At 37.8% G+C, this 288,358-nt stretch overlaps 4 protein-coding genes across 31 annotated transcripts in view; 3 read left to right on the top strand and 1 right to left on the bottom strand.

Annotated features, from left to right (window-relative positions):
- Positions 1-117,507, top strand: part of BTBD8 (BTB domain containing 8) — a 143,438-nt gene extending 25,931 nt beyond the window's left edge. For 4 of the 21 annotated variants that reach the window (XM_049879803.1, XM_049879800.1, XM_049879801.1 and 1 more), the window contains exons 2-17: positions 2,836-2,888; positions 7,532-7,649; positions 16,400-16,489; positions 26,956-27,036; positions 28,299-28,395; positions 34,307-34,395; positions 34,948-35,050; positions 46,777-46,959; positions 47,599-47,736; positions 48,611-48,740; positions 51,157-51,218; positions 61,595-62,300; positions 62,617-62,701; positions 63,107-63,246; positions 65,159-67,474; positions 68,757-74,154. In XM_049879803.1, coding sequence (XP_049735760.1) covers positions 2,837-2,888; positions 7,532-7,649; positions 16,400-16,489; positions 26,956-27,036; positions 28,299-28,395; positions 34,307-34,395; positions 34,948-35,050; positions 46,777-46,959; positions 47,599-47,736; positions 48,611-48,740; positions 51,157-51,218; positions 61,595-62,300; positions 62,617-62,701; positions 63,107-63,246; positions 65,159-67,474; positions 68,757-69,226 — 4,860 coding nt within the window. In that variant the 5' untranslated portion in view covers position 2,836 and the 3' untranslated portion in view covers positions 69,227-74,154. Of the gene's footprint in view, positions 1-2,835; positions 2,889-5,124; positions 5,234-7,531; positions 7,650-14,471; positions 14,569-16,399; positions 16,490-26,955; positions 27,037-28,298; positions 28,396-34,306; positions 34,396-34,947; positions 35,051-46,776; positions 46,960-47,598; positions 47,737-48,610; positions 48,741-51,156; positions 51,219-61,594; positions 62,301-62,616; positions 62,702-63,106; positions 63,247-65,158; positions 67,475-68,592; positions 74,155-83,206; positions 83,376-86,421; positions 86,611-108,342; positions 108,404-117,227 lie in introns of those variants that run through there. The other 17 variants (XM_049879788.1, XM_049879787.1, XM_049879807.1 and 14 more) reach the window with 15 other exon arrangements.
- Positions 117,508-130,195: 12,688 nt separating this feature from the next.
- C3H1orf146 (chromosome 3 C1orf146 homolog) lies at positions 130,196-138,028 on the top strand. The gene is made up of 5 exons (XM_049879822.1): positions 130,196-131,973; positions 134,484-134,577; positions 136,555-136,723; positions 137,147-137,225; positions 137,909-138,028. Exons 1-5 carry the CDS (start codon positions 131,932-131,934, stop codon positions 138,026-138,028), a joined length of 504 nt encoding a protein of 167 aa, XP_049735779.1. The 5' UTR covers positions 130,196-131,931.
- Positions 138,029-138,233: 205 nt separating this feature from the next.
- On the bottom strand, positions 138,234-181,314 carry GLMN (glomulin, FKBP associated protein). 4 transcript variants are annotated; one of them, XM_049879816.1, is made up of 19 exons: positions 181,258-181,314; positions 180,299-180,435; positions 179,796-179,921; positions 170,447-170,566; positions 169,156-169,264; positions 167,822-168,062; positions 166,472-166,574; positions 162,021-162,208; positions 160,706-160,759; positions 158,962-158,992; positions 158,773-158,862; positions 157,840-157,881; positions 157,665-157,738; positions 155,792-155,876; positions 155,166-155,275; positions 154,382-154,445; positions 139,945-140,068; positions 139,106-139,188; positions 138,234-139,006 (listed from the first exon to the last, which is right to left on the bottom strand). In XM_049879816.1, exons 2-19 carry the CDS (start codon positions 180,335-180,337, stop codon positions 138,890-138,892), a joined length of 1,800 nt encoding a protein of 599 aa, XP_049735773.1. In that variant the 5' UTR covers positions 180,338-180,435; positions 181,258-181,314; the 3' UTR covers positions 138,234-138,889. The 4 variants fall into 4 exon arrangements, with proteins under 4 accessions (XP_049735773.1, XP_049735774.1, XP_049735775.1 ...); XM_049879817.1 differs by having other exon boundaries at positions 180,299-180,374; positions 181,258-181,313; XM_049879818.1 differs by lacking the exon at positions 181,258-181,314 and adding an exon at positions 181,032-181,250 and having other exon boundaries at positions 180,299-180,374.
- Positions 181,315-181,343: 29 nt separating this feature from the next.
- RPAP2 (RNA polymerase II associated protein 2) lies at positions 181,344-287,799 on the top strand. Of its 5 annotated transcripts, none has more exons than XM_049879812.1 (13): positions 181,344-181,477; positions 182,354-182,399; positions 197,175-197,289; positions 198,509-198,607; positions 198,818-198,883; positions 200,410-200,498; positions 212,083-212,118; positions 214,128-215,055; positions 217,146-217,228; positions 220,437-220,517; positions 245,054-245,122; positions 247,295-247,397; positions 247,523-255,925. In XM_049879812.1, exons 1-13 carry the CDS (start codon positions 181,405-181,407, stop codon positions 247,526-247,528), a joined length of 1,794 nt encoding a protein of 597 aa, XP_049735769.1. In that variant the 5' UTR covers positions 181,344-181,404; the 3' UTR covers positions 247,529-255,925. The 5 variants fall into 5 exon arrangements, 4 of the variants coding, with proteins under 4 accessions (XP_049735769.1, XP_049735768.1, XP_049735767.1 ...); XM_049879810.1 differs by lacking the exons at positions 247,295-247,397; positions 247,523-255,925 and adding exons at positions 279,320-279,469; positions 282,094-287,799 and having other exon boundaries at positions 181,345-181,477; XM_049879811.1 differs by having other exon boundaries at positions 247,295-255,925.
- Positions 287,800-288,358: the final 559 nt, after the last annotated feature.

Here is a 288,358-nt window from a genome sequence, read left to right as displayed (position 1 = left end):
CCACATATGAGCAGCTGATATTTGACAAAAGCCCAAAATCAGTTACATGGGAAAAAGACAATCTTTTTAACAAATGGTGCTGGCATAACAGGATACCCATCTGCAAAAAAATCTCACACCATGTACAAAAAAACTAATTCAAAATGGATCAAAGACCTAAATATAAAATCTAAAACAATAAAGATCATGGAAGGAAAAATAGGGACAATGCTAGGAGCCCTAATACGTGGCATAAATGGTATACAAGACATTACTAACAATGCAGAAGAGAAACTAGATAACTGGGAGCTCCTGAAAATCAAATGCCTATGCTCATCCAAAGACTTCACCAATAGAGTAAAAAGATTACCTACCTAAAAGTTTTTAGCTATGACATTTCCATTCAGCGCCTGATCTCTAAAATCTACATGATACTGCAAAAACTCAACTACAATACAACAAATAACCCAATTAAGAAATGGACAAAGGACATGAATAGACACTTCACTAAAGAAGACATTCAGGTAGCTAACAGATACATGAGGAAATGCTCATGATGATTAGCCATTAGAGAAATGCAGATCAAAACTACAATGAGATTCTATCTCACTCCAACAAGGCTGGCATTAATCCAAAAAACACAAAATAATAGATGTTGGAGAGGTTGTGGAGAGACTGGAACACTTATACACTGCTGGTGGGAATGTCAAATGGTACAACCACTTTGGATATCGATTTGGCGCTTCCTTAAAAAACTAGAAATAGAACTACCGTACGATGCAGCATTCCCTTTCCTTGGAATATATCCTAGAGAAATAAGACCCTTTATACGAACAGATATATGCACACCCATGTTCATTGCAGCACTGTTTGCAGTAGCAAAAAGATGGAAGCAACCAAGGTGCCCATCAACAGATAAATGGATAAATAAATTATGGCATTTTCACACAACGGAATATTACGCATCAATAAAGAACAATGATGAATCTGTGAAACATTTCATAACATGGAGGAATCTGCAAGGCATTATGCTGAGTGAAATTAATCAGTTGCAAAAGGACAAATGTTGCATAAGACCACTATTATAAGAACTCGAGAAATAGTTTAAAGAGAAGAGAATGATCTTTAATGGTTATGAGAAGGGGGAGGGAGGGAGGAGGGGAGAGGGCTTTCACTAATTAGGTAGTAGACAAGAACTATTTTAGGTGAAGGGAAAGACAACACACAGTACAGGAGAGGTCAGCACAACTGGACTAAACCAACAGCAAAGAAGCTTCCTGAATAAACTGAACACTTCGAAGTCCAGCATAGCAGGGGCAGGGGTTTGAGGACCATGGTTTCAGGGGACATCTAAGTCATTTGGCATAATGAAATCTATTAAGAAAACATTCTGCATCCCACTTTGGAGAGTGATGTCTGGGGTCTTATACACTAGCAAGTGGCCATCTAAGATGCATCAATTGATCTGAACCTACCAGGAGCAAAGGAGATGAAGAATACCAGAGACACAAGGTAATTATGAGCCCAAGATACAGAAAGGACCACATAAAGCAGAGACTATATCAGCCTGAGACCAGAAGAATTAGATGGTACCTGGCTACAACTGATGACTGCCCTGACAGGGAACATAACAGAGAACTCCTGAGGGAGCAGGAGAGCAGTGGGATGCAGACCCCAAATTCTAATAAAAAAACCAGACTTAATGGCCTGACTGAGACTAGAAGGACCCAAGAGGCCATGGTCCCCAGACCTTCTGTTAGCCCAAGACAGGAACCATTCCCAAAGCCAACTCTTCAGACAGGGATTGGACTGGACTATGGGATAGACAATGATACTGGTGAAGAATGAGCTTCTTGGATCAAGTAGACACATGAGACTATGTTGGCATCTCCTGTCTAAAGGGGAGATGAGAGGGTAGAGGGGATAGAAGCTGGCCAAATGGACATGAAAAGAGAGAGTGGAGGGAAGGAGTATGCTGTCTCATTAGGGGGAGAGCAATTAGGAGTATATAGCAAGGTGTTTATAAATTTTTGTATGAGAGTCTGACTTGATTTGTAAACTTTAACTTAAAGCACAATAATAATTAAAAAAAAAAATCAAAAGGCTTATTGCACTGGGCAAATCTGTTGCAAAAGACCTCTTTAAGTGTTAAAAAGCGAACATGTCCCTTTGAGGAATAAAGTGTACCTGACCCCAAGCCATGGTATTTTCAGTCACCTCCTATGCATGGAAAAGCTAGACAATAAATAAGGAAGACTGAGGAAGAATTGATGAATTTGAATTATGGTGTTGGCAAAAAATATTATTGAATATACTATGGACTGCCAGAAGAATTTGGAAGAAGTACAGCCAGAATGCTCCTTGGAAGGGAGGATGGTGAGACTTCATCTCATGTACTTTGGACATGTTAGGAGGGACCAGTGCCTGGAGAAGAACATCATGCTTGCTAAAGTAGAAGCTCATTGAAAAAGAGGAAGACCCTCAACGAGATAGATTGATCCTGTGACTTGTTAACTTAGGGATCCTATTATTGGTGTTTAGTGCAACAACAATAAAAACAACTGAACTAATTTAAGATCAGTTTGATTCCTTTTATGTTACATTCATAGTGTCTAATTATGGTGAGTGAATGAATCAGTCAGTAGGCATCCTAGGTTTTGAGGTAGATGTAGTCGTATATTTTATCTCTTTTAGTCTCAAATAGTCTTAAGAGGTAAATTGTTACAGACTGATTGTTTAGATGAGGACTCTAAGACTCAGAGCATAAGAGACTTTCCCATTGCCATACAGATGGAGAAGTTGGCAGAGTTAGTATTTGATACCATTTATAAAAAAATTTTTTTTTTTTCTGGTTAGGATGCTCCTACGGCCCCACAGCAGGCCTTTAAAGTGGCCAAACTGTTGTGAATGTAAGTGAAAAGACCTCATTTACCTCTCAGCCCCCTATATATTAGACTACCTCTCTATCATTCCATGGAAAGCCCTCCTGTTCACCAGTGGTAACCTTCCAGTTGACAGTTTAACAGATGTTTTTTGTCCATGTCTTATTTATTAACTAGTTTTTCATATTGTCATTGCTGCCTTCCATGAAACTTCCTCTGGCTCCTCCTGACTTTTCTTCTTGACCACTGCTTAGTCTCCTTCACTGGCTCATCCTTCTGCTCCTTAAGTAATTGATATTCTTCTTCTTTTTTTTTTTTTTTTTGCTGTTTATAACCAACTACTGACTAGACATATGTGCTTAAATATACCTTAAATATCTCAAATGTAACCTGTCCTAAACTGACCTAATCACCAACCTCCCCCAACCTTTTCTTTTCTTAAACACTGTATCATTGTGAATTATATCACCATCTTTCTACTCATTTCTTATCCTTCATTCCATGTTGATGACCACGTCTGTTGATTTATCTCCTAAATATCCTTAAATATTTCTCTTTATCCTCCAGCCATTTCTTTAGCTTAGGACTTCCAGTTAGAGCTTTACGTTTTTCCTTCAAACGTTTTTGTTATATAATATATGGTATTTAATATATTCAACAGATATTTACCAAGGATCTGCTATGTGCCAGGCACGGTTCTAGATCTGAGGGGTACCTCAGTGACTAAAACAGATTTCCAGTCCTTTTGAAACTTATATTCTAGTTAGGCACAGTGGGGTGGGGTGGAGATAAACAGTAAACAATAAGCATAGTAAAAAAGTTAGAAGGTGGTGTGCTATAGAAAAAAAACAATAGAAAGGGGAATTGGGAGTACTGGTGATTACAGTTATAATTTTAGATAGAGTGGTCAGGGTTGGCCTCATTGAAAAGGTGACATTTAAGGAAAGATTTGAAAGAGGTGAGGGAGTTAGCTATGTGGACCTCTGGAAGAAGAGTGTTCAAGGCAAAAGAAGGGGCAGTACAAAGATCTTAAGATGGGAACATACTTGCCACATTGGAGGGATAGGAAAAAGTTCAGTGTGGAAGTAAGCAAAAAAGTAGGCAATGAGGTCAAAGAGATCATGGAGAGCCAGATGAATTAACACTTTAAAAAGATGGCTCTGGATGCTTTGTTGAAAATAGACTGTGAAGGTGAAGGGTGGGAGACCATTTAGGAGGTCATTGTAGAAACACAGGTGATGATGGTGGTTTGGACCAGGGTGGTAGCAGTGGAGATGGTGAAAAGTAGTTGGATTCTGGATCTGTTTTGAAGGTAGAGCCAATAATGGCATTCTGGTTTATTCTCTAAGCATGTAAATTTAATTATTGGTAATCTGTCCCCAGTAACTGATCCTTATCAGATATCCTGACTAGATAGTTTCTGAACCTGCAAAGTTGTGTTACACAATATAGCAGTTTCCTTCCTTCTTTTCTGTCTCTTTCCCTCTCTTCCTTCCTTTCCATGTATGCATGTCTTATATGTTACTTCCCACTGCCTAAAGGCATTTTTTTTTTGCATAGAGATAATTTTTTAAACATTTGTTTTCTATACCTTTCCATACTGTATACAGTGCTAAACTCATAATCAGTACTTTATACGTATTCATTGATTTCAGTTGAATTTCTGTCAGTATACAGATTGTGCTAGCCACATATCCATGATGTAGGGAACGGGAAAGAATTTAGTACTGAGAAAGAACATCAAAATTGGAAATTTTTCTAACTTTGTAACTGAGATGTTCATGAATGGCTTCATTTTTAGTGTACAACTTTGTAATAATATTACCCATATTTAAATGTATGTCTGTATTTAAACATATATCTATACAGGCATGCCTCGAAGATATTATGGGTTCAGTTCCAGACTACCACAATAAAGCAAATATCTCAATAAAGCGAGTCACATGAATTTTGAGGTTTCTCAGTGTATCTAAACGTTATGTTTATGCTAGGCTGTAGTCTATTAAGTGTGCAGTAGCATTGTCTAAAAGAAAACAATGTACATACCTTAATTAAAAAATACTAAATTGCTAAAAAATTCTAAATATCATGTGAGCCTTCAGCAAGTCGTAAACTTTTTCCTGGTGGAGGGTCTTGTCTCGATGCTGATGGCTGCTGACTGATCAGGGTGGTGATTGCTGAAGGTTGGGGTGGCTGTGGCAATTTCTTAAAATAAGGCAACAGTGAAGTTTGCTGAATTGATTGACGCTTCCTTTCACGAAAGGCTTCAGCCTAGCACGCGATGCTGTTTGATGGCATTTTACCAGCAGTAGAACTTCGCTCAAAATTGGAGTCAATCCTCCCAAACCCTGCTGCTGCTTTATCAACTAAGTGTATGTAATATTCTAAATTCTTTGTTGTCATTTCAACAGTGTCCATAGCATCTTCACTAGGAGTAGTTTCCATTTCAAGAAACCACTTTTCTTTGCTTATCCATAAGAACCAACTCCTCATCATTTAAAGTTTTATCATAAGATTGCAGGAGTTCAGCCACATCTTCAGGCTCCACTTCTAGTTCTTGCTGTTTCCACCACATCTGCAGGTACTTCCTCCACTGAAGTCTTGAACCCCTCAAATTCATCTATGAGGGTTGGAATCAACTTCTTCCGAATACCTGTTAATGTTGATATTTTGACATGAATCACGAATGTTCTTAATGGCATTTAGAATGGTGAATCCTTTCCAGAAGGTTTTCAATTTACTTTGCCCAGGCTACCAGAGGAATCACTGTCTATGGCAGCTATAGCCTTACGAAATGTATTTCTTAAATAGTAAGACTTGAAAGTCAAAATTACTCCTTGATGCATGAACTGCAGAATGGATGCTATGTTAACAGGCATGAAAACAACACTAATCTCCTTGTACATCTCCATCAGAGCTCTTGGCTGATCAGGTGCGTTGTCAATGAGCAGTAATATTTTGAAAGCAATCTTTTTTTCTGAGCATTAGGTCTCAACAGTGGGCTTAAAATATTTAGTAAACCATGTTGTAAACATATATGCTGTCATCCAGTCTTTGTTGTTTATCTATACAGCACTGGCAGAGTAGATTTAGCTTAATTCTTAGGGGCCCTAGGATTTTCAGAATGGTCAATGAGCATTGGCTTCAACTTAAAGTCACCAGCTGCATTAGTCCCTAACAAGAGAGTCAGCCTGTCCTTTGAAGCTTTGAAGCCAGGCGTTGACTTCTCTGTAGCTGTGAAGGAAACCCTGATGGTGTAGTGGTAAGGTGCTATGGTTGCCAACCAAAAGGTCGGCAGTTTGACTCCACCAGGTGCTCCTTGGAAATTCAAGGAGGCAGTTCTACTCTGTCCTATAGGGATGCTATGAGTCAGAATCAACTCGGCGGCAGTAGGTTTGGTTTTTTGTTTGGGTAGCTATGAAAGTCCTAGACGGCATCTTCTTCTAATGTATGGTTGTTTTGTCTATGTTAAAAGTTGTCATTCAGTGTGGCTGCCTTCATCAGTTCCCTCAGCTAGATCTTCTGGACAACTCACTGCAGCTTCTGCATCAGCACTTGCTCCCTCACCTTGCACTTTAATGTTATGGAGACAGCTTCCTTCCTTACACCTCGTGAACCAACCTTTGGTAGCTTCAGACTTTTCCTCTGTAGCTACCTCACCTCTCTCAGCCTTCACGGAGCTGAAGAGAGTTGGGGCCTTGCTCTGAATTAGGCTTTGGCGTAAGGGACTGTTGTGGCTGGTTTGACCTTCTATCCAGACCATTAAAACTTTCCCCATATCAGCAATAAGGCTGTTTTGCTTTCTTATCATTTGTGTGTTCACTGGAGTAGCACTTTTCAATTCCTTTGAGAACTTTTCCTTTGCATTCACACATTCGCTAACTGTTTGGTACAACAGGCCTGGCTTTTGACCTATCTCAGCTTTTGAAACGCCTTCTTCTATAAGCTTAATCATTTCTAGCTTTTGATTTAAAGTGAGAGATGTGTGACTCCTCCTTTCACTTGAACACTTAGAGGCTATGGTAGGGTTATTAATTAGTCTAATTTCAATATTGTGGTATCTCAGGGAATAGGGCTGCCCGAGAAGAGGAAGAGGGATGGGGGAATGGTTGGTTGGTGGAGCTGTCAGAATACACACAGCATTTATTAAGTTCACTGTCTTATATGGGTGTGGTTCATGATGTCCCAAAATGATTACAATAGTAACATCAAAGATCACTGATCACAGATCACCATAACAGATACAATGATAATGAAAAAGCTTGAAATATTGTGAGAATTACCAAACTGTGACACAGGCACACAAAGTGAATACATGCTGTTGGAAAATGGCGCCAATAGACTTGGCTCGATGCAGGACTGTCACAAACCTTCAATTCATAAAAAATGCCACATCTGCAAAGCACAAGGAGATATATAAATAAATGAGATATGCCCGTATTTAAATGCAAGTACAAACTATATTTCAAAGCAGAAATTATTGATAATTTTAAAATTTCATTTTTTTTTTAATTTACTGCTTAAATATTTCAGTCACAGCTGCTCACTCTCAGAGCAGTTAATTGAGATAATTATGTGGAAAAACCTTTTGTTAATATTAGAATATAAAATTTTTGAATGTCTATAATTTTAAAGAAATCAATTTTTAGTCATATTTTTTTCTTTTAAAGATAATTATGACTTGGAACCTGCATCTGAATTAGGAGAAGATTTATTGAAACTTTATGTGAACCAGTGTTGCCCAGATATTGATATTTATGTTGATGGAAAAAGTTTTAAAGCTCACAGGTAAATAGAAATATGATTGATTTCAACGGTATGGTGGGATGGTTGTCTTTTTCTAGCACAGTGGTTTTTAGGCTCTGAGTCTCACAGGCCACTGGGGTTCCACAGTGATGCCTCAGGGGGTCTCTGACATGGGAAGTTGGCCATTAGGGCGTTCTGCCTGCAGGCTCACATGTGCACCCGTGCACTCACATACCCACACAGACCTGCTTCAGCCAGAGCAGGTCCTCTGTCATCTCTGCTTTACATCGGAAATGAATCTAAAACTTCATTCGAAGAAAATGTTCTGTTGCCTAAAATAGGTTTGAAAACCACTGTTGCAGAAAATTTAGTTAAATGCAGTTTTTAATTTCACAGGCATTATACTATTGAGGATGACTGTTTCTACATGAATGACACATCTTCTCTGAATGCATTTTGGCTCAAATTCTGTGATTCAAAATAGATGATACTGATGAATAGCACTGATGAGGAGTTTTAGGACTTCAGTGTACTAAAAAAAAAATTATTCTGCTTTTGAATTGGATTGTTTAAAGATTCCAGATTTTAAATTGAATCTTGCTCCCCGTTTGGTCAGGCTCTTTTGATTCCAAGTCACAGAAATCTGCTTAAAAGAAGAAAAAATTTTAATAAGAAATACAGGTTATTGTCTGTTGGAACTCAAAGGAAATAAATACAGCTGGGCTTCACAATGGACCAAAATGAGAACCAGGAAACTGAGGAACCCAGATAGTTATCCTCCCTCCCTTTCTTTGGGTTTCAGATAAGGTGTTGATAAGAAGTTGTTCTGATACTCCTGCAGAGGAAGATACAGACTGTTTACAGTGGCAAGGAGCAACTACACCTTCTAGGTTCAAGAGTGCACAACCTTTATTTTTTTTTTAGGCTATAGGAGTCCATTACCAGAAACCACAGTGTTAATGTTTGTGCTCTCAAAAGTCATACTCGTTTTGCCAGTTAACTGACAGTAGTGCATTGCTGTACTCTAGGATTGCCAGTTTTGAACCAGGCTGTTTACTATTCAGTATTTGAAGTGCACATATTAATCTCTGGGAACATGTATTTTGTAAATATATATACACGTATTTCCAATTCTTATGTAATCTCCACTACATACAGGAAATATGGAATGTAAATGATTAGTGTATTTTCCATAGCCTGGATGTATATTTTCCCAACATTGTGTGTATGTATGTTGTTCTTCTCCTCCCGCTTCTTCTCCCCCTTCCTTATTTTCTTTCTTCTCCCCATCATTGTCTCACCATTGTCTTCTTCTTCCTCTTCTCACAATTTTATCTTAAAAATTAATTTAATTTTGTGTTCAAGTTTTTCTTCAAACCATATGGATATCATACCAAAGTTTTTTTTTTTTTTGGTACATCTTATCATTAGTAATACGTACTACAGGCAGTGTTGCAGCGTGTAATTTGCTATTATCATTCTCAGATGCTCACTTGCAGATGTAAGTTGGGGACTATCCGTATTGTCTAAGTGCTTACTGTCATCATCATCATCCAGATGATAGGCCCTTGATACAAGCTTCTGTGTGGACGGCAGCAACAGACTCCATGCCCCTTTACTTTGGTGAGACAAGGAGAGAAACAGGGTCTGAGTCACTTGGCTTTCTGCTAGTCCAAGGCGGAGGGATAGCAGTAGGCCTCTAGGGGAGACCACATTAACTGGACTCTTCTGTTACGTAGACCTTTCCCTCCGCAAAGCACAAATCCCCTGCCCTTCCCTTTTGTCCTCGTTTATCTCTAATACTTCTGTTCAAAACAAATGAGGAGAGTTCTTTTTGTTATTTTGAGGGAGGGGTATGATAAAAGAAGGGCCCGTTAGATTTCATGGATCCCATTTGTTAAGTTTCGCTACAAGTTCACTGTGTATTACTGCCTGAGATACCAATATACATTACCTCTTGGTGTGAACTTCTCTAACATTGCCTTTCTGCCAAAAGTACTCTCAGCAGCTAGATGAATACCATCTTGATGTCATGTATTTCTGTTTATATTCCCTCCTGTCACCTTCAGTGTACCCTTAAGCACCTACTTGACCCACTCCATTGCTGACTGGCCATTTTATCATGTGATTTATTGTTTTAAAGTTTTCTGAGAGAAGTCAAATCTGCTATTTTTTTTGCGATTTCAACATTTTTTACATGTATAATTCAGTGACCTTAATTACATTCATCATGTTGTACAACCATCACTGCTATCGGTTCCTAAATTTTCCCATCACTCTTAACAGAAGGTCAGTGTCCCCTAAACAATGAGTCCCTCTTTCTCCCTCCCACCTTTTCCCTGGTAGCCGCTAATAATCTCTATAAATTTGCTTATTCTGGATATTTCATACAAATGGGATCATACAATATTTGTCCTTTTGTGGCTGACTTACTTCACTCAGCATAATGTTTTCAGGATCCATCTATGTTGTAATATGTATGGGGACTTCATTTCTCTTTATGGCAGAGCAGTATTCCATTGTATGCATGTACAAAATCTTTTAAGAGAATTTATTTATTGTACTTCTTTCATAATTAAGATCCTCTTATGCTACATTATTGAAAAAGCTAGGGAGTGATTCCTAATTTTAGCTTTTTGACATTCAAGATCTGATGTCCCTTCAAAAAATACCTCTCTTATCAGTGCCTGATATTGTATCTTTAGACATTCATTCATTGAGTTAAGACCTTATCAAATCCCCTTTTTAAAATGTAGATTTCTCTGAATATTTAGTAAATCAGCCCTGAGTCAGGAGGTCAGTGTTCTAGTCTGGGCCATGCTACTCATTAGCTGTATACTCTTGGGCACACCAGCTGAAAGCTTTTTCAGAAGCTGTGTAGCTTAGTATTTAAGATGTCAGTCTTTCTGGGTTTAAATTCTGATTCCACCACTTTGTTGCTGGGAAGTTACTTAATTTCTCCAAGTCTCAATTTCTTTATCTGGAAAAGGAATAATAAGCATTGCTTCTTGGCCCCTTTGGCTAAGATTAGGTGTAAAAGGAATAATAATAGTAACTATAGCAGAAGATGGCTTTGAGGATTGAATCAGATAATGCACCTAAAGCACTTAGCAAAGTGCCTGGCACGTTGTAAGCTTTCACTAAATATTAATTGCTGTAAATATATATCTGTAAGAGAGGCACAATGTTGCCTGCTCTACCTTTTCTCTGCAAACTTGGGCCTAAATCTTGTCAGTGGCTTGTTTTTGTGTGACCCTCAAGCTAAGAAGAGTTTTTACATTTAGAAAGGCTTGTTAAAAACAACAGCAACACAAACAAAAACAAAGGATATGCACCAGGGACTGGCCAAACTTAAAATACTTACTGTCTGGGCTTTTACGGAAGGTTGCCAGTCCCTCTCATAGAATTTTTTTTAAGCTTAAATGAAATGATTATAACTAAACTCCAAATTACCATGTAATAAAGTGAGTAACTAGTATTGTTATTTACTTTATTAGTGATAAATGGTCAACCCTGTCTACATGAAAGGTTTAAAGTAAGGATAAATTAGATGCGGGAACAACAAAGGGGAAAACCGGCCTTTGTGGAAGGTTGCGATGGGGACCATAGCAAAACGCACTGGGTGCATGAGAGGAGAGGCAGGAAACAAAGCGCCTACAGTAGAGGCTCTTCTAACTGAGCTCTATATAACCTGCTCCCCAGATTCTCTCTTCAGAACACGCTGACACATGAGGCTGAATTCTCAAGGCTAGGAGACTACTCTCAAGTATGCTTACACATTTCTCTTCCCATCGGTGGTTAAGTCTGTGCCTTTCAAGAGTCATCACTTGGGTTTGTTACAAACCTGTTTATGCCATCCGCATTTGTTATTTTAATGATAGAAATTCATAAAATATCATGTAAACCTATAATACATGAAGTATGAAAGAAAAAGTTGTTATTTCAGTGAAAACAGATGAATGCTTTGGAAAGATAAAATAAAGGACAGGCGCTTTTAAATTCAGTGGAGATGAAGCAATATAAAAGTTTGAAGGGAAATTATAAAAATCTAGAGTAATTTATACACGGATTGCTTCATAAAAGCTTTTAAATTCTTCACTTTAAAGAAATTTGCACTAGAAATCATAGATAACGTGTATGGGTATAGTTTATGCAAGAAAAAGGCTCCAATCAGCAAACCTATATTAAAAGAAAGATTTTGAATGAATGCACTTTTTAAAATTACAATGAAATGATTTATTCACTCCTGTCTTCTTTTATTAACCAAACAGCTACCATTCCCAGTTGTGTTGGATAATAGGGCATCCACTGCACTTTACAGTTTAACCTAAGAAAGACTAGTCCTATGAGATCTGTAGTCAAAGGATGTCATAAAATTCTTAAGACAAAGCTAACTTTCGTTTTTAAAAAGCATACGTTCTCTAAAATATTTGCAAAGATGTGGAGTAGGTAGTAATGACAGCTCTAAAAGTTTAGGTTTACTGCTCAGTTATGGGGAACTAAAGGAAAAAAAAGTCTCAGAGCAAGAATACTTAAAAAAATTAGTCCAAGTAAAAAATGCCCTTTTTAGAGCTTCTCTGAGTAATCCAGGCCATTATTCTGCCTGAAGTGGTGAATCTAGTTCAGCTAACATCAGGAAGTATTGAACAGCAGCATATTAAAGCGACAGCAAGGGGGAAATTAGGGCATCTTAACAGAGCCAGAAGCAGCATTGTCAGTTGAGATTAAATTTGATCAAAAGGTGAAAATAGTTTTTGGCATGTTGGAAAATGATGAATTTGGCAAAGATATTTAATGCAGCATGTTATCTACAGCGTTATTTTTCAATCTGAGGCTTGCATCCTAATTAAATAGTTTAAAATTTAATTTTAAAGTTTAGAAAATTTAAGTTCTCTAAATGTCTGCTTTAGGATCAGGATAATTGTTTGAGCCTCAGATGTGTTGACTTCAGATCTTCTGAAAGCAGACACAAATAAGGCATTAGATTTGCAAGAAATTTGTTAGGGTAAATGCGTGTCAGAGGAAATGGGAAAGAAGCCAGAGAAGGCTGGGAGAGGTATCAGACCACAACGTGAATATGACCCTGAGTGAAAGAGAGAGGGAAGGAAAGTTGGGTGTAAGCATCTTAGACTAAGGAAAGTTTATCAGAGCTGTTGGAAATTTGCCTGTCTCCCAGGAATAGGCCTGACCTAGTATCCCTGCCACACTCAGTCATTGGCAGGGAACAGCCTGTGGGAACTGTGGCCTGGTGACCAATGTGGTGATAGATTTCAGAATGCGGTAGTTGGGCCATAGGTCAGTTACACAGTCAAAGATCTGAGAGGTGTACCTCTCATGGCTGCCACACATGAAGTACATATTTATATATGTATTTACCACTAGGCATAGTCAAAGTACATGGTAGGATACAATTTTAATGGTATTCTTTCATTAATTGTCTGATGAGTACTATATGCCAAGTACTATATTTTGTGCTGAGAGTGAAATTCATAAAGAAAAAATGAAGTATGTATAATCAAGTAGATTATAAGTATTAAAATTTAGCATAGTCATTGTACCATGAAAGACTGCCATGGCTAAAGCCCTGGCAGGATATTCAATAAATTGTTAAAAAAAAAAAAATCATTGCCATCAAGTCCATTCTGACTCATAGCAACCCTATAGCACAGAATAGAACTGCCCCATAGGGTTTCCAAGGATATAAATATTTATGAAAGCAGACTGCCACATCTTTCTCCTGCGGAGTCGCTGGTGGGTTTGAACCGCCAACCTTTTGGTTAGTGGCCAAGCACTTAACCACTGCACCACCCACCAAACCAAACCAAACTCATTGCTGTCAAGTTGATTCCAACTCGTAATGACCCTATAGGACAGAGTCATAGGATTTCCTGCCCTGTAGGATTTCCAGGGAGCCGCTGGTGGATTCTAACTGCCGACCTTTTGGTTAGCAGCCAAACTCTTAACCACTGTGCCACCAGGACTCCTTAATACATTGTTAACAATGGTGATTCTTAAAGAGTGGAAACAAGGAAGCAAGGAGAAGGCTTAAATTTTTACTGTATATAGTTCTGTATTAGAGCTTATTATAAGCATGTATTTTATAATTAAAAGAGCTTTAAAAATTTTTAGCTTTTCATGATTGAGGAAAGAATCATAGAATGAGTACTAGTTTCTGATTGGGTCATATAGGTTTAATCATACTCTAAGGTATGACCTCTAATCTTTGGCTTCTCTTATAGAAAGATAGAAGTTACACAGCAAACTTAGTGAATAAAATATTTCACTTGATCATCAGGTTCTATTGCTTTTTCTTTCCTTTCTACTTTCTTTAGGCTTAATTTACTGTTCTTTTTGTGGTTTTCTAAGGTGGAATCTTAGGTCATTGATTTGAAACCTTTTTCCAAGATAGGCATTTATAGCTAGAACTAGTGTAAATGGCATTTTTAAAATTTCATTTTCCAGTTGTTTGTTGTGATGCCTGATTATGATTGGATGCTACCTGGACATTTTATTAAATTTTTATAGAAATAATTTGATGCTCTGGCTGATGTTAATGCAGAGAGGATTTCGTTTTGTTTTTGGCTGGCAGTTAGGCTAGATGCAGATCACTTTAATCTAGTCAGGAATTGAGCTGATTGAAAACAGAGCTTCATTTCTAATAAGGGTTTGTCTATTTCCTGTTCACTGTTGTGCATAGGGTGTAGCCCTTCGGGGTCCAACAGAAATACGCAATAGCAGTCCTTAGGAAAAAAAGATACATTTATTGCATGTATGTCTGGGTTTTTTTTTTTTTATGTCACTATCTTAATAGGTAAATGTTTTTGTTACTTCACAAGCTAATGTTTTATCATTCTCAGAGGTCAATAGTGGAACCTGTCCTGGAACATGAGAAATTGATGACAAGAGGACTGAACTCCTGGAGTATGCATACCTGTTTTGTTAGTGGTCCAGTTGAAGAAAGGTTGTCTAATATTTAGCATAACGCTTGATTTTCTGAGGTTAATTTGATATATAATATTGAAACATATCTTGTGTTGCAGCCAGTTTCTCTTTAGAAGGGAGCTCTTCGTGCGCATCATCTTCCATTACTAGAAAATATTTAAAGCAGCTTCTGCATTTATTTGTATTTCAATTTTAAGCCAGGTCTCTTTAACGAGCTCCAAACTTTTATACTAACTATCTACTTGATAATTTCACATTGCTGTCCAATAGGCATCTTAAAATTAACATATTCAAAACAGAAAACTTGATTCCTTCCTCCCACCCCACCAATCCACAAACCATCTACTACTTGCTTGTGACAAAAACCTAGACATTATCTTTGATTCCTCTCTTTTGCTGAATCCCCACAACCAGTCCATCAGCAAGTCCTTATTCTACCTTTAGCCTCCAAAATATGTCTCAGATTTGTCCATTTTTCTATCCTTACTGCTACTATCCTGGCCCAAGCCACTGATATCTGTAAGCGGTCTTCCTGTTTCTACTCTTGGCTCTCTATGATCCATTCTTTACAAAGCAGTTTGAGTAATCAGTCTTTAAAAAATCAGATCATGTCATTGTATTGCTTAGTACCTAATGGTTTCTCATTGCAGTTGAAATAATATGTAAACAAACCCCTTGCTATGGCCACAAGGTCCTGCATGAGCTGACTCTCTGCCTCATCTCGTATCCATGTTCTAGCTCACTATGCGCAGTCACACAGGCTGTTTTCTTCCTATTCCTTAAGCACACCAAGTTTGTAGTCCCCTTAGGTTCATTGCACTAGCTAGTTCTTCTGTCTAGAGTTCCGTCTCCCAGATCTTTGCATAGCTGGCTCCTCCTTATTCAGGTTCGGCTTAAATGTCACCTCCTCCGAGAAACCTTCACTGACTACCCAGTCTAAAGTAGCCTCCTCTCCTAAATTCTGGAGGAACCAAGTTCCCTCATTACCATCTCCTCTGTAGCTTCACTCTGCTTAATTGCATGCATAGCACTACTTAAAATTATCTATCTATCTGCCATCCATTTGGAGCCCCGATGCATAGTGGTTAACAGCTTGGCTGCTGACCAAAAGGTCAGCAGTTTGAATCCACCAGCTGCTTCTTGGAAACCCTATGGGGCAATTCTACTCTTTGCTTTGTTATCTTTCTCTCCTCCCTATCTCTCTCCATGCTTCCATTCCATCCCCCACTAGAATATAACATTGTGATATATGTCTCATTTATTGCTGTATTCCCAGCACGTAGGATAGTGCCTGGCACAGCGTAGAAGTTAATAGATATTTGTCGAATGAAAAATAAATTAATTAACATTTATCTCACAAGACAATAGAAATTCAAAATAAATGATATTTCCTGTCATTTTCTCAAACCTAAGATACGGCTTTTCTTGAGTATAGTTAGGGCAAGTTCTGAACTAGAGCTCAGGACCTTTAGAGTTTTAGTCTCTAACATCTTTTGGTCTTTATTTCTGTTTGTAAATAATTTATTACTCTGTTAGTCATGGAAATAGTCCCAGTATTATTGTTCTCAGTAAAGAGCCTGTATGAAAAAAAATTAGAAAGATAAAAAAGGTATGGAAATTAATGTTTTAGTTGAACAATAAAATACTTAGGTATAAATATAGGCAATTAAAATACTTCATTGTAAATACAGGCTTGTAAATTTTTTTATTATTGTAATAATCCTACCCATGCACACAAACAACAAAAGATAGTCATGTTTTAGAAGGTTAAGATGAAGAGTTTCATTAAAAAATTATATTTTGCATGGTGCATAAATACTCACCTGTATTTTTTTTCGTCTCCCCTTTAGGGCCATTTTAAGTGCCAGATCTAGTTATTTTGCTGCAATGCTGAGTGGCTGCTGGGCTGAAAGCTCCCAGGAGTGCATTACTCTTCAAGGGTAAGCATAATTTTTACAAGGCAGCTTGACTGCAAATGATCGCAAATAATGCTTCATACAAAGCACTGTTTATGAATCTGATTTCTCTGTAAGCCCAGTGAAATGTGTCTCATGTGGTAGAATTCAGTGAAGTACATTTTCTGAAAACAAGAGATAGTTGGGATCGTTTAGTAATAAAGGTAGTTTCTGATTATTTAAGATTTTAAATGCCAGGCTAGGGGAGTTTATTATCCTGTGTGTAAAAGGGATGCACAGATGGAGCAGTTGGTGAAATTGTATCATTACTGTTGAAAAAACCCCTGAAAGATACATCCTGCTGATAAGGTCCCTTCGTTATGATGACTTTAAAGTATCTGCTTAATGTAAGAAGAGCAGTGTTAGCAGAGCCAGAGTCTAAGTGTGCCAATTCTAGGGATAATCATGTTTGTGTAATTTTGAAAACTTGTCCAGGGACTATGCTTGATATATTCTAGACCTCATTTTCAAGAACTATTAATTCACTCTCATGAGAACTGAATTCAATAAAAACTGAAATGGAAAAGTAATACTACGATGACCCAGAATGCAACATTTTGGCATTTATTAATAATCATGTAGTGAGACAAAGGTCAAACAAGTGTATGATTTGTGAGACCTCATTCTACAGCAGGGAAGGTAATCTGGAGAGAGCACGTGACTAATTTTTTTCTGGAAGAAATCTTATTTCCTTGTAGGTTTAGTGATAATTTTTATTATTTGATACCTATTATGAATATTGTTGTTCCCCTCACCAAACAGATTCTGTCCTCTTTCTCATTCACTATGTCTGTTAATTTTTTGAATCAATCTTTGAGATAGGGAAGGTGTATTCACATATTACAGATGAGGAAAATCAAGGTCAGAAGTTAAATGTTTTCCTAGGGCCTTCTGGTAAATAAGTGCTTGTGCTGAAAATAAACCCCATATTTTTTGATTCTTAGTTCAGAATCTATTCCACCACTGTCACTGAGGAAATACAAGGTTTTCCTTGGGTATGTGTTCTTGAGCTAGCTCAGACTGCTCTTCTCCACTGTTTAGATCAGTGATTTTCAATCTGTGTTCATTAGAACCCTAAAGTTCCTGGTAGGTACGTTATGGAACACATGGTATGGGGTTGGTTTCTGAGGGGAAGGTCATTTGGAAGGTACCCCTTTAACCAGAGTTGCTGTATTTTTATCTCTTTTATATTGTTCAAGATGTCCTCTGAGTTTAGCTACAGGAATATAGCCAAGGGGACTCCTTTTTTCCTCTGTCTTCCTTAATTAATACGTATAAATGAATTACATTAAACATTAAAACACTCAACTGTTTAAAAATGAGTCCTGTTTATTAAGAGGTCAGTGGACAAGAAAGTAGTAGTGACATCAACTATTGGTCTCTACTCCTTTACCTATAGTTTTCCATGTTTGATTTATGATGGAGGTGGTTGATCATGGAGAAATACCTCCTTTTATAATATGGCTTTACCGCTGGTCAACTTTACTAGCCTGTCCAATGGGGAAGACAAATAGAAGTAGCCAAATTGGGGTAAGGTATCATCCAAATGCGTAGTCTGTGCATTGTAGTAGTACCAGCCATAACTAGGCTCAGTCCTCTCACAGTATTGTTCCTTCAGTTCCGTTGTCATATGCAAGGTTCTGCCCCTTACTGATTCATCTCACCCAGAGTTGCTATATTGGTGGTGGGGCTCACTGCTAATGCTAATGCATTGGAGATTAGAATACATTTCTTTTTGGTTCAACTCCTTTATCTTGCTTGATAAAGCAAGGTTTTATAATACTAAAATGATGTTTGAAAGTGTTTCCTGAGGGATACATAGTTTTATCTATGTCCTTTATTACTATTATCACACAATACTATAATAAATAGCATACCCATTGCTGTTAAGTCGATTCTGACTCATAGTGACCCTACAGAGCAGAACTGCCCCATAAGGTTTCCAAGGCTGCCACATCTTTCTGCCAAGTTGTTGCTAATGGGTTTGAACTGCCAACCTTTCAGTTAGCAGCCAAGCACTTAACCATTGTGCCACCAGGGCTTCCTAATAAATAGTATAGTAAAGTAAATGTGTTTTACCTTTCCCTATTATATTTTGGATCAAATTAACTGTCTTAAATTATGACCTAAGATTTTTATCAGTATGATGGCACATAGGGTTGTTGGAAGGAATTTTAAAAAGTAAAATTCTTAAAAGGGTATTTAAGAATTTTACTTTCAAAAATACCACATCTTTTAGGAATTTTTATATTGCAACAAAGTAATCAATAAAACAAATTCCATTTTCCCATTAACTTATAAACCAGGGAAAATGCTTCCATGGGCAGTGTGGTGTAGTGGAAAGAACATGGATATTGGTGTTCTTATGCCAGTTGTAAAGAACCAAATAAAGTGCTTGGCACATAATATGTAATATTCATTAATATTTGTCATTTTCTTCTTTCCCTAAATTAGACTGTTCTCACTTTCTAGAGATAAAGAGGTTCAAATGAGGGCCATTCTCAATACTAGGACAGTAATGCTGGTTTTGCATGATCAGTAGCTTCCTTGAAATTTTGCAGCTGTGGGTTTTTGTTTTTTTTATTTTGATTGCAGAGCATTTTCTACAAATAGATTTGGGTGAAATCCTGTCTGTCTCTACAGAGAAGAACCACACTGTTTTTAATGAGCTGGTAACTCAAAGCTATAAACATGATATTTTTCAAAAGAGACAGCCTTCAATAAATTGAGGTGGGGGGGGTGATATTAGAGGCCTATAATCCTAGTTCCACTCATGCCCCAGATTGGGAGGGTGGAAGGGTATAGCTGGAAGGAAATTCTCCCATTCTAGGAGGAAAGGGGACATTTTCCATACTGAATCACAGCCAATACTTCTTTGAAGGAATACAACCTATTTTCATTTTATCTAAAAGAAGTCTTACATTGGTGGCTTGGGGCTTTGGAGTACAAATTTAGATTTTCTCATCTCCCTTGGAGGATTCCTGATATTGCTCTGAATCTTCAGAATGATGTTTTGGAATATAAATCAGATCACATTTCTCTCCTGACTAAAGCCCTTCAGTGCCTTCTCATCACAATTAGAATTAAACCCAAACTTTTTCCCCTGACATGTAAGACCCTGTATGACCCAACCCCTGTCTTCTCCTTCATTTTGTACCATCCTTTCCCTCGTTTGTTGGCTTTCATATCAGCCCTCCAGTAAGCTCATTCATGCCTCATGGCCGTTGCCTTGCTGTTCCCTCTGCCTAAGAGTTTTTTATCTAGATCTTTTCATGCCTGTCTTCGTGCTTGCAATATGAGCTCAAGTGTCACCTTTGCAGAATACCCTACCTAAAGTAGCTACTTCCCGACTCCCCAGTTACTCTTTTATATTTTCTGGCTGTATTGTCTTCCTGGCACTTTTCCCTATCAAAATTTTCTTCTTTATATATTTGTTTACATATTTATTATTCATGTCCTCTCTCTAGAATGTAAGCTTCTTGTATCCCCAAAGTCTAGAATGTTGTTGTTCTTGTTAGGTGCTGTCGAGTTGGTTCTGACTCATAGCGACCCTGTGTACAACAGAACAAAACAGTGCCTGGTCCTGCACCATCCTTAGAATCATTGTTATGCTTGAGCCCATTGTTCCAGCCACTGTGTCAATCCATCTTGTTGAGGGTCTTTCTATTTTTCACTGGCCCTCTACTTTACCAAGCATGATGTCCTTCTCCAGGGACTGATCCCTCCTGAGAACATGTCCAAAGTCTGTGAGAGGTAGTCTCGCTATCCTTGCTTCTCAGGAGTGTTCTGGTTGTACTCCTTCCAAGACACATTTGTTTGTTCTTTTGGCAGTCCATGGTATATTCAGTATTCTTCGCCAGCATCAGAATTCAAAGGTGTCACCTCTCCTTTGGTCTTCTTTATTCATCATCCAACTTTCCTATGCATATGAAGCAATTGAAAACACCATGGCTTAGGTCAGGTATACCTTAGTCTACAAGGTGACATCTTTGTTTTTCAACACGTTAAAGAGGTCTTTTGCAGCAGATTTGCCCAATGCAATGCATCTTTTGATTTCCTGACTGCTGCTTCCATGAGTGTTGATTGTGGATCCAAATAAAATGAAATCCTTGACAACTTCAGTCTGTTCCCTGTTTATCATGAAAAGTCTAGAATAAAACCTGTTATTCAGTAAATATTGAATGTGGATGAATGAAGTCCCTCTGCATATTTTAGCCCATATATAAAAAGGAGTCTTAAATTTTAGGAAGCCCACTTAAAGCACAGATATTTTAGTAGGCTAGGTATATGTTCAGGCTTCTGTCTTTAATCTCTGTCCTTTCAGGTTTTTTTTTTTTCTCCTAACTCTGAGTATATGTAATGTTTTCATCCCCTACAAGCATTTATTTTGATTACATCTTAATGAGAATGGTATTTTAAATCTTTTCATTTAAATTGCAAACTATATAATTTGTTGTTTTTCTAGGTCAGTTGATCATGCCTTTGTAAACACGCTTAGTAAAAACACAAATAACTTACAGCATAATAATGGGAATGTAGTTTAGTGAAACATCTGTCGAGACAGCAGGAGAACGGATTCTTGCCATTTTTATAGCTATCATATATATTAATACATAAGCTGAAATGTCTAGATTTTGATATTTATTATAATAAAACTACTTTTTATTTAGTCATTATTATCTCTCTTAAACATGTCAAGTCTTAAAAAGAAGCCATTCTTTAAACATAAATTCCCAATTCTCATTAATGTTGATAAGAATGGTTCTTGAGAATCTGAGAAAGTCTGTAGAATAGTATATGTACTAGTAATTATGCTAGAATTTTAAAAGATAAAATGCAGATAATGTGGCTCAGTTATGAGATCAAATCTTCTCATATCCATTTAGGAGGGAAGTAAAATGTATAAATGAGAATATTCTGAGATTTGGCTTTTTATTTCTAAGTATTAGAATAAAGATGCATAGTTTTGAATCAGCAGGTACTTAGCCATAGTAGGGACCAGTACATATTTATTAAATGAATGCAAAAATATTTATATTTTCAACCCTGAAGGTTTAGGAAGATGCTGTAAATGCCGTAATACACCATTCATTAACTCATCAGATACTTATTTAGCATATTATTATATAATAATATTATATAAGGCCGTGGAATCAAAGCAAATCCCTTTCTCACTCCTGCTCTCTGGGACTCTTGTTTCTTTTCTTCTTACCTTCTTTGTTTTGTTTTCTTAACAAATGTTAGGTAGTGTGCCTAGCAACTGTGGGGTCTTATCATCCCTCTCCCACCCTGTTTTCAATGCAGAGCTGTGGTATCATGGGGGAAAAAGGAAATTCTTCTGATCCTGGGGGCATTGAATCAATGCTGACATTCTGGTGGTACTGGAAATACAAGCATAATAAGACACAAATCCTGCCCTCGTGGTACTCAGTCTAGAAGGAGAGACAAATGTGTAAACAAGATATTATAAATCAGTTTGATAAATGTGACAATGGAAGTATGTATAGTATAATGGTTAAGAGCCCAGACTTTGAGTTAATCTGTCTAGATTTAAATTCCACTGTATCACTAGTTGTTTGACCTTGGACAAGTTGCTAAATTTCAGTCTCTTCATCTAGAAAATGAGACTGATAATAGTACTTCCTGGAGTTATGATGATTAAATGGGCTAGTGGCATTCAAAATGCATATTAGCACAGTGAATGTCTCATAAGTGCTCAGTAGATGTTATTATTGTTTTTAAAATTCAGTGATTTTTTTCTTTTTTGCTTTGGGGGCATTAAGGAAACAATCAGATAAAGAACTGCATGTCTTGCGTCTGAACGATGAAATAAGTGGAGAGGGAGAGCATTTGAAGCAGATGAACAGCATGTGCTAAGGCCTGGCGTATAGGGAATTATAAATAGTTCAGGTATAGGAAATGAGCAGTTCATTTATCTCGGAACAGCTGCTAGAGAGGGTGAACCAGAAGTCAGATATAAAGGACTTTTTACGCTGAGCTTAGGAATTTGGACTTTATTCTGTGGGCTATGGAGAATAGTTGAAGGGTTTTAAAAGTGGGAGACTAAATCAGATTTGCATTTTAGCAAAGTCATTCTAATAGTAATGTGGAAAATGGGATGCAAGTAGATTTCAGGCAGGAAACTTGCATACGAGGGTGCTATCATAATTCAGATGGGAGTAAATGAGGGGCTAAACAGGGCAGTAAGGGAGGAAATACAGAGCAGAGCCTGAATTCAAGAGGTTTTTGAAGGTATAAATGATAGGATATACTGAGGGAGAGGATTAAGATTAACCCCAGATTCTGAAGTGGGTAGTGTCTGTTGGAGTTTAGAAGGGGCAAAATAGATAATATCCATCCTTCCTGTTCAAAATAAGACAAAAAAAAGATTTTAAAGCACTAGGATGTGCTTTAATGTAAGAGCCAAAGTTGGCTTGCTGTTATTCCTCAACGTAATAAAAGACATATATACAAAGCCAACAGTCAACATCTTTTAAACGGAGAGAGACTGAAAGCATTCCGCTTGAGAATGGGAACAAGACAAGGATGTCTTTTTCACCACTCTTATTCAGCATTGTGCTGATGGTCCTAGCTAGAGCAGTAAGGGAAGAAAAAGAATTAAAAGGCATCCAGATTGGTAAGGAAGAGGTAAAATTATCCCTTTTCATAGGTGATATGTTATACACAGAAAACCCCAAAGAATTCAACAAGAAAGCTACTGGAACTAATAGAAGATTTCAGCAAAGTAGCAAGATATAAGATAAAAAAAAAACATACAAAAATCAGTTGGATTCCTCTACACCAACAGAGAGAACATCAAAAAGGGAATCACCATATCAATACCATTTACAATAGCCCCTGAGAAGATAAAGTACTTAGGAGCAAATCTTACCGGGAACGCAAAAGATCGATACAAAGAAGACTACAAAACACTATTGCAAGAAGCCAAAAGAGACCTACATAAGTGGAAAAACATACCTTGCTCATGGATAGGAAGACTCAACATTGTGAAAATGTCAGTTCTGCCCAAAGTTATCTACAGATACAATGCAATTCCAGTCCAAATTGCAGCAGCATTTTTTAATGAGATGGAGAAACAAATCATGAACTTTATATGGAAAGGGAAGAGGTCCTGGATAAGTAAAGCATTTCTGAAGAAGAAGAAAGTGGGAGGCCTCACACTACCTGATCTTATAACCTATTATATGACCATGGTCATCGAAACAGCCCGGTACTGGTACAACAGACACGTAGACCAATGGAGCATAATTGAAAACCCAGATGTAAATCCATCCATCAATGAGCAGTTGATATTTGACAAAGGCCCAAAGTCCAGTTAGATGGGGAAAAGACAATCTCTTTAACAAATGGTCCTGCCAAAACTGGATATCCACCTGTAACAAATGAAAAAGGATGCATTCCTTACACCATATACAAAAACTAACTCAAAGTGGAAATGATAAAGATCATTGAGGAAAAATAGGGACAAGGCTAGGGGCCCTAATACATGATATAAATAGTGTACAAGCCACAACAGTGCACAAACACCAGAAGAGAAACTAGATAACTGGGAGCTCCTAAAAATCAAACACTATGCTCATCAAAAGACTTCACCGAAAGAGTAAAAAGAAGGAATTTTCGATTTGTACATATCCAATAAGGGTCTAATCTCTACAATCTACAAAATACTGCAACACGTCAGTAACAGAAAGACAAATAATCCAGTTAAAAAATGGGCAAAGGATATGAACAGATACTTTACCAAAGAAGACATTCAGGCGGCTAACAGACACATAAGGAAATGATTGCGATCATTAGTCATGAGAGAAATGCAAGTCAAAACTACACTGGGATTCCATCTCACCCCAGCAATACTGGCAGTAATCCAAAAAAACACAAAATAACGAATGTTGGAGAGGTTGTAGGGGAATTGGTGGGAATGTAAAATAGTACAACCACTTTGGAAAACGATATGGCATTTCCTTTAAAAACTAGAAATAGAAATACCATATGATCCAGCAATCCCACTCCTAGGAATATACCCTAGAGAAATAAGAGCCATTACACAAGAAGACAGTATGCACACCTATGTTCATTGCAGCACTATTCACAATAGCAAAAATGGAAACAACCTAAATGCCAATCAACAGATGAACAGATAAACAAATTGTACATACACACAATGGAATACTATGCAGTGATGAAGAACAATGATGAATCAGCAAAACACAACGTGGATAAATATGAAAGGCATTATGCTGAGTGAAATAAGTTAGTCACTAAAGAACAAATATTGTATGAGACCACTATTGCAAGAACTCAAGAAAAGGTTTACACACAGAAAAACATATTCTTTGATCGTTACTAGGGTAGGTAGGAAGGGAGGGAGAAATCACTAACTGGATAGTAGACAAGTGTCAACCTCAGTGAAGGGAAGGATAACACACAATATGGGGTAAGTCAGCACAACTGGACGAAAGCAAAAGCATAGAAGTTTTCTAGAGACATCCAAACACTTTGAGGGACCAAGTGGCTGGCGCTTGGGGACCATAGTCTTGGGGGATATCTAGGTCAATTGGCATAACATAGTTTATGGAAAAAATGTCCTACATCCCAATTTGGTGAATAGTGTCTGTGGTCTTAAAAAGCCTGCAGGCGGCCATTTAAGATACATCTACTGGTCCTGTACCACCTGGATCAAAGGAGAATGAAGAAAACCAAAGACATAAGGAAAATACTGGCCCAAGGGACTAAAGGACCTCATGAACCAGAGACTCTACCAGCCTGAGACTAAAAGAACTAAATGGTGCCCAGCTGCTACCACTGACCACCCTAATGGGTCAGAACAGAGAATCCAGTCAGAGCAGGAGAAATATGTAGAACAAAATTCAAATTCACATAAAAAGACCAGACTTAATGGCCTGACAGAGACTGGAGGAACCCCTGAAACTATGGCCCCTGTATGCTCTGCTAACCCAGAACTGAAATCATTGCCTAAGCCCACTTTTCAGACAAAGATTAGACAAGCCTATAAAACAAAAATAACATACATGAGGAACATGCTCCTTAGTTCAATCAAATACATGAGACCAGATGGGCAGTTCCTGTCCAAAAGCAGAATGAGAAGGCAAGAAGGAACAGGAACTGGATAAATGGACACAGGGAACCCAGGGTGAAAAGGGGGAGGGGAGTGTGCTGTCCCATTGCGAGGATTGCAACCAATGTCACAAAACTATGTGTATAAATTTTTGAGCTGTAAACTCTTAACGCACAATTAAAAAAAAAGAAAGTTGGCTTGCTGACTGTATCCCAAGATAGCCCACCAGAGAGAAAGTTTGATTCTTCATAGCACGTGTTCTTCCCGAGCACAGCTTCCCAATGGTTTAGCAGAGAAGGAAGGAGAAAAGAATTCAAATCCCCTCTCATCTCAAGTTCCAATAGCTTTTGCCCACCAACCAGTTAATTCACTCCTTTTTGCATGGAAGCAAGATGCAATAAATCCTGTAACAGTGCTATTAACAAGATAGGATTAAGAGAAAGAAGACCAAATTTGGGGCGTTTGGTGAGGTTGGGAAGAGGATGGAGGTCATGAGATCAGACCTTGAGATCTGATAGTCAGTGGGCCATAAAGGTTATCACTTTACACTACTTCTTAAGTTGTATTCTTACTGTTTGTTTTTTTAAATCTGTGTACGGAGGTTGTCCAGACTAAACCCAGTGCCGTCGAGTCGATTCCGACTCATAGCGACCCTATAGGACAGAGTAGAACTGCCCCATAGAGTTTCCAAGGAGCGCCTGGCAGATTCCAACTGCCAACCTTTTGGTTAGCAGCCATAGCACTTAACCACTATGTCACCAGGGTTTTCTGTCCAGACTAGAGCCACTGAAAAAGAAACAGTACAGCATAACAAGAATCTTTCTGGTGAACAGACTTGTCCATCTGAGGCATTAAAACAAGTCCAGAGGCTGTTTGTCATAGATGCTGAGGGGAGAATTCCTTACTGAGTCAGAGGAAGGTCTGTGCCCTCTAAGGTCCCTTTGTGGTCGAGTTGATTCTGACTCATAGCGACCCTATAGGATAGAAACTGCCCCATAGAGTTTCCAAGGAGCGGCTGGTAGATTCGAACTGCCAACCTTTTGGTTAGCAGCCTGAGCTCTTAACCACTGCACCACCAGAGCTCCAAAAGTCTATGAAAAAGGTAATAAATGATTTGATAATATCCTAATAACATTTTATAACATATGAAAAATCCTTAGCTGCAGTTAGACTTTCTTTTAAATTAATGGTATATTTTCTATAGGTGTTATCTGAAGAACATATTCTTTAGATTTGTGTGAAATTAGAACTTTATCTTGGCTAAAAGTTGTTGGGGAGAATATAATACATCTTGATATCAGTTAACCCTTAGTTATTTCTGAATTTGGGTTCAGTTTTTCTTTTTTAATTTCAGTATAAGCCAGGTAGAAATGAATGTTATGATGTATTTCATATATGGAGGAACTTTGGACTTTCCAGACAAAGCTAATGTTGGGTATGTATTACTTTTTACTAATTTGAATATAATAGTGTCAGTATTTCTTAAGCTACTGCTTTGTTGAGCTATGTTGTAAAGTGTCAGTGAAGTAGAAGCTTCACTTTTGTTATCTATTTTGCTATATCCTTTTTGTGTTTTGGGAATATTTGAGGAAAAAAAGCAAATTACCTTACTTAGAAGAAAAGATGATCTGGCAATTCGTAGTAATAATAAGATTATGTAAAGTCTTTTATTAGACCTAAATCAAGGTCTAAATTTTTAGACCTAAATCAAAGTAGAAGAAACTTTTTTTTGTTTTGGAAAATAAATAACTAGTTTTTATAAAAATTAATAGTACTTTTATCAAAGTTTGCACAATTATTTTCTTTCTTTTTTTTTTTTAATTTTACACTGTCTCTTTTTAAACGGAAAAGAAAGGGGAAAAAACCCTTAAATCTTGTTGAGGAATATAGACATTGTAAAGACCAACAACAATGATGTGATTCTTAAGTGCTTGGTACTGAGGTACCATTGGAAATGCTGAAATTCTCCTGTAGGATGAAATGCCACCTGCTCTTCTTAATCAGTGTTTCAGGGGTCCTCGCCTTCTCCTGCTCTTCCAACAGCAGACAAATGAAAGCTGTACTTTTAATTTTAAATATTCATTAAGTATTCATTTATTCACAAACTGAATAAATATGTTTCTTGGGAGAAAGTACCAGAAGTTACAGGGATTTAGTACTGACCTTTTTCTCTCTGGACACTTACATAGAATTTCATCATGCTCCTAAAGCTTGTAGATTTTCTAAGTACCTAAAGTATGTGTAGGTGTTCAGAAATATTTATCAAATGAAAGAAGCAAAGGAAACTCTGAGTCATTGAACGCTGTCTACAATCTTAGGGTCATTTATGATGATAAGCACCAATAAATTCCTCCCTCAAACTGTAATTGTACAAATTTATTGCACAGAATTTGGAAAGGTTTACTGCCTTAAAAACAGATAGTTTCCAGGACTAAGAATATGAGAGGAAGTTTACTAAACATCTCTAAATTTACCTTTTATTATTCTTTATTAGTCAAGTCATGTGACAGTGCTTTCAACCTTTTGCCATGTACTTTTTATAATCAGTAAAGTATCTGTTTTGTTGGGGGGAAAAGTTAGAATTAAAAAAATTCAGGTTTTTTTTTCTAAGTAGACTATATATTATCAAGAAACTTCTGTGTATTATGCCTTTATTTTTAAATTAGAGAAATAACAGTGAATGTATTTTTATTTTAGTCAGATACTCAATATGGCTGATATGTATGGACTAGAAGGATTAAAAGAAGTAGCAGTCTATATTTTAAGAAGAGATTACTGTAATTTCTTTCAAAAGGTAATTATTGGGTCTGAAATCTTTTATGCAGTGCTTAAAGTCACCCATTATTACCTAGTAATTTTTAACTCCAATAGTAAATAGTGCTTTAAGTATTAAAAATATTAAGTCAATGCAACTACTGGGAACTCCAATTGAGAAATAACATATATGGTATGCTTTCAAAAAATAGAAACCAATTCAAATAATTCTAAGTGAAATAAAATTGAGATGGTGGCTTATGGAAAGGATTTGGAATTGTCCTATATAATTCAAGGGTAGAGTATATAGTGGGAACTCAGTGTTTGGAACTAGAAGAAAGAACCAAGGTTAACCTCCTCCATTAATCAGAGGGTTATATAGGACTTCACTGGTTCTTTTCCCTTAAAGTATACTTTCTCCTACCGCCTCTTCTTTATAGCATGTATGTACTTGGGACAGAATATAGTTCTCTTCTTCCTATTTCCCCAGGCAGAATATGCTTAGGAAATACCATTTTTCATTTTAATTTATGCAAAGGTAAATTTACTGTCTAAAAAAAGATCCCATACTGTGTATTTTAGAGTCATTTTGTACATTATTCTTAGGTTTTCCATTGTTTTTATTTTGCTCTGGGACTATAGATTATTTTTGTTTTCTGATTCATGCTTTTCTACATTTTCTGCAGTTAATAAATATTACTTTTATACTTAACCAAAAGCAAATCTTCAAAGAATTGTTTACATCAACATTTCCCTCTTATTGGGTCCTTTAAAGGCAATAATATGCATTATATGAAGTCTAATTATGCTGATTTTAATAGTTGAAATGACATTTAGATTTATATGTGGGATGGAATTTTTCCTGTCTCCCTATGATCTGCAGCTGACGAAAAGGGAGCACTAAATACCCCACGTGCTGAAGAGAGCATGAACAACGGGTTCCCGCACCATCACTCTCCCACTCCCAGGGTTTACTGAGAAACAGTTAAACACCCCAGTTACCTTTAATAAATCACTTCAGCCTCTAGAAGTGAAATAACTGAAAGAGGGGTAGCAGTCTGGTGTTTTCAGCTTTCTGGAGAATAGAGAATTCTGGTGAAAGACTTTTCCTTTTCTGTCCTTCATATGGCTCCACCATTCAGATAAAGCAAGGAGGTAGATCCAAGTGAATCCCAAATAAAAATTAAAGATAGAGTGAGTACCTGTAATGAGGAGACAATGTCTTCTTATCCCTGAGATGGACTTTATCCTTTCTGTAAAACCAGCCTGCCCTGGCACTTCCATCAAAAAAAGACAGTGGTACAAGATTTCTCAGGAGAGCTTGGAATATGTCCTCAGAAGCCAGTGGGAGTATACTTGAACGTGCTAATTTCTAAAGGAGGAAGCTTGCTGGATAGCAAACACTAGCCTGTTGATAAAACCAGAAAACCAAATACATCACTCTCAAGTCAATTCCGACTTATAGGAACCCTACAGGACAAAGTAGAACTGCCCACAGGGTTTCCAAGGAGCGGCTTGTGGATTTGAACTGCCTACCTTTTGGTTAGCAGCCAAGCTCTTAACCAATGCCTGGTGATAAAGGACTATAATTATCGCTATATAAGGGAAAAATGATAGGGAGTTTATCCCACACCCCAATTACACGTGGTCCAGAGGTAAGGAGGAGGATTTTAGAGATTGGTTAGAAGAGTCTGTTACAGGGCCAAATGATACTGTGCCCTATGTAGGGAAGCACTGGGGATTGCAAACCAGTGGAAGATTTTTTATCCACAGAAAGCCTAGAAGATAGCTTGATCTGCCCCCAAAAGAGTCATACATCAACAGAGGCCACCAGCATCTGAACCAGAGCAAGGCCAAGGACATCTCCTCACTACCATCTTGGTCTCTGCTTAGTTATATAAGGTGACCTCTGCCATTCATAGCCCTCTACCAGAGGAGTATTTTCATATTTTTATGGAAATTATTTATAAGCTATACATCAATTAGTGGACCTTATGTTGTATAGGCCAGGTTATTTGTAAATGAAGTTAATTTAGAATGCTGGATATTTTAATTCTTGTGCTTCCTTTTTACAGTTTTTCAGACTTCTGGCTGCTTTAGGTTGTCAAGTATGCCTATACCAGCAGCTCCTTCCATTAGATACTCTAGTCTACAGTGAGTCAGGACATCAAGTTTTTAACTTGGGAGAATTATCACTGGGTAGCATATAGAGTGATAAACCATTCTTGATTTTAGGACAACTTAAACCAAAACGAAACCTGTTGCCATTGAGTCAATTCTGACTCATAGCGACCCTATAAGACAGAGTAGAACTGCCCCATAGAGTTTCCAAGGAGTACCTGGCAGATTCAAATTGCTGACCCTTTGGTTAGCAGCCGTAGCACTTAACCACTACGCCACCAGGGTTTCCTCAGACAACTTAAAGCACCTTAAATTATCTTAAAGGGAATAACTAATTTGTTAATACGCAAAGTAAAATATTTATATTCCATTACTTAAGTAAATGCTAATATAACACTTTCCAAATTTACGCACCAACTGCTGAGGCAAAAGATGAAGAAATTGAAGATTTTTGCCAATTTCTGCAGTCTAAAATTGATCAAACACGCAATCAGATTGTATTGATAATTACTGGTTATTGAAATGCAAAAGCTGAAAATGAAGAAGGACCGGTGGTTGGAAAGTATGACCTTGGTGATAGAAACGATGCCGGAGATCGCATGATAGAATTTTGCAAGACCAGTGACTGCTTCATTGCAAATACCTTTTGTCAACAACATTAACAGTGACTATACACATGAGCCTCACCAGGTGGAATGAATAGGAATCAGATCGACTGCATCTATGGAAAGAGACAATAGAAAAGTTCAGTATCATCAGTCAGAACAAGGCTAGGGTCTGACTGCGGAACAGACTATCAGTTGCTCATATGCAAGTTCAAGCTGAAGCTAGAACAAGTCCACAAGAGCCAAAGTACGACCTTGAGTATATCCCACCTGAATTTAGAGACCATCTCAAGAACGGATTTGATGCATTGAGCACTAATGACCGAAGGTGAGATGAGTTGTGCAGTGACATCAAGTACTTCATATGTGAAAAAAGGAGGAGATGATTAAAAAGACAGGAAAGAAAGAAAAGACCAAAACAGATGTCAGAAGAGACTCTGAAACTTGCTCTTGAATGTCGAGTAGCTACAGCAAAAGGAAGAAATGATGAAGTAAAAGCTAAACAGAAGGTTTCAAAGGACAACTCGGGAAGCCAAAGCCTAAGTATTATAGTGATATGTGCAAAGACCTGGAGTTAGAAAACCAAAAGGGAAGAACATGCTCGACTTTTCTCAAGATGAAATAACTGAAGAAAAAATTCAAGCCTCAAGTTACAATAGTGAAGGATTCCAAAGGCAAAATACTGAACGACACAGGAAGCATCAAAAGCAGATGGAAGGAATGCACAGGATCATTGTACCAAAAAGAATTGGTCGATGTTCAGTCATTTCAAGAGGTGGCATATGGTCAAGAACTAATGGTACTGAAGGAAGAAGTCCAAGCTACACCAAAGGCATTGGTGAAAAACAGTGCTCCGGGAACTGACAGAATACCAACTGAGATGTTTCAGCAAATGGATGCAGCACTGGAAGTGCTCACTCATCTATGCCAAGAAATTTGGAAGACAGCTGCCTGGCCAACCGACTGGAAGAGATTCATCTTTATGTCTAGTCCCAAGAAAGGTGATCCAACCAATTGTGAAAATTGTCGAACAATATCATTAACATCACATGCAAGTAAAATTTTGCTGAAGATCATTCAAAAGTGGTTGCAGCAGTACATCAACAGGGAACTGCCCGAAATTAAAGCCAGATTCAGAAGAGGATGTGGAATGAGGGATATCATTGCTGACATCAGATGGATCCTGGCTGAAAACAGAGAATACCAGAAGGATGTTTACCTGTGTTTTATTGACTGTGCAAAGGCATTCGACTGTGTGGATCATAACAAATTATGGATAACATTACAAAGAACAGGAATTCCAGAACACTTAATTGTGCTCATGAGGAACCTGTACCTAGGTCAAGAGGCAGTAATTCGAACAAAACTAGGGAATACGGTCTGATTTAAAGTCAGGAAGGGTGTGCATCAGGGTTGTAGCCTTTTACCATATTTATTCAATCTGTATGCTGAGGAAATAATCCAAGCCGTTGGACTATACAAAGAAGAATGGGGCATCAGGATTGGAGGAAGACTCGTTAACAACCTGCGTTATGCAGATGACACAGCCTTGCCTGCTGAAAGTGAAGAGAACTTGAAGCGCTTACTGATGAGGATCAAAGACCACAGCCTTCAGTATGGATTACACCTCAACATATAAGAAAACAAAAATCCTTACAGCTGGAACAATAAGCAACATCATAATAAACAGAAAAAACATTGAAGTTGTCAAGGATTTCATTTTACTTGGATTTACAATCAACATCCATGGAAGCAGCAGTCAGGAAATCCAAAGACACATTGCACTGGGCAAATCTGCTGCAAAAGACCTCTGTAAAGTGCTTTAAAAAAAGCAAAGATGTCACTCTAACGACTAAGGTGTGCTTGACCCAAGCCATGGTGTTTTTAGTTACCTCATATGCATGGGAAAGCTGGACAATGAATAAGGAAGACTGAAGAAAATTGGTGCCTTTGAATTGTGGTGTTGGCGAAGAATATCTTGTATACCATGTACTGCCAAAAGAACGAACAAATATGTCTTGGAAGAAGTACAGCCAGAATACTCCTTAGAAGCAAGGATGACAAGACTTCGTCTCACATACTTTGGACATGTTATCAGGAGGGACCAGTTCTTGGAGAAGGACATCATGCTTGGTAAAGTGGAGGGTCAGCGAAAAAGAGGAAGACCCTTAACAAGATGATTGACGGTGGCTGCAACAATGAGCTCAAGCATAACAATGATCATGAGGATGGTGTAGGACCTGGCAGTGTTTTGTTCTGTTGTACATAGGGTTGCTATGAGTCAGAACTCACTTGAGGGCACCTAACAACGATAGAACACTTTTAAGGAAAGGGCATTTTAAAATCAAATTAATAGCAATTCATTTTTTAAAAAAGTTGGTAATCATTAACCTCATTAGAAGGACTGTGCTGAAGGCATTTCCAAAGATTTTGCTCTCTTTTTTTTTTTTCCCCCTCAGAGCAGGGTAAGTAGAAGTATACATTTAGAGACTAAATATACAAATTGACCAATACATGTCTTTAAAAAACATGTCTTTATTAAGTGTATAAACCCCAAATCATAATTAACAGATGTGTACAAAGAGAAGTTGAACTGCCATCAACTTAAATGAGTAATAGATGTGCTTAGGAACATGGTCCAAAAACTGAAAATACATGGCATGGGCAATGTATATACCACAGAGGGTTTAACACCAAGAGCAGCAAGTTGCTTTCACTCCTCGTGTCTACATTTTGTTTGTTTTAGTTCATTACTTCCATGTATGTGCCTTAAAAAAATATGTTGTATTTCATTCTGATCCAGTTAAGTTCTCTTTTAATCTGAGTTCGGTGTAGGACCTCCCATTGCACATGTACTTAAATGTTATATTGTATATTTTAGGAAGTAGATTAGACCATATGGTTATATTGCAGTGTGATGTGCTGGAAATTATTATGCCTCTTTTGCTATATATATATATATGTGTGTGTGTGTGTGTATATATATATATTTTTTCAGCCAAAAGAAATGAGAATAAAAATTGTGTGCACTCTGGCAGTTAAGAGAGCTCAAATGATACTCTATAAAACTAAATGTTATCGGTGATAGTTGATTTTAAGAGAATAACACACTTTCGAATTAAGTATATTTATAATGCAGTTAAATCAGACTGTCTTTATGGAACGAATACTTTTAGCCCCTATAAGTTGGAAAATAATAAATGTGGTATTTTCTATCAATTTTAGCCTATTCCCAGAAGGTTGACATCTATCCTAGAATGTCTGATTATTGCTCATTCATTTGGTGTGGGAAGTCTTTTTGCTGACTGCATGAAGTAAGTGATCTGAAGTAGTACTGATACAATTAATTTAGGAATTTTGTTCTTTCGTTCTCCTACTTTTGTGGATAATTTTAGACTTGTCCTATTGAGCACAATGTAAATATCTTAATGCTTAACTAGTTGCACCAATTGAGAAAAAATATCAATATAGATGTTACTCGAGATGCTTGGGATCAGTTTTATTTTAACTGAATTCATAGTGACCCTATAGGAGAGAATAGAACTGCCCCATAGGGTTTCCAGGGAGCAGCTAGTGGATTCAAACTGCTGACCTTTTGGTTAGCAGCCAAGCTCTTAATCACTGTGCCACCAGGGCTCCAAATCATGGTTAGTTACATTAAAATCTGTGTACATAATCCAATGTGGATTAAAATATGTGTTCACAGAAAAGGAAGCATAGTGAAGTCTGCCACAGAGCTCATAAAATTAACGGTAAGGGTTATCAAAATGTATGTGTAATTTACATAACTGACAACTAAAGTATTACTGAATATTATAATGAAAAATATTTTCACTTTCCTAATTTGGGATTCTTTGATTTAACAGGTGGATTGTAAAGCATTTTGCAAGGTGTTGGTCTGAGAGAAGCTTTGCAAATGTACCCTATGAGATTCAGAAAAGTTGCCTTAATATGTTGATTCAGTCCTTAGTAAGTATGACCTAAATAACCTTGTTTGTGTTTGTCATCACAAATACATGTACTTTCAATCTTTTAAATATATAGAACTTGATTATGAAAGCAAGATAAGAGAACCAGTTCCAGATAACCCAGAACCAATTCAGAGAGCCTATCCGTAAGATTCTGTTCCTTTGGAAACATGCTCATGACCAGATTCATCAGTCAGGCTTCAATCTTAGAAGCAGAACCACTAGGAGGTATATATTGGTTTATGAACAAAGGGGGCGTGGTGGGGATGGAGTTTATGCATTGACTCAGCAACATGGATGTCCTCTCACCAAGGTGGTTCTAGGTACAACATTGAGACCTCTATGGCATCAGTCCCCAAGGAGATCAGCCAGCTGCCTGGTGGCAGATTGATTACATTTCATCACTTCCATCATGGAAAAGGCAGTGTTTTGTTTTCGTTGGAATAGACATTTGTTCTGCATATGGTTTTACCCTCCTTGCCTGTATTGCTTCTGCTAAAACCACCATCTGTGGACTTAGAGAATGACTTATCCACCATCCTGATATTCTACACAGCATAATTTCTAACTAAGGAAGTTAATTCACATCAAATGAAGTGTGGCAATGATCTTACCATGTTCCCCACCATCCTGAAGCAGCTGGTTTGATAGAGTGGTAGAATAGCCATCTGAAGACTCAGTTGTGGTGCCAGCAAGGTGGCAAGACCTTGTAAGCCTGGGGTAATATTGTGATACATGCTCTAAATTAGTGTCCAGTAAATAGTGCTGTTTCACCCATAGCCAGGATTCATGGCTCTAGAAATTAAGGTACAGAAATAGGAGTGACTCCACACACTGTTATCCTAGTGACCCAATAACAAAATGTTTGCTTCCTGTCCCCACAACCTTAGGCTCTGCTGACCTAGAGGTATTAGTTCCAAAGAGAAGAATGCTTCCACCAGGGGATACAATGATTTCATTAAACTGAAAGTTAAGACTGCCTTCTGGCCATCTAGGGTTCCTCATGCCAGTGAATAGTGAATAAATACACAAAGTTGGAGGATCACTGATAAATTGATCCTAACTATTGAGGGGAATTTGGGTTGCTACTGTAAAATATAGGTAAGGAGGAGTATATCTGGAAAGTAGCACTCCCATGTCCTATGGTTAAAGTCAGTGGAAAGCTATAACAACCCAATTTAGGCAGCACTGATTATGTCCCAGATCCTTTAGGAATGAAAGTTTGGGTCGCCCTACCAGATAAGGAACTACAACTAGCTGAGGTACTAGTGAGGACAAAGGGAATATGGAATGGGTAGTGGAAGAAGGTAGTTAGAAATGCCAGCTACGACCATGTGACCAGTTATGGGAATAGTACTGCAGTAATAAAAAAAAAAAAAAATTAGTAGTTCCTTTTTCATATGAATATTTTTATATGTATATTAACCGTTCTTGGTTTTTCCCTCTCCCATTCCCCTACCATCTAATATACCCAGTGTTAATAATACATATATACATACCCATTGCTGTTGAATCGATTCCAACTCCTAGCGACCCTACAGGATGGAGTAGAACTGCCCCATAGGATTTCCAAGGAGTGGCTGGTGGATTTGAGCTGCTGACCTTTTGGTTAGCAGCTGTAGCACTTAACTACTAGGCCACCAGGGCTCCATCTTAATAACAGTTAACGTTGTATCTCCATATTTAAGTTACCAGTTATCCAAGGGGAGTGTGAATCAGTTTGAAGAAGAATGAATATCACCCAAAGACAAAAATAAGGCATCCTCTTATTAGGAAATGGGTTAGCGTGTTTGTTGTATGCAAGTTTGTTGTATGTGGGATAGTTGTATCATGTTAGACAGAGGCAGGACTTTGTTATTGTCTCCATTTGAAACTTAGTTTAAAGAGATTTGTATGGGTGCCACATTGACAAGGAGTGGACTTTGGTAGCTTTGTAATGTGTCAGCTTGGCTAGGCTGAACTGTGCTTCCCAGAATTCCCCTCTTTATGTGTTACCAGTTACGGTGAGCCACAAGAGACAATTTGGCATGAGATTTGGAGAACAGAAGTGAGGCAACAGCCATTTTTTTTACGCTAGGAAGGTTGGGGCAGCCATTTTTAGCTCACACATGTTGTTGCTTATTTACTGACACATCTTGTTGGCATAGGACAGCAGCCAGACCTGCAACTGCTCTACCTTGTCGTGTATACTCCCTTCGGCCTCTTCGATTCCTGGGCCAGGTGTGTGTTTAGCTCCATGAAGAAAGGTGCCAGCATCTCCTGCAGGACACTCACTTCATCACAGTTGGAGGCAGTGAGAAGTGACAACAGCTCCAGTCCATCCTTGTGGGTTTCAGCTCATACTCCTGGGTTTCAACTTGCTGTCCCCCACTTTACATCTACCTTCCCTTCTTGACTGACTGCCCTATGGACTTCAAACTACAGCATCAGATATAAAGACCATTTAACCAGCTTCCACACTTGTGTAGGGTCAAACCCTGTAACAAATCCCTTTGTGTGTATAAATACCTCCTAATGGTTTTCTGTTCCCCTAACTGAATCCTGAATGATACCACAAACTGGGTTACATAGAAGAGGTATCTAAATCTAACTGGGAAAATAAGTATAGGTCATAAGCTGGTGATATACCACTGCAAAAAATAAATCTAAATCTAGGTTTAAGCTAATGAATGACTTCGTAGTTTTCTTGCTACTATTTTGCATCATAGTTTCTTTGGTCTTGGTATGGTTACTCCCTATTCATGAAGGCAAACAAAAGGCCCTGCTATAATTCAGTTTAGTAGAAGTGGAAACATTCATTTATAATTATAATCATTATTGTTTAGAGGGTTTTTTTGTAATACCTTTTGTGATAGTTAAGATTGTGTGTCAACTTGGCTGGGCCATGATTCTCAGTGTTTATATGTGATCACCCCTGTGATGGGATCTGCTGTGAGCAGCCAGTTGAAGCGGAATTTCCTTGGGCATGTGGCCTGCGTACAAATATAAGTGGATGTTCTGGCTTTTGCCTGCACTGGATCCTGCAGCTGCCTCCTGCAGCTTACCTGCCAATCTCGGGATTTGTAAATTTTCATAGCCTGTGAGTAAGAGCCCTGCTTTCTGACCTGATTGTGGGTTAACCAGCCCGTGCAGCTGTGTAAATGAGGAGAGGCCTTGCAGTCTTGCCTGCCAATCTTGAGATTTGTAGATCTTCACAGCCTGTGAACAAGAGCCCTGCTCTTCAACCTGCCAATCTTGGGCTCACTGGCCCCTACAGCTACATGAGTTAGGAGAAGACTCTATCCTGATCCGTAGACTTGGGCCGTTCCAGCCTCTTTTATCACGGGAGCGGTTTCCTTGATATAAATCTTTCTCTGTATATATATTTATACCCTTTACTGGTTTTGTCTCTCTAGAGAACCTAGCCTCAGACACCTTTACAGTTCAAAAGTGCTTTTAAGAGTATAAGACAGGTACTATTATCTTCATTTCACAGATGAGACAGAGAATCAGAGAAGTAAGTGCTTTATTCAAATTCACAATGCCAGGAAGTGCAAGGCCAGGTCTTAAAACCAACTGCTGCCATATTATGATGGGTATTCAGATTGGGCAGTTTTTTCGTTTTTGTTTTTTTTTAAGATGTGGGCCTTTACTTCAAGGAACTTATAAACTGATGGAAAGATGGGCATTTAAACAACTAAAATGCAAGTTATATTTATGATGAATATTATTTACCATCATAGTCCAGGCCTTACAATCAAAACCAAAAACCCATTGCCATGAGTCAATTCTAACTCATAGGGACCATGTAGGACAAAGTAGAACTGCCCCATAGGGTTTCCAAGGAGCGGCTGGTGGATTCAATCTGTGGACCTTTTGGTTAACAGCCAAGCTCTTAACGAGTGCACTACTGGGGCTTTGGCCTTATGACAGTACCTCCCAAAAACCCAAACCCACTGCCATTGAGTCGATTCTAACTCATAGAGACCTGGTAGGACAGAGTAGAACTACCCTATGGGGTTTCCAAGGCTGTAAATCTTTACGGAAGCCAACTGCCGTATCTTTCTCTTGCAGAGTGGCTTGTGGGTTCCAACTGCTGACCTTTTGGTTAGCATCCAAGCGCTTTAACCGCTGCACCAGCCGGGCTCCTCCACCAGCGCCTAGCACACTTAGTATTTGTTGTCAAGTAGGCAAATGAATGAATGAATAAGTATAATTTATAATCAGGTGTATACATGGGAACATAGAAGAGAAAACAGTTGATTCTGACTGGAAGCATGAGAGAAGTAATTCAAGATGAACCTGAAGATAGAGTACGATTTTAAAATAAATAAGTAGGTTGGAGCGTTCCTAACAGACTATAAAATGTGACCAAGAACCTGAAGCCTGGACAGTCAGTGCTAATAATCAGTTGTCACTGGAATGAGAACAAATGAGTCTTCAGAAAGTTTGACTGAGGCCAGATGGAAGGGATCTTTAATGAATGTCTTGTTAAGAAATTTGATTTTTATTTTACAGGTAGTATTTTTTTTTTTAAGTATGTGAGATTAATTGAAGAATAAAACCTTCATAATTCTTTCCCTCTGCCTCAATATTTTGTTTTGATTTTATAGCTCTAATCAGATCCTCATAAGCTTTGTGACTACATGTCTTTTTTTCCTTTCAAGACAGATAAAAAGATAAACATCAGAACAGCCAAATGCCCAGTCTGATCAATAGCGTTTTAGCACCATGGTGATTATTTTGAAAATTTGAATTTTGTTGTTCTTTGTGGATATTCAGATTTTCAGAAACATTACTTTAACGTATTCTTCATATTTTATGATACGAGTAAAGTATATTTAGCTTTTTTGAAAGAAAATAGAATATTTTTAATTGATACAAGTTAAAAATTTGAATTTTATTCTCTAGAAAAATGAAAGCGTAAGTAGTCTTCCTAAGCCTTTTTTAGTTCTGATTCAGCTCAACCACATATGCCATGACATGCACTTTAATCGTCAAAAAATGCTGGTCATCAGTGGTTTGCCCAGCACTGTTCATATACTGAGGGAGGGAAGAGAGTGCTGCATTGGTCTATATATGGGGAAATATATATTTTTAAAATTTTAATGTGAGGAGCTTTGAGTTTTTCTATTTCTTGGACACTGTGTAGCAGTTCAGTAAGATGTGGCTGCTGCCTACTACCAGTTACAAACCATTATTTCTGGAAGGAAGAGAGAGTAGCGTGATTGCCAGGGTGAGGGGTAAAAGAGAGAAAAGGTAGGACTTGTCTTAGTTATCTAGTGTTGCTATAACAGAAATACCACAAGTGGATGTCTTCAAGAAACAGGTGTTTATTCTCTCACAGTCTAGTAGGCTAGAAGTCCAAGTTCAGGGCATCGGCTCCAGGGGAAGGCTTTCTCTCTCTGTTAGCTCAATCTTCCCCTGGTCTAGGAGCTTCTCAGGCCCAGGGACCCTGGGTCCAAAGCACGTGCTCTGCTCCCAGTGCTGCTTTCTTGGTGGTATGAGGACCCCTAAAAATATCTGTCAACTTGGCTAGGCCATGATTCCCAGTATTGTATGATTGTCAACCATTTTGTCATCTGATATGATTTTCCTACGTGTTGTAAATTCTACCTCTGTGATGTTAATAAGGCAGGATTAGTGGCAGTTATGTTAATGAGGCAGGACTCAAACAACAAGATTGGATTGTGTTTTAAGCTAAACTCTTTTGAGATATGAAAGAATCAAGCAGAGAGACACGGGGACCTATTACCACCGAGAAAGTAGTGCCAGGAGAAGGGTGTGTCCTTTGGACTCGCGGTCTCTGTGCTGAGAAGCTCCTAGTCCGGGTTAAGATTGATGATAAGGACCTTCCTGCAGACCCGACAGAGAGAGAATACTTTCCCTTGGATCTGACACCCTCAATTCGGACTTCTAGCCTCCTAGACTGTGAGAGAATAAACTTCTCTTTGTTAAACCCATCTGCTTGTGGTATTTCTGTTATAGCAGGACTAGATGACTAAGACAGGACTTTATAATGTAATTTCTAGAACCATTTCAAAACCTGATTAAAGTTTTGTTTCAGAATATTTTGTTTAAGCCCTTAAAAACAAATTATGAAGAGTTTTTAAATTTAGGAAAGTTAAAATAAAAATAGGTGTTGGTGGTCACGAGGGTAAAACTGAAATGACATATAGTATGTTATTAGTTCCAAGGCCAAAGATTAGTTGAAGGTCTATTTAATTAGCACAATATCACAAGGACTATGAAATACTGTGTTATAGTGTTTATTCAATGTATGGTATTAGGACAACCAGGAAACTGAAAAAATTTAAATTGGATCCATGCCTCATGTTTCATACCAGGATATATTCCAAATGGATCAAAGATCTGAATGTAAAACAAAAAACTAAAGCTATTAAAATACTACAATAAACCATGGAAGAATTATGATCTCAGCGGGGTAGGAAAAGGGATAGTCTTTTTAAGTATGATACAAACTCAGAAGCCATAAAAGAAATTTGGTTATGTAAAAATACACAATTTCTACACAATAAAAACCACCATAAGTAAAGTCAAAGGACAAATGACAGTTCATATCATAGACATGATACTAATTTTCCTAATATAGTGAGGTCCTAAAAATGGATTTTTTAAAAAGCCGAAGGAAAGGATTAGATAGTTCACAGAGAAAATATAAACACCTCTTAATTTGATGAAGAGATCCTAAACTTCACTTACTCAAGATAAATGGTCATTAAAACTACAGGATCATACCATTTTTTGCTTTTCAGAATGGAAAAAAAAAAAGGAGATTTAACAATGTACTATTGCAGTTGTTAGTCTGTGAGGAATAAATACTGCTACTCATTCCTGGGGAGGGCATAAATTTGCAAGACTTTCATTGTGGTTTTGAAACTTTTTTGCCTGTGACCCAGAATACGTTCTTTTTACATTGTGATCCAGCACTGGTGCATGTAGAACTGAAACAAAAGTTTCACAGAGCAGCACTGACCCTTATTATATAGGATGTACTGGTGCTTTCCATTTTTCTTTATTCTGTTTCTTTCTTTGTTGTTTTCTAATGCTGGTTGTGACCCACTAAGTAGATTTCTCTAGGTTGCTACAGAGAAGGAAACTACAGCTTGAAAAACAGTGCTGGATTGAACGTATGTTGGAAATGTTTCAATAGCCCTGGCACCCTACCTCATGTCCTCTTGGCCTGTCTTTGTGCTCCAGTCATTGCTGCAGCACTGAGCTGCACTCAGCTGTGATCTGACAGCATTTCATCTCAGTCACATCATATGTATTTCTCACTTTCTGTCCTGAGGCTTTATTGCTGCACCACCTGGAATACTTGCAGTTTAGCAATTCTGGCATGTGTGCGTACCTGGACATGAAAGGATGTTAACACCTCAGGGGCAACCTGAGGTGTTAATACCTTGTCCAGTGGAAGATGGGAGCCAGTATTTAAATGATCTCCCCTCTGTCCTTTGAATGGATAATTCTCCATGGCTCTCCAGAGGGTCCCCAGCAAGATTGAGCCCAGTTGCCTACAGTAATCAATAGCTATATCACTTACCAAATTTTAATGTATATACAAAACACTTGGGGATGTTGTTTAAATGCAGATTTTAATTCAGTAAGTCAAGGGTGAGACCTGAGATTCTGCATTTCTAACAAGCTCCCAGTGATGTCAATAACTGTGGATTACACTTTGAGTAGCAAGAAGCTAGATAGCATACCCTTGGGTTGGTTTCCCTCCTTCCATGTTTCACTCTTTCTAGTGCCTTTGATTTCCTTGAGATCACTTCCCAAAATAACTTTGCATACAAGCCTGTTACTCAGGCTCCGTTTTATTGGCAGAACCCAGGCTAAGGCAAGTAGTTGTCACCAAGCCACTTGTCATGAATTGAATTGCGTCCTCCCAAAACATGTGTCAACTTGGCTAGGCCGTGATTCCCAGTATTATGTGATTGTGCACCATTTTGTCATCTGATGTGATTTTCCTATGTGTTGTAAATCGTACCTCTATGATGTTAATGAGGCAGGATTAGAGGCAGTCATGTTAATGAGGCAGGACTCAATCTATAAGATTAGATTGTATCTTAAATCAGCCTCTTTTGAGATATGAAAGAGAGAAGCAAGCAGAGAAACAGGGAGACCATACCACCAAGAAAGTGGTGCCAGGAGCAGAGCATATCCTTTGGACCTGGGGTTCCTGCGCAGAGAAGCTCCTTGACCAAGGTAAGATTGATGACAAGGACCTTCTTCCTGAGCTGACAGAGAAAGCTTTCTACTGGAGCTGACACCCTGAATTCAGACTTCTAGTCTACTAGACTGTGAGAGAATAAATTTCTCTTTGTTAAAGCCATCCACTTGTGGTATTTCTGTTACAGCAGCACTAGATAACCAAGATACAACTCTACTAAGAATTTATCCTGTAGGGATTTATCCTCTGGGAATTTATTCACAGATATGTGAAATAATGTTACATACAATGTCATTCATTACAACATTGTAATAGCAAAGAATTGGAAAGCAGCACAAATGTCTATCAGTAGAGGACTGGATAAATGACTTATGGTGTATCTATACGATGAACTACTATGTAGCTAATAAAACAATAAGAAGGCTCTTCATAAATTGTTAAGAATATTCAAGATGTATGCTAAGTGAAAAAATCAAGATACAGAGCACTGTATACTGATGCCTCCATTTGGGTAAAATAAGGGGAGGTTACTTGTTTGTGTATGCATAAAATAACTGGAAAGATATAGAAAAAGTAAAACTGGTTGTGAGACAGGAAAATAGGTGGTCGATGATGGGAATGGAGGAGGAATGGGAGGGAGACTTTTCCTAGTAATGCGTTTTATACATTTTTGAACTTTGAATCATGTGATTATGTTAACCATTAAATTAAAATTTAGTATCTAGTCTAGAAGTATCACATTTTTTCTTCTGTGAACCTGAAGGCACTCTGTCCTTTCAGGTTGTTATGTATTTGGGTCCATATGGAACAAAGTCTCATACCACCTATGTTATCATTTAACTGTTCCATATTTCAAACTCAATTACAACTGTACTTGATATCTGGATTTTTTAAAATTACTATCACAGCAAATAACATTGTGTATATAATAAGCACTTTGTAGATATCTGCCAAGAATATCTGAATACTGTACATTTGACTCCACTATCAGAGTAATCCCTATAGTAGAACAAACTGAACTTATTGCTTTAAAACCCTTAGTAATTCGATAGTTACTAAGTCACCAGAGGAGGAAAGGACAATGGGACTAAACAAACAAAAAAAAAACCCTGAATTATAGCAAAGTGATTTTTTTCTCTAATGAAGCAAATCCAAACCAGACCCACTGCTCTCAGTCAATTCTGACTCATAGCGACCTCACAGGGTTTCCAACGCTATAAATCTCTATGGAAGCAGACTGCCACATCTTTCTCACTCTAAGCAGCTGGCGGTTTCGAATTGCTGACTGTCTTAGGCTGAATTCTCTAGAGAAGCAAAACCAGTAAAGCATATAAATATATAGAGAGATTTATATCAAGGAAATGGCTTATGCGATTGTAGAGGCTGGAACGTCCCAAGTCCGTGGATTGAAATAGAGGCTTTTCCTGATTTACGTAGCCACAGGGGCCAGCAAACCCAAGATTGGCAGGTTGGAGAGCAGGGCTCTTGTTCACAGGCTGTGAAGACTGATGAATCCCAAGGTTGACAGGCAAGCTGATAGCTCAAGTCCCAAGAACTGTAGGTCAGATGAGCAGGAGGCAGCCACAGGATCCAGAGCGAGCAAAAAGCTAGAATGTCTGCTTATATTTGGATGCAGGCCACACCCCCAAGGAAACTCCCTTTCAACTGACTGGCTACTCACAGCAGATCTCGTCATGGGAATGATCACATATAAACACTGAGAATCATGGCCCAGCCAAGGTGACACAACAATCTTAACCATCAGACTGACCTTTCAGTTAGCAATCAGTCACTTTAACCACTGCACAACCAGGGCTCCTTCTAATAAAGCAGAAGTATATAATACATTTTTAAAAAATTCTTGCCAAATGGGTGAAATTTAAAAAGTTTGGTACTCAAGGATTAAACTTAAGTTATCTTAGAAATTCAGTTATAGATTCACAGTTCAGTCTCCGATAATGCTAAAAGATTAACAAATATTGTAGTGTCTACTATGATCCACTTCTATACCAGGCACTGGGCAACAACAGACATGGTTTCACACTCAGTGAATGTACAGTGTAGTGAGGGAGATAGACATTAATCAAATAGGAACATTTGTGATTGAATAATTACAAATCAATTAAGTGCTCTAAGGAAAAGAGACAGGCTCTCTGATAGCACGTATAAAAGGAATCTGATATAAATCTAGAGAACAGGGAAGACATAGTGCTTGAGTTGAGAATTGAATGAAACAGAGGGTATGCAAAGTTCCACATCATGCCACAAATGCCATTCATGTTAAGGATTTCAGTCTGTCATTTCCAAATTTAATATTTTTGTATTGGCACATCGGAAACCCTGGTGGCATAGGAAACCAAAGGGTCGGCAGTTTGAATCCACCAGGCGCTCTTTGGAAACTCTATGGGGCAGTTCTACTCTGTCCTACAGGGTCGCTATGAGTTGGAATCAACTCGATGGCACTGGGTTTTCTGGGTTTTTAATGGCACGTAATAACCTACCCCAAATCTACAAAACAAACCCCAAATCTAAGTGGCATAAAATCATAACTTATTATTTCTCACACTTCTGTGGGTTGCTGGATGGTGGTTCTGCTGGTCGTGTGTGAACTCACTCCTGAGTTGCATTCAGCTGTTGGCTAAGCTGTAGGCTGGACCTCTTTCTCCACTGGTCTTTCTTCCCAGGCTTCCTCATAACCTGGTGGTCTCAAGGTTCCAAGAGTTTGAAGACAGAAGCTATAAGGCCTAGGCTCTGAAACTTGCACAAAATCAGTTCCACCACATTTTGTTGGTTAAAACAAGTGACAAGGCAAGTCCACATTCAAAAACCAGAACCAAACCCATTGCCATCCAGTTGGTTCTGACTTATAGCAGCCCTGTAGGACAGAGTAGAACTGAGCTGCAAAGAATTTGTGGCCATGTTTTTCAGTCTACTACAGTTTATCAGATAATTATTCAATAAATAACTAATTTATTAATCATTGTTTTAATAACTAGAAATAAAACATGAATAAGATATATACATTTTTAAGTTGTCATTTTTTTCCCTTTTCTTGGAGCACATGGCATTCATTGTCATTCCATTTTCCACAGAGATCAGTATTTGTGAATTTTTTTCCCTATGGTATGAAAATGAATTATCATTAAACGAGTAAGATAAAAAGTATAGTCTTACCTAATTAGGCAGGAGGAAGAAAATCACTGGGGATAATAAGTAATTTTTAGCCTTTCTGAATTTGCAATAAAAAGCATGTATTTTATAGTCAGAAAAGAAGTAAGGCTATATCACTGTAGCCCTGCCTAAATGGTGTCTATAAGCACAAAAATTAATTCAGTAGTGAAAATCTCAGTATAACTCCATTCTTCCCAGCACATAGTCTGACCTTTTGGGTAATTCTAAATGAATAGGTAAATATTATGCATAAAACTAATGATAAAGATAGCACCTTTTTCCAGGTAAATCACAAAGCAACAAAAGTGTTTGATTTGCTTATAAAGTTATTTTTTGAATAGTGAAACTATCTAACCTTTTTCCAATATTTTTAAAATTTTAAGAATGATGAGAATGCTGCTTTTCTTCTGATGGAAAGTGACAGACTAATCATGAGTCTACCCAGGGTGAAGTGGACAGAAGTAGTACTGACTATGGCATCTCGGCTCCAAGAAGAGTGTATCGCATTTATTGTAGTAAACTTCTCCAGGATCATTCAGAGTGAAAATTTTGCTCTTCTGTTACAGGTATTATGTCTAAAATTTTATCCTATATTTAGTTCCATCTTTGGGTTCTGATTTTAATTATGTATGAGTTTTTAAATTCGGGTACTCTGTCCTATGGGGTCGCTATGAGTTGGAATCGACTCGATGGCAATGGGTTTTTTTTTTTTTTTCCTATGGAATTAGTATGATTTAAATAAATTCCATACCAGATGGCATGTTTGCATAGGATTTAGAGAAGTGACGGACAAGATTTTTGGCTTACAAGATAAAGGGAGGGATGGGTGTGAGTGCCCTGGCAAGGCACAGTGTAACTCTGGCCAACTCCTTTAGAAACCAAAGTTGTAAACATGTATATTGTTTTGGTCAGTTACGGTTCATGCAAAATTCCGTCTTACTGGGGCCTCACTTTCTCTAACATTAGTCGTTGAATATAGACCCTCTACTACTTATTTCTAGGCTCTGTTATTAGGGCTATTTTGACTGCCAAGAACAGTGTGTGTGTGTATTTTTAACGAAGGGAAAGGAAGGAGCAAATGTAACTGTTGGCTGAGTTCCTACAGCCAGTTATGATAAATGGTCTGCTGTTATGCCAGACTTTCATATTTCTTATACTTTTTACAGATATATTCTTGTTAAATATCAGTTTTCTGTGTTTTGTAGTCACAAGCAATGAGCAGCACAGCTGATCTGTTGGAAAAAGTTTTGAAAGCAATTGAAGAAAACATTACCACTGAGAATAGTTGCTCTCTTCTTATGGCTCTGGACACATTGCTGAACTCTGACAGTACAAAGGAAATGGTATTAAGTATAATAAAATTCACAAAAACATGATATTTGAACTGTTCTAAGATTTTTAAATGTATGCACAGAAATGCTCAGGATCATTAAAAATAGGCAATGGATACATGGGGTTATACTCTTTTGTGTATGTTTGAAATTCCTTATAATACAGAGTTTAAAAAATTCTGTTTACCTCCAAATGAGTTTATTATGAAAGTTTTAGAATTTGGGGGTTGGCTGGTTAATTCTAAACAAATTTTGCTACTTAGCGATAGTAATTGGCATGGTATAACTCTAGTATTTCTATCCTGTCACCATATTAAATTTTCTGAATATAAAACTTATATTTAAAAATTTAAATCATTAATATCTTTTATTTTATAATATATTCTTAATTCCTTTTTATTTTCAGAAAAAATTTTATTTTAAAGTTGTATTAACTGGGACACAGTAAAATTAAAATATTACTTATTTTTTATGTGCAGTTAATCAATATTAATTAATAAGCTAATTGCAAATTATTGGCATTTTGCATTTGTTCAACATGAATGATTAAAATATTTCATCAAATTTATTACTATTCCGTAGAGTATTTGACCTTGTAATGTCATAGTTGATTTAAAAAAGGCTGTGGAAGGTATTCATCCAAAGGGCATTGGTGATTTAAAATAACGTTTGCTTGAAAGGGTAACAGCATTTGCCTTCCTGCCTCACTGTAAAATTCTGTTGTTGGAGCATAAGCATTCATAAATAACATGTACCCGATGATCTTAAAATCTAAGTGATGACATCACTGATCTAGCTTAGGAGTAAGTAGATTCGGAAAGGAATAATGACTGGTTGCTATGACAATGTGGCTCTCACCAGCTGCTGATTTGTTGCCTGAACACAGGGTTTTACGTGCAAGATCCAGGCTCTGCGCGATAAGCTGTGGGTCTTCCTGGTACAGTCTTTCTATGCTGTTCGTCACACAGAAAGCTGGAAGCTGATGAGCACAGATGACCAACAGAAAATCCAAGCAGGTATGTTAGCTTGAGATTTTCTTATTCTTTTATTATGATCTTTGTGACAGCAGGTATTTTGATGGCATTTTAGTAAATGGTAGGATTAACATTTGTGTGCTTCTATTCAATAATAGGGTGCTAAAACTGAATCTAGTGATAGTATGTTTAGGTAGTTTTAATAAATCATTTTTTGTTCTTATGAAATGAAACTCTGTTCCTTTTTATGTATGTATCAATTTTTAATCCTACTCTGTATTAACAAAAATGTTCTAGCCTAATTTGCTTAAAAACATTCTTGTAAAGAGATTAGAAGTATAGGAAAATGTAATCTACCTAGAACAGATCACCAAGCATACTTTTTCCTCCCTTTTAAAAATGTATTTTACCATAAAGATTTTCCATCTTTTGCATGAGCTTCTATTTCTTGTGATTTTTGCCTAGATTAGATTGCTTTATTTCACAACTGATTGGTTCAGTGATATGGTGTGTGCTATTGCGGAGTGTCCCTCAGGAGCCACACAGTGGTCTCTGACATTTAATAGGTACTATTTGAAACATTAGCATTAAACAAAAGATGTATGTTGCTCAGCAGTGTCTTTATTTCAAAAATATTAAAATACAGTTTTGAGGGTGGGGAATTGAAAATGGCTTCATGACTACTTTCGTGTTAAAGCAGGTGCCTTAGGAAATATGTTGGCAGATTCAGCAAGTATACTTTTAAAAACATTTTAGGTTAAGAGACTGTATTTCATGAAGGGAATATTTTTGTGCTATAAAACATGAAAGCCATGTGTGATATAACATATTATTGATAGTACGTAAATATGTTAAATTATTTGTGGTATAGTTGAAATATCATCTGCTCTGTCTTGCCTTATGAGCATAGGCAGCTAAATGTGATCCGATGAGCACTTTTCAAAGAAATTCCATTTTTTTAAATGACAGCAAATGTCTTGGAAAGAGGGTCCTTAGAAATTGGAAATTTTTCCTGTGACCATTTCTGTGCTGATTTTGAGATGACAGTTTATTACAAAATGTACAATGTGAAGAAACAAGATCAGAATTCCTAGAGTCGGTGTTGTTCAACACTCTCTTCTGACTGGTAGCAAACTTTGCTTTTCCCTATTTTTAAGGATTTCGTAGTTAAGTTGCACTTCAAACAATGTTCTTTTATTTTAATTCTTAAAAGTCCTATTAAAAATATATGTAAATATACAACATACCCATACATATCTAAAATAAAATATTATTGGTAATCCAACTAATTTCAAAAGAACTTTCCATCCTATTACATCAGTGTAATGATTTTTTTTTTTTTTAATCTCAAATGCGTTGAATGATAATGAGTCCTGACTTTATCTGTGATTACTGTATTGGGAAACCCCACATAAAGGAATTGTTCTGGGTTGTCTTTGTTACAACATTTCTTATTTTCTTGTTGAGTTACAGACCTTTGGTAGGAATTTTGTATTAATTTCTTGTATATTATCATACAAGGTCATGTGCTTTTTGTGAATCAGACCTTATAATACCATTTTCAGAATCTCGCTTTGTCTTACAGCACAGATCCTGTAGAATAGAAATGCTGGAAGATGCATGGTAGAATTTCAGAAAATTTATTTTATATTTCATCAGCTGTTTTAATAAAAGTCAAATTACTTTTGGAAATTATATACATTTCTTCAAAGTATCTTTTAAATTACCATAACCTTCAAAAAGAATAAATATATAAACTAAACTGCATTTATAGCTTTCATACCATTATTCCTATATATTTTTCTGACTTCATTCAAATTCTTATTTGAAGAACATAGCATGAGTTCACAAATAATTCCCATGTAAACCTAACCTATAAAGTTAATTTTTATGTAATTCTAAGAAAATGATGTGGGTTTGGGGATTGTGTCTGGGTTTATTTTCAATAAAACCTTCTATTTTTCTTCCTTCCTCAAACATCCAAAACCAGAAAATATTTGTAGTTAATTTCAACAGAATATTTTTAAGGTTTTTAGGATAAGTGTGTTCTTATATTTAATAGTCTGTAAAACACTACATTTGCCACAATCTGTAAATTTTTGAAATTTGGAAAACTAAATGAAACCAATTATCTCTAAAATTTCACTGGTTAAGAAAATTCTATTTTTGTGTAAATATGCAAATCTTCTCTGTGAGATAGTGCATTTCTTATCTGTTCATTTTAATTTAGTAACACAGAATCTGTGGGGACCAATGAGTAAGACTGAAAAAGTACTTTTTTAAAAAAAATCTAAAATATATTAGAGAATTATTTATGTGTAATAGATTGGTTTCAGCTCTTTGAAGTTATTTTCATACAAACATAACCTTTTTTTTGCTAGCATACTACCTTCCTTTTATGTCTATGATAATAATAATAATGCTTCCTATAAAAGTAAATTACTCTTTCTTTCTACAGCTGCATTTGACAAGGGTGATGACCGAAGACTGGGCAAAAAGCCTGTATTCAGTAGCTCTCAGGTAAACTTTCAAAAGATACCAAATAGTTTAGACTTCATTATTTTTCATTTCTGATTAACTTTTTAACAATTTATTCTTTAATTAATTAAAGCTATTTCTTTTTATGTGTATGTGTGCTTTAGGTGAAAGTTTACAGCTCAAGTTATTTTCTCATACAAAAATTTATACACATACTGTTATGTGACATTAGTTGCAGTCCCTATAATGTGACAGCACACTGCCCGTTTCCACCCCGGGTTTCTTGTGTCCATTTCATTAAAGCTATTTCTTAATGGAAATTATTTTAAAAAAAATTTTTTCAAATCGGGTGTGTATTTCATAAATTTTTAAAATGATGTGAACTTCTGATATCCAGCTGGCACAGGAAATGAAATACTGTCTACCTTTTTCATTTCCTTGAAAACTCTTTTGGCAAATAACACATTGGAACTATTCCATTAGATCAAAAATTGTCTAGAATTCTAGACCTAATTCAGTATCTATTTTTCTAATTAACCTACTTTTTTTTTGCTTTTGTTGTTCCAGTTTTCTCTGTTTTAAGTTTAAATTCTCGTAATGTATTTTTGGTCTGGAAAAGGCACTTAATACCAAGAATACAATTGTTTTTTTACTCCAAAAGTTACTTTGTATATTTGTTATAACCTGAAATACATTTTTCTTCCAAAAAATGTTTTTAATGATAGGGTTCCAAGCTAACTTATATACTCACTTAATCAGTAATGTATTTGAAGCCCCAAACTATTCTGATGTAATGGAGATTACACGGAGAGTTCCAATTTGAAATGCAAAGGACACATTGCCCTTGCAAAGTGGAATAGGGAATCCTCTTTTCTTTTTCATCAGCCATTAGATAGGAACCCGGAACCCACAAAGTTGTAGGCCTAAGCTGAGAGAGCTCTTACTGCTTGAGGCAGGGGTCAAGTTCCCATTGTCCAGGGTGAGAAACATCACTACCCTCCTACCCCCTTCATTATACGCTTCCACAGAACATACTGTAGGAAATACTACCTTGGGTCTTTTTTTTTTAATGCTCTCCAGCCATTAGCTTACCTGCCTTCCTTTTCCCCTGTTCTCCTAATGGTTATCAGGGTTAGTAGATAAGAGGCTTTCTCACCTTTATTCGCCTATAGCAAAATAAAACCCAGTCCCATTGCTTTTTCGTGCTCTTCCTGACTTTGAGATTGTCTGAGGGCTTTTTGTTGTTAACAACAATGGGAAGGAAACAGAGCAATAAGTTTTTCTCATAAAGGGAGTGGTAAGAATGAAATGAATGCTGGACCTAGGATCGGAAGAGCTGGGTTCAAATCTTGGCTCTACATTTGTTATCTGTGTCATCCTGGACAAGACATTTAAACTGTAAGTCTTAGTTTGGAATAATAAAGCCTGACTAGACTATTGTGAAAATTAAGTGTAATAACTTATGTTCAATTATCTGGTATTAGTAAGTACTCAGTAAATGTGAAATGATTAAATACGTTTTCCAAAGAGAGATGGAATCTTTGAAGATGGGAGAAAATTAACGTGGTAAGACAGAGAGGAAGGTTTTTGTTTTTTAAATAATATTTTATTGCATTTTAGGTGAAGGTTTACACAGCAAATTAGGTTCCCCTTTAGCAGTTTTTATGGAGCCCTGGCGGCACAGTTGTTAAGAACTTGGCTGCTAACCAAAAGGTCAGCAGTTTGAATCCACCAGCTGCTCCTTGGAAACCCTGTGGGGCAGTTTTACTCTGTCCTGTAGGGTTGTTATGAGTTGGAATCAACTTGATGGCAACAGGGTTGGTTTGGTTTTAACTATTTTTATACAAATTGTTCTATCCCATTGGTTACAATTTTTATAATGTGTCAGCATTCTCATTATTTCCATTCTGTTTGTTCTGTTTCCATTGATCTAGCTTCGCTTTCCCTCCTTGCCGTCTCTTCTTTGCTTGTGGGTAACCGTTGACTGTTTGGTCTCATATAGTTAATTGTTTAAGGGAGCACATTACTCATGGGTGATATTGTTTATTTCATAAGCCATTATGTTATTTGGCTGAAAGGCGACCTGCAGAAATAGCTTCAATTCCAAGTTCAAAGGGTGTCTTAGGACAGTAGTCATGGGGGTTCCTCTAGTCTCTCAGGTCTGGCCTTTTAATAGGAATTTGAGTTTTGTTCTACATTTTTCCCCCATTCTATCCGGGGCCTTCTATTTTGTCCCTGGTTCTTTTGCTCTCAGGTTTGAAGAGGTTGTGGTTCATGTGGGCTAGTAGTCCCGTAAACTAGTTTCTTCTTTGAACCTTTGATTCCTTCATTCTCTTTTGCTCCATATGAGTAGAGACCAATAGTTGTATCTTAGATGGCCATTTGCAAGCTTTTAAGACCTCAGACGCAGCTCACCAAACTCAGATGTAGAACATTATCCTTGTGAACTGTGTTATGCCAATTGACCAAGTGGTCCCCTGAAACTATGGTTCCAAGCCTTTTGACGCAGTAAACCAATGCCACAAGTTGTTTGGTTATGTCTAGGAATCCTCCATAACTGTGTCCCCTATGCGATTTGTTATATATGTGGATAATATGCAACACACACACGTGTATATACATATGCCTACAGATACCCCATGCATGCATGTGGGTTTACTCACGTATGCATTCCTATACACATACATACATCCATATCTACCTACCATATCTTTCCATATCTATCTAATCATATCCATCCATCCATATGTATGTAACCACACACATATTTTTTCATTGTTTTTACTGTTGGTGCAAAATTGTGTATGTTATAGCATTTACCAATAGTGTCCCTTTTTCTTGTGTACCTCTTAGTGTCTTTATTAACTTGGTCACATTGTGCTGACTTCACCCATATTTGGTCTTACCTTTCCATCACCAAAAGTAACAAGCGTCTACTATCTAGAAGGTAATTCCCTCTTCTTCTACCTCCTATCCCCAGTAAGCATCAAAGAACTTTGCTTTCTGTGTGTATATCTGTTCTTGACTTTTTATAACAGTGGGACCATACAATATTTGTCTTTTTGTGATTGACTTATTTCACTCAGCACTGTATCCTCCAGATTCATTCATGTTACAAGATGTTTCATGGACTTCTCATTATTCTTTATAGTTGCGTAGTATTCCATCGTATGTATATACCACAATTTGTTTATCCATTCATCCCTTGATGGGCACTTAGGTTATTTCTGTATTTTTGCCATTGTGAATAATGCTACAGTGATCATAGCTGTGCGTATGTCTATTCGTGTCACTGCTCTTACATCTCTAGAATATGTACCTAGGAGCGAGATTGCTGGATCATAAGGTGTTTCTATTCCTAGCTTTTTGAGGAAGCAGCATACCATTTTCCATAGTGGTTGTACCATTTTACAGCCCCACTAGCAATGTATAAGAGTTCCAATCCCCCACAACCTTGCCACTATTGTTTTCTATTTTTTTGATCACTGCCATTTTTGCAGGCGTGAGATGGTATCTCATTGTAATTTTGACTTGCATCTCTAATAGCTAATGATCATGAGCATATTTTCATGTATTTGTTGACCACTGGAATGTCTGCTTTGGTGAAGTGTCTGTTCATGTCCTTTGCCCATTTTTCCATTTTTTGATTGGATTGTATACCTTTTTGTTGTTGAGCTGTTGAAGTTTTCTACATATTTTAGAGATTAGACCCTTATCTGATTTGTCGTTGACAAAGTTTTTTTCCCAGTCTATAGATTCTCCTTTTATTCTCTTGGTGAAGTCTTTTGATAAGCATAAGTATTTAATTTTTAGGAGGTCCCAGTTATGTAATTTATCTTCTGTCATTCATGCATTTTTAGTTTTCTTTAGTAGACTATTTATGCCAAAAACTAGGTCCCCTAGTTTTGACCCTATGTTAACTTACAGGAACTTTATAGTTTTAGCTTTAATGTTTAGGTCTTTGCTCCAGTTTGAATTAGTTTTTGTGCATGGTGTGAGGTATGGATCCTGATTCATTTTTCTGCATATGAATATCTAGCTTTGCCAGCACCTTTAAAGAGACTGTTTCTTCCCCACTGAATGGACATCTACCTTTTGTCAAAGATCAGCTTCCCATAGATGGATGGATTTACTTCTGAGTTCTCAATTCTGTTCCATTGGTCTATGTGTCTGTCATTAAACCAGTACCAGGTTGTTCTGATTACCATAGCTGTATAGTAAATTTTGATATTGGACAGTATGAGGCCTCCTACTTCATTCTTCTTCAATATTTAGCTGTTCAGGACCTCCTTTTCCATATAAAGTTGGAGATTAGTTTTTCCATTTCATTAAAGAATTCTGTTGAGATTTGGATTGGGATTGCATTGTATCTTTAGATCGCTTTTGGTAGTATTGACATTTTCACAACATTGTCTTCCAATCTATGAGCATGGAATGTTTTTCCATTTATGTATATCTCTTTTACTCTTGCAGTAGTATTTTATAGTTTTCCTTGTATAAGTCTTTTATGTCCCTGGTTAGGTTTATTCCTAGGTATTTTATCCTTTTGGGGTCTATTATAAATGGTATTGATTTCCTGATTTCATTTTTAGAGTCCTCCTTGTTAGTGTAGAGGAACCTAAATGATTTTTGTGTGTTGATCTTTTTGTACTCCATCACTTTGCTAAATTCTTCTATTAGTTCCACTAATTTTCTTATGGAGTCTTTAGGATTTTCTAGATATAGAGTCATGTCATTTGTGAGTAAGGATAGTTTTACTTCTTCCTTTCCAGTTTGGATACACTTTATTTTCCTTTCTTGCCTTATTCTCTAGCTAGAACATCCAGTACAATACTGAATAAGAGTGGTGATAAGGGCATCCTTATCTTGTTCTCCTTCTCAAGGGGAATGTTCTCAATCTTTCTCTGTTGAGAATAATGTTGGCTATTGGTTTTGCATCTAATTTGCCCTTAATTATGTTGAGGAATTTCCCTTCTATTCCTATTTTGCTGAGAGTTTTTTAATCAGGAAAGGGTGTTGGATTTTATCAAATGCCTTTTCTGCGTCAATTGAGATGATCATGTGATTCTTTTCATTGGTTTTCTTTATGTGGTGAATTGGGTTGATTGATTTTCTAATGTTGAACCATTCTTGCATCCCTGGTATGAATTTGATTTGATCATTTTTTTTTTTATGCTCTTAAATTCTGTTGGCTCTAATTTTTAAAGAATTTTTGCACCTATATTCATGAAGGATATTGGTCTGTAGTTTTCTTTTTTAGTAGTGTCTTTGCCTGGCTTTGGTATCAGGGTATCAGGGTTATGCTGGCTTCGTAGAATAAAGTAGGGAGTATTCCTTCCTTTTCTGTGTTCTGGAGTAGTTTGAGCAGAATTGGTGTCAACTGTTCTCTGAATGTTTGGTAGAATTCTCCAGTGAAGTTGCCTGGGCCAGGGCTTTTTGTTGTTAGAAGTTTTTTTAATGACATCTTCAATTTCTTCCTTTGTTATGGGTCTGTTCAAATCTTCTATCTCTACTTGTATTAGTTTAGGTAGGTGGTATGTTTCTAGAATGTTTTCTAGGTTTTCAATTTGTTGGAGTACAGTTTTTTCAGAATATTCTGTTAAGATCCTTTTTATCTCAATTGGTTTTATTATAATGCCACCCATCTAATTTCTTGTTTTGGTTATTTGCATCTTCTCATTTTTTTCCTTTGTCAGTTTGGCCAGTGGTTTGTCAGTTTTAGTGATCCTTTCAAAGAACCAACTTTCAGTCTTGTTGATTTTTTCTATTGTGTTTCTGTCGTCTATTTCTGCTCTGATCTTTATTATTTCCTTTTTTCTGATGACTGTAGACTTCTTTTGCTGCTCCTTTCTATTTGTTCAAGTTAAGCTATTGATTTGGGCCCTTTTTTCTTTTTCGATGTGTGTGTTTATTGCTTCTCTGAGCACTGCTTTTGCTGTGTCTCAGAGGTTTTGGTAGGTTGTGTTTTCATTCTTCTTTGAGTCTAAGAATTTTTTAGTTTCATTTTTAATTTTTTTTCTGTTACCCAATAATTTTTCAGTAAGTTGTTACTCAGTTTCTATTTATTTAATTTTTTTCTTGTTTTTTCAATTATTGGTTTCCAATTCTATAGTGTTAGGCTCAGAGAAAATGCTTTGTATTATTTCGAAGTTTTTGAACTTATTGGGGTTTGGTTTGTGGCCTAAAATATGGTCTATTCTTGAGAATGATCCGTGAGCATTGGAGAAGAATGTGTAGTATGCTCCTCTTGGGTGGTGTGTTCTGTGTGTGTCTGTGAGGTCGAGTTGGTTGATTGTGTTGTTTAGACCTTCTGTATCTTTGTTGAGTTTCTTTCTAGTTGTTCTGGCCATCAAACATATCAAAAGTGGTGTGTTAAAGTTTCCTACTACTATTGTAGAACTGTCTATTTCTCTTTTCAATTCTTTCAGAGTTTGTTTTATGTATTTTGGAGCTTTGTCATTCGGTACGTAAATATTTATATAGAGAGAGGTTATGTTTTCTTGGTCAACTGTCCCTTTAACCATTATATAATGTCCTTCTTTGTCTCTTTAATGGATTTTGACTTAAAATCTATTTTATCACAAACTATTATTGCCACTCCTACTCTCTTTTGGTTACTGTTTGCTTGATATATATTTTTCCATCCTTTGATTTTTAACCTATTTATGTCTTTGTGCCTAAGATATGTCTCTTGGAGGCAACATATTGATCGGTCATTTTTTTATCCACTCTGCCACTGTCTGTGTCTTGACAGGAGCATTTAAACCATTTATATTCAGTGTGATTATTGATAGATATGAATTTACTGCTACCATTTTGTTATGCTTTTTCTTTTCGTGTTAATAGTTTCCTTGTTCTGCGTAATTTTCTGTGATGAGTGCTTTTCGTTTATGATTTTTCTTTTCGTGTACTTCGTTGTCATTGATTTTACTGAGTCTTTTTTATTTTCTTCTTTATTTTGGTAGGCAGATTTATTAATTTTCTTTGTGGTTACTCTGAAATTTAACTTTATCTTCCTAAGGTTTTTTTTTTTTGTTCGTGTGCTTTAAGTGAAAGTTTACAGCTCAGGTTGGTTTCTCATACAAAAATTTATACACACATTGTTAATGTGACCCTAGTTAGTATCCCTATAATATGTCAGGACACTCCTCCTTTCCACCCCGGATTTCCAGTGTCCATTCAACCAGCTTCTATCCCTTTCTTTTCATCTTGCCTCTGGACAGGAGCTGCCCATTTAGTCTCATATATTCACTTGAACTAAGAAGCACACTCTTCACAAGTACCATTTTATGTCTTACAGTCCAGTCTAATCTTTGTCTGAAGAGTTGGCTTCAGGAATGGTTTTAGTTTTAGATTAACAGAGTTTGGGGGCCATGTCTTCTGGGGTTCCTTCGGTCTCAGTCAGACCATTAAGTCTGGTCGTTTTACTAGAATTTTAGTTTTGCACCCCACTTTTCTCCCACTCTGTCAGGGACTCTCTGTTGTTTTCCTTGTCAGAGTGGTCATTGGTGGTAGCCAGGCACCATCTAGTTCTTCTGGTCTCAGACTGATGGAGTCTCTGGTTTATGTGGCCCTTTCTGTCTCCTGGGCTAATATTTTCCTTGTGTCTTTGGTGTCCTTCATTCTCCTTTGCTCCAGGTGGATTGGGACCAATAGATGCATCACAGATAGCCACTCGCTAGGGTTTAAGACCCCAGATGCCACTCACCAAAGTGGGATGCAGAACATTCTCTTAATAAACTTTCTTATGCCGATTGACCTAGATGTCCCCTGAAACCATGGTCCCCAAAATATCACCCCTCTACTCTGTCACTTGAAGTATTTGGTTGTACTCAGGAAACTTCTTAGCATTTGCTTTAGTTCATTTGTGCTGACTTCCCCTGAATTGTATGTTGTCCTTCCCTTCACCTAAGATAATTCTTATCTACTTTCTAGTTAGTGAATACCACTTTCCCTCCCTCCCTACCTTCATAACCATCATAGAATGTTTTCTTCTGTGTTTAAACTTTTTCTTGAGTTCTTATAATAGTGGTCTCATATTTGTCCTTTTGCAACTGACTAATTTCACTTAGCATAATGCTTTCCAGATTCATCCATGTTATGAAATGTTTCACCGATTCATTGTTGTTCTTTATCGTTGCATAGTATTCCATTGTATGAATATATCATAGTTTGTTTATCCATTCATCCATGGATGGGCATCTAGGTTGTTTCCATCTTTTTGCTATTGTGAACAGTGCTGCAGTGAACATGGGTGTGCATACATCTATTCGTGTGATGGCTCTTATTTCTCTAGGATATGTTCCAAGGAGTGGGATTGCTGAATCATATGGTAGTTCTATTTCTAGCTTTCTAAAGAAGCACCAAGTTGATTTCCAAAGTGGTTGTACCATTTTACATTCCCACTGGCAGTGTATAAGTGTTCCAGTCTCTCCAACATTTATTATTTTGTGTTTTTTGAATTAATGCTAACCTTGTTGGGGTGAGATGGGATCTTAATGTAGTTTTGATTTGCAATTCTCTAATGGCTAATGATTTGGCCAATGGCTAGTGATCATGAGCATTTCCTCATGAACCTCTTAGCCACCTGAATGTCTTCTTTGGTGAAGTGCTGTCTTCCTAAGTTTAAAACAGTGTGTTATATCTTGATATCGCCTTGACTTCCAAGAAGGTTTAAGAAGAGTACTGGTACTGTATTTCTTAAGTATAAAATTATGCGATGTCTGAGATTTGTTTAAAAACAAAATGGCGTATGGGTAAATATGAAATGCAGTCAGCCATTAGTTGAAAATTGTTAAAACTGAATAGTGAGTACATGGAATTTATTATACTATTTTGTCTTCTTTTGATTGTATTTACATTTTTCCATAATCAAAACTTTTTTCTTAAAAAAAAGGAATCTTACTAGAACTGAGAGTATCTGAGAGGTATATGTTAGAGGGTAACCCTCTCCTTCATTTTTATCAATAGCATGTGGTGACCTTTCGCAGTGGGCCATTTGCATATAAGGAATGTACATAAACTTTACAGATGTTAAGTCAGGCAGTACCTGTGTATGTATGTGTATACATAGAATCCTTATCATGCTGTATTATGTTAATGTGAAGTTTCTAAAGGAGTGTAGCAACATAGGTCTCCCCCATAGCATGATGCTTCAGTGTGGATAGATTAAAAGATAGAGTAAATTAAATAGAATCAGTTTTTAAGGATGAGAAAGAGATGCAAAAGCAGAAGTTGGCCTGGTTTCAGGTATTAAAAATAGAGTTATTTTTTTGAGCTCTGATTTCATCAAGGAAACCAAAAATGAGTACCAAGCCTATTTGAACTTTATAAATTTACATAGATGAAGACAGCACAGGCTCTGCCTCATATCTCTGCAATCTCATATAGCTTTCCCAAGAAAAAATAAGTGTTTACATATTTACATGAAGAATGTCTTAGTGTAAATCTTAAAAATGTATTCTAAAATCTCTACCAACCTTTTAAATTTCTTGTTCCCTTCTGTATCAAGGTTGGTTCTAAGCAAAGTGATGAAGTAGGTGTGTTTGTCTTCAGTGCCCTTCTCTTTTCCCTTTTTTACCTATCCTTTTTCTCCACTTCCTTCAGACAGTCAGCACTGTGCTACTAACCCAAACTTTTCAGATATAATGTATTGTGTTCTCTAGGAGCTTTTTTGTTTTGTTTTTAATGAGAACTTTAAGAAATAAACAATTCTACGACAGAGGATTAAGTCTTTAATGATAAAATTACTGGCATGTAGGGTAGAGTTGAAGACAGAATTTTTGGTGAAAATCATGATAATGCCCATCAAATTATACCACATAGATGACTATCTGCTTGAGGCAATAAAGCATGGGCTCAAGTCCTACTTCTACCCCTTCCCTGTATGTGACCTTGTATAAGTCACATACCTGCTTTAATCCTCAGTTTCTTGCCTAAGAAATGGAGATAGCAACAGGAGCTATATCATAGAATTGTTTTACATTTTTGTAAATTTGTAAATTGAATACATTTTTAAGATTTATACTTACATTAAGTGAGATGGTGTACAAAAAGGGCTTAATAGTACCTGGGAGTGAGTCATCAAAGAATATTGGGTATTATTATCATTCACCAAAGGCATCCCGACCCCTTTAGGTATTAACCTCTCCCGTAACTTCATAAATTAAAAAAATCTGTCTGTTAAACAAATATTTTATGCTGTATTTCAAATTTGATTAAAGTAATGTGAAACAAACTGAAATGCCTTTAAAGATGGTTTAAGTTTTTTAAGTGACCCTAAGTCATAACATGAAATTTGCTGTTTTTTTTTCTCTTTGAAAAACTGGGTTATTTAAGCATAAGTATTACATGTGAAAGACCTAAAAATGGTAAAAATTTAGTCAAGCTACAAAGTATTTTTTTTTTCTGTTTTGTAGCAAAGGAGACAAGTTTCTGACTCTGATGTTATAAAAAACAAATCTTTGAGGGAAGATAACAAGAAAGAGTGTTGGAGTTATCCCTCTCCCAGTCAAAAGATGAAATCCGATGGGTTAGGAGCATCTGGACATTCATCAAGTACTAATAGAAATACTATAAATAAAACTTTGAAGCATGATGATTTAAAGGAAAAGAATGGTACTAAAATAGCATCTAAGATTACAAAAGATTTAAAAAGTGGAGAAAAAATGGTTTCTGGGAAGCCCAGAGCTCTAATTAACCTTAAAACAGAAAACAGTGATAATGCAAAGTCAGAAAACACGTCTCCTAGACAAGTTGTGGAAAGATCAGCGGCAGCATATGGACAGAAGAATTCATTCAGTGGAAAAGGAGTGAAAAATCAGGAAGGGCAAATTACAGGTGCCAGGCCCAAGGTACTCTCCGGAAGCTTAAATGTACATGCCAAAACAAAGCCTTTGAAGAAAGTAACAGGGAAGGATTCCCCAAGCCTCAGCATCACAGGACTCTCCAGCAAATCTTCCAGTTCAAGTATGGAATTATTGATTTCCTCTGAATGTCTGTATGAGCCGAAAGAAAATGAATCGATAAGAGAGGAGAAGCCATCAGATCATAAGCTGTCTTTTTATGACTCTCAAGGACAGACAATGAAAACCAGAGTGGAAAGTGTCAAAACTTCCACTGTAGGTGGGTTTTAGCACTCTAATTTTTAATAGTGCCTGCCAGCTAAAGTCCTAGAAAAAATGAACCTCTATTTGGAATTTTATTTGTTTCAAATGCCAGATGTATTTATTTACATGTATTCATACCAACCAAGAGGAAATATAATTCCTTCTACTTTAACATTTAATTTTATTTATAGTGTTTGACCAATGAATTTACACATAATTGTTATATATTTAATATATTCCATTTTATAATGTCTGACCAATGAATTTATATATAATTGTTATGGATTTAATATGTTCTATCTTGTGACTCACTTTTTCTTAATTTTTACCAGTAAAATCTCGACCTGTTTCAAGGGCTTCCAGTGGAACTCCCAATAAAAAAAGCATTCATGAACAGGAAACTAATATAAATAACAGGTAAGTCTTCATTCAGTGTTTTACCTATATGTTAGCTTTCTTCTGAAGTTAATTATATACTAACTTCTAACTAAATATTTTTAAAATATCTTCTCTGTTAAAAGAAATTAGTATATTTACACAGTGATATTTTTAAAACTATTTTCTTTTAAAAGAAGTTGTATATTTATGCAAATTATAGAATACCTTAAATTACCCTTGTAGTACTTGATTATTGATTGCTTTATCAAACTTGATCTATAATTTTATAAACTTAAAGACTTATGCACATATGGTTTTTCTGCTTTCAGAAATGTCTTTTTTATTTTTTTCTTTGAGAAGAAATGTATATTTCCTGTTTGGGCCTTTTAAGTGCTCATATTTTGGAATTTCAATGTAATATTGAATGCAAATCATTTTTCTTAGTGTGTTAAAGAAGGTCACTGGCAAAGGACCTAGTGACCCAGCGCCACAGGCAGTTTTGAAGAAAAGAGGAAGTGGCAATGGATGTGCTACAGCTCAGCACAGGACAAAGAGTGCCCCATCTAATCTTGCCAAAACCCGAGGTAAAACTGAAATACAAAGGGGTATCACAAGTATTATTTACTTGTTTAAACTGGATAAACAAACTCTAATTTGGAACCTCAGTAACAAGTAAGCAAAACATAACATGGTTTCACTTATTAATATACTATTAATTTTCAGACAAATATTTTGGTGTTGAGTTGGGTTGCTTTTATTGTCTATTGTGGGACACATAATTGAGAGAGTCATTAATTTATCTATATTTCTGGCCCTTTTATATATCATGCTTATTTCTTAAAGGTTTTGTTAATAACTGTAGGAATTCCATTTGCAAACTATCACTAAAGAGCTCAAAAAAAAAAGTAATGGTACAGTCTAGAAAGTTATAATACATAAGTAGGGAGAACTTTCCTCCAGAATATGTACTGTGCCCATTGTTTTTCTGGTTTAAGAAAGAAGAGTACTGATCAGAATTGTATAATACTGCTAAGCATTATAAGTGATTTTAAAAATTAATTTGTCTTGTACATTAATCATTCATATAGGTAAGAGCAGTATGTATGTAACATCTTAAAAACAATTTTTGAGTTGAATTGTGAATTAGTACAGAAAAGTCAGTTAAAAAATAAGATAGAAAAATTATTCATTTTCTAGTAATTAAGTTAAAAAGCATTTTAAAATATTTAGTACTCTATTTTTATACAAATAATGTATGCTTCCTACATCTGTTGCCAACCACACCCTCTCCCTACAAGGTACTTTCATAAGCATGCTATGCTAATTTTTTTTTAACAACTTGTAAAAAAAAAAATTAGAATACTGGTGCTTATGAAAATAGCTTGTGGGGGGAGGGCACGATTGGCAAACAAACATAGAAGGCAGCATTATTCGCATAAAAATACAGTAATTTGACAGATTTGAATGCCAAAATATCATCTTTAGTACTTTAACTAATGTAAACAGATTCCCAAAATTAATCCCTCTTTCCATCCAGGCACCAGTTTCAGTTTCCACTGTATATCTAAGCTATTATCCTTAATGAAGGAGCCGTAGTAGCATAAACAGTTAAGCACCCAGCTGCTAACCAAAAGGTTGGTGGTTACAAACCCACCCAGTGGCTCAACAGGAGAAAGACATGGCGACCTGCTTCTGTAAAGGTTACAGCCAAGAAAACCCTATGGGGCAGTTCTCTGTCACATGCGGTCGCTATGTGTTGGAATGGACTTGATGGCACCTAATAACAACAACCTTAATGAGCTGCAATAATAATGAAGTGGTTATGGAAAGTAAATTAATCTTGTTCATGCTTAAGGAAAAAACTGCAACAATTTCAACATCCCTATTTTATATTTAGCTTGATTCTCGTCTTTGGCTATACAGAACACAGTCTTTTTGTTCAAAATTTCAAAGGGAAGACGATCCTTCTTGCTCTTTTGCGACAGGAAAAAAACAAATTTTTCTCTCCCTGTGTATTTATGGAAATCCAGTTCTGGCATAGGATCAAGGCTGCTTACTTGAGGAAGAGAGATCCTATTTTAATAATTTTTACTAAGACCTTGGAATAGTCCCTACATTTTAATAGAAAAATCTTTTCTTTTTAAAAATTTTGTCATGTTGACCTGTCGCCCTATAGGACAGAGTAGAGCTGCCCCATAGGATTTCCAAGGCTGTAATCTTTACGGAAGCAGACTGCCACATCTTTCTCCTGAGGGGTGGCTGGTGGGTTTGAACCACCTACCTTTTTGTTAATAGCCAAGTGATTAACCACTGCACCACCAGGGACTCCTTATTGTCGTGTCACTAACCCCTAATCTGTAATTGCCCGTTTGATCATAGAGATGTTACCATTATTTTAGTAATTTTATTTTTTTCTTAAGTAATTTAAAAACAAATATTGCATTCAGTTCACAAATTGGAGTGTATATTGTTATTTTTGGGTTTTTTTTTCCTTAGGATGTCAAGGAGAGTCACCAAACTCACTAAAATCTTCAGCCTCTTCAAGGCAGTCTGAAGGAAATGTGACAAAGTTGGATCACAATGCAACAGATAAACAGACACCTAAGAGAAAAACCATCAAGCAGGGACATACAACTTTGCCCAAGGTTAATACAAAAATAGTGGCAATGCCTAAAAGCCTAAGTCAGTCAAAGAAAGGGGAAACTTTGAATAATAAAGATGCAAAACAGAAAATACTTTCTGGACAGGTTACCTTGAGGACTCAGTCTTCTCAAAGACCTTTAAAAAGTGAAACATCTGTCCAAAAAAGTGTGGTTCGTGATGTACATGATAAGAAGGGCAGCGTTTCTAAACAGAAGTCTCACATACCTCCAGTTAATAATATACCTGAAATTAACGGTACAGAAGCACCCCTGTCTTCATCCATACCTGACTTACAAAAGCCAGTAAACAATCAAGAAAAAGAGAGGTCAGTGGTAGAATGCCAAAATATTTCAAAGCTGGAGAAATTAGTAAAACATGAACTGGAATCAAAACAGATTTGTTCAGATAAAAGTGAAGCGAAATTTCCTGATTACAGAGAAACAGATAATTGCCATGCAGCTGAAACACATTCTTGTTGTGTTGAGAGGGATAATGTAAATTTAAAAATTTGTAGCACCACTGCCCTGAAATCTGTGATTTCAAATCCAGGTGATAACTCCTTGAACTCTAATCTAACTTATGGTTTAGACTCAACGAATGAAGAGCAAATCCATTTAATATCAGAGAGTGAGAACCAAGAGGAGAGAAAAGATACAAACCAAAAATCAGCCATTAAATGTGTGAAAGGATTTTTACCTTGTGTTCCTGAAAGGACAAATGCTACTTTAAATTCTGTTCAAGACGACAGAAAATGCAGAATTCCTGCGGAAACACTGACACTTCCTAGTCAGTTGTCTGATGACCCTGCTATAAATACAGACAGACGTGCTACAGTAGGTTCAGATATTTCCTCTAAATGTTTTTCGGGACAAATACCAGGCAAAAATTCTCCTAAAGATATGGAAACCACAGAAACCCCAGAGAGCCATGCAGCTTTAGAAGCTCCATTCGTGGGTCCCTGGAGTTTGAGTACCAGCGTTCTGCATCAGAGAGAGAGCCCGGAATCTGATACTGGCAGTGCCACCACATCCTCTGATGACATAAAGCCCAGATCTGAAGACTATGATGCTGGAGGGTCTCAGGATGATGATGGGTCTAATGATAGAGGCATTTCGAAATGTGGCACTATGCGATGCCATGATTTTCTTGGAAGAAGTAGCAGTGACACCAGTACTCCTGAAGAATTAAAAATATATGATAGTAATTTAAGAATTGAAGTAAAAGTGAAAAAGCAAAGTAGTAACGATCTTTTCCAAGTTAATTCCACAAGTGATGATGAGATTCCTAGGAAAAGGCCAGACATCTGGTCTCGTCCTGCAGTAGTCCACCCTAGGGAGAAAGAAAATATTCCACGAGGCAGTGTCTTGTGTGCTCAGGAAATAGATCAAGTTTCTTCCTCAGCAGATGAAACAGAAGATGAAAGGTCTGAAACAGAAAATGTTGCCGAAAGTTTTCCTACGTCTAACCAAGCTCCTCAGCCGTTTCAGGGAATAATTAATTTAGCTTTTGAAGATGCAACTGAAAATGAAAGTCATGAGTTTTCGGCAACTAAAAAATTTAAAAGATCAGTTTTACTTTCAGTAGATGAATGTGAAGAGCTGGGGTCTGATGAAGGGGAAGTTCACACTCCCTTGCAGCCTTCAACAGATTGTCTTTCACCTTCTGCTGTTTTTGATGGCATTTCTCATGAACAGCACCGAAGGACCGGCTATCCCAGATGTGTGCAAGAAACTGAAAATAGTATTTTAGCATGTAAACAAGGTAAAGGCAATAGCGTACATACAAATGAAGGCACTCTCTCAGGTCTTAGCAGCATTGGCTCTTCTAGAAAAGATCAGCGGAGTGCTTCAGCCACAGAAGAAAAGAACACAATAGATGTTCTGTCCAAAGGAAGCAGACAGCTTCTTCCAGAAGATTCAGAAGTAAATACTGGAAGTGATACAAATGTTGACTTTCAGCAACACAGCAAACTTTCAGATAGTGATATAAAAAATCAAGAAAGACCATGTCATTTGGAGCTTCATCAGAGAAAACCCAATTCTGACATACCAAAGAACAGCTCTACAAAATCTATAGACTCCTGTCGGAGTCAAGTTCTGCCTCAGGAAAGTCAAGTGAAAGAGAGCCATCCCACAGCTACCGAAAAAGCCAATATTGCTTTACCTGCAGGTAATGTACAGAAATAGAAATGCTAAATCCATAAGAAAATGAGTGTATAGAATTTTAAAGTTGTATCTAGCCCTGAATGTTGTATTTTAGTTATGTAGGATAACTACTTAAGCAACAGATTCAAAATTTAAATAAAAACTTAAATTTCTTAATAATGTGAAAATTAGCTAGTTTTTCTTTGTTTACTTAAAATTCTAGTGAAGAATGAATACCTAGTAAAAAATTTTGTTTGTTAATCTAAAATTATACATGAAAGAATAAAGAAGAGCACTTAGTTTGCTATTATTTAGTTATGTCTAATTTAACATAGGAATTCTTGATTATTAGAAATTTTATAATTCATTGAATATGATTTATGGATTATGCTAGTATATGTCTAAGAGGGCTGTGCAATAACTATAGGAATATGTAACTAAAAGGACTGAACTATTTTAACAACTAGATGAATTATTACAGTTTATATACATTTTACAGAGATTAAGACTTTCAGGAGCACTATAGTTATATTCTAAAATTTTCAAGTAAAAACATAAATTTCCTAAAAGAGATTATATTTAGAAGCACTGATTATATATGAAAAAAGCCCAGGCTTATTTCATATGCTTAGATGATTTCCTGTCTAATTGTTTTATGTGTTTGTCTTCCTTGTTATAGTAATTTGAACCAATGACCTAAATTTAAAATATGCAATAGTGGCTGGCTAAGTAGCTATTGTTTATGAGGACTACAAAAAATACTGATCAATAGTCCCTGTTCAGCAAAATCAAAAGAACAAATCTTCAAACGTTGTACTTTTTTGTTTGTTTGTCCTTGCCTGCATCCTCCTTTGCATGTGCAATATACAAATAAGCCTTTAGATAAAATGTATTTATTCTCCCTTTTGGAACTGACTGACTTTAAAAGTCACCATGAAATAACCACATCTTTTTTTTTTTTCTTTTTAAGTTTATATTATAGTGAATTAGATACATGTGTGCATTCTGTGTTTGTGTTTGAATAATGTATGTTGTTTTCTGTACCACACGTTTTCAAATTAAAATATGGAGAATTACTGTTAGTTGCCTGTATGATTTTGCTGCCAAACAGTACCCTTGAGTTGTTGTTTTCTTTTAATATAGAAAAAGGATCGCCTCAAGAATTTCGTCAACCTTGTATATGTTATTTTTCCCATTCTGTGTTTTTTTTGGATTGTCACTGTTACATTGTGTTAATATTGTTCTGCAAAACTCTGAGGGTAACAATGTGCAATTTTTACATTGTGTAGTATTATGAATTATTTCAGGAGACATAGATGATTGTGACACACTGGCACAAACCTGCAGGTATGACCATCGGCCTTCAAAAACCCTCTCTCCAATATATGAGATGGATGTAATTGAAGCTTTTGAGCAGAAAATGGAATCAGACTCACACTTTATGGACATAGATTTTGAAGATGATCAACATTTTGCAAAACAAGATTGGTCGCTACTAAAGCAACTGCTCTCTGAAGAGGACTCAAACTTGAATGTTACAAATTCTGTTCCCGAAGACTTAAACTTAGCACAGTATCTCATCAATCAGACCCTGCTTCTAGCGCGAGACAGTCCAAAACCTCAGGGCGAAGCGCATGCTGACACTTTGAACAGATGGAGGGAAACGACATCTCCACTTGATGATTCCTCAGCAAGCATCACCATGGCTAGTTTTTCCTCTGAAGATTGTTCACCTCAAGGGGAATGGACAATTCTGGAACTGGAAACTCAGCATTAAGAGTGTTCAATTTCTGGAAAATTTTAAACTATGCCACTCTTTTCTTTTTTGATGCTTATATTGTATCCACATGATAATTGCATTAGCCAGACATAGACTGCCCTTAATATTGAGGGATTTTTTCCAATTATAGTTTATTTATTAATACAATATCACATGTAGAAAAAAGTGTTTTTCTAAAATTTTTGTGCATGTTTTCTGTAATTATGAGAGAAATTAGAAGACTTGTAAAGAAACCCTAGCTTTGTTTTTTCTTTCCTAACTGATCATTTGTTCACTTGTTTATAATTCAAGAATTTAAAATGTGAATGCACAAGTAGATCAGTCCCTTTCCTTTTTGCTCTGCATATGGTAACATAGCAATTTAACAATAAGAACTTACTGTGCTTGTGTCAGCGTATGTAGTGTTAGTCTACAAAGAACATTCATACTCAGGTTGGAGTGGTTGAGGCTGATAGCTGAGCATTAAAAAAAACCTTAACTTTCCCAACAATTCAGGTCCAAGAAACTGTGAACTAAACACACCACGTCGTTACACACCTGTCTCGTGGGATATATCCAGAGAGAGGCATCTGCTCTTGCTCAAAAGAAGGAACTGTCTTTCTTATCTGGATAGACCCCCCCCCTTACAGTTACTTAATCATTCTGTATTTTCCATTCCATGTTAGGGGTATTTTGGAACTGTGCCTGCAATAAATATTAATTTGTAAGTGGTACATGAAGCAATTGAGGAAGTTATTAAGTTTTGTGTGTGTGTGCGTGTGTGTATGTTTGCTTTCTCAGTGTGTCTACATACCCTAGTTCCTAATTTTCTTGGTCAGATTATCTTTCAGTTGGTAATTTTGGTAGAAAGGCAAAGATGAAAACCTTTTCTACAGAATGCTACTAAGGAATGAAAACTTGGCTACCTACCTGGTGTTGGTGGATATTACCCTTAGGTTGACGGGATTTAGTAGAATTACGTAGTTGCTGTTGAGTCACTTCCAACTCACAGTGACCCCATGTGTGTCAGAGTAGAACTGTGCTCTGTAGGGTTTTCAATGGCTGATTTTTCAGAAGTATATCACTAGGACTTGCCCCCAGTCCACCCCTGGGTAGACTCAAACCTCCAACCTCTCAGTTAACAGCCTATCGCATTAGCCATTTGCACCACTCAAGGCCTCCCTTAGTAGAATTAGCCTCTCACCCAAAACTTTGTAGCTAACTCATAATTTCTCTAAAATATGTCAGAGGTAAGGAAATAGTTCAGAATTCCTTTTCTAAATTAGCAAAGTTTTCAGCAAATGATCATAATAATCAACTTAATAGTTGTGTTAAATATCGACAATCATATTACTATATTACCATTTGTTATTCTTATATAATAATATGTTAGTATTAGCGACTAACCTACTGTACTATAAAATTGCTATGTGTTTTTAACTAGAAGCTCTGCGTAGGGTAGCAGTCACTCATGCATGCTTGCATTCATTCATTCAGTCAGAAGACAGGCAAACAGGCATTGGTTCAAAGCACTTGTGTGCAAAGAAACAGGGTTGTCCCCTTCTCACCCCCCAAAAATGTTTGGTGTTTACTGGGGAAAGACTGTGTCATAAAAGAGTTAAAATACAATATTGTAAAGACTTTATTTTAGAGCTGGATAGGAATTTAGAGATTATTTAGTCAAATCCCTTCAAATATAAAAAAAAAATATGTATCAAATATCAAAGGAGGACTCAAACTCAGAGGAATTAGATTGCTCAAATTCCCACAGCTCATGTGTGGGCTAGAATCCATTACTTCTTAATTCCAGTTTGGTGTTATTTCTCCTGCAAAACAACACACTTCATTTGGTTTTTCTCACAAATCCTGAGAACAAGTGCATTTATAGTAGTTTGTAGTATAAAGAAGTATTTTATGATAGAGTCAGACTGCACAACTTCCTAAGACGTTATTTTTGTCTTCAAATGTGAAATTATTTTAAGTTTTATTTTTAATAAACTTCCTCATAGGTTCACAAATTTATAATTGAAGCATCATTTCTTTTTTCAGTTTCAAAGTCTTGAATGCTTTCTTCTTATACTATTAGGTATAAAAAAAAAAAAAAAGCTGTTCGGTTTCAGGGGCCCTGGTGGTGCAGTGCTTAAGACCTACAGCTACTAACCAAAAGGTCGGCAGTTGGAATCCACCAGGTGCTCCTTGGAAGCCCTGTGGGGCAGTTCTACTCTGTCCTGTAGGGTCACTATGAGTTGGAATTGATGGCAGTGAGCTTTTGGTTTGGTATTCAGTTTCATGTCATGTCTGCAAATAGTTCAAAGGGAAGGAATTTTCCTTCAGTTGTGACCTCCTAAGTCATTTCAGGACACATGGTATGTTTTCACATCATGCTGTCTTGTGAACCACACATCTACAGGTCTATTTGCTGTGGGACTCCTTGGGCTAGTGCTTTATCATTGAGCAAACATGTATTGAAAAAAAAATTGCTAACATTTATTTTGCACTTGTAATAGGTTAGACACTGTGCTAAGTTCTTTAAATATGCATTAACACATTTCATTCTCAACATTTCTTTCAGATATGTCTTCTTATCATCATTATTTTATTCATGGGGTCACTGATACAGAGTCCTTACCCCGGATAAGCTACCCTAGTGGAAGAGACCATAAGAGAAAATAATGCAGTATACTAGCGTTTGGTAAGATAAAAGGTGTACATGGTCACTTATTACGAGACCCCAGAGGGAGAAGCTACTAATAGCTTGACAAGAACAGAAGACTAGAGAAAGCTTCTCAGGGCTAGTAATATTCAGTGCTTGACAGTTTCAGAATTTCTAATGGATTCAAACCACCCACCTTTCAATTAGCAGCCGACCACTTAACCACTCCACCACCAGGGTTCCTTAAAGAAGACACTGGTAACTGCAACTAATCGGAAGTATAGGCCAGGGGATTTATCTTGAAGATGCACTTGAATAGAAAATACTTTGCTTTAATTTAGATTATATATTGCAGCTCAATAAAAATAGAAAAGTTCTTAAAAGATGACATTGTAAAAATATCAGTCATCCATACCAAAAAATACTTTTATTTTGATTTGGTTTGCTTGGAGAGGACTGATGAAGATTATGGAGAGGGTCTAAAACCTCCTCATACCATCTCTTGGAGCAACCGGGTAACATCTGATCTGGCTTTAAAGGATGAGTAGGAACTTGTTTTGTGATAGGACATTCTAGACAGAAGAGCACACTAAGAAACAGGGACCAGAATGTGTGTTGAGGATGGGAAGGAGGAGTAGCAGGGGATAGGGCTAAAAAGCTGTGCTGCAGTTGGGTTCCAAAAGTTATTAAAATGCTATGCTTAACTATGTATAATAGTCAAAGACCTGAATTTGAAAGACATTATGTTTCCTTCCATTAAGCATTAGTTTATTTTGTTTTAACTTTCAGCGGACAGTCCAGTGCCATGTTTTTGGGAAATAACCACCTACAACTCACAGTGGAAAGTCACCAAAAAAAATTTTTTTAAGTACTTAGGTAACATAATTAGATGTATTTTAAAAAACATAACTGTCAGTAGTACAGAAGATGGCCTGGTTTGAAAAAAACTCAAGCTTCAGGATATAATTCAAATAATTCTCTCAGCCTTAGAAATGGAGACTACAGAAGGAGGATTGGGTAACAGACATTAGATAGGTTAACTGCTGATACTTTCGAAGACTGTTTCCAAGCAAGATCATATTCACAGGTACCAGGAATTAAGACTTCAAGATATCTTTTTGGGAGACATAATTTAATCCATAACAGAGGCCAAGATGAAGAGAGAGGTCATACCAGAGTAAGATGGATCTTAATCCAGTCATAGTGGTATTCTTATGAAAGAGAAAAGACTTCGCGAGACAGAGGGTAGTGGTCATGTGAAGATGCATCTGCAAGCCAAGGAAGGCCTGGGGCTACAAGAGCTAAGAGATACAAGAAAAGATCTTCCTCTAGAGCTTTTGGATAGAACATGTCCCTGCTGACACCCTGAATTCGGACTACTAGCCTCCAGAACTGTGAGATGATAAACTTACATTTAAAGCTACCCACTTTGTGATTCTTCGTTACAGCAGCCCTAAACCCATTGCCTTCAAGTGGCTTCCGACTCATAGCAACCCTATGCTGTCTCATACTCTCATACTGTCTGTTATGGGTTGAATTGTGTCCCCTCCAAAAAAATGTGTATCAATTTGATTAGGCCATGATTCCCAGTATTGTGTGCTTTTCCTCCATTTTGTGATTGTAATTTTATGTTGAGAGGATTACAGTGGGATTGTAACACCACCCTTGCTCAGGTCATCTCCCTGATCCAAGGTACAGGGAGTTTCCCTGGGGTGTGGCCTACACCACCTTTTCTCTCTCAAGAAAGAAAAGGAAAGGGAAGCAAGCAGAGAGTTGGGGACCTCATACCACCAAGAAAGCAGCACCAGGGGCAGAGTGTGTCCTTTGGACACGGGGTCCCTGTGCCTGAGAAGCTCTTCGACCAGGGGAGGACTGAGGACAAGGACTTTCCTCCAGAGCCAACTGAGAGAGAAAGCCTTCCCTTGGAGCCAACGCCCTGAATTTGGACTTGTAACCTACTAGACTGTGAGAAAATAAGTTTTTCTTTGTTAAAGCCATCCACTTGTGGTATTTCTGTTATGGCAGCACTGGATGACTAAGACATTGTCTCATATGAGAAAGCAGCCCTAGGAAACTAATATACCCTCCTGCTTCTCCTACTCCTGGATATTCCTCTTCAGTCTCTTTCTCAGGCTTTTCTTTCTTTGATGCACAGTATTTTGTCCTTGGCCCCTTGAATGTCCCTCAGTCCACACTGAGGCATCTCAAACTCAGTGCTTCCCAAATTAAACTCGTCCTCACTCCTAAACTTGCTTCAAGAGTGATGAGTGTATAATCTTGCTACTAATCAGAGAAGGACAAATCAAAGCTACGAGTGTCTACTTTCATCTATCAAATTGGCAAAGATCATAAAAGGTTTTTTTTTAAAAAAATTCAATGTATGCAAGAAAATAGAACATACTGATTCTGGTAAACAATTAGGCAATCCATATCAAGAGTGTTTATAAATTCATATCCTTAACCTAGTCCTTTCCCCTCTTGGGATATGCCATTAAAAATTAAGAAGACTCCCATCTAGAGAAGAGATGAGAGGGCAGAGGGGGGCAGAAGCTGGCCGAATGGACACAAAAATAGAGAGTGGAGGGAAGGAGTGTGCTGTCTCATTAAAGGGAGAGCAACTAGGAGTATATCCAATAGCAAGGTGTATATAAGTTGTTTTTTGTTTTTTTTTTATGGAAACCCTGGTGGCATAGTGGTTAAGTGCTATGGCTGCTAATCAAAGGGTCAGCAGTTCGAATCCACCAGGTGCTCCTCGGAAACTCTATGGGGCAGTTCTACTCTGTCCTATAGGGTCACTATGAGTTGGAATTGACTCGACGGCACTGGGTTTGGTTTTCTTTTTTGGTTTATATAAGTTTTTGTATGAGAGACTGACTTGGTTTGTAAACTTTCACTTAAAGCACAATAAAAATTAAAAAAAAAAAAAAGAATTAAGAAGACTCCAAGAGTATGGCCCCCAGACACCCTTTTTAACTCAGTACTAAAGTCACTCCCAATGGTCACCCTTCAGCCAAAAGTTAGACAGATCTATAGGGCAAACAGTAACATACGTGAGGAATGTGCTTTGTAGTTCAATCATGTATACAAGACTAAATGGGCACAGCACCCCAAAAGCAAAGATAAGAAGGCAGGAAAACTGGACAAATGGAAACAGGAAACCCAGGGTGAAGAAGGGGAGGGTGTTGACACATCACAGGGTTGACAACCAATGTCACAAAACAATTTGTGTGTTGTTTAATGAGAAATTAATTTGTAACTTTCACCTAAAACATAATTTAAAAAAAGAAGGATCTAGGCAACAATTTGTCTACAAAAATATTTATCAGATATATTAGTGAAAATTGAAAACTAGCTGTATGTCAACAATAGGTAAAAGGCTAAATAATTTATTTATATAACCACATTATACAGTGATTAAAATTGCATTAAAAAAGCAAGTTTAATGACGAGAAGATGCCTATGAGAAATATATATATGTCTCAATTTTATATATGTATAGGTTCAAAGAAAATGTGAAAATGTTAATGGTGGTTATGGTTAGGTGGTGGGAATATAGATGATTTTTTATCTTTTAACTTATCTATGTTTTCCATAAGGCACAGGAAGAGAGTAGATTTGTTTGTTTTTAAATAAGTGATAGTGGTCAACAGGGCCAAATGTTGTTTGAAATATCGATTAGGGTGCACACCTAGACTAGTCCATTGGATTTGGAAATTAGGGTTTTATTAGTGGTTTTTGTCAAAGCAGTTTCAGAGTAGTGAGGGCATAATCTAGACTAATTAAAAAAAAAAAATTGCTGTCAAATCGATTCCAACTCATGGCGACTCTATTAGGACAGAGTAAAACTGCCTCATAGAGTTTCCAAGGAGTACCTGGTGGATTCGAACTGCCGACATTTTGGTTAGCAGCTCTAGCACTTAACTATTATGCCACCAGGGCTGCAATTTGAACAAGAAGAAGTAGAACTTACTCTTCCAAGGGACTGACTGAAAAGGAGACAGTGATAGCTCGAAGATACTGTTGTTTTTAAGATAAAAGTGACTTTGGTACTTTGAAGATAAGGGGTTGGGAATAATCAATGACTCAAGGATCATCAAGGAAGAGGCAGAAGGAGGTAGGATCAAGCGCAAAGAGTGTTGACTGATACAGGGCATTTCAACGAACCTCAGGTGTTCAATATAACTAAAGCATTGAAAACATGTAGGACAGCTGCAAAAGTACTGATGGGCTAAAACGTAAAGAACCCTGTAGGCCATGCCAAGGATTATGAGCAAGCCATTTAAGCAAATATCTTAAGAATCAAAGAATCAAAGGCAAACACATTATTGGACTGTTTTATTAGGGTCACTCTATCTGTATAAAACCAAAACCAAACTCATTGCCATTGAGTCTATTCTGACTCATAGCGACCCTACAGAGCAGAGTACAACTGCCCCACGGGGTTTCCAAGGAGCGGCTGGTGGATTTCAACTGCTGACTTTTTGGTTAGCGGTTGTAGCTCTTAACCACTGTGCCACCAGGGCTCCCTATGTGCATAGCGTGGAAGAGTCTGAAGGAAGGAAGAGCAGTAAGGGGGTTACTGGAATAATAAAAAGTTAAAGTGGGCTTAAACTAAGGAAGTAATAGGATAGAAACAAGAGAATGGATTTGAAAGATGATTAGGAGATAGAATGAACCGGATGTGGTTGCCAATTGAGTGTGAAGACTTGGAAAGAGGATAAAGGTGTCCCCCCATCTATATTCCAGAGTTCTACCATGTAAAAAATGGATGGTTGATGGTTCCTAGTTGGAAAGAAGATCATTTTTATTTTGGAAATGTTGAGATGCCACTGAGAGTGACACAATATACTGACTTTCAAAATTCATAAACCAACAAACTACGATGTTTCCATCCCTCACTTCAACTCCCACCGTTTTTTGTTTTGTTTTTTTTATGTGGTTCGGTTAATGAAGCTATTTTGGAGTTAGAATTATCTACATACTCTCTCCTAGTGATATTTATATTATTTTTATATTGTAAATTCTGATACCAAGACTAGTTTGAATCCAGCTTAGCTAAATATGGGAAGTGTACATTTCTATCATGTTAATATTGTATAAGTGACTTCTTGTGTCAGTTGTTCATGTCTCATACAATGGTTTCTTAATTACTTCCAAACAGCCAAAATTAGCATAAGAATTTTAATTCTAATCTGAGAATTTCAATTCTGTCCTGATTCTATATTTTTAAATGTTATCTCAATCAATTAAGCAATGAATTTCCAAATAAAAAATTTATTAGGAAAAAAAAAATTTTCATACAATGACATAATATATTTTTTTTCTCAAAAGGGCTTTCATATAAAATGTAGTGTGGTTTATGTCTTTTCTTTCAATTTTATGCTCAATTTTAACCAGGCAAGAGAGCTAAATTAAAAAATTGCAATTGAAGTACACCTGCATTTAAACAATTACATGTTTAGGAAAAAACATGTCTAACTCCCTTACAAAATTGTCTTTTTACTTAGATCCACGCAGCTCTCAAAATACATGCATAGTAGTCTACTTTCAAAATCAAGAAAGTAAATATCTCCCTACAGTTTTCTAATTTAGAGTAAATTATAGAGAACAACACTCAAATTCAAGAAGTTAGAAAAATAGCAACAAAATGAATCAAAACAAGGTAGAAGAAAGGAGTTTATACAGACAATAAAAACCAAACCCGTTGCCGTCAAGTCGATTCCCAACTCATAGTGACCCTATAAGACAGAGTAGAACTACCCCATATGGTTTCCAAGGAGTACCTGGTGGATTTGAACTGCTGACCTCTTAGGTTAGCAGCTGTAGCTCTCAACCACCATGCGACCAGGGTTTCCACAGATAACAGTAGAACTTAATTAATTAGAAATCAGAAAAGGGATGTTCTTATTGTTGTTGGGTGCTGTCAAGTTGATTCTGACTCATAGTGACCCTATGTACAACCCAACAAAAACTGTCCAGCTCTGCACCATCCTCACAGTCTTTGTTATGTTTGAGCCCATTGTTGCAACCGTTGTGTCAATCCTTCTCATCAAGGGTCTTCCTCTTTTTCACTGACCCTCTACCAAGCATGATGTCCTTCTTCAGGGACTGGTCCCTCCTGATAACATGTCTAAAGTATGTGTGAAAAAGCCTCACTATCCTTGCTTCAGCACTCTAGCTGTACTTCTTTTTCCAAGACAGACTTGTTCGTTCTTCTGACAGTCCATGGTATATTCAATATTCTTCGCCAAAATCGTAATTTGAAGGCATCAATTCTTCTTCGGTCTTCCTTATTCATTGTCTAGCTGTCACATACAGATGAGGCGACTGAAAATACCATGGCTTGAATCAGGTGCACCTTAGTCCTCAAAATGACATCTTTACTTATTACCACAATAAAGAAGTCTTTTGCAACAGATTTGCCCAATGCAATGCATCATCTGATTTCTTCACTGCTGCTTCCATGGGCACTGATTGTGAATCCAAGTAAAATGTAATCCTTGACAACTTGAATATTTTCTCTGTTTATCATGAAGATGCTTATTGGTTCATTGTGAGGATTTTCTCTTTATGTTGAGGTGAAATCCATATGGAAGGCTGTAGTTTTTGATCTTCATCAGTAAGTGCTGCAAGCCCTCTTCGCTTTCAGAGTGGATAAATCTAAGCGCTGTTCCTAAAAACAAAACAACCCACACACTAGCTTAATGGAGAGAAAGTACAAATACACAAAATTAGAGAGGGCGTAACAACAGAAATTAACATGGTAAAATAGTATTTTGCACAACTACATACAAATACAGCTGAAAACCTGTACAAAATAGTCTACTTCTAGAGAAATAAAAATTACCAAAATAGACTCAAAGAGAGAGAGAGAACCTGCACAGATTAATGGACTAACCAAAACCAAACCAAACCCACTGCCGTTGAGTCGATTCTGACTCATAGTGACCCTATAGGACAGAGTAGAACTGCCCCATAGAGTTTCCAAGGAGCACCTGGTGGATTCGAACTGCCGACCTTTTGGTTAGCAGCTGCAGCACTTAACCACTACATTACCAGGGTTTCCAGATTAATAAACTGGGAAGAAATTAAGAAAGTGTTCAAGACCTATACCTCAAAAAAGTGCTAGGTCCTGATGATTTCATTATTTAATGAATCACTTTGGAGTATAGAGAAAGAAAAGCTTCCAGACCCAATTTAAGAAGCCATCGTAATGTGATCACCCAAATCTAACTACACATAGCATAAAAAAGAAAATACAGGGTAGTGTCACTTGCAAGAATCAATGCAAAATTCCTAAAGGGTCCAGCAGTATAGTAAGATAATGTTGTTAGGTGCCATCGAGTCACTTCCGACTCATAGCGACCCTGTGTACAACAGAACAAAACACTGCCTGGTCCTGTGCCATCCTCACAATTGTTATGCTTGAGCCCATTGTTGCAGCCACTGTGCCAATCTATCTCATTGAGGGTCTTCCTCTTTTTCACTGACCCTCTACTTTACCAAGCATGATGTCCTTCTCCAGGGACTGGTCCCTCCTGATAACATGTCCAAATTATGTGAAACGAAGTCTTGCCATCCTTGCTTCTGTGGGGGCATTCTGGCTGTATTTCTTCCAAGATAGATTTGTTCCTTCTTCTGGCAGTCCATGGTATATTCCACATTCTTTGCCAATGCCATGATCCAAAGACATCAATTCTTCAGTCTTCTTTATTCATTGTCCAGCTTTTGCATGCATATGTTGTTGTTGTGAGGTGCCCTTGAGTCAGTTCCAACTCATAGCCACCCTATGTACAACAGAACAAAACACTGCCCAGTCCTGCGCCATACTCACAATCATTGTTATATTTGAATCCACTGTTTCAACCACTGCGTCAATTCATCTTTTCAAGGGTCTTCCTCTTTTTCACTGACCCTCTACTTTATCGAGCATGGTGTCCTTCCCCAGGGACGGTTCCCTCCTGATAACATGTCCAAAGTACATGAGACAAAGTCTCATCATCCTCACTTCCAAGGAGCACTCCGGCTACATTTCTTCCAAGACAGACTTGTTGGTTCTTCTGGCAGTCCATGGTATATTCAGTATTCTTTGGAAAACCATAATTCAAAGGCCTCAATTTTTCTTCAGGTCTTCCTTATTCTTTGTCCAGATTTCATATACATATGAGACAATTGAAAATATCATGACTTACATGAGGCGTACCTTAGTCCTCAAAGTGACATCTTTACTTTTTAACACTTTAAAGATGTCTTTTGCAGCAGATTTGTCCAATGCAATGTCATTTGACTTCCTGACTGTGGCTTCCATGGGCGTTGATTGTGGATCCAAGTAAAATAAAATCCTTGACAATGTCAATCGTTTTCTCTATTTGTCCTGATGCTGCTTACTGGCCCAGCTGTGAGGATTTTTTGTTTTCTTTATGTTGAGGTGTAATCTTTACTGAAGGCTGTGGTCTTTGATTTTCATCAGTAAATGCTTCAAGTTCTCTTTACTTTCAGCAAGCAAGTTTGTGTCATCTGCATATTGAGGGTTGCTAATGAATCTTCCACCAATCCAGATACCACATTCTTCTTCATATAGTCCAGCTTCCCGGATTATTTGCTCAGCATACAGATTAAATAATTATGGTGAAAGGATGCATCCCTGACATACACCTTTCTTAATTTTAAACCATGCAGTATCCCCTTGCTCTGTTCAAATGATTGCCTCTTGGTCTACGTAAAGGTTCTTCATGAGCACATTTAAGTGTTGTGGAATTCCCATTTTTGGCAATGTTATTCATAATTGGTTATGATCCACACAGTCAAATGCCTTTGCATAGCCAATAAAACACAGGTAAACATCTTTCTGGTATTCTCTGCTTTCAGCAAAGATCCATTCAATATCAGCAATGATATCCCTTATTCCATGTCCTCTTCTGCATTTGGCTTGAATTTCTGGCATTTCCCTGTTGATGAACTGCTACAGCTGCTTTTGGATAATCTTCAGCAAAATTTTACTTGCATATAATCAGAACCACAATGAGATACCATCTCACCCCAGCATTACTGGCATGAATCAGAAAAACAGAAAATAACAAATGTTGGCGAGGATGCGGGGAGACTGGAACTCTTATTTACTGCTGGTGGGAATGTAAAATGGTATAACCATTCTGGGAAAATATATGGCGCTTCCTTAGAAAGCTAGAAATAAAAATCCTTTATGATCCAGCAGTTCCACTCCTAGAAATATATACTAGAGAAATAAGAGCCGTCACATGAATAGACATATGCACACCCATGTTCATTGCAGCATTATTCACAATAGCAAAAACATGGAAACAACCTAGATGCCCATCAACAGATGAATGGATAAACAAACTATGGTACATACACACAATGGAATATTACTCAACGATAAAGAACAATGATGAATATGCAAAGCACCTTGCAACATGAATGAATCTGGAGGGCATTATTCTGAGTGAAATAAATCAATCACAAAAGGACAAATATTGTATGAGGCCACTGCTATAAAAACTAATGAAAAGGTTTATATACAAAAAAGAAACAATCTTTGATGGTTACGAGGGAGGGGAAGGGTGGGAGGGAAAAACACTAAATAGGTAAGTGGCAACTTTGGTAAAGGGTAAGACAGTACACAATACTGGGGAAGCCAGCACAACTTGACCAAGGCAAGGTCACAGAAGCTCCAAAGACACATTCAAACTCCCTGAGGAACCGAATTACTGGGCTAAGGGCTGTGAGGACCATGGTCTTGGGGAACATCTAGCTCAATTGGCATAACATAGTTTATGAAGAAAATGTTCTGCATTCTACTTTAGTGAGTAGAGTCTGGGGTCTTAAAAGCTTGTGAGTGGCCATCTAAGATACTCCACCTGTATCACCTTATCTGGAGCAAGGGAGAATGAAGAAAACCAAAGACACAAGGGAAAGATTAGTCCAAAGGACTAATGGACCAAAAGTACCACAGCCTCCACCAGACTCAGTCCAGCACAACTAGATGATGCCCAGCTACCACCACTGAGTATTCTGTCAGGAATCACAATAGAGGGTCTGAGACAGAGCTGGAAAAAAACATAGAACAAAATTCTAACTGAAGAAAAAAAGCAGACTTACTGGCCTGACAGAGACTGGAGAAACTCCGAGAGTATGGCCTCCAGACACCCTTTTAGCTCAATAATGAAGTCGCTCTGAGGTTCACCCTTCAGCCAAAGATTAGATAGGCCCGTAAAACAAAATAAGACTAAATGTGCACACCAGCAGGAGGGGAAAAGAAAGCTGGTAATGGGGAGCCTAAGGTTAAGAAGGGGAGAGTGTTGACAAGTCATGGGGTTGGCAACCAATGTCACAGAACGATATGTGTATTAATTGTTTAATGAGAAACTATTTTGCTCTGAAAACCATCTAAAGTGCAATAAAAAATTTTTTACTTGAAAGTGATATTAATGATATTGTTCGATAATTTCCACATTTTGTTGGATCACCTTTCTTTGGAATGGACACAACTATGGATCTTTTCCAGTTGGTTGGCCAGGTAGCTGTCTTCCAAATTTCTTTGCATAGACAAGTGAGCACCTCCAGTGCTGCATCCATGTATTGAAACACCTCAATTGGTATTCTGTCAATTCCTGGAGCCCTGTTTTTCACCAACGCCTTTAGTGCAGCTTGGACTTCTTTCTTCAGTATCATTGGTTCTTGATCACATGCTACCTGTAGAAATGGTTGAACATCTTCCAATTCTTTTTGATACAGTGACTCTGTGTATTCCTTCCACTTGCTTTTGATGCTTCCTTCGTTGTTTAATATTTTCCATGTAGAATCCTTCAATATTCCAACTCGAGGCTTGAATCTCTTCAGTTCTTTCATCTTGAGAAATGCCAAGCATGTTCTTCCTTTTTCATTTTCTAACTCTAGGTCTTTGCACATTTCATTATAATACTTCTGGAGCAGTCTTTTGAAATCTTTTGTTCAGCTCTCTTACTTCATTATTTCTTCCTTTCACTTTATCTACTCTGCTTCTAAGAGCAAGTTTCAGAGTCTGTTCTGACATCCATTTGGTCTTTTCTTTTTTGTCTTTTTAATGACCTCTTGCTTTCTTCTTGTGTGATGTCTTTGATGTTACTATACAACTCATCTGGTCTTTGGTCATTAGTGTTTAATGAGTCAAATCTATTCTTGAGATGATCTCTAAATTTAGGTGGAATATACTCACGGTCATACTTTGGCTCTCATAGACTTGTTCTAACTTTCTTTAGCTTCAGCTTGAACTTGCATATGAGCAACTGGCCCCTTGCCTTGTTCTGACTGATGATACTGAGTTTTTCCATCGTCTCTTTCTTCAGGTGTAGTCAATTTGATTCCTGAGTATTCCAGCTGTCGAGGTCCACATGCATAATCACCATTTATGTTGGTGAAAAAAGGTATTTGCAACGAAGTCATTGGCCTTGCAAAGTTCTCTCGTGAGATCTCCGGAATCGTTTCTATCACCAAGGTAATATTTTCCAACCTCTGTTCCTTCTTCTTGTTTCCACCTATTGCATTCCAATCACCAATAATTATCAATACATCTTGATGGCATATTGATCAGTTTCAGACTGCAGAATTTGGTAAAAATCTTCAGTCTCCTTATCTTTGGCATTAGTGGTTGGTACGTAAATTTGAATAATTTGAATAATACATGGCACTTTATTTCAGAAATGTAAGGCAATTTAATATTAGGAAATCTATTCATATAATACACCCATATTTTATAGGTCAAATAAGAAAGACAATATGATCATCTCAACAGATGCCAAAGATTTAACTACCAAGAAGCCAAAAGAGTAGTATAAGAAAACACGAGTGGTGCTTTAATGTAATCTTGGCATAAGAAAGCACATGAAACCGACAAAAATGCATGGAACTCGAAATCATAAAATATAAGATTAATAATTTGGTTACATAAAAATTTAGAATGAATATATTCCCAAAAATCATAAATGAAATGAAACAATAGATAAATTGAGGGAAAAGTTTTGCTTTTAATGAAGAATATACCACAAGTGACCGATAAACAATGAAAAAATGTTTAACTGAACACACGATTAAAGCAGTTGTAGAAAAGAGCCATGAAGACTTCAAAAATACGAATAGATTCAATAAGTAATAATGAGTTTTATAAGTGGAAATATCATAAGTAAATAAGTGAATAGCACTGTCCCACTTTTATTGATTAGGAGTTACAAATGAAAATTATTTGGGTACTTCACTGACATTATAAATTACTAGAACTAATCACAGACTTAACTAACTAGTTGAAATATACTAAAGTAGAAAAACAATTCCAGATATTATTTTATGCAAATTTAAATTATTAGTCAAATCAGATTGCTTGCTTGGAATTCAATTTAACTTTTAATTTTGGAAAATCAAGGTAAAATTCCGGACAGATTACATTAAAACTAAAACCAGGAACAGTGTGTAGGATAATTGCACTTTCCATAGTCAATTAGTTAAGAAAATCTAAAAATTACTGAGGAGGAAATGAAAACACATTGAGCTGTTATGCATGGCACAAATCCCTGAATCAATTTATGTTTCCTTACAGATTTATTTGGAGCATGTCAACGTCATGTAGCTATAATCTGCCATTACAGATTTAACAGTCTTATTTTGCTGCATCTTAAATTTTGTTTTTATATTTTGAGTTAGTGGCAAAATAAATCATCTCATGAGATCAGTGTTTAGTTCATTCTCCCACAAGTTTATTCTTAAAAAATGACTGATCACTTTAAAGTTTATTTGAACATGTTCACTTGACCTCTTCTTAGAAACAGTAATTTAATCAGTAGATTTTAAAGTTCCTTATACTGCTAAATGAGGAAAACATTGCGTATGTAAGAATTCTTGGGGGAATGTGTTGAGGCTTTCCCAAGTACTTTTTTTGGAAGTGGATGTGACTGGCTACCTGAGTCATCTGTGGGAGTGATGCTTTATCTGTCTATGAAAATAATCTCATTTTCATGTCTTAGCTCCCTTTATTTTAGTTACTAATAATATGATCATTATTAATTTTTATTGACTGTTACCCTAAGTGAAAAGTTGAAGTATGTAGAATTTTTGTTCAAAGTAATTTATATCCTAAATGCTTCGTGATAAAAAAAAAGTAGGAAAGCAAGTTAGGAATAATAGTTGCAAGAAATATGGCAGATTTATATTCTTGATATATAAATAGATCAGGTATATAATAGCTCAACAGAAAAACCAGGCAAAAAATGAAAGCAGAGAATTAACAAAAGAAGAAATAGAAATAAGTACCAAACCAAACCCATTGCTGCTGAGTTGATTCCAACTCATAATGACCCTATAGGACAGAGTAGAATTGTCCTATAGGGCTTCCAAGGAGCGGCTGCTGGATTCAAACTGCCAATCTTTTGGTTAGCAGCCATAACTCTTAACCACTGTGCCACTAGGGCTTCTTCAGTATACTAGTTAGGAAGAAGTACAAAACAAAACATGTTTATCTGTTTAACTGATAAAGATAAAATTATAAAACATAGTGCTGACTGGACTATAGTGAGATTGTTATTGAATTCATGTTATTGAATTAATATCTGTATATGAAAGCCCTTTGGCAATAACAATAGGGTCCTAAAAATCTTCGTAATTTTTGACTCAGTAATCTCACTTTTAGGAATTTAATGAATAATCAGTTACAGTTAAAAATATACACACAGATGTATACATGATACTATTAAAGCCCTGAAATAGGAGAACTGTTTTTTTTTTAAATATATATATATATTGGAATATTAAGCTAATTTAATAAAAATGATGTTTGATAAAAATATTTGATTTGGTGAAATGCTCACAATAAAATGGTAAACATTAAATATATATATTATACATAAATACATGTATATTATAATCCATTTAAATAAAGACTGCTGATATCCTGCCCTGATATCTACTCTTCCCTTACTTCTTTAAAAGTAAGGATTTAGCTAGAAAGAGAATCTTTTAATTTTCCTAAAGTTATCATATGCATATAAAGAATCAAATAATTCTTCAAGGATTAGTAAAAAAACAAATAAAAATCAGTCCTCTGCCAGCCTCCATCCACCCAAATCCCACTTCCTACAGCAACCACTTTAAAGTCTCTTAGTTGTTTCTGTTCTTGTTTGCTGCCATTTATCCAAATAACATGAACTCCCTGTGAGAGACTCTGTCACAGCTCAACTTCTCAGTTTCAGACATTATAATTTGGCTCTCTTTCATAGACCCCCGTGACCCAACATCCTTGTATCATAGTTTTAGTTATATCAGAATTTAGAGTTTGTATTATAATTATAAAAACACTACTTGTTTGTAAGTCAGTAATGATTACTGTTCCTTTCGCAATTTTTATTCTCCCTGAACTTAATAACTGTCCTTTTTGTTTGTTGGCTTAGTTTTCTATGTAACTATAATTTGTCCATACCTAAACTCTACCTGTACTATCTAAATATTCTCTCAGTATGTTCAGACACATCAGGTATTTATTTCATTTTATCTTTGTGGACATATCTTTCTCCTGGAGTCTCCTAACCTGTTCCAGTCTGGAAACTATTCTCTGGATGTACTGCACAGCTGACTTCTGGAACTTCTCTTCATCTTCAACATGAAGATCACTTCGCCTCTTTTCCTTTGGAACTCCCTGTTCCCTGGATCCCATCTCTTCCTCTTTGTTTTATATTCTCAATTTGGTGGAGCAATTTGGTGGTCCATGGTAGGTATAATTTTTGAGAACTTGGATGTTGGAAAATATGTTTATTCTACACTTACTTAGGTGATAGCTTTACTGGGTATAAAATTCTTTTCCTGTAAATATACTAAAAACCCTTGATTTGTACACTTTAAATGGGTGAAGTGTCTGGTATGTAAAATATATCTTTTCTGTGTGTGTGCTTTAGGTGAAAGTTTACAGCTCAAGTTAATTTCTCATACAAAAATTTATACACATATCATTTTGTGACATTAGTTGCAATCCCCACAATGTGACAGCACACTCCCCTATGAGCTGGTACAATTATTCTCCTTATTTTAAGACAAAAAAAGCTCTGCCCCTTTCCACCACAGGTTCCCTACGTTCATTCAGCCAGTTCCTGTCCCTTCCTGCCTTCTCATCCTGCCTCTGGTAAGGAGCTACCCTTTTGGTCTTTTGTATCTGATTGAACTAAGAAGCACACTCCTCACATATGTTATTTTTTATTTTATAGTGCTGTCTAATCTTTGTCTGAGGAGTGGGCTTTGGGAACGTTTTTAGTTCTGAGTTAACAGAGTGTCCAGGGGCGATAGTTTCAGGGGTTCCTCTAGGCTCTGTCAGACCATTAAGTCTGGTCTTTTTGGGTATAAAATTATGTTTTTATTGTACTTTAAAAAATTTTTTATTGTGATGAAGGTTTACAGAACAAACTAGCTTCTCATTAAACATTTAGCACACATATTGTTTTATGACATTGGTTACCAACCCCACAACATGTCAACACTCTCCCTTCTTGACCTTGGCTTCCCTATTACTAGCTTTCCTGTCCCCTCCTGCCTTCTAGCCCTTGCCCCTGGGCTGGTGTGCTTGGGTATAAAATTCTTGATTGGAAATAACTCTCCTTCCAAATTTTGAAGACTTTGCCAGTGCTGTTATTGAGAAGCCTGATGCTATTCTGGTTCTTGATTCTTTGTAAGTAATTTGAAAGCTTTTAGGAACAGTCTCTGAGGGAAGAAGGGAGAAAAATTTACCTGCTGGCTCCTATCTCCTTTTTCTCGTGGCTCAAAGTTTGCCCCACAGGGAGTTAACTCCCCACATTTCCAAGTTGTGATGTGGACCCTCCTGGCTGCTACTGGGGAAGCCAGAGCCTCTGCTGGAGCCTCTGCCAGATCCCATTAGGTCACTGCAGCATGCATGACGGAAGCCATGACAAAGCTAGTCCTTAACACTTGCCAGGGAAGGCTGAGCCAGCTGGTGATGTCAGGAAACAAAATAACAGCTGAAGCACTCAGGGCTTATTTTTGCACAAACAGTAATGAGCCTTTGACAGGGTAGCTTGGCCTGGGGAACAGAGCAAGTGCAGAGGCCAGCGGAGAGGGAAGCACATCAAAAGGATCTGAAGAGATGCATAAATGGGTGCAATATTTTTGTATTTAGCTTTGTGGCCATATTTATAATTCTTTAGATTTATGTCTTCATTTATCTGGTTTCAATGCTCTCTGCCAGGCCTTCCTATCCCTCCGTTGGAAAAATTGCTTTGAGCAATTATTTCCTATAATTTAGTGTGGCAGCAGAGAAGTGCTGAGGCTAACATGGTTTTTTGTTCTTTCTAGGTAACATCTTCTGTTGCCTTCATGGATGTTTGTAGGACTTCTTTCATAGCCTTTTGATTAAAAACATTGCCAGGCCACATCTAGATGGAGGTGTTTGCCATTTATTTGATCTAAAATATGGCTATTCTTTACTATTTAGATCTGTGGGCTTTTTTCCTCATCAGGAAGTGTTCTTCCCATCATATTTTTTATTTTCTTCTATTTGTTTTGGTTACTTCTTCATGAACCCCAATTATCTTTTCTCTTATTTCTGTCTCTACCAGCTCGCTTTGACCTTTATCTGTTCATCCTGGAGTGTCTCAAGTAATTCTCACTACTTATTCAATATTACCCAGAATCAAGTCTTTCTTTTTTGCTAATGGAAACTTTAATTCTGTGGTTGCATTTTTGTATCATTGTAGCTCTTCTTTATCTCATTCATAGCCTCCTATTGACTTTCTATTTCAACCCATTCTCTTATGCCTTTCTTCCCATATTTTATGGATGCTACTTCTTTTTGTACTCTACTAAGGTCACAAATTGTCTCTTAAACCTTTCTTTTGGATCCTGAAGTAGATAATTTTTGTGCTTTTCATTTGAATCTTTATGATGCTGTTTTCTTTCCCTTGTTCTGAGATATCCTTTCACAGGCTCTGTGTTGGCTTTTTTTTTTCCCCCATATTTTATGCACCTTTCATAGTAAGAATCTTCAAACTTAGTGTTTATCAACAGACAGAATGTATTTATTTCTCTTAATCTTGCTCCCTATCCACCTGTATGTATGCCAGTTCTCATTTCAATTTCCATGCCTACTAGGCATTCACCTACTGCTGTTTCATATTATGGGCTTTTCCTACTCCGTTGTTTGATCATCTGTTACTCTAAAATGATGGAGCACATGAAAAATTACAGTTCTCAGCTTGCACCTCTCTTAGGGTTCAAACTTTCTCTGCCCCAACCTGCAGAATTTTATATTGGGGGACTACGTTTTGCAACATGCAGACTGCTCCCTGTTTCCTGCCCAGCTGTTTTCTTAGAGAAGTTCTCTCTATGGGTGTATAATAACGGTAGAAGGATAATGAAGGTGAAGGGAGGAAGAGAGGAAGAGGTGGTTAGTATAACTCTGGCTGCCTTAAAAGCCAATGCCTACCCGGTAAAATGATAACCACAACATTTCTGGTTGGTACAGACCCTTGATCTGAGGCAGGGGGCAAAGAGTTAGATATTATATATCTTTTGTCCTCTTTCAGGTGATGTCTGATTCATAAGATAAAGCCTGGCAGCTCAGTATGCCTTAAATTTAGAAATTGTTATGTTCTTCAGACTGAGTGTTTTCCAGTGTGTTGAGTTTTTGTCTCAGTTGTCTTTACAGTATGATTAAGCACTGAAGGTGGTCCCCATACCCAAAACAAAAATCTGTCAAAATATCTAAAATTTCAGAAATTCACCATTGAATTGTAACTCAGCTCAGTAATCACATTAAGCTAATACTTGCCAAAGCACAAAGGATTACCATGGCAGTCAGCTGAGAACCGGGAGAAATTTGAGTCAAAGAGGAGGAACAGAAACAGTGAGATGGGAGAGTATAAATTTTCTTCTTAGGGCCTGAGTAGAGAATTAAATAATGTCTGCTTCGAGAAGGTAATACATACATACATACATACATACTCAAACCTATTTGGAAATAGAAAAGCTTTTGAAGGCAAACAACCAATGGTTAATTAAGTTCAGCGTGTTGTCTTCAAAATAATAAATTGTTTAAATCCAACCAATTAAAAATAAGGATTTATATACAAAGTCAGGGTTTAAGAATATAATATTGTATCAGTTTTCCATATCAAAGAAAACTAGTGACAGGAACTAGGTTTGAAAACAGCCACTTATCTTTTCTTTTACAATTCCCTGAATCTTTTTTCCTTTTGACTGGGAACAACATCAAGGTCAAACACATCCAGGATGAAGCAGAAAGCAAAAAGAACATGCAGTGGAATGACAAAGAAAAATGCTTGTTCAATGTTTGCAATTGACTAAAAGGGAAAAACATTCAAGTACATTCCTTATCATACATCTGTCAAAGCATTCAAGCCACTAAGTAGACTAGAGCGTTTGTTGCTGCTTATGAAACAGAGGCATCTCACAAAAGACATTAAACTATCTTTTGCACAGTCTCACAACAACTCGTCATTCTGTACTTAATGTGGAGTTATGGCATTGCAAGGTTTATGAAATATATATTCTTATTGATTCTATGCTTTCAAGTAGAAGTATGCATTTTCAATACAGGAATCAATAATTTATGAAATTAATTTTTCATTATAACTTTCTCTCAGCTGCTGAATTAGGAATGTTATGACTCTAAGCAAGAGTGTAAATTAAACATATTTCCATGTAGGAATTCTAGGGAGTTGTGAATCAAGGAGTCATGCTGTTACAGAGTTACTGAATATATTTGTGTATTCAATTTTAATATATTTGGGGCTGAATCATGTGGGCATCTTTAAAAGCACAACGGCCTTATTGGTTCTAGTGACAAATGCATCATGGTAATACATGAGCCTCCTAAATGAAAACTTGTTAGCAGAGTTAGCTATTCAACATTTATTTCCAGCAAATACCTCTTAGACAAACTAATTAGCCTGTGCCCAGAAGCCCAAAGCTTGAAATAAATTAGTTCATGCCTAAAAGTACAATAAGGCTAAGAATTTTAATAAAAATAGAACCCCCATTGGTATTATGCATTTATGGGTACTAACATCCAATGAGATCTGGTATGTTATCACTAAGATATAAACCAGAAGGGGTTTTATATGGGAGGGTGAATGCTCTTTCAACATCTGACTATATTTATTAAACCCAAAACAAACCCACTGCTGTCGAATTAGTGCCTAATTAATAGGTACTATGGAGCCCTGGTGGTGCAGTGGTTAAGAGATTGGCTGCTAACCAAAAGATCTACCAGCCGCTCCTTGGAAACCCTATGGGGCAATTCTACTCTATCCTATAGGGTCACTATGAGTTGGAATAGACTTGACTACAATGGGTTTTGGAATAGATACTATACACTATCCAGGTGCTAGGGATTCATCAGTGAACAAAGCAGACAAAAACCCTACTCTTGTAGAGTTTACATTCTAGTGAGAGGAGAAAGGCCATAAACAATAGACATAATAATTATGTAAATTATACAGATCTTAGAAGGTGACAAGTGCTATGAAAAAAATACAGCAGGCTAAGGAGCATCAGGGGTGGTTGTAATTTTAAATGAGGAGGTCAGAGTGGGCTTCTTTGGGAAGGTGATAGTTGAGCTAAGATTTGAAGAACAGAGTGAGTTATACAGATATCTGGGGGCACAGCACTTCAGAGAGGAAAGCTAGGGTAAAAGTCCTGAGGCAGGACCATGCTTGGCACGTAGAGGAGCAGGGAGGAAGCCAGTGTGGCTGCAACAGAGGAAGCAAGTGGGAGAGATCAAAGTAGAAGAGGTCAGATAGATAACAAGGGAATCGTGCTGCAGGGCCTTGTAGGGCACTGTAAGGATGTTAGCGTTAATTCTGAGAGAGCTGAGAACCATTGGAGGGTTTTAAGCAGAGGACAGACATAATCTGACTTCTGTTTTAACAGGGCTACTCTGATTGCTCTGTTGAAAAAGGTCTTTAGAGGGCAAGGTATAAACAGAAATGCCTGTTAGGAGACCATGGCAATAAGCCAGGTGAAAGTAGGTGGTGGTTCAGACCATTCAGACCAAGAAAGCAGCACTGGATGCCAGAAGAGGTAGTCAGACTCTGGATATATTTTGAAGGTACAGGCAACACAATTTCCTGATGGATGAGATGGGGCATGTAAGAGAAAGAGTCAAGGTATTTAAACTCAACAATGGAGAAAATGAGTTATCATTAACTGAGATGGGGAAGACTATGGTCGTGCAGTTTTAGAGGGAAAAATTAGGTGTTCAGTTTTGGACATGATACATTTGAGATGTCTATCAGTAGCAATATTAAGTAAGCAGTTGGTTATACCAATCTGGAGTTCAGTGGAAAGGCCAGAGATGGATAGAAATTTGGGATTTGTCAGTATGTGGACAATATTTAAAGCCATGAGATTGATGAGGTCACCAAGGGAGTGAATATAGCTGGAGAAGAAAAGATGACTAAGCTTGGGGCACTCCAAGGTTAAGAGGTTGGATACTTGTGGAGGAACCAATAAAGGATGCTGAGAAGTGTACAGTGAAGTGAGAAGAAAACTATGAGAGAAGCCAACGGAAGAAAGTGTTTCCAAGAGGAAGTGATCAACTCTAACAGATGTTGTTAACTGGTCAAGTAAAATTAGTGTTGAAAATTGTCTGCTGGATTTAGTAATGACCTTGACAAGAGTGACTTCTGTAGCGTGGTGGGAATGAAAAAGCCTGATTGGAGTAAGTTTAAGAAAGAATGAGAGAAGAGACATTAGAAACAGAAAATACAGTCAGTCCTTTTGAGTTTTGCACTATGGGAGAATAGAAAAATGGGGTGGTTAGCTGGAGTGAAAAGAGACGTCAATGATGTTTAAGATGGAAGAAATACCTGGATATTTATTTGCTATTGAGAATGATTCAGTGGAGAGGAGAAAATTGATGATATAAGAAAGATAGGAGAGAATTGCTGGAACAATGCACTTGGGTTAAAAAAAAAAGATGGGATCTAGTATCCACTGGAGCATGCAGAGTTCATCTACTATAATTGGGGGAAAAGCAGAGCCTGTGGCTACAGATGATGGAAGACAGATATATTTGCTGGTAGCATCTGTTGAAGTTCACTTCTGGATGCTTTTATTTATTTCATTGAAATTGCAAAATCTTCAGCTGAACATGAGGATAAGGAGGAAGTGCTGGAGATTTAAAGAGAGGAGAAAGTATGAAGCAGTTTTCTAGAAGAGTGGGTGAATGAATGGACTAGGCAGATTTATAGTACAATTGGCAGGTAGCATAAGGGACCATTTGACTAATAAGAAGAATAAAACAAAACAAAACAAAAAAACCAAACCCATTGCCTTCGAGTTGACTCTGACTCATAGCTACCTTATAGGACAGAGTAGAACTGCAACATAGGGTTTCCAAGGAGCACCTGGCGGATTTGAACTGCTGATCTTTTGGTTAGCAGCCATGGCTCTTAACCACTACGTAACCAGGGTTTCCAATAAGACGAATAGCAGGTAAATTTGTTGAGCGCTTATTGTGTTCTAAGCACATAAGAGGTTTACATATATCAACCTATTAGCTGGTACAATTATTCTTATTTTAAGATAAGAAAAGCTATGCCACCAGTACTCAAGTACCAGCAGGGTCACCCATGGAGGACAGATTTCAGCTGAGCTTCCAGACTAAGACAGACTAGGAAGAAGGACCTGACAGTCTAGTTCTGAAAAGAATTGGCTGATGAAGACCTTATGAATAGCAGCAGAACACTGTGTGATATACTGCCAAAAGATGAGCCCCTCAGGGAAAGTGCTACCTCCTCAAAGTAGAGTCAACCTTAGTGACATAGATAAAGCCAAGCTTTCAGGACCTACATGTGCTTATGTGGCACAACTCAAAATGAGAAGAAACAGCCACAAACATCCATTAATAATTGGAACATGGAATGTATGAAGCATGAATTTAGGAAAATTGGAAATTGCCAAAAATGAAATGGAATGCATAAACATCAATATCCCAAGCATTAGTGAGCTTAAATGGACTGGTACTGGCCATTTTGAATTGGACAATCATATTGTCTATGATGCTGGGAATGACAGCTTGAAGAGGAATGGAGTTGCATTCATCATCAAAAAGAACATTTTGAGACCCATCCTGAACTGCAGCCCTGTCAGTGATAGGATAATATCCACATGCCTGCAAGGAAGACCACTTAATACGATTATTTTTCAAATTTATGCACTAAATGCTAAGGCCAAAGATGAAGAAATTGAAGACTTTTACCAGCTTCTGCAGTCTGAAATTGATCAAACATGCGATCAGGATGCACTGATAATTACTGGTGACTGGAATGCAAAAGTTGGAAACAAATAAGAAGGATCAGTAGTTGGAAAACATGGCCTTGGTGATAGAAATGATGCCAGAGATTGTATGATAGAATTTTGCAAGGCCAACGACTTCTTCATTGCAAATACCTTTTTTCACCAACATAAATGGTGACTATACACACATGGACCTCACCAGATGTAATACACAGGAATCGAATCGACTATATCTGTGGAAAGAGACAATGGAAAAGCTCGATGTCATCAGTCAGAACAAGGCCAGGGGCTGATTGCAGATCAGACCATCAATTACGCATATGCAAGTTCAAGTTGAAACTGAAGAAAATTAGAACAAGTCCATGAGAGCCAAAGTACAACAGCGAGTATATTCCACCTGACTTTAGAGACCATCTCAAGAATAGATTTGACATGTTCAACACTAATGACCGAAGACTAGGCGAGTTATGGAATGGCATCACGGACATCATGCATGAAGAATGCAAGAGGCCATTAAAAAGACAGGAGAGAAATAAAAGACCTAAATGGATGTCAGAAAAGCCTCTGAAACTTGTTCCGAACATTGAGTAGATAAAGCAAAAGGAAGAAATGATGACGTGAAAGAGCTGAACAGAAGATTTCAAAGGGCAGATTGAGAAGACTAAGTCAAGTGTCATAATGACATGTGCAAAGACCTGGAGATAGAAAACCAAAAGGGAAGAACAGGTTCGGCATTTCTCAAGCTGAAAGAACTGCAGAAAAAATTCAAGCCTCGAGTTGCTATACTGAAGGATTCTATGGAGAAAATATTAGACAATGCAGGAAGCATCAAAAGAAGATGGAAGGAATACACAGAGTCACTATACCAAAAAGAACTGGTCAACATTCAACCATTTCAGGAGGTAACATATGATCTGGAACCACTGGTACTGAAGGAAGAAGTCCAAGCTGCACTGAAGGCATTGGCGAAAAACAAGGCTCAGAGAATTGATAGAATACCAATTGAGATGTTTCAACAAATGGACGCAGTGATGGAAGTGCTCACTCTTCTACACCAAGAAATTTGGAAGATAGCTACCTGGTCAACAGACTAAAAGAGATCCATATTTATGCCTATTCCCAAGAATGCAGAAATTATCAATGTCATTAATACCACATGCAAGCAAAATTTTGCTGAAGATCATTCAAAAGTGGCTGCAGCAGTATATTGACAGGGAACTGCCAGAAATTCAAGCCAGATGTAGAAGAGAACGTGGAACCAGGGATATCATTGCTGATGTCAGACGGATCCTGGCTGAAAGCAGACTATACCAGAAAGATGTTTACCTGTGTTTCATTGACTATGCAAAGGCATTTGACTGTGTGGATCATATGGATGACATTGCAGAAAATGGAAATTCTGGAACACTTAATTGTGCTTGTGAGGAATCTGTACATGGATCAAGAGGCAGTCGTTTGAACAGAAAGGGGATACTGCATGGTTCAAAGCAGGAAAGTTGTTCATCAGGGTTGTATCCTTTCACCTATGAGTCGGAATTGACTTGATGGCAGTGGGTTTGCATTTTTTTAATTTATTCAATCTGTATGCTGAGCAAATAATCTGAGAAGCTGGACTACATGAAGAAGAAGGGGACATCAGGATTGGAGGAAGACTCATTAACAACCTTTGTTATGCAGATGACACAACCTTGCTTGCTGAAAGTGAAGAGAACTTGAAGCATTTACTGATGAAGATCAAAGACCACAGCCTTCAGTGTGGATTACACCTCAGCATAAAGAAAACAAAAATCCTTACACCTGGATCAATAGGCAACATCATGATAAACGGAGAAAAGATTGAAGTTGTCAAGGATTTCATTTTACTTGGATCCACAATCAACACCCATGGATGCAGCAGTCAAGAAACCAAAAGGCACATCATATTGGGCAAATCAGCTGCAAGAGGTATCTTTAAAGTGTCAAAAAGCAAAGATGTCACCTTAAGAATGTGCTATCAATTGCATCATATGCATGTGAAAACTAGACAATGAATAAGGAAAACCGAAGACGAATTGTCACCTTTGAATTGTGCTGGTGAAGAATACTGAATATATCAGGAACTCCCAAAAGAACGAAAAAATCTGCCTTGGAAGGAGTCCAACCAGAATGTTCCTTAAAAGCAAGAATGGCACGACTTTGTCTCACAAACTTTGGACATGTTATCAGGAGGGCTCAGTCTCTGGAGAAGTATATCACGCTTGGTAAAGTAGAGGGTCAACGAAAAAGAGGAAGACCCTCAATGAGGTGGATTGACACAATGGCTGCAAAAAAGGGCTCAAGCATAGCAATGATTGTGAGGATGGCACAGGATCAGGCAGTGTTTCATTCTGTTGTGCATAGGGTTGCTATGAATCAGAACTGACTCGATAGCACCTAACAAAAACAATGTGCTCTGGTCAGAGCTGTCATTGTTATTCAATTACAATGACACTTCGAATTACATAATTTCGTTTGTATGTGCTACAAACATGCGCTGTTGTTTCCCTTGCTGCTAGTGTTTTTTTTTTTTTAATAATTTTTATTGTGCTTTAAGTGGAAGTTTACAAATCAAGTCAGTCTGTCACATATAAGTTTATATACACCTTACTACATACTCCCATTTACTCTCCCCCTAATGAGTCAGCCCGCTCCCTTCTTCCAGTCTCTCCTTTCGTGACCGTTTTGCCAGTTTCTAACCCTCTCTACCCTACCATTTCCCCTCCAGACAGGAGATGCCAATACAGTCTCAAGCGTCCACCTGATACTAGTAGCTCACTCTTCATCAGCATCTCTCTCCAACCCATTGTCCAGTCCCTTCCATGTCTGATGAGTAGTCTTCGGGAATGGTTCCTGTCCTGGGCCAACAGAAGGTTTGGGGACCATGACCACCGGGATTCTTCTAGTCTCAGTCAGACCATTAAGTCTGGTCGTCTTATGAGAATTTGGGGTCTGCATCCCACTGTTCTCCTGCTCCCTCAGGAGTTCTCTGTTGTGCTCCCTGTCAGGGCAGTCATCAGTTGTAGCTGGGCACCATCCAGTTCTTCTGGTCTCAGGGTGATGTCAGTCTCTAGTTCATGTGGCCCTTTCTGTCTCTTGGGCTCATAGTTATCGTGGGTTGAGACCAATACATCTTAGATGGCCGCTTGTTAGCATTTAAGACCCCAGATGCCACTCTTCAAAGTGGGATGCAGAATGTTTTCATAATAGAGTTTATTATGACAATTGACTTAGAAGTCCCCTTAAGCCATAGTTCCCAAACCCCCGCCCTTGCTCCGCTGACCTTCGAAGCATTCAGTTTATCCTGTAAACTTCTTTGCTTTTGGTCCAATCCAGTTGAGCTGACCTTCCCTGTATTGAGTATTGTCCTTCCCTTCTTTTTTTTCCCTAAAGTAGTTCTTATCTACTAACTATTCAGTAAATAACCCTCTCCCACCCTTTCTCCGTCCCCCTTCTCGTAACCATAAAAGAATGTGTTCTTCTCAGTTTATACTATTTCTCAAGAACTTATAATAGTGGTCTTATACAGTATTTGTCCTTTTGCATCTGACTAATTTCACTCAGCATAATGCCTTCCAGGTTCCTCCATGTTATGAAGTGTTTCACAGATTCGTCACTGTTCTTTATCGATGCATAGTATTCCGTTGTGTGAATGTACCATAATTTAACCATTCATCAATTGATGGACACCTTGGTTGCTTCCATCTTTTTGCTATTGTAAACGGTGCTGCAATAAACATGGGTGTGCATATATCTATTCGTGTAAAGGCTCTTATTTCTCTAGGGTATATTCCGAGGAGCGGGATTTCTGGGTCGTATGGTAGTTCTATTTCTAACTTTTTAAGAAAAAGCCAGATAGATTTCCAAAGTGGTTGTACCATTTTATATTCCCACCAGCAGTGTATAAGAGTTCCAATCTCTCCGCAGCCTCTCCAACATTTATTATTTTGTGTTTTTTGGATTAATGCCAGCCTTGTTGGAGTGAGATGGAATCTCATCGTAGTTTTAATTTGCATTTCTCTAATGGCTAATGATCGAGAGCATTTTCTCATGTGTCTGTTAGGTGCCTGAATATCTTCTTTAGTGAAGTGCGTGTTCATATCCTTTGCCCACTTTTTGATTGGGTTGTTTGTCTTTTTGTGGTTGAGTTTTGACAGAATCATATAAATTTTAGAGATCAGACGTTGGTCAGAGATGTCATAGCTAAAATTTTTTTCCTAATCTGTAGGTGGTCTTTTTACTCTTTTGGTGAAGTCTTTAGATGAGCATAGGTGTTTGATTTTTAGGAGCTCCTAGTGATCGGGTTTTTCTTCATCATTTTTGGTAATGTTTTGTATTCTGTTTATGCCTTGTATTAGGGCTCCTAACGTTGTCCCTATTTTTTCTTCCATGATCTTTATCGTTTTAGTCTTTATGTTTAGGTCTTTGATCCACTTGGAGTTAGTTTTTGTGTATGGTGTGAGGTATGGGTCCTGTTTCATTTTTTTGCAAATGGATATCCAGTTATGCCAGCACCATTTGTTAAAAAGATTATCTTTTCCCAATTAACTGACCCTGGGCCTTTGTCAAATATCAGCTGCTCATATGTGGATGGATTTATATTTGGGTTCTCAATTCTGTTCCATTGGTCTATGTGCCTGTTGTACCAGTACCAGGCTGTTTTGACTACTGTGGCTGTATAATATGTTCTAAAATCAGGTAGAGTGAGGCCTTCCACTTTCTTCTTCTTTTTCAGTAATGCTTTACTTATCGGGGGCTTCTTTCCCTTCCATATAAAGTTGGTGATTTGTTTCTCCATCATTTTAAAAAATGTCACTGGAATTTGGATCAGAAGTGCATTGTATGTATAGATGGCTTTTGGTAGAATAGACATTTTTACTATGTTAAGTCTTCCTATCCATGAGCAAGGTATGTTTTTCCACTTATGTAGGTCCCTTTTAGTTTCTTGCACTAGTACTTTGCAGCTTTCTTTGTATAGGTCTTTTACATCTTTGGTAAGATTTATTTCTAAGTATTTTATCTTCTTGGGGGCTACTGTGAATGGTATTGATTTGGTGATTTCCTCTTTGATGTTCTTTTTGTTGATGTAGAGGAATCCAATTGATTTTTGTATGTTTATCTCATAACCTGTGACTCTCCTGAACTCGTCTATTAGTTTCAGTAGTTTTCTGGAGGATTCCTTAGGGTTTTTTATGTATAAGATCATGTCATCTGCAAATAGAGATAATTTTACTTCTTCCTTGCCAATCTGGATGCCCTTTATTTCTTTGTCTAGCCTAATTGCTCTGGCTAAGACCTCTAGCACAATGTTGAATAAGAGCAGTGATAAAGGGCATCCTTGTCTGGTTCCTGTTCTCAAGGGAAATGCTTTCAGGCTCTCTCCATTTAGAATGATGTGGGCTGTTGGGTTTGTATAGATGCCCTTTATTATGTTGAGGAATTTTCCTTCAATTCCTATTTTGCTGAGAGTTTTTATCATGAATGGGTGTTGGACTTTGTCAAATGCCTTTTCTGCATCAATTGATAAGATCATGAGGTTTTTGTCTTTTGTTTTATTTATATGGTGGATTACATTAATGGTTTTTCTAATATTAAACCAAACTTGCATAAAGAAAAAAAACTTTTTTTTTTTTTTTTTTTTTAATATTAAACCAACCTTGCATACCTGGTATAAATCTCACTTGGTCATGGTGGATTATTTTTTTGATATGTTGTTGAATTCTTTTGGTTAGAATTTTTTTGAGGATTTTTGCATCTATGTTCATGAGGGATATAGGTCTATAATTTTCTTTTTTTGTGGTGTCTTTACCTGGTTTTGGTATCAAGGATATGGTGGCTTCATAGAATGAGTTAGGTAGTATTCCATCATTGTCCATGCTTTGAAATACCTTTAGTAGTACTGGTGTTAACTCTTCTCTGAAAGTTTGGTAGAACTCTGCAGTGAAGCCGTCCGGGCCAGGGCTTTTTTTTGTTGGGAGTTTTTTGATTAACTTTTCAATCTCTTTTTTTTATGGGTCTATTTAGTTATTCTACTTCTGATTGTGTTAGTTTAGGTAGGTAGTATTTTTCCAGGAATTCATCCATTTCTTCTAGGTTTGCAAATTTGTTAGAGTACAATTTTTCATAATAATCCCATATGATTCTTTTAATTTCTGTTGGGTCTGTTGTGATGTGGCCCATCTCGTCTCTTATTCGGGTTATTTGTTTCCTTTCCTGTATTTCTTTAGTCAGTCTGGCCAATGGTTTATCAGGTTTGTTAATTTTTTCAAAGAACAAGCTTTTGTCTTTGTTAATTCTTTCAATTGTTTTTCTGTTCTCTATTTCATTTTTTTTTTTATTTCATTTAGTTCAGCTCTAATTTTTATTATTTGTTTTCTTCTGGTGCCTGATGGGTTCTTTTGTTGCTCGCTTTCTATTTGTTCAAGTTGTAGGGACAGTTCTCTGATTTTGGCTCTTTCTTCTTTTTGTATGTGTGCATTTATCGATATAAATTGACCTCTGAGCACTGCTTTTGCTGTGTCCCAGAGGTTTTGATAGGAAGTGTTTTCATTCTCGTTGCATTCTATGAATTTCTTTATTGCCCTCTTAATGTCTTCTATAACCCAGTCTTTTTTGAGCAGGATATTGTTCAGTTTCCAAGTGTTTGATTTCTTCTCCCTGATTTTTCTGTTATTGATTTCCACTTTTATGGCCTTGTGGTCTGAGAAGATGCTTTGTAATATTTCGATGTTTTGGATTCCGGAAAGGTTTGTTTTATGACCTAATATGTGGTCTATTCTAGAGAATGTTCCATGTACACTAGAAAAAAAAAAAAGTATACTTTGCAGCTGTTGGGTGGAGTGTTCTGTATAAGTCAATGAGGTCAAGTTGGTTGATTGTGCTGCTAGTGTTTTTATAGATGCTGATTTTGTCAAATTAGCATCTACAACATTTTGGTAGCTAGTATTTGTGAACCTGTAGCAGTAACTTTTTTGAGAATGAAGTGGTAATTAAAGGAAAAGAAGGAGAAAAAAAAGGCTTCTGCTCAGTAACTAAGTAACTAATAATGTTGTAATTCAATGTCGAAAGATTTTACAATTTTGTTCTTAGTGTTCATATAATCTTATATTTAAGCAATTTACAACTATATTTATCACATATTATTCTATGATTAAAATTGATAATAAACACTACTAAGGATTCTGTATGGTGTGGTATGGGAGGAGTTCTATGGGCGGGTGGTGACACCATGAGTTACTATACTGGGTGACACCAACACTAGTGATGCTACTGCTGCTCATGTGACCAGATCTCACAACTGGGTCCATATGTAGAAGAGGAGTTGTAGAGGTATGATGTGGCTAAAACACCCCACAGACTTAGGTTTGAATCCTAGCTCTTTTCTCACTAGCTGTGCTATCCTTTCCAAATTACTTCATGTCGAAGCCCATTTCCTCATCTTTAAAATGAGAATGATATATATATACCTCACAGGACTTACAGAGATTAATTATGTTTGTAAAGTACCTGGTACTGTAACCTGACCCTACCAACGCCAGTAAATTTCCATTAGTCCTTAAACTAGCCCAACCCAGATTTGGCCTGCTCAGCATGCACAGACAGGCCAGCTGTGATGGTTAATTGACCTCAGTGGAGGACACAGCAACAGGAGGAACAAATTAGAAGGAAAATCATCATCCAGACCTTATTCCAAAGCAAGAGGTCTGACATGAACCAGGATTCCTCCTGTTTCCTGGCCACCATCTAGAATTTTCCCCTCCCAGTACGCCTGTGCGGCTGCCATCTTACTACCCAAATCACATTTAAGCCCCCATAGCTATAGAATCTGGATCTAAGGAACTTCCTCCTGGCTCCTTGCTTTGTGCATTGGAATAATGTTACTTTCTCAAAGACTGGTGCCCAGATAATTGGCAAGTCTGAGCGCACCGGACAAGGACTCACCTTCTGGGATTCGGTAACAGTACAATGCCTGGAAAAAAGTAACTTCTCAATCAATGTTTTCTTCCTCCCCTCCCTCCAATTCTGGTGGGTTGCCCAGGACTTCAGTATCCTCCCCACAATGGTCCCTACTTTGCTGTTGCCAGTTTCACTCCTAGAACCTGACACTCTGCTCTCAACCCAGCTGAAGTCTCTCTGTATGCCCTGTATTATCACAAATGGAGAGGGAGCCCCTGTTTTGCATTCTACCTGAGACGGTCTGCTGCTTAATCTTGGATACCTCCCCTACCCCTTTGCTATTAGCCTGCTCTGAGATGTGAGGAACTTCTAAAGGTTGGTCCAAAGTTTGGTCCTCTGGTCACACCACACCTCCTGGGCCCAACCAGTCGTTAATGAGTTCTCAAACCCAGAAGGTGTGGCTGGAGCCTGTCTTGACTCCTCTGATCTGCCCTGCTGCCTTATAAAACTGACCAACAGTGACAGGGAAAGAATGCACTTAATTTTAATTACATTTGTTATACAAAACTCCAAATTTAGAAAATGGTTACCATAGGGAACAATTAATCCACATTACAAGTGTACTCCAAAGGAGTTTTCCTGGAGCAGTTTCTTTTTTTTTTCAGGAATACATGTTTTATAAGGCAAGACACAAATTTTTATGTCTTAACCACTAGGCGCTAGGCAAATGGTGGTTTTTCTTTTTCTTTCTTTTTAAGAGCACCAGCACCTAAAGACGTGCTGAGCTTCAGTTAAGTCTGAAAACAATGGAGCCCTGAAGAACAAACACACAGGCTTACATATATTTATAGCCATTAATGAAAATCCGAGTCTCCATTTTTTCCCTTAATTTGACTAACCCGGAGGCCACTTTGAGTTTTCGTTGCTAATATTCGTAGCACAAGACTTGTGTCTAAATTTTCAGAAAATTGTGAAATGCTAGTCTTGGGTACCTTAAGTCTGACAAGACAAAAACCTTACTACTTCACCTACAAGAGACCGAGGCCCTTCAGTATCTAAGAGCCGGACCTCAGGCTCTGGTTAGCAAGGTCTGCAGCTGTGCAGAAAGCCGGAGAGCAGTGAGGGCGGTTTGTGGCTAGAGCGGCCTGAGAGGCACCCGTGGGCCTCTCTGCTCCACCAGCAGCCCCTCTCACTGCTCGAGGAACGTTCCGGAAGTTCGGGTGGCGGCAGAGCTGGCTTCTAGGATTTGGAGGTCAGGTGTGTTCGCAGCCTTGTGGGTGACGTTGCCTAGAATGTGGTTCACGTTATTCATTTTCTGCCAATACATTTTTTTCTTAGACTTTCCAATATCAAATCTTTACCTCAGGGTTTTGAGGGAGGGAGGGAGGGTCCCCCATCATTTTCTTCATTTGAGCCTTGCGTCAGGAAGGGGGTTTCCTCAGGTTTTTAATGTAGAATTGTAGTACTGCTTCCTTTTTAGAAACCTCGTTATCTGCGCTGCAAATTAATATTTTATTTACAAAAAGCCTTTATTTACAAGAGGCTTTGTGCTTCATTTCTTTCTTCCTCCCATTTCCCTTCCACAAAAGAATCTTAAAAAGTAAAGAATTGGAATGGAGTGTGAAGATCATTGTAGGCTGAGCTCTCGCTTGACAAGTGAAGGGATCTGAGCAGGAAAGTGATTTGCTGGAGATTATTGTGCCGTGTTTATTTGTTTAAATTGAGTACGCCCTAAAACTTCGGAAAGTACTAGGGCATTGGCGCTGGCAAGGACTTGAGAGGCCACTGGGGCCAAGCGTTTTATTTTCAGGCCAACTAAAAGTGAAGTGATTTGCCGGAAGGCACATAGCTCTGGGGCGGAGGAGTCCACAGTTTGGCTGCTAGTACAGCAGCTTTTCCCCAGAGATACTGAGGGAGGCCTGCCGTACGAGCCCTAGTTTTCTGACTCAATCCTAGTAGTTAACAGCACACGCTTCGGGATCTACAAACTCTGATTCTCTTAAGCCCCTCTTCTCACTTAACTAGTGCACATTATTTAACCTCTCTGAGATGTAACTCCGGAGCCCTGGTGGCGCAGTGGTTGAGAGCTCCGCTGCTAACCAAAAGAGTCTCGGGTTGAAATCCACCAGCTGCTCTTTGGAAACTGCATGAGGCAATTCTACTCAGTCCTACAGGGTTGCTATGAGTCAGAATCGACTTGAGGGCAGTAGGTTTTTAGCTTTTAACTACTTCATCCTTAAATTGTTTCTGAGACCTATGTATAAGGTTGTGAAGATTTAAACGAAAAAATATAGCTAGATAAATAGATACCTACACAAAGCAGTAAGTGCTCAAAAAGTAACTATATTTGCATATTATGTGGGTGTATTATCATAGAACTATTAGGTAGTCAGTTAAATTGTATGGAAGGAAATAAAAGTTGCAGCCCTTACCCCAGCCAGCAGTCTATTTACTCATTCAAAAACAAATAATATTTTGAGTGTTTACTGTGTGCCAGGTGCTGAAGATAGACTATTAGGTAAAACAGAAGGTGCCCCTGGTCTCATGAAGCTAGTTAACTTGTCATTCATCCATTCATGCAATAAATGAGGAAATTATAGCACAGCTGGTTTCAACCCAGCAGGAAGAACTTTCTAATTATTAGAGTTGTTCAAAAGTAGAATGAAATTGCCTTGGGAGAGATTACCTCACCATCACTGAAAGTGACTTTCATTTGGATTATATGGTTTCTAAATTTTGCTTTGAACAAATTTTGTATTAAGTAACATGAAGAATATAAATTTGGATAACATTAAGAAGCTTATGATTTAGTAGGTGAAATGAAATATGCTTTTAAATAATTATGTTGGACAAAAGATGGTAAATATGTTGTAAGGCAGATTCTGAGGAAGGAGAAATCTCATGTAGTGAGGTAATCAGGAATAGTTTCTTGGAGGAGGTAGGATTCCTAATGGGCCTTGAGGTAGAGGTAAAAATTTTTTTAAACAGATTATATTTTTTAAAACAGTTTTAGATTTACAGAAAAAGTTAACAGAGCATTTCCACATACCCCACCCCCAGTTTCTCCTATTATTAACATCTTACGTTTTGTTGGTGTTAGTTGTCATCAAGTTGATCTGACTCTGGTGTTTGCAGAGTAAAACTGCTACATACGGCTTTCACGGCTGTGACCTTTCGGAAGCAGATCACCAGGCTTGTCTTCTGCGTTGGCCCTGGATGGGTTCAAACCACCAATCTAGTTGTCCAGTGCTTAACTGTTTGTGCCACCCAGGGCATACGATACATTTATTACATTAATGAACCAATATTGATGCGTTATTATTAACTAAAGATCTTAGTTTATTCAGATTTCTTTAGTTTTTAACTGATGTTATTTTTCTGTTCTAAGATCCCATCCAGGGTACCATGTTATATTTAGTTGTCATGTCTCCTTAAGCTCCTTTTGGCTGTAACAGTTTCTCAAACTTTCCTTGTTTTTGATGACCTTGGTGGCTTTGAGAAGTAGTGGTTAGATACTTTGTGGAATGTCTTACTAGTGGAATTTGATGTTTTTCTCATGATAAGACAGGAGTTATGGGTTATTGAGAGGAAGACAACATTGTATCAAGACAACATACAATCTATATAATTTATGACCGTTGATGTAGACTTTGATTACCTGGCTGAAGTAGTGTTTGTCAGGTTTCTCCACAGCAAAGTTACTCTCTATTTTCCCCTTCCCATACTGTAATCTTTGGAAGGAAGTCACTATGTGCAGCCACACCTAATGAGTGGGGAGTTATGCTCCCCCTTCTTGAGGGTAGAGTATCTACATAAATTATTTGGAGTTCTTCTGCATGGGAGCTTTGTCTCTTCTTCCCCGTTTATTAATTTTTTCATCATTTACATATATCAGTATATACTCATAGATACTTACTTTGTAGTTTGGGTTATAATACTATGTTATTATTTTGCTGCTCACATTGATTCCCTTTTGGCCATAAGTTTGCTTCTCTGCTCTTTTGACATACTTTTATCAATATGGGCATATATGTATATATATGCACTTCATCACTTTCTGGCACTATGAAGTGAGCTCAAGGCTCATATTGTGTATGTCCTGTCCCAATACTAGAATCAGCTATTTTTCCAAGTAGCCGTGATTCCTTTTATTGGGCAGTACTATTAGAAACGAAGATCTGGGCACTGGGTGTGCGTGTTGCTACTGGAGTATCATTTATTTTAGGCCTTCTCAGCTGACAGAAGAAATGTATGCGTGTATACTAACCTGTGGATATATACACATTTATAAATCTGTATTCACGTGTATGCATATTAAGCTAAACTGTGAGTTCATACTGATGTCTCCAACTCAAATCCATTACCACAGGGATCAATCTAGCCTCGAGAGGTAGAATTAAAAAAAAAAAGGTGTGAGGAATAAAGTTAAAAAAGAAACCCAAAACACTGCTCTTATGAACATTCTTATATTTGTCTCCTGGTATATGAATGAGCATTTCTGTTGAGTATAAACTGGGTAATAGGTTATATGTATGTCTTAGTCTTGGTTCTTTAGAGGAGCAAAACCATACGTGTGTATATATATATATGTATATATATATATATCTCTTACTGGTTTTGTGTGTTTGGGTGTATATATATACACACACACATACATACTGTATACGTGTTTATATATATATATTTATATATAGAGAGAATTTGATGTACTTCAAGGGACTGGCTTACGAAGTTGTGGGGTTGGTAGGTCCAAAATCTCTAGGTCAGGCAGCAGGAAGGAGACTTCTGCAGGCTTGTGTAGGTTAGGTGACAAGAAGCGTGCAGGAGCAATATAAATATCCGTTTATATTCTGGAGATGGACCACACCTCCAAGAAAACTACCCTTTCAACTGCTTGGGTGATCACATCATGGAATGTCATTATGTTACATAACTTTACATTACAGAACACCAACCAGTCCAGTATTTGGCCAGATCGCTGAAAATCATAGCCTAACCAAGTTGACACATAAAATTAACCATCACAGTGCATCTTCAAGTTTTGATAATGATAAAGCATGTTAAGAATTGTGAAAAGTTTTATGAGATCTTACCCTACTTGCAAACTAACCAGCTAGCCTGTTACTGTTTCATGGATGTTGGTAGAAGATAAAAGATGCATCCCTCAGAAACAAAGGATTTTATGACTCATGGCAAAAGCAGTAAGCAGATCTTCAGGTCCCTTTTGGTTTCTCTTGCCTCCAAGTCCAACGGTGGGGGGGGGGGGTAGACGTGTGCAAATAATGGAAGTGGGCCTAGAGGGATGCCTGCACATGCAGTTGGTGGAGTTAATGGAGAGGAGTGCTGAGTGGAGGAACACTTCTTAATGAGTGGTAACAAGCCTGCTCACTTCATTCCTCAATGTTGCTTGCTACAAATGACAAATGGCCTGGGTAAAGAACAGTCAGGACCTTAGATCCTTGGCATACCCAGCAAAAACATCAAGGCCCATCACAGATCTACGCCAACAATGTCTAATTATCTCTCAAAATGGTTCTATCAATTTGACTCAACTACTCATGTATAAGTGTCCCTGTTGCTTACATATTCTCACCAGTTCTTTTTTCTTTTAATCTTAATTTCTGTCACTATAACACAGCCACGAGAGAATTAAACCCTATAGAACATGATTTGAGTGACTATTTTCTCAATTTTCCCAAGGATAGTATATGCCTAGTACCATTCTAGATGCATAGGAGAGAAGGAAATTCATTCTGTATCATGGGTGCCTTAGAGGGGAGTTGGCAAATTACAGCCCAAGGTTTCAAATCTGGCTGTCTGCCTTGGCCTTTGAGCCAAGAATGTTATTTTACATTTTGAAGTGCTTGAAAAAAAAATCAAAGAAGAACATTTTGTGACATGTGACTGTTATATGACATTTAAATGTTAGTGGCCAAAAATAAAATTTTACTGGAACACAGCCACATACATTCATTTACATATTCTGTGGCTGCTTTCACACTACGACAGCAGAGTTGCGTAGGTGCAACACAGATTGTATGACCCACAAAGCCTAAAGTATTTACTGTGTGGCCCTTTACAGAGGTTTGCTGACCCCCTGCCTGAGGATATTAGTGCTTAAGTACTGGGAACCCTAGTTAAAGAGGGCTGCTAGTGGATATAAAATATCTTTGTGGTCTTAATTTACATATAGTTAACTTTTTAAAGTGAAATATAATATATTTAAAGGGTGGGTAGAAAAAAAATTTTTTTTCTTTTTTTTTAGGATTTTGGCAGGCAGAGATCAAGGAGGTTCTTTCAGATGGCGGAAACAGCAGGATATTGAGGTGAGAAAGTGTAGGTTATATTTGGGGTTTAGTCGCTATGAGTCGGAATCGACTCGATGGCACTGGGTTTTGGGTTTTTAGTAAAAAGTGCAGTTTTGCTCTTGTAAAGTACTGGCTACATACTTTGCAGGACCAAGTATAAAATTAAAGTATAGGGCCCCTTGTTCAAAATACAAAAATTTCAATACAGCAGTAGCAGAGCATTAAGCCAAATTCAGGATCCTTCTAAATGAAACTTCCCAGATCACATGCCCATGAAGCCATACCTGACAGTGGGAAATAATTCTGGAAAGGAAGCTTGGGACCAGATTCGGGGTGGGAGGGGAGGCAGGGCTTGAATGCCAGGCTAAGGAGTTTGGATTTAATTTATTAAGAGACCTGGTGAAATAGTGGTTAAGAGCTCGGCTGCTAACCAAAAGGTAGGCAGCTTGAACTCTGGAAATTCTATGGGGCAGTTCTACTCTGTCCTGTAGGGTTGCTATGAGTCGGAATCGACTCAATGGCAACGGGCTTGGTTTTTCTTTTTTAAGAAGCCATTGAAGGTTTCTGAAGAGAACAGTGACCCAGTTTCAGGAAGATTATATAAGAGAAGTCTGTAGCATAGATTTGAAAGGTAAAGGCCTGGAGGCAAGGAGACCTGTTAGGAGGTAATTACAATAGTTCAGACAAGAAATAATGAAGACTGGCACTAATTGAATAAGGAGAAGGAAAAAGGAATAGACCTAGCTTTGAACTTACTCACTTTCTCTCTGTGGTGTATATGACCTTTGGCACCATCCTCTCTCAACTTCAATTTCCTAATCTGTAAAATTAGGATAATAATAACTTTTTCTTCCTTATCACATTTGTTTTTCAAAATATAGCCCAAACTGGAGTTTAGTGCTGTTTCTTTTGTTCTCTTTTGGGCATTCTTCCCTTTATATATGTATATGTATGTTTTAAATATGTATATTCTCATTCCATTTCTAACTGACCTTTTATTTTGTAATAATTACATCTCTACTCTGAAGCAGCCTTTAATTTTATAACCAAATTTGAATCATTTCAGTTTCTTCTCTGCCTTCTTGTCTCCCCAAACTTCCTATGCTGGAAGAAAAAGTCTGGAATGTGGATGCCTTAGTTACCCAATTAAGTCAAATAAGAAAGTATTAAATCTACTGAGAAGCTAGTATGAACAGACCCCCGAAATTGAAATAAGCCTTGATGAAGAGATGAGGCATAATCTAAACTATAAAATAACCATAGGATTTGAACATTCTAAGAGGAAGGGGGAAGTAGCAGACCTGAAAACCTATTATTTATAAAACAAGGGACACTCCACTTTTTACTACTTTAAAAAAAATTCTCTTTAAAAAAGCAAAAGGTATATGGTATAGAAAATAGCAATGTTGTGTGAATTGTGCTACCACTTTGTTACTATGTGCCCCTCCATATAAATTGCCTTATGTATAATAGGAAACCGTGGTGGCCTAGTGGTTAAGTGCTACGGCTGTTAACCAAAAGGTCAGCAGTTCAAATCCACCAGGAGCTCCTTTAAGCTCTTTGGGGCAATTTTATCCTGTCCTGAAGGGTTGCTATGAGTCGCAATTGACTCGATGGGCAACGAATTTGGTTTTGTTTTTTTATCTATAATAGGGAGCCCGGGTGATGCAGTGGTTAGGTGTTCACTTGCAAACCAGAAGGTCAGCAGTTGGAATCCACGAGCTGCTCCTTGGAAACTCTATGGGGCAGTTCTGCTCTGTCCTGTAGAGTAGCTGAGTCAGAATCAGTTCGATGGCAATGAGTTTTTTTGGTTTTATGTACAATAGAGGAACTCTGGTGGTGCAGTGGTTAAAACATTTGGGTGCTAACCGAAAGGTCAGCCATTGAACCCTCCAGCTCTGTGGGAGAAAGATGTGGCAGTCTGTTTCCATAAATATTGACAGCGTTGGAAGCCCTATGGGGTAGTTCTACTCTTATGAGTCGAAATCAACTTGATGGCAATGGGCTATGTAGAATAACACATTAATCCTTTTAACACCACACTAGGGTAGGAAGTATTATCCCCATTTTACAGATGAGGAGAAGTTAAGTGATTTGCCCAAAGTCAAATAATTTACAACTAGAAGGTAGCAGAGCCAAAGATTCTGACAAAAGAGTTCTAATTCTCCTGGAATGCGAATGTCTGGCTTCCATGGAAGCTGAGGTAGCCCACACAGGCTATTGCCTTTAGGTGTCCTTTTGAACATTGAGCCTTGGAAAAACTGGTTCTTAAAAGCTACCTTTGAGTCAAACAATGGTCCAGATAAACTAGTAAGACCATTTTGTCTTGGGCATTGTGCTCTTTTGAAGAATTCAGTTAGTTTTTGGAAACCAACTCCAGAGGTCAGATAGGGAGCTATGTTTAGAGTAAATCAGTAATTATTTTAATTGTTCTTCAAGACAATGCTGTGTGAAAATCCTTCCTAACCACAAATTTGTTTATGAGTTCTGTTCCCACCTTTAGTCCATGGCAAAGCTAATAAGATTTGATATAAGACTTTTGAAAGTTGTCATCTTTGGAATATTTTTGACATTCTAGTTGAAATGTTACTCCACTTTGCAAATCATATACATCCACTGCTCTCTTATCAACATGGTTGAATTCCAAAGACCAGATCATTATGTGAAAATTGGTGTTAAGAGGAATACTGCCCAGCCTCCCCTCTTCCCCGGTCCCAGCCCTTCCAGCTGGGTGGCTCCAAACCCTCTGTACCTAAAGCAGTCATGGGCTCACCCTAATTCTGCTTTCTGGAATCCGAATCCATGCTACAGGCTGCTGCTGGGCCTCCACAGCTGCCCAGAGTCCCAGCTTGGGCTCTGCGGTGCATTCGAGGCGGGAAGTAGAACAGTGTGGGTTAGGTGGTGGGCGGCAGCCAGTGCCTATGTGTGAGATGATATGGGGTAGAGGATGAGGCATGCTGGGAGGAGGCTGGGGAGGTGCAAGCCAAGAGGAGCTGGAGTGTTAAGCACCATGTGGGTACCAGACTGGGGTTAAATACTCTGGGGGTGGTGCTGCTTCTCCCTCTGTGTGCCCTGGACCAGCTGTGTGCAGCAAGGGTATGTGGGTTGGCGGGGTCGTTAATGGGCAAAATAGTCAGATAATAGATTTTTTACTATTGTCGTAAATGTGAAATGTCAGATAATGAGATAATCGATAAAGGAGGAGTGTATTCAGTAAACTTCAATCAATTTCTGTTATTGGTTTAATATGATTTTTGTTTTAACAATTCAAAGCAGGTAGCCTGGCTCCACAGGTCACACTCTTAATCAATATGTGTATTGCTACTTTGTGTATATGATCTGATTTAAGCCTCCCAAAAGCTCCGTGAAAGAGGGGCTATTATCAGCATTTTACAAATGAGACAGCTGAGGTCTAGAGAGGTTAAGTGATTTGCCTATGTACATAAAACCAGTTAAGTGACAGGGCTAGGGTTTGAATCCAGGTAATCCAACCCCAGAATTTGTTGCTTTACTATTATGTTACACTGCTCCGAAGGTGAGTAGGGAATCTTTTAAAAGACAACCTTGAAGACTGTATAGTTTAGCCTTTTCTAAAATCTAAATACTCCTGATTTCATTTACTTTAGGTTTTGATCTAATGTTTGGTAATTCCAGTATCTCTAGTTCCCAAAGCCATACTGGGTAGATCTCCAAACCAGATAAGCATTGTATTCTTATGAATTTGTCTCAATTCTCAACCCAGAAAAGCATACCTAGTAGTGGCTTTCCCACCTCTCTCAAGACCCCACAGCTGATGGTTGCAACAACATTAATAATCAAGCAAAAATATGTGAATGGTTATACAGGTAGCTGTGTATGCTATGGAAACCCCAGTGGCGTAGTGGTTAAGTGCTGTGACTGTTAACCAAAGGGTCAGCAGTTGAAATCCGCCATGCGCTCCTTGGAAATGCAATGGGGCAGTACTACTCTGTCCTATAGGATTGCTATGAGTCTGAATCGACTCGACTGCACTGGGGTTGGGTTTTTTTTGGTATGTATGCTATATTGGTGTGGGAAGGTGTATGGGAGTACATCTACGTAGGTATATCTGTGGGCATATGTATATAGATGTGTGTGCCGCATATATATTCATATGTAAAGCACATAGGGGCACAGCTAGGGATAATTCCTAGACATACACCTCATGGAATTGATTTACTGGGTTTGAAGCAGCTCAGGACCATATACGTACTCCACACTTACTGTCTTGTTATCCAACATTTCACATTTATGACAATAGTAAAAAAAAATCTGCTGTCTGACTGTTTTGCACATTAATGGCATACGTCTGGCAGGAACCCTTTCATGACCAGTGGGACATACAGCACCCACCTATGTATAGCACCCACCTACATTTTCTGCCTTTCTGATGTGGTCATCTTCCACTTTCACATAATGCTGATTTTCGTGTAACAGCCTGGTCTTTGGAACCTAGCCATGTTAGTGAGAAGTGGGTATGTGTTGTGGGATAACTGGGTCAGTTGGCATAACTTAGTTCATAAAGGTAACGTTCTACGTCTGTCATGGATTGAATTGTGTTCCCCCCAAAATGTACATCAACTCAGTTAGGACATGTGTGGTTGTGATCCATTTTGTGATTTTAATTTTATGTTAAGAGGATTAGGGTGGGATTGTAACTCCACCCTTACTCAGGTCACCTCCGTGATCCAAGGTAAAGGGAGTTTCCCTGGGGTGTGGCCTGCACTGCTTTTTATGTCTCAAGAGATAAAAGGAAAGAGAAGAAAGCAGAGAGTTGGGGACCTCATACCACCAAGAAACCAGCACCAGGAGTAGAGTGCGTCCTTTGGACACGGGGTCCCTGCGCCTGAGAAGCCCTTCTACCAGGGGAAGATTGAGGACAAGGACCTTCCTCCAGAGCCGACAGAGAGAGAAAGCCTTCCCCTGGAGCCGACGCCCTGAATTTGGACTTGTAACCTACTAGACTGTGAGAAAATAAGTTTTTCTTTGTTAAAGCCATCCACTTGTGGTATTTCTGTTATGGCAGCACTAGATGACTAAGACAATTTGGTACCGAGAGAGTGGGGTGCTGCTCTAACAGATATCTATAATGTAGAAGTGGTTTTGAAACTGTGAATGGATAGAGTTGTGACAGCGACAGAGGACCTGCAGTGGCAAAGAACCAGCAGCAGCAGAGAACCAATAGCAGCAGAACCAGGAGACCAGCACGAGAGGGTGCTGGAGCTGACCCACAGAGCAAGAGTGCTGAATGCCTATGTGCAGGAGGCTTCCTGGTAGAGTGAGGTGCTTCAGGGCACTTACTGGTGGAGCTAAGCTTGCTTACCCACGAAGCAAGAGAGCTGAGTGCCTGTGCACAGGAGGCATCCTGGAGGAGTGGGGTGCCTCTGGGCATTTATCAGTGGAGCTACAGAGCTTTGGAATACCTGCCCCTGCAGGGCAGATGCGGGTGTGAGGCCCGAGGAGCAGAGAGGCCAAGAAACCAGGAAGCAAAAACTGAAGAAACAACACAAGGAGCCGAGCTGCCTCGGTCTCAAAAGGTATGGCCCTGACATCAGGGGTTTCAAAGGGTAGAGCCATGGCCTCCGGTGTTTCTAAGGGTAGAGTTGGCACTCAGATGGACTAGGAGAATTGTGTGTCTAAAGCCAAGGGAGTAGAGTTGCTGTCCCAGTGGGCCTGGAAGGCAGAGCTGAAGCCCAGGGCCAAGGGGCCTCTGCTCAGAATCCAGAGAGTGTGGCTAATACCTAGAGGCTGGAGGGCAGGGCCATTGTGTAAGTTGTCTCAGAAAACAGAGGATTATTTTCAAAGCTTTGAAGGCTAATGTAATGTGTTCTGCTGACTTGCTTGGTGCCTGTTGTCCTTTCTTTTCCTCTAGTTTCTCCCATTTGTAATGGAAATGTCTAGCTTGTGCCAATTCTGCCATTGTACCATTGGAAGCAGATAATCTGTATTCTAGACTTCACAGATGAAGAGAAATTTTTAGATTTTGGACTTGGAGTTAAGACTTTTGCTATGATATGACAGGGTGAATATGTTTTGCATGTTACAAGGATGTGAATTTTGGGGGGGGCAAAGGGTGGAATATAATGCATTGAATTGTGTTCCCCCCAAAATGGGTATCAACTCCATTAGGCCATGTGTGGCTGTCATCCATTTTGTGATTTTAATTTTATGTTAAGAGGATTAGGGTGGGATTGTAACACCACCCTTACTCGGGTCAACTCTGAGATCCAAGATAAAGGGAGTTTCCCTGGAGTGTGGCCTGCACCACCTTTTATCTCTCAAGAGATAAAAGAGGAGCAAGCAGAGAGTTGGGGACCTCTTACCACCAAGAAACCAGCACCAGGAGCAAAGTGCGTCCTTTGGACGTGGGGTCCCTGTGCCTGAGAAGCTTCTCGACCACAGAAAGATTGAGGACAAGGACCTTCCTCCAGAGTTGACAAAGACAGAAAGCCTTCCCCTGGAGCCGACACCCTGAATTTGGACTTGTAACCTACTAGACAGTGAGAAAATAAATTTCTCTTTGTTAAAGCCACCCACTTGTGATACTGCTGTTATGGCAGCACTAGATGACTAAGACAACATTCTAGTTTGGTGAGTAATGTTTAGGATCTTGAAAGCTTGCGAGCAGCCATCTAAGATACACTATCGGTCTCTTCCCGTCTGGAGCAAAGGAGAGTGAAGAAAACCAAAGACTTGAAAGAAATTAGTCCACAGGACTAATGGCCCGTGCCAACCACAGTCTCTTCTTGCCTGACACCAGAAGAACTAGATAGTGCCCAGCTACCATCACCAATCATTCTGATTAGGACACAGTAGAAGGCCCCTGTTAGAATGGGAGAAAAATGTAGAACAAAACTTTAATTTATAAAAAATACCAGACTTAGTGGACTGATAGAGACTAGAGGAACCCCCGAAACTATTGTCCTAAGATACCCTTTTAACCTGGAACTGAAGGTACTCCTAGAGATCGTCTTTTAACCAAATAATAGATTGGTCTGTAAAATAAACAGTAATACCCATGAGGAATGTGCTTCTTAGAGCAATCAACAATACAAGACCAAACGGCCAACATTTACCAAAAGCAAAGATGAGAAGGCAAGGAGGGACAGAGAAACTGGATGGATGGAAACGGGACAAGTGGGTAATGGTGAGACTGCTGACACATTTCAGGATTGTAACCAGTTCATTTGTGTATGAATTGTTGAATGCAAATCTAATTTGCTGTGTAAAATTTTACCTAAAATACAGTTAAAAAAAAAAAAAAACCACCTGAGTGTTACCCTGTCTTATCCTTCATGGACATGGGAACTTATTATCAAAATATGCTAACCATGGTGATTTCAGTGCTTTGAGAAAATAAAAAACAGCTTTTTACAAAAATCTTGGAGACCCCTGGTTTAGATAATCAGAACTCTTCTGTTTCACACTGTTTAAAAGATCTTACTGCTGAAAGAAAATGTTAAGAGAAAACATGGCATTTTTCTACTCTTTTAAGTGGTGCAGGTTATTTTAGTTGAGGTGTTTTTCCTTTTCAAAAATAATTGGAATGTGGTTACTTCTGGGACCATTTTTAGTGAACATTAAGATGTTTCAAAAGGCTATTTTTTGCTTGGCATAAAAAGCATTGGTTCTGCTCTCTTTGCTTGACTTCATCTGCCTGGTACTAATTTTGGTTTCCATAGAAGCAAGGGTAAGCAGCTGGTGGTAGTGGAGAAGCCAGGATTGCTGCAGATTTCAGAACCCCAGCATTGGAAATATTTTAAGTATCTTGGGTGTTGAACACCTGTGTTGCTTTTCTGATACAACAGAATTTCCTGATTTAAAAATGACACACTCATTGTCTTAGCTACTGCTGCTGTATAACAGAAATGTCACAGGTGAGTGGCTTTGAAGAACAGCAGTGTATTTTCTTACAGTTAGGAGGCTAAAAGTCCAAATCAAGGTTTCAGCCAGTCAGTTCCTTCCTTGTCGGTATCCCTGGGCAGCCCTAGGTTTCATGGACTTATCGAAACCAAGGTCTGTGGGCTTGTAGACATCTTTACATATCATCTGTTTTCCTTAGTGTGTGGTTACTTGTTTTGTGTCTGTGCTGCTTTTCATATAACTCAGAAGTAATTAGGTTTAGGATCCACCCTACACTGGTATTACCTCAACTATTTGATTACATTACATTAGATTCTATTATGGAAAATGCTTATACATTAGAATAGATCACAGCCAATGGTATAGGGGTTAGGATCCCAACACATTTTTGGAGAAAAGAATTCAATCTATACACTCATAATAAAGATTTTTTGAAGCTATTTAAAACCTTTGTGAGGTTCAGGCTAACATGTATATGAGTCTGTGTGTATATATATATATATTTTAATAGCTACATTGAGGTATAATTAATGTGCCACAAATTACATTTTTAAAGTGTATGGGGATGTTTTGACATACATATATACGCACTTGTGAAACCATCACCACGATCAGTACAGTAACGTATCCCTCACCCCTAAAAGTTTCCTCCTCTCCTTTATACTCACCTCTCCTGTCACTGTTGCCCCTTCTCCATAACTGTTGTTCTGTTTCTGTCATTACAGATTAGTTTGTATTTTCTAGAATTTATGTAAAGGGGATCATACATTATATATAACAAGATACTTTAAAAAAACTTTTTATTGTGCTTTAGATGAGCAAGATACTTTTTTAGTGCCAAATTTTTACTTTCAAAAATTCTTTGAAATGTCTCTATTAACCTAGTTTTATTTCTGCTTTTAATTAACTCATTCATCAAATAAACATTTCTGTCTGTTCTTTTTGCTCTTAATTTTCTCAGATTCTGGCACCATTAGAAGCTCAGTTTTTCCAAAGACGGATAAATGGCTAAAAGTGGTGGAAAAGAAAAAATAAAATGGACAACCACTGTTATCATTAGCTCATCTCTTAAGGTAAAGGGACGTGGGCCATTGATTTTTAAACACCTAGGAATGGAATTGCTGACTTATATGGTGAGTGTATGTTTAACTTTATAAGAAACTGCCAGACTGTTTTCCCAAATAATTGTAACATTTTATATTTGCATCAGCAAAGTACGAGGGCTTCAGTTGCTCCAAATGCAAAAATATTTTTCATTAGATTTACAGCTATTTCACTCAGCACATTCAAGATCTCATTCCACTGGATTCTGGCTTCCATTGCTGCAGTTGATAAGACAGCAGTCAATTTAATTGTCACTTCCTGAAGTCTTTCCTCTTTGGCTGCTTTTCTGATTTTGGCATTCTGTAGATTTAAGGCGTGTTTTTTTTGTTTTTGTTTTAATCCTTTGCGGCTTCTTGACTTTGTGACTCAATATCAGTTTTGGAAGGTTCTCAGTCATGATTTCTTTTAATATTGCCCCTCTTCTATTCTCTCTCTCCTTCCCCTCTGAACTCCTGTTAAATAGGTGTTAGACCTCTTCATTATAGTCGCCATGCATTTTGACTTCTCGTCCACGTTTCCTATGTTCTTGTCTGGTTTGCAATTAAATTTCATTGGTTTTCATTGGTTTCATCTTCCATGTCAGTAATCCTCTCTTTAGTCTTGTTAAACTCATCCATTGAGAATTTTTGTTTTTGTTGTGGTGTTTTACTTTTGTCACATTGTGACAGATACAGAAAAGTACATAAAGCAACAATGACCATTTAATAGATTTATTATAAAGAGAATTACTTACGTAGCCAATCAGGTCAAGAAAAAGAACATTACCAATTTTCCTTTCCCCTCACAACTTTTCTTAATTATATCGGTGTAAAAATGATGTGGCTCAGGCATCTGACCTCCTCTTAACTTCACAAGGGGGAGGGAGAATTAAGATCAACAGCCCGAGGCTGGTTCCTATGACGTAGAGGTGAGACATGCTTCCCCTCTCTGCCATCTTTACCAATTCTGACACCAACCATCCCTTCTACGGCACTCTCTACTTCTGTGTTGAGTTTGATAATTTGTTGCATTGTTCACACAGAACTCACAATACTCAGGATTATGTGCTTTATCAGGGAAGTAACAGATGACGTTCAGGTTCAGGAACACTTAGGATACAGTTTTTCCATCAGGACACCCTCTTTTCAACTGTCTCTCTCTGGCCCCTCGGCATCTGCTCTGCTCAGGAAGGTGTTACAAAGCTCTTTTGACTCCTTGGCCTCTGCCCTTCTTGGGTAAGTATTACAAAGCTTTTTTAGCTCTGCCAATAACTGCCCCAAGGCACCCCACTCTACCAGTAAGCTTCAGCCCAAAGATGCTCAGCTGTAGCTATGTGGGTCAGCAAACCTAGCGCCACCAAGTATATGGAGACACCGTACTCCTCCAGCAAGCCTACTGCCCGAAGGCACTCAGTTTTCTCACCCCGTGGGCCAGGCTGTCCTCTGCCAGTCTCCTGGTTCTGTTGCTGCTGTTTCTTTGCCACTTTTCTTACCATCTTCAGAGCTGCATCTCTTTCTTTCTCTCTCCTGGTTCTAGGAGCTTTTTCAGTGCGGGGATCCTGAGTCCAAAAAACGCACTCCACTCCTGGCTCTTCTTCCTTGGTGGTGGTGAGATCCTCTCTTTCTGCCTCTGGGATGGTTCTTTTTAAGCCTAGCGAAATGGCAAAACTGACCAGTCCACTTGGTAGGCCACAGATACCTCATTTGCATAAGGTTATTGGGTGGTAGTTACAAGACCATGGCAAAAAAGGCCAAATAAAAGCAATCCATTGCACTGTAATCAATTATTAATTATATTAAGTGTTTCTAGCTTTTATTAATTATATCAGATTTTTATAACATGCATAATTTTTTTCTTTAACTGTAACCCCCACATTTATTTTAATTTTTCTTCCACAGTTAAATGGATTCAGTGTTTATTTCTGAGCTTCATACAAAAGATCGATCTTATCTAACACCTGACTTTAATGATTCAAAGCATCAGGCACAGACAAAATATTATTTCCCCAGCAGAGTTAAAATTGTCAGATATAGCTTCCAAAAATGTTCCCCAAAGTAGTGGAAGTCTGTTTTGACTTCCATTGCTTTTGGCAGCATTTCCATGTATTCTGGTTAGAGTCACACATGTCTCCTAGTTTCATCAAATGTGCAGTTTGCTTTGTTTCTCATTCTCCTTTGACTTTTGTGTGCTTTCCAAAGAAAGAAGGGGTAGCATCATTTTTATTGCATTATTTCCTGTTTATTTTAGCAAAGCACATAGTAATTTGTTAGTAAATATCAAGGATTATTACTATTGTTACTTATTGTCTAGTAAAGCTCATTTGTTGTTGTTGTTATTTGGTGCCCTTGGGTTGGTTCCAACTCATACCAACCCTGTGTACAACAGAAGGAGACACTGCCTGGTCCTGCGCCATCCTCATGATCATTGCTATGTTTGAGCCCATTGTTGCAGCCACTGTGTCAATCCATCTCATTGAGGGTCTTCCTCTTTTTCGCTGACACCGTACTTTGCCAAGCATGATGTCCTTCTCCAGGGACTGATCCTTCCTGATACTATATCCAAAGTATGTGAGATGAAGTCTCGCCGTCCTGGCTTCTAAGAAGCATTCTGGTTGTACTTTTTCCATGACAGATTTGTTCGTTCTGGCAGTCCATGGTATAATCAATATTCTTTGCCAACCTATAATTCAAAGGCATCAATGGTCTTGAAAACTTTACTCCATCCACGTCATTAAGGTCAGCTCTTATTTTGAGGAGGCAGCCCTTCCCCAGTTGTTTTTGAGTGTTTCCAAACCTGAGGAGCTCATCTTCCAGCACTATATGAAGCAGTGTTCTGCTACTATTCATAAGGTTTTCACTGGCAATGTTTTTTTATTAGAAGTAGATTGCCAGATCCTTCTTCCTAGTGTCTTAATTTGGAAGCTCTGCTGAAACCTGTCCACTATGGGTGACCCTGCTATTATTTGAAATACCAGTGGCATAGCTTTCAGCATCATAGCAACATGCAAGTCACCACAGTACAACAAACTGACAGAGGAATAAAGCTTATATTACTCTTGAATTCCATGATGATATTCAGTCTACTTTTCCAAATTAATTTACCCATTATGCCCTAAACACCTCCTTGCTTTCCTCCCTCCATATTTTTATATATACATTCACTGCCTCTCAGTGATGTTACTGCTCTGTATTTCCCATCTTAATCTCTCCAAATCCTACCTAGTGTTTTAGGTTAATTTAAATTTCTGCGTTTCATTGATCATCCCACCTAGGAATTATCTAATATCCATTAAACTACTACATCATTTAGAGTCTGTTGATCATAATGATCTCTCAACTTCGGCCTTATTTTACTGTGATCCTGGCTTCTTTATTATATTTTGTGAGCTCCTTTACAGGAGGGATCCTGTCTTATCATCTCATCTTGAATGCAGTCCACTATACAAAATACAGAAAAACCAAACTCATTGCTGTCAAGTCAATTCTGACTCTTAGCGACCCTATAGGACAGAGTAGAACTGCCCCATAGGGTTTCCAAGGCTGTAATCTTTTTTTTAAATTTTTAAGTTTATTTTTTAGTTGTGCTTTAAGTGAAAGTTTACAAATCAAGCCAGTCTCTCATACAAAAATTTATATACACCTTGCTAGGTACTCCTAGTTGTTCTCCCCCTAATGAGACTGCATACTCCTCCTCTCCACCCTTTATTCCCCGTGTCTATTCAGACAGCTCCTGTTCCTCTCTGCGTTCTTATCTTGACTCCAGTCAGGAGCTGCCCACATAGTCTTATGTGTCTGCTTGAGCCAAGAAGCTCACTCCTCACCAGTAGCATTTTCTGTCTTATAGTCCAGCCCAGTCCCTGTCTGAAGAGTTGGCTTTGGGAATGGTTCCAGTCTTGAGCTAACAGGAAGTCTGGGGACCATGACCTCTGGGGTCCTTCTGGTCTCAGTCCAACCATTATGTCTGGTCTTTTTATGAGAATTTGAGGTCTGCATTCCACTGTTCTCCTGCTCTATCTGGGATTCTCTGTCGTGTTCCCTGTCAGGGCAGTCATCGGTTGTAGCCAGGCACCATCTAGTTCTTCTGGTCCCAGGATGATGTAGTCTCTGATTTACGTGGCCCTTTCATTTTCTTGGGCTCATAATTACCTTGCGTCTTTGGTGTTCTTCATTCTCCTTTGCTCCAGGTGGGTTGAGATCAATTGATGCATCTTAGATGGCTGCTTGCTAGTGTTTAAGACCCAGATGCCAATCAACAAAGTGGGATGCAGAATGTTTTCTTAATATATTTTTTTATGCCAGTTGACCTAGATGTCTCCTGAAACCGTGGACCCAAAGCCCCACCCCTGCTACTCTGGCCTTCGAAGCGTACAGTTGTGTTCAGGAAATTCTTTGCTTTTGGTTTAGTCTGGTTGTGCTGAACTTTCCTGTATTGTGTGTTGCCTTTCCCTTTACCTAAAATAGTTCTTGTCTATTAGTGAATACCCTTCTCCCTTCCTCCCTCCCCCACTTTGTAAACATCAAATAATATTTTCTTCTGTGTTTAAACTATTTCTTGAGTTCTTATAATAGTGGTCTCATACAATATTTGTCTTTTTGCAGTTAACTAATTTCGTTCAGCATAATGCCTTCTAGATTCCTCCATGTTATGAGATGTTTCACAGATTCATCGTTGTTCTTTACCATTGGGTAGTATTCCACTGTGTGAGTATACCATAGTTTATTTATCCATTCCTCTGTTGATGGGCGCCTTGGTTGCTTCCATCTTTTTGCTGTTGTAAACAGTGCTGCAGTGAACATGGGTATGCGCGTATGTGTTTGTGTGAAGACTCTTTATTTCTCTAGGATATGTTCCAAGGAGTGGAATTGCTGGATCATATGGTACTTTTATTTCTAGCTTTTTAAGGAAGTGCCACATCGATTTCCAAAGTGGTTGTGCCATTTTACATTCCTACCAGCAGCATATAAGTGTACCAGTCTCTCCACACCTCTCCAGCATTTATTATCCTGTGTTTTTTGGATTAATGCCTGCCTTGTTGGGGTGAGATGGTATCTCATTGTAGTGTGGTTTTGATCTGCATTTCTCTAATGGTTAATGATCGTGAGGATTTCCTCACGTATCTGTTAGTCACCTGAATGTCGTCTTTGGTGAAGTGCCTGTTCATGTCCTTTGCCTTCTTTTTAATTGGATTATTTGTCTTTTTGTTGTTGAGTGTTTGCAGTATCAAGTAGATTTTAGAGATCAGACGTTGATCGGATTTGTCATAGCTAAAAACTTTTTCCCAGCCTGCAGGTGATCTTTTGACTCTTTTGGTGAAGTCTTTTGGATGAGCATAGGTGTTTGATTTTTGGGAGCTCCCAGCTACGTAGTTTCTCTCCTGGCGTTTGTGCATTGTTAGTAGTAATGTTTTATATGCTGTTTATGCCCTCTATTTTTCTTTCATGATCTTTATCGTTTTAGATTTTATATTTAGGCCTTTAATCCATTTTGAGTTAGTTTTTGTGCGTGGTATGAGGTATGGGTCTTGTTTCATTTTTTTGCAGATAGGTATGCAGTTATGCCTGCACTGTTGGTTAAAGAGGCTGTCTTTTCCCCCATTTAACTCACTTTGGGCCTTTTTCAAATATCAGCTGCTCATATGTGGATGGATTTATGTCTGGATTCTCAATTCTGTTCCATTGCCCTATGTATCTGTTGTTGTACCGGTACCAGGCTGTTTTGACGACTGTGGTGGTATAATAGGTTCTAAAATCAGGTAGTGTGAGGTGTCCCACTTTCTTCTTTTTCAGTAATGCTGTACTTATCCGAGGCCTCTTTCCCTTCCATATGAAGTTGGTGATTTGTTTCGCTATCTCATTGAAAAATGTCATTGGAATTTGGATCGAAATTTTTGTTAGAATAGACATTTTTACAATGTTGAGTCTTTCTATCCATGAGCAAAGTACGTTTTTCTGTCTATGTAGGTCTTTTTTGGCTTCTTGCAGTAGTGTCTTGTAGCTTTTTTGTATAGGTGTTTTACGTCTCTGGTTAGATTTATTCCTAAGTATTTTATTTTCTTGGGGGCTATTATAAATGACATTGGTTTGGTGATTTCCTCTTTGACATTCTCTTTGTTGGTGTAGAAGAAGCCAACTGATTTTTGTATGTTTATCTTGTATCCTGATTCTCTGCTGAACTCTTCTGTTAGTTTCAGTAGTTTTCTTGAGGGTATTTTAGGGTTTTCTGAGTATAAGATCATGTCATCTGCAAACAGAGATACTTTTACTTCTTCCTTACCAATCTGGATCCCCTTTATTTCTTTATCTAGCCTAATTGCTCTGGCCAGGACCTCCAGCACAGTGTTGAATAAGAGTGATGATAAAGGGCATCCTTGTCTGGTTTCTGTTCTCAAGGGGAATACTTTCAGACTCTCTCCATTTAGGATGATGTTGGCTGTTGATTTTGTATAAATACCTTTTATTATGTTGAGGAATTTTCTTTCTATTCCTATTTTGCTGAGAGTTTTTATCATGAATGGGTGTTAAACTTTGCCCAATGCCTTTTCTGCATCAATTGATAAGATCATGTGGTTCTTGTCTTTTTTATTTATATGATGGGTTACATTAATTGTTTTTCTAATGTTGAACCATCCCTGCATACCTGGCATGAATCCCACTTGGTCATGGTGAATTATTTTTTTTGGTATGTTGTTGAATTCTATTGGCTAGAATTTTGTTGAGAATTTTTGCGTCTAAGTTCATGAGGAATATAGGTCTGTAATTTTCTTTTTTTCGTGGTGTCTTTACCTGGTTTTGGTATCAGGGATATACTGACTTCATAGAATGAGTTTGGGTGTATTCCATTCTTTTCTATGCCCTGAAGTACCTTTAATAGTAGTGGTGTTAATTTTTCTCTGAAATTTTGGTAGAATTCTCCAGTGAGGTTGTCAGGGTCAGGGCTTTTTTTTGTTGGAAGTTTTTAAATTACCTTTTCAATCTCTTCTTTTGTAATGGGTTTATTTAATTGTTCTACCTCTGTTTGTGTTAGTTGAGGTAGGTAGTATGTTTCTAGAAATTGGTTCATTTCTTCTAGGTTTTCAAATTTGTTAGAGTACAATTTTTTGTAGTAATCTGACATGATTCTTTTAATTTCAGTTGGGTCCGTTGTAATATCACCTGTCTCATTTCTTATTCAGATTATTTGCTTCCTCTCCTGTTTTCTTTTGTCAGTTTGTCCAGTGGTTTACCAATTTTGTTAATTTTTTCAGAGAACCAGCTTTTGGTCTTGTTAAGTCAATTGTTTTTCTATTCTTTATATCGCCTTGACATCTCTCCATATGAAAGATCTATGAATACATTTTTTAGTCCCTCTTTATTGATTTAATGTTTTACATAATGACATCACTGTTTCCCTGTTTTGAGAGTTTTTTTTCTTGATTTATGTTTTCATTTCCCTATCTGGGTTGATATCTGATTGCTCTGTCCTGTGTCTTAGTCTTGGGTTGATATCTGATATTATTGATTTTCTAACCAGAGAGCTCCCTTTAGTATTTCTCGTAGTTTTGGTTTGGTTTTTGCTAATACCCTAAACTTCTTTTTATCTAGAAATGTCCTAATTTCACCATCGTATTTGAGAGACAGTTTTGCTGGATATGATTCTTGACTGGTAGTTTTTTTCCTTCAGTGCTTTATATATGTCATCCCATTGCCTTCTTACCTGCATGGTTTCTGCCAAGTAGTCCAAGCTTATTCTTATTGACTCTGCTTTGTAGGTGACTTTTCGTTTATTCCTAGCCCCTCTTAAAATTCTCTCTTTATCTTTGGTTTTGGCACGTTTGATTGTAATATGTCTTGGTGACTTTCTATTGGGACGTACCTTATGTGGGGTTTGATGAGCTTCTTGGATAGATATCTTCTCATTTTTCATGGTATCAGGGAAGTTTTCTGCCAACAAATCTTCAACAGTTTTCTCTGTTTTTTTCTGTTCTCCCTCTGTGTTCTGGTACTCTAGTCACTTGTAGGTTATTTCTCTTGATAGAGTCCCACATGATTCTTGTTGTTGTTAGGTGCCGTAGAGTTGGTTCCAACTCATAGTGACCCTGTACACAACAGAACGAAACACTGGCTGGTCCTGTGCCATATTTACAGTCTTTGTTATGCTTGAGCTCACTGTTGGAGCTACTGTGTCAGTCCACCTTGTTGAGAATTTCTTAGAGTTTCTTCATTTTTTTAAATTCTATTATCTGATTTTTCTTTGAATATGTTGGTGCCAAGTGTTTTTGTTCAAACTCACTAATCTCTTAACTTCCATTTCCTAATTCTGCTCCTCTGACTTTTTATTAAAGTTGTCTAATTCTGAAATTTTATTGTTAATCTTCTGAGTTTCTGATTGCTATCTCTCTGTGGGTTCTTGCAGTCTGTTAAATTTTTCATTATGTTCTTGAGTAACTTTCTTAATTTCCTCTACTGTTTTATCTTTGTGCTCCTTGTCTTGTTCTGCATTTTGCCTGGTCTCCTCCCTGATCTCTTGAACAATTCTGTATATTAATCTTTTGTATCCTACCTCTGGTAATTCCAGGAAGACATCTTGTTAAAGCGATCATGGTCTACTTCTTTATGTGATTTGATATTGACTGTTGTCAGCGATCCATCTATGTTATTGTATTAGTTTTATGTTTGCTTACTGTATCCTAGCTTCTTGCTTTGTCTTGTTTTGATATGCTCAAATAGGCTACTCAAGTGAGCTAGCTTGATTATTTGTGCCTTTGAAGGTCTAACGTCCTGTCAGCAGATGGCTAGAGCTGTTACTAGGTATATGAGCCTAGGAGTCCATTCATTTTTCTTGTATGGATTCAGCTCAGGTGTCCAGGAAGTCGGTCACTAAGTGTGTGGTGCAGGCTCTGTCCTACAGTCTTAGAGGGGCAGGGGTAGGCACAGGTATCTGGTTGCAGCAGGGGATCATGCTCTGAGCAAGACGGGTCTGACAACCATCCCCTGAGTGTCTGTGAGGAAAGCATGTCCCTGTTCCCTAGAGTGCACAGGTGGGTGGGCTCTGCAGCCGGACCATGGGCACCCAGTGCTTTTGGTTGTAAGGACTGGGAGGCACCACTTATCCCTGGACCCCTGTTGTGGGTGGCTTGGTGATGTGGTTGGGGCCACCAGTCCTCAGGCCTCTGATGTGGGTAGGTGAGGACCCTGTTTAATATATCCTGTTTGACATGTCAAATATCAAAAACCCCCCACCTTTCCACCGCACAGCCGAAAGAGTTGAAGTCAGACCTCCAGCACATACGCTGTTGGAATCTCCCAGCCATGGCCTAATCTCCTGAAATGACCCACACAGGTCCATGCAGGGGTGAAGGGTATTCAGAGGCTCCGGACGGTTTGTGCCTGGAGAGGAGCCACTTCTGCCCTGAGTTCCCGGCTTAGGGGAGTTGGCAGATTATCTTTTACCCCAATTGTTAATTTATTCCTTCTCCAAGGCCAGGAGAATGTCTTAGGGCATGCAGCAGGACCTATCTCAGGCCTAGGGAGATGCACAGCCACTGAAAACGGCTTGGGGGCTGGGGGTGTGGTAAATTAGATACAAGTACTTTTTTTTTTACTTAGCTTTTGCTGAGAGTGCTGTTTTCAGATTCTGGAGGCGTGAGTAGACTATGCAGGTTGCTGTCTCTCCCTGAGGAACTTGTGTCCCAAATGCTGCCAGCCCCACCGTGGTCTTGCTAGGGGATCGTTTCTGAGGGGCTCCGATTCCTGCCAAGTCAGGTCCAGCAACTCCTCACTGCTTCTGAATCATTTCTCCCTCTCCCTGCCACTTCGTTTGATTTCTTAACTTTGCCTTTGATGTTCAGGGCTGCGAGGTTGTCATATATAATCATTTCACTTTTGTTTTTAAGTCTTTGTTGTAAGAGGGGTCACCAAAAGTGTCTTGACTACTCCACCATCTTGGCCCTGCCTCATATTTATTTTTAAATGTTGCTCCTTTTAACATTCCTACACATAAATCTTATTGTGCATCTCTGTTACTTTAGAAAAATTCTTAGAAATAGGATAGTTCGGTCAAAGAAAGAGGCATGTAAATTTTAAGACTTTCGATTTGTATTACCTTTCAGAAAGTTATTATTTAAACTCCCATCACTAGTATTTAGGAGGGTCCACTTCTCACACTTGACAATTCCAAGTATTATCATTTTATCGAAGTATTTGCTGGTTTGATTTGCTTACTTAGGGAGATTAAACGTTTTTTCATGCTTGTATTCCTTTTCTTATCTGTGTCTTTCTGTTTTTCTGCTGGCATTAGTTTTTATTCTTTAAAAATATTAAAGGTAATATACATTTATGTTGCAATATTGATTACAGTTTTTTCAGTTCTTTTTGCTTTTAACTTTGATAATTGTGCATAATCTGCGAATTTTCATTCATTAATTTTTTTCATTCTATCTTGTGGAAGTAAGACAGTTGCTTTTATTATATAGTTAAAAATGGCGATGGCGAAGAATAGTGAATGTACCATCGACTGCCAAAAGAACAAACAAATCTGTCTTGGGAGGAGTACATCCAGAGTGCTCCTTAGAAGCAAGGTGGCGAGACTTTGTCTCACATACTTTGGACATGTTATCAGGAGGGATCATTCCCTGGAGAGGGACATCATGCTTAGTAGAGCAGAAGGTCAGTGAAAAAGAGGAAGACTCTCAACGAGATAGATTAACACAGTGGCTGCAACTATGGGCTCAAGCATAAGGATTGTGCGGATAGCGTAGGATGGGCAGCATTTCATTCTGTTGTACACAGGGTCGCTATGTGTTGGAACCGACTGGATGGCACCTAAGAACAACAACAACATTCATCTAAGCTTAATTTCATGTTATCAGGTAGGACTAGTCCCTGAAAAAGGACATCATGCTTGGTGTATAGTAGAGGGTCAGCAAAAGAGAGGAAGACCCTCAACAAGATGGATTGACATAGTGGCTGCAACGATGGGTCCAAACAACAACGACTGTGAGCATGGCGTAGGACGGTGTAGTGTTTCATTTTGTTGTACTTAGGGTCACTGTGAGTTGGAACCGACTCAAGGGCACCTAACAACAACTAACAACAAGAAACTTGATTTATCAAGTTTTTTCACTTAATCAGAATGAGTGTACTGCTTTTCAAATGTACTTTTAAAAATCTGTTGAGAAGAACCTAAATGACTAATCATTGCATTTCTTCATTAAATTAGTTCATCATTTTAGATTTTTCTTTCATATTCTCTTACAATTTGGTTTGCTAGTATTTTTGCATTATTTAATAAAGTATGGTCTGTGCCTTTCTCTTTTTGTGCTATTTTTATTGAGAGTAGGGAGGTTTTCTTTTTCATTCCTCCTATTCCTATGTACAGTTTATTTAGTATGGAAATTATTTATACTTTAAACTGCAAAGGAATTGTCCTGTTTAATTGCCTGACCCTGGTAATCTTTTAAAAATGTAGAAAAATAGTTGCTACTATGGTGTTTGCTCTATGAGATTTTGTGCTTTGTTGTGAGTCTATTTTATTAAATTATATTTTAAAATAATTTATCCATTTCATAAAAGCCTGTTGCCATTGAGTTGATTCTGATTCATAGGGACCCTATAGGACAGAGTAGGATTATCCCATTGGGTTTCCAAGGTTGTAACCTTCACAGAAGCAGACTGTTACATCTTTTCCAGTGGAGTAGCTGGTGGGTTGGAACTGCTGACTTTTCGGTTAGCAGCTGAGTGCCTAAACACTGCACCACCAGGGCTCCTTATCCATTTCATAAAGGTTGTCAGACTTAATATACTTTATGAAATCGCCACTTCTGTGGTCAAATATTTCACGTTGGCACTTTTAAAATTTTCTAATAATCTCTGTATCAGTTATTAAATGACCTTTCTCATTTCTGTTTTTATATTTCTTATGAGTAGATTTGTTTGACAGAATACTAGCTTTACAAAGTATTAATAACATATATGCAGAAAGGAGTAATGTATTGATTTGGAATGCTGGCATAAACAAAGATAAATTTTCTTTGCTACACTGCTCTTCAGAGCCTTTAATATACTCAAATGCATTATAAATCCCCCAAAGGAAACAATAGTATTCAGTGTTTCCCAATCTTATTCGAATAAGGAACATCTTTTACTATCTCACGTGACTAATATTCCATGAAACATACTTTGGAAAATCTAGTGTTAGCTTCTTGGTTATTTTGAAGAATCAACTCTTGAACTTAACTGTTTTTTCTCAATTAAATACTTCCTAATTTTATCTTTGGTGCTCTGGTGGCACAGTGGTTAAGTGCTACGACTGTTAACCAAAAGGTCAGAAGTTCGAATCTACCAGCTGCTCCTTGGAAACCGTATGTGGGGCAGTTCTACTCTGGGTCACTGTGAGTCAGAATCAACTTGACAGCAGAGGGTTTGTGTATGATTCACATTCATTAGCATGGCATACTTGGGTTCTGACAATCTGCCAGCAGTTATTCCTAACCGCATGTCCAAATTAACTGACTCCTGTACACTTTGCATACTCACCACACGGGCGTCGTACCTTTAGGTCTGGATGCCTTTGCCTCTTATTCTTTGTCCTTGCTCTTCTCACATTTGTCTTCCTCCATTGGTCTAAGTAATAAACTGCTTTCCTTTTTAGAGATTTGACTCAAATTTTATGAAGCTTTCCTGACTTTTAAATCTGCTACCTAAAAGTCAACTATTTGCTATATAAGTAAATAGTCTTCATTTGAAAAAAGGAATGATATTTTACTTTAACTCTCTTTTTTTTCATAGATTTTATTTCAGGAAGCCTATAATATGCTATGCCTGCTAACCAAGAGGTCAGCAGTTCAAATCCACCAGGCACCCCTTGGAAACTCTATGGGGCAGTTCTACTCTATCCTATAGGGTTGCTATGAGTCGGAATCAACCCAGCGGCAGTGGGTTTGGTTTTGGGTTTTTATAACATACCTTATAGAAAAATTAACATACCTATGTAAGTAACTTTCTACATAATTCTAAACCCTAAGAATTCTAAATAGAACAGAGAAATAAACTTTACTGAAATAATGAACCTGGAGCTAAGTAAAGGGGTCCCGGTAGTTCAGTAGTTAAAGCGCTCAATTGCTAACCAAAAAGTCAGCAGTTTAAAACCACCAGCAGCTCCAAGGGAGAAAGATGTGATAGTCTTACAGCTTTGGAAACCCTATGAGGTCACTATGAGTCAGAATCGACTTAACAACAGTAGGTTTTTGGGGTTTTTTTGTACCTAAGTTCCCTATTCCACTTAAATATTCACTGAGTGCTTATTATATGCCATATAATTAAGCAACATCATTTACTCTCAATAGAGAGGCATGTAGTTACAAGAAAATAATGGGGGGCAGGGCCAAGACAGCAGAGTAGTCAGACACTTCTGGCGACCCCTCCTATGACGAAGACCCCCCCAAAAAAACAAGTAAAATGATTATATATATGACAAGCTATGAGCCCTGAATGTCAAATGCAAAGTTACCTACTGCCCACTGCCGTCCAGTCGATTCTGACTCATAGTGACCCTAGAGGACAGAGTAGAACTGCCCCGTAGGGTTTCCAAGGAGTGCCTGGTGGACTCAAACTGCCGACCTTTTGGTTAGCAGCCATAGCTCTTAACAGCTGTAGCACCAGGGTTTCCTTTAAACCTGCTACATCCTTTTATATAGTTTCTGTTTTTTTGCAGAATTCTTAACCTTGTCTTTTATGTCCTTGAACACAGTAAGCATAGCAAGTTTAAGGAGTATATCTGATAACTCCACTGTGTGATCCCCTGTGGGTGTGTTTCTATTGTTTGCTGTTTCTGATAGTTCTTTCTCATGTAATCTTGCCTCTTTGTATGTCTGATTATTTTTTATTGTGTGTTGGAATTTGTATTTGAATTGTTTGTAGAGATAACTCGAGGCCTAGAATGATGTTATCTCCCTCTAGAGAAGCCCTCATTCTGCAAGGAATTAAACTCCTAATGCCTTAACTTTGATGAAAATCAAAGACTACAGCCTTCAGTATGGATTACACCTCAACATAAAACAAAAATCCTCACAAATGGACCAATAAGCAACATCATGATAAACGGAAAAAACATTGAAGTTGTCAAGGATTTTATTTTACTTGGACGCACAATCAACACCCATGGAAGCAGCAATCAGGAAATCAAATAACGCATTGCATTGTGCAGATCTGCTGCAAAAGATCTCTTAAAAGGATTAAAAAGCAAAGATGTCACCTTGAAGACTAAGGTGCACCTGACCCAAGCCATGGTATTTTCAGTCACCTCATATGCATGCAAAAGCTGGACAATGAATAAGAAAGACAGGAGAAGAATTGATGCCTTTGAATTATGGTGCTGGTGAAGAATACTGAATACACCATCAACTACCAAAAGAATGAACAAATCTATCTTGAAGGAAATAGAGCCAGAATGCTCCTTAGAAGCAAGGATGGCGAGACTATGTCTCACATACTTAGAGCATGTTACCAGGAGGGATGAGTCCTTGGAGAAGGACATCATGCTTGGTAGAGGATCAGTGAAAAAGAGGAAGACCCTCAACGAGATGGATTGACACAGTGGCTACAACCATGGGCTCAAGTATAACAATTGTGAGGATGGTGCTGGACCAGGTAGCGCTTCGTTCTGTTGTACATAGGGTCACTGTGAGTCAGAACCCCCTGGATGGCCCCTAACAACAACAACAGGCACCTAACAACGACAATGCCGTAACTAGGGTTGCCAGATAAGATACGGAATACCCCGTTAAATTTGAATTTCAGATAAAAAATGAAAAACTTTTTTAGTGTAAGTATTCCCTTGCAATAAACATGTCCCAAATATTGTATAGGATATACTTACACTAAAAAATTGTTCATCTAAAATTCTAATTTAACTGGCTTTTCTGTATTCTTATTGGCTAAATATGGTAACTAACCCTAGCCCTAAGGCATCTGTTATATGAATTAATTTATATCTAGAATGGTACTAGCTATAGGAGAATTGAGAAAATAGTTAAATCGTTTTCCTTGTTTTTCAGATGAGGAACCCTGATTGAGAAGGGTTGCTCTAGGGAGTGCAAGGTGTTTGGGAGCACTATTAATTCACTATCACCTTAATACAGTTTCAGGGATTCTCCCTTAGTTTGAGGTTGGGCTGCAATCCTTGTGAGAGCTGTTCTATCAAAAGTTCTGTTCAGCCTCTCACCTGCCTCCTTCTGAATTGGCAGATGCCCTCAGGGGAAAAATGGCCTAAACGTTGGGCTCCTCTCTTTGAATTTCTGTATAGATCCTGGCCTTGTAATTTTTCACTGTTCTTCTAGTTCTCTGATGCAGTCAGGTAGATTTTAAAAAAAAGTTCAGTTTTTTCTGGTTGTCTTCAGCAGGAAGGTTGATCTAAATTACTTACTCTGCCATTGCTGGAAGCAATGTATAGTTTTACACTAGAAGAAAACCCATGGGAAGAACCACAGTTGAACTCTAGGTCAAGATCTGAGTGGAGCAAATACTGTCTTTAGGAAGGAAAGGAAGTGTATATTTTATACAAAATTCCAGCTTAAGTGCTTAAAATATACATGTTCTGAGGCAAAATTATAAAATTAACCTACCTAAGGGATTTTTATCTACCCTGGAGACAAACAGGCTTAAGTTTTAGTAAGTTAGGAAAAATATTAACCACTTAGATTTCAGCATCTTGGGTCATATGACCTAATTGCTTGGATGGAATATGAAATGTGATTTTTGAAATGGTTAGTACTTAAACCAAAAGTTCTGTTGCTGTCTTTATACATGTTTTCTGACTCACTAAGGGCTTAAAACGTTTTAAAAGTATACTAAAGTAACTAATAGAAACAGTCGAATTGGTTCTGCCAACTATCTAATGAACACACCTCCACCCACCTTCCAGTAGATTAATGGATTTCAGAATCCAAGTTTTTTTTCTGTACATTTTTTGTTGTAGTAAAATACATATAAAATTTGCCATTTTAATCATTTTTAAGTGTATATTTCTGCGGCATTAATTACATTCACACTTTTGTGTAACCATCACCAAATTTATTTCCAAATCAAAGTTGTTTTTTAAAAAGAAGTTTGCATTTGCTCTGGTTCGTGTAGTTTGGTTAATATTGTTCTTAATTTCTATCTCTAAATAACATAAATAACTGTAGCACACAACTCACGTCTAAATATATAGTGTTTCAGTAGAACTAAATATTTTTGCTCTCTCTTTTGATGATCAAATCTTTAAAGTGATATAACAGAAGCTGGCAAACTTTTTTTTTTTTTATCTTTTTGAACTTTAGATGGTTTACAGAACAAATTAGTTTCTCATCCAACGGTTAGTACACACATTGTTGTATGACATTGGTTAACAACCCCGCAACATGTCAGCACTCCCCATTCTCAACCCTGGGTTCCCTATTACCGGCTTTCTTATTCCGTTCTACCTTCCAGTCCCCGCTCCAGGGCTGGTGCACCCCTTAAGTCTTGTTTGGTTCCATGGGCCTGCTCAATCTTTGGCTGAACGGTCAACCTCAGGAGTGGCCTCATTACTGAGCTGAAAGGGTGTCTGGGGGCCATACTCTCAGGGTTTCTCCAGTCTCTGTCAGGCCAGCAAGTGTGGGGTTAGAATTTTGTTCTACTTTTTCTCCAGCTCTGTCCAGGACCCTCTATTGTGATCCCTGTCAGCGCAGTCAGTGGTGGTAGCCGGGCACCATCTAGTTGTACTGGACTCAGTCTGGTAGAGGCCATGGTAGATGTGGCCCATTAGTCCTTTGGACTAATCTTTCCCTTTTTTTTTTTAATTGTGTTCTAAGTGAAAGTTTACAAATCAGGTCAGTCTCATACAAAAATTTACATACACCTTGCCATACACTCTTAATTGCTCTCCCTCCAATGAGACAGCACAATTCTTCCCTACACTCTCTCTCCTCGTGTTCATTCGGGTAGCTTCTGGCCCCCTCTGGCCTCTCATCCCCCTTACAGACAGGAGATGCCAACAGTTTCATGTGTCCACTTGATCCAAAAAGCTCGTTCTTCACCAGTATCATTTTCCATCCCCCAGACTTACTTTTTTAAAATTAACTTTAATAAAAAATTATTGGAAGCATGTTTTAAGTTTGTATTTCTGAAAATGTTTTTAGAGTTTTGAAGTTGCAACGGCCCTCGAAAATCAAAGCCACAAGGTCCGGTATTCAGAGACAGTGGAAAATGGATCAATTATATTTTCTCTTTCTGGTACAGTATATTTGCTATTTTTTGTTTAGTTTTCTTATAAAATATGTGAGTATAAATTCCAATAAATTTGTAGCTTGGTAACTAATAAGCTTAAGGTCCTTTGGGATAAGTAAATGTATTAAACTTTGTTACTGTTGGGAAGCAGTGAATATTGTCAATTACAAAACATTCCTTTTTAGATTACAGTTGTTAAAGAAGAATCAGTGGGATGTGGTAGAGGATAGGGGGGAAAACTTGTTTTGGACCTAAGATGAAATTAAAACAAAGCCACTTGCCCCACAATCAATACTTAAATATTACCTGTATTAATGAAGAAGCTAACATCACATTGGTCAAAGTTCATGTATAAAAAACAGTATAGGAAAATGGTTTGTGATTTTTGTACAAGAGAGTTTGCTGAAAATACAAAGAAATACTAAAAACTATATAGGAAAAGAAAAATTCTTGAAATCATAAAATACTACAACTATGAGTCCTGGGCAAAGGATGAAAAGGAATTAGGATAAGAGAAGACTGGGGAGATGGGAAGAGGCAGTTCCTCTTATGCTTGGGAAATGATAGAAGTGATAAAAGAGGTGGAGATAATGCATTTTATTAGGGTTGCAAATCACCATCTACTCTAGCAGAGGTTTTGGAAGACAGGTTCTTTTAAAAGTTCTTAGAAATAGACTTCCAGACTGAAACTGTTTCAGCCTCTAACTTATCCTTCCTGGTAGAATAGAGAGCCCTCCAGAGAGAAGTCAGAACGCTTCTTAGACGCAAGGATAGCAAGACTACGTCTCACATACTTTGGACGTACTGTCAGGAAGGATCAGTCCCTGGAGAAGGACATCATGCTCGGTAAAGTACAGGGTCAGCAAAGAAGAGGAAGACCCTCAACTAGATGGACTGACACAGTGGCTATAGCAACGGGTTCAAGCGTAACGACGATTGTGAGGATGGTGCAGGACCAGGCAGCGTTTTGTTCTGTTGCACACAGGGTCGCTAAGAGTTGGGAATGACTGGATAGCACCTAACAACAACAACCAGGGAGAAGTAAAATATTTTTGGTGAATACCTACTATATACCTTGGCCACTTTATATATATTATCCTACTTAATTCTTCTAACAAACCTAACAAAGAAGTATTCTCATATTACAGAAAAGGAAACATAGTTTCAGAGAGGTTATATAAATTGCCCAGTTTCACTCAACTAGTACATAATGACATAGCTGCTTTCCCCAAATTACATTTTCCCTAGTCTTTAAAAGAGCTATAATAATTAGATCAGATTTCTCTTTCGAGCCATCCTTACAGGCCTGATACTGTTTCAGAGATCCCAGACATCATCTCAGAGTGTATAAATTTATCTAATAGTTTACGTTCTGGTAGGAAGGTTTCTCCAACAAGAAATAATTGAAGGCTTGCTTAAGACTACCTTTCTTGATTTCCATCTTTTAAAAATCAGTGTAACATGGAAAATTAACTTTTTAAATTCATCTTTTAACTAAAGTTAAGCATTACCTTCATGTTTAACTTATGAACAGTACCCTAGTCCGAAAAAAGAATGGTTACTGACAAAAAAAGATTTTCCCCTTATATATTTACAATTTTTTTTTTTTGGTATAGGGCACTTCAAAGAATGACCTATTGTGTTGTCTAAGAATCTTGTTATGGTAATTACTACTTACGGGTGGTCCTTTAAGGAGCCCTGGTGGCACAGTGGCTAAGCACTCAAGAAAAATGTGGCAGTCTGCTTTTGTAAAGATTTACAGCCTTGGAAACCCCTTGGGGGCAGCTCTGCCCTGTCTTGCAGGGTCACTATGAGTCAGAATCAACTTAAACAACTACCTATTATGGGTGGTTGTTAACGGCCCAGACACCTTTTATGTTACAGGAATTTTTGTTGATTTTGCTGAGTTTACAACAAAATTTGATCTATATGACAAAATGATATTTTGTTATTTGTCACAATTACTATATTCACCTTCTCTAGGAGTTGCATTTTTATTGATGGATGCTAAAGAATGTCTTATGTCAGCTGAAGAAATATTTCTAGCCAAAATTGAGAAGTTTATAAACATTCACCAAAACAGTTTTTTGGTTCTAACTGCTGCCCTCCATGGGCCGGAGGAATGGAAACTGATGTTCAGGATTCAGCAGAGGTATGGAAGAATATCACCACAGACATATTTTTCTGAAATGTGTTCTTAATTATTTTAGGCAGGCAAGTTTTATTTTGCTGGAAGATAAACTTAACAATGTTAACCTGTCTTACTTAATGAAGCACAGGCCAAACAGCTATTTGATGAATCAGTGTGACAAGTTTCAGAGTTCATGCTGATTTATGGGCTTCTCCTGAAAGACCTAGGCAAAAATGAACACTTCGTAGTCAATTAAGTACTGGCTACAATGCCACCAAAAATCCTCTGTGGAAGAAGGCAGGGCATGAAGGAGTAAACAAGTAACAAACAATAGAGGTTTGTGTCTTTTTTCCACGTACTTAAGATAACAGATGTTTTCCCACCTACTTAAGATAACAGATGTTAAAGTTATATGATCTACATAACTTATGAACTGTTTTTCAGATTCCTGGGTAGTAACTTACGGATACTTCCAGTACACAACACAGTAAATGCTATTAATCTTATGTGCACTATAGCTAAGGTGAGTCACCTGAAGAAAATGGCACGCACATTCATAGACTTTTAAGATTCTTGACTTCACATTGCACACCCTCTTGAGCAGGGTTGACAAACACGGGATTCTGTTCCCTTGGAGAAGTTGATATTTCAGCATGCAATTCTTTCCAAACTTCTCAACTTCATCAGATACCACTAAGTATGACTCATTCTAGGCCAAAAGAGTATTTGGTCCTGTATACATTGTGTTGACCATGATGGTTACTTACATCTTCCTTCAAAATTCAAATTTCTGAAGTATGAATACTGGTCAGAGGGTGGTCATGAACTGTCAGAGTGCAAACATGCTATTTTATGGAATGCTCTTCACCAGTTGTCCACTTTGTTTTCATGCTTGTCCTCTGTGGGATGTGCCCAGACACCCCCCCGACCCTCGAGGCAGAGTTAGGTATTACTTGTTCGTATATTCGAACACATCTCTGTTAAAGCAATTCTTACGGTATTCTAATTCTTAGTTTGCATGTTTGAAATTCCTTGAAGATAGGAGTCAGGCATTCTCCTCTTTATAACTCTAATATGTCATAGAGTATTTGGCACATAGAAAGTGATCAACAGAGATTTGTTGAATGAGTGAAAGGTATTTTTTGATGTGACTGTAAAAATACCTTATTTCTGTTAATAATGCTGCATATTTGTATCTTCTTCCAGACCACCTCCAAGCCATACATAGATAGCATCTGCTACAGAATGATAACAGCTAAAGCTTATATCATTGAACAAAGTCCTGTTTGGAAAACACTTCAGAAGATAAAACTGAGCAGTGATTAATTTGACTCAAATAAGAGAATCATTTATAAATGCTCTTTTGGAAGAAATATTAAAATAATTAAACCTGTTAAATTATAATGTACAAAAATAAATTTAAAACATTTTTATGTTAACTTGAAATAAAATGTATACAATTAGAAGTGATTTTATTTTAAGGAGTTTTGTTACATAATTCCTTTAATAATGTTAAGAAAAAATTGGTACATAATATTGTAAAATTCAGATGTAGATTCTTAATGGTACAAAGTAAATTGAGTGGACAAATATTTACTAGGAAATAAAAACACAGAATTTGCTAATAATTAGCCCCTTAGACTAAAGGAAAAATCATTTTTTAAAAAAGGTTCTCCACAAGAGCGGCATATATTTCTAAAGTTAATTTTTGCACATGCCTCCACATTGTAACTTTTGCTGGAGAGATGGTGAAGGGACCCTGCTCCCTGAGACTCCTCCTGACACAGGGAAGGAGGCTAAGGGAAGCAGTCAGCTGCCTGAACTCAAAACGGTGTGATACTCAGTTTGACACAGGGAGTTCTAAAATGTAACATGGCATCTGTCTGGCAGAAAGTGTTTATCAGGATTGTTAGAAACTCACATACATGAATGAATAAAGGCAATTCAACTACATTTTATGGAATTATGATACAAATTATTAGTTTGTATTGGGTTTTTTTAAAGTAGTATTTAGAATACATATAAGGGAATTATTCACCATGTAGATAACTTTTTAAAAACCAAAGACTACTACTGGTCTATGCATTATTAAGCAAATTGATAAAATGAGAAAAAATTTTTAATAAAGGTATTAAATAAGTCAGAAAATACAATATTTTACTAGTTTTTATTTAGGAGGTGGAACCTTCACTTTATCCCAGTATTTTCTTCAGAGGCAGACTTTGTTTTTATTTCAATGAGTTCTTCTACTCGAGCCAGAACACTTTCAATCAAATCAAATGTGAAGAGAGCTGAATGTAGGACCTACAATGCCAAGAAAAATCAGTATTAAAACCAAACAAAGCAAAACAGAAGACTTCAGCTAGATGTACATTTAGAAAGCTTACGAAAACTTCAGATTACCTTAAGCTGCATTTCAGGAGGCATATTAGGGATCTCCTTTCCGCATACAGTTACAGAACAAATATCTTTAGACTTCTGGGCTTCTGTAAAAGAAGAAAAAACTATGTGTCACATCCATTAAATAGCTCTCAGAGTTCAATAATAAATTTATAAGCTGCTTTCATCATTAACTTTAAAAAATATGGCAGTTATTTATATAAATTAAGTTTTACTGCTTGAAATCTCAGGGTATGCTTAAATCAAACCATAAGCAAATAAAATTAAGTGTCAAAATTATATTCTGTAACATGTAAATTAATGCTTCTTTAGGTGAGTAGCATACTGGCATGTATAAGAAAGTGAAAGTTTATAAACTTCATCCGTCTATAATATTTGTACCCAGAATTTCTAGTAATGACTATGGAAATACCATATCTATACAGAAGTGATCACAAGAAAACACAGAACTCCTGACTTAAAAGTAATTCTCGATCTAAATTTCTTTTTTATAATTTGTACAGATTTACTCAGAGGTGAGGTAGGGAGTGGACCAAGCAAAACCAAAGGAAGTACAATCGTACCAAAACAGAAATACCTGTAATGCAAGATCATTAATCAGAACTTTAAGCTTTAAACCAGAATATGCTTTGATTCGTCTTTTGTTAATCCAGTTTCAGTGTTAACTGGCTTATGGAGCTGAGAATCATTTTAATTAAAGTATAATTTAGCTGTCATTTTCCCTTGTTTGATATAAATTAAACAAGTTCAAGATAAAAAGTTCTTTTGAATATAAATGTTGACGGCTACAAAATTTGGCTAATTTTTAGACCTAATTGAAAATGAAATTATATATTACCAACCGTGGTTATTTTCTTGATTATTTTTAATTTCTGCTTCATAATGTGCTTTTGACATATTAAGTCCCATACGGAGTGGCTTTAAGAAATTATTCTCAATCTTTCCGAGTTCTGTCCATAATCCAGTCTGTTCAGAAGAATTAATGAAAGAATTAGTTATTTGGGTCAACATACATTGATTGCCTACTATTACTAAATGTGCTGAGAGTTGAACAAACAAAAATGAGTAAGACATGGTCCTTGCCTTTCAAAGACATCACTGTCTACTGGATAGTTTACTATTTCATAATACATTTATTACTATATCTAGTTATTTTATGTGAATACCAATCAAAACAAAAATGTATTCAGGGCAGTACACTCATTATTGTACCATTTGAGCAGGTCCTAGTTTTGAGATCTACTACTTAAAAGGTTTTTGAAAGTTATTTGAGAATAATCCAGTCTGAGAAATTTCTCTTCCCCTATAAACCATCCCCACAACGACTACCTTGTGCATCCCTTCAAACCTTGACCTTTTGATAGCCTTGCCCCAGATCTAGTTCTAGAGGGTCACCTTCCCTACAGATGGAGGTTCTAATTTGGACTTCCTTGGCGCCCAATGTAAAGGAGCCCTGGTGGCACAGTGGTTAAAGTGCTCAGCTGCTAACCAAAAAGTCAGTTGTTCAAACCCAGCAGCTTCGTGGGAGAAAGAAGCGATAATCTGCTTCTGTAAAGATTACAGCCTTGGAAACTCTACAGGGCGGTTCTACTCTGTCCTATAGGGTCACTCTGAGTTGGAGTTGGAATCGACAGCTACAGGTTTGTTTGGTTTCGGTTTTGGTGCCCAGTGTAGATGGAGATTTTACCTGCCTAGGACAGCTTAGAATTATTTTGTTATCTATTTTAGAGGCTTTTATTCCAAAAGTATGTCGTCCTGCAGCACTATAGAAGGGAAATCATGAAGTCTTAATTTTACAGAAAGAAAGGGAGAAAGAAAAGAGCAAGAAAGAAAAGGGAAAAAATGAAGACCACTGATGTTTCCAGGTAGTCTAAAAAAAAAAATCTTAGGTTAAAAAAGAAAACTTAGAAATCCAATTATCCTTAACTGGGACAATGAAAACCTATTTATAATGAACTCATTTTGATCCAAGGCATTTTACTGATGGCCCTCCAAATAAAATCTACACATCTATCTTCAATACTGATAACTGCAACAACTGACACATACATCCTTTCCATGTAAATCTATCCTCCTAATTTCTCCGTAAGAATCATACAAAACCTTAACAATATGCATACCCTTTCATTCAGCTTCTATGAACTTATCCTAGAGAAATAATTGAAGATGTTATAGTCTATTGCACAGATGTTTATAGAAATATTGTTTTAAATAGTGAAAAAATGGAATTAATGAGACTTCACAATGGGAAAATAGGTAAATTTTGATATATCCACACAATGGAAGACTACAAAGCCATCAAAATATTGTTCTTCAGGACACACTGCTGAGTGGGAAAAAAGGCTACAAAAAAAGTATGATCTTATTTTTAAAAATAAAAAAGGTATGTACAGTTGTGCTAACATACCCACTACCCACTGCCATCGAGTCAGAGACCCTAGAAAAGCATACACTCTATCAACAATGGATGATGGAATTTTGATTATTTTTTTTTGCTTATTTATCTTGATTTAAAAAAACCTGTTTTCAATTTGCATAACAAAATGTATTAAGAAAATGTCTGCATCCCACTTTGGTAAGAAGTGTCTGGGGTCTTAAATGCTAGCAAGTGGCCATCTAAGATGCATCAATTGGTCTCAACCCAACTGAAGCAAAGCAGAATGAAGAACATCAAAGACACATGGTAAAGATGAGCCCAAGAGACAGAAAGGGCCACATAAACCAGAGACCCCATCAACCTGAGACTGGAAGAACTAGACGGTGCCCGGCTACCACCAATCACTGATAAGGAACACAACGGAGAATCCCTGATGGAACAGGAGAACAGTGGAATACAGATCTCAAATTCTAGTCAAAAGACCAGACAATGGTCTGGTTGAGACTGGAGGGACCCTGGAGGTCATGGTCCCCGGATCCTTTGTTAGCCCAAGTTTGGAACCATTCCCAAAGCCAACTTTCCAGACAGGGATTGGACTGGACTATAAGATGATACTGGTGAGGAGTGAGCTTCTTGGCTCAAAGACACATGGGACTATGTGGGCAACTCCTGTCTGGAGATGAGAAGAAGAGGGGGACAGAAGCTGGATGAATGAACCCCGGGAATACAGAGTGGAGAGGAGCAATGTGCTGTATCATTAGGAGGAGAGCAGCTAGGAGTACACAGCAAGGTGTGTATAACTTTCTGTATGAGAGACTGACTTGATTTGTAAACTTTCACTTAAACCACAACAAATTTAAAACAATGAAACTTTTAGTTTTATAATTAAAATTAAAATATATATATGCTTTTAGGAAACCCTGGTGGCGTAGTGGTTAAGTGCTACAGCTGCTAACCAAAGGGTCGGGAGTTCGAATCCACCACGTGCTCTTTGGAAACTATATGGGGCAGTTCTAATCTGTCCTATAGGGTTGCTATGAGTCGGAATCGACTCTATGACAATGGGTTAGGTTTTAGGATATATGCTTTTAAACTTCTATCAATAAAACATTTTCTTGTTTCCTCATGGAAAATGTGAGTTACGCAGCAATGCAGCAGAAATTTCTTCAGCCACCATGGTCACACAGGATGGTGCATGTTATTTCTCCTATTTTCACCCTCTCCCTCCAGCCTCTTCTTTATTCTTCTCTATTTTTCTCCCCTCTCCCTTGCCTTTACCTGTAAGCTTACAGGTAGAACCCACTACTACTGCCCCGTCTCACTGATGGCTTTCAAGACTAAAATTAGGTTACTGATAACCCCCTAGAGATTACATTATTATTCCTATCAAAATATTCAAACATAAGAGTATAGAGAAAATATCTTTTAAACCTACACTTAGCTTTTTCAAATCTAAGTATTTTATCATAATTACTTTTTAGAAAAAAATGAGTTAAGACATTAGATTGGGTTGAAGTCCCCTTTACTCAAGAGGTAGCCCTTAATCTAAAACTTGACAGTTCAGATTCCTAATGTATGTATCAGTTAAATAATTTATTACAATTTTGCATATTATAGAACAAATATAAAGAGCATTATACTGTATACATTCTACTTCAGCGTTTGTGTTGCTCTAATTCGTTCATTTGAATTGGTATATAAACCTGGTTGTCAGCAAGTCAATTCTGACTCGTGACAACCCCATGTGTTCTACGGAGTAGAGCTGCTTGCTCTACAGCATTTTCTTGGCTGAAACCTTTATGGAAGCAGATTGCCAGGCCTTTCTTATGCAGTGCCACCAGGTCAGTTCGAACTGCCAACCTTCTGGTTAGTGGACAAGCACAAACCGTTTGCACCACTCAGGTATCGGAATTGTTATACAGGTATTCCATTATACTACACAATTTATCCTGTTAGTATTTTTTTTAGTATTTCAAACAATGATGCACTGAAATTGCTGTATGTTTTCCTATTCACATAGGGTGAAAGTTTTTCTAGGGTAGCATTTTTCAAAATATTTTACTATCACCCACAGTAAGAAAATATTTTACATCACAACCGAACACGTGTATATGTAACTGAAACAAAAGCTTTGCAAAAAAACCCTTTCTATATATATCATCACATGTATAAAAATCCTTTCTACATGTAGCTGTAGGAGCCCTGGCGGCACAATGGTTGTGCTTGGCTGACAAGCAAGAGGTTGGCGGTTCAAACTCATCAGCTGCTCTTTGGGAGAAAGATGTGGCAGTCTGCTTCTGTAAAGATTACAGCCTTGTAAACCCTATGGGGTAGTTCTACTCTGTCCTATAGGTTCTCTATGAGTCTGAATCGACTTGATGGCAATGGGCTTCGTTTCATTGGTTTACATATAATTATATATATAATATATATAGTTATATATATATTATATATAACTATACATAATATTTATGCATATATAGGAAAACAAAAAAATTTTTTTTCAAAAATAAACATTAAGGATTTTTATATGATAAATGGGAGTGCTTACCTGACCAGTCTAGTGCAATACTGAGCCTGATTCTTTCCTTTTTATTTTTAAGTCAGACCACAAGAAAACAAAATTATAGACCTATATCCCTCATGAATGTAGATGCAAAAATCCTGAACAAAATTCTAGCCAATACAATTGAACAACATATCAAAAAAATAATTCACCGTGACCAAGTGGGATTCATACCAGGTATGCAGGGATGGGTCGACATTAGAAAAACAATTAATGTAAGCCATCACATAAATAAAACAAAAGACAAAAATCACATGATTTTATCAATTGATACAGAAAAGGCATTTGACAAAGTTCAATGCTCATGCATGATAAAAACTCTCAGCAAAACAGGAGTAGAAGGAAAATTCCTCAACATAATAAAAAGCATTTATACAAAGCCAACAGCCAGCACAACCCTAAATGGAGAGAGTCTGAAAGCATTCCCATTGAGATCGGGAACCAGATAAGGATGCCCTTTATCACCACTCTTATTCAACATTGTGCTGGAGGTCCTAGCTAGAGCAATTAGGCTAGATAAAGAAATAAAGGGCATCCAGATTGGCAAGGAAGAAGCATCTCTATTTGCAGATGACATGATCTTATACACAGAAAACCCTAAGGAATCCTCCAGAAAACTACTGAAACTAATAGTTCAGCAGAGTATCGGGATACAAGATAAACATACAAAAAATCAGTTGGATGCCTCTACACCAACAAAAAGAACATCGAAAAGGAAATCACCAAATCAATTCCATTTACAGTAGCCACCAAGAAGACACCAAGAAGATAAAATACTTAGGAATAAATCTTACCGGAGATATAAAAGACTTATACAAAGAAAACTACAGTACACTTCTGCGACAAACCAAAAGAGACTTACATAAGTGGAAGAATGTACCTTGCTCGTGGATAGGAAGACTTAACAGTATAAAAATGTCTATTCTACCAAAAGTGATCTACACATTTAATGCAATTCCGATTCAAATCCCAATGACGTTCTTTAATGAGATGGAGAAACAAATCACCAACTTCATATGGAAGGGAAAGAGGCCCAGGACAAATAAGGCGTTACTGAAAAAGAAGAACAAAGTGGGAGGCCTTACTTTCCCTGATTTTAGAACCTATTATACCACCATAGTAGTCAAAACAGCCTGGTACTGGTACGACAACAGATACATAGACCAATGGAACAGAATTGAGAATCCAGACATAATCCATCCACATATGAGCAGATGATATTTGACAAAGGCCCCAAAACAGTTAAATCGGGAAAAGACAGTTTTTTAAACAAATGGTGCTGGCATAACTGGATATCCATCTGCAAAAAAATGAAACAAGACCCATACCTCACTCCATGCATAAAAACTAACTCAAAATGGATCAAAGACCTAAATATAAAATCTAGAACGATAAAGATCATGGAAGAAAAAATACGGACGTTAGAAGCCCTAACACATGGCATAAGCAGTATACAAAACATTATTTTTTGAGTCAGATTTGTTGAGGTATTCTTTATATACACTAAAATACAACCTTTTTAGGTGTACTGTTCTGAGTTGCAACAAAGATATACAGTTGTGTAACTGTACCACCATTATCAAGATAGAGAATACTTCCATGACCTCAAAAGGCTCCCTTGCGTCCCTCCCTTTGCAGTCAATTCCCTTCACCCACCCCTATACAACCATCTCATTTTTGTTTATATAATTTTTGCCTTTTCTAGAATGTCATATAAGTGGAATCACACAGTATGAAGCCCTTTGTTTGATGCATCATACCCACATATGCTAGAAGAATAACTATTTCAGTCCCATGTGAGCCAATTTCCCTCTTATATTCAGAGGACTTGATTCAGTAGGTCTGAGGTTGAACCCAGGAATCTGCATTGAAAAAAAAATCCAGCTTATTTTGATAAGGACCATATGTTGAGAAACAATGATCTAGAACAGCGCTGTCCAAGAGCACTTTCTGCCATGACAGAAATGTACTCTCTCTGCACTAATGTGATAGTCATCAGCCACATGTGGCTACTGAGCACTTGAAGGGAGGCTAGTGCAACTGAGGAACTGAATGTTTAACTTTTTAAAATTTTAGTTAAATAGTCACATGTAGGTAAGTCTCCTGGATTGCAGCATACATTTAGAAAGTCTTTACATATTACAACTTTGCTGTGTTTTAATTGCAATAATTTATTCCAATACCCAGCCCATAATTATGAAACTGCAGGTAAAAATGTGTTAAAATTAGGCTAAAGAAAATTTATTACATATTCTATTCAGCATAATTCCACAAACATGAAGCACGTAGGAATGAAGCAGCTGTGGAAATAAAAACGTTTCATTCTCGCCCTTGTATTAAAGTTATCAGTCCTAAAAAAAAGTCACAAAGAACATCCTTTTAAGATTTCTTTTATCTTCAATATCTAGGAAAAAAGGTAACTTAAGATTTAAAAAAAAAAAAATACAGTAAAACCTGTCAAAGTCAGAACCTGTGTAAGGTGGAAACCTGTCAGAAAAGGAAAACTCTTAAATATTTTCCACTAAACAGAGTGACAGAAAAGTGGTAAGAACGCACCGTCAAAGGCAGGAAACTTGTGAGACCCAGAAAAACAAGACAGTCCCGCTGAGTTCCAGCTCTCACAGGCTTCAATGTACTGGCAGTCCTCGACTTACAAAATATTCAAGTTACGACGAACTGCACTTATAGCCATCTTTTTTTTTGTACATCTTATTGTTAGTAATATGTACTGCATACAGTGTCGTAGCATCCACTCTGCTGATGTTATCACATTCTCAGACGTTCATTCGCAGATGTTCAGAGAGCAGATTACAAAGATACTGAGAATAAAAGGCAGTAATAATAAAAACTAAAAAGAAGAGTATTCGACTTTCATCAGAACCGACTTAGAAGAGAGTTGTCAGAACGGATATAATCAACAGTAATAATGAAGAAATAAAAAGAAGCAAACAAGACCCAGTTTCCCCTTCTCCTAATTTGTATATGGTTTCTTATTTGTGATGAAACCCTGTAGAACCTCTATCGCTTTTAACATTAAGGGATTTCTATCACCTGAAGTCATTTGGCTCTGCAAATATCACACAAAAAGAAATGTTTTAATCTTGGGGAAAGAAACTATTTAAATGAAAACGAACTCTGCTCAAAATCCTATGCGCCAGAGATTTGGTTGCTATGCAGTGTGTATGCTGTTCTTGTTTTCTAAGAGGGAGGTTAGGTTTCTAGCTGAGCTTCGGCCTATAATTCTTCTTGTTCCAGTTCACCCAATTTTTATTAATTCAAATTCGTTCCTGATTCGCTCTTCTGGCCATGACCGAACTGGGAAGAAATGGTTCACAGCCCTGACTCAGACAAGGAGATAAAGACAGATGAAATAGTAGGGTGAGGAGAGGAATGATGAAAATAAGTCAGTTGACGGTAACTCAAAATAACAGGAAAAGAAATGAAATATGATTAAATTACCCTCTCATCATACTTAATTTGCCCAAAATAGGTACCTATGAGTCGGAATCGACTCAATGGCACTGGGTTTTTTTTTTTTTTTTTCTGGTTAGAAGCCTTTTGAATGAAAGTCCCCACAATTCAGCATCACCAGGGCATCATTTCCCCAAATGACAGGAAAAATTTCTAAAATCTCAAGAGCTGTCATTTTTTGATTAACCAGTGGACAGATCTGTCTCTCATTTATATACACAACCAACCGCACTGGTGAAAAATGCTTCTATGATGGAGAGGCTCTTAGCTTCCTCAAAGTCATCGGGTTTGGAATATTTGATTGCTAATGAAGTTTTATTAAATATATTTATTAAACATGTTGAAGGTGGAAAGATGGGTATATGATAAAGCAGAGTTAAATGTTAACAGCAGAATCTAGGTGGTGGGTCAAATGGTGATCACTATGAAATTCTTTTCAACTTTGACGTTAAAGAAAACCGTTAAATAAGAAAGCAGACCTATAACCTGGTTGCATCCTTTCATTTTTCAGAAAATGTTCAAGCCAAGTAAAACTGAGGCATTACCTGTGAGTATTATAGCAGAGATTGCACAATGTATTTCTTAAAGCTCAGTGCATATACACTTAAAATTTGTACATTTCATTATATGTAAATTTTAACTTAAAGAAAAACTGTAAACAAGTATTTAATTCTACTTAATGAAATGCATGCTGAAATATTAAGGAGAAAGTATACTGATATCTGTGGAGTCCCTGGGTGGTGTAAACGGTTAATGTGCTTAGCTGCTAATCGAAAGTTTGGTGGTCTGAGTTCACCCAGAAGCATCTTTGAAGAAGGGCCTGGCGATCTACTTTCAAAAATCAGCCACTGAAAACCCGATGGAGCAGGGTTATTATGGAATACTGAGTTTCTGTTTTATGGTGATGGAAAATTCACACTGACTGAGGGTAGTGCTTACATAGCTGATTAATGTAATTGATGTCGGTAAGTTGTACACCTATAAAAGTTAAATTGGCAAATGTAGTGGGATATCTGTTTTTATAAAAAAGAACAGTGGCTGAGGCTACTTATGTACCACCAAACACCTCATGGAATTTGGACTCTTGCTTTGTAGGTTTAGGGTCATGGTTTCATGGGACATTCCAGTTTATTGGCCTAGTATCATTTTTAGTGTTTCTGTTCTACCTCCTAGTTCACTGTGTAGCAAAACAACTGGTCTCTATTTGCCTGGAGCAACAGAGCAAGAAGGAGAGTCAGGAACAGGAGGACTAAATGGAATGCGTGGCTAACTGCCTCCATGAATAACTGCCTCCTTTCCTATGAGACCAGAAGAACTAGATGGTGCCTGTTGACCATTCCTGAATGTTTTGATCAAAGATTCTACAGAAGAATCCTGATCCAAAGGGAGGAAATGACAGAAAAGAATTTCAAATTCTCATGGAATCTAGACTTTCTGGAGCCACTGAGGCTAGATGAACTCCTGAAACTACTGCCCTGAGAGAACCTTTAAACCTTAAATCAAAAATAACCCCTGAAGTCTTCTTTAAACCAAACAATAGTTTAGCTTAACTAGTAAAGAATGTCTGCCTTGAGTACTGTGCTCTTTCAAAGAACTATCTATATTGGAACAAACTTGACAACAGCAACTCGAAAGGTTACATAGCCAGTTTATGGGCAGGAACAATTTGGAAAAGGAAGGTGAGAATGGTTACACAACTTGAAGAATGTAATCAATGTCAATGAACTGTGTATGTAGAAAATGTTAAAGTTGTGTATGTTTTGCTGTATATTTTCAGCAAAAAGTATTTAAAAAAAATAAAAGAAAACCCTGTGGAGCACAGTTCTACTCTGGCACATACGGGGCTGCCACGAATCAGCGTTGACTCCACAGCAACTTGCATATTGATACCTGCAGTTTACTCTGAAATGCATTAAAAAAAGACAGACTGATGGATGGATGGAGGGTGGAGAAAGGGATATGAGAGAAAGCAAGTTGAGTCAAACGTTAGTGATAGAATTTAGGTCGTGGGTAAACAGATGGTCACTGTAAAATTCTTTGAACTTTGACGGACGTTTGAAAATTTTACAAAGAAATGTCACATTATGACTCAGTTAATGAAGGTGACACACAGGGAGAGCAGCTGTTAGAACAGGGTAGGTAGAAGAGAGAAGATAAAAGGCAAATATAATTTTACTGTATGACAAATCTCCCTCAAATAGTTTTCTATTTATTGAGTACCTCTAATGACATGCTATTTAAAAAATTTAACTTCCTACACATTATCCTAAAGGTTCTGTTAGCAAATTCAGTTTTAGTGCTAAAACGCTTTGCCATGTCTGATGAAGTGATACAAAAATATCAGATGCTTTTATATTACATGGAGGTCTCAGACTTAAATTATGAGCTATAGGTACAGTCAACTGAACAAGACACCCAAATATACGTTGAGCTCCAAAAGGTCAGTTAACTTGGGATCTATAACTTATCTGCTCCAAAAGGGCTAAGCAATGCTAACAACAAGACAGAAGAGATACAACAGGAAAGGGAAAGTGTTATGGACTGAGTTGTGTCCCCCAAAAATATGTGTCAACTTGGCTAGGCCATGATTCTTAGTATTGTGTGGTTGTCTTCCATTCTGTGATCCTGTGTAATTATCCTCCATTTTGTGATATATTATAACTCCTAGCCTCTATGCCTGTGGTTATGGTCCCATTTGGGGGTTAGCTGTCCATTATGTTAATGAGGCAGGATTACTACAGGGTGTGACTCAAGTCACTACCTTTACCCTAGTCACCACCCTTATTCAAGCCACACCCTTACTTGAGTCACACCCTTTATCTTACAAGAGATAAAAGGAGAGAGAAGTGAGCAGAGATAGGGACCTCAACACCACCAATAAGAAGAGACGGGAGCAGAGTGTGTCATTTGGACCTGGTGTCCCTGCACTGAAAAGCTCCTAGAAGCAGGAGACAGAGAGAGGCTATAACACCAGAAATGGTGTAAGACGGTGAGAAGTGGCAGCAGAGAAGCAGTGGCAGTGGAACCAGGAGATTGGCATAAGAAAGCACAAGAGCAGACCCACGGAGCGAGAAAGAGCTGAGTGCCTTTGGGCAGGAGGTTTCCTGGCAAAGAAGGTACCCCTGGGTACTTATCAGCAGAGCTAAAAAGCTTTGTAAGACTTGCCCGAGCAGGGAGACACTGGGTTGAGGGGCTGAGGGGCCCAGGACTGGAGGACTGCCTGCGGATATGGATGAGAAGAGGCTGTCCTGATTGACACAGATCTTCCCCCAGAGCTAAAAGAGAGAGAAAGCTGTCTCCACAAGCCAGGACTCTGAATTTGGGACTTTTAGCTTCTTAAATGGTAAGAAAATAAATTTGTTAAAGCCATCCACTTGTGATATTTCTTTTATAGCAGCACTAGGTAACTGAGATAGAATTTGGTACCAGGAGTGGGGTGCTGCTCTAACAAATACCTAAAATGTTGAAGTGGTTTTGGAATTGAGTAATGGGTAGAAACTGGGAGAGTCTTAAGGTGCCTAATAGTAAAAGCCTAGATCGCCCTGAAGAGACTGTTGGTAGAATTATGGACATTAAATGTGTTTCTGGGGAGGCTTTAAAAGAATATGATGAACACGTGATTGCCCAACGGAGGAAGGGTGATGCTTTTTATGCAGCGGCAGGGAGCTTGTCTGAATTATGTTCAAATGTTTGGTGGAAGGTAGAACTTCTAAGTGATGAACTGGGATATCTGGCTGAAGAGGTTTCTAAGCAAGATCTTAAAGGGGCTGCCTGATATCTCCTTGCTGCTTATAGTAAAATGCAAGAGGAAAGAGATGGACTTAAAAATGAACTGTACAAAATGATAAGAGAACTTAAAGATTGAGAACATTCCATTATGCAAACTAAAGACACATGTCCTAGAATGTTCACAAAGGATGTGGCTACACAACCTTTTGTTAAAGGGACTAAGCCTGTGACTGATGGATCTAACCACCTACCACTGCAGAAAACCCATCAACTTAGACTGAACAGGACAGAGAAAGAACGAAAGAAAAGAACGCTGTCTGCCTCTTGGGATTCTACAGGTGGGAAACAGGCCAAAGGAGCTACATCTGTTGTTCTCCAACAACAACAAAAAAAAGACTGTCTTAGGCTGGGTTTCTAGAAAAGCAAAACCAGTAAGGGGTGTATATGTGTGTGTGTGTGTGTACATACACACACACACACACACACATTATTATATATAGATTTATATCAAAGAAATGGCTCACGCAAATGTAGAGGCTGGAAAGTCCCAAGTCCACAGGTCAGGCTGGAGGCTTCTCCTGACTCACATAATTGCAGGGGCTGATGAACCCAAGACTGGCAGGTAAGCTGGCAGGCTGCTGGCTCACAGACTGCAGAGTCTGACAAATTCCAAGATTGGCAGGTAAGCTGCTAGCTCAAGTCCCAAGAACTGGAGGTCAGATGAACAGGAGCCAGATGCAAGATCCAGAGTGAGCAAAAGCCCATGAGCTTTGCCAGAAAGTCCGCATATACTGGATGCAGGCCACACCCCCAAGGAAACTCCCTTTCAAGGGACTGGCTGCTTATAGCAGATCTCATCATGGATATGATCACATCATATCAGATCTCATTATGGAGTTGATTACATCATTACATAGCTGCCAAACTACATCACAACTGCCAAACCACTAAGAATCATGGCTCAGCCAAGTTGACATACAACTTTAACCATCACAAGGAACATCCCTGGAGCTGTTCAGAGATCAGGAAAATTGTTGGAAGGAGCACAGGAAGCAGGGAGGAGCCATAGCCTCCTAGATTTCCAAGAGTCAGATCTTCACCAACTCTGTTCCAGAGTGTGGGGCTGCCATTGCTGGGGGTATAGGGCTGCTGTCCAAAGCACAGGGATCGGGGCTGCCATGCCCAAGGGACAGAAGAACAGGGCCGGCTGTGGCTGAGGTCGTCAGTCAGATAGACTGGGAGAATAGGGTACCCAAAGCCAAGTGAACAGAGCTGCCATCCCAGTGGGCCTGGAAGGCAGAACTGAAGCCCAGGGCTGAGGGGTCTCCACCAAGATGACTGTTATCCCTTCTTTGCATTTGTAATGGAAATGTCTACCTTGTGCCTGTTTTATCATTGTACTTTGGAAGCAGATAACTTGTATTCTATATTTCACAGGTTCTCAGATGAAGAGGAATTTTGCAGAAGATGAAATTTTGGACTTGGAGTCAATTTAAGACTTCTGAGATTATATGATGGGGTAGGTATGTTTTACATGTGGTAAGGACAGAAATTTGGGGGCCAAAGGGTGGAATATTATAGACTGAACTGTGCCCAACTTGACTAGGCCATGACTCCCAGTATTGTGTGGTTGTCTTCCATTTTGTGATCTGATGTAATCATCTTCCATTCTGTGATGTGTTGTAAATCCCAACCTCTATGCCTGTGGTTACAGACCCATCTGAGAGTGGATTGTCCATTATGTTAATGAGGCAGGATCGGGGTGGGGTGTATCTTGAGCAACTGTCTTATTAGAGGGTGTGACTCAAGTCACCACCCTTACCACCTTTATTCCAGTCACACCGTTACTTGAGTCACACCTTTTATCTTACAAGAGATAAAAGGAGAGAGAAGCAGAGATAGGGACCCTCAAAACTACCAAGAAGAGATAAGAGTAGAGCGTGTCCTTTGCACTTGGGGTCCCTGTGCTGAGAACCTCTTAGAACCAGGAGACAGAGAAAGAACTCTAACACTAGAGATAGCGCCAAGATGGCGAGAAGTGGTGGCAGCAGAACCAGGACACCGGTATGGGATGGCATGGGAGCCAATCCACAGAATGAGAAAGCTGAGTCCCTTTAGACAGGAGGCTTCCTGGCAGAGTTGGATGCCTCTGTGCACTTACTGGCAGAGCTAGAGAGCTTTGTTAAGACTTGTCGGAGCAGGGCAGAGGTTAGGCTGGGGGGCAAAGGGCCAGAGACAGGCCTGCCTGTGGACAAGGCTGAGAAGAGGCTGTCCTGATTGACACAGACCTTTCACCAGAGCAGACAGAGAGAGAAAGTTGGAGCTCTACATTCAGACTCCTAGACTCCTGAACAGTAAGAAAATAAATTTGTTTGTTAAAGCCATCCACTTGTGGTATTTCTGGATAACTGTCATGGATTGAATCATTTCCCCCCAAAACATGTGTATCAATTTGGCTAGGCCACGATTCCCAGTATTGTGTGACTGTCCACCATTTTGTCATCTCATGTGATTTGTCCTATGTGTTATAAATCCTATCTGTATGATGTTGATGAGATGGAATTAGTGGCAGTTGTGTTAATGAGGCAGGACTCAATCTACAAGATTAGATTGTGTTTTAAAACAATCTCTTTTGACACAGAAACGAGAAGCAAGCAGAGAGACACCAGGACCTCATACCACCAAGGAAGCAGCACGGGGAACAGGGTGCATCCTTTGGATCCAGCTCAGGTTCCTGAGCCTGAGAAGCTCCTAGACCACAGGAAGATTGATGATGACGACCCTCCTCCAGTGCCGACAGAGAGAAAAAGCCTCTCCCTGGAGCTGAAGCCCTGAATTCGGACTTATAGCCTACTAGGCTGTTAGAGAATAAACTTCTGTTTGTTGAAGCCATCCACTTGTGGTATTTCTGTTACAGCAGCACTTGATAGCTAAGACAATAACTAAGACAGAAAAGGAAGCTAGAGGTGGTGATACTGGCTTCAGATTTCAGAACAACTGGTGGCACTTTCCCCAGCCTTTGTAGAAGGGTAAAATATGAAATACTGGCCTAAGCAGGTATTGATCAAGAAAATCCGAAACATGCCTTATGCATCTGAAATATACTCTCAGTTTCCTTTTCAAATAATTCACTTACCTGATTGTCATTTTCATTATCTTTGATAATCAAATACCTCAATAAATTTAATGAAGCCATAATCCTGTTAATTAAAAACATTTAATTTGTTAAAGTATAGTTTTACACAATCAACAGAAATTTCAATGAATAAGTTAAAATCTTGGTTATATTTTTGGAATTATGTTTGCCATTAGAAATTATTCCCCTCAACAGATCTTTTGGAGTAGCAGTAGTAACTTATTACTCTTGTTCTTCATTTAAGATCAAAAAATACAATTGGGAAAAAGATTATCCTTTTTTTTTCCAAAGGAGCTTTGTTATCTTTAATATTTGAGAATATTTCTTGCTTTCTGAATTTTAAAATGTCTTTTATAAATGCTTACAATTATTTTCTCTACATCCATTCCAGTAACATGAAAAAAATTACATACTCTATATGAGAAAAAGATGCTCAGAAAACAAAACAAAACCCAAACACAGTACCTTTTATAATTTATATACATAAAATTCTTAGTTTTTAGTTACAAATGCTTAGTTGCAAATCTCTATGTGCTATAATGGAATGCTGGGTATGCCAAAGGTACTGAAATCACACAGTTGGTCATTCTTCTGGAAAGAATATTCTTGAGTTTGTTTTTACCCATTAACTAATTACTTAAACATAAAAATCTTTATGTAGTTTTATAAATTACTGATATAACATCACAGAAAAATACATTTTATTAGTTTAGGTTCCTTAAGTAGGGGTTTTCCATTTTATTCTAAATTTACTATTTGAACCTTAGCAATGGTCACACCTCACCTATCTGAGTTTTGCAGCAGATCTGTTTCAGCACCTTCTGGGAGAAAGAGTACCAAATCTAGAAGGGAAATCAGCTGTGGTCCCGTAAACCATCTGTTATTATGTGATCTCTGAAAAGCCAAAGAAAATTTGGGAAAGGTTTTAAAAAAGCCTGACAAATTCATGTGTTTTTCTAAAACTCTGCTACTACAAAAATATACAATGAATTAAAAAAATATATTTTTAACTCTAATTTCCATTCTTTCATTCACTATTTCTAGATACCTAGAGCAAACCCTGACAGTTTGGAGCAATGGTACGCTCTGTATTCTATCTGGAATTACTGAATATTCACATAATAGGTTAGACTTATTTAATTTTTTAGACGTATATAACAAGATAAAAAGAAGTCAGATTATCAGCTCAAGCAATTAATACAATTTAAATTTATGGTTAACAAAATTTCAAAATTCAGGTTTTTTTTTTTTTAAGAATAAAAACAGAAATGGAAGAAAAAATATACCCTAATATTAGACAGAGAAAGTCTGTGGGGTATGAATTTACATTAAGGTATTCCACAAGTGAATAAATATAGCCTACGAAATAAAATAAATTGATAACTGATACCTTGGCATGGTCTTTCTTACCTTTAATGATACATCAATTTGATTTTTGATATTTTGAATAATAAAGGCTTCTACTCCTGAATGATTACTTGTATTCAATAAGCACCTTGAAACCAAAATTACAATACATTTGAAATTATCCCGGATGGCATTAAAATTAAATGATGATGAAAATCTTACAAATTCAAATGGGTTATTTTTAATTCTGAGGAATACAAAATCCACAGCGAAGACAATTAGCAAGGTGATACCAATTACAAAGTTGTCTATTATAGTTAATGCTGTCACTAACTGGTAAATTCTATTTATAACTGGATTCTTCCAATAAGAAATTTCTATTGAACCAAATTTGAATTCTTATACATACAGTTTTAATAATTAACACGGTAAGAATGGAAACTAGTGTAACAGCCTAAAAACTCCCAAAATTATTCCCTGGGAAAGTAGACTAATGCCAGTTAGACTAGTTTAATTGCAAAGAAAGGCAACTCAATAGGGTTAGCCTAGGGGGAGGATGTTTGTGGGGATACAGGCAGAGGAGAACCAGATGCTGTTATAAGACTTAAGCATCAAATTGAGATCACCTGCTCTTATCAGTATAAATAAAGAAAAGGTATGATAAAGAATACTAATGTTGGCTGATCCCAAAGTAGACTTTTTAAGCACTGTAACTGCTTAACTCACTTTTACTACCTAGAACAGGGGTCGCCACACTAAGACCTGCAGGCCAAATACAGCCTGCTGCCTGTTTTTGTAAATAAAGTTTTAATAGAACACACCCATACCTATTTGGTTGACAAACTGTCTATGGCAGCTTTTGCTACAAAGTTGAACAGCTGCAACAGAGACCACATTGTCTATAAAGCTTATATTTACTATCTGGTCCTTTGTAAAAAGTTTGCGAACTCAAAAAGAGAGTTGCTACATTCTTTGCCCCCTTAAACAGCACTATTAGTAAACTCTGCTATTAACTTATAATGAATAGCCTGTCAAAAGTTACAACTCCAAAGTCATTAATTTGAACTGTGAAAAATGGAAATTATTGATGTATATAAGGTGCTAACAGGAGCTTTATCAATCTCAGTTTAATCTTTTAAGTCCATTTTAATTTTAGAGTATTTGAATTAAATGAATTAAAATATATATTATTATTCATGATTCATAAACATATATATCCATATTTGATTAATCCTTTTCTACCCATCGCGAATAAGAGAACTTATTATAATAAAGCTTCCAACTGGAGTTGTAGAGTCCCTGAATGGTACGAACAGTTAACTCGTGTGGCTCCTAACTGAAAGGTTGGAGGTTCCAGTTTATCTAGAGTCCACCTTGGAATAAAAGGCCTAGCGATCGACTTGTGAAAATCAGCCAAGTGAAAACCCTACGGAGCACAGTTCTACTCTGACACACTTGGGGTCATCGTGAGTCAGAATCAACTCAATGACAACTGGTTTTTAACTAGAGTTGTATTATAGGTAAATCATACTGAAATAATTATATATACTGAAATACTATACCCTGGAATAATGACATGGCATTTTTTTTTTTTAATTGTGCTTTAAGTGGAAACCCTGGTGGCGTTGGTGGTTAAGTGCTACAGCTGCTAACCAAGAGGTCAGCAGTTTGAATCCGCCAGGCGCTCCCTGGAAACTATCGGGCAGTTCTACTCTGTCCTATAGGGTCGCTATGAGTCAGAATCGACTCGATGGCAGTGGGTTTGGTTTTTTGGTTTTGGTGCTTTAAGTGAAAGTTTACAATTCAAGTCAGTTTCTCATAAAAAACTTATACACACATTGTTATATGACCCTACTTGCTCTCTCTACAATGTGACAGCACACTCTTTGGTTTTTAATCAACCACACATTTAGCAATTAACCATCTTAATACATACCTAAATAATGTATATTTGCCTTGTGAATCCAACTTGTTAATATATAGTTGCAGCAAAGCTAAACCCTTTTTCCTCTAAAATGGAACAAATAATATTACATAAAATGAATAAAGATTAAATTTTTTATCCAATTTCTCATTGTAACTCATTATTTTGTTATAAAACATTTACGTACCAATGCCTCAATGGGGCAAAGCGTCATTACTTTCACTAAGCCCTGCAAATAAAACAATTCAGATGTTACTAGAGTATACTGATTGTGAACAAACAACTATACTATCAAGGGTGGACGCTAAAAATTTGGAGAAGTAAAGGTAGGAGATTTAAAAAAGTGAAGTTAATTTTTCCCTGAGCCATTCGGTCAGTCTACCGTTATCTCTACAGTAAGTGAAGTGCAATCAATTTTGTCAGTGATATTGACTGGGCTGTTACAAAGTGTGAATTTAAAACTTAGTGGTAATTTTCAATGTCTAGAGAGGATAAACATGAAATCAAATATGCAGAAATACAATCTGTTCCTTCAAAATAATCAGGTTTCATATATCAATGAAAGCCATGTTTTTATTTTTAATTTAAGAAGTGGAAAAATCAGTTTCCACATTGAAATCTAGGAACCTATCTTGGATATCCTAACTAACAAACAGTATTAGCCAAAATAAACCATAGGACGCAAAAATGCAATGTTTATTAGTCTTTCTAGTAATGAGTCAGTGTATCCCTCAAGTGGAATCCTGGGGATTTTGAGTTATGAGAAAAGTAAACCCAACACTGGGTTAAAGAAGGTTATGCTCCCCCACTACATGTTGTGCTGTTGTACTGTGGCCACTAGCCACACATAAGTTAATCTAAATAAATAAAATTTACAATGCAGTTCATAGTTGAACTAGCCACATTTCAAGGGTTCAATGTGGATACTGGCTATTGCACAGACAATAAACATCCCCACCATCACAGAAAGTTCTGCTGGACAGCACTTGGACACCACTGCACTAGTTTTCAAAGGACATGGAGAAGAAAGTGGGACAGGCGTCAGAAAAAGATCTCTACCTTACTTAAGTTCAGAATAGGCAAGGGACTATTTTTAAGATAGAAAACATGTCTTAATTACCTGAGGCACAGTAAGAAAACTCTTGATTTCTAAGTACTGGTGAAGTAAACTGTTGTCTTCTATTCTTAATAAAGCATTCTCTAACAGATCCTACAGATTAAAATAGAAATACATATATGTTGAAGTCAATGGATATATTTGTTAACATGACTATGTATTAAAATTATTACTGAGGCAAACAAATCTTACCAATCCTTTGGAGAAAACAGATTCTTCTGTTCTAGAAGAGAATATTAAAATTTATCAGCATGATTTTATAAGTTATTTTAGATTTATTCTTCATTTTAGGAAAAATAAACTGAAATTTAGAGACTTTTTAATACATATCATTAAGGAGAAATTCTGTTTTAAGAACTTAGTCAAAAATTTTAATTCATCTTTGATCTTTCTTTGAATGGCCACTGATATCCAAATCTGACCAAAATTAGCCTACTTGGGGCTTGCTTCTTGGCAGCAAATCAAAAGATCTTCAACAGCATGTACTGAGAAATCGATTATACCCAATACTATTTCAGTTAATTTTTCTGTAAAATCTCTTCAGTTCTTTTTATACAATAATTCTATGATCTCCATTGGTTTTTTTTTTTTAAGGTTTGTGATCGCTGTTAACTAAATATTTAAGAACTGTGGCAAAAAATTATCTCAGCCTCCAGGTTCTTATTCTAATCATACAAGGAGTTAAGTGTTACACTTTTGGCTCAATGACTAACCAGTATGGAAATCTCAAGAACATAAAACTTAGATTCAAGAACAATATATAAGAATACGGTACACTCACCATATAAATAACAGGAACTAAGTAAAAAGAATATAAAATCATTAAGACATACATAATAACGCAGCAAATTTACAGAGTTAAAAACTACTTGTGCCAGGAGACCCTTGGCAATTCCTGCCTTGTGGGCTGAGGCTTTGGATATTTGCCATGTTACAAATCTTCCTTCACCTGGGAAGAGACGGGACTGATAAACTGTCACTAGTGTTCCTACAACCAGAATACTCCTTAGAAGCAAGGATGGCGACACTACATCTTACATACTTTGGACATATTATCAGCAGGGATCAGTCCCTGGAGAAGGACATCATGCTTGGTAAAGTACAGGGTCAGCAGAAAAGAGGAAGATCCTCAACGAGATGGACTGACACAGTGGCTGCCACAATGGGCTCAAGCATAGCAACAACTGTGAGGAAGTCACAGGACCAGGCAGTGTTTTGTTCTGTTGAGCACAGGATCGCTATGCGTTGGAATCGACTCGACAGCACCTAATAATCACAGTGTTCCTAAAGGATGGTACTGCAAGGCCCTGACTGATCTCAAAAGATAATTTAAACGTGTTTTAACAGGGAAAGAAAACAAAGCACATAGAGCTTTATAAAATTCTTTCGCTTCTGTTTTGAAAAATTATGCATACCTATTACTTTGTAATTGTTTTAAAAGGCAAAGTCTTGCATCTTAGCACCCCAAATGAGGAAAGTTGTAATTGAATGGCATCACTGTCAATAATCTAGATTATAAAAAGTGGGGTCAAGATACCTCCTTCCTTTTGATACAGTTAACAGATTGTGTCCGTGAAGCAAAAGCATTCCATGAATTTTTTACTGACCTACCCCCACTTAGGTGGAAGAGGATTCAGTGGGGTAGGGATTCTTCAATTTACCAACTGTTGAAATAAGGAAACCTCAGAAACAGATGACAAGAAAACCAAGGGAGTAATTTTAAGACAGTATCTTAAAGTTATCTTGAGTTAAAATAAGAGACTTTGGTGAAAAATCTCTGACTCATTTCTCTCTACTGTGAATATTTTCCTCACTGTTTTATAAAATAAGCGCTTAATTAATTAGGGCCTGGCAAAGAGAAGGTAGTCTCCCCTGATCTTGTCAAGGACTATTTTAACACTACTGTTTAATTCTAATACCATTTGAATGATCTTACCTTTGCAAAAAGACTTCAATATGCCCCATATTAAATTGCAAAAGGTATAATGGGCTAAAATGGAAGAAAAAAAAAAAAGAGAGAGATATCTATACACATATATATATTTTGGGAATTTTATACACATACTAAGTCACTTTCAATGTAGAATGTAATGCTTAAGAGTATAGGCTCTGGGGTGAGACAGAATTATTCCACCTATGTCACTAATTAGTTACAGGATCTTGGGCAGTATCTTGTCTTAGCCTGTGATTTTCACTTCTGTAAAATGAGATAATGCTCTACTTCAAAGAATTATTACAAAGATAATGCCTATTGAATGCATGGAAAGCTGTTAACACAATGTTTTAATACATGACGAACATGCCAATGGTAGCCATTACTGCAATATTTATATATCCCCAGGTATATGCATCCATAAATATACAAACTCCCACAGAGTAATATACCCAAGCCCTACAAGACAAATATACAATCTTTATCCTCACGGACCGTGAAGTCCAAAAGATGTTATATGATAGACATATATATATATAATTTTCACGAACTTTATAGAAAAAGAATGACAAGTTTAAGATAATTATAACAGAAAGATTCAAACTTAATTGGGCGGTAAGAGAAAGCTTTCCTCATAAAGTGACATTTAAGGATAAAGATTGTTGTAAGCATGCATGAAGGTCCTACAGCAGGAAGGTTCATGACACATTTGAACAAGAAACTAAAAGGTGCTACTGGAGCGTAGTAAACAAGAGGTGGTACATGAATCAAGAGATCAAAGAGGGGCCACCCCATGCATCAGCCTGTCTTATAAGTCATGTTAAGACATTCAGATTTTACTTTTAGAGTAACAGGAGGCACTGAAAGGCTTTAAGTAAGAGACTACTTTTAAAGCTTCACTTTCTAGCATGTGAGAATGGGTTGGATTCAAAGGAGTGAGCATGGATATATAAAGATCCACTCGAGATTATGCCAGTAATCCAGTGACGAGCCCATGGGTACCTAACCAGTTCCCTTCCTTACAGTCCAGGGTGGTCCCAACACTGTCAAAACCAAGACCAGTTTATCACCTCTGACCACTGTCCCCCACCATTCCCTTATGCCTATTTCAACACTCACCCTTTTCATAGCTTGACAAATCATAGCCAGCATCATTAGAACTTTAGCAGCTAGTGTCACTTAGAATAAAAATAGCCTTTGCTTATATTTTATTTTAAATGTTCTAACATGTTAATAGACACATATATAGGATGTTAGATAAAGGAGTTTAATAATATTCCTTTTAGAATACATGAATAAGCCAAACATTGACTCTTACCTTAAGACCATTGGAAGCTGATCAATAGTGATGCCCTGTACAAATACTAGATATGCCAGAGAAGCCATAGAGTCTGCTAATTGTTTGTTTTCTTCTTCCTCAAATTCAAGAGGTTTCCAAATCCTCTTTTTCCTTCCATGATTAAAAATCATTTTGGAGAAAGGTTCTCCAATTGCTGATAAAAACCCCTGTGAAATGAGTAAAAAAGGAAGCTGTGGCAGACAGACCCTAGGGTGATTAGCCACCCCCTCAATGAAATCACACCCTACAAAATCCCCTCCTTGAGCGTGAATGGGACCTGTGAGTCTTGCTTCCAATCAACAGAATTTGGCAACAGTGATGAAACATCACTCCCACTGGATGATGTTAGATGACAAAGGGAAGGAATTTTTACAGATGTAATTAAGGTCCCAAACCAGCTGATTTTGAGTTATTCAGAAGGGAAATTATCCTGGGTAGGCCTGACTTAATCAGCTAAAAAAAAAAAAAAATAATCAGCTAGAAGGTTTTTAAAGAGGCTCCAGGCCTTCTCAGAGAGATGCTCTCCCTTGGTGGCTTTAAAGAACTAGGCTACTATGTTATGAAAGGGCCTATGGAGAGGGCAACGTGTCAAGGGACTGTAAGGCAGCTTCTGCATGCTCATAGCAACCCCTGGCCAACAGGCAGCAAGAAAATAGGAACCTCAGTCCTACAGCCACAAGAAGATGAATTCTACTAACAATGTGAAGGAGTCTGGAAGTGGATCGTTCCCCAGTTAAGCTTCTGATGAGACCACAGCCCCAGCCAGCACCTGAGATAATCTTGAACAGAGAACCCAGGTAAGCTGTACCCAGAACATGAGCTGCAAGAACTGTAAGATAACAAGTGTGTTGCTTTAAGCTGCTAAGTTTGTGGGAATTTGTTATGTAGCAAGAGAAAACATACAGAGGCTAACAACGAAATCACATTCCACACAAGCGTTTATCAGATGGTTTCTAATCACCTTGGTCTTTAATTCAGAATCACGATTAAAGCACACACACAAAGGAGCCTTACTCACATGACCTGATGGCTAGATAGAGGGCTCTGGCATAAACAGATGCAAAATCATTTTACATTTTTTTTAGAAAGCGCATCAGAGATATTTGAAAGCAATCTAAAAAGTGAGACATACATACAAGTATCATGAAATGACGATAGTAAAGCAACTGCTCGACTGAAAAGTACTCTAGGCACAATGCTCCAGGGACCGCTGTGACCTAGGCACAGGGTGGGCTTGAGGAACACCGGTCTCTTCAGCCGTGGGCAGTGAGAGCAGAGGCTGAGGGAACAGGGATCGCTCAGCTCAGGCTGTATGGGCTCTTGCGCCGTAGGAGAAAGAGAAACAAAAATAGACAGGACCATAGGGTTAAATCTTTACCCTTCTTTAAAGAGTAAAAGAGGGAGAAAAAGAGACTATAAGGAAACACAGGTTCACCCCATGCCCCTTATACCACTCACAATTCCAGAATACACTAGAAAGCACCTGACCTTCAGTACCCAACAGTTTAAATCTTGTCTCTACCACTTACTAACTGCAACACTGGGTGAGTTACCTAACCTCTCTAAGCCTCAGTGTCCTTATCTAGAAAATGACATAATTCCTTTGTCAAATATTTACTGATCAGCTCACGAAAAGGCTTATTCCACATATTCACTCACTTTTTTAATAAACAACTGTGTGCCAGGCACTGGGCCTGACACTGTGGAGAATTATAAAGCCAGATAAGACTTCTCTTGCCTTCAGGGAGTTAAAATCTGCTGATCTGAGATAGCTCCATTAGTCATTTCAGAACATAAAAAGGAGACATGGAAAACCATCCTCCGTCACAAGAAACTGCTATTCAGCTACCAAATGCTAAATATACACTGCTGCACTGATTTCCAAGCCACACATTTTTCTTACAGCTACAATACAGAAAGTTGACTGTACTCATATTCCAAATGCCCTCTGAATCAAAAAGCTCCGTTTCTTCTTATGCAGCCTATCTACTTATTTCTTTCCAGAGTAGGGTAGCTTTTTAAAAAGGCACCATATGTAACTAGGTTCTACAGTGGTGTTCTAGAAATGTGGGGTCCACCTGTGTCCAAATCAGCCTGCACTATTTATCCACACACCATTCAGCAGCGCTGCCCAGCCAATACCTGCCACTCTGCAATTTCTCAAACCTCATGGCAGCTTCTGCTGTTTCAGGAATGTTCCTATGCTACAACCCTTGAGACAGACAAGCAGTTCTGTAGCAAAACCACTTGTAGGCATGGTTCAGGCCAGTCAATCCCAACCACACTACACGTATCTATACTTTGGTAGCACAGAGCAGAAGGCACCTCCTTGCTTCATCTCCTACCCTGACCTTCACCTCTACTTCTTTAAGCTGCTTTGTGTTTTTTCACTGCCGGCTCTTTCTACTTGTAATGTTTCTCCCACTGAGATCTTAGGACTTCTCCCCTATACCCACAACCTCTTCATAGGATTCCTGCTGTACCTCACTGCTTTTATTAAACCTGACTGATTCACAGCCTCCTTTTTGGTAGAAGCTGCCCACATTCTCACACCCTGTATACTGCAGGGCCAGGAAGGCAGCAGTGGGGTAGGGTGGTGTGGGTAAAGCCTTGGTGTTATGTTGGCTCTTCCCGCACTCCAGGCAAAATCACATTTTCCTTTGAGGCAGATGCCATATTGCCTTTTTTCTGTCCTTATCTCTGTCATATACTGACTTCCTGATCACTTCCTCGTATTCACTGAAGATGATTTTGGCACCTGCTCACAATTTTTCTCCAACTTCTATCTTGATCCTAGGAAATGTTCATAGATTATACAGCTCTACCACGGCAGCCTCATGGTTCTTGATCTCTGGTGACCTTTACTTCCGGTCCATTTCAGCACCTAACTTTATCCTGGATCTCAGTTAACATTCGGAAATTCCACTATTCCATCTTCTAATGATCTCGTAGCCTCTTCTCTCGTAGCAACCTACTTTTCTAACTCTGAATTTTCCAGTCCTGTGATCTCTCCATGTTAACCTAGCATATCCATCCCATCTAAACTCCCTTCCTTCCTTATCCAAACTGGACCACACATAATTGGTCATCTGAACTACCAGCACCTTATATTTCCTTTACCTACTTCTACCCAGTAAAAGGAGGTCTGGCAGCACAGTGGTTAAGAACTCAGCTGCTAACCAAAAGGTCGGTAGTTTAAATCCACCGGTCATTCCTTAGAAACCCTATGAGGCAGTTCTACTCTATCCTATAGGGTCGCTATGAGTCAGAATCGACCTGACGGCAACTGGTTTTTTTTTTTGCTCTTACCCAGTTTAAAAAAAATGGAGTCCCCAGGTGGCACAATGGTTAAGCACACAACTACCAGTTGAAAGGCTGGCAGTTGGAACCCATCCAGAGGTACCTCAGAAGTCAGGCCTGGTGATCTGCTTCCAAAAGGTCAAAGCCTTGGAAACCCTATGGAGCAGTTCCATTCTGCACACATGGGGTCACCATGAGTCAGAATTCACTTGATAGCAACAACCCAGTATAATGTCAGTCTTTGAAAAATGACTAAAATCCACCTTCCCTACTTCTATACTCAGGTAGGTGAGTATTGCTGGAGAAAATCACACACAAATACAGACTGGTATCATAATGATGGTCTCCTTGGTGAGCTCACCTTAAGTGCCAGACTCTCTCAGGTTCAGTCCTAGACCATTTCTCTTCTCACATTGATCTACCTTCTTAGATGATCTCACCCACTCTTACTCATAATTTCCTCCTTAAAAACCTGCTCTCTCTGTCTATTTGATATATATTAAAAAATCAGTGTTAATCTTGTTAGGTGTCATAATGGCATTGTGGTTATGTAAAAAAAAAAGAGTCCTTATCAGTTAGAGAAACATACGTAAGTATTTATAGATGAAATGTTATGTCTAGGACTTGCTATAAAATAATACCGCAAAAAGAAAAGGAGAGGACAGGTGAAACAAGATTGGCAAAATGTTGGTAACTACTGACTGAGAACATAAGGGTATGTTACAGTGTTTGCTCTACTTTCCTGAATGTTTAATAAAAACATTTTTTTTAAGTACACACCTCCCTGCTCTGTATTCTCTATCGCAATTATTGGCACCTTTATCTGCCCAGTCACCCAAGCAAAAAAAAACCTCATCCTTTTACTATTCTTCCAAATCCAATCCATCACCAAATTTTGCCAATTTTACCCATTATAAAGTTCTCAAATCTGCCCTCTCCTCTTCATCTCTACCAGTTTATGTAACTTAGGCCAGCATCACCTCTCACTTAACTCCCAAGAGACACCTAATCAGTCTCCTTGCTTCCAACTTCACCTCAGTTAAATCCATCCTCCATCTGCAGTACATGAGAATACACAGTATTTTAGATGACAGCAGATTTTTACAGCAAATTAAATTAGCTGTACTTACCACGATTTGAGATGCAAAATATCTTAAAGGATCATTTCTTGCTTCTTCAGGCTGTTCAAGGAATGGTGCTGTCAGCAAAGGGCATTTCAAGCTCTTGAAACAACTAAGGTAAAAGAAATCAGTAACTCTGAATATAACACTTCTTAAGTATAAAATACGTAGTTCTATAAACACAGCTACGTTTTCATGGAAAATAACATGAGCACCACTAACTCAACGGCCTATAGAACGAGTGATGTAACATCAAATAATGAAGAGAGCAAAGAACACCCTGCTGACTCAACATGGTACGAATCTCCACCACATCTGGAATAAACCAACGGATTCTCAATGTTTGTCTTAGGACCAGTGTTCGTCCAGGATGTAGTTTTTACTAGTTCAAGGAAAAACTGGGACAGTGTATTAATTTTTCCAAACAGGCATATTTGTTTAATTTAGAAAAACAGACTCTACTCTATGATTAAGCCCTTCCTATATTAATTATCTTTTCGTTTATGGAACTGCCAAAAGGTTGGCAGTTTAAATCCACCAAGATTCTATGGGGGCAGTTCTACTGTGCACTATAGGGTTGCTATGCGTCGGAATCGACTCGACGGCAACAGGTTTGTTTTTTTTATTTTTTTAACCTGACAAAATAGAAAGCTGAAAATACTTCATTAGCCCCCAAAATTAAAAACACAAAACTACTGGACCAGGATGGTTAGACCATCAGTAGTCTAGTCCAGCAATGCCCAACAGAAATATAAATCCAAGTCACACATATAATTAAAAAATTTGTAGTATTTAAAAGTTTTCTTGTATTAGAAAAGTCACAGTAACAAAAAAGGAGAAATTAAGTTGAGATATTTTACTTATCCTTTTTTTAAAATAGTTAAGTTTTCAAAATCCAGTAGGTATTTTACACTTAAAGCACACGGAATCTGGACTAGCCATATGTGAAGTACTTAACAGCCACACTGGGCAATACAGGCTTAGTCTATAGTATCCCTGGAGTGAATACTACTGGGTACTCTACCACTGTTTTATGGTCAAGCTGGATGTTCAACTGTCTGGTGCTCCCTCTGCTGATTTCAAAGTGGGAGTAAAAACACAATTCCCCTATCTTCATTATTCACTTTTTTTATGATAGGTCAAGTAAATACAGAGATGAACACAAATCAAATTAAATGAATGTAGTTTTACATTTGTTAAAGAATCAGTGCCTTATTAAATGTCCCACTGTCATCTGAACCCCATATTCTTCTAAAGTTTCAAAACGTGAACATGAACTTATATTTATATGACAAACTAAAGCAAAGAAAAATAAAGTAACTGAACTGGCTATCAATTATTAAGCTCAAATATACTTACAATTTCAATAATTCATCTTTTAACTTTTCATTTTCCAGCGAGTTTTCTTTGGCATCAACGACTTCTTCCACAAATGGCTTAGTGAAATCTATCAAGGCCTTGCAACACTGACAAAGGCCATATTCATCTGTTTGTATTTGTTCTTTTGAGTACGGAACAGGAAGAAGAGATAGCTGATTCCAAAGGGTAGACAATGCTAATCCAACTGAATATGCCTTGTTGTTACGAAGTTTCTGAATCACTAAAAAGAGTTCAAATTGTTACTTGAGATAGCTTCATGAAGTATGCCAAGGTCGGCACAAGAAGCCTAGTAAATGTAGAATTATAAGACATATTTTTCCCCTATATTTTAGCAACTCTGAAATCAGGATGGCATATCATCGCTTAATTGGCAGTGTTTTTCCTTCTTGGTACATAAAATGATGAAGCATCTTACAAATCATGTCATAATATAACAGATGCCATGAAATCTTCTTTATGTACGTTTCTAACAGGTTAGAGACTTAACAAAACAAAAACACATTTTTCTTTATTTTGGGGGAGATGTTATGAGCATAATATATGAGAAAGTGCCTTGTAAACTATAAAGCACTGCACAAATGAGAGGTAGTATTAGATTTTTTTCTAGAAAACTCTGAATATTTCAGGTGGTACAAAGCTGGACATTCATATTTAAAACAATTTTACTCTAACTCCTGATTCTGGGTCCCTCTATCATATTCTAAGTTATATGCAGGTCATAAATGGAAAAAGTGGCCTCTTCCCATGGATAATCACTGTCTGCCTTGGTTGCCAAGGTCCATTACTTACCAATACTGTTACTGTATTCAACCAAGGAGCCTTATCATTTCACCTCCTAGTTTCATTCCTCAGCAGTATGTTTCTTATTCCCAACCCTAACCACCCCCACCCCAAACAGAGGCTAAGCAATAAATACCCCGCCTGATGCTGTTCTTAACCAACATACAGGAATTCCACAGCTGTACTGCAGACACCACAGAAGTTATCCTGTAAATATGTTTAGAGGGAAATTCTAGATGTAAGTTACAGATAGGAAGGTTTGGCAAAAATTACAAGTTACAACACAGCACATGAAAAACAGTACAACATTCAATAAAATACACACAGATTACCTATTCTGTGCCAGGTTCTGCTATTTTTTTAAGAGCAGGAAGATTCAAACTGGCATTACTATTATTAGTTTATGCCAATAAAGTATGCAATAATTAGTCATCAACTCTACTTTTGTTGTGTAGTGCTGATGTTTTGGGTAAGCATCAGGGCTACTTACACTGAAAAAACAAGAAATATTTAGGTACCGAAATCCTCATTACCTGTCTGTAATGGCTGAAGTAAAAGGAGAATACTTTGGGAGATCTGTTTTCCAGAGGGCTCTTCGATCAGTTCAAGCAAACCCAACAATAATTCCTTTGGATTACATAACTATAAAAATATTCACAATTGAACCTGTTTAATACAAGTTGTATTTAAAGCCACATGATTACTATTTTTAAAAGAAGGCAGATACTGAGAAAATACAATTATTTTTGTTTCGCCGTAAAACGCCTCATATGATTGTTAATTAGGAAAAAAAAAAAAGGCACAAGCACAGCATACAATCTGCGACTGGCAAGCAGTCAAAGAAGCAAGAAGTCAAAGGGTTTATTAATGGCAACTACAGAGTGGAAAGGTAACTTCCTGGCTAAGTATGGGAGGGAAGAGCTCAGGTTTCCTTTGAGCTTCACCTGTCTACTCTGAAGGCTGCTATAGATTCCCAGCAGGTGGGACTCTTCCCATCCCACCCTGCCAGGTATTTAACACTAGTCCAGACAGTCTCTTTGGTAACTCCTGAAGAGATAAAACTTTGCACTGCTTCTGACTAGCTATTATCACCTCACTCGCCTTACTATTTTAAAGCCCTCATAATTCATAACTAATATCTAGCTGGAGCTCCTCCTTCCAAGTATACATTTTATTCGCACGGATTTCCAAGTAGCTTCATAAAATGTCTTTTTCTCAGAATTTACCTTTCTCAGTCATCATATATTAACTCATAACTCTAAAAAAAAAGCCCAAGCCCATTGCCATCAAGTCGATTTTGACTCATAGCAACCCTACTAACCTTTAAACAAGGTCTTTCTAAGGTTGTCAGTCACAACTGATTAGTGTTCTTATTCCTACTCCCATTGTGATCACCTGGATTCTTGTTTTTCATATTGTTTTAGAGGCTGTACCACAGAGCATTGAGCAGTGAGATTCGATTCTAGTGCTAATGTTTCCAAAATATCAGTATGGCCTTGAACTACCCCTCTAGGCCTTGAATTCCACATGTATACAACAAGGGACACTTGTTTAAAATACAGCTTCCCAGGTCTCTCTTGGAATCGGGGGTTTGAGATGAGGTTAGATAATTTTTATAGTCAGGAAATCTGAGCAACTCTGAAACGGAATCACCATCCAACCTCTAAGACTGGGCCTTTTTCTCGGAAGAATTCTCTCCTATGTGTATTTTCATGAGTTAAGTGCTTTCTCACCAAACAACAAGCATTAAGGCTCTGAACCTAAAAGGGAATTATAAAATACTGCTGGGTGTCGTGAAAAGAGAATTTAGTTTCCTTAACTTACCTTTACCAATAAATCAAGCATCAGAAAGTAATCTTTTCTTTTATCACCTTCCTTATCATTCCATAGAAGACATCGAACAACTGGACCAACAAGATTCCAGCCCATATTCCTAATGATGACCTGTAAAAACATTTTCAGAGTAAAGCAAACAGTGCCATCTATAGGACTCTGTGTGCTTTCCCAACTTGGAGGAGCTGAGAATTTTCTCTGAATAGGAAAAGCAAGGAATGTGAGGCCTATGACATTTCACCACTACCTTTCTAGTGCTGGCTGCTCTTATGGGTTGAACTGTGTCCCAAAAACGATATGCTGAAGTCTTATCCCCTGTACTAGTGAATGTGACCTTATGTGAAAATAGATCTTTGCAGATGTAATTAGTTAACATTAGGTCACATTGGAATAGGGTCCTACACCAATATGACTAGCATCCTTATAAAAAGAGGAGAGACACAGAGATAGTTGCAGAGGGAAGACAGCCATGTGACAACAGAGACAGGCTGAAGTGATGCCACCACAAGTCAAGGAAGATCTGGGTTACCAGATGCTGGAAGAGATCTTTCCCTAGAGCCTTGGAGAGAGCATGGCCCTGCTGACACCCAAAACTCAGCCTTCTAGTTTCTAGAATCGTGGGAGAACGTATTTTTGTTGTTTTAAGCCACTCACTTTGAGGCACTTTGTTACGGTGGCCCTAGGAGACTAACACAGCTGCTGACAGATTATCAACATGTACAAAGAGTCTGTAATACTTTCACTAAGAGAAGGCAAATGGGCCTGTACTTTTTATAAGTCAGTCTTTCCCAGGATTGAAACAGTTTCTCTATTTTCAGTAAGTGTGTTAATTTGTTTAACGTGAGCAAGTACTTGACTTCCATGGAGAATTTTGCTCCCTAATCCATAAAGAAATCAAGTCAATGCTCTTGAACCTTGGAATTTTCCAAATATAAGGTATTATAATCATTTTAATTTATGTAAAAGGAGGGGATGCCACGTTATTAATTCCCTCTCCTACATACAATTGCCTCATATCATCAAAGGTATTTTGAAATGTGTACTACACAAGTAAAAGTTTATCCTTTTAATTAGTGATTCACACTTATTATCAAAACTAATTTTCAAAACTTCTCTGGCTTGCTTTCTACTTCAACTCATCAGTATTTACCAAACATTTACAATTGATTCTCATTCCCTATAGCAGTTATATACTATAAAGTCACCATGAACACTGAATTAGTGAAGCCTGAACCACTGTCTCTAGGGGAAACACAGGGCTAGGTTCCTGTGAGGCTCTGGTCACAACAGTTTTGGGTGTGTTTCTGTTTAAAAGCATCATATTTAATATATATGGTTGATTCATTCACACTGAACTCATGATTAACTGCATGATAACTCATGCCTTGAACAAAGCTTATCTAACACAAGTATTTTCTTGTAAGGCACATCATTGCCTTCTTGTACTTAGAATACTACAAAGCACTTTCAACACTATGCTTGGGGGCCATTTGAAACAAAATCACCAACAAAACGCACAAAAATGAGAAAAAACGTGGCCCTAAACAGACCAAGAAACAGATATGAGAGCTAAAATACAACACAGGGCATCACTTTGTCTGACCTCAGCCAGGAATGTGCCCCACTGGGCGACTCAAATTTTTCACTGCTCTGTGCACGTCTATGAATAACCATGAAAGCACTCCAAGTATTGATTTTGGGGTTACTGCTAAATTTTAGAGAGTAGACGAATTTGCAAATACTGTACAGAATTCATGCATAATGAGGACCCCTTGCACTATATGTCAGATCTTAGAATATTATAGGCGCTAGAAATAAAGCAAGGAACATATGTAAGATCTCTTCTCCCATGGAGTTTACATTCTAGTGTTCATTTTTAAAAAAACAGGTCTAGTAAGAATTCAAAGAGGCACATACAATACCCTCTCCCCACTCCAAGTCTGATAAAATAATAAAGACTGAGTACAAGGTATAGCAAAATAGTCACTTCCACCTGGGGAAGGCAAGAAAGGCTTCCCAGAAAAGGTGACAGCTAAGTTAAGACTTGCTGGAGAAATAGAGACGTTTGTCAGGCACAGAGAGGTGTGAAATACATTCAACAGCAAATACATACAACAGCAAAGCACAAAGGCAAGAAGCTTAACGGAACCTGGAGAACCACCAACAGAGTATGTTAGGGTACGTGAACACATAGTTCACAAATGAGGAAATGCCATCAGCTCACATTCTTCGCTCATTTATCAGTTGGACATTTTAGTGTTTGCCTTACCAATCTGCACGAGCCCCCTAAATGTCAAGAATATCAACTTAGTTTTATTTATGACAAATAATTACTTCCTTTTTTGGGTTGACCTTATTTTTTATGTAGCCAAATATATATATAAATTTTTTCTTTGGCCTCTCTTGTACTACTTTTAAATATAAAATGGATTGCTCCCTTTAGAGATTTATAGCTATTCATTTAAATTTTTGAAAAAAAATTGTATTTCACCTGTCCTTTTATGCAATATTTGTTAAGAATATGGCATAAAATGAAGGTATAAATTGATTTTTTTAAATAATAAAGCCATGCTTTTTTTTTTTTTTTTACCAAAGAGAAGATAGTTTAGTTGAGCTGATCTCTCTGAATATTCTTTTACTGCTTGTTATTTCTTCCGCTAGCATACTTTTCTCCCAGACAGTCCCATAGCTTACAACCTTGCATCCTTCAAACGTCTGTGCAATTTTCATCCAGCACAGCCCATCTCCCTTATCCTGCTTTATTTTTCTCCATAGCATTTATCACTTTTAACATACTATATAACTTATCAAGTACGTATCTATCTTCATTCATTAGAATTTAAGATGTATATGGGCTGTATCTACTTAAACATCTAGAGTAGGGAATGGTACAGAGTAGGTGTTCAATAAATACTGGATGAATGAGGTCTACTATTTTTAAGCTTGACAGGTTATTCAGAGATTCGTTGTTGTGGGGGACTGTCCTGAGCTCTGTAGGATGTTTAGCAGCATTCCTTGCCTCTACTTGCTAGATACTGATAACACCCCCTCCCCCCAGTCATGACAATTAAAAATGTCTCCAGACATTGTGAAACGTCTGCTGAGTAGATCTGATATTCTATTCTGTTTTCTTCTATTTTATGCATGGCTTGAGTTTAATATTTAGGTCTTTATTACTTATGAATATATTACATTGTTAGGCTATTAATTTTTTCCAAATTATTAAATATTTATCTTAACAGTACTTATTAAACAATCCTATACAAGCTTTTAAAACTTAAATAGTTCCCAGAGGACACTACTTTTCCAACCAAGCACTTATTTCCTTTCCCATAGGTCTACTTCTATAAGTGATTCTCTGAAGGAGAATTAACTGTAATAGGAATCCCAGATCTGAGTGAGATTTTGTATATATGAAAAGAGAATTCTGATAAAATACGTCACAAATACAGTCTCAGCTGCAAGGTAACCAGTCACTATCTAAATGCTTCAGGGCTTTAGTTTGGGGAAAAGGAGGGTAGTGAATAGTTGGAAGGAAGAGGATTCAAAACTACCCATAATAAGCAACCCCATTTAATACTAACAACCATATGGCAGGAGATTATTATCCTCAATTTACAGATGAGAATGTCAAAGCTTAGCAATTAATGACATATCAACGTCCAACAACTAAAATGGGGCAGAGCCAGAACTTGCATATAAATCTATTCAACTCCAAAGCTCGTGCTTTCCCCACTGTAATAATGGCTCTCCACCAGGGGTGATTTTGCCCCTGCTCCAGGGAATATTTGGTAATGTCTAGGGACATTTTTAGTCGTGGCTGGCAGTGTGGGGTGCTACTGGTTATCTAGCAGGTAAAGACCAGGGACGCTGCTAAACATCTTAACAATGCATAAGACAGTTCCCCAAAACAACGAATTACCCTCTTCAAAGTATCAATACTGCCAAGGTGCCATAGTGCCTTGGGACAAGCTATTATTCATATGATCTATGGCTTTTTTTTTTTTAATGTTGCACAAAGCAGAGCATTCGTATATCTTGATTAAGATACGTTCATCTGGCAAGGAAACCAAGTTTTAGTCCACTTTAAACACTGTCTTGTCAACATGTGAACCTTTACATTTAGCAGAGCACACATTACAAAGGTGATTCTCAAGCCATTAAGACTAAGCTATCCTGTGCTTAAAATCTGTGGCATTAGCTATTTAGAAGCATGCTAAAAATAAAACACTTAGGCACCTAATCCCTGAAGAACAAATGGGTTTCACTTCCTTCTCCCTCTGCCTCACTGATGCCATGCTGACCCTTATCTCCACAGCAGGCCTCTTCCTTTCTACCAGCTCCTTAAACGAAGGATTCCCCAGCTTCTTCTGCCCTTTCTCTGTGAACTCAGGCCAATTCCCCCCTCCACCCCCTACCCTCGATGCTTCAATTACTTAATCTCTAATACCAAACCCTGGAGTCCCTGTGCGGTACAAATGGTTAAGCACTCAACTACTCAACTCACTCAAGTACAATGGTTAACTACTCAACTACTAGTCAAAAGGTTGGTGGTTCGAACCCACCCAGAGGCATCTTGGAAGACAGACCTGGTGATCTGCTTCTGAAAGGTCGCACGGCCTTGAAAACCCCATGGAGCAGTTCTACTCTGCATACATGGGGTCGCCAGCAGTTGGAGCCAACTCAATGGCAACACCACCACCAGCAAACCAAACCCACTACCATTAAGGCAATTCTGATTCATGGTGACCATATGTGCTTCAGTGGAACTACACTACAAAGTTTTCTTGGCTGTTATCTTACAAAAACAGCGCTAGGCATTTCCTCCCCAGAGCTACTGGGTGGATGTGAACCACTTTTTGGTTAGTAGCTGAGAGTAAAGTACTTGCACCACCCAGTTGACCTAATCTCTAATGTTGTTAGGTGCTGCCAAGTCAGTTCCAACTTATATCAACCCTATGCAAAACAGAATGAAACACTGCCCGATCCTGTGCCATCCTCACAGTTGTGGCTATGCTTGAACCCACTGTTGCAGCCACTGTACCAATCCATCTTGTTGATGGTGTTCCACTTTTTTGATGACCCTCTACTTTACCAAGTACAATGTCCTTCTCCAGGTGCTGATCCCTCCTGATAACATGTCCAAAGTATGTGAGTCATAGTCTCACCATCCTTGCTTCTAAGGTGCATTCTGGTTATAGCTCTTCCAAGACAGATCTGTTCGTTCTTTTGGCAGTCCATGGTATATTCAATATTTTTCTCCCCACCACGATTCAAAGGAGTCAGTTCTTCGGTCTTCCTTATTCACTGTCCAGCTTTCACATGTATATGAGGCGATTAAAAACACCATGGCTTGGGTCAGGCACACCTTAGTTCTCAAGGTGACATCCTTGCCTTTCAACACTTTAAAGATATCTTTTGGAGCTAATTTGCCCAATGCAATGTGTCTTCTGACTTCCTGACTGCTGCTTCCATGGTTGTTGACTGTGGATCCAAGTAAAATAAAATCTTTGACAACCTCAATCTCCTCACCGTTTATCATGATGTTGCTTACTGGTCCAGTTGTGAGGATTTCTGTTTTCTTTATGTTAAGGTTTAATCCATACTGAAGGCTGTGGTCTTTGATCTTCATCAGTAAGTGCTTCAAGTTCTCCTCACTTTCCACAAGCAAGGCTGTGTCATCTGCATAACACAGGTTGTTAATGAGTCTTCCCCCAATCCGGACGCACCGTTCTTCATATAAATAGCCCAGCTTCTCAAATTATTTGCTCAGCATACAGATTGAATATGTATGGTGAAGGACACAACCCTGACGTACTCCTTTCCTGACTTTAAACCATGCAGTATCCCCTTGTTCTGTTCGAACCACTGCCTCTTGATCCATGTACAGGTTCTTCATGAGCTCAGTTAAGTATTCTGGAATTCCCATTCTCTGCAATGTTATCCATAATTTGTTTTAATCCACACAGTTGAATGCCTTAGCATAGTCAATAAAACACAGGTAAAGATCTCTCTAGTATTCTCTGCTTTCAGCCAGGAACCATCTGACATCAGCAATGATATCCCTGGTCCCATGTCCTCTTCTAAATCCAGCTTGAATTCCTGGCATATATACTGCTGCAGCCGCTTTTGAATGATCTTCAGCAAAATTTTGCTTACATGTGATATTAATGATATTGTTCAGTACTTTTCATATTCAGTTGGATCATCTGTCTTGGGAACAGGCATAAACAGGCAGCTGTTGCACCAAATTTCTTGGCATAGACGAGTGAGCACTTCCAGTGCTGCATCCAGTTGTTGAAACATCTCAATTGGTATTCCGTCACTTCCTGGAGCCTTGTTCTTCTCCAATGCCCGCAGTGCAGCCTGGACTTCTTCCTTTAGTACCATCGGTTCCTAATCATATGTTACCTCCTGAAATGGTTGAACGCTGACCAATTCTTTTTGGTATAGTGACTCTGCATATTCCTTCCATCTTCCCTGATGTTTCTTGTGTCGTTTAATATTTTCCCCATAGAATCCTTCAGTATTGCAACTCGAGGCTTGAATTTTTCTTCAGTTCTTTCAGCTTGAAAAATGCAGTGGGTGTTCTTCCCTTTTGGTTTTCTATCTCCAGGTCTTTGCAGATGTCATTATAATACTTTACTTTGTCTTCTTGAACCACCCTTTGAAATCTTCTGTTCAACTCTTTTACTTCATCACTTCTTCCTTTCTCTTTAGCTACTTGATGTTCAAGAGCAAGTTTCAGAGTTCCTTCTGACATCCATTTAGGTCTTTTCTTTCTCTCCTGTCTTTTTAATGACCACTTGCTTTCTTCATGTATGATGTCCATGACATCATTCCACAACTTGTCTGGTCTTTGGTCATTAGTGTTCAACACATCAAATCTATTCTTGAGATGGTCTCTAATTTCAGGGGTGATATATTCAAGGTCATACTTTGGCTTTTGTCGACTTGTTCTAAGTTTCTTCAGTTTCAGCTTGAACTTGCATGATGAGCAACTGATAGTCTGTTCCACAGTTGGCCCTTGGCCATGTTCTGACTGATGATATTTAGCTTTTCCATCGTCTCTTTCCACAGATGTAGCCCATTTGATTCCTGTGTATTCCACCTGGCGAGGTCCATGCGTATAGGTGCTATTTATGTATGTCAGTGAAAAAAGGTATTTGCAATGAAGTCATTGGTCTTGCAAAATTCCATCATGCGATCTCTGGCATCATTTCTATCACCAAGGCCATATTTCCCAACTACTGATCCTTCTTTGTTTACAACTTTCTTTTAGTCACCAGTAATTACAGTGCATCCTGATTGCATGTTTGATTAATTTCAGACCGCAGAAGTTGGTAAAAATCTTCAATTTCTTCGTCTTTGGCCTTAGTGGTTGGTGTGTAACAACTATTAATCAAATATGCACACCAACCACTAATCTCTAATAGTTACTCGCAAATCTACTACATCTAAATCTCTTATTTCTCTACTGAGCTCCAAACCTTACTTTCCAAGCTCCTGCTGCATTTTAAATTCAACATTTCCAAAAGTGAGATCACTTTATCTTCTTTCAGAAAATGTTCTCCTTGAGTTGCCTTTTTCTGTTCAGAGTATCATGTATTATTCTCTCAGAGGGGAGAACCTCAGCTGTCTTTGACACCTTACCCTCTCTCACCCTCACAATCAATCAGTCCCCTCTATTCTACTCAAAACATTCATGCAAGTGCTTACATGCTGCTAACTGGAGTAGAACAAAGTGGCTAAGAGCTCTGAAACCAGGCTGCACAGTGATTTCGTTTCCTCATCTACAAAGCGAATTTAGATTCTGGAGAGGCTAATGGGTTAACAGATGCAAAGCACTTAAAAAGACATTTGACATATAGTAAATACTCAAGAAATAAAACCAAGAAGGGTAAAAACCACAAAATTTACTTTATTTGGGGTTACAAAGGTGCCATAAACACAGATCAAAAGCAAATATATTAAATAAAATATCCTATTTTTGCTAAAAAAGAAAAAAGCAAGGGCTGCCCTCTGAACTGCTGAATAAGAGATTCTACAACAATATGCGATTACAAAGCTTTATGAGGTCCCCAAATCCAATTAAGATGCCTTGGATATAATCACAGGTTAGCACGACTAGATTGGGGTATCAAAAAAGAAAACTTTTGTATAAATAAACAGTATTATAAATGAAAGAAAGAGCATGTTCCTAGGAAGAAGATGGTCTTCCCTGTATTCATATGAACAACAACAAAAAAATCCCAAACCCACTGTCACTGAGTTGAGTCCTATCAGGGTGACCCCACGTGTTACAGAACAGAACTATTCTACAGAGTTTTCTTGGCTGCAATTTCTTTACAGAAGCAAATCACCAGGCCTTTCTTCCATGGTACCATTGGATGGGTTCAAACTGCCAACCTTTAGGTTAGGAGTCAAGCACAATCCATTTGCACTCCTCAGGGGCCTTGTACTCATAAGAAGGGGAGTACAAAGACACAAATTTGGCAGTGTGTCTCTAACACTGTGTCCCAGGAAAAAGTCGTCCCTGATCCACAAACGAGACCCATTTCCACTGTAAAGAATGATTTCTCAGACTATCACAGCTGGATGATATTCTACATCAATTGTCCCTGATCCACAAACAAGACCCATTTCCACTGTAAAGAATGATTTCTCAGACTATCACAGCTGGATGATATTCTACATCAAACTCGTTGCTGTTGAGTCGATTCTGACTCACGCTGACTCTATAGGACAGAGTAGAACTACTCCGTAGTTTCCAAGGCTGTCATCTTTACAGAAGCAGGCTGTCACATCTTTCTCCCGCAGAGCAGCTGGTTGGTTAACAGCTAAGCCCTCACCACTGCGCCACCAGGGCTCCTTCAGATTCTATGCACGTATACAAAATATTGCTTTGCTTAAAATCTGGTTTTCCACACACATTTGGCTCAATCAAGATAATTTGCTGGTCACCAAAAATGGGTGTCTAACCTGCGTGAGACTTGTATTACGTAAATTCATGATTTAAATGCCATTCTTAGTTCCTCTAGACCACAAGCAATCCTCGTTCCTACTGAAGAGTTTTACTTCTACTTCTACTATAGCACTTATTTCATTTATTCTGCCTCTTTATTGCTAGTAGTTTAGTATTTACCTCTTCTACCAGACTGCAAGGACCTTAAAACATATGAATATGCCTAATTCCTTTTTTGTCTTCCATAGTTTCTACTATACTTTGCTCTTAGTTGATACTTACACATTTGATAAATAAATAAATAAATAGATAATATCATCATGTGGTTTTCTCTTCCCAGTAAAAATGAAAAGTACACACAAAAATAGTACTTACCTTATTCTTTTCATTCTGGATAATTTCTAATAGCTGGTCTATATGCCCTTCATCTATGCACCTTTGCCCTGCTAACTGAAATAGGCCAAAATCTTCTTCTTTAAAGTCCTGTTCTTCTAGGATTTGCTGGCAAAAAAAAAAAAAAAAAACACATACAGAAATAAAAACTCAATACAATAACTACTTGATTTATTTTATCTCTGTGAAAAAAGAGAAACCTGTTTGAATTCCAGATGGGTTGCACATTAAGTATATGCACGAAAATCAGGATGATCCCAGTAAATATTCCCAATGAATGATCTCGAAATCTACTTTACCAAAGAAATCTATGAAAAGGATCAGCATTAAAATTAAGATTATTTAGATAAGTATGTCACTTGGAGACATAATTCAATTTGCCTTCCAGCCCTCATGCTATTTATTCACAGGTCAATAAAAGCAAGAATTACAGAAAATAAACAATGAGTGACCTCAAATGTAATTAAAAAGAAAAAATTACTTACACATCTTTTTATTATGGACTGAAGCTCCTCCACAGCCATTTCTAGTTTTTTCCCCTAGTTTTGATGCTGAAACGTACTAACACAAAACACACTGTTAACAGTGGCATTACACTGCAGTATTCGGAAGCTGTTCTATTCTGTTGCATTATTAAAAAAAAAAATAATATTAGCACACACAATTTAAAAAATGGAACGTTTCAAAGCTAAAAATGTTATTACTGAAAGTTAATGTGTTAGCTTTAAGAAAATTAAAAAAAAATTTTTTTAAAAGATGTTGCTTTTCTTTCTGTTGTATTTTTAAGTTTTCTAGGAGTATTATTTTGAAAGAGGAAAAAAACTCCTCTAGAGCACTCTTAAGAGATAGGGCAAATATGAACTCTATAAAGGATTTTTTAAATAAAGTGAAATTGTCTTTTTTGAAAAAATTCCCAAAAGATGGGCCTGAAATCCAAGTTATAATCATTTAGGAATTTTTTTTTTTAATGTCCCACCTGACAAAAATTTGAGAGCAACACATTTAACTCATTCAAATGGGGTGAAACTTCAGATGCCCTCCAGCCCAAGGGTTGGCGGTGACATTGCTCTCTAAGAGTTGCAGTCGCCAAGATAATCAATTTGGTCACTGTAATCACTTTATTACTTGGAGACCAGGCCACCGGCGGTCCCCGGAAGAACCGGTCTCATCGACCATCGTTTTTCCCAGCCGGAAGGCCCGGCCCCAGCCCTGCACTACCGGCGCGGGTCTGCGGGGTCCTCACAGCGGCGCGCTGGAGGGCGGATTAAACCGCTGCGCGCGTGCTGGTGGCATCCAAGGGAAGCCATTTCTCCCGATTCCTGCTGTCCTTGGCGTTCGGCCCCCATCACCTGGCGGGCCCGGTCTGCCCGCGGCGCCGGGCCCTACGCCCTCACTACCCACCCGCGGGCCCAGCGACCCGGGCTCCCCCCGCGCGTCCACTCACCCGCCCAGCCTCCGGCCGCTCTCAGTCCCCTCCTCCACTCCGCAGGCCGCGCAGCCTACTCCCCCGGCCCCGCCCCGCCTACGTGAGAGAGGCGGGGCCTCGGGGAGAGACGCCGACGCCCGCTCTCCGCTCTGACGACGCATTTCCATGGCTGACTGGGCCGGGCAGCTGTCTCCCGGCCGCAAGGCCCGGGCTCCCGGCGCCTCCCGTAAGGCCGCAGGTAGGAACAAGGGTCTTTTGCCACGTTTGGGCCCTAATACCTGAGCTCCGGCAGAGTTCCACACCAAGGCGCGCGGGGAGCTCCCGGAAGACTGACCCAGGGGAGAGGGTCTCCTATGGGGAGACCGTAGAGCTCCCCACCCTCGCCTTTGCACCTTCTGGGCAAGATCTCCCGGGCAGACTCCGACCCTTTTACAGGAGTGTGCCAAGATTTTTCCCGTCGTGGTTTGACCCCAGCCTCAGAGGTGGGCAAGTGCCCAGGGCAGCGACGGCAAGCCGTGCGCAGCAGACTTCGGACCCCGGCCCAGTGTGCTACAGAAGTGCGGCTGCTGTGGTGCCCTGATTCTCTGAGGTGTCAATCCCGACCCTTTTCCCCCGCCAGAGGGCCAACAGGAAGGAGACAGGAAAAGGTTGCTCCAAAACTCAGATTTTCAGAAGGGCGTAAGTAAGCTGTTCTGATGTTGTTGGGTGCCCTCAAGTCGATTTCCGCCCCTTTTGACAAAATAGAACTGCCTCCATAGGGTATTCTTGGCTGTAATCTTTACGGAAGCAAATTCACCCATGGAGAGGCTGGGTGGGTTCGAACTGTCAAGGTTAACAGCCAAGCGCTTAACGGTTGTCCCACCAGGACTCCTGCAACTCTGATACATGAGAAATCAAAAGAGATAACATTTTAACCAAGAAAAATTAGGGAATAATTAATTTACAAAAGTAAGTTGGATTCTCTTCCCATTTGATTTTGGTTTACGTACAGGATTAGAAATGAAATGTGTGGAAAAGATGGCCTGCGGTTTGAGTTATTTGGACAGGAATCTGTCCTGTGCCTAATGTCTTTGTGCAGACTTGACCTACTTTTTTTTTTTTTTTTTAATCGTAGGTACCAAACACACAAGTGCCTCCAAACAAGAAGATGCTTCCAAGAGGTACGAGAACTTCTTGGAGAACTGCATTCATTTATCTATCTCATATTAATTGAACCGTTTTTTGAAACCGTAATGGGTACTACCTTAGAGAAAGTTACTGTGAGAGGGAAGGTAGAAGTCTGGGAAGCACTATAAATTCTCACAGTGACTGTTTCAAACCAAACCAGAGATTTCTAGGCTGCTAATGAGTATCTGTAGAAAGAAGTCTGTGACAATAAACATGCCTGTATTAACCTGGTACTCCTTTTCCACCTCTTCAGGTACACTCACTCATTACTGCTATGCCAGAGACTTACTGTGCAACCTTCTCATTTTGTCACTCCAAGAAGCCTTTTCTGTTCTTTGTTTACATCCATTCCAGATTTTCATCAAAAAGTTGTCTTGTACTGTCTCTTGGCTTCTCCTAAAAAAGCAAAATATTATCACCTGTCTCAGAAGGTTTCTAGAATATGCATAGCCTATGAAGAGGATTAAAATATATATCTAGAATTTCTCACTTTATGAAGGCTCACTGATCTTGTATTGGCTTTAGTCTTAATTTATTCATTCATTCAAAAATTATCTACCAAGTGTAAAATATGTCAGATCTGTGTTAGGCCCTGAGGATATGATGTTGAACAGGGTAGACCTACCATACATAGTTCTTGTTTAGTGGAATAGAGAGACACCAATTAAATTATCACAAGGTATACTTATAAATTGTATACTTACAAATTGTGAGAAGTGTTATAAAGGAAAAGGCTATGATGTTATGAGGAAGAACTAATAATGGGAGTACATTTTAGCTGGGAGCTGGAGGGGAGAGTAGCTGTGGGGTTCAGGGAAAGGCTTCTCTGAAGAAGTAATAATTACACTGAGACCTGAAGGCTAAGTAGGAGTTAACCAGACAAAGACTAGTGACGAATGACTTACAGCCAGAGGTGACAATATGTGTGAAGACCCTGAAACAAGAAAGAGGTTGGCCAGTTCAAAGAAAAGAGACATGTTATCCTTTGGTTTGCGGAAACATTGTTTGCTGTCATGTGGTTTAGGCCTTCCTCACCTGCAGAGAGTCTGTGAGGACCAAAGAGTTGAACACAAACCCTGATGTGTGTTGGGGCCAGCGAGTTTGCAAGGTTCCCCCCAGCCTAGTTCTCAAGGGCCTAGCTTTCATTGACAATGTTGTGCTGACTTACCCCGTCTGGCACAAATCATATTTGAGTAATCATCCTTAAACCCACTGCTATTGAGTCGATTCTGACTTACAGCCACCCCATAGCGTTTCCAAGACTGTAAATCTCTGCGGAAGCAGACTGCGACATCTTTCTCCCTCGGAGCTGAGGGTGGCTTTGAACTGCCTACCTTTTGATTAGCAGTCGACCACTTTAACCACTGTGCCACCAGGGCTCTCAATCATTCTTAAAAGTGAGAGAAATTAAGTCTGTAAGTTGAAATGTAAAACTACGAAAGTGGCTCAAGAGAGGAAGGAGTGGATCTATTGGTTTTTATTTAGAATTATTCTAATCTTATGCATAATTTAGGAAACGCTGGTGGCGTAGTGGTTAAGTGCTATGGCTGCAAACCAAAAGGCCGGTAGTTAGAATCCGCCAGGCGCTCCTTGGAAACTATGGGGCAGTTCTACTCTGTCCTGTAGGGTCACTACGAGTCAGAATTTATTCGACGGCAATGGGTTTGGTTTTTTTAATGGGTTTATGCATAATTTTTATGTGAATTTTTTTGGAAGGGATAGTGTTTTCACTTTGTGCTACTTATTATTGGTCTTAGTAAAAAAAAAAAAAAGTTCTGCAGAGATTAAAAAAAAAAAAAGAGAGAGACAGAGAAAGAAAGGAGATGGCCAGAGTGATGTGCAGCATTCTGATCAAGGGAGGAAAGGCGTATAGGAAAAGGTTAGAGAGACGTAGGATCCTGTTCAGATAGTAGCTGGTAGGTGAGTAATCCAGATCTTTGTTGGAAGTACAAATGAGAAAACATTAAGTAACAAATGATGGAATTTAGGTTCTAAAAGTAGTTTTAAGAAGTGAGAAATGGTGGTTACCTGGAATTGAAGAAAGTAGATGCGTTTCAGCTCTGTTTTGGGGGGTTTTTCCCTGTGGAACAACATGGTTTTATTGGCTGGGCTTTAGGAAATACTGCAAGAGTAAAGTTTAATTAATGGTGATAGTTTGCAACTCTACTCAACACTGATCTGACCACAAACCTGAGATTATAGTTCATTTTTGAGGAATATAGATGAGCTGAAATGTATTTTGAGCAGACAACCCAGGATGATGAAACAGTTAAAAATCCATGGAGGTAGCCAAATAGCTGTTGAGGGGAAGCGGCTCTTTATAAATGTATTGCAACTAAAAAATGAAAAAGAAATGGTAGAATTGCTATTTGACAATTCCCACCTCCCTGGGTGGCACAAATGCTTAATCTTTCAACTCCTAACTGAAAGGTTGGAGGTTCAAACCCTCCTAGAGGCACCTCAGAAGAAAAGCCTGGCAATCTGATAGTGAAAGGTCACATGTGGGGTTGCCATGAGTCAAAATCAACTTAATGGCAACTGGTTAGTTTCTGGATGAAAGAATCAACAACACTTACAGTCTTACCAAGGAAATAAAACATGAGTCTGATGAAGCTCTGAATCCAGCTGCTAGTATGCAGGAAGTGCAGGGGAACATATTGAATGGCACTGCAAGCATGCCATGAGCAAAATTCAGATTTTATAGGTCAGATGTCCCAGGTTCTGCAATGGATAAATTGTTACAAAAAAGGAAAAGATGGTGAGAGAACCTGTAGATTAAAAGATTAAGACATACCAAATTAAAGAAAACAGACAAGACTAAACTATAATGTCTAGGGATATTACTTAAATAATACCATTATAAAAATAACTCAAAATGATCATTACAATAAGAATCAAAATACTGATTACTTCTGGGAAGAGGGAGAGGTTTCTGGGTTGGCTAACAAAGGTCTGTGTCTTGACCTTGGTAGTAATTACAAAGGTGTTCGCCTTATAATAACCTTTGGAATTTTATGTATTTTATTTTACAATTAAAAAGCATACCCACAAGGAATGCTTGAAGAAGTTGGAATGTTTAAGTTAGAGAAGAAGGGGCTCAGAGGCGTAGGATTGCTATTTATAGATATCTCAAGAACTGTCCGAGAGGTCTTAAGTTTCAGTCCTCAGATCCAGATACTCTTTTTTTTTTCCCCGAGTATACCTGATGTTACGTGAATTCAGATAGATCTGACTCGGTACTTCCCAAATAGCTACCTATTTGTTCATCATTTCTTAAGATGGATCATTTCTACAGGTGACTTTTCTATTATGCTTTAATTCTTTCTAATTTCATTCTGGAGGATAAGTCTTACCCCAGAGTACTTGGAATGTTTTAGGATTATCTCATGTATTGACCACACATAAAAGTAATTTAGGATACCATTCAGTCTAGGATACTATTCAACCTGAGCTCTGGGGAGTGAAATATATTAAATTCTGAGTCAGCATCATAACCTGTCTGTTGTGTAGGATTAGCAGTAGTAGGAGTCGTAGTAGTAAAACTGCCATTTTTGTTTCTTAGGCGCCGTTGTGTCAGTTCTGACTCATAGTGACCCCGTGTACAACAGAATGAAATACTGCCCCGTCCTCCAGTGCCATCCTCACAATCGTTGCCATGTTTGAGCCCATTGTTGCAGCCCCTGTGTTAATCTATCCCTTTGAGGGTCTTCCTCTTTTTTGCTGACCCTCTACTTTACTAAGCGCGATGTCCTTCTCTAGGGATTGGTCCCTCTTGATAACATGTCTAAAGTACATGAGATGAAGTCTCGCCCATCCTCGCTCTTAAGGAGCATTCTGGCTGTACTTTTTCCAAGACAGATTTGTTTGTTCTTTTGGCAGTCCATGATATATTCAGTACTCTTTGACAACATCATATTTCAAAGGCATCAATTCTTCCATCTTCTTCAGCCATTGTCATGCTTTCGCACGCATATGAGGTGATTGAAAATACCACGGCTTGAGTCAGGTGCCCATGTCTTCAAAGTGACATCTTTGCTTTTTAACACTTTAAAGAGGTCTTTTGCAGCACATTTGCACAATGCAACATGTCATTTGATTTCTTTTTTTCTTTTTATTGTGCTTTAAGTGAAAGTTTATGGCTGAAGTTAATTTCTCCTTCAAAAATTTATACACATGTTGTTTTGTGACATTGGTTGCAGTTCCCACAATGTGACAGCACACTCCCCATTTCTTTCCTGGGTTCCTTGTGTCTGTTCCTCCAGTTTTTGTCCCATCCTGCCTTCTCATCCTGCTTTTGGACAAGAGCTGTACATTTAACCTTGTATATATGATTAAGGAAGAGGCACGTTCCTCGTGTGTGTTATTTTTGTTTTCGTACACCTGTCTAATCTTTGTCTGAAAAATGGGCTTTGGGAATGGTTTCAGTTCTGGATTAGCAGAGCATCTGGGGGCCATAGTTTCAGGGGTTTCTGCAGTCTCTGTCAGGCTGGTAAGTCTCGTCTTTTCAAGTGAACTTGAGTTCAGTTTTACATTTTTCTCCTGCTCTGTCCAGGACTCTCTTGTAATCCCTGTAAGAGCAGTTGGTGGTGGTAGCCAGGCACCATCTACGTCTTCTGGCCTCAGGCTGGTGGAGTCTCTGGTTCATGTAGTCCTTTAGTCCTTTGGGCTAGTATTTTCCTTGTATCTTTGGTTTTCTTCATTCTGTTTTGCTCCGGGCAGAATGGGACCAATAGATGTATCTTAGATGGCTGCTAATAGGCTTTTAAGACTGCAGATGCTACTCACCAAAGTGGGATATAGAACATTTTCTTTATAAATGTTATTATGCTAATTGACCTAGATGTCCCCTGAGACTGTGTTCTCCAGGCCCCAACCCCAGCTGCTCGATCCCTTGAAGTGTTCGGATATGTCTAGGAAAACTGCTATGCTTTTGCTTTGGTCTGGTTGTGCTCACTTCCCCTGTTTTGTGTGTTGTCCTTCCCTTCACTGAAGTTGACACTTCTCACTATTTAGTTAGCGATTTCCCCTCCCTCAACCTCCCCATCCTTGTAACCATCAGAGAATGCTTTTTTCTATGTATAAACCTTTTCTTGAGTTCTTTTGATAAGGGTCTCATAATATTTGTCCTTTTGTGACTGCCTTATTTCACTCAGCATAATGCCCTACAGATCATCCATGTTGTAAGATATTTTTTTTTATTAACTTTTATTAAGCTTCAAGTGAACGTTTACAAATCCAATCAGTCTGTCACATATAACTTTACATACATCTTACTCCGTACTCCCACTTGCTCTCCCCCTATTGAGTCAGCCCTTTTAGTCTCTCCTTTCGTGACAATTTTGCCAGCTTCCCTCTCTCTCTATCCTCCCATCCCCCCTCCAGACAAGAGTTGCCAACACAATCTCAAGTGTCCACCTGATTTAATTAGCTCACTCTTCATCAGCATCTCTCTCCCACCCGCTGACCAGTCCCTTTCATGTCTGATGAGTTGTCTTCGGGGATGGTTCCTGTCCTGTGCCAACAGAAGGTCTGGGGAGCATGGCCGCCGGGATTCCTCTAGTCTCAGTCAGACCATTAAGTATGGTTTTTTTATGAGAATTTGGGGTCTGCATCCCACTGATCTCCTGTTCCCTCAGGAGTTCTCTGTTGTGCTCCCTGTCAGGGCAGTCATCGATTGTGGCCGGGCACCAACTAGTTCTTCTGGTCTCAGGATGATGTAGGTCTCTGGTTCATGTGGCCCTTTCTGTCTCTTGGGCTCTTAGTTGTCGTGTGACCTTGGTGTTCTTCATTTTCCTTTGCTCTAGGTGGGTTGAGACCAATTGCTGCATCTTAGATGGCTGCTTGTTAGCATTTAAGACCCCAGATGCCACATTTCAAAGTGGGATGCAGAATGTTTTCATAATAGAATTATTTTGCCAATTGACTTAGAAGTCCCCTCAAACCATGTTCCCTAGACCCCCGCCCTTGCTCCGCTGACCTTTGAAGCATTCATTTTATCCCGGAAACTTCTTTGCTTTTGGTCCAGTCCAATTGAACTGACCTTCCATGTATTGAGTGTTGTCTTTCCCTTCACCTAAAGCAGTTCTTATCTACTGATTAATCAATAAAAAACCCTCTCCCTCCCTCCCTCCCTCCCCCCTTCGTAACCACAAAAGTATGTGTTCTTCTCAGTTTTTACTATTTCTCAAGATCTTATAATAGTGGTCTTATACAATATTTGTCCTTTTGCACCTGACTAATTTCGCTCAGCGTAATGCCTTCCAGGTTCCTCCATGTTGTGAGATATTTTGAGAATTCATCATTGTTATTTATCATTGCAGGGTATTCCATTGTGTGTATGTACCATAATTTGTTTATCCATTCATCTCTTGGTGGACATTTAGGTTGTTTCCATATTTTTGCTGTTGTGAGTAGTAGTGCAGTGAACATGGGTGTGCATATTATCTATTTGTGTGAAGGCTGTTATTTCTCTCTGGTATATTCCTAGGAGTGGGATTGCTGGATTGTATGGTATTTCCATTTCTAGCTTTTTAAGGAAGTGACATTTATTCCAAAGCAGTATAACATTTTATGTTCCCACCAGCAGCGCATAAGAATTCCAATCTCCCTACAACTTCTCTAACATTTGTTATTTTGTGTTTTTTGGATTAGTGCAGTATTGTTGGGGTGAGATGGTATCTTGGTGTAGTTTTGATTTCCATTTCTTTGATGACTACTGATGGCGAGCATTTCGTCGTGTGTCTGTTAGCTGCCTAAATGTCTTTGGTGAAGTGTCTGTTCATGTCCTTTGCCCATTTTTTCATTGAATAATTTGTCTTTTTGTTGTTGAGGTGTTGCAGTGTCTTATGGATTTCAGAGATTAGACATTTATCGGATATGTCATAGCCAAAAATTTTTTTCTAGTCTGTAGGTTCTCTTATTACTCTCTCGGTGAAGTCTTTTAATGAGTGTGTTTGATTTTTAGGAGCTCCCAGTTTTCTAGTTTCTCTTCTGGTGTTTGTGCGTTGTTGGTTATGGTTTGTATGCTATTTATACTATGTATTAGGGCCTCTAGCATTGTCCCTATTTTTTCTTCCATGATCTTTATCGTTTTAGATTTTATATTTAGGTCTTTGATCCATTTTGAGTTAGTTTTTATGTATGGTGTGAGGTATGAGTCCTGTTTCATTTATTTACAGATGGGTATCCAGTTTTGCCAACACCATTTGTTAAAGAGACTGTCTTTTTCCTGTATAACGGACTTTGGGCCTTTGTCAAATATCAGCTGCTTATAGGTGGATGGATTTATGTCTGGGTTCTCAGTTCTGTTCCATTGGTCTATGTGTTTGTTGTTATACCATTACCAGGCTGTTTTGCCTACCATGGCGGTATAATAGTTTCTAAAATCGGGTAGTGTGAGGTCTCCCACTTTGTTCATCTTCTTCAGTAATGCTTTACTTATCTGGGACCTCTTCCCTTTCCATATAAAGTTGGTGATTTGTTTCTCCATCTCGTTAAAAAATCCTGTTGGAATTTGGATCGATATTGCATTGTATTTGTAGATCACGTTGGATAGAATTGACATTTTCACAGTGTTGAGTCTTCTATCCATGAGCATGATATGTTTTCCCACTTACTTAGGTCTCTCTTGGTTCCTTGCAGTAGTGTTTTGTAGTTTTCTTTGTATAGATATTTTACATTCCTGGTTAAATTTATTCCTAAGTACTTTATCTTCTTGGGGGGTATTGTAAATGGTATTGATTTGTTGATTTCCTTTTCGAAGTTCTCTTTGTTAATGTAGAGGAACCCTACTGATTTTCATATGTTTATCTTGTATCCTGCCACTTTGCTGAAATCTATTAGTTCCAGTAGCTTTCTTGTGGATTCTTTGGGGTTTTGTATATAAGATCAGATCATCTGCAAGTAGGGGTAATTTTACCTCTTCCTTACCAATTTGGATGCCCTTTATTTCTTTTTCTTGCCTTATTGCTCTAGCTGGGACCTCCAGCACAATATTGAATAAGAGTGGTGATAAAGGACATTGTTGTCTGGTTCCCTTCTCAAGGGGAATGCTTTCAGTCTCTCTCCATTTAAAATGATGTTGGCCAACAGACACATGAGGAAATGCTTGTGATCCCTAGCCATTAGAGAAATGCAAATCAAAACTGCAATGGGATACCATCTCACCCTGGCATTACTGGCACGAATCAAAAAAGCAGGAATTAACAAATGTTGGAGAGACTGCAGGGAAATTGGAACTCTCATTTGCTGCTAAAGGGAATGCAAAATGATGTAATCATTTTGCAAAACGATATGGCACTTCCTTAGAAAGCTAGGAATAGAAACACCATATGATCCAGCAATCCCACCCCTAGGACTATATCCTAGAGAAATAAGGGTTGGCCCATGAATAGACATATGCACACCCATGTTCATTGAGGCACTTTTCGCAATAGCAAAAAGTTGTAAATAACCTAGATGCCCATCAACAGATGAATGGATAAACAAAATGTGGTACATGCACACTGTGGAGTATTACGCAAGGATAAAGAACAACGATGAATCTGTGAAGCATCTCATAACGTGGATGAATCTGAAGGGCATTATGCTGAGTGAACTAAGTCAATCACAAAAGGACAGATATTATATGAGACCACAACAGTAAAAATTCATGGAAAGGTTTACACACAAAAAGAAAAAATCTTTGATGGTTATGAGTGGGGGAGCGGTGGGGGATGGAAAAAAACTAAATAGACAACAGATAAGTGGTAACTTTGGTGAAGGGTAAGACAGCACACAGTACTGGGGAAGCCAGCACAACTTGTACAAGGCAAGGTCAAGGAAGCTCTACAGACACATCTAAACTCCCTGAGGGACCGAATTGCTGGGCTGAAGGCTGTGGGGACCATGGTCTCAGGGAACATCTAGCTCAACTGACATGACATAGCTTATAAAGAAAATGTTCTACATTCTAGTTTGGTGAGTAGCGTCTGGGGTCTTAAAAACCTATAAGTGGCCATTTAGGATGCTCCACTGGTCTCACCCCTTTGGGAGGCAAGAAAGAATGAAAAAGACTAAAGATAGAAGGGAAAGATTAGTCCAAAGGACTAATGGACCACATCTACCATGGCCTCTACCGAACTGACTCCAGTACAACTAGATGGTGCCTGGCTACCACCACTGACTGCTCTGACAGGGATCACAATAGAGGGTCCTGGACAGAGCTGGAGAAAAATACAGAACAAAATTCCAACTCGGAAAGAAAGATCAGATTTGCTGGCCTGGCAGAGACTGGAGAAACACTTGAGAGTATGGCCCCTGGACACCCTTTCAGGTCAGTAATGAAGTCACTCCTGAGGTTCATCCTTCAGCCAAAGATTGGACAGGCCCAGGAAACAAAACGAGACTAAAAGAGCACACTGGCCCAGGGGCAAGGACTAGAAGACAGGAGGGAACAGGAAAGCTGGTAATAGGGAACCCAAGGTTGAGAAGGGAGAGTGTTGACGTGTTGTAGAGTTGTTAACCAATGTCATAATCCTAACTGTTTAATGAGAAACTAGTTTGTTCTGTAAACCTTCATCTAAAGTACAGTAAAAAAATAAAATGACGTTGGCTGTTGCCTTTGTATAAATGCCCTTTATTATGTCAAGGCATTTCCCTTCTATTCCTATTTTGCTGAGAGTTTTTATCAGGAGTGGGTGTTGGACTTTATTTAATGCCTTTGTTTTGTCAGTTGATAAGATCGTGTTGTTCTTTTATTTATGTGGTAGATTATGTTGATTGCTTTTCTCATGTTGAATCATCCCTGCATACCTGGTATAAATCCCACTTGGTGATGTTGAATTATTTTTTTGATATGCTGTTGATTTCTATTGGCTAGAATTTTGTTGAGGATTTTTGTGTCTGTGTTCATGAGGGATATTGGTCTGTGGTTGTCTTTTTTTCTGATGTCTTTGCCTGGCTTTGGTATCAGGGTTATGCTGGCTTCATATAGTGAATTTGAGAGTATTCCTTTTCTGTGCTCTGAAATAGCTTTAGTAGTATTGGTATTAGCTCCTCTCTGAAAGTTTGGTAGAATTCTCTAGTGAAGCTGTCAGGACCAGAGCTTTTTTGGGGGGCGGGGGGGAGCTTTTTTTTATTACCTCTTCAATCTCATCTTTTGTTATGGGTTTGTTAGTTTTTCTACCTCAGTTTGTGTTAGTTTAGGTAGGTAGTATGTTTCTAGGGATTTGTCCATTTCTTATAGGTTTTCAAATTTGTTGGAGTACAGTTTTTCATCGTATTCTTTTATGATCCTTTTTATTTCAGGTGAGTCTGTTGTGATATCCACCTCATTTCTTATTTGGGTTATTTGCTTCCTCTTCTGTTTTTCTTTTGTCAGTTTCACCAGTGGTTTGTTGATTTTGTTGATCTTTTCAAAGAACCAGCTTTTGGTCTTCTTGATTCTTTCCATTGTTTTTCTATTCTCTATTTTATTTATTTCTGCTCTAGTCTTTATTATTTCTTTTCTTCCGGTGCCTGAGGGCTTCTTTTGCTGCTCTCTTTCTATTTGAGTTGTAGGGTTAATGTTCTGATTTTGGCCTTTTCTTCTTCTTTGATGTGTGTGTTTATTGCTACAAATTGACGTTTAACTTGTGCTTTTGCTGGGCCCCACAGGTTTTGGTAAGTTGTGTTTTTCTTCTCATTTGAATCTATGAATTTCCTTATTCATCCTTGATTTGTTCCATAACCCAGTAGTTTTTAAGCAAAATCTTTTCAGCTTCCAATTATTTGATGTTTTTGCCTTGCTTTCTGTTATTGATTTTTCCCTTCCTTTCTGTTATTGATTTCTACTTTTACGGAACTGTCATCAGGGAAGATACTTATTATTTTGATGTTTTAGATTCTGTTAAGGCCTGCTTTGTGGCCTAAAATGTGGTTTATTCTGGAGAATGTTCCATGCATGTTGGAAAAGAATGTATACTTTCTTTGGGTGAAGTGCTCTGAATATGCCTATGAGGTCAAGTTGATTGATTGTGACATTTAAATCTTCTGTATCTTTATTGAGTTTCTTTCTAGATGTTCTGTCCTTCACCAAAAGTGGTGAGTTGAAGTCTCCCACTATTATTGTGGAGCTGTCTCTTTTTCTTTTCTATGCTGTTAGAGTTTGTTTTATGTATTTTGGAGCCCTGTCATTGGGTACATATTATGTTTATCATGGTCATGTCCTCCTGGTGTATCAATCCTTTAATCATTATATAGTGCCCTTCTTTATCTTTTATGGTGAATTTTGCTTTAAAGTCTATTCTATTGGCGATTAATATTGCCACTCCTGTCTTTTTTGGTTATTGTTTTCTTGATATCTTTTTTTTCTTTTACATCCATTGAGTTTTAGTTTGTTTATGTCTTTGTGTCTGAGATGTCTCTTGTAGACAGCATATAGATGGATTTTTTTTTTTTTTTTTTTTAAAGCCACTCTGCCACTCTGTGTCTCTTTACTGGTGCATTTAGGCCATGTACATTTACTGTAATTATTGGCAGATACGAGTTTACTACTGTCATTTTGATGTCTTTTTTTTTTTTTTGTAGTGTTGACAGTTTCTTTGTTTCACTTAGACTCAACAGTACCTAACAACAGCAACAATAATATTTGGCAGAATATTGTTGGCAATACTGGGTCAGTCCTCCAAATAGTTTTTTGTAAAACATATTCCTCTAGGTGAGGAATTAGAGCCTAAAGTCTTAGAAATTCATGAAGGTAGGGTGAAAAGGTCAGTGCATACTAGATTCAGCCAGTAGAGCCAGGATTAGGTGCAGAAGTCAGGAAAGGTAGGTTTAGATAGGGAAATAGAAACCAGGGCAGGAAAAGAGTAAATAAGTTACCAAGATAGTTGATATCTTTGATCCTAGGGCAGTGATTCTCAACCCTTTGCACACTAAAATTATCTGGGGAGCTATCTTAGGGTTCTCTAGATTAACACAGAATGTAATGCACAGTGAAGTATATACTATATATGTATACACACACATACACACATACACATGTATGTGTGCATAGGTGTGTGTGTATATATGTTTATGTATTATAAGAGTTGAACAGAAGATCTCAAAGGGTAGCTGGAGAAGAGTAAAGTATTACAATGACATGTGCAGAGACCTGGAGATGGAAAACCAAAAGGGAAGAACAGGTTCGGCATTTCTCAAGCTGAAAGAACTGCAGAAAAAATTCAAGCCTCGAGTTGCAATACTGAAGGATTCTACAGGGAAAATATTAAGCAATGCAGGAAGCGTCAGAAGAAGATGAAAGGAATACACAGAGTCACTATACCAAAAAGAATCGGACAACAATCAACCATTTCAGGAGGTAACATGTGATCAGGAACCAATGGTACTGAAGGAAGAAGTCCAGGCTGCACTGGAGGCTTTGGTGAAAAACAAGGGTCCGGGAATTGACAGAATACCAATTGAGATGTTTCAACAAATGGATGCGATGCCAGAAGTGTCCCCTTATCTATGCCAAGAAATTTGGAAGACAGCTACCTGGACAACTGACTGGAAGAGACCCATATTTATGCCTATTCCCAAGGAAGGTGATCCAACCGAATGTGGAAATTGTTGAACAATATCATTACCATCACCTGCAAGCAAAACTTTGCTGAAGATCATTTAAAAGCGGCTGCAGCAATATATTGACAGGGAGCTACCAGAAATTCAAGCTGGATTTAGAAGAGGACATGGAACCAGGGATATCATTGCAGATGTCAGATGGATCCTGGCTGAAAGCAGAAGATACCAGAAGGATGTTTACCTGTGTTTTATTGACTATGCTAAAGCATTCAACTGTGTGGATCATACCAAAATATGGATAACGTTGCAGAGACTAGGAATTCCAGAACACTTAATTGTGCCCATAAGGAATCTGTATATGGATCAAGAGGCAGTGTTCAAACAGAACAAGGGGATACTGCATGGTTTAAAGTCAGGAAAGTTGTGCGTCAGGGTTGTATCATTTCACTGTACCTATTCAAACTGTATGCTGAGCACATAATCCGAGAAGCTGGACTATATGAAGAACGGTGCATCAGGATTGGAGGAAGACTCATTAACAACCTGCGTTATGCAGATGACACATCGCTTGCTGAAAATGAAAAGGACTTGAAGCACTTACTGATGAAGATCAAAGACCACAGCCTTCAGTATGGTTTATACCTCAACATAAAACAGAAATCTTCACAACTGGACCAATAAGCAACGTTATGATAAACAGAGAGGAGATTGAGTTTGTCAAGGATTTTATTTTACTTGATTCTGCCATCAACACCCGTAGAAGCAACAGTCAGGAAATCCAAAAGTGCATTGCATTGGGCAAATCAGCTGCAAAAGACCTCTTTAAAGTGTTAAAAAGCAAGGATGTCACCTTGATGACTAAGGTGCGCCTGACCCAGACCATGGTGTTTTCAGTCGCCTCATATGCATGTGAAAGTTGGACAGTGAATAAGGAAGACTGAAGAATTGACGCCTTTGAATTGTGATCTTGGAGAAGAATATTGAATAAACCATGGACTGCCAAAAGAATGAACAAGTCTGTCTTGGAAGAAGTACAACCAGAATGCTCCTTAGAAGCTAGGATGGCAAGACTTCGTCTCACATACTTTGGGCATTTTATCAGGAGGGATCAGATTCCTGGAGAAGGACGTCAAGCTTGGTAAGGTAGAGGGTCAGCAAAAAAGAGGAAGACTGTCAAATGAGATCAGTTGACACAGTGGCTGCAAGAATGAACTCAAGCATAGCAACAATTGGGAAGATGGCGCAGAACCAGGCAGCATTTCTTTCTGTTGTGCTTAGGGTTGCTGTGAGTTGGGACTGACTTGACAGCGCCTAACAACAACAACGTGTATGTATATATATGTGTCTTATACACACACAAGTTTACTTCAAGGACTTGGCTTACATGATTTTGTTTAGGTAGGTCAGGTGGCAGGAGGTATGCAAAGTAAAGTTGTGCCAAAACATTTGTTATTTAGACAGAACACACCATGGGGAAATGCCCCTTTTAGCTGATTGATTACATTACATACATTATGGGAGATAATTATATTACAATTTACATTAGATTACTATATGATCAGATAGCCTTTACGTTTATGTTTCATGATAAATAGGGGCCAGCAATAGTGATAAGAGTCCCCACTGGTATCAAGATAAAGACCAGCCTTCCCTAGGAAAATTTTTATTTTTCTAAACCACATATTGATAGCAATATAGTTATTTAATAAGCCTTTACAACAAAAGTAGGTAAACACTTCTTTGCAAATATGACTCTGTCCTGTCTAACTGAGCCATCAGTTAACTTTTGAGATTTGACACAAAGAAATTTTTATTTATGAAAATAGCTGAAGTCTTTTTCCTCTCTATTCTAGTTTCTGGCTCCTTGTCAGGAAAAGCCTCCCTTTTTAGATACACAGAGGAGTATAAACCCTAAGCAGCAAAAATATTTCACCTCATTTTCTTCTCCATAAAAAAAAAAACAAACTTGTTGCCATCAAGTGGATTCTGACTGATAGGTACCCCTAAGTGCTTTCTTGGGTCCTGAGCCCTGCAGATAATCCTGTTGTTATGGCAGGCTTCTATGTATTCAGTGCAACAAGTAGCATATTTCTTTTTTGAAAACTATTCGATCAATAATAGTATTTAAAAAATATAAACTTTAATGGTAAAATATGAAGTTATGTTAATTTTATATTTAAAAAAATGAAGAATTGGCCGTGATATAGCTTATAAGTAGAATAACTTTTTTGTTAAAACTTTAGGAAAGCAGAGCTAGAAGCAGCTGTGAGAAAGAAGATTGAATTTGAGAGAAAAGCTCTACGTATTGTGGAAGAGCTTTTAGAAGAGGATATTACGGAAGAATTCCTGAAGGAGTGTGTATGTATTAAGCTGCCAAATTATTTTTGTAGCATAAGATCTTTCAGTCTGTATAATTTGAAACTCCTTTGCATTGTTGAATGCTCTGAATCTATTTTCATCATTAGATACAGGCAACATATGTTTGAAAATACACTTCCTCCGTACTTATCAATTATCACATTATCTGACATTTTGCATTTGTGACAATAGTAAAAAATATACTATATGACTATTTTGTGCATTAACAACATATGTCTGGCAGTAATGAACGCTGAGGTGCAAGGCAAGAGTGACACTGGCTTTGATGGTTAAATGTTTTATGTCAACTTTGCTGGGCCATGATTCTCAGTAGTTTGGCAGTTACGTAATGATATAATTTGGCAGTTATGTAATGATGTAATTTGGCAGTTATGTAATGATTTAATCATCCTCCATTTTGTGATGTTGTCATCCTCCATTTTCACATAACAACCTGGTCTTTGGAATCTAACCATGTCCATAAGTGAGGAGAGTTGTAATCAACTATTGTATAATGACTTTAAAATGCACTCATGAAAAATAACATGTTTGTTTTACTACTTTATTATAGTTCTTTTAACCAGTCTGCTAATCTCCTTTGATTTTCCTCACCTTCCACTAGTGATCAGAATGCACTTTTTTTGTTTTCTGTATGTTGTGCTATTTTAAGTAGCAAAATATTATTTTTGTTAGTGTATTTCTACTAAGTTTGATATTTTAAAAACCTGAAATATGGATCATTTATGACTTAACACATGTGGAGAGCCATGATCTGCATTAAATTTTTTTTTTTTTTAACATTTAAAACATTAAAATTTTGAATGGCTATTTCTTTTGTGCCTTCATAATCTTTAAGAGGGGAAAGAAAGGAAATTTAAAAAGCAGAGCTTCTATTGCAAAAATAATTCATCATTTTGTTTTGATACAGCCATGACTATAGCACCGCTTCTTCCTCCTTCCTCAGAATTATTTCATAAACTATATGATTTACAAAGAATATTTTTTTAAAAAATAGCTAATATTTATTGAGTCCCTACTATGTGTCAGACACTTCTCCAAGGGTTTTTCCTTTATTTACTCCTTTAATTCTAGCTTCAAACCTATGAAGTAAGTACTAGTAGTATTTGTATGTTTTCAGATGAGATAGATAAGGCTTAGAGAGCTAATAAATGAATTTTTCCATTAATCTGAGGGGCGATGCCCCTTTGTTTCGTTGTAGGGGAAGTTCATCACATCTGCTCACTACAGTGATGTTGTGGATGAGCGTACAATCAGCAAACTCTGCGGTTATCCTATATGTAAGAAGAAGCTGGGAATTGTAAGTGAACTAATTCTTTTTTTTTAATATAAGCTTTTATTTTTACATTTAGCAAAATACTTTGTAGAAAGAACAAGAAATTAAACCTGAGGCCATGAATTAATGACATGGATTGGCCGTAGATGTGATATATAGATGACTTAATCTGGTAACATAACCTTCATGTTCATGATCTGAATTTTTTTGTAAGTTGTACTTTCTTTTCTTTAGGTACCAAAACAGAAGTACAAAATTTCTACCAAAACCAATAAAGTCTATGATATTACTGAAAGAAAGGTAAGTTTATAGGTTATTTTCAGTGTGGTAGTTAATTTTTAGTAATAAACTAAAATTATAAAAATAGCTTTTTAAAATCTTGCCTTTTGGAAAAGAGCCATATTAAAATTTTGCACGTATATGTAAAAGGGATTAAAAAAACCCTTGCGTAAGCTTTCTGTACTATTTAACTTGAACATTTAAAAATTGAAAGTGCGTATCGGCACAGGGATGGAAAATTAGGTCATGAACAGAAGAAAGAGCCAGAAACAGACTCACCACATATGTGGAAACTTGATGTATGACGGTAGGGGTATTGCAGGTCAGTGGAGAAAGGATGGATTTTTCAATAAATGGTGCTGCCACAATTAATTATCCATATGGAAAACTTGGAAATTGATCCTTACCTCAGTTCAAATACAAGTATCAATTTTAGGTAGATTGAAGACCTAAATGTAAAAGGCAAAACTTTTCTAATGTGGGAGAATATCTTTATTAACTTGGTGAAGAGAAGGATTTCTTAAGACAGAAAATTATAGACCATAGAGAAAAAATTGATAAATTTGTCTACATTAAAATTAAAACTTTTCACCAGAAGTTTCCAAAAAGGATTAAAAAGGTAAGCCACAAGTGAGAAGTTATAGTTTTCACATATAACGGACATATCACAGATTCATATCCAGAATATATAATCTATAAGAAAATGACAACCAACCTAATAGAAAAATGGACAAAAACTTGGGTGTTTTACAGAAGGAACTTAAATGGCCAATGAATGTGTGAAAAGACACTCAACCTTATTAGGAATCAGGCAAATAGCAAATAAAAACACATCGATTTACATTTTCACGCCCCCCCCCCCCCCCCAGATTAGCAAAATCATAAAAATCTTACAGTATTGGGTATTCTTTTTATGCTGCTGTGGGAGTAAAGATTCATACAGCATTTTTAAGAAACTGGCATTATCCAGTAAGGTTGAACTTGCTCATATCTTATAACTAAGCCTTGGTATATAGCCTAGAGAAATTCTTACCCATGTGCACCGGTATATATGTATAAGAATGTTCATTGCAAGAAAACTGGAAATAACTCAATTGTCCATAAACAATAAAGTGTAACACACTTGCACAGTGAATGTAACACACAGTGAAAATGAATAAACTACAACTACATGAATGAATCTCAGAAACACTGTGTTAAGCAAAAGAAGTAAGATAAGCATACAGAACAATATGATTCCATTTAGACAAAGTTTAAAAAATAGGCAAGACCAAATGGTATTTTTTATAGGGATATATATATAGGTGGGAATGATTAACACAAAATTTAGGATTGTGGTTATTACCTCTGGGGATGTGAAGATTGATGCAGTTGAGGAGGGGCACAGAGGGGCCTTCGAAGGTACTTATTTCTTACCTTAGGTGATGGAGTCATGGTTTTTCATTTTATTTATTTATAGAATATTTCTTTTTGTATTTTCTTCTATATATCAGTTATGTTTCATAATAAGAATAAATAATTTACTAGTTTTCACATTTTCTTTTTAGTCTTTTTGCAGCAATTTTTGTTATAAAGCATCTAAGTTTTTTCAAGCACAAATTCCCAAAACTCCAGTATGGATTCGAGAAGAAGAAAGGTAATTTAAATCATTATGTATACATTTACTCATATATTTTAATAATTTTTTGAGATATGTAGAGAGTAAGTCTACTTTTCTGTTGAATGTTACCACTGGACACACTTTAATTGTGGGAACATAGTTATTTCTTAAGCATAACAATAAAAGATTTTACACCTAAAAGTCAGAAAATTTATACATATAAGTGTTGTTTATCTGTTTGCTATTTACTGTTTTACCTTTAATTAAAAAACCTGAACTTCATATCTGGATTCCTGCCATGACAGTTGTATCTGTGAATCCTGTAAATCTAAAAATCCTAGAGTAAAAATGTTAAGTTTTTCAGAAGATACTGGATCTTGGGATACAATTGAACTTATTATGTTGTTAAGAATAGAAACTATATACTAAGATTAAAAAGTTCAAGTTATTAATTCATTTGATCTTTGTTAAAATCAGTACAGTATTTTATTAATTTAGAGAAAGCCAATTTAAAGTCATGTTTTTACAAAAAAAGTTTATGAGGAGTGCAAATGTTTCCTGGGTAATGGTTAAACATTTGCAACATTTTATTAATGCTGAATTCTAGAAAAATTTTAGTATTCAGAGTCAAGTAGCATAATATTAAAAGGTCACAAATTATTGTTATGGTAATTAAACCGTATTAACTAGGGATTCCAAACAAACAATTAAATTAGTGACATAAAAACCATTGCCGTTCAGTCAGTTCCAACTCATAGCGACCCTATAGGACAGAGTAGAACTGCCCCATAGGGTTTCCAAGGAGTGGCTGGTGGATTTGAACTGCCAACCTTTTGGCTAGCAGCCGAACACTTAACCGCTGTATCACCAGGGCTCCAATTAATGACATAATGCCCCGTATAATGCCCCATAATGTTTAATAGAGGGTATTATAATAACAAAACCCGTTGCATAGAGTCCATTCCAACTCATAGCAACCTTAAAGGACAGAGTAGAATTGCCCTATAGGGTTTCCAAGGTGTAATCTTTATGGAAACCTACAGCCACGTCTTTCTCCCACAGAGCAGCTGGTGGGTTTGAACCACGAACTTTTGGTTAGCAGCTGAGCACTTAACCAAAGTGCCACCAGGGCTCCTTTATAGCAACACAAGGCAGTGTGATTTGTAGTAAGATAGTGAGGATCTAAGCAAATAAATGTAAGAATTTAAGTGTAATGAGATGCAAGTTAACTAAAGAGGTCTGTCTTGGGGAAAAAGAAACCTTCAATAATGCCTTTCCTGATGTATGAGGTGATATTACATGGGTTTTTTTAAGTTCAACTAGCTTCAAGTGTATTGACACATACCTTTGTCTGCCAATCCAATTCTGTGTTATTTAGAATATGTAAAACATACCACCTTATAGCTTTTAATAATTGAATGAAAGTTAATGAAGACTAAATAAAATGTTCATTTCTCCACTTTCCTTTTGGAGGATAAGAGATTGTGGTATTGTCCAAGGTGACTGGGAATTTAAGGATACCTTTTTACTTACCACTCTTTTTCGCCGTTCTTGATGTTTCTTTCACCCCTACAACAGCATTTCCCTAGGCCTGAATAGCTTTCACTTGGAGGGAAAAGTTACCCATTCCCCATGGTTAGACCAGTATTTCCTTAAGTTATACCTTTGCTTCTAAAGATATCTTCTCTACTTCTTAATTTTAGCCTTTTATGCCATCCTCATATTTGCTTTAGCTGCTTCACAGTCATTTACCAAACCGTCATTCCTGTTATTTCTGTTTTTTTCAAACATAGTTATTTGATACTTCTTTAGCTAATTTAAAACTTCTCTTTAATCTTCTGAAATCTCACCATTTTATGTTTGAAATGCCCACTTTTCTCTAAAACATGAAGCCCTGTCACTTTATATTTGTGGTTCTTGAAATTCTTCCTTATCTATAAGCCCTTTCCTGCCTTACTAAAAAAAAAAAAAAAATGATGAAAATAGCCTTAGTTTCCTTAATCTGAACTAATCAATTTAATTGACATTCAAAGTGTGTAGTGTGTGCTTAAGTACCTTGTAGGCTTCAACACACAAAATTTTAAAACGTAAGCTGTGAGTTTAAGGATCTTTAAATCTCATTGGGACGGCAAGACAAATAAACATGCATGGAACAATTTTTTACTGACTCAAGTAGGGATCTGTAAATTAGTGAAGATGGAGCGTTCTATAATGAGAAATTAGAAGCACAGGTGAGAAAATAAACTCATGGGAGTGGGTTGAGGTGTTGCAAGTAGGGAGTAAGAACATTGGCTCACTTGAAATAAAGAATCCGTGTTGGGAAAAAATAGAAGACAATGATAGGTAAGTAACAAGTACTAGGGAGCAGAATTTAATCTGGCATTCGTGTAGAAAATGAATTGAAGAAAGAATCCTAAGTGCTGAAAGAATCTTTAGAGATCGTTAAGTCCAATCCCTTTATCAAACAAGCTCAAAAAGATTAAATGCAGTGTTTAACCTAATGATCGACTCTGAACTAGGCCAGGATTTTATTCATCATAGTCCACTTGAATACTTTATAAAATATATATTTGCCCCATTGCATATAGTATAACTATAGTTCTTAGTTATATATACTTGTGAATGTAAGTATTGACAACATCAGTATCTTTGGGATCTGGATCCAATCAGTGTTACCTTAATTTCTAAATTTTTAGGGGCAGAGGTTATGTCAGTTATTTAATGAATCCACTAGAGGTCACTGGTTTTTCACAGAGAATGTTTGACTTTTCACATGTGCTAACGATTTGGAAACCCTGGTGGTGTAGTGGTTGAGTTCAGCTGCCAACCAAAAGGTGGGCAGTTCCAATCCACCACCTGCTCCTTGGAAACCCTATGGGGCAGTTCTACTCTGTCCTATAAGGCCTCTATGAGTCGCAATCGACTCAACAGCAGTGGGTTTGGTTTTTTTTTGGTTTGAATGATCAGAATTCTAGAATTCACTAGCATTCTTTTAAAAAGCTTGTCTAGCTGTTACACATATAAGCTCTACAGAAATGTGTGAGATTTTAAAGAAAGTCTGTTCATATATGGTATGGGGTACACCATTCAGAACCCATTTTCCTTTAAAAGGGAAAATGGGCTTTTTTTGACGACAGCATTTTAGTATTTAATGCAGAGATATTTTTATTAACTTAAAGTAGGTCATCATAATAAATAAGGAATTACATCATAATGTTACATTTTAAAATAAGAATAAATTTAAAAATCCATTGAAAAAATTAGACTTCTCGTAGCAATGACTTTCAAACTTTTTGGCTACTATGATAAATACATACATACATCTAATAGAAACAAAAGCTTTGTGAAACAGTATTTATCCTCACTATGTGAAATCCCCCTAATATTTCCTACTCTGTTGCTTTTTGAAAAATACTGGTAGCACCCCACTAAATTGGTGGGTCCTGATCTGGAATTTGAAGAGGACTATATTGTTGGATCTAGCTCAGATTTTAGTTGTTTTTACTATAGGACAGCCTCTTATCTACACTAGACTTCAGTTTTCTTGTTTGTAAAGTTGAATGTTGTATTCAACCTTAAAGTTCTTTTTAGTTTTAATGGTTTCACAGTTGTAGGACAGTTGTGTCTTTAGTTATTGCTTTTATAGCAAAAGTTTTCTAGGTAAGGAAATATATTATTTATAAAAACAATGAAAATTTAAATTACCAGCATAAGGCTAGGAGAACTTATACTACCTATAAACAAAACCTGTTGCTGTCAAGTCGATTCTGACTCACAGCAACCCTATAGGACAGAGTAGAAGTGCCCTATGGGGTTTCCAAGGAGCAGGTGGTGGATTTGAGCTGCCAGCCTTCTGGTTAGCAGCCTGAATTCTTAACCACTGCGCCACCAGGGCTCATAGCTAGTATAAGTCTGTCTCAATTAACAATTAGGAAAAAAGTTAAACTGATTTAAAGTCTTCAGTCTATAAAGTCCTATAAAGAATTAGATCAGAGTCTCTAAATTATGAAGAAAAACCAGGGATGTTTTAGAGTATATCTTAATTTGAAGTTGACATCTTTTTTTTTCTCTCTCTCCTTTCCCTTTTATTTATTTATTTTATAATATTTTTGATGAAAATATACAGAGTGAAGTTGACATTTCAGGTACACCATGATCTTACATGCCATTTGGAAACAGAATATTGAATTTGACTCAGTTTGATCTTTTATATATTATTGTAAAAGGTAATATAAATTTATTCACCAGATTCTACAATACTAAAGCCTAGTAGTGTTCCTTAAAACTTATATTACTTTATACCATAGCTAGTAGTAAGCCTCTACTTCATTACCTAACTAGTACAGATCTCACTAGTACAGATGTATTAGTAGATTTAGGAAATAAACAAATTCATGAGCTCTAGCTCTATATGATTATGGAGACTTTCAAGTCAGAAAGGACCTTGGAGGTTTTCTAGTCCCTTGTTTTTATTGTTAGGCTGTGAAAAAGTATCTGATGTATATCCTTAACGATGGAGAACGGTAGTGCTTTTCATAAAATGTCTCCTGATACCCTATCAGAGAGAAAACACTGACCTAGATGGCCCGGGTAATGACGCAGTTTCTCCTCATATTGTTAGTTAGAAAATTTTCACCCACTTAGTGGCCAGAAACAGACCACATGCAATTTTTTTGCTCCGAGACTGCATGCTCATTTAGGTAGTCACGTAGTTGTGTTTATAAGTCCTGTGTGGTTGAATATAGGCTCTGACAAGCCTTTGAAGGGGAAGCTTCTTGAATTATAACCTAAAAAATCAGGAGTTAAGTCTAAGAATGAAGGTCAAATGTTAAAAATCAAACTATGATTTTAAAGATCAGGTTGGGGCGATTGGTTAATGCTGACAGAGCTAAAAGCGCCATCATGTGGCCCAGATCAGGGGATTTCACACATTGCAATAAACATTATAATCTCAGAAGCACGGAAGCCAAAAACCTCTGCTTAACAACTAACCTCTTCCTGAATAGTCACCTCTATTGCTTGGTATAAAGACTAAAAGCTTTCTGAGCAGGTTTTAACATGTCTCAAATTACATTTGAAAAATTCTCACCACAGGGGGGAATTGCAGACTGCTTCTTCCGTTGGTTTATATTTGTATACATACTCTAAGTGACACACACACGTACACCCTCACTCACGTACATTTATACATACACAGGCATTTTTGGCGTAAGAAGTTATTTCTAGTTTTAGATCTACTGTACTGAAGTTAAAACAAATCATAATATATACTTTAGTGAAAATAATAAGATGAAAATGTGAAGAACTAGCTTGAAGATATTCTTTAACATGTTTTCTTAAATTGAGGTTTCAGAATTATCTCCAGCGCAACCTAAACTATGTAGAAGGGAATGGAGGATACCTGGAGCAAAGAGAAATGGTACTTTTAACAAACAAAAATTTAAATTAGATCTAAAAAAGAATGGGAAAGAAAGAGCAATGTAACTTGATGCCTGTGCTTTCTAAAACAGCACATAGCAAAGCAAACTGAAGTTTTATATTGAACCTTTCATCTAATATCTCAGAAAATTCAAATCTGGTTCTTTTCGTGTCAGATACCGTTCTTCATTTTTATAGATTGGGAATCAGGGAGGGTATTTAAAGTCACTCATAAAACAATTAACATCTAGAAACAATGTTGAGAGTAGTTCTCTTTACCTAAAGTCAGAGAAAGAAAGCAAGGGAAAGGAAAGTTGTATATAGTTTAGAAAGTATATTGACGTCTTAGAGAGGAACTTACCAAAGGTGGTGTCTTCACACCCTTTTGGGGTCTTTTTTTCTGATAATAATTAGAGGCATTGTGTGTTGTAGTGTTAAGAGGATGGGCTTTGAAATCAGACCCACATTTGAATCCTAAATTTACTACTTGTTAGCTATGTAATCTTAGGAAGTCAGTTACCCTCTCAATGCTATGTTTTTTTCCATCTATATATATAAAGCTGTAAGTTATGTGAAGATTTAATGAAATAATGTATAAAACCACCTAGCATATAAAAAAGCATATAGTAGATAGTTAATATATGCCATTTTTTCCTTTGCCTTCTTCAGAGATTGAATTTTAAGTTTTAGTGTTTTTCTCAAAAAATATCAAGTTGGATAGCTGGAGAGTGCTCATAAACCATCTAAAATTATATTTGTGACTTCAAATAATGTTTACACTTGATTACCCCTTGATTCAGACATACTTGGACCTCATTCTTATTTAGAACTATTCTGTCTCCAAGATCTTGAAATAAGAGTGTCCCATCTAAGTTATCTAGTGCTGCTATAACAGAAATATGACAAATGAGCGGCTCTAACAAACAAATTTATTTTCTCACAGTTCAGGAAGCTGGAAGTCTGAATTCAAGGTGCCGACTTTAGGGGAAGGCTCTTTCTCTCTCTGTCGGCTCTGGAGGAAGGTCATTGTCTCTCTTGAGCTTCTGCTCCTGGGTGACCTTCATGTGGTTTGGTATCTCTCTCTTCCCCCATCTCTGCTTCTCTGGCTTACTTGTTCATCTCTTTTATATCTCAAAAGAGATTGACTCAGGATACACCCTACACTGATCTTGCCTCATTAGTGTGAAAAGGAGAACCCATTCTCAAAATGGGGTTATAACCACAGGCATAGAGATTAGGATTTATGACACATATTTTGGGGTACACAGTTCAACTCGTAATACCATCTCTGACCACAATTTCTGTCTCTTCTATAGCTATCACTCCCGAGTCTGCTTTGTGACCTCATTTTGACCTACCCTAGCTCTATTCTTCTAGATTGTCCGACCCTTGTTAGATTCATTTTCTTGAGCTCCACATTCTGCAGTTAGAGTATTGTCCTCTCAAACAATCCCAGATTCTTTCTGCCTAACCTGCTATGTCCACCTTCCCCTATCTACAGTCATCCCTTTTCTCCGTGCTCAGATTGCTGATATTATTGGAAAAAGTTCTCAAAACCCACTAGCACTTTAGATAAACTGTCTCATTTAATTTGATCCTGATAGCATCCTTGAGGAAATATTATGTTATTCATTTTATTGATGGTGGAACTAGGGTTCAGAGAGGTTTAGTGACTCATCCGAGGACTTCTGGCTCATACACAGAAGTCTGGGATTTAAACCCAGGTCTGTCTGGTGCCAAAACCTGCAGACTTTGCATTCCTTTCACCCTATTCCAGTTTGTTCTGTACAATCTCAACTGTTTTTTCACAAGTTTTTCTTTGTTTTTTTATTGACTATCTGATACATTCAGACTGTTTCTGCTCTCCTTAAAGCATGAACCCAACCCTCAAACCATAGTAGATAATTTAACCTACTACTTAACAGAGATGATTAAGGGCACTTAGTAGAATCTCCTTAAACATTGTTTTCTTCATGTACTCTCCTTTCTCTGCCTTCTCCTTGCGAGTATAGTACCCTCCTATGTATTATTAACTCTCTTCTCTCTTCAGAGCCTTGCTTTATGATTTATTCCTGTTCTTCCTCCTTCAAGCTTTCCTGTTCTACTGGCTTTTTCCTCTACTTTAAAAAAGAAAAAAAAAAAAAAACCTATAACATATCCACTAGATACAGCAATTCCATGGTAATTGGTGATTTTAGCAAGAGCTATTTTAGGGGTGTAATGGGATTCCAGGAGGCAGAGAGTTAATGACTGAATAGGACATAAACCAAAAAAAAAAAAAAAAAAAACCAACTGTTAAGTCGATTCCAACCCGTAGCAGCGCCATAGGGTTTCCAAGGCTGTAAATCTCTATAGAAGCAGACTGCCACATCTTGAAAATATGAGTTCAGACTACTTTAAAGAAGGCTTACAGTGAAAGAGAGGAGTAGCTATATGATGGAAGGAAAAGTTTGTAAGAGATAGGATAGAATTAAACACGATTATATGCTAAAAAGAAAAAGAAGAAAGGGAGAGGTTTGTGGATTAAGACCTCAGACTGAGATCCACAGGATTGCTGCAAATACCTTTAATATACAAACTATATGAATCCTTAAAGATCTAGCTGAAATAACTCCTCTCTGAAGCTTTTCTTGATTGGCTCAGAAGGAAGTTTTTTATTTCTTGCAGCAGCTCATATATCTGTCATCGTACTTAACACATACTGTCTTGAATGGTATGATGCATCATTGTTATTATGAGCCAGACTGCATGGATTTGATTTCTGGCTTTCACCACTTAATTACCTGTATGACTTTGGGCAAATTACTTATTTTCTCTGCACTCAGTTTCATTGTCTATAACATGAGGATGATAGTGATAGTAGCTACATATTGTTAAGAAGATTAATGTTTGTAAAACTCAGGGGCAGATTATCTAATAGGCAAGGTAAGCATGGTGTTTCCCTTGCTTACTACATCATCTGTAATGAACAATTTCACATTTTTTCACCACATCAGAGATTCTGCTTCTAGGTATGGCTGGCATCTCTCCCAATCCCACAGCACCTTCCTACAGAATAAAGCCCCTTTTCAAATTTACAGCGCCTGACAGTAATCTGCCCCGGTAAAGCTCCTAGAACATGGGTTTTTCTCCTTCTAAATTGTTAGGTCCTTTAGAATGGGAGCCTACACTTTGTATCACTTAACATATACAGTATAGTCCTTGCACATAATAGTTCAGAATTTGACTTTTGAAGGAAGTTGTCGAATTATGGAGTATACTATGCATTTGCAAGTTAGCCATTGGTTGTAAGAATCCAGTTGAGAATCACTGTGTCTACACATATCTTCTTCCCTACCATGATACTGAGACCTGAGTAGAGGGCCAGATGACACACAGATGCACAGTACTGAACTTTGTTAATTTTAACCAGGAAAACTTGGGCAAGGGTGTGGGATAAGAAGAGTGAGAGAACTACATTGTGGAAGTGGGAGACAGTAGTCAATAAAACATTCTGTTATGAATGTTAGCATACTATTTAGGTCAAAAAAGCTCTTAATGGGAGTTACAACTATCCCCCGGGGTAGTCAAGATTAATCACCATCCAAGCAGTGTCATTCATTTTTTTGAGCAACGCCAAATCAGGGTAGCTTCTGTTACTGGAATTTTAGTGAGTGGAAGAAAGTAGGGTAAACAGGATAATCTGGATATTTGGGAAAGGATATGCCTGAATTGACTAAGGGGCTAAGAATTAGGGGTAAGGAAGAAGAAAAAATAGATTAAATTTCTGTTGAAGGGCAGTATACTTCCCATTGACTTATTTTGTCTTAGCCTTTTACGTTTATTTTGGGTGTTAGGGAATTCCTCACTAGGGGAATCTCTGGAGCAGGAGTGCAGGACAGCAGTTATTGGTCATGTCTCCTGATGTGTGGTACTAAGGATTCTGAGGTCTCATTAAGAGTTTAATGGACAAGTACTGGTACAACAACAGATACATAGACCAATGGAACAGAATTGAGAATCCAGACATAAATCCATCCACATATGAGCAGTTGATATTTGACAAAGGCCCCAAAACAGTTAAATGGGGAAAAGACAGTCTTTTTAACAAATGGTGCTGGCATAACTGGATATCCATCTGCAAAAAAATGAAACAAGACCCATACCTCACTCCATGCACAAAAACTAACTCAAAATGGATCAAAGACCTAAACATAAAATCTGAGACGATAAAGATCATGGAAGAAAAAATAGGGACAACAGTAGGAGCCCTAATACATGGCATAAACAGTATATAAAACATTATAAAGAATGTAGAAGAAAAACTAGATAACTGGGAGCTCCTAAAAATCAAACACCTATGCTCATCCAAAGACTTCACCAAAAGAGTAAAAAGACTACCTACAGACTGGGAAAAAGTTTTTAGCTATGACATTTCTGATCAGCACCTGATCTCTAAAATCTGCATGATACTGCAAAAAAAACTCAACTACAAAAAGACAAATAACCCAATTAAAAAATGGGCAAAAGATATGAATAGACATTTCACTAAAGAAGACATTCAGGTAGCTAACAGATACATGAGGAAATGTTCACGATCATTAGCCATTAGAGAAATGCAGATCAAAACTACAGTGAGATTTCCCCTCACTCCAACAAGGCTGGCATTAATCCAAAAAACACAGAATAATAAATGTTGGAGAGGCTGTGGAGAGATTGGAACACTTCTACACTGCTGGTGGGAATGTAAAATGGTACAAACCACTTTGGAAATCAATTTGGTGGTTCCTTAAAAAGCTAGAAATAGAACTACCATACAATCCAGCAATCCCACTCCTTGGAATATATCCTAGAGAAATAACAGCCTTTACACGAACAGATATATGCACACCCATGTTTATTGCAGCACTGTTTACAATAGCAAAAAGATGGAAGCAACCAAGGTGCCCATCAACGGATGAATGGATAAATTATGGTATAGTCACACAATGGAATACTATGTATTGATAAAGAACAGTGATGAATCTGTGAAACATTTCATAACATGGAGGAACCTGGAAGGCATTATGCTGAGTGAAATTAGTTGCAAAAGGACAAATATTGTATAAGACCACTATTATAAGAATTTGAGAAATAGTTTAAACCGAGAAGAAAACATTCTTTCGTGGTTATGAGAGGGGGAGGGAGGGAGGATGGAGAGGGGTATTCACGAATTAGATAGTAGATAAGAACTACTTTAGGTGAAGGGAAAGACAGCACACAATACAGGGGAGGTCAGCACAATTGGACTAAACCAAAAGCAAAGGAGTTTCCTGAATAAACTGAATGCTTCGAAGGCCAGCATAGCAGGGGCAGGAGTCTGGGGACCATGGTTTCAGGGGACATCTAAGTCAATTGGCATAATAAAATCTATTAAGAAAACATTCTTAAACGCTAGCAAGCAGCCACCTAAGATGCATCAATTGGTCTCAACCCACCTGGATCAAAGGAGAATGAAGAACACCAAGAACACAAGGTGATTATGAGCCCAAGAGTCAGAAAGGGCCACATGAACTGGCGACTACATCATCCTGAGACGAGAAGAACTAGATGGTGCCTGGCTACAACTGATGACTGCCCTGACAGGGAACACAACAGAGAACCCCTGAGGGAGCAGGAGAGCAGTGGGATGCAGACCCCAAATTCTTATAAGACCAGACTTAATGATCTGATTGAGACTGGAAGGACCCCAGTGGTCATGGCCCCCAGACCTTCTGTTGCCCCAGGACAGGAACCATTCCCGAAGCCAACTCTTCAGACATGGATTGGACTGGACGATGGGTTGGAGAGGTATGCTGGTGAGGAGCGAGCTTCTTGGATCAGGTGGACACTTGAGACTCTGTTGGCATCTCCTGCCTGCAGGGAAGATGAGAGGGTGGAGGGGGTTGGAAGCTGGCAAAATTGACACGAAAAGAGAGAGTGGAGGGAGAGAGCGGGCTCTCTCATTAAAAAGTAATTGGGGGTGTGTAGCAAGGTGTATATGGGTTTTTGTGTGAGCGACTGACTTGATTTGTAAACTTTCAGTTAAAGCACAATAAAAATTATTAAAAAAATCTTTATATGAACTGTTCTTTTTTAATTATATTTTCTATCCAGTGTAGTTATAGTAAACACTTGGAAGTGTTTGACATGTCAGTTGCTGTATCTCTGCCTTCAGTTTTCTATTTCTCTGTTTTTGTCACAGGCATCCTGATTTTCAGCTGCTGAAAGAAGGACAAAGGTATGGTTGAATCAGTATCACTTACCTTCTATATATTCATGTTAGTAAAAACATTAGGAGTAAACCAGGTGATATGAGCTCTTGGACTTCCTGTGCTAATGCATTATGTAAGTATCCCATTCTAATCCACACAAAGAAATATTTGGCCTGTTTAGGTTTTTCTTTTGTGATGGTAAGATGATGTGTTTGATTTGTATGATTTATTGTACAGCTGTTCCTACTGAGGATGTCTAATTGAACCTGTTGAAATATGACACAAATACAGCTTCCATTTGAGATACTGTGGTTCTTTGTCAACTGGATTGTACCAATTACATTTGTTGAAAGGTTTTTAGATCTTATTTTATAGGATTTTAAGACATTATCGTATCAGTTATTTAATTATCTGAAAGAGCATCTAAAGCATTAATAGAAATTCTAAATTGTGATTTTTTTTTTTTTCCCTAAAACTCTCCTCAAGGTTTTGCATGCCCAGCTATAGCCATCTTTCAAAACATGTCTTTTCACTGCCAGAATAAAATTCCCTGGTTGTTAGTCACCACCTTTATTACATGGAATTGAGCACAAGTGAGAGAGATTTATTTATTGATTTGTATCTTTAATTTATAGATTCAAATAATATAGAAAAACGTAACTGCCTTAGAATTCCACCTCTAATAGAAAGTATGAAATACATGAAAATTGAATTGTTCTAATTTTTATGAAATTATACTTACTTTTCTTCTGATCTAAGCGTCAGTCCCACAGCTATGTCGGCTAGATTCTAACTTAAAAAAATATTTAATATTGAACAGGCTTGTCATCCTTTCTCTACTTCCATTCACAACCTGGAGCCCTGGTGGCGCAGTAATTAAGAGCTTGACTGCTAACCAAAATGTCAGCAGTATGAACCCACCAGCTGCTACTTGGAAACTCTACGGTGCAGTTCTGCTCTGTCCTGTAGGGTTGCTATGAGTTGGAATCGACTCGACGGCAATGGGGTTTTTTTTTTTTTATGCACAACCTTGTTTTCAGCCCTTTTTTTTTTTAATTTGTATTTTCCCTGCAGCGTGTTTCTTGACCCAGAATTCTTCTCATCCTATCTTTTATCTGAATGTGGTTTTGTCTGAGGGCAGTTGCTCCGCCTGTCCTTGTTTGTGTCAAGTTTGTATTGGCAAAGCTTCTCTGTGCCTTCACGATTTTCGTAATTCTAATCTTTTTCAACCCTACCCAGAAAATGGAAGGAACACAGTCCAAAGGAAAGCTGTTGTCTTTTATTGTTCTTATTCTGTTATAATCGTGGGTTTTCACACTTAAATATCTTGCATTAATAATTGTTGATTTGCCAACTTTATTTTACTCTATGACTTTCTTTGTTCTTTACTCTGTCTCTGAAATCTTCCGTATGACCAAAACCAAAAACCAAACCTGTTGCCGTAAGTTGATTCCGACTCATAGCGACCCTATAGAACAGAGTAGAACTGCCGCATGGGGTTTCCAAGGAGTGGCTGGTGGATTTGAACTACTGACCTTTTGTTGCCAGCCTCACTCTTAACTGCTGTACCACCAGGGACTGTCAGTGAAAACTGGAAAGTGTTTACCCATCTCTTTTCATGTTTTTATCTTTCTAAGCAGGGATTCTTATATTTTTTAGGAAATCAATGTTAAAATTTTCAAAAGAAAAACTTTTTTAAAAGATTATATACAATAGTCACAGAAAAGGAATAGGCAAAAATCAAAATAATTCAGCAGGATGGAGTTATCAAATATTTCTTTTTTCTTTTTGCTGTACCCCTTTTACAAATTTTAAATAATTAGGAAAAAAGATAAGAGAAGATGATGAAAGGAGAACTATATCAAATATATAATCATTGTAGAGAAATTATAACCTTTTGAAATTTATATATCAAAGCCTATTAACAAGGCTTTGCCTAAGGGATAAAATATCTACCTTGGAAGTTACAAAGTGAAGTACTGTGGGACATTTTGCTTTCTCTTTATAGTTATTTTGTTTATTTTTCCTTCTACAGTGGCCATTCTGGAGAAGAAATACAGTTATGCAGTCAGGCCATTAAAACGTCAGATATTGAAAATCCTGGTCATTCTGAAAAGCAGTATGAATCTCATTCTTCTAGCACTCATAGTGATAGTAGCAGTGATAATGAGCAAGACTTCGTTTCCTCCATTCTTCCAGGAAACAAACCAAATGCAACGAGTGTAAGTCCACAGCTGCACAAAAAAGCCATAATGAAAAAGAAAGCAGATCACAAAGTTAACTCCAAACACAAGGACAAAGAACAGGCAATAGTAGATGTCGCCGAGCAGTTACACAACTGCAGATTGGATAGTCAGGAGAAAGCTGCTGTTTCTGCGCTTCCTTCACAGAATGTAAACACTCAGATTTCTTCAAACAATCTTTTGCAAGAAAGAGTAAAAGCTTCTGAAAATAAATACAGTAGCTCAGAAATAACTCTAGTAGGCATAAGTAAGAAAAGTGCAGAACATTTTAAGAAGAAATTTGCCAAATCAAACCAAGTTTCTAGGTCAGTGTCTAGTTCAGTGCAGGTTTCTCCTGAAGTTGCAAAGACAAACTTACTTAAAGTCCTGAAAGAGACTTTGACTGAGTGGAAGACAGAAGAAACTCTGAGGTTTTTGTATGGTCAGAATTATTCTTCTGTGTGTCAGAAACCCCCTTCAGCCCCTCTGATAGAAGCAGAAGAACTTGATGAAGATGATGTAAACTCTGACCCAGTCGGTCATTCTCTTGCCTTGAGGGAATCTCAGAACAGTTTGGATGAGGCTTTGCCTTTCAGGGGTTCAGATACAGCCGTTAAACCATTGCCAAGTTATGAGAACTTGAAAAAAGAAACTGAAACATTAAATCTAAGGATCAGGGAGTTTTATAGAGGACAATATGTTTTGAATGAAGAATCCACCAAATCACAAGACTTAGAAGAGGTATGTCCTAACGATAAATTTTTCTATGATGCTAATATACAGAAAACTCATCATGGCAAATCTTGGAGCAGGAAAAACATTGAAGAGATAATTGTTACATTTTCAGGTTACTTTAGTTGTTCTGTCTTCCGGTTTAAAATTCTGCCTCTAGTGTTGGCATTACTGTTTTCCAAATAAGTTGACATTTGCCCCTGGTAAATTTTCGTAAACATGTAACATTTTTCTCTAATGTAGAAATAGCCTAGAAAGGTGTGAGGCAAATTTTCCTTTAAGACTTAGTTTTTCGTATGTTAAGTTAACTCTATGAAGAGGCTTGTGCTTTCTTTGTTGGTATGTATTCTTTCAAATTTCTACGTGGAGTGTGTGTCTCCCTCCCCGCCCCCATCCTCCCCAATGGCACTATGTGCAGTGGGATAGACTTACTAGTTGAAAAGTAAAATATTCATCTGGGTAACATTTGGGAAACGTGCCCATTTAAAATATTATAGGTGAAAATAATGTGGTAAAGGAGATTTACTGGTAAATGATGGATATAGGAGAGCATGGAAAGAGCACGTTCAGGTAGACTCAGGTATGAATCTTTGCTCTGTCACTTCCTAGCTGTATGAAAAGTTAAAGTTCCTTGAGTCTGTCTGCTTATTTGTAAATGGGACTATTAATGATTTCCCTTTCAAAGTTGTTACAAGTTTTAAAGATGATTTATGTAAAGCATTTATTGCAGTATCTGACATAAAATCAGTAGTCAGTAAATAGTAGTTAAATGGAGAGACTGAATTTATGCAACTAAGATGTGGGGAGGATTTCTTAGTATTTCCTTCACCCATTTTTGGTTGCTGTGGTGTACTGTCTGGAAAATGAAGTCATTTGGCATGAAAAAGAAGTTATAAACAATGATGATAGCTTCATTATCTGGATTCTCTGGGGTTTGATTTCTGTGGTTGAATATTTTGGATTTTGATCATGTTGTCTTGTTTTGTTATTGTTTTACTGTATGCCAAAAATTGTAGATAAAAAAATTACAGAGATAATTTGAGACCCAGGATGATGCCGTCATCTTCTAGAATGGATTTATATTTGCTTCTGGCCGATGATTTGTAGCAGTCCAAAATTACCTCAATCTAATCAGGGATTAAAATGATTTGAAGTTGGGCGTCAGTCCTTGTAAAAGCCAGTCTATTTTCTGTCCATTCTTATTGCCAGAGTTTGGTCCTTCCAGGTCCTGGTCTCAAGACTGGGGGTGTTTGCCAATACTCCCTTCTTGGCATGCCTGGAACTTTAATTTTTACTAGAAAAACTCCACTCAGGTTCTCAGTATCTCAGTTGCTTTTTGTGGAATTGGTCAATACTTTCTCTGGAATTACTTCTTCAAGATCTGAGCCCATAGTTTTTCACTGCTGTATTAGCTCTCTGGAGCCCTGTTGGCACAGTGGTTAAGAGTTTGGAATCGACTCAGTGGCACGTAACAACAGCGTATAAATATAAAGGATTGCCCAAACCAAAAACCCATGGCCGTCGAGTAGATTCTGACTCAGCAACCCTATAGGACAGAGTAGAACTGCCCCCATAGGGTTTCTAAGGAGCAGCTGGTGGATTTGAACTGCCAATCTTTTGGTTAGCAGCCAGCTCTTAACCATCTCGTGAAGTCCTTTTGTATACATCTACTCAGTAAAGGAGCAGTCCCGTTGCCAATTCCAACTCATAGAGACCCTGTAGAATAGAGTAGAACTGTCCCTAGGGTTTCCAAGGCTGCAGATCGCCACATCTTTCTCATGGAGCAGCTATTGAGTTCCAGCTGCTGACCTTTCAGGAGCAGCTGAGAGCTTAACCATTACACCACCAGGGCTCTGGGGGCATTTGTATCCCTATTGTACGTATGGAAAAAACTCACTCTGGAAGAGAGCAAATAACTCAATTTTAAGTTCACAACAGCCTAATAACTGAGCCGATACTAAAACGTTATGATTTTTAAGTCTAGTTCTTTTTCTGCTGTGCCACAATTGTAAACTTTAGGGTTTTAATGTCAATTATTCTTACTTATCAGTGAAGGAATGTGAAATTTTGATTCTCTTTTGTTTAAAAATCTGATTCAGCGTGATCCCACCTTTCCACTGATAGATTCAAGTTCTCAGAACCAGATTAGAAAACGCATCGTACTTGAAAAACTGCGTAAAGTGTAAGTATGTCAGTCACTCCAGTTTTGTAATATTTTTAAATAATTTGAGATTATGAGTTCATAATATATATGTATTATGCTTGAATTTTGAATGTTTTGAAAAATAATGTGAAAGTTCACGTTGATTTCTTCACCTGAGAATTTAGATTTTTAAGATATCCTGTTAAGGCAACATTGAAAGGAAGGAAGACCAAAAAAAAACAAACCTATTGCCATTGAGTCTATTCCAACTCATAGCAGCCCTATAGGACAGGGTAGAACTGCCCCATAGAGTTTCCAAGGAGCACCTGGCGGATTCAAACTGCTGACCTTTTCTTTAGCAGCCATAGCACTTAACCACTATGCCACCAGGGTTTCCGAAAGGAAGGAAGTTAAGTGTAAAAGACACAGAGGCACATAATAAAGAGGAAGGTTGAGATTATGGGAGTAGGCAGCCAAACTGCCTCACTCCCACTTAATCCAGTGAAGTCAGGAAAAAATATCACAGTTAGACCCATTTAAATACTGATTTGTGGTAAATGTGTCACATCAGTTTGACATTTGAATGTGACTTTATAAAGTTTTAACGGTCTGTTAAGTCACTCTGCATACATACTCATAGAGCGATTTAACACTCAGCACCGGAGCTTTTGTTCAGCTCTGCTTTTCATTTTAGCTTTCCGTGATGGAAACTGCTGTTCTTGTAATTAGCCCAGTCATAAATGACATTTTAAAATTGCTATTTTGGTTTCTCTTTCAAAAGGTACATGAAAATCTTTTTCCAGAAGTCTGAGGGCTGTCTTATTTTCTTCCTTTTTTTTTAACAGAAAAAAGGGAGAGGTGTTTTTTAATTTGTTGTTTAAGGTGTGCTTATGGAGAAACCTTAGTTTTGTAACAGTTTGAGAATAAGAAAAACACATGTTTCCTGGAAGCCAGTATATTTTGAGCAGCCCAGATGTAAAACATGACCAGTGATATAATGGGAGGTGTGATTATTTTACTTTAAAATACATATTTTTAAGCAAAACTTGAAATCGTTTTTGATTGGCTTTGTATCTTGATTTGAACCATTAAAAAGATGAATCAAGAGGAAGAATTTACTCCTCTGATACTTACATTTAGAATAAATATTTAAATTAATATTTATTGAGATATATGCTCAGCTCTTCATATATAACAGATCTGTATTAGTTTTGCCTTTTATCTGGTCCTCATACTTGTAAGGTTGTTTCCATATAAAATTAGCTTAACCCGTAACCCATTGCCATCGGGTTGATTCCGATTCACAGCGACCCTCTCTGGCTCATAGAGAAGATATCAATGCTTTACCTTAGTTTTAAAAATCGGAATGGATTGTCAGTACTAGTGTGCAATTAGTACGTTGGGTTTTATGTGGAAAGAGTTCTCTAGACTTTTAAGTTTAAGCAGTTTACAAAGGCACAGGCCTGTCACTGAAGGACTTCTGTTCCTATTGGGTTTTGGCTACAGCAGCATACCAAATGCAACCCTGCTAAAAGACCAAATCACTGGCACAAGAACAGAAACCCTGGAGGTGTAGTGGTTAAGAGGTAAGACTGCTAGCCAAGAGGTTGGCAGTTCGAATCTACCAGGTGCTCCTTGGAAATCCTATGGGGCAGGTCTACTCAGTCCTATAGGGTTGCTACAAGTCAGAATTGACGGCAACGGGTTTGGCACAAGAACTGAATTTGAGAAGAAGTGAAATGGCTTAGAGAAAAGGAAGCACTGAAAACAAAACTAATTATGATGGCATAGGACTTTTTTTTTAAATGAAAGCAATTGGGTTTTATTCTTATAAAACTAATACGTGGTTATAAAAGTAATTATACTTTTCGATTTATTTGGTTTCTGATTTAAACAAATGAATTGTAACAGGCTTTTTTTTTAGATCATTGGAGAAAATTCAATGTGGGTTGGGTATTAGACAATATTAAGGAATTATTAATTTAATTAAATACAATAATCTTATTGTAGTTATATAAGAAAATACTTTTGTATTTAGAGATCTTTAAGGGTCAAATGACACTATCAGAAATTTACTTTAAAATATTACTGCAAAAATGAAGTAAATGTGACAAAATATTGGGAGATTGAATCTGGGTTTAAATATATGGGATTATTATTACTATTCTCTCTAGAGCATTTTGAGGCTTTAAAAATAAAGCTTTGAAAAAAAAGTAATATGTGCTTACTTGCAGAAGATTTAGGCAGTACAAAGTGATATAAAGAAGGAAGTGAAATCACCTGTAATTCCACCCTCAGTGATAATTACTATTAATATTTTGATGTTTATCCCTGTGACATATATATATAATATATGTATATTCATTCCTTTTGGTTCCCTTTGTTATGGGAAAAACCTAGAAGGAAAGAAATACTGTTGCTCTATAATATGTATCATGTACAATAGCATTATATAATAGATACCATTTTATAAAAATGAGAGTACTCTATGTGCATTTTTCACTTAACATTTATCATGAATGCCTTTCCACATTAAAAAATACAGATTTACATTATTGTTTTAAAGGTTTTATTATATTCTATTATATGGGTATGCCATAATTTATTTAACCAACCACCTGTTGTAGACATTTTTTTTCTAATTTTTTTCTACTAAAAACGTTTCTGCAGCAAGCATCTTTTTTATGTTTATCTGATTATTTCCTTAGGATAAATTTTTTTTCATGGTAAAACTGTTCAGTCAGAGAATATCTACCGTATTTAAAATCTATTATTTCCTTAGGATAAATTTTTTTTCATGGTAAAACTGTTCAGTCAGAGAATATCTACCGTATTTAAAATCTTAATATCTATTGTCAAATTGCTCTCTAGAAATGTACCAGCTTTAACATCACCAGCTTGGACTATGTTGGGGGCAGTTCTCTTGGCTTATATTTTCTTTCTCTTGTTCTAATATCTGAAAGTAAAGAGATAAGAAAAACTAGAGACATGACAGTAGCCAAAATAATTTTTTTGTATTTCAGCACTTATTACTCTGTAACTACAAAGGGGAATGTGGAGTTACTATCAGATTTTTCATTATAACTTCTCACCAGTCATAACCTAGCTTAACTGTTTGTTTAAAATCATGACTGCCTCTACCTAAGTGCCCTTGTTACCACAGAAAATTCAGACTTAGACATGACCAAAAAAATGTATCTGTATCATTAAATTATATTTTAAAGGAAATGTAATTTTTTATTTTCAGATTGCCTGGACTTTTGGGACCTCTTCAGATTACATTAGGAGATATTTATACACAACTTAAAAATCTTGTTCGAACTTTCAGGTTAGTTTTAAATATAACAGTTTTCTCTTTGATTATTTTGACTTTATGTAAATGCCTCACAGAATCCATAGATAAACAAAAGCATGAGGAAAGTTAAGTAATTATCTTCACGATCTTAGATCTAAGTACAGTGTTCGATTTTCCTCTCAGCTAAACAACATTGTTTCTTTACTCCATTAAATGTAACCCCTTATTTACTCAAATCTTGACATATTTAGCTTCAGATAGTTCATTTATGGGATAATCTAACATTAAGAAGGAAATATTTTATCAGTGACACGAAGGTGGCTAGTCAGTAACATCTTGGATTTTAGTGGATGAGCAGATACTACATATCCGATGACCAGCACCATGCTGATAGGCGCTGCAGGCAGTACAAAAGAAGCCTGATGCCCACACTCAAGGAAGAACTTCCCTGCAGAAAATAAGGTGAACACAGTGAACAGTACAAGACAGTAGGTAATTTAATACTGAATTTTGTAGAACAGACTTGAAGCGCTACAGAAATACTAAGAAAGGGAGAATAGAGAACTGATATCACTTAAAGTTGAAATTTTCTAAAACTGTTAAGGAAGAAATATTCAACCAGGCTAAGACTAGATTCTCTACACCAAGAAGCATAGGGTTATGCTTCTAAATACCGTATTAGTAGAGAGGTACCAAATACGCATTTTGGGGAATGCCAGGCGACCAAATATTTGCCTGTGGCTAAAGCCAGATAAAACCCAGTGCTGTCGAAGCCAGATAGCACCAACATAAAATGAACTTCTGAGGTACAAAAATCAACTCCCCCAAAAGATTAATATTATTATAGTTTATTGTTGCTAATAGTAGTATTCAGATTTTAACAGTTTAAAATTGTAGTACAAGAACTATACATTTGTAATGCCAAATATGCATTCACTTTCAACTAAGATGTTTAAAAAATACTTTTTTGTATGCCACAGAGTAATTCAGGAAAAAATTTTTCAATAAAGTGTTTACTAGAAGGAACTCTATTTAGGATTCATAGCTTAGGCAAATCTCAAAAATCCTTCAACTACTGAAAAGGGTCTTTTTTAAAATTTTGTTTTTAGAAAAGGATCATTTTTAATACTTTATGCTTAAATATTTAGCCTCCATGAGACTCAAAACTGCAGTAGCTGCCTTCTTAAAAATTCTTGTAAACTGTTTATTGTGAAGTTTGACTGATAAGAACAAAATGTGTTTGGGGTACCCCATTTTTCTCTTAACCGTTTTGTCTAACACTTTGTTATTATATTTTCATTAGAAATTATATTTGTATGATTGCATGTATGTTATTTATATGATTTAGAAAATTTTACTCCTTATGAAATTTTGAGATGACATTCTGCTTTTAATTCATTATAAGATGTGAAGAATTCCCCAATACAGCTTTTTTTTTTAAAGATTTATGGAACTAAATAACTAAAATTTAAATGTATCTCTTAAAGACTGTTTTCTTTAATGTTATGAATCCTGGTACATGATGCAGTTCTACAAAGGTTTGAATTATGACAAAGTAAATCTCTTATTCTGCCTTGTATTATTATTTAAATTTTATTAACATTTTTATTTCCAAGATATAATGTTCTTGAGAAAGTAATCTGCTTAATTAATACCTATTGACTGTCAGTCTATTTTTCTAAATAATTGCAAGTCCTTTCTACTTGTTTTTTATACATAAAATTAATAGTTTTCATAAGGGTCCTCAATTATTGCAGCGTTTTATTCTTTACCTGATGTAGAACAAGCACATAAGGACAGTTTCACTCCATTTCATCCAAAATGTTTGACTATATTTGAAAGTGAATGTTCAAGTAATAACATCTGAATGATGTGTTTGTTCAAATTACTGAGATTCTTACACTAATTAGATATTATGGAAACCTATGCCAGAAATGATGCTTAGATTGGCCTAGGCTTTTAGAAGTTTGGACTAACTAAATGCATTGCTAAAATAGAGGATTTGGGCCAAATATCAAGGTCAAAGGTGAACTTCTCTGCCTCTGTATTAGTGATGAAGAAAAGAATACTTGTATTTTAATTGCTCTATCTTATACTTTTCAAAGAGTCATGCAACCAAAAGAGGGGGAAAAAAGGTTTTTTTTGTTCCTTTTTTTTATTTATTGTGCTTTAAGTGAAAGTTCACCGTTCAAGTTAGCTTCTCATACAAAAATTTTTACTCACTAAAAGACCACACCTAATGGTATGATTGTGACTAGAGGAATCCCAGAGACAATGCTCCCCAGAACTTCTGATGGCACAGGACAGGAACCATCCCCGAAGACAAATCATCAGGCATGAAAAGGACTGGTCAGTGGGGGGGAGAGAGATGCTGATGAAGAGTGAGCTAATTAAATCAGGTGGACACGGGAGAGTGTGTAGGCAACTCTTGACTGGAGGAGGGATGGGAAGATAGAGAGAGAGGGAAGATGGCAAAATTGGCACGAAACGAGAGACTGTAAGGGCTGACTCAACAGGGGGAGAGCAAGTGGGAGAAGGGAGTAAGATGTATGTAAACCTACATGTGACAGACTGATTGGAATGGTAAATGTTCACTTGAAGCTTAATAAAAATTAAAAAAAAAAAATTTTTACTCACATTGTTATATGACCCTAGTTGCTTTCCCTGTAATGTGACAGCGCACTCCTCCTTTCCACCCTGTATTTCCCATGTGCATTCAACCAGCTTCTGTCCCTCTCTACTTTGCATCTCTCCTCCAGACAGGAACTGCCTATTTAGTCTCATGTATCTACTTGACCTAAGAAGTACACTTCTCAAGTATCATTTTATGTCTTATAGTCCAGTATAATCTCTATCTGAAAAGTTGGCTTCAGGAATGGTTTTAGTTTTGGGCTAACAGAGAGTCTGAGAGCCATTTCTTCTAGGGTCCCTCCAGTCACAGTCAGGCCATTAAGTCTGGTCTTTTTACTAGAATTTGAGTTCTGTACCCCACTTTTCTCCTGCTCCATTAGGGACTCTCAGTTGTATTCCCTGTCAGGGCAGCCATCTAGTTCTTCTGGTTTCAGGCTGCTGATGTCTCTGGTTTATATGGCCTTTTCTGTCTCCTGGGCTCATATCTTCCTTATGTCTTCGGTGTTCTTTATTCTCCTTTGTTCCAGGTGGGTTGGGACCAACCAATGCATCTTAGGGCTGTTGAAAACCCTGGTGGCATAGTGGTTAAGTGCTACAGCTGTTAACCAAGAGGTTGGCAGTTCAAATCCACCAGGCGCTCCTTGGAAACTATGGGGCAGTTCTGCTCTGTCCTACAGGGTTGCTACGAGACGGAATCGACTAGACGGTTTGGTTTTTTCGATGGCTACTTGCTAGCTTTTAAGACCCCAGATGCCACTCATCAAAGTGGAATGCAGAACATTTTCTTAATAAACTTTGTCCCCAGCCCCCCAGCCCCCCCCCCCACCTCCCCACACACACCATGCAGTACTCTGTCCCTCGAAGTGTTTGGTTGTGTTCAGGAAACTTCTTAGCTTTTGGTTTAGTCCAGTTGTGCTGACTTTGCCTGTACTGTATGTTGTCCTTGCCTTCACCTAAGACAATTCTTTTCTACTATCTAATAAGTGAATACCCCTTTCCCTTACTCCGCACCCTCAAAACCATCAAAGAATGCTTTCTTATGTGTTTAAACCTTTACTTGAGTTCTTATAATAGTGGTCTCATACAATATTCGTCCTTTTGCCACTGACTAACTTCACTCAGGGTAATACTTTCCAGATTCATCCATGTTACGAGGTGTTTCATGGATTCATCGTTGTTCTTTATCGTTGCATAGTATTCCGTTGTGTGAATATACCATAATTTGTTTATCCATTCATCTGTTGATGAGCACCTAGGTGTTTTCCATCTTTTTGCCATTGTGAACAGTGCTGCAGTGAAGATGGGTATGCGTATATCTATTCGTGAGGACTCTGATTTCTCTAGGATATATTCCAAGAAGTGGGATCGCTGGATTGTATGATACTTCTGTTTCTAGCTTTTTAAAGACGTGCTAAATCGATTTCCAAGGTGGTTGTACTGGTTTACATTCCCAACAGCAGTGTATAACTGTTCCAGCCTCTCCACAACCTCTCCAACATTTATTATTTGGTGTTTTTTGAATTAATGCTAGCCTTGTTGGGGTGAGATGGTATCTCATTGTGGTATTGATTTGCATTTCTCTAATGGCTAATCATTGTGAGCATTTCCTCATGTATCTGTTACCTGCCTGAATGTCTTCTTTGGTGAAGTGCCTGCTTTTATCCTTTGCCCATTTTTTGATTGGGTTGTCTTTCTGTTGTTGAAGTTGTGCAGTATCTTGTAGATTTTAAACACTGATCAGATTTGTTGTAGCCAAAAATTTTTTCCCAGTCTGTAGGTAATCTTTTTACTGTTTTGGTGAAATCTTTTGATGAGCATAAGTGTTTGATCTTTAGGAGCTCCCAGTTATCTAGTTTCTCTTCTGGTGTTTCTGCATTGTTGGTAATGTTTTGTATACTGTTTATGCCATGTATTAGGGCTCCTAGCATTGTCTCTATTTTTTCTTCCATGGTCTTTATTGTTTTAGATTTTATGTTTAGGCCTTTGATCCATTTTGAGTTAGTTTTTGTGCATGGTGTGAAGTATGGGTCTTGTTTCATTTTTTTTACAGACGGATATCTAGTTATGCCAGCACCATTTGTTAAAGAGACTGTCTTTTCCCCAATTAACGGACTTTGGGCCTTTGTCAAATATCAACTGCTCACAGGTGGATGAATTTACATCTGGATTCTCCGTTCTGTTCCATTGTTCTATGTATCTGTTGTTGTACCAGTACCAGGCTGTTTTGACTATTGTGGCGGTATAACAGGTTCTAAAATCGGGTAGTGTGAGGCCTCCCACATTGTTCTTCTTCTTCGGTAATACTTTACTTATCCCGGGCCTCTTCCCTTTCCATATGAAGTTGGTGAATTGTTTCTCCATCTCATTAACAAATGCCATTGGAATTTGGATCAGGATTGCATTGTATCTTTAGATTGCTTTGGGTAAAGTAGACATTTACACAATGCTGAGTCTTCCTACCCATGAGCAAGGTATGTTTTTCCACTTACATAGGTCTCTCTTGGTTTCTTGCAGTAGTGTCTTGTAGTTTTCTTTGTATAGTTCTTTTACCTCTCTGGTTAGATTTATTCCTAAATATTTTATCTTCTTGGGGACTATTGTAAATGGTATTGGTTTGGTGATTTCCTTTTCGATGTTCTATTTGTTGGTGTAGAGGAATCCAACTGATTTTTGTATGTTTATCTTGTATCCTGATACTTTGTTGAACTCTTCTATTAGTTACAGTAGTTTCCTTGTGGATTCTTTGGGGTTTTCTGTGTATAATGTCATATCATCTGCAAATAGAGGTATTTTACTTCTTCCTTACCAATTTGGATGCCCTTTATTTCTTTTTCTAGTCTAATTGCTCTGTCCAGGACCTTCAGCACAATGTTGAATAAGAGTGGTGATAAAGGGCATCCTTGTCTGGTTCCCATTCTCAAGGGAATGCTTTCAGACTCCATTTAGGGTGATGTTGGCAGTTGGCTTTGTATAAATGCCCTTTATTATGTTGAGGAAGTTTCCTTCTATTCCTATTTTGCTGAGAGTTTTTATCATGAATGGGTGGTAGAGTTTGTCAAATACTTTTTCTGTATCAATTGGTCAGATCATGTGGTTCTTGGCTTTTGTTTTATTCATGTGATGGATTACATGGATTGTTTTTCTAATGTTGAAATACTAACTTGAATCCCACTTGGTCATGGTGATTTATTTTTTGATATGTTGTTGAATTCTATTGGCTAGAATTTTGTTGAGGATTTTTGCGTCTAAGTTCATGAGGGATCCCACTACCACTCCCACTGCCGTCGAGTCAATTCTGACTCATAGTCATGAGGGATATAGGTTTGTAATTTTCTTTTTTTGTGGTGTCTTTACCTGGTTTTGGTGTCAGGGTTATGCTGGCTTCTTAGAATGAGTTTGGCAGTATTCTATCCTTTTCTATGCTCTGCAATACCTTTAGTAGTAGTGGTGTTAACTCTTCTCTGAATGTTTGGTAGAATTCTCCAGTGAAGCTGTCAGGGCCATGGCTTTTCTTTTGTTAGGAGTTTTTTAATTACCTTTTCAATCTCTTCTTTTGTTATAGGTTTATTTAGTTGTTCTACCTCTGTTTGTTTTAGTTTAGGTAGGTAGTGTGTTTCTAGAAATTTGTCCCTTTCCTATAGGTTTTCAAATTTGTTAGAGTACAGTTTTTCATAGCGTTGTGTTATGATTCTTTTAATTTCAATTGGGTCTGTTGTGATATCGCCCATCTCATTTCTTACTTGGGTTATTTGCTTCCTCTCCTGTTTTTCTTTTGTCAGTTTGCCCAGTGTTTTATCGATTTTGTTGATCTTTCCAAAGAAGCAGCTTTTGGTCTTGTTAACTCTTTCAGTTGTTTTTCTATTCTCTATTTCATTTAATTCAGCTCTAATTTTTATTATTTGCTTTCTTCTGGTGCCTGAGGGCTTCTTCTGCTGCTCTATTTGTTCTAGTTGTAGGGTGAAATGTTTTCATTTTGGCCCTTCTTTTTTGGATGTATGCATTTATACTATAAATTGACCTCTGAGCACTGCTTTTGCTGTGTCCCAAAGATTATGGTAGGAAGTGTTTTCATTCTCATTTGATTCTGTGAATTTATTCTGTCTTTAATTTCTTCTGTAATCCAGTAGCTTATGAGCAAGATGTTGTTCAGTTTCCATGGGTTTGATTTTTTTTCCTTGCTTTTTTCTGCTGTTGATTTCTACTTTTATGGCTTTATGATCAGAAAAGATGCTTTGTAATATTTCAGTGCTTTGGATTCTGTTAAGTCTTGCTTTATGGCTTAATATGTGGTCTATTCTGGAGGATGTTTCATGTGCATTGGAAAAGTAAGTATACTTGGTGCTGTTGGTTGAAGTGTTCTCTATATGTCTATGAGCTCAGGTTGGTTGATTGTGGCATTTAGATCTTCCAGGTCTTTATTGAGCTTATTTCTGGATGTTCTGTTCTTCACCGAAAGTGGTGTGTTGAAGTCTCTTACTATTATTGTGGTGCTGTCTCTCCTTTCAATGCTGTTAGAGTTTGTTTTATGTATTTTGGAGCCCTGTCTTTGCATGCGTAAATATTTATTATGGTTATGTCCTCCTGGTGTATTGACCCTTTAATCGTTATATAGTGTCCTTCCTTATCATGTTTGGTAGATTTTTCTTTAAAGTCTATTTTGTTAGAAATTAATATTGCCACTCCTGCTCTTTTTTGATTGTTTGCTTGATGTATTTTTTTCCATCTTTGAGTTTTAGTTTGCTTGTGTCTTTAAGTCAAAGGTGTGTCTCTTGTAGGCAGCATATAGACGGATCATGTTTTTTTAATCCATTCTGCCACTCTGTGTCTCTTTATTGGTACATTTAGTCCATTTATATTCAGTGTAATTATTGATAAGTATGAGTTTATTGCTGTCATTTTGATATCTTTTTTTGTGTGTTGTTGACATTTTCTTTGTTCCACTTAATTTTCTGTGCTGAGTCATTTTTCTTTATGTATTTTCATCTTTTTCATTGTTGTTGATTTCAGATTTGCTGAGTCTTTATGTTTTTCTTGTTTTTTATTTTAATATGTAGGATTGTTAGTTTCCTTTGTGGTTACCTTAATATTTACCTCTATTTTTCTAAGTTTAAACCAATCTTTTATTTGTTTATATGATCTTGACTTTCTCTCCATATGAAAAATCTGTGATTACATTTTTTTTTTTGTCCCTCTTTTTTAATTTAATGTTGTTATCTTTTACATATTGATGTCTTTGTTTCCCTATTTTCAGTGTTTTCACTTTGATTTATTTTTGTGACTTCCCTATCTGGGATGATATCTAGTTGCTCTTTCCTGTGTTCTAGTCTTCAGTTGTTATCTGATGTTATTGCTTTTATAACTGGAAGACTCCCTTTAGTATTTCGTGTAATTTTGATTTGGTTTTTGCAAATTCCCTAAACTTCTGTTTGTCTGTAAATACCCTAATTTTGCCATCATATTTGAGAGACAGTTTTGCTGGGTATATAATTCTTGTCTGGCAGTTTTTTTCTTTCAAGGCTTTATACATGTCATCCCATTACCTTCTCTCCTGCATGGTTCCTGCTGAATGGCCCAAGTTTGGTCTTATTGACTCTCCTTTGTAGATGACTTTTCATTTATTCCCACTCTTAAAATTCTCTCTTTATCTTTGGTTTTGGCAACTTTGATTATTATACGTCTTGGTGACTTTCTTTGGGGATCTACCTTGTGTGGGGTTCGATGAGCATCTTGGATAGATATCTTCTCATCTTTCACAACATCAGGAAAATTTTCTGCCAACAAATCTTCAACAATTCTCTCTGTATTTTCCATTATCCCTCCTTGTTCTGGTACTCCAGTCACTCATAGGTTATTCCTTTTGACAGAGTCCCACATAATTTTTAGGGTTTCTTCATTTTTTAAATTTTTTTACCTGATTTTTCCTCAAATAAGTTGGTGTCAAGTGCTTTATCTTCAATTTCACTAATTCTGACTTCCATTGCCTCAGTTCTACTCCTATAACTTTCTATCGAGTTACCTAATTCTGAACTTTTATTGTTAATCTTCTGGATTTCTGTTTGTTGTCTATCTGTGCATTCTTGAGCCCGTTAAATTTGTCATTATGTTCTTTTATAATTTTCTTAAGTTTCTCTGTTGCTTTATCTTTGTGTCCTTTGACTTGTTCTGGGTTTTGCCTAATCTCCTTCCTGATCTCTTAAGGAGGTCTGTATATTAATCTTTTGTATTCTACCTCCAGTAATTCCAAGAAGTTGTCTTCATCCAGAAGATTTCTTGATTCTGTGTTTTGGGAACTTGCTGAAGCCATTGTGGTCTGCCTTTTTATATGATTTGATATTTCCTGTTGTCTCTGAGCCATCAATAAGTTATTCATTTATTTTGTATTTGCTTACTGCATCCTAGCTTCTTACTTTGTTTTGTTTTGATAAGCTCAAATAGGCCGCTCGCGTGATCTAGCTTGATTATTGGTGTCTTTGAAGCTCTAATGTCCTGTCACCAGGTGGTTAGATCTGTTATTAGGTCTATGAGCCCAGGAGTCCGTTTACTTTTCTTGTATGGATTCAGCGTAGGTGTCCGGGTAGTTGATCACCAAGAGTGTGGTGCAGGCTCTCACCTACAGTCCTAGAAGGGCAGGGGTGATTGGTATAGGCACAGGTATCTGGCTACAGTAGGGGGTCATGTTCTGAGCAAGCCAGGGGGCTGATAGGTGCCCCCGAATGTCTGGGAGGAAAGCATGTCTCTGTTCCCTAGAACACGTAGGAGAGTGGGTTTTGCAACCAGAATGGGCACACAATGCTGTTGGCTGTAAGGAATAGGAGGGAGCAATTTTTCTTGGACCCATGTTGCAGGTGGCTAGGTGGAGCCAGTAGTCCTCAGACCTCTGATGTGGGTAGGTGAAGACCCTGCTTAATAGGTAGAACAGTGTCAAATGTCACAGACCTGCCACTCCACCGTTTAGCTGATACAGCGAAGTTAGGCTTCAGGTATATACCCTGTTGTACTGTGCTGATGAATACCTATGCTGTTGAAATGGAGCCACGCAGGTCTATGCAGGGGTGAGAGGCATTCAAAGGTCATGGACCTCTTACGCCTGTGCCTAGGCAAAGGAGCTATGCCTGCCCTGAGTTCCCGGTTTAGGGGACCTGGCAGATTATTTTTTCCTGTTTGTTAATTTGTTCCCTCTCCAAGGCCAAGAGAATGGCTCAGGGCGCTTGATGGGTCTTACTTCCGGCCCAGGGGAAGTGGCAGTCACTGAAACCAGCCCAGACTGGTGCAGAGTGGGGAGGGAACAGATAAATGGGAGAAAGGTTTTTCCCAAAGGGGTGTTTTTTAATCCACCTGGTAGGTTAGGCACATGTACTTATCTTTTGCCAATTGAGTGCTGCTGTTCACTGGCTCTGGAGACTTGAGCAGATTCTCCACCACTCGGTTTCTCCTGATGTGGAAAACGTGTTCCGAACGCCACTGCTTGCCTCACTGTGCACAGCCAATCAGGCCTGCAGGGTGCCAGTTCCTGCCGAGTCAGGTCTGGCACTTCTCGCCACTTCTGAACCATCTCTCCTTCCCCCTGCCGCTCAGTCCAATTTCTCAATTTTGCCTTTGATGTTCAGGGCTCCTAAATTGTCATCTATAATTGATTCACTTGACTTTTGGGTCTTTGTTATAAGAGGCACCACTGGAAAGGTCTGACTGCTCTGCCATCTTGGCCCTACCTCCTCAAAAAAAAAAGTTTTTAACAACTGTCTACACTGATGATAAAGTCTGAATAGATGCACACAATGTGGAAACACTGAAGTCTGGGATTTTTTCAGGATTTATCAGGTAGTGAACATCATACTAACAGAAAGTTTAGCTGAGGAAAAATAAAGACCAGGTGCTGCTCTATGTTTCATTGATTTTTAAAGGACCTGCCATTCAGCCTCTTGTGGACAATGTTTAATCATTCTGAGCAAACTGGTAAATCACTGAAGAGGTATTAGAAATAAGGTCTTGTTTTACTCCAATCTTGAACCACAAATAAGAATTTTGTACTTCATTTTTCTCATATTCATTTAGAAGATGAACTAGCAATTTTCACTGGAGTTTTTTCTTTTTTTTTCAATGGACTGATTTAATTTGACTATAATTTCTAGAACCATTTTTGTATAGACCTAATTGATTGTCTTATTACAGGTATTCTGATATTCTCAGGACTTACTAGAAACCCATAGAAAAGAAATTTTCGGCAGTGCCAAACCTTATAATCAAAGATAGCAGTTCTCAAATGCTGATTGGAATCACCTGAGGAACATTAAAAATATGTTGATACCTAGGTCCACTCCCACACCTCTAAAGATTCGGATTTAATTGGTCTGACCCATGGCCCTTATGAGTCAGGTTTTTTAATGCTCTCCCGGTGACTTTAATGGGCAGTGAAAGCTGAGAATCCACTGTTCTGCGGCATGATATGACAAAATAGAGATCAGTACCTCACTGACCATTCCTGTTCCTTGATCCTCCTACTTCTTTCTGCAACCATCAGTAATTTTTAGAACAGATAAAAATGAAATTTCTATTGTAGTGTTTCTACCTGGTTTGTTTTATTTTTTCCCTCTATTTCTAAGGACCTCTCCATTTTTCCACCAGAGGCCACAATTAAACTCTCTCTATTAAGTAGCGGCTAATTTGGTTCCCTTTTCTTTTGTTATTATTACTAACAAAAAATACATTTAACTGTCAGTGAGAACTTCTGTTCAGCACTTTGATAACTGATGTTACCCTACCAAGTTATTATGACTTCACTCAAAATAAAAAAAAAAAAAACAATATTTTAGTTAAATTGTGCAACCTTATCGTGTGTGAATTTGCTTTTTCCTTTAGGGTTACTATGTCATTTGGATTACATTTTAAAAACTGTAAGGTTGCCCCAGCACTACTTTCATATGCTCCAGAAATTTAGGTATTTCACATTGGAAACCACTGTCTAATCAGTTATTTTTGATCTTTTGAAGCAGCCCTGGAATTGATCCATATCAATATGTATACTCAACACTGTATAGTATTCACTATGTGCCAGGTTGAGCTTGGCACTTTACAGATACAGGTAGTCCCTGACTTACGATGTATTTGAAATATGATGAACCACACTCACGACTGTCTGTGGTTTTTTTCCATGGGGGCGGGGGGATACATCTTATTGTTAGCAATATGTACTACTTACAGTGTTGCAGCACATAATTTGCTGATGTTATCATTCTCAGATGTTCACTTGCACATGTTCAGTGTTATGATTTACTGTTCAAAACACTACCGTATAGCAGGCTATGGCAGGGTCTACAGTGAAGTTGGTGTCGGGAGTCGTAACAAATAGAAAGTTGGGCAATGTTCAACTCTGGTAACACCCATCCAGCAGCCATTTCAACTGACTTCATTGTTATGACACTGACTCCAACTTCATTGTAGACCAGGCCTATACTATGATCTTAGTCAGCGTTTCATACCATCAGAAGCATCAGTTATTAATTTGAAGTCAAGTTGTTCCAACCCCCAAAAACAAATAAAGATCAGATTTATAAAGATACTGATAATAAAAGGCAATACCATATTTTGACACAAATAACACGCACCTTCTGCATTTGTTTGCTAATCACTCCCTCTTTCCTTGAGGTATTTTTTGTAAGCACGCTATGCTAATTTTTTACAGCAACATGTAAAAAAAAAAATTGGCATAGCTGCATTTCTGAAAATACCTTGCAGGGGAGGGAGTGGTTGGAAAGCAAACGTAGAAGGCGCATGTTATTTGCATAAAATACAATAATAATGAGAATTTTTAAAAAAGAGGTATTCAACTTATGTCAGAACTGACTTACAACGGAGTCATCGATCAGAACCTCGTCGTGAGTCAGGGACTTGTATTATTTAATTTTTAAAAAACAGTGATATCCTAATTTTACAGATGAGGAATGGGAAAGGTTAAGTAACCTCTCAAAACACACAGCTAGTAGTTGGATTTTGACACCAAGTCTATCTAAACCTGGAGCCCATGCTTTTTTCCCACCTTATGTTGCCTCTCCTATAGGGTCGCTATGAGTCGGAATTGACTCGACGGCACCGGGCTGGGTTTTCTCCTCTTGGTAGGTGAAAAGATTATTGATCAGTCATAAAAGACAGTATGGATTCAGATTTTTTTAAATAGTTTGCTCATGTTTCAAAGAAAGGCTCAAGTCCTTTGCTTTGATAGAGGTGAGTGTCCTCTGTATTTAACTTTCCATCTGGTCACTTGGCCACTAAACTAGATAATCAGAACTACTTTGAAACCAGAAATCTAGAGTAGCTTTTAAGAAAACCTTATAGTTGTTTCTTTTGTAACTATTATTGTTTTGAAGGTTGTCACTGTATTCTGCCAAATTTTTAAATGTTTGGATATGGTGTAACTCTTTTAAAAATAAATTTTCTGTCAAACATAAGCTTGCCCTTTAGCAAATATTAACAAAAGCAGAGGAATAACAACTTTATTACATTAAATTGAGCTTTGGGGTAAGAATGAAGGGACACAGGACTATCCCACCTGTCTCGTTAGATGAAGCTAGACAGTGATTTAACCAGGCCCTTACACTTCTTGGAAACCCTGGTGGTGTAGTGGTTAAGAGCTACGGCTGCTAACCAAAAGGTCAGCAGTTCAAATCCACGAGGCACTTGTTGGAAACCCTATTGGGCAGTTCTGCTGTGTCCTGTAGGGTCTCTATGAGTTGGAATCGACTCGACGGCAACAAGTTTGTTGGGATATTTTTTACACTTCTTAGTAGACCCAGAACTACTAATTCCCAGGCCACTGTTTCCCTCCACCACCACCCCCAACCCCACAGCATGTTGCCTTTCTTTTACACCTCCTTTTTCTATAATTTATAACTTTTTCATAGGGAAATGAATTTAATCAACAAATATTTATCAAGTTTCTGCTATGTGCCAGACCCTGTACAGGCACTGGGATATAATCCCTGCCTTGATTACTAGACGGTAATCCCTTACAATCTAGTGTGGAAGATTTTAAGTAACTAAGTATGATAAATTAAACACATTTATCATAAGGGAGTTATGGAAGCCTATAACAGGTAATTAACCTTGCCAGGTGGGGAAGGCATTGGTATCATTAGGAACAACCTCCTAGAGGTAATGACACTAAAGCTGAGACATGAAGGATGAAAGCTTATGTCATGAAATGGCAGCCTTACTGATGTGGTAGTCCAAACATTTGTCTAGCTTCCTCATACATGTACCAAAGTAACATCTGGTAGTCCACGTGCTTAGAAGGATACAACACATAGAGAAGCAGTAGTCTCACCAGACCAAAACCCAGGATCCCGGACTCAGATTTTCTATCAGGAGAACATGAAAGACCCAATGGGCCTAATAGAGTTGTTATAAAAGATTTGGTAAGAAATCTACTATTGATTGTCTCCATAGTAATTAATAACAAAGATGTAAACAATGTCTATATAGTCATTGTATTTGATCAGCTCTGTGGACCCTAAATAAGAATTCCTCTGAAGAGGGTTCTATTACTTAAGAGACCAAGCCTAAGCTAGCCAAAACAAGAGACACAGTACTCATCAGTTCTGAGCTGCAGATATAGGGAGAATTTCAAATGTCCTTTTCCATTTATATTTATTCATTATTTTATCATCTTTTTCTGTCATTCCTATTATCTAAGTGTAAGTCTCTCAGGTTTTTTTTTTTTTTGCATTATTTACATTAAATTAAAAACAAAGCCCGAATGAAATGATTTGATGTCTGAGATTTGCTTCAGAATTATCCAGATTAGAGGTGGTGATGAGTAGGGAGTTGTATAGTTGAAACAAGATTTGCCCAAAGTTGATAATTTTCAAAGCTGTGTGAAGAGTAATTGGGAATTTAGTTTGAAATTTAATAAAAAGTTGGAGAAAATAAGCCAAAACATTATGCGTTATTTTGGTAGATATTAGAAAACTCAATTCCAAAAGCCTTGACATTAATGAAGTAAATGATCTTTGAAAATCTCCTTTATTTTTTAGTACCTGCCGGACGTTAAAGTCTATGACTTTACTAAAAATTGCTCAAATTATCCTTGCTGCTTTTTACGAAAAATCAGTGGCTTAGAGTGCAGAATGACCTCCGGAAAGTTTAACTGGCTTGTGGCCTTCAGATTCTGACAGGGCAACTTCAGCAGATGTGTAAGGCTAGAGGCTGAAGCCTCTGAGAAGGTACCATGGCGATGGCAGTGATTAGCGTTGAGAGATTTTTTTCAATCAATACTGACAGTGAGAAAGAGTTGACATAAATAACCATATCTTTCTCTTTGAAATGACAATCAATAATAGGAACTTGTAGGACAGTGGTTCTCAAGCCAGCTGAGCATCAGAATTAACCTGGGGAGCTTTTAACAACTACAGATGCCTGGCTCCACCCCTAGAGATTGAGTTTCATTTGGTTAGGGTCGGGCCAGGACAGTAGTATGTTTTAAAAGTTCCCCAGTTGATTCTAATGTGCAGCCAGACTTGAGAGCCTGTTTTAGAACCTAAACATAAAGCAGCTTTTTCAGCTCTTTAAAGAACCTTTCCCCAGTGGATACAGCTGTCATTTCCACTGAATGGCATTACAGTCTTTTGTCTGGAATGTTACATTGATTTACCTGTCATAGTGGTAGCTGCTTTGTAATGACTCACTGTCATCAGTGTTGAATCAAGATATTTTTCCAAATGTGTATTTGAATTCAAATTATATTTTGACACGAAGTCTTTTTAAATTTCATCAGTGATGAATCAAGGTATTTTTCTAAATCTGTATTGAATTTCAATTTATATTTTTGAAACTATGCGCTTCTTAAATGTATTCTATCAAATATTACTGTTTTGTTTTTTGAATTACCAGTCAGACAAGCATAAGTACTCATTTGTCAGCTGAACGGGAAAAGAAAAAATATGAAAGCAAGTAAAGTTTGCTATTGTGCCACTAGAAATACTTTGAAGTGAACACAAAGACCTTGTCTCTTTTATTTGTGTTTTCTCCAGTGCCTGAAGCAGTGATACAGAACAGGCATTCAGTATAGTTTTTGCTGAAAGAGTAAATCAATTTATGAAATCTTAAATCTGTTTTCGCCACGCGTCAGTTTGTCATACTGTATGTAGTAGCTTGCATGTTGCTGTGATACTGGAAGCTATGCCACCAGTATTTCAGATACCAGCAGGGTCATTCATGGTGGACAGATTTCAGCAGAGCTTCCAGACTAGGAAGAAGGACCTGGTAGTCTGCTCTGAAAAAGCTGGCCAGTGACAACCTTGTGAATAGCAGCAGAACAGTGTCTGGTGTAGTGCTAGAAGATGAGCCCCTCAGGTTGGAATGCGCTGTAAGTAAGAGTAGAGTTAACCTTAATAATAGGGATGGAGTTAAGCTTTCGGGACCTTCGTTTACTGATGCAGCATGACTCAAAATGAGAAAAAACAGCTGCAAACATTCATTGATTATCGGAATATGGAATGTTTGAAGTATGAATCTAGGCAAATTGGAACTCATCAGAAGTGAAATGGACTGTGTAAAGATTGATATCCTAGGCATTAAAAAAAAAAAACTGAAATGGACTGGAATTGACCACTTTGAATCAGACAATCATATGGTCTAAAATACCAGGAAAGACAAATTGAAGAGGAACAGAGTCACATTCATCATCAAAAAAGAACGTTTCAAGATCTGTCCTGGTACAGTGCTGTCAGTGATAGAATAATAGCCATACGCCTACAAGGAGGACCACTTAATACAACTATTATTCAAATTTACGCACCAACCGCTAATGCTAAAGATGAGGAAATTGAAGATTTCTATCAACTTCTGCAGTCTGAAATTGATCAAACAGGCAATCAAGATGCATTGATCATTACTGGGGATTGGAATGCAAAAGTTGGAAACGAAGAAGAAGGGTCAGTAATTGGAAAATATGGCCTTAGTGATAGAAACAATGCTGGAGATCACACAATAGAATTTTGCAAGACTAACAACTACTTCATTGCCAATACTTTTTTTCAACAACATATGTTTATACACACGGACCTCGCTGGATGTAATACACAGGAAGCAAACGACTGTATATGTGGAAAGAGACGATGGAAAAGCTCAATATCATCAGTCAGAACAAGGCCAGGGGCCATCTGTGGAATAGACCATCAATTGCTTTTATGCAAGTTCAATTTGAAGCTGAACAATATTAAGGCAAGTTCATGGGAGCCAAAATGTGACCTTGAGTATATTCCACCTGAATTTAGAGACCATCTGGAGAATAGATTTGATGCATTGAATGCTAATGGCCAAAGACCATATGAGTTGTGGGAGGACATCATATATCACGAAATCAAAAGGTCATTAAAAAGACAGGAAAGAAGGACCAAAATGGATGTCAGAAGAGACTGTGAAACTTGCCCTTGAATGTTGAGCAGCTAAAGCAAATGGAAGAAATGATGAGGTAAAAGAGCTGAACAGAAGATTTCAAAGGGTGGCTTGAGGAGACAAACTAAAGTATTGTAATGACATGTGCAAGACCTGGAGTTAGAAAACCAAAAGGGAAGGACATGCCTGGCATTTCTCAAGCTAAAAGAACTGAAGAAAAAATTCATGCCTTGAGTTGCAGTATTGAAGGATTCTGCAGGGAAAATATTGGATGATGAAGGAAGCCTCAAAAGAAGATGGAAGGAATACACAGTACTAAAAAGAACTGGTTGACATTCAGCCATTTCAGGAGGTAGCATATGATCAATAACTGATGGTACTGAAGGAAGAAGTCCAAGTTGGACTGAAGGCGTTGGCGAAAAACAAGGCTTCAGGAATTAGCAGATTACCAATTGAGAAGATTCAACAAATGGATGCGATACTGGAATCGCTCACGCATCTATGCCAAGAAATTTGGAAGCCAGCTACCTGTCCAACTGACTGGAAGAGATCCATATTTGTGCCCATTCCAAAAAAAAAAAAAAGGTGATCCAACAGCATGCAGAAATTATCTAACAATATCATTAATATCACACACAAGTAGAATTTTGCTGAAGATCATTCAAAAGCGGTTGCAGCAGTACATCAGTAGGAAGCTGTCGGATTCAGAAGAGGAAGTGAAGAAAGATATCATTGCTGGTATCAGATGGATCCTGGCTGAAAGCCGAGAATACAAGAAAGGTGTTTACCTGTGTTTTATTGACTATGCAAAGGCATTCACTATGTGGATCATAACAAATTATGGATAACATTACAAAGAATAGGAATTCCAGAACACTTAATTGTGCTTATGTGGAACCTGTACATAGACCAAGAAACAGTCATTCGAGCAGAACAAGGGGATACTGCGTGGTTTAAAGTCAGGAAAAGTGTGGGTCAGGTTGTATCCTTTTACCATACTTTATTCCATCTGTATGCTGAGCAAATAATCCGAGAAGCTGGACTATATGAAGAAGAACAGGGCATCGGGATTGGAGGAGGTCTCATTAACAGCCTGTGATATGTAGATGGCACAACCTTGCTTGCTGAAAGTGAAGAGGACTTGAAGCACTTACTGATGAAGATCAAAGACTAGCACCTTCAGTGTGAATTGCACCTCAACATAAAGGAAACAGAAATCCTCACAACATCATGATAAATGGAGAAAAGATAGAAGTTGTCAAGGATTTCATTTTACTTGGCTCCATAATCAACACCCATGGAAGCAGCAGTCAAGAAATCAAACAAAGTATTGCATTGGGCAAATCTGTTGCAAAAGACCTTTTTAAGGTGTTAAAAAGCAAATATGTCACTTTGGGGACGAAGGTACACCTGACCCAATCTATGATGTTTTCAGTTTTCTCATATGCATGCAAAAGCTGAATAAGGAAGACTGAAGAATTTGTTGTTGTTGTTGTTGTTGTTGTTCTTCTTAGGTGCCGTCGAGCCAGTTCCAACTCATAGCGGCACTATGCACGACAGAACGAAACACTGCCCGGTCCTGAGCCATCCTTACAATCGTTGTTCTGCTTGAGTTCATTGTTGCAGCCACTGTGTCAATCCACCTCGTTGAGGGTCCTCCTCTTTTCCGCTGACCCTGTATTCTGCCAAGCATGATGTCCTTCTCCAGGGACTGATTCCTCCTGACAACATGTCCAAAGTATATAAGACGCAGTTTTGCCATCCTTGCCTCTAAGGAACATTCTGGCTGTACTTCTTCTGAGACAGATTTGTTCATTCTTTTGGCAGTCCATGGTATATTCAATATTCTTTGCCAACACCACAATTCAAAGGCGTCGATTCTTCTTTGGTCCTTGAATTATGGTGTTGGTGAAGAATATTGAATATACCATGGACTGCCAGAAGAACAAACAAGTCCATTTCAGAAGAAGTATAGCCAGAATGCTCCTTGAAAGCAAGGATGTTGAGACTACATTTCACATACTTTGGACATGTTATCAGGAGGGACCAGTCCCTGGAGGAGGACATCATGCTTGGTAATGTAGAGGGTCAGTGAAAAAGAGGAAGATCCTCAGAGAGATGGATTGACATGGTGGCTGCAACAGTGGACTAAAGCATAACAATTGTGCGGATGGCGCAGGACTGGGCAGTGTTTCTTTTGTACATAGGGTTGCTATTAGTCAGAACCAATTCAGTGGCACCAAACAACAAGAAGTCTGGTTTATCTCTGATAAATTTGAGTACAATAGAAAAGGAAGTTCTATTTAATTGTTTTTGCTTTTTTTTTTTTTTTCTTACATGCTTATCCTTTTTTATCTGTTTTGGTTTTGTACTAGATTCTGTTCTAGTTGCTATAGGTACAGCAGTGAACAAAAGAGACAAAAATCTCTCCCCTTATGAAACTTACATTCTTGTATGTATGTATACATAAAAATAGTGGTGATAATGCCCTTTATTCCATTCTCCTTCCTCCCTAAAATCAGGGAAAGGGGATGGTATTGAGGAGGGAGGAGGACTTACTGAGAAGGTGCAATTTGTGTAAAGATCTAAAAAGAGGTGAGAGAGCAGACACTGTTGCTATCTGTGGAAATATATCAGGCAGAGGGAATGGGAGGTGCAAAGGCTCTGAAGCAGGAGCAGGCCTGGTTTGGTCACAAAATACCGAGGATGGTGAGGCTGTGATAATGAGTAGAGGCAGGAATAGAAAGACAGGATCAGAGAGAAGTACTGGGCTTGGGGTGAGTATGGTCCAAATTGTATAGGCCTTGTGTTTTGTTTTTTTTTTTTAATGTAGCCATGGTAATGTTTTTTACTTTTATTGTAAGTGAGTTGGAGAGCAATTGGTGACTTCTGAACAGTGAAATGACCTGATCTGACATACATTTTAACAGCAGTACACGGGCTGCTGAGTTGAGAATTACAATAGATGGCAAAGGCAGGGAGACCAGTTAGGAGACTATTTTGGTAACTTAAGCAAGAAATGGTGTGGACCAAGATGAAAACAGTGGAGGTAATAAGAAGAATCAGATTCTAGACATATTTTGAAGATAGAACCATCAGGATTTGATGACTAGTTGGCCATGTAATGTGAAAAGAGTCAAGGTTAACCACAAGATTTTTGTCCTGAGCAATTGATTCTAGAAGGTTTGGGTAGCCATTTACTAAGATGGGGATGTCTGTAGGAGGACCAGGTTTTGGGGGGAAGATGAGCAACTCAGCTTTGGTTGTTGTAAATTCTGAGATGCCTGTCAGACATTCAAGTGGGGATGTCAAGTAGACAATCAGATATAGAACCTGGAATTCAAGGACAAGGTCTAGGCTGGAGATACAAATTTGATACTTTTCAGCACATTTATTGTTAGGGGCCATCAAGTCAATTTTGACTTATAGCGACCCAGTGTACAACAGAATGAAATACCACCTGGTCCCGCACCATCTTCATAATCGTTTCTATGTTTGAGCCCATTGTAGCTATCTAATATTTAAAACAGTGGAATTGGATGACATCACCAAGGGAATGAGTGTATACAAAGGAGAGGAGATCCAAGAGCAGAGCCCTGGGATTGTCCAGTATTAAGAGGTCTGAGAACAAGAGGAGGAACCAGCAGAGGAGACTTGAGAAGGAGTGCCAGAGAAGGGGGAAACCAGGCAAGTGGGAACCAGGGGAAAAAGTGTTCTAAGGAGAAAGGAGTGATCAATTGTGGCAAATGCGGCTGACAGATTGAGAACAGAGAAATGTCAGTTGGACTTGGCAACATGGAGATTTTTTATGTATTAATTCTCAGAAGAATTCTGTGCTCCTATTTTACTAAATTAAAAAAAAAGTTTCAGAGCCACTGAATAACTTGTTAAAGGTAAAACACTAGTAAGTGACAGATCTAGGAACTGCACCTGTATCTATCTCTCTTAACCACTATACTGTACCTCCTTTTTACATCATTTTGACTTTTTTTTTTTTAATATTTTAAACTATGGGTAAAAATACAGATAAATGTATTAAAGACACAACATCCTCTGCTCCGGACTAATAGATTTTAATATTTCTAATATTTAATTCAGATGTCCATTTTTAAATAAGAGAAACAAAGTATTATAGATTTAATCATTCACACAAGTATTAATTGAATGTCTACTGACTACCAGGCACTTGTTCTGGGCACTTGGTAGATAATAGTGAAGAATACAATGATTCCTGCCCTTAGGGGAAAACAGGTACTAAACAATAAAAAAAACGAAACCTGTTGCCATCAAGTCAATTCTGACTCATAGCAACCCTGCAGGACAGAGTAGAACTGCCCCATAGAGTTTCCAAGGAGCGACTGGTGGATTCAAACTGCTGACTTTTAGGTTAGCAGCTATAGCACTTAACCACTATGCCATCAGAGTTTCCAATAAACAATAATTACATGTTAATAAATGATAAGTGCTGTGGATAAAAAAGAAGAAAAATATATAGCAGGGTAAGAAGATCAGGAGTAACTATGTGGCACATGGAGGGCAGGGTATACTTTTTAATAGGGTGATCCGATAGGCTGTATTGAGAAGGTGACCTTTGAGCAAAGACTTGAAGTAGGTGAGGAAGTTAGCCTTTCCGATATCTGGGGAAGATTGTTTGGGGTAGCAGGAATAGACAATACAAAGTCCCCAAGATGTGATGTTTCCATTGTTCTTTTTCCCAATCCATTCTTCTTCCCTCCCCAGAGCAACTGATACTGTGAATTTAATGTGTATCCTTGCAGTATTTGTTTTTATACTTTTACTACATACATGTGTGTCCATAAACAGTATCTAGTATTGTCTGTTCTTAATTTGAAGGAGCTCTGGTGGCGCAGTGGTTAAACACTTGGCTGCTAACCGGAAGGGCAGCGGTTCAAACCCACCAGCTGCTCCAGGGAAGAAAGATGTGGCAGTTTGCTTCCATAAAGGTTTACAGCTTTGGAAACCCTGTATAGAGTCGTTATGAGTCAAAACTGACACCATGGCAGTGGGTTTTGGTTTGGTTCTTAATTTATATAAATAATGCCATACCATGCTTGCTTTTTTCATTCAAAATTATGAGTGAAATATATAAATCTACTTCATTCATTTTTAACAGTTATTTAATATTTTCCTATGAATATGCAACAATTTATTATTATTTTTTGTATTGCAAGTAGTGTTCTGTTAACTATCCTCACACATATCTTGTTTTGCATAAGTGAGAAGAGTTTTTTATGCTTTATACCTAGAAGTGGAATAGATGGACTATTCATATGTATTTTCGACTTTATTGCCAAATTATTGTTCAATTGCTTATATCAACAGTGTGTGAAAGGTACTATTTCTTCATGTCCTCATCAATCCTTGCTTGGTCTTTCATTTTTGTCAGTGTAATAGATTGAACATTTTGTTTTTATATTAATTTCCCAGGTTACTAGTGATATTGTGCACCAACAGGGCTCCAAGTGAAATTGAGCTCCTTTTCAAATGTTAATTGGCCAGTCATCTTTGCCCCTTTTGTAAATTGCCTGCCCAGATCCTTTGCCCATTTATCTACTGGTTGTTTTTTTCTTATTGATTTACATAATTTTGTTTAGAGTGATCTTTCTAAATGCTGTCTGGAAATTAAGATGACTGCAAAGTATTTTGTTACCAAAACAAAAAAACCTGTTGCCCTCGAGTGGATTCAGACTCATAGGGACCCTACAGGACAGAATAGAACTGCCCCATAAAATTTCCAAGGAGCGACTGGTGGATTTGAACTACCGACCTTTTGGTTAGCAGCCGAGTTCTTAACCACTACACCACTAGGGCCCCTTTTGTTACCACCCACTGCTAAATAATAGAATTTACTTCAATTTTTTTTTTTAGTTTTTCGAATAAAGATCCATTCTTACAATTTAGTAAGTCAGCTCTTATTCTGTTAAGTTGTGGATTATGACTTCCTCAATTTTTATTGTCAGCTGCCCTTGCCTTATCTCCAGTTCATGGCGAGCTTACGTATGACAGAAATGGCAGAGTGAAATATTGCCCGGTCCTGCACCATCTTCACGATCATTAGTATGTATGGGTCCATTGTTGTGGCTGTTGTGTCAGTATACCACATTGAGCGTTTCCTTCAATTCTGCTGACTCTCTACCTTGCCAGACTTGAGGTCCTTTTGTAGCTATTGGTCTTTCCTGATGACGTGTCTAAGGTAAGTGAGCCAAAGTTTTGCCATCCTCACTTCTGAGGAGCATTTTGGTTGTATTTCTTCAGAGACTGATTTGTTCGTTCTTCTGTCATTCCATGTATATTCCTGGGTAGTGCAGGCAGTTAACTTGCTTGGCTGCTTACTGAAAGGTTAGAGGTTCAAGACCACCCAGAGGCACTTTGGAAGAAAGGGCTGATAATCTACTTTGGAAAAATCAGGCATTGAAAACCCTGTTGAGTACAGTTCTACTGTGACACATGGGGCCACCATGGGTCAGCATCAACTCAGCCTCAACTGGTTAACTGGTTTATTCCTTAATTACCTGCTGCCAATCTGGCACAAGGTGGAAAGGTAAAAAAAGATGAAGTAAAATCAAAATCAGAAATTGGTTGCCTTGTTAGCTTTAATAAAAAATTTTGGGGGGGGAGTAGAGAATATAGCTACAAGGAGATATAGATATAATATCTGTTTTTTCTTTATGACTAAAGTTTGCCTGTCCCAAGCTACGATCTTTTCAATAGCCTCATATGCATGCAAAAGCTAGATAATGTAAAAGAAAGAAAACTGGATGCGTTCGCATGGTGGCGGCGGCAAAAATATTGAATGTGCCGTGGACTGCCTGAAGAACAAACAAATAAGTCTTAGAAGAAGTGCAACCAGAATGCTCCTTAGAAATGATGGCAAGACTTTAACTTACTTACTTTGGAGACCTCATCAGGAAAGACCAATCACTAGAAAAGGGCCTTGTGTTTGGTAAAGTAGAGGGTCAGTGAAAATGAGGAAAGCCCTCAATGAGGCGGATTGACGCGATAGCCACAACAATGGACTCAAACGTACTAACAATCATACTGATGGCTCAGGCCTGGGCAATGCTTCATTCTGTTATACGTAAGATTACCGTGAGTCACAGCCAACTCAACAGCAACTAACAGCTGCATGTATACATTTATTTTTGTATTTATTATATATTTTTAATAAGCTATCCATTCTAACTTCCCGCATTGTTCCTATGTTCTTATCTTGTCTAATGATAGGAGTATTGTTGTAAATATATAAAAGTGGGGCTGGAACACTTCCTTTTGAGATGGTTGTTGTCAGATATTAAATATCGAGCCATATTATTATTAAAAAAATTTTTTTTTTTTTATACAGACTATTTCTGCAGTGGGTTGGTGGGTTTTTTTTTTTTTTTTGACTATTTCCTGTCGTAAATAACAAGTACAAAAAAATAGTACTTCTTTAATGCATGATGTCAGAAATCTGATTTTATCTAGAAATAGAAGATTTACTTATTTAAGTATAAGAATCCTTTAGTAAATTTGATCTTCCTGTCTTTCAGATTAACAAATAGAAATATTATACACAAATCTGCGGAGTGGACCTTAATTGCTGTGGTGTTGCTGTCATTGTAAGTACTCTTTCAGATTTTTAACTCTAAATACTAAAAATGAAGAATTTTGACTAGGGATAGGAGTGAGAAATCATGTTTGGAATAGTCCTTCAATTTTCTTTTTAACAGAGCATTTTGTTAACCTCAAAAGGCCTCATTATTCTACATCTGTGTTTTTACCAACATATTTAATGCTTTTTCATTTTTTTCAGCATATTTTATCTCATGAATAGCATCAGAAAAGTTTTATTTTCCAAATTAATGCACATCTTTAAGATCAAACATTTAAAAAATGAAAGTATATGCTTACTACACAATATATATGAAGCACCTAGTACTCATTTACCTTTTCAGAAACCACTAGTGGTTTTTAAGGCTGCCTTTCAGTAGTAGGGCATTGAATACTTACCAGACACTCATAGGTCAAGAAGTGTTATGAGCCAACCTCATAGCATTTCCATCTGTGCTTTTCCTTTCTTTGATATTACTTCAGTTTGACATGTTATTCTGCCTTCACTGTCCCAAGGAAGGCCATGGTGGTAGGCATTAGAATAGGCTTCAGTGAGCTAGCATCTGTGTCACCCAACCAGATACCGCTCACATGATTCATTAAATCAGAACACAGAAAATAACTTTACTTGAATGCCCTGATATAAATTTTTTATCAACCGTAAGAACAAATCTTTTGTCATTTCTACTATTCAGTGTTACAGTTGAATTGGTAATTTGTGAAACAGATCTTATTAATTTTTTAGAAAGTTCTTTTCAGGCTATGACATATCCAACAAGGTTCTAATCTCTGAAATTTATAGAAAACTTCAACAACTCAGAAACAGAAAGACAAACAATCCAGTTAAAAAATGGGCAAAGTCATGACCAGACACTTGACCAAAGAAGACATTCAGGCAGCTAACAAATACATGAAGAAATGCTCGTAATTGTTAGACACTAGAGAGATGCAAATCAAAACAAAGACAAACAATCCAATTAAAAAATGGGCAAAGGATATGACCAGACACTTCACCAAAGAAGACGTTCAGGCAGCTAACAAACCCATAAAGAAATGCTCACAATCATTAGCCACTGCCAAACCAAACCCGATGCCCTCAAGTCAGTTCCAACTGATAACAACCCTATAGGACAGAGCAGAACTGCCCCATAGAGTTTCCAGGGAGTGCCTGGTAGATTCCAGCTGCTGACCTTTTGATTAGCAGCTGTAGGTCTTAACCACTACACCACCAGCGTTTCCCATTAGCCATTAAGAAGATGCAAATAAAACTACAATGAGATACCATCTCACCCCGATAATAATGGCACTAATCCAAAAACAGAACCTAACAAACATTGGTAAGATTGTGTTGGGAATATAAAATGGTACAACCACTGTGGAAAGTAGTATGGCATTTCTTTAAAAAGCTAGAAATACCACATGATCCAGCAATCCCACTCCTAGGTATATACCTTAGGGAAATAAGGGCCATGATGAGAATAGGCATATGCATACTTATGTTCATTGCAGCATTATTCACAGTAGCAAAAAGATGGAAACATCCTAAGTGCCCATCAGCAGATGAATGGATAAACAGACTGGTACATGGAGACAACATAATACTACACAACAATAAAGAATAACGACAAATCCATGAAACTTCTCATGACATGGATGAATTTGGAGGACATTATGCTCTGAAATAAGTCAGTCACAAAAGGACAAATATTGTATGAGACCACTATTATTTAAAAAAAAATTTTACACACAGAAAAAAAATTCTTTGATGGTTAATAGGGATGTGTGGGGGAATTACTGGCTAGGTAGAAGACCCGTGTTAATATTGGTGAAGGGAAAGGCAATACACAATATGGAGGAAGTCAACACAACATGAACAAGGCAAAGGAAGACACTGAGAGGAACACAAGAGTAAAGGGCGACTATGGTGACTACATAACATAGACAGTCCTGCAACAGTAGGATTAACAAACCATAATTTACAAAGGGATACATAGGTAGATAGATATGCTAAAGAGATGTAGGAGGGTATTAAGGGAGCACACCCACCTGCAGATACAGGTTTGGCTGTGGATATTTCTACATACATAAATGTAGGTGCTGTATGTATGTTAATATAGACTATAGAGCACACAAGGGGCACAGTCATGGAAAGTTCTTAGACATAACCAAATACCTTGCAGGAGGAAGTTCTTAGGCTCAAAGGTGAAGGATCATAGACTCGGGGATCATCTATGTCAGTTGGCCAAGATAGTTCATAAAGACAGTGTTCTTCATCCTCCTTTGGTGAGTAGTGTTTGGGGTCTTAAATGTTTGTGAGCAGCCATCTGAGATACAGCTACTGGTCTCTCCAGTCTGGAGCAGAGGAGACTGAAGAAAACCAGAGACTCATGGGAACAATTACTCCACAGGATTAATGGGCCATATGAACCACAGCCTACACAACCCTGACACCAGAAGAGCTAGATGGTGCCTGGCTACCACTACTAACTGCTCTGACTGGGATCTCAACAGAGGGTCCCAGACAGAGTGGGAGAAAAATGTAGAACAAAAAGTCAATTTCACAAAAAGACCAGACTTACTGGTCTGACAGAGACTGGAGGAACCCTCGAGACTGTGGGCCTGGAACTGAAGCCATTCCCAGAGACCACCTTTCAGCCAAACAATAGACAGGCCTATAAAATAAACAGTAACACCAAGAGGAATGTGTCCCTCAGAACAATCAATTTTACGAGATCTAAAGGACAACATTTGCCCAAAAGCAAAGATGAAAAGGCAGGAAGGGATAGAAAATCTTTAGGAAAGGAAATGGGGAACCCAGGGCAGAAATGGGGAGAATGCTGACACATTGTGGGGCATGCAGCCAATGGAACACTTTATGTACAGACTATCAAATGGGAAATTGATTTGCTCTGTAAACTTTCACCTAAACCACAATTTAAAAAAAAATTTTTTTTAAGTTTTTTATGAAATTTGTAAATATTTTGGTCACTGGCCAAAAAAAAAGTATACCAGTATTTCTGTTTACCCACCCATATCTTATGCCTGCTAATAAACCCTCATAGACAACTGTTTAACTGTACTTCTGCAATTCATTATACTAAAGGGGAAGTAACTTCTTTTGTTGACAATTCAGAAGCCTAGGCCCAGCAGTAATCTCAGAATCCTGCTTTCTAAGCCAGTGACTGGGTGTATTATCTTCATGAGCAGCTGCTTACTGAGGGCGCATGTTAGATCCTACTGTTCTTGTATCAAACTATTGCCACATCTCCAAAATGTGCAGCAAGGAACAATAAAACTATGGGCAATGAAATCATAAAGGCTACATTAAAATTTCATGGATGATTATTCCATACAAAAGTAAACCTCTAGTGTTTGACTTTAATAGAGGCACCCAGGTGGCACAAAATACTGAAAGCTTTGCTAGTCCTTTTATGCACTGTTTGACTTCCCTAACTTTGGATATAGTGTAGACAACCTCTTATTTCAATGATCAGTGACCCATAAAAATAGTAACTTAATTGAATTGAAGAAACAAACTGTACATGTCTTAGGTGTATTGCGTGTTTCACCTTGTGCAATCAGTCTTGACGTTGTAGCAGTAAACTGTCTCCGCTGGCTATTTCCTCTCACTTTTAGCTCACGGGTACTTTATATAGAGAGGAAGGCTTTTTGTCACCAGGGAAAGAAAAAGCAGGCACGAAGGCCAGTGGTGGATAAAGAGCCTTACACACAGTAAGAAACATGGAGAAAAGACACGAAAAGTGTGCAGATATAAAGAGCAAGGAGTAACACACACACAGATAACACATTTGTGGAGCAGTAACCCCATCTTTCAACCTTTTAGCTATTGCCACTAAGATTGAATATAGGCATACTTGGAATTAACATTTTTTGGTGATTATCCTATGATTCAGAAAATTTTCACTTCTCTCAAATTTCCAATGGAAATTTTTTAGGCATAACTTTTAGACATTTCTGGAATTTATGTTAATAAATGAACTTTTTATAAGTCTTTATAGCTAGGAAAAAGGTTCTGAGTGGCAGTTAGAGTCACTGAAGATGAGTATAATATAATATGTTCAGTGTTATTATAGCAATAGTAATATTCTTTGAACACTGATAATGCACCGTTTTCTTATTATAACTAGCATTTGTTTAATGCATGGAAACTTTTTAAAATTTCTCATAAGAACCGCTTAGAAAATGATACAGATACACATAATTATATTAGTACATTGATATGTTGGTGGTGCAATGGTTAAGTGGTTCAGCTGCTAACCAAAAGGTCGGCGGTTCAAATCCACCAGCTGTTCCTTGGAAACCCTATGGGGCAGTTCTACTCTGTCCTGTAGGGTCACTATGAATTGCAGTTGACTTGACAGCAGTGGGTTTGGTTTTAGTTTTGGGTTGATATGTTAACGCAAGCCTGACTCTATAGTTAGAGGACAAAATCAACATCTTGAGCAAAACACGATGTCTAGAAAAATGGAAATAAAGCTTGGTCTTGAATTTTTAATGTTTGTAGTCTTTAAAGTGTTTCTGTAGCAAGTCATCTTTTCCTGGTGATTTCCATTGCATTTTCACAGTTGTGTTAGCATTAAAAAAGTTTTGGACCACAACATGTAATTTATTAGTATATATTGATGGTAATTGTATACTCATATCTCAGAAAGAACCTGATTGAATAGAGTTGGTATACTTGATCTTTGCATACTCAGTGAAATGAATGTATATATAAAAATACATCATGACCCATTCCCACTTCACTTAGACTTGAATGGCCAGTGTGACTGCAACATTTGTTGATATTTACCCTATGTATTCAGGCCAAGAGCCACATGGAAAGCAGACCTTGGGCAGCATATCTTCATTTAACAGTGATGGAGTTCGTATCCCTTTAGTCCTCTCAGTTTTGTTTACCAAATGATTCTCAAGGACTTCTTACATATGGAAAGACACCTATAATATTAATTATTGATTGATGCAGTTTTTTTTGTTTTTTAAGGACTGATTAGAAATACAATAAAGTAACTTTGTAATTGGTGAGATTTATTGCTTAAGCACTTGGTTATAGTAATTTTGCATCTTAATTGAACTTTATCAGCCTTTACTCTTAAATCAAGTTTTGTTCCTGGGAAAGGTACTATACGTTGAAATAATACAAAGTTGAATCCGATTTTCCCAAAGAAATGCCCTACTAAGATATTAGTTCTTTCCACTGTCTCAATGCATGACTTTTAATTAGAAAAAAAAAAAAAATGTGGTGCCGTCGAGTCAATTCTAACTCATAGCAACCCTATAGGACAGAGTAGAATTGCCCCACAGAGTTTCCAAGGAGTGGCTGGTGGATTCAAACTGCCGACCTTTTGGTTAGCAGAGGAACTCTTAAATACTGTGCCACCAGTGCTCTATGAGTTTTAATAGAAATGTGTATAAATATATATTCTATTTATCTACCTGTTGCCATCAAGTTGACCCCAACTCATGGCAATCCTATGTGTATCAGAGTAGAACTGTGCTTCGTAGGGCTTTCAGTGGCTGATTTTTTGGAAATAGATTGCCAGGCCTTTCCTACAAGGTGCTTCTGAGTTGACTTGAACTCTAACCTTTCAGTTAGTAGCCAAGCATGTTAACCATTTGCACATATATATATTTACATATATATATATAGTCTGTTGTAAATATTTTGGAGACCCTGGGTGGTGCAAATGGTTTACACACTTGGCTGCTAACTAAAAGGATGGAGGTTCGAGTCTATCCAGAGGCTTCTCAGACGAGAGGCCTGGCAATTTACTTCCAAAAAATCAGCCATTGAAAACCTTATGGAGTACAGTTCTACTCTGACACTTGAAGTCACCGTGAGTTGGAATTGACTCATTGGCAACTGGTTTCCTGGTAACCAGTATTTTATGATACAGTATATGATATATTTGTTTTCATAGTCCTCATAATTCCCATCATGCTTCCTAATATAGGAAAGCAGAAAGCGAAGAATCACTGTTTATCATGGTCATAGTGTTTGGAATAACTTCTTTGAGAAGACTTTGATTGGTATTTTGAGAAGATTTTATAACTATATAGCTTTATCTCTTTTCTCCTTTCCCTCTTCCCTTTGCTCCTAGTCTTCCCCTGTCTTCTGTGTCCTCTGTCACTATACTTTAGCCTGTAAAACAAGAAGGGGCTGTGCCAGTGCCGACCTAAAGCTGAGAAATCTGTTGAAAGGGGAAGACCAAAGAGAAGCCATATAGAAGGCTACCAGAAAGCAGATTGAGTGGCCTGAGTTGCTTTATGAACAGCACATGTGCTGGAAATGGGAATCAAGTTCCTCAATGACTACTTAAAAATGTAATTTTTCCACCCAGGTTTAATAGTAAATAGTATTCTGATGGTCTATGACTAATTGTAGTATAGGAATCAAATGTATTTTAGTGGGTAGCCAGGGAGAGAGATTGGTGTTATGTTTCATGGGAATTATTTCATTATCTAATGAAGGAGATAAATACTTACATTGTATTACTCAGAAAGGATAGAGAATAGAAAGTGGCTTGGGCTAGCTTAACATGTATACTTGCTATTCCTAGTTTTATGCCCTTGATGTTCTCTAATGGAAAGCTTTCAAGATCATCTCCAAAAATGTCTGCTTTCATTTTATTTATCTGAACTGGCTGTTTCCAGTGAACTGTGTCCCACTTCCTAGTCAGAGACCATGCAATAGTTTATTCCCTCTAAAAGCTTTGAGTATTCCCATCGTTCAGGGACTAGCAGCATGTAAGTCCTGGGAAATGTATTTAAACAAGCTCAACTTGACCATGATCACTAAACGAAAGCCATCACTGGACATGGGCAGCCACTTTAGGTAACCATCATACAGATAGATACTCTGGAGAGTCACTTCCCTAGGGCTACCAGACATGAGTGGAAAGATGTGACTCAGGCTTTTTGCCTCAGCAGACTGTTTTTATAGCCTGCCCATCTCTAATTTCCTGAGAGAAATGTGTGAGCACACCATAAAAAAGGAAGAGATGGCTCCTCAGAAATGTATTGGTACTCAGGCGTATTCCCAGTCCTTTCTCTTAACATTCTAAGTTTGGTTCTGGGTATTTGGGACCATAGTAGAAGATCATTGAATTACATTTTTTGTTTCCTTATGATTATGGAGTTTTTTATATTGAAATTAAATTTTTATTGAGATATAATTCATGTAACAAAATTCACTATTTTAAAGACTACAGCTCAGTAGGTTTTAGTATATTCGCTGTTATGCGACCATCACCACTATTTAATTCCAGAGCATTTCTGTCACTCCAGAAAGAAAACTCATACTATTAGCAGTCAATCCCAATTTCTCCCTTCCTCCCTCCCTTGGCAACTACTAATCTATGCCTATTCTAGACATTTCATATAAATGGAAAAATACAATTTGTGGCCTTCCATGTCTGGCTTCTTTCACTTAGCATAATGTTTTTCAAGGTTTGTTTACGTTATAGCATGTATCAGTATGTCATTCCTTTTATGGCCGAATAACATCCATTGTATAGATATACCACATTTTGTTTATCCATTCATTAGTTAATGGACATTTGGGTTGTTCCTACTTTTTATGAATAATGCTACTATGAATATGCATTCACAAGTTTTTATGTGAATGTGTGTTTTTAGTTCTTTTGGGTACATACTTAGGAATGGAATTGTTTGGTCATAAGGTAATCCTATGCTTTACTTTTTAAGGAACTGCCAAACAGTTTTCCACAGTAGCTGTACCATTTTACATTTACACCAGCAGTATATGAGGGTCCCATAGATTGAACTTTAAAGGTCATCTAGTGAGAGGCGCTCTGGTGGCCCTTAGAATTATGGCTGCTAACCAGAAGGTTGGCAGTTCGAATCCACCAGCAACTCCTTGGAAACCCTATGGGGCAATTCTACTCTGTCCTACAGGGTAGCTATGAGTCGGAATTGACAGCAATGGGTTTAGTTTGGTTTTGGTTTTGGTTTAGTCTTCCTTCACATCTAGTAGTGATTTTAGGGGCTTATGTTTGCAGTTTCTCCATACCTTAAATATGATTATTCTAATTGAGTTTGCACCTTCATGGACTTGTAACATTAATTTCTTTTGTCCTAGGAATTTCTACTACGTAAGCAAAATGAAAACTTATGCACACACAAAAAAAACTTAGTGTTCAATCGGAGACCATATAAATTAAATGTTCAAACAGTAACTGGTGGTATTTATTTTGGCTACCTCAGTTTCCACAAAATTCCTTTCTTTTTTTCTTGTTTGTACAAATCTTGTATTTATTTTGTCATGTTTATTATCCCATTAACTTTGTCATTGTGAAGTTTAAGTATTTGCTTGTTTACTGAGAATTAAACAATAATTAGATTATTTCTGTTTGCTCCACTTCTTATTGCTGAGAGATTATCTAGGAAAAATAGCATAATATTTTTAAGTTGAAGAAATTTTACCCTTGACCAGCAGGGCTGTGTAGGAACCCCAGATATTTTCCTTAATTAAACATTAAAGCCTGGATCCCAATCTTAGAAGATCCTCTTTACCCAGTTGTGTACAGAATAAGAAATGTTTATTTACATTAAAAGAAATAATAATTTAAAGAAAAATAATGCTTGTTTAACTTTTTTATTAAAGCTTATTTTCTGCAATGATTTTTCTCTCAGTTTCTGAATTTTTGAGACTTCTTGTCAGTCTTCTTTTTTAGCCATTTTTTATTCAGAAGTAGCTGAGAGTTCCCAGGTTAGAGCCATGACCCATATTAAAGTCACCAAGGATCCTTGGCAAAAAGATATGCTCTCTAGCTTTCCATCCCAAGCAGCAGCAACAGCAGTGGTAGTGATAGCAGTCAGCTGCACTTGCCCCATGCTAGCCACAGCATCAGCTTCAGGGACTGGTCTCCGCATCCGCCAGTGCCATCTCCACATCCTGACTGAGCTCCACAAGAGGACAGGCCAGGGGAGGCTAGGAAGCTTGAGGCTTAAGGGCACTGTTAGGCCCACCACAGGGTTCTGCACTATAATCGTGTGATACTTGCATGTGAACACCACTGGTTGATTCCATTTCAGTCTTAGAGCACTGGGGGGAAGAATGCATTTCAGTCTCAGAACACAGAAGCCACTATTCTGAGAGAATTGTTACATAGCAGCAATTATGAACAGAAGCTTTTTCCACCTCTCATCCACCAAGCTGCTCTAAAGATCTGTCACAAACAGGATTTAGATATAAAGTTTTAAAGGCACTAGGCCCAGCCCTTTAAACAAACCTATGTATTACTACAAAGTGAATTACAAAGAACTGGTTTCTTTTGAATTAGAAATATCAATGGAAAGCATCCTTGCTTCCTTATTAATAGGTAATCCTAATGCATTAAGTGCAAACATTATCAGGGTATAAACCACCTGTTATAAGAAAAACATTTTATTTTATTTGGCTATCATAGTCTCTTATAATCAAAGTTTTTATCTCAGTTTTCTAGATTGTAGTTCTGAAATAGAAAGCCCATAATGACATACTTCTTAGTATATTCTTCTTGTCTACTTTTTGTGTTCTCTTAAAAATCCTTAATAGTACTAGCCTCACATGCCTCTTAGTTTTTCAAAATTTGGAATTTTAGCTTTGTACTTAGGATAAAATTAAATGCAATTTCAATTTATGTACTTAGTTTTTATTAAATGTATTTTTTATTAAATCCTCTTACACCAGAGGACACCATTAGCTATGCAAGGGTCTCTTGAAACTCTAAACTCAGTCTCATTCTAGTTTTGTTCATAACTATCAGTGTAGCCTTGCACAAGTAACTTATTACAACCTCATTGGACATTATTTTTCTCATTGGCAAGATGAGAGATTCAACTAAACTCTCTGTTTGTAACATTAAAAATAACTAATTCATGCAGTACTCTTTCTCTGACGATGGCAGAGGGAACATTTTGTGAAAGAAGAGTAGTTGCTGTCTATGACTTGGAGTCCTTACGTTCATCTGCTATGTCTCTCTACTCTTGTAAGATGAAGATAACAGATATTCTAAGTGAACTTACATATAACATTTCAAACAAAAACAATTATGCTTAGAATTGTGACAGTATTACTCTGTTTTGAATGAAAATATCAGCTGAGTTCTTAAAATTTATATGATGACTTTCCCATCAAGTTAAATCAGCTTGGCAGTGGGAATTCAAAGTGGTACCTGTCAAAGTGTTGGAAATAAGAGACTGTTCTGTTAGAACGTATGGAAGGCTACTGAGAGAGACAGTGAAGATGAGTGTATATTTAGCATAGGAAACAATTTAATTTTGTGGCTAGAGAGCCATGGTGACACTGCTAGTGTTACTACTTTGTTAGATATCTTAGTCATTAGGCTTGGCCGAGAAATGCGTTGAACAATATAGCTAGTCAGTCTTTCTGTGGGAAGATTACGGAGTACTCATTTAAGTAAATCGGAGGAAAACCCCCAAGATTCCTTTACTCTCTTTCTACTGCAGAATTTAGCTGACGGTATATTGCTGTACATGTGAAAGATGAGGAACTTGCCTTGGATGCAAAATGAGACAGTGGAGATGTTTAGTACCTCAGCATTATACTAAGGGTGGTGAGAGCAAAATTAAATGTGTAAGCTGATTTTTAAAATGTTAAAATGTGTTTTTAAATTCTCTGTTTTGCTTATAAAAACCCTCACTATAACTGGGATTATTTTTTTCTTTCCTCCCAGTTTCTTCTTTACATTTCATTCTGGGTATAAGTTTTATCAATGAAGAGAGAAGTCTAGAAAGAAGATTTTATATGAGGGTTTCTGATTCTTTGTTTAGAAATTTTTTAAGGAAGTGCTAGAATAATGTTTTTCTCCTACTCTTTTTTTGCTCAGTGATGAAAAGATCTCAAGCCTTTAGTGATACAGCTTCTTTTAACTTGGTATTCTAAAGTAACCTAAGTGTCTCTCGGGGACAGTACCATCTGGTTGTCAGTTAAAGGATTGGCAGGTGCATAACCTGTAGTCCTGATTTTTCTTCTGAAACATTTGTTAAGACTTGTTTTTTTGTCTTTATCATGCCACTGCAATATCAAACCAGCATAAGGAGAGCCCATGCATACCAGGAAAGGAGATGAGATGCATACTTGCTGCAGCATCATGACTGTAAATCAGTGTAGAAGCGGATATCTACACAATAATGAAAAAGTTTTCAAATACCTAGAAATTTAACTAAAAAAAAAAAAAAAAGTACAACAAATGTTTACTGAGCAGCTCCCATGGGTAAGACTATGTCTTTGGCCCTGTAGGAGATACAAGGTTAAACAAAGCTCCTGCCCTCAAAGACTTTACAGCCTACTTACTGAAGGTTGAGGAAAGGGAGACGTCAACACGTGCACATGCAACTAACAATAAAAAGTCGAATGTGAAAGAAACAGAAGACCTCATCTGATTAAGAGGATCAAGAAAAAAGATTTCATAGAAGTGGAATGTGTAATGGGTTCAATATATAGGAAGGATTTCAAGAAATGGAAATGAAAGGATGAAGGCATTCTGGGAAGTACCCATAGCATGAAAAAGCCAAAAAGAAGAGATGTAGTCAAGATTACAAGACAACTGGAAAGATAGATTGGTTCTTTGTAGACATAGGTCCTTTAATATCCAGTAAACTTAATTTATTGGGCAGTGAGAAGTCATTTAAGTTTTGAGCAGAGAGTAACATGAGAAGCCTGTGCTTTAGGAAGCACGGTCTTGGAGAGGTATAAATTGGAACAGGCAAAAAGGAGAGAGATCTGATCCAGTCTTCACCCAGCACCACCCCTTATTTAAAAGCCTTTCAGAGGCTTGCAGTTGCTCTTAAAGAAAAACCTTATTTCATCCTATACACCCCTGCATGATCTAGCCCTTTCTTACTTCTCCTGCCTCATCTCACACCACCCTACCCCATCATTCCTATTCTAGTCACTCTGACCTTCTTTCAGTCCCTTCTCATCATATTCTCTCCTGCCATATAGGACATAGTTTGTTCCCTATGTCCAAAATGTTCTTCCCTCCCCTCTTCCCTTGGTTAATTCTCCTACATTGTTCAAAACTTGAGGGAGTGTTTCTTCCTTCAGAAACTTTTCCCAACTTCCTTGACTAAATATCTGTATAAATAGGTCTTTTTAACATGATATACTTCTCTTTCCTACTACTTGTCTTTTTTTCAATTTTATATTCAATTGTATGATCACTTGATTTATATCTGCCTCCCTTGCTAGACCTGAAAATATTAGGGTCAGATTTTAAGGACTGAGCCTATAACTGATTTAAAAAAAAAAAAAAAGTGCCATCGAGTCGATTCTGACTCATAGTGACCCTGATTAGTCATCATTATATACCCAGCACCTAGCGCTTGTGCCTAGAGCATCATAGATTTACAATAAGTGTCTGACCATAAGTGAGTAAATAATAAGATTAGTTAGAAAGCTATCATTTCTTTGTTGATTCCTTCCCCTCTGCATACAGGTGCTTATTTGTCTTTGATGTTTAAAAAACAAACACACCTATTTGTTTTAGACCTCACTGACCCTTCAGACTATCATCCACTCACAATCATTGATTGCTATGTTTGAGCCCATTGTTGCAGCCACTATGTCAGTACACCTCATTGAGGGTCTTCCTCTTTTTCACTGACCCTCTACCAAGCATGATGTTCTTCTCTAGGAACTGGTCCCTCCTAATAACATGTTCAAAGCATGGAAGAGAAGTCTCACCATCCTTACTTCCAGGGAGCATCCTAGCTGTACTCCTTCCAAGACAGATTTCTTTGTTCTTCTGGCACTCCATGGTATATTCAATATTCACCAACACCATAGTTCATATGCATCAGTTCTTCTTTGGTCTTCTTTATTTATCGTCCAACTTTTGCATGCATGTGAGGTGATTGAAAATACCATGGTTAGGGTTAGGTGCACTGTAGTCCTCAAAATGACATCTTTGTTTTTAACATTTTAAGGATGTCTTTTGCAGCGGATTTGCCCAATGCAATACTTTTGATTTCTTGACTGCTGCTTCCATGGGCATATGGATCCAAGTAAAATGAAATACTTCACAACTTCAGTATTTTCTCCATTTATTGTAATGTTGCTTATTGGTCCAGTTACGAGGATTTTTATTTCCTTTATGTTGAGGTGTAATCCATACTGAAGGCGGTAGTCTTTGATCTTCATCAGTAAGTGCTTCAAGTCCTTTTCAGTTTCAGCAAGCAAGGTTTTATCATCTGCATATCACAGATTGTTAATGAGTCTTCCCCCAAATCCTGATGCCAAGTTCTTGTTCATATAGTCCAGCTTCTTGGATTATTTGCTCAGCATAAAGATTGAATAAATATAGCGAGAGGATTCAACCCTGATGCACACCATTCCTGATTTTTATCTACACAGTATCCCCTCATTCTGTTTGAACGACTGCCTCTTGGTCTATGTACAGGTTCCACATGAGCACGATTAAGTGTTCTAAAATCCCATTCTTCACAGTGTTATCCGTAATTTGTTGTGATCCACACAGTCAAATGCCTTTGCATAGTCAATAAAGTACAGATAAAAATCTTCCTGGTATTCTTGCTTTCAACCAAGATCCATCCCACATCAGCAGTGATATCCCTCATCTCACGTCCTCATCTGAATCCAGCTTGAATTTCTGGCAGTTCCCTGTCAGTGTACTGCTGCAACCATTTTTTTTAATTATCTTCTGCAAAATTTTACTTGCACATGATATTAATGATGTTGTTCAATAATTTCCACATTCTGTTGGACCACCTTTCTTGCGAATGGGAACAAATATGAATCTCTTCCAGTTGGTAGGCCAGGTAGCTGTCTTCCAAATTTCTTGGCATAGCCAAGTGAGCGCTTCCAGCGTTGCATCCATTTGTTGAAACATCTCGATTAGTACTCCGTCAATTCCTGGAGCCTTGTTTTTCACCAATACCTTCAGTGCAACTTGGACTTCTCCCTTCAATACAATCGGTTCTTTTTTTTGTGTGTGTGCTTTAGGTGAAAGTTTACAGCTCGAAGTTAATTTCTCATTCAAAAAATTATACACATATTGTTTTGTAAGATTGGTTGCAGTCCCCACAATGTGACAGTATGCTTTCTCTTTTCCTTTTCCACCCTGGGTTCCCTGTGTCCATTTGTCCAGTTCCTGTCCCTTCCTGCCTTCTTGTCCTACTTTTGAACAGGAGCTGCCCTTTTGGGCTCATATATTTGATTGAACTAAGAAGCATGTTCTTCATGTGTGTTATTTTTTGTTTTGTAGGCCTGTCTAATCTTTGTCTGAAAAGTGGGCTTTGGGAATAGTTTCAGTTCTGGGTTAGCAAAGTGTCCAGGGCCCTTAGTTTCAGGGGTTCCTGCAGTCTCTGTCAGACCAGTAAGGCTGGTCTTTATATCAATTTGAATCCTGTTCTATGTTTTTCTCCAGCTCTGTCCAGGACTCTCTGTTATGATCCCTGTCAGGGTGGTTGTTGGTGGTAGGCGGGCACCGTCTAGTTCTTCTGTCCTCACTCACGCTGGTGGAGTCTCTGTTTCATGTGGTCCTTTTGTCCTTTGGGCTAATATTTTCCTTGTGCCTTTGGTTTTCTTCATTCTTCTTTGTGTTGGGTGGGATGGGACCAATAGATGTATCTTAGATGGCAGCTTGCAAGCTTTTAAGACCCCAGGCATTACTCACCGAAGTGGGATGTAGAACATTTTCCTTATGAACTGTGTTATGCCAATTGACCTAGATGTACCCTGAGACTATAATACCATCAGTTCTTGATCATGTGCTACCTCCTGAAATGGTTGAACGTCGACCACTTCTTTTTGGTACAATGACTTCCTTCTTCTTTTGATGCTTCCTGCATCATTCAATATTTGGCCAATAGAATTCTCCGATATTGCAACTTGAGGCTTGAATTTTTCCTCAGTTCTTTCAGTTTGAGAAATGATGAGCATTCTTCCCTTTTGGTTTTCTAATTTCCAGATCTTTTCACATTTCATTATAATACTTTGTCTTCTTGAGTCACCCTTTGAAATCCTCTGTTCAGCTTTTTTACTTCATCATTTCTTCCATCTGCTTTAGCTCTTCTACATTCAAGAGCAAGTTTCAGAGAGTCATCTGACATCTGTTTTGGTCTTTTCTTTCCTTCCTGTCTTTTTAATGATGTTTTGCTTTCTCCACGTATGATATCTTTGCTGTCATCCCACAACTTGTTTGGTCTTTGGTCATTAGTGTTTCATGAGTAAATCTCCTCTTGAGATGGTCTCTACATTCAGATGGAATATACTCAAGTTCATACTTTGGCTCTCATGGACTTGTTCTAATTTTCTCCAGCTTTGACTTAAACTTGCATATGAACAATTGATGGTCTGTTCCACAGTTGGCCCCTGGCCTTGTTCTGACTGATGATATTGAGCTTCTCCATCGTCACTTTTCCACAGATGTAGTCAGTTTGATTCCTGTATATTCCATCTGGCAAGGTCCACATTTATAGTTGCCATTTATGTTGGTGAAAAAAGGTATTTCCAATGAAGTCTATCATGTGATCTCCAGCATTGTTTCTGTCCCCAAGGCCTATTTTCCAACTCGTGATCCTTCTTCTTTGTTTCCAACTTTTGCGTTCCAATCCCAGTAGTTACCAGTGCATCTTGATTGCATGTTTCATTAATTTCATACATAGCAGAAGTTGGTAAAAATCTTCAATTTCTTTATCTTTGGCATTAATGGTTGGTGCATAAATTTGAGTAATAGTATTAGGTGGTCTTCCTTGTAGGCGTATGGATATTATCCTATCATTGACAGCATTGTACTTCAGGATGGGTCTTCAAATGTTCTTCGGTAGTGCTGGTAACATTTCATTGCATATGAAAAAAAACAAGCTATAATGGTTGCCTACTAATAAGAATGGAAGGAAGCACAGTGACCCAGTTTCTCTAATGATTCCTGTTTTCCAGGGTAGATATAGTCTGATAAGGATGTGAACATTTAACCCAAAGAATTGCTACTTTTAACCAAATCTAGCAATGATTTTTAGCAAATAGATTTTTGTGAAATCTTTCATAAGATTAATGAAAAACAAGTTAGATGTAAATGTGGGATTTTCTTTTAATTCACATATTTTTAGTGAGCATTTTAATTTTTAAAAATGTTTGTTTGATTAAAAAACTTATTATTGCTTTTCTGTTATTTTCTGTGCATTTTCTCTTATCTTCTGTGAACTGATAAAATAGAAGAACTGGTTATAGTGCAGTTATATCTACAGGTATTTAGATATGGCAGTGAATCTAATTATTTAACAGCATCATAGACACAATTCTAGTTAATGCTTCAAATGCTTTATGGGTTCATGTTTCTTCATTGAGTTAGAAGACTTTATCAAATATCAATGACTCCTAATGGAAAATTTCACTTTAAAAGACGAACTTTTTCTTTAACTAGTTTTACTAAATGCATTTTATTAAATAGTCTTAAACTTGAATGAAAATTTCAAGGAGAAAAATTATTATTCCCAGATGTCTTAACAGTGCATGTCAAATTCAAGATCCTAATCGCCTAGTGTGACTTTTTTTCTCTGTTGTCTTTAAACACTTCCGTTTAGATTGTGTATTATAGACTTGACACCTTTTAAATATTCTTCCTGCCTCTGACTTTTCTTTTCTGATATTGATAGCTCTAATTAACCGTAAGAGTCATATGGTTCTTGGAGGCAAGAACTCAAATGCTTCCAATTTGTTCATTGTTTAAATATTTTTATAAAATTTTAGAAGAGTGAATGATATAAGTGAAAAGGTAAAACAAGGCTTGGTATTGTCTGGTTCTTACTCTTGGCTCTTTGTGTTGTCCCACTGTCTGTTTTGAATGAGGAGTTTGGAGTTGACTGTTTGTCATTTTAGTATATCTCAGGTGTACTCTGCTTCAAAGGACAGAGGAAACATATCAAATTATACAAGGCTTAATATCAAAAACTCCAGTGCAACAAAGGCACTTGGGAAACTGCTACAAACTGCTTGGTGAACACTATAATTTCTGTGGTGAAATCATATTATAGTAGTTGAATCACCTGGACTATTTCACAGTTCCATTTATTTACTGATGAGGTTTCTAATTGCAGGGAGTGACAAGTCAGCTACACTGCAGAAATGTTTTATGAGAATAAAGCAATTGCCAGATTATAATTAGTATTTCTCTGGTTTAGGTACAGAGAAAAATATTATCTGAAACACTAAGCCTTACACAACTTTCACATGCTCCAAAATCTAATTCTCACAACTATGAAATTAAACGCCACTAATTCTCTGCAGCTATGGTTCTTAACCTTTTGGGTTCTTAGCCCCCAGCCCCAGTAATTTTCATCCATCCTGTTGTAGGTGTGTAGAAAACAGATTGCAGCATTGATCTCAGGTTGTAGTTTTGCTGGGTAGGAAAGTTAAGACAAGGATATAAGACATTCAGAAGAGTGCTGGTGAGAGATTAGTTCAAGAAATCAGGGCAAGTATAATTGCTGAAGGACAGTGGAGTTACCTTAGGAAGAAAATTGGTCATTTCAATCAAATATTTCTTGTGTCACTCCCCCATATCTCCTTAGTTGCAGACCAGAATTTCTTGTTTCTGGGCAACTCCAAATTCCTGTGGCATTTCACATTCTCCAATTCAAGACTGAGCTCATCTTCCCTTTCACATGCCCACTGTTTCTTTTGGTGGCATCCACCTTCCTAATGACCCAGAATTAGAATCTGACTTGTCTTTGGTGTTTCTCTTGCCTGTGTCCCTTATATCTAATTAATTCCTAAGTCCTTTCATGTCTGCCTCAGTAGCATCTCTTATCTAGTTGTTATTTTCCATTCCCACGCTACTAACCCACACCAGGCCTTCATTATTTGCGTGTTGTTGTTAGGTCCCATCAAGTTGGTCCTACTCATAGCGACCCTATAGGACAGAGTAGAACTGCCCCATAGGGTTTCCAAGGAGTGGCTGGTGGATATGAGCCACTGAGACTGCTGTAATTGTAGCCCTCCTGAGTAGGTCTCCTTGCCATGTCTCTTCCCCCAACTAGTCCATCCTTTCTCAAGCTATGAGAATAATCCTAAAGCTGAATTTTGATCAGACCTTTGTTCAGAAACCTAGCAGTTCCCCAGTCCCTACCAAATAATTTTGCATAAAATGCAAGGCCCTCTTGATGTGGCCTGACCATCCTTTCCTATCCTGCCTGTTTCCTTTTTGTGTCCTTACGTTGTGTCCACTGTTTCCTCTCACAAGCATCTTTGATTGCACTATTAACTGTGTTTGAAGTGCCTTTCCTTTTCATATCTGTGTGCCGAAGGCTTCAAGGCTAGGTTCAGATGTCCTCCGTAGAAGGCATTAGGAGTCTTCCTTAACGTCCCACAGTTAGAAATAATATCTTCCTTGTATAAACTCCTATAGATGAGACCTCTCTTTTAAACATATGACTTTCTGCTTTATTACATAATTATTTATGTAAAGGTCTTATTTCAGTTCAATTTCTTTCAGTAGTATAATTGATGAGTGTAACAAATTACCAGAACTACACAATTTTATTCAATTCAGAATTTAACAATTTCCTTAATCGATGAATCTCAACAGTGGCTATACATTAAAATCACATAGGAATCTTTGAAAATGCTAATGACTCAAAGGCTTTGATTCATTGGTCTGGGGAAGAGTCTGGGCATAAGTGTTTTTTAAGTTCCCCAAATGAGTCTAATTTGTGCAGACAAGACTGAGAACCACTGTCCTTAATTCTAGACCTTACTGGTGTGATACACAGAGAAATGCTAAGTCAGTTGATTTAATTCCGTCTGCTAGGATTTGTTTGGTTAGAGGCCCTTCTTAACTTTTTCTTAGGTCTTCATTAGTTAATCATGTTGGGAAGCACCTCTCAGCCCTCACAGAGAAAGAACAAATTAGAAACGGTAGAATTGTCAGTTTTCATTAGCATGTTTTGTTTTGTAATGATAGCCTTCACAGATTATTTGAAGAGCAAATTGCAAACGGGCTTTTGAAATCATAAGATCTACTCAATTCTTAAAATGAATCAGACATGTGAGTGTGTGTGGTCTAGTGGTTAGGAGTGTAGACTCTAGTGGGAGTACTTTTGGGGTTATTTGCTCATCTCTTAGTGACTTCGTGACCTTAAGAAAGTCACTTTAGCCTCACCTTGGAGTTAACACTTGCTACAACACAGGAAGGTTGAAGATTAACAAGTTAGTCTCATTTTTTAAAAAAAAATTTTTTTTTTTTATAAATTTGGAAATCACGGTAACTTCTTATGTTTGACTCAGTGGTTGAGACCCTGCCACAAAGAGAACAACTAGGAAGGAGAACTGAAATTCTTCAAGAGGAAAAAACTCATTTGCTCCAGTTTAGAAAGCCATCCACCACCCAGTATCTGAGCTTTAAACTGGCATTTGTTTCCATGTCAGTTGTAAAACCATGTTTACTCTTTACTTAAATCTGCATCAGCAACAGCTTAGGAAAGTGCCTCTGCATGTGGCCCAGTCCTTGTCACTTTATGGAAAAGGAAAAACTTCCACAGACCGGCTTTTTTGGTTCTTTGTCTGTATCCAGGTGGCTGTTGTGTTACTTTGGGGAGGAAGCCAGGGGTCACTGATTAAACAGATGTTTCTAGAGGCTCAGTGGGTGAGTTTAATCTTCTTCTGCCTTCTCCCCAGTAAGAGGCAAGCAAGATGGGGAAAGAGCTATTAAATATGAAATTCTAATTACTTAGATGCCAAGGCACCCAGGATGTACAGATGAAGGTCCTTTTGAAAGTAAATACCAGAATTTTTTTTTAAATGTCTGAGACTCGAGACATTTTGCAAAGGTTTGTGTGAGCCCTCAAATTTCTAAAAATAGATGACATTTTGACCCATCATGTTACTGGTCACAGCTCTCCTTTGTTTCAGTTTTGAGTGTATGGTTGTACAGATAGAGGTATTCTGGTTTAATCCTTTATCTCTTAGCACTTGTTCATATGGAGAAGAAGGGAAAATCCCAGCTTATTTTTTAGAAGAAGAAAAAAAATATGGGTAAGGTGGCAATTGTTACCTGCCATGCAGGAAGAAAAAACGGTGAAACTTGATGGATAAGCAAGATATTTTGGGGGAAAGGTATCCGTTTTTAGCACTGTCCTTAACCAGTATGCCCCTGGATAAATTTCTTACCTTCTCCAAACCTGAGATACTTGAGCTGTTAAAGGGAAACAATGTGGATAGATTGACACTAAATCACATCTAAGAATTAAGTGGTCTAGCATTGTAAAATAAGATTATGTCAGTTAAACTTCATCTTTTAGTTTCTTTGCTTATCCAAGCCATTATTAATAAAGGTGCCTCCTCTGTCCCAGGAATTTTTTGCTTCTATGTGATTCTAAGCCCCCAGAGTCTCAGGTATGGTAATATCTCTTCTGTTTTAATTGGTAAAGGGACAAGCACAGTGTCTGTGCATGTCAGTGCTGACATTATTTCTGTGTAACAGAAGTACTCCTCCTGCCATCTCTTTGCCAGCCCTAACTTCTGGAGGATGAGAGTAAGTGTTTTAAAAAAAAAAAAAAAAAAAAATTCTTTTAAGCCCAGCGTTATCTTTTAGCAGTCTCTGCATCTTCATCACCTTTATGCATAGTAATCAGCAGAACAGGTTTCCCTATTGCAGCAGAACTCTGTATGAACCCAGTAATTTCTCAAATCTGATAGGTACAGAAAAGTGTGTGGCTTTTCACTTCCTGTCCCTTCCTCCAGCCCTAAACCATAGAGGAGCACGCTTTCTGGTGACATTTATTCACACAGACGTTCTCATAACTCGTTCTCCCCTTACGGTTATGTTGAGTATGAAAAGTGTTGTTCAGTATGATTTTACAACCTACCAGTTGGAGTCTGTGAGTTTGGAAATCAATAATAACCACTTAGAAAACTCACTCTAAGAGACAGCAAAAGTCTCTTCTTCTGCTCAGTTTTGAAGATCAGGTAGAGGGATATCTGTGCTACAACATTTCAGGCAGGTGCCTGATGTAACTACTCAGGAAGGGATCATTCAGACCATGCTGTGATATACAGTGTTCCAGGAGCTGCCTTACAGATTCCCTAGTGATTCAAAGATGAGTACAGTAAGTATGACAATAGAGACTAGAATGAGGAATACCATTTAAAAATCCAAGTTCCTCACTGACTTTTATTGTCGTACAGAAGATGATAAAATAGAGTTCCAGTCGTTGTTTAGCGCCACTTGCTCGATATACCACAATTTTAACTCTTTACTTAGCTTTCTCTATTGATAGGACACAAACCAGTGACTCACAGAATTATAGGTAACTTGCTTCTGAGGCTTAATCAAGGGTTTGTTCAGCTCTAAATCCTTAGATATAAGGGCTTATAAAAATACCAACTCTAAAAATTTATCTTGTTTCAGTTGTCATGCCCCAGCTTTGGAACTCATCTTGTTATTTTGTATAATCGTTCCTGCTAACTAGATCCTGTTTAACGAGTCGAGAGTGCTTGTCCTAACCTGACTTACATTCTCTCCTTTTGATGTGTAGCATATGTGGAGCAGTCAGCTACATAAAGGTCTTATCATAAGATCCAGTTTGACTCTTGGCTTTCTGCTTTTGTTGTCATGCCATTTACCATATGGTAAAGGACTAGGTATAGAAGGCTGCCTGTCTTCAGAGTTGAGATTTGAATCAGTGAAGTTTTCATGAGTGCTTTCCTCTCTTGTTTGTGATTTATACATTGCAAGTTTTTATTACATAGCTTTTTTTTTTCAAATTATATTCTCTTGCATGTAGACTGTGTTAAGCCATCCGTTTAGTGTCACTTTTAGAGGTTTTTATTTATTCATACTTAAAAACAATTGAAGGAAATAAACTGGAACATAACAATCTTTTGTTTTTACTCACTGCCAATCACATTTTTTTGCTGATTATTTTAAAGATATTTCCTACATAAAGCACACTGTTAAATATCGACTGTGGATATTACTAGTTTTTATTTGAGAAGTTATTGGGCCCAGTTTATTATCATTTTCTTTGATAGGCACTGTTAGAAGTTACAGGACTGGAATAAAAGGTTAAGTCCCTGTCAGTGTGTAATGGGTGGGGATTGTTCTTTAATCAAAAGGTCAAACAGATAAATAATTACTGTATCATACATAATAGTATACAGATAAACTCTTAAGGGGAAGGGAGGGACCTGAGGAGTCAGTTTAACAAAGGAAAAAAAAAAAAAAAGGATGTTGATAAGATTGAGGTTCTACTTCAAAGATAACTCAGAAGTGAAAGATTTTATTTCATGATTTCTTTCTGTGGGGTGAGAGCTGTGTTGTTTTATGTTTTGAAGTAATGCATTTGGACAATATATTCTGGGCACTACATTTTAGGAAGAATGACAAGCTAGAAAGGGGTCTAGAGAAATATACCAGTCCAAAAAGGGGGTGGTGACATGGCATCTGTGAGGAAAGATTAAAAGGACTTGGAATTAACTGAGAAATGTTTTCAAGAATAAGAAGTAATAACCTTAAGAGCACGCCAAAAAAAAGGTTGATGAAGAAGAAAATAAAAGTCTGCAAGAGACATTTAGATTATATATGAGGAACATTTGTCCAAAATATAAGGTTTATTAACCATAACAGCATTCTACACGTTATTGTTAGTTGCCATTGACTTAACTCCAACTCATGGCAACCTTGCATACAACAAAGTGAAATGTTGGTTGCTCCTGTGTAATCCTCACAATGATTTTTGGAAGTAGGTCTCCAGACCTTCTTCCTAGTCCATCTTAGTCTGGAAGCTCTACTGAAATCTGTCTACTCTGGGTGACCCGGCTGATATTTGAAATACCAGTGGCATAGCTTCCAGCATCACAGCTACACACAACGCACTACATTACAGCAAACTGACAGACAGGTGGTGGATGCTACACATACACCTATAGAATCTCCCTCCTTTGAGATCTTGGAAGTAGGTAGTTTGTTAGCAGTTTATTAACAGTCTTGAAAAAAAGAGACCAAATCACTACATTAAGAAAATTTCTTAATTCTTTTTGGTCATTTAATTTTTAACAGAAGGAGACTGAAAGGAGTATAGATGTCAAAAACACTTAAATCCTCATTTTGCTGCCATATTCTGCTACTTTCATTAACTGAAAAGGAATAAAAATATACCCCACTCAAGAACAATAATAACAGCCAGAATTACAGAGGGATGTCATTAGGTGCTGTCGAGTCTGACTCATAGCAAGCCTATGTGCAACAGAACAAAACACTGCCTGGTCCCGCACCATCCTCACAATCATTGCTCTGTTGTTGCAGCCACTGTGTCATCCATCTCATTAAGGGTCTTCCTCTTTTTCGCTGACCCTCTACTTTACCAAGCATGAGGTCCCTCTCCAGGGACTGGTCCCTCCTGATAACATGCCCAAAGTACATGAGACAAAGTCTCACCATTCTTGCTCCTAAGGAGCATTCTGGGTGTACTCCTTCCAAGACAAATTTGTTGGTTATTCTGGCAGTCCATGGTACATTCCACATTCTTCACTAACACTGTAATTCAGAGACATCAATTCTTCGGTCTTCCTTATTCATTGCCCAGCTTTCACATGCATATAAGGCAATTGAAAATATTATGGCTTGGGTCAGGTGCACCTTAGTCCTCAAGGTGACATCTTTGCTTTTTAACACTTTAAAGATGTCTTTTGCAGCAGACTTGCCCAATATAATGTGTCATTTGATTTCTCAACTGCTGCTTCCATGGGTGTTGATTATGGATCCAAGTAAGATGAAATCCTTGACAACTTCAGTATTTTTTCCGTTTATCATGATGTTGCTTATCAGTCCAGTCATGAGGATTTTTGTTTTCCATTTGTTAAGATGTAATCCATACTGAAAGCCATATGTAGTCCTCGATCTTCATCATTAAGGTAGTACAAGTCCTCTTTGCCTTCAGCAAGCAAGGTTGTGTCATCTACATACCGCAACTTGTTAATGAGTGTTTCTCCAATCCCGATGCTGCGTTCTTCTTCATATAGCCCACCTTCTCAGATTATTTGCTCGCATATAAATTGAATAAGTATGGTGAAAGGATACAGCCCTGATGCACAGAAATAAAGACCTGCAGGACCGGCCAGTGTTTCGTTCTGTGGTACATAGGGTCCCTGTGAGTCAGAACCAACTCAGTAGCACCTAAAAACAACATTAGTTGGAGTCTAGATATTTTAAATTGCTTCAGTCAAGTAAATCTCATACCTTCAGTCAGGTAAATCTCATACCATCTAGAGTGAAAAGATTGAAGTCTTAAAGTAATGGAATTCCTTTTCCTTTCAAGTTTCTCCTGTGAGGCTTAAGTATTTTTGCTCCTGAGAAGGGACCATGCAAGCACTGCAGGCCTAGCCCCCTTTGCTCCACAGCTTCTTCTGCAGGACTAGAAGGGAATTAAAGCCACAAACTGAGCCTGCTCAGTGGCACTTGGCACTCCTCACTCTTGGCCAAGCTTAGTACTTCCAAGACAGCATTGAGCTTCAGGCAGGTCGGGGTGAGGAGGGGAAATGCAGGAACAGGTGGTAGGTCCTGATTTAATTTTTGGTCTACCTGATGAATTTAAAGCTTATCCCACTGATTGATGTTCTGAAATATTCTGGCAGGAAAGTGGTGCCACATATAAGCAGGGGGAAAAAGAATCAAGGAAACATTTCCTCCCTTCTAGAAATGAGATGAGAAAAATGTTATGAAGAGGAAAAAAAAAATCCCACTAAGCACAACAAATAAGTAGCCTCCTAACCTACCTCTTCATTCAGCAAATAATTATTGACCATCTACAGTGTGCCAGAAGGAGCCTTGGTGACACAAACAGTTAAGCACTTAACTGCTAACCGAAAGGTTGGCAGTTCCAACCCACCCAGCCATTCCACAGGAGAAAGACCTGCCAATCTACTTCCATAAAGCTTACAGCCAAAAAAAAACCCTATGGGCAGTTCTACTGTGTCACATGGGGTCCCTATGAGTCAAAATCGACTCGATTGCACCTAGCAACAACACAGTGTGCCAGGCAGTGTTCTAGGCATGAACGTTGATACAGTGAACAAAGTAGATAGAGTCACTGCCTTCATGACATTCACATTCTTTTGGATGGAAAATAGACTGTAAATAATCAAAAAATTACTATAGTCAGGCCATAATAAGGACTGTGGATAAAAATAAAGCAGAGTAAGGAAGTAGAAAGGATGAGGGTGAGAGTGAGATGGATTTCAGATGGGAAAGGTGACATTCAAACAAACCTGAATCACATGAAGGAGCCAGTCATACAGAAATCTGTGGGAAGACCAATCCCAGGAAAGAAAACAGCAAGTATCAAGTCCCTGAGGCAGGGACATACTTAATCTTGACATAATTGAGGATTAGTGAGATTAACCAGTAGAGCTGGAGTAGAAAGAGCCAGAGAAAGTACTCTTTCGAGCTGGATCATTTTGTATGAATTGTTGGTTCCTTTAGGCATCTTCCATACTTTAGTGATCTAGTGTGCAAGAGATCTTTCACAGTCCAGACCCTGACTATTTTAAAACCACTGATGCAACAGCCAATTGGCTCCTTTGGATTTCTCATCTCCTGTTTTAATTGCTCTCATTCTACATAGCTTTGGTATATAAGGCATTATATTAGTGACTGAATTTTTTCATTTTAAATTAAAAATGGTGCACAATTAGCGTTCAAGTCAGTTGATGGCAAACTTTCTGAAAAAAGCCAGATAGTAAATTTTTTTTTAATATTTTATTATGTTTGAGGCGAAAGTTTACACAGCAAATTGGATTCTCATTCAACAATTAATACACAAATTGTTTTGTGACATCGGTTACAATCCCTGTAATGTGTCAGCACTCTCACCATTTCCACCTCGCCTACCCCATTTCCACCCATCCAGTTTCCCTGTCCCTTCTTGCCTTTCTTATCTTTGCTTTTGGTAAATGTTCACCATTTGGTCTTGTATAGTTGATTGCTCTAAGGAGCACATTCCTCATGGGTTTTATTGTTTATTTCATAGGCCAATCTATTATCTGGCTGAAAGGTGACCTCTGGGAGTAGCTTCAGTTCCAGGTTAAAAGGGTGTCTTAGGGTGATAGTCTCAGGGATTCCTCTAGTATCTCTCAATCCAGTAAGTCTAGTCTTTTTTCTGATTTTGAGTTTTCAACATTTTTCTTCCATTCTAACCGGAACCTGCTCTTGCGTCCCTGGTCAGAATGGTTGTTGGTGGTAGCCAGGCACCATCTAGTTTTTCTGATCTCAGGCTAAAAGAGGCTGTGATTTTAATGGGCCATTAGTCCTGTGGACTAATTGCTTCCTTGAGTCTTTGGTTTCTTTCACACTCCTTTGCTCCAGACAGGAATGGACCAATAGTTGTATCTTAGATGGCTGCTCTCAAGCTTTTAAGACCCCAGGTGTTACACACCAAATTAGGATGTAGAACATTATCTTTACGCACTAAGTTATGCCAGTTGACCTAGTTGTTCCATGAGAGTATGGTCCTGGGCCTTCAAACCCTAAGTAAATCAATTCCACAAGGTATTTGGATATCTCTGTATCCCCAGCTGTGAACCCAATGTGTTTTATTGTATGTATGAATATATATGCAGCACATACAAGCATGTATACACATTTGCCCACAAATATACCTATATATGCATACACCTGTACTCCCATATGCCTTCCCACACCTATATAGGATACATATCTACCCATGTAACTATTCACATATCTTTTGCTTGTTATTACTGTTATTGCAAAATTGTATGCTATAGCATTTACCATAGTGGTCCTTTAGTCTTGCATACCTCTCAGTGTCTTTCTTTACCTTGGTCAGGTTGTGACGACTTCCCTCATATTGTGTTTTGTCTTTCCCATCACTAGAATTAACACCTGTCTACTGGGAGCCCTGGAGGTTCAGTGGTTAAGAACTTGGCTGCTAACAAAAAAGGTTGTTAGTCCAAATCCACCAGCTGCTGCTGCTGGGAAATCCTATGGGGCAGTTCTCTGTCCTGTAGGATCACTGTGAATTGGAATCGACTGGATGGCATTGGGTGTATTTTTTTGTTTTTGGTTTTTACTATCTAGTAAGCAATTCCCCTTCCCTCTGCCTCCCAAAGAGCATTGCTTTGTGTATATACTTATTCTTGACTTTCTATAAATGTGGCTTCATGCAATATTTATCCTTTCGTGTTAGATTTATTTGACTCAGCGTAATGTCTTCAACGTTCATCCATGTTGTGAGATGTTTTGCAGATTCATCGTTGTTTTTTATTGTGCATAGTATTCCACAGTGTGTATATACTATAATTTGTTTATTCATTCATCTGCTGATGGGCACTTAGGTTGTTTCCATCTTTTTGCTATTGTGAATAATGCAGTAACGACCACAGGTGTACATATGTCTATTTGTGTCACAGCTCTAGTATATATACCAAGTGGGATTGCTAGATCATAAGGTATTTCTATTTATAGCTTTTGAGGAAGCACCATACCATTGTCCATAGTGGTTATACCATTTTACAGTACCACCAGCAATGTGTAAGAGTCCCAATCCTCCCACAACCTCACCAGCATTTATTGTTTTCTATTTTTTGATCAGTGCTATTTTTCCAGAGGTGAGATGGTATCTCATTGCAGTTTTGATTTGCGAGCACCTCTTCATGTGTTTGTTAGCCACCTGAATGTCCTCTTTGGTGAAGCATCCGTTCATATCCTTTGTCCATATTTTGATTGGATTGTTTGTCATTTTGTTGTTGACTTCTGAAGTTTTCTATAATTTTAAAGATGAGACCCTTGTCAGATATGTTGCTACCAAATTTTTTTTTCCCAATCTGTAGGTTCTCTTTTTACTCTTTTGGTAAAGTCTTTTGATGAGCATAAGTATTTAATTTTTAGGAAGTACTAGTTATCTAGTTTATCTTTTGTTGTTTGTGCATTTTTAGTTGTGTTTGATAGTGTATTTATGGCAAAAATTAGGTCTCCTAGTTTTGTCCCTGTGTTATCTTCCAGGAACTTTATAGTTTTAGCTTTAACATTTAGGTTTTTGATCCACTTTGAGTTAGTTTTCATATATGCTGTGAGGTATGTATCCTGTTTCATTTTTCTACAAATGGTTACCCATTTTGCCAGCACCATTTGTTAAAGAGACTGTCTCTTCTTCATTGAGTAAATATTTCATTTTTGCTGGCCCTACAGTCACAACTAAGGAGCCCTGGTGGTGCAGCAGTTAAGCGCTTGACTGTTAACTGAAAGGTCAGCGGTTCAAAGCCACCAGCCACTCTGCAGGAGAAAGTTGTGGCAGTTTGCTTCTGTAAAGATTACAGCCTTGGAAACCCTATGGGGTAGTTCTACTCTGTCACATATGGCCACTATGAGTTGGAATCAACTTGACAGCAGCAGGTTCCAGCCACAACTAAGGCGTGTATGTGGAAGAAGTGGTTTGCAACAAACTGCAAACCTAAAGGTTGTCAGTTCAAACCCATCCATTGGCTCCACAGAAGAAAGGCCTGATGAACTGTTTCTTTAAAGATTACAGCCAAGAAGACCTTATAGAATGGTTCTGTTCTGTAACACACGGGGTCACCATGAGTCAGGGGACAACTCAACAGCTGCTAATAACAACCATCACAAACAGTCAACTCTGCCTCTTACAGTGCGAAAGCAGCCTTAGACAGTACATAAGCAAATGGTTATGGCTGTGTTCCAATAAGACTAATTCAAAAACAGATGATGAGCCAGATTTGGTCCATAGGCCATAGTTTGTCAACCTCTGTTCTAGTACAATGAGCAGTGCTAATATGGGGGAACAGCAATTTCTGCTCAGAAGAGTTCTGTAATCACATTCACCAAATTACTAAGAGAACAAGCCTGTGGAGAATACACAGATGGATGGGAGCAGTGTGATCAGATCTGTGAAAAAGGATTGTGATGGCAGTGTGGAGAATGGATTAGAGTGGCAGACCACTTAGGAGGCTGTACCAGTAGTTCAGGCAAGAGGTAATTCATCTGAGTTAGGAAAGAGACAGTGAGAATGGAGTGATTGAAAGAGATTCAGATGATTCAAGAGACACCTCAGGAGAATCAGCAGGACTTGGCAACTGATTGCACATAGAACATTTAAGGGCTAAGAGTCAAAGATGAGTCACGTTTCTAATACCAGAAAATTTTAATGGAAATGTGGTCAGAAATTCAGGTTTGAATATAATGCATTTGAGGTACCCAAGGGGAGAAAAATCTCAGGAGAGAAGTTAGAGGTTTGATAATCAAAGCGGTAAGATTGGGTATAGTGCAAAAAAGAAAAGGCTCAATATAAAACCTTTTCATTAGTCGGTGAAAAAAGAAAAGCCAATGAGAGATTGTAAATAATCAGAGGAAGGAGGAGAACCAGGACTCAAGAATCACAAAAGCCAAAGGAGGAGAATTCCAGGAAGGGAGAAGTGCTCAGGGGCATTACATACTGCAGAGTCAACTGGGAAGAGAATTCAGAAGAGTCTTTCAGATGTGGCAATTAGGAGGCCATTGTTGACCATGAAAAGAACAGTTTCAGTTATAAGTCTTTGTTCGTTTCTCAGTGAGTCTGGTTCTCACCACAGGTAGGGACTGTGTTGCTCAGGGCTTCACAGTTTACAAGTCCTTCCGCATAGTCACTGCTGACAAGGGCAGACTGTGCATAGAACCCTGTCTCCAAGCTCTGTGCCCTGCTGTCCTAACCAGATAGATCTTCAAACTCCAGTCAGCCCAGTGACACCTGTAGATGAGCTAACCATTAGGGCAACACGTACCCCAAGAAGAAACCCAGCAATTTGTTAGTAGCATTTTGGACAGTAAGTGATCATAGGTAGCACATGGTATTACTTGATATTACAATCATTATAATTGATAAAGACCTATTCAACTGCAGTATCCCATTTGGATTTTACAATAATAACCTTTTCAGGTACTTAAGTATTACTATGCCTGTTTCATAAACCGAAAATCAAACTAAACCCATTGCCGTCGAGTCGATTCCAACTCATAGCGACCCTATAGGACAGAGTAGGACTGCCGCATAGGGTTTCCAAGGAGCGCCTGGTGGATTTGAACTGCTGACCTTTTGATTAGCAGCCGAACTCTTAACCACTGCACCACCAGGGTTTCCTCCCTGTTTTATAGATAGACCCTAAGGCTTTGAAGTTCAACTTGCCCAACACCATATAAGCAGTCCAGGTGGAGCTAGAATTATCTTTGACCAAAATCATGATAGACTGATAAAAGGTTATAGTCTTGCCTCTGATTTATCTGTGCTACCTACTACTAAGCAGGCACAGGAGTCTCTTGGTACAAAAGTAAAATATGGAAATTCAGGAAAAAATGCCCATTAAGTAAATCATTCAGGCTGAAAGAGTGGGCAGGTAGTCAATTGCTGCTAAATATTAAAGCATGTTAAAGTAAATATGACAAGGAATCTGGAAAACATAAAAGATTATGTATAAACTAACCAAAGCAAACCCAGTGTCATCGAGTCGATTCCAACTCATAGTAACCCTATAGGACAGAGTAGAACTGCCGCATAGAGTTTCTAAGGAGTGCCTGGCAGATTCGAACTGCCAACCCTTTGGTTAGTAGCCGTAGCACTTAACCACTATGCCACCAGGGTTTCCAAAAGATTATGTGTAGTCCTATTAAATTTTAAACGTAAGTTACTCTGGAGATAGAAGCAAACCATAATTCTCTTGAATGAATCATTCATAAAATGACCTACACTAGAGCTCAGATGTTCAGCATCTTTATTGACATAATATCATCAGTCATTATGATTTATAGCTTTTCATTTTTGTGTTCATGACCCTGGTTTCTAGAAAGGATAATTTTAAAGAGAAAACACAATTTCACATGACTGTCCAGAAGTGCTGCCCTGGTTTATTAACTTTTAGAGGTACATAGAAACTATTAGAGTGTTTATTCTTTTATACCTCACACTTATTCCAAAGAGGGCTTAAGGCAGCTTAAAACTCTTAGAAAGTTAATATCATAAATTTCTATAGTCATTTCTGTTCTGTGTTATGGACTGGGAAGTAGGGAAAAAGAAATCGTTTCAGTTAAATTAAAGGAGAAATATGAGGGAATAAAATAGGTTAAAGGAGATCTTGCTGGCTAACTTTCCAGGAGTATAATTATACAGCAGCACTTAGGGCTCAAGTGTTAAGAGTAGTCAGGAAATCCTGGCTCCAGATACCTGAGGATTGCTATCTATCTGCTTCTTCACTTGCTGCAGAAATCTTCAGGCCCCAGGGTGATATTCCTGTCTCCTAACAGACACCAGACCTTGTGTGATTATTCTATCAGCATTTCCTCTCGCTTGCTAGCTTGTCATTTTTACATCTGTAGTCTTCTCATTCTCTAAAACATTCTGTTCCTTCTGCACGTTCGTTGAAGGCTCAGTAAACATCAGTTGGGCAAGTGAGGATTAAATTTATAGAGTGCTCTACAGCCTACAAAGAATGAAAGGTAGCATAGTGGCTAAGCACTTGGGGTTCTTGAGATAAATTTGCCTAGGTTCAAAGCCCAGTCCTGCCACTTACTATCTTTGTGACCTTGGAGAAGATGCTTCAATTTTCTGTGCCTCTTATTTGCTCATCTTTAAATGGGAGGTGATGCCATATCCCTCAGAGTCATTGTGAGGATTAAAGGAGAGAGAGAATTAAAGCAGAGAACGAGTATACAGTAAGTGATCATAGGTAGCACATGGTGTTACTTGATACTACAGTCGTTATCATAATTGATAAAGACCTATCCAACTGCGGTATCCCATTTGAATTTTACAATAATAACCTTTCCAGGTACTTAAGTATTATTATTCCTGTTTTATAGATAGACCCTAAAGCTTTGAAGTTCAACTTGTCCAATGTCACATAAGCAGTCCATGTGGAGCTAGAATTAGAACTGTTACGTACAGTGGACACAAAGGCATAGTTCCCCCAGGGCTTACTGTTGGAGTGAAGAGGTTTCATCTCAGTAGCCAGTTCCAAACAGTTGAAGTGACCTCTCTGAAACATGTTGAGAAGGATTTTGAAAGCAAGACCAACCTTAATAAGAATGCCTGGTTAACTGGCAGTGTTTGCCATGAGCTCATACGGCCTTTTTTTTTTCTTCTTTCTCTCCTTGCTAAAGTTTCCTTTCTTTCCTCACTGCTTAGGATTCTCTTGAACCCTACTTTTTCTGACAAATGAAAATTTTAGGTAGATTTGAACACATCTTATAATGAAGGTGTTAATTTCTAGAATCCTTTTAGCCTTATAAGTTTGCTAGAGAAGCGTTACTATTCCTAAAGTGTTTTCTAACCAGGAGAGGAGGAAGAAGGGTTCTCTTACAAGCTATTTCTCTCTAATTCTTCACATTTTCTGGTCTCACATACATATGGGAACACGGATTGAGAAATGTGGTAGTCATGATTTATTTCTTATTTGGAGGTTACTTTTTTAGGGTCGCTATGAGTCGGAATCGACTCGATGGCAGTGGGTGGGTTTTTAAATGTACTAGTGACACTTTGAGAAATAGTTGAGAACAGCCTTCTTTTCATATTATTAGCCAAATACTAGTCTCTTGTACTTTGAAAGTCAGAGAAATTGTTTTGGGTGGGTCATATAAGTACTATTTAAATACACAAAAGCTAAGTCGCTGTGGAACTGACGTATCTGACCTGTTTGCTCAGGGCTTTTTGGTTTTATTTTAGCCAATATTATCCCATTTCCAGTATCTTTGCGTTTATTGTGGGGAAACAGCAACTTCGTATTCAAAATATTGACATCACCTAAGTGTGGGAGAAGTGAGAGTTGAGTTCTGAATGCCACCTTCTCTGTAGGAAGATATCTCAGAAAAGGCTGGCCACAACTGCCTAGGTTCATCTAAATGCTAAGCTTAGGATTGGCATCGAAAGGCTTGGGTAGTCCTGTCTCCCAGTGTAAACTACCCTTCAGGAATACCTGTGGGCAAACCTCATGAAGTGTGAGAACTGGTACTCCATCCACCTAGCTGTGAAGAAATTTGAGAGAGGTAGAACTCTGTGGATTTCACAGGACTACTGGAGTCACCTAGTCTCCAGTTCTTGCCAAGATACCTTCAGAGATAAAGAGAATTTACCACCTCCTCTGGAAGTCCTGACCATCTTTGGACAATTCTGACAGCTTTTTCCTTTTACATATGCTGTCTGTATGAGCTGAATAAGTAAGGAAGAAATCTATCCCTCAGAAACTAACATTTCCCATTCTACACTCACTGCTAGAGAATTGCTCTACTCTGATTTCTTGTGTTTCATTGATTGAAGTTATTTTATTCATATTTTATGTGCCCAGTGGCAATGACTAAGGTTAAATAAGCACCTGAAAGAGCATTGTGGTAATTGTAGACTAGTTGGCCAAAAAAGAATTTTCTCTCAAAAAGCTCTCCAGAAATGTAACTTGCAATGGCTCTGTGAAGGGTGCTCTCTAGAGCAAAAAATATTTGTGAAAGATAATAGTATTTAATCTTTGTGATTAGATTAGATATTGCTCAGTTTTTAAATATCATGCTTACTGATCACATTTCAATAAAAGTAACTTTTGAGATTCCATTATATGCAATCAATTTTGGGGGACATTTACTGAGGTGCTTAGAGGAAAAAGTATTATCCTTTATGAAGCTGGTGTTAATTGCCTAGTAAGATGTAATTCATTTATTTAGTGTTTTTAAAATAAAAATGTTAAAGTTTTATCCAAAAGATAATGTTGTTTTATTATTCATTGCCTTTTTTCAGGTGGTATAAGGCAAACATTCAATATGTTGCTGTGTGCTGTTGCGTCAATTCCGACTCATAGCTACCAGTCTCAGCTCTAAGCTGCTCTCCACAGTGGAAAGAATTCATCACTTTTCTGTCTTGGGCAGAATTTTAGTAGTTTTTGCCAGCATGATGAAGAACCTGTTGTAGATTCAGGCTTTTAGACTTCTTTCCATATTTACCAATACATCTGATCTTTCCATTTTTTCCTGAGATTTCTCTTCTTCCTTTGTTAGTAAGTAAGGCTTTCTATCTCTGGGAGTTTTATTAAATCAGAGAGACCTGGTAATCACAGAATCCTCTCTGGCAAAGTTGAAGACGGCATCCCTTAGCCCTTCCCATTTTGTAGGTATTCATTCATTCATTCCTATTTCATTTAGTATTTCTGGTTGTTTCAGACTGACCCCAATTCTTGGTATTCAGAAGCATTCTCAGGAAAATGTGGTGTTTACACAGTTTATAGCCACCCTGCTTGAAGAATTACATTTAAAGAATGAAGACCTTGAAAGTTTAACCATCATATTTAGAACCAGCTGTTAACAAGTGTGGTGAGTTGAAATGTGTTTTACTTTGGTTTGTTTTTCACTTGTTGACTGTATGGATTCTTTTTTATGTTAGAAATTTTAAAAACCAAGTGTAGACTTTGAGATATACTCATCTTGCTCAAAGGAAAACATGCTATCCCTCAGTTCTCAGCCACCTCAGTTACTTCCTGCCCACTCTAGTTACTTTCTGTCCCATCCTTGTTTCTATTCCTCCTCTGTAGGCTTCAGCAGTTATTTGTTTCTTGTAATCCAGGAAACTTCCCCAGTATCAGCTTCCTTCTTATGCCAAGGCCATCCCACATGTCCCATCTCATAAGTGTCCTCGCAGGAAATTACTATTTACTTCAACCCAAGGACTGCAGTGGTCCATTGAGAATATCCTCATTCTGTTGCCCCTTAAAAGAAATCACCTCCTACCTGGCTAATATCTTAATCATCTCATATGCAGATAAACAGGTGAATTTACAGGTCTAGCTCTGTTGAATCCTAGTCCTGCTCCCAGATACTTACCCTCTCCTACTTCACGAGTCCGTGCCCCTTTCAGATCTGTCCTTCAGAATGTTCTCTCCCTCATTCTGCCTGAATCATAACTCTCCCATCTCTTCCTCCCTTTAATTCTCACTTCACACACTCCCAAGTGTTCAAATAGGCAAATATCAGATTTAATGTTATAATTGAAGGAAGTCAAGCTACAAATGAGATTCTCTTAGGGAACATTTTCAGTTTATAAAAACTTTAAATTATTTTTTAAATTATAAAATCAATATAAGCTTCTTGTAAAAATAAAAATGGAACAATACTTCGCATTTTTATAAAAAGTCATCAAGCAAATCTCTAAATATATGGGAAGGATATTTGAGAGAGAGGGGTATTCTGGCAGGTAAGGAGGAATGGCGCTACTTATTGAACCTGCTAGAAAGTAGGATATAAGGAATCAGCACTGTAACTGCCTCCCAGTTTATACCCAATGTTAGTTTCAAGTGATCTTGTTCCCATCAAGACCTCGTAAAACAAAGGGAGGGAGCTTTTGGGAGAAAACTCTTCCAAGGAGCACCTGGTGGATTCAAACCACCAACCCTTTGGTTAGCAGCCGAACTCTTAATCACTATGCCACCAGGGCATTCGGAGGATTTAGTTAATCATACGCCTCAGTTCACAGTACCCTGTCTGCAGTGGTTGAAGGATTTCTTTTCCAGACAGACTGAGAACAAAGAGTGCCTAAGCAGAGGTTCTGCCAAACCTACTTTAATGAATAGATAACCAAGTAAGATTCATTTTAGTTAGCATATTTAAAACTTGCATGTAAATACAAAACAGTGTTAAAGTGGTCTTAAGGAGTTTCAACAATAGATGCTTTAAGTGGACTTAACAATTCCCATATGATCAGTGTTTATTTACGTTGTTCGTTTGCATAAGTAACCAAAGTAAACCTTTGCCCAGTCTTTGTCATTATTGTAAAGGCTCCCAGATGAATAAGGCCTTATTATATGATTTTCCATATGAGAAATAGAGATGGTTGTGAGTAGATGGCTGGATTTTATGTTTGCATGACTTTTGGAAGCCATAGTAAGTTCATATGAGTCTAAAGATTTTAATATTTAGTAACTTTTTAAAAATTAAATTATTACTAGCTAGTCTATGTTTATATACTTTCAGTTACAAATAAAAAAAAGAAGAAAAAAATCCAACCAAACTAGCTTTTCTTATGATGGAATATTAGTTATCTTTTGATGCTTAACAAATTACTCTAAAACTTAGTGGCTTAAAACAAAAAAACGTTTATCATCTCACAGTTTTTGTGAGTCAGGAACCCGGGCACAGTTTAACTGGGGGCCTCTGACTCAGGGTCTCCCATGAGGTTGCAATTAAGTGATCAACTGGGGCTGTAATCTAATCTGAAGGCACAACTGTAGGAATATCCCCTTCAAACTCATTCACATGGTTGTTGGCAGAATTCAGCTCTTCACTGGCTTTTTCTGGAAACCTCTTCTCAGTTACTTGCAACGTAAGCCTCTCCATAGTACACTTCACAAGATGGCACGTGGCTTCCTTCAGGGCAAGCAAGTGAGAAAGGGTGCCCAAAATGAAAGTCAAAATCTTCTTGTAACAATCTTAGAAGTGACATCCCATCACTTTTGCTGTATTCTTTTAGTTAGAAGCTAGTTACTAGGTCCAGCCTACACTCAGGCAGAGATTATGTAAGGATGTGAATATGAGGAGGCAAGAGTCATTGGGGACCAACTTAGAGGCTGTCTACCACAGGTGGTAAAATTGCTACAATAGTTCCCAGCTTTGTATTTCATATACCACACTGTCCTGGCAAGAGTCTTGAACTCACACTGATTAGGGACACCCTTGAGCCTATCTACATGGCCACAGGAATGCTGTGAGCTAACCCAATCATTTTGGCAAGGATGGGAGAAAGGGAATGGAATTGCCCTATGATTTAGACCATTTAAGACCTATCATTCAAGCTGGATTTGGAGCTGGGTCTATTCCTCCTAAACCACTATTGCAACATAATAGAAGAGAAATGGAATGGATTTGGGAAGACAAACCCAGTGGCCACCATAGCTGGTAAGATATTTTAAATGTTTTTATTCAAACTGTCCTTTCTTCCTTCACAGGTAGAATCCATGAAGAGAGAACAGAGGATAAACTTCTGTTGTTCACCATTTCTGATATTGTGGCTCTGATGATGGTCTGTGGTGACTGATTAACTAGCTTTGTTCCAAAAAAGACCTTGCCTCCTTAGGTTTCAACCTCCTGTCCTTCAGTCCCTAACTACAGAGAATGACTTCTCAGATAGGCGAAAATTATTGCTCCAACAAGGATAACCAAGTCTTTCCATCCCTAGCTACAAGAGGTAGTGTTTTTATTTATTTGAAAATGAAAGTTGAAATCTTAAATTGAAGCTTGAATAAATGTTCAAGAAACTATAAAGACCTCTTATTTTTCTGGGTGATTCCCGCCATCATGTCAGTTGATCAGAAAATTGAGAAGATTCCCATTTTGGCCCCACAGTCTAAACTCTGGATTCTAAAGAATAGTAAACAATTATCCCAATAAATGCAATCTAAGATGAAGCCCTTTAGAAGTCTAGTCGTTATTCTTTTAAAGAAACTGACTGTGCTGTAAAATGGTTGAGAGCCAAGTGGTCAACCTCACAAGTCCAAAGCAAGAGTATCCTAGACCTTTCTGAACTCAAGGAAATTAAAAATAATAATAATAATAATAAATAGAACAGCCAGAATGGAAATATTGAGAATGTTCATGCATTGTGAAGAATGTAATCAATGTTACTGAACAATTGGTGTAGAAGTTGCTGTATGGCAAGGATGCTATATAAACCTTCACTAAAATACAATAAAATATTATTAAAAAAAAATAATAAGCTCTGAAACCTGTAGTTTCAAGAGAGACAATCCTTAGAATTTAGACTGCTTTTTCAAAATATATATCAAGCATGCAAGTTAGCTGACCCCCAGAGATGTTGAGGCAGGCATCAGGTAATTTGGAGAGCTTTACTGGAGGACCAGAAAACAAGATTCCATCAGATATACCCTCGTGGACACTGAAAGAAATGACAGCTGCTAAATCCTAACCGTGGAAAAGGGCTAGAAGGCATTCTGGTGGAGTGGGGAGCTCAGTGGACAGGGAGATAGGGATATGGTTTCTCTTCTTGGCTCTACCAGTATTTGTCTGTGTGGCCAAGTCACCTAAATTCTCTGGACTTCAGTTCTGTGCTCTATAAAATAAGGAATTCGGCCAGACAGTCTCTATGGGAAAGGACTATAAAAACTAAAACTCCGCACAGACAGAGGCTGCTGCTATCTTGTTGTTGGTCTGGGCCCCCTTTGTCATGATTCTGACTGAGTGAAGGTCTCACAACAACAAAAAAAATTATATCGTACTAGAACTAATCAGTGAATTAAGCAAGGTCACAGGATATAAGATCAGTATACAAAAGTCATTGTATTTTTGCACACTAACAATGAAAAATTTAAAAATGAAGTTAAAACAATTCCATCCCCAATAGCACGAAAAAGAATTAAATGCTTAGGAATAAATTTAACAAAAGAAGTACAAGATTGTACAATGAAAAATTGTAAAACACTGTTCAGTGAAATTAAAGAAGGTATAAATGGAGAGACATTCTGTATTCATGGATTGGAAGACTCAATGTTGTTAAGATGGCAGTTCTCCTCGGATTGATCTACAGATTCAGTGCAATTCCTATCAAAATACCAGCAGGCTTTTTTGCAAAAATTTTGACAAGCGGATCCTAAAATTTATTTGGAAATGCAAAGGACCCAGAATAGCCAAAACAATTCTGAAAATAAAGAGCACTTTCTGAGTTCACAACTTACTACAAAGCTACACTAATCAAGACAGTGTGGAATTGTCATCAGGATAGGCATATAGATCAATGAAACAGAATAGAGAGTCAAAGAATAAACTCTTACATTTATGATCAATTTATTTTCAAGAAAGGTGCCACGGCAATTCAGTGGAGAAAAGATGATCTTTTCAATAAATGGTGCTGGAACATTTGGCTATCCAGATACAAAAAGACATAAACAAACAAACAAAAAAAGACTTTAGGCACTTTCTGCAAAAGGAATTGTAGACCTAATTGTAAGACCAAAAACTATAAAGCTCTTAGAAGAAAACATAGAGGTGAACCTACGTGACTTTGAGTTAGAAAAAGAGTTCTTAGGTATGACACCAAATGCAATCCAGAAAAAAAATACATTAATAAGTTGGACTTCATCAAAATTTGAAATTTGTGCACTCCAAAAGATACCATTAAGAGAATGCGTTGACAGACTACAGACTGGAAGAAAATATTTGCAAGTAAAGACTTATATCCAAAATATACAAAGAATTTTTAAAACTCAAAAATAAAGCAAACAAGTCAATTTAAAAATGGGCAAAGGATTTCAGCAAAGAAGATACATGAATGCCTTAGTACTTGAAAAGATTCTCAACATCATTAATCATTAGGGAAAATCAAATTAAAATAAAAATGAAATAACATTTCACACCCAAAAGAATGCTCATAATAAAAATAAGTGTTGGCAAGGCTGTGGAGAAACTGGAACCCTAATTAAGACATTGCTGTGGGAATATACCCAGTGCCGTCGAGTCGATTCCGACTGTAGGAAACCCTGGTGGTGCAGTGGTTAAGTGTTACAGCTGCTAACCAAAGGGTCGGCAGTTCAAATCCACCAGGCGCTCCTTGGAAACTCTATGGGGCAGTTCTACTCTGTCCTATAGGGTCGCTATGAGGCGGAATCGACTCGATAGCACTGGGTGCTGGGTGGGAATATAAAATGGTGTGGTCACTTTGGAAAAGAATTTGGTGATTAAAAAACTTAAACATAAAAAAAACATAAGTTTACCATAAAAAAAACAAACCAAACTCGTTGCCATTGAGTCAGTTCTGACTCATAACGGCCCTGTAGGAGAGAGCAGAACTGCTCCATAGGGTTTCCAAGGAGCAGATGGTGGATTCAACTGCCAACGTTTTGGTTAGCAGCTGTAGCTCTTAAACACCGTGCAGTTCCACCCCTCAGTATTCCATCCAGTGTGAATTTCCTAGGGCTGCCGTAACAGTACCACAATTTGGGTGGTTTATGAGAACAGGAAAGGAGCCCTGGTGGCGCAGTGGCTAAGCACTCAGCTGCTAACCCAAAGGTGGGCAGTGTGAACAGCAGTTCCTCAGAAGATCTGACAGTCTGCTTCTGTAAAGATTGATAGCCTTGGACATAACAGTTTATTAAGAAAATGTTCTGCATCCCACCTTGGTGAGTGCTGTCTGGGATCTTAAAAGCTAGCGAGCAGTGATCTAAGATGCATTAACTGGTCGCAACCCACCTGGAGCAAAGGAGAATGAAGAACACCAAAGACACAAGGAAGATAATTAGCCCAGGAGACAGAATGAGCCATAATAAACCAGAGACTCCATCAGCCTGAGACCAGAAGAACTAGATGGTGCCTGGATATCACCAATGACCACCCTGACAGGGAATACAACAGAGAGTCCCTGACAGAGCAGGAGAAAAGTGGGGTGCAGAACTCAAATTTTAGTAAAAAGACCAGACTTAAGGGTCTGGCTGAGACTGGATGGACCCTGGAAGACATGGCCCTCAGACTCTCTGTTTGCCCAGAGCTGAAACCATTCCCAAAGCCAAGTCTTCAAAGACTAGACTGGACTATAAGACATAAAATGATACTCATGAGAAGAGTGCTTCATAGCTCAAGTAGATACATGAGACTAAATGGGCAGTTTCTGTCTGGAGACGAGATAAGAAGCCAAAAAGGGACAGGAGCTGGTTGAATGGACACAGGAAATCCGGGGTGGAAGGGAGAAGTGTGCTGTCACATTATAGGAAAAGCAACTAGCATCACATAACAGTGTGTGTGTGTAGATTTTTGTATGAGAAACTAACTTGAGCTGTAAACTTTCACTTAAAGCACAATAAAAAAAATAATTTAAAAAAAGAGATTTAATAGCCTTGGAAACCCTAGGGGATGGTTCTGCTCTGTCCTATAGAGTCGTTATGAGTCAGAGTGGACTCAGTGGCAATGGGTTTGGTTTGGCTGGGTTGGTATGAGAACAGAAATTTATTGTGTCACCATTCTGATGGAATAGGAATCCAAAATTAGGGTGTTAACCATGTTGATTCCTTCTGTGGGCTCTAAGGGAGAATCTTCCATGCCTCTCTCCTAGCTTCTGGTGACGCTGAGGGATCATAGGCATTCTTCCCTCTGTGTGTCCGTCTGTGTCTCTTCTCTTTTTGTAAGGACAGCACTCATATTGGATTAAGACCAAGGTGGGAAATTAATGGGGTCAATTGCCTGAGCACACCTAAATAAACAGACAATAAAACCAAACCAGTTGCTGTTGAGACGATTCTGACACATGGTAACCCCAGGTGTTTCACAATAGAACTGTATTCCGTAGAGTTTTCAATAGCTGTGACCTTTCAGAAATGGATTGCTAGGACTTTGCTCTGAGGTGCCTCTGGGTGGATTCAGAGATTCCAAACTTTTGGTCATTAGCCAAGTGCTTAACCATTTGCACCACCCAGGGACTTCTTAAACAGACAATAAGCCCCCCCCCCCAAAAAAAACACATTGCCGTTGAATCTATTCCAACTCATAGCAACCCTATAATACAAAGTAGAATTACCCTGTAGGGTTTCCAAGGAGCAACTGGTAGATTCAAACTGCTGACCTTTTGGTTGGCAGCTGAGCTTTTAACCACTGTGCCACCAGCGCTCCTGAACAGACAATAAAACCAAACCAGACTCATTGCTGTTGAGTCGATTCCGACTCATAGGGTCCCTATGAGATACCACAAACAGATAATAGGTACCTGGATTTAAAGAATTAAAGTTAAAATCATCCCTGTTCCACTATGACATGCTGATAACATTTTCAAAGACACTATTTTTTTTTTTTTTGCCAAACATGGTCATGTTCACAGGTACTAGGAGTTAGAACTTCAACATATCTTCATTTAATCCCTAACACACCCCCAAGAGAAATGAAAATATATGTTCACACAAAGACTTGTACGTGAATGTTCAAAGCATTATTCATACTAATCAAAAAGTGAAAACAATCCAAATAATCATCAACTGCTGAATGGATAAACAAAAAATGTATGTCTATACGATGGAATATATTCAAAAATAAAAAGGAACAAATTTACTGATGCATGCTACAATGTGGGTGACTTCAAAAACATGCTGAGTGAAAGAGACCACAATAGACCACATACGGTATGAGTCCATTGATACGAAGTAATTCAAAATGCAAATCTGTAAAGCAGATAGTAGATTAATGGTTGCATGGGGCTGGAGGCGGGGACAGGGACTGTCTGCACATGGGCAAAAGAGATTTTTCTAGGGTGATGAAAATGTTGTAAAACTGAATTGTGATTTTTGTGTAACCTTGTAAATTTTTTAAATAATTGATTTGTACACTGAAAACAGGTGAATTTTATGTATATAAATTGTATGTACTTCAAAAAAACTGCTGAAAATCATAACTGCCAGGGCCTTTCCCTCTGACCTTCAGTGACCCCTCCAGGGGTAAAGAGGGGGAGAGGCTCCTCTCTCTCCACAACTCCTCTTTCCTGTGCCCAGAGACACATCTTCAGTTACCTCCGCACCCAGCAGATCTAAGGGCCTCAGGTGAGGAGCCAATAGCTCACTGTGCAATGATTGAGAATCCAAATGGACCAAATGCCCTAATGTACCAATACCAAATCTGCCACCAAGCTACTGTGGTGCTAGCTGCTTTCTGGGGGTGCTACATCTGCCTCCCGCATACTCCAGTCAAGTTACATTAGCTTGGAAGGACTGGAGCAAGAATGCAGTTCAGCTCAAAGTACTGTCAGTGCTGGACCTTGGTTTCTAAATATTTTCCAGTTAAAGTATCCAGTTCTCCAAGGAAAGCGACAGGTTCTAAGGCGGGGAAGGGAAAATACAAGACAAGCCTGGAGCATCTTGTAGTATAGAAAGTAAGCAACTGCTCAAAAACAAAAGGATTGGGGCATGTCAAAGGGACACAGGAGCTAACCTGAAAAAGCTCCCAAGGGCCAGTGCTAGAACAATTTGGGCAACAATATAACAGTAGTGGATTGTAACCCTGGGTATAAAATAAATATAGACGAGCCCATACCTATATAAATAAATGAGTGAATAAATAAATGGGGAGAAGGGACAAATCTTCCTTACAGAAGAATTCCAAATAATTGAAATGTAAATACTACCTCCTCCAGGACATGGAGTTAAATCTCCCTCCTCCTCCCGTTCAGGATGGGTTAGACTTAGTGAATTGCTTCACTGAGAATACAGTAGGGAAAGAGAAAAATAG

Source organism: Elephas maximus, chromosome 3 (genome assembly GCF_024166365.1).
Source record: "Elephas maximus indicus isolate mEleMax1 chromosome 3, mEleMax1 primary haplotype, whole genome shotgun sequence".
NCBI lineage: Eukaryota > Metazoa > Chordata > Mammalia > Proboscidea > Elephantidae > Elephas > Elephas maximus.
This window is presented reverse-complemented; position numbering and strand designations above follow the sequence as displayed.

Coding starts and splice junctions, on each gene's coding strand:
- C3H1orf146 (XM_049879822.1), top strand. CDS start 131,932: ATGGGCTCAAGTATAACAATTGTGAGGATGGTGCTGGACCAG. Junction 131,974..134,483: donor TGAGGATGGTGCTGGACCAG/GTAGCGCTTCGT, acceptor AAATGTTTTTAG/AGTTTTGAAGTTGCAACGGC. Junction 136,724..137,146: donor ATGTTCAGGATTCAGCAGAG/GTATGGAAGAAT, acceptor ACTGTTTTTCAG/ATTCCTGGGTAGTAACTTAC.
- GLMN (XM_049879816.1), bottom strand. CDS start 180,337: ATGGCTGTGGAGGAGCTTCAGTCCATAATAAAAAGATGT. Junction 157,882..158,772: donor GTTTTCTTACTGTGCCTCAG/GTAATTAAGACA, acceptor TTTTATTTGCAG/GGCTTAGTGAAAGTAATGAC. Junction 139,189..139,944: donor TAATCAAGAAAATAACCACG/GTTGGTAATATA, acceptor CTTCTTTTACAG/AAGCCCAGAAGTCTAAAGAT.
- RPAP2 (XM_049879810.1), top strand. CDS start 181,405: ATGGCTGACTGGGCCGGGCAGCTGTCTCCCGGCCGCAAGGCCCGGGCT. Junction 197,290..198,508: donor AAGAATTCCTGAAGGAGTGT/GTATGTATTAAG, acceptor GTTTCGTTGTAG/GGGAAGTTCATCACATCTGC. Junction 220,518..245,053: donor AATCTTGTTCGAACTTTCAG/GTTAGTTTTAAA, acceptor CCTGTCTTTCAG/ATTAACAAATAGAAATATTA.